At 42.6% G+C, this 252,033-nt stretch overlaps 4 protein-coding genes, 1 non-coding gene and 2 pseudogenes across 6 annotated transcripts; 3 read left to right on the top strand and 4 right to left on the bottom strand.

Moving 5' to 3' along the window:
• Positions 1 to 14,707: 14,707 nt before the first annotated feature.
• LOC100359168 (toll-like receptor 13) lies at positions 14,708 to 39,945 on the bottom strand. Its single transcript, XM_002720225.6, has 2 exons — positions 39,526 to 39,945; positions 14,708 to 19,968 (listed from the first exon to the last, which is right to left on the bottom strand). Exon 2 carries the CDS (start codon positions 19,920 to 19,922, stop codon positions 17,019 to 17,021), a length of 2,904 nt encoding a protein of 967 aa, XP_002720271.4. The 5' UTR covers positions 19,923 to 19,968; positions 39,526 to 39,945; the 3' UTR covers positions 14,708 to 17,018.
• A 17,100-nt stretch (positions 39,946 to 57,045) lies between these two features.
• Positions 57,046 to 176,309, bottom strand: ATP7A (ATPase copper transporting alpha). 2 transcript variants are annotated; one of them, XM_002720131.6, is made up of 23 exons: positions 176,058 to 176,309; positions 121,183 to 121,323; positions 104,265 to 104,751; positions 103,080 to 103,805; positions 96,446 to 96,652; positions 90,352 to 90,515; positions 87,332 to 87,493; positions 85,948 to 86,024; positions 85,527 to 85,752; positions 84,092 to 84,325; positions 81,279 to 81,370; positions 79,858 to 79,985; positions 78,733 to 78,887; positions 78,399 to 78,533; positions 76,207 to 76,401; positions 73,437 to 73,619; positions 71,498 to 71,714; positions 69,622 to 69,768; positions 67,311 to 67,453; positions 65,098 to 65,301; positions 64,114 to 64,231; positions 60,700 to 60,802; positions 57,046 to 60,348 (listed from the first exon to the last, which is right to left on the bottom strand). In XM_002720131.6, the coding sequence occupies exons 2-23, from the start codon at positions 121,300 to 121,302 to the stop codon at positions 60,072 to 60,074; spliced, it is 4,500 nt and encodes a 1,499-aa protein (XP_002720177.3). In that variant the 5' UTR covers positions 121,303 to 121,323; positions 176,058 to 176,309; the 3' UTR covers positions 57,046 to 60,071. The 2 variants fall into 2 exon arrangements, with proteins under 2 accessions (XP_002720177.3, XP_051683318.3); XM_051827358.3 differs by lacking the exon at positions 121,183 to 121,323 and having other exon boundaries at positions 176,058 to 176,271.
• On the top strand, positions 106,303 to 106,408 carry LOC127485071 (small nucleolar RNA U13). The gene has a single exon (XR_007912269.2). It is a non-coding gene; the product is annotated as a small nucleolar RNA U13 (small nucleolar RNA).
• LOC149119672 (cytochrome c oxidase assembly factor 6 homolog pseudogene) lies at positions 151,420 to 151,975 on the top strand (annotated as a pseudogene).
• A 7,987-nt stretch (positions 176,310 to 184,296) lies between the features above and the next one.
• COX7B (cytochrome c oxidase subunit 7B) lies at positions 184,297 to 189,506 on the bottom strand. Its single transcript, XM_002720130.6, has 3 exons — positions 189,380 to 189,506; positions 186,474 to 186,598; positions 184,297 to 184,496 (listed from the first exon to the last, which is right to left on the bottom strand). Exons 1-3 carry the CDS (start codon positions 189,417 to 189,419, stop codon positions 184,419 to 184,421), a joined length of 243 nt encoding a protein of 80 aa, XP_002720176.1. The 5' UTR covers positions 189,420 to 189,506; the 3' UTR covers positions 184,297 to 184,418.
• A 4,507-nt stretch (positions 189,507 to 194,013) lies between these two features.
• Positions 194,014 to 243,315, top strand: MAGT1 (magnesium transporter 1). Its single transcript, XM_008272956.5, has 10 exons — positions 194,014 to 194,140; positions 204,859 to 205,028; positions 211,016 to 211,133; positions 215,901 to 216,041; positions 216,975 to 217,115; positions 217,623 to 217,712; positions 218,318 to 218,381; positions 232,718 to 232,792; positions 236,882 to 236,972; positions 241,319 to 243,315. Exons 1-10 carry the CDS (start codon positions 194,039 to 194,041, stop codon positions 241,332 to 241,334), a joined length of 1,008 nt encoding a protein of 335 aa, XP_008271178.1. The 5' UTR covers positions 194,014 to 194,038; the 3' UTR covers positions 241,335 to 243,315.
• LOC103351927 (cytochrome c oxidase subunit 6A1, mitochondrial pseudogene) lies at positions 219,508 to 220,100 on the bottom strand (annotated as a pseudogene).
• Positions 243,316 to 252,033: the final 8,718 nt, after the last annotated feature.

Raw genomic sequence — 252,033 nt, forward strand, 5'->3', positions numbered from 1 at the left:
AAAAAAAAAAGTGAATCATGAGTACATCTCTATCTTGTTGACACAGTTAACTACAAGTGGTTATAATTTTACATTTTCTTTTCTTTCTTTCTTTTTTTCTTTTTTGACAGGCAGAGTGGACAGTGAGAGAGACAGAGAGAAAGGTCTTCCTTTGCAGTTGGTTCACCCTCCAATGGCCGCCGCGGCCGGCGCACCGCGCTGATCCGAAGGCAGGAGCCAGGTGCTTCTTCTGGTCTCCCATGAGGTGCAGGGCCCAAGCACTTGGGCCATCCTCCACTGCACTCCCTGGCCACAGCAGAGAGCTGGCCTGGAAGAGGGGCAACCGGGACAGAATCCGGCACCCTGACCGGGACTAGAACCCGGTGTGCCGGCGCCGCAAGGTGGAGGATTAGCCCACTGAGCCGCGGCGCCAGCCCATAATTTTACATTTTCAAAAAGGTCATTTTAAAAATATGTCCAGGACAAGGGTTTAGATTAGCAGTTAAGATACTAGTTTGGACACCTGTGGCTATCCAACTGCCTAGCTTCCATACCTGGCTACAACTCTTGAATTCAGCTTCCTGCTAACACAGATCCTGAGAGGCAGCAATAATGGCTCAAGTATTTTGGTTTCTGCCACCCAAGGGGGTGCCCTGGATTGGGTTTCCTGCTCCAGGCAGGCCATTGCAGGGATTTGGGATTTGGGACAGGGGAATCAGCAAATATGATTGTCTCTTGCTTGCCATTGCTCTCTCTCTTTCCCTTTCCCTCTCTTATACTTTTTTAAAGATTTATATTTTATTTATTTGAAAGCAGATTAACAGAGAGATAGGGAGGGGAGAGAGAGAGAGAGAGAGAGAGAGAGAGAGAGAGAGACTCTTCCATCCGCTGGTTCACTCCCCAGATGGCCGCAACAGCCTGAGCTGCACCAATCCGAAGCCCAGAGCCAGGAGCTTCTTCCGGGTCTGCTTCGTGGGTGCAGGGGCCCAAGGACTTGGGCCATCTTCTACTGCTTTCCCAGGCCATAGCAGAGAGCTGGATCAGAAGAGGAGCAGCCGGGACTAGAACCGGCGCCCATATGGGCTGCCGACACTGCAGGTGGCCGCTAAACCCACTACACCACAGTGCCAGCCCCTCTAATACATTTTCAAAGTGCAAATTAAAACTGTGGAGAAACTATTTTTACTTTTCCAATGAACAAGGATTTAAAAATGTGATAATATATTGTATTGGTAGAATGTGAATTGGAGACCCTTTTTGGAGGACAATTTGGTGATATGCATCCATAATTTAAACTCCTAACTGCTTGAAGCAGAGTCACTAAAATTTTATCTTATGTATATACTTTTTCTTCCTATCTACTGTATTTAGAGCGCTTACTGCTATGTTGTTTTTAGTAACAGAAGCTCGAAAACAATGTCCCTTGGTAGAGAAGTGGATACATACATTTTGATACATCCAAGTGATGCAGGAGCCTGAGTCCTGTGTGGAGCCCAAGTACTGTGATCTCAGATGAGTGACCTTCCAGGTTAAACCTGCCCCTGATTTGCACTTGTGAGTAAGATTGAAAGTTATGTAAGATATTAAGGCTTTTGTTATCACCAAACTGTCTTCTTGAAAGGGAAGATTTATCATTAATACCCTCCAAGAGGAATGCAAAAGAATACATTTTATCAAATCCTCACTAATAACAGGAAATTATTCTTTCTCGCCTTTGCCAATCTGTTTAGTCAAAATGGGTATCTCATTATAAGAATTAGCATTGGAGCCGGCACTGTGGCGTAGTGGGTAAAACTGGTTTGAGTCGGCACCAGTTTGAGTCCTGGCTGCTCCACTTCTGATCCAGCTCTCTGCTATGTCCTGGGAAAGCAGTGGAAGATGGCCCAAGTCCTTGGGCCCCTGCACCCACGTGGGAAGCCCAGAGGAAGCTCCTGGGTCCTGGCTTTGGATCAGCCCAGCTCCAGCCCTTGTGACCATTTGGGGAGGGAATCTGGATGGAAGACCTTTCTTTGTCTCTCTGTCTCTCTCTTTCTCTACCTCTGCCTTTCTGTTACTCTGCCTTTCAAATAGAATAAATAAATCTTAAAAAAAAAAACCTACTTATGTATAGCCTGTCTCCAACTTCGAGACAGCAGAGGCATATCCATTGGAAAGTACACTGTGTGTTGGAGGAATGTGAACATCTGATTGTTTCCCTGACAACAGAGGAGTCCAATTAGGTCTTTCTCCCCTCCCCCTCTTCTGTTGTTCAAAGCCCACAGCCTGACCTTTCCCTGCTACACTTTTGCAACATTCCCATTTTCAATCAACGTTTTTTCCCTTAGCATGATGTGTGTGTGTCTTTTTAAGAGGAAGCAGAGACAACCTAATCACTCACGCAGCAGCAGAACCAGGCCCAGTGCTCCTTGTTGAAATGTAAGATTTGCCTTCTGAGACTTCATTGCTGTTTAACAAAGCTTCTGATACTCTATGAATTAGCAGAGGCAGTGCAAGATAGGCCTTCATTCTTTTATGCCTTCTTGTTCAAACAAACGCACTTATTGAGTACAATGTGGAACTGGGGGAGAAAATTAAATCCTGAGCCTGCCTTAAAGGAGCTCACGCGCTGGCGCCGTGGCTCAATAGGCTAATCCTCCACCTTGCGGCGCCGGCACACCGGGTTCTAGTCCCGGTCGGGGTGCCGGATTCTGTCCCGGTTGCCCCTCTTCCAGGCCAGCTCTCTGCTGTGGCCAGGGAGTGCAGTGGAGGATGGCCCAGGTGCTTGGGCCCTGCACCCCATGGGAGACCAGGAAAAGCACCTGGATCCTGGCTCCTGCCATCGGATCAGCGCGGTGCGCCGGCTGCAGCGGCGGCCATTGGAGGGTGATCCAACGGCAAAGGAAGACCTTTCTCTCTGTCTCTCTCTCTCACTGTCCACTCTGCCTGTCAAAAAAAAAAAAAAAAAAAAAAAAAGGAGCTCACGGTCTGGTGACAATTTGGTAGTAGCTCTTCCTCCTCTGACATTTACTAGGACAAACCTAGATTGAGTGATGATTCAAAAGAACCACAGAGATTTCAAAAAGGATTTTCACTTCACGCCTAGACCATGATAGTTTACTGTTGGATCCATTCTACAAATATTTATTGAGTGGGATCATATGCAGTCAACAGGGCAGGGGCAACTACCACCTCCGCTAGTGAGGTTGGTGCAGATTTGTCTGTTTCATTAGCAGGAAGAGGTTGAGAGAATGTCCAGCTGGTTATTTCCTTCATGAAGTAAGAAGTAAGGCAATCTACTAACAATGACAATGAGGGAAATAGCAGGATAAGAGATCTGAGAAGAGCAAAGAGTTTGTGGAGAATCAATTAATGAGTTGATCAAGAAAAGGGGGTAAGATTGATCATCACATAAAGAGCTAATTGAAATTTTCTGGGGGGGCGGCGCCATGGCTCACTTGGTTAATCCTCCGCCTGCGGCGCTGGCATCCCATATGGGCACCAGGTTCTAGTCCCGGTTGCTCCTCTTCCAGTCCAGCTCTCTGCTGTGGCCTGGGAAAGCAGTGGAGGATGGCCCAAGTGCTTGGGCCCCTGCACCTGCGTGGGAGACCGCGAGGAAGCACCTGGCTCCTGGCTTCGGATCGGCGTAGCTCCAGCCATGGAGGCTATTTAGGGGGTGAACCAACGGAAGAAAGACCTTTCTCTCTGCCTCTCTCTCTCTCACTGTCTAGCTCCTATCTGTCAAAAAATAAAAAAAAAAAAAAAAGAAATTGTTGGCCAAGGGTCTATATTGGTGCCAAGGTACCTTGTGGAGAGACTTTGCTGGGATGTAGTCCCTGACCCATTGGCAGGCTACTCAAAAAGGACCAGGTCACTCACTGCATACATAATACATAATATACTGGGGCTCATGGTCTTGCTTTTTACTTTGAGCTTGTGATTCTCTCTCTCTCTCTCTCTCTCTCTCTATATATATATATATATATATATACTGTACAGGAATTTTCAAAAAGTTCATGGAAATGCATATTATGAAAAGCTATTCTTGGATTTCAATTTTTGCACCACAATAAGCTTATCTTTTAATTCTATTTCCCACAATATTTTCAAGTACTGTAATATCTACTCTGATTACAGAAGCAATACTTGCTAATGCAGCAGGTTAATCTATGGAGATGTGCGTTAATACTTTCTGTTTTTCAAGGAGAACTAAACAAAATTGTATGGTGAATTTTTTTTCCTTCTATCTCTTGTGGAAGGACAACAAAGCTTTTGTAGATGAAGGTCTAGGTTCTTTTTCATGTAGAAGTTACCCTTTTTTAAAAAATATTTATTTTATTTTATTCAAAAGGCAGAGTTAGAGAGAGAAAGAGAATCAGAGAGATCTTCCATCTGCTGCTTCACTTCCCAAATGGCTGCAATGGCCAAGGCTGGGCCAAGCTGAAACCAGGAGCCAGGAGCTTCATGTGGGTCTCCCATGTGGGTGAAGGGGTCCAATGACTTGGGCTATCCTCCACTGCCTTCCCAGGCACATTAGCAGGGGGTTGGACTGTAAGCAGAGCAGTCAGGACTCAAACTGGTGCTCCTATATGAAATGCTAGTGTTGCAAGTGGTGGCTGAACCTACTATGGCACAATGCCACCTCTATATTTCTTCTTAAAAACTGGAATTATAGGGGTTAGTGTTGTTGCATAATGAGCTAAGCTGCTACCTGCAACACCGGCATCCCATGTGGATGCTAGTTCGAGTCCTGGCTGCTCTACTTCAATCCCACTCCTCGCTAATGCTCCTGGGAAAGCAGCAAAAGACGGCCCAAGTGTTTTAGCCCCGGCACCCATGTGGGAGACTTGATGAAGCTCCTGGATCCTGGCTTCAGCCTGGCCCAGTCCTGGCCTTTGCAGCTATTTGGGGAGTAAACCAGTAGATGCAAGGTTCTCTTTCTATCTCTCTCTCGCTCTCTCATTCTCTCTCTGTAACTCTGCTTTTCAAATAAAATAAAACTCTTTTAAAAATTAGAATTACTATATATATATATGTAGTTTTTCTACTTGCTTTTTTAAAATAATCATATATTATGGCTATCATTCCATGATATAATTTGTGTTGTTTTCAGTTTTTATGGTGTCACGAAACAGTCTACAATGCACTACCTGGTATATACCACATATCGTTAAATCCATGAAACTATAGATTATAAATTCAACATTATTTTATGGTACTCTTAAGAAAGAAAAAAATGTTGCCAATTAAACTATTGCATGATTATTTCATTTTAAAATTTTTATTTAATTACTTGAAAGGCAGAGAGAGAGAGAATATTCCATCTACTGGTTCACTCCCCAAATGTCATCAACAGCCAGAACTGGGTCAGGCCAAAGCCAAAAGCCTGAAACTCCATCCAGTCTCCCACATGGGTGGCAGGGGCTCAGGTACTTGGGACCCATCATCTGCTGCCTCTCAGAGTCTACATTGGCAGGAAGTTGAATCAGAAGCCAGGTAGCCAGGATTCAAACCAGGCACTCCAACATGGGATGTGGCACTCCCAAGCCACTGTGCCAAACATTTGCCTAGGTAAGCTCCTCTTAGTGATGGTTCTGAATGAACCAGTCACACCAGCTTCTCCTTGCTTTGAATTATTTGGTATTTTTACTTTGTAGGAGAGATATGACAGTTCCTTCTGCCTTGAGTATGCGTAGGTTGCTGAATCAAATGATGGTTCTATTTTGAATTTTTTGAGGAAATTTCATACTGCTTTTCATAATGGCTGTACTAATTAATTTATGTCTTTTATGGTTTCTGCATTTGTCTTATGCTTTCAAAAAAAAAAAAAAAAACTTCCCAGCACCCTGTAGGAAAATATACATATCTAGCTATATTCTCTTCTGGCACTTTTATTTATTTGTTTTGCATTTAAATCTTTAATGCATTTATATAAAGTTATTTCTAAAAATGTGTTGAGGATTTTATAATAGCTTTAATAAGGTGCTTTCCTGTAATTGTTTTATTTAAAAGTCACAGAAACATGGGCAAAACCCAGCAACTATACAGCACAACATTTGCACTGTGATTGAGCTGACAGACATAACCCCATACTTTATTTCAGAACATTAGTACAAGAGCCTCTTTCCACATTGGCTTTTTTTTTTTTTTTTTTGACAGGCAGAGTGATGACAGTGACAGTGAGAGAGAGAGACAGAGAGAAAGGTCTTCCTTTGCTGTTGGTTCACCCTCCAATGGCCGCCGCGGCTGGCGTGCTGCGGCCAGTGCACCGCGCTGATCCGATGGCAGGAGCCAAGTGCTTCTCCTGGTCTCCCATGGGGTGCAGGGCCCAAGCACTTGGGCCATCCTCCACTGCACTCCCTGGCCACAGCAGAGAGCTGGCCTGGAAGAGGGGCAACCGGGGCAGAATCCGGTGCCCTGACCAGGACTAGAACCCGGTGTGCTGGTGCCGCAAGGCGGAGGATTAGCCTATTGAGCTGCGGCGCCGGCCCCACATTGGCCTTTAATGAGAGTTCCACCAGGACTTCAGTTTAAGCACTTTGGATTAAGGGACAAAATGTTACATTAGGAAGTTTCATCTGTCTCAGAACTAAAATCCAGATACTATGAGCTGCAGGATTAGTGGCAGAGCTATCACTATCTCAAGGTCTGCCAAGTCTTAGTTTTCATTTGATATCTTACATGAGAACACTTTTAATGTTATAACTAATCATAAACGTACTTCTCATGAAAGATTTCATCATCTAAATGAACCATAATTCACTCAACATTACTCAGTGCACTTGTTTTCAACAATCTACAGTACCATTTTTCAAAAGAATATCAGGGATTTCTGTGTGTATAAAACTACCTGTGTGGGGCCGGTGCTGTGGCGTAGTGGTTAGAGCTGTCTCACCTGCAGTGCCGGCATCCTATATGGGTGCTGGTTCAAGTCCCAGCTGCTCCACTTCCGATGCAGCTCTCTGCTACGGCCTGGGAAAGCAGTAGAAGATGGCCCAAGTCCTTGGGCCCCTGTGTCTACGTGAGAGACCTGAAAGAAGCTCCTGGCTCCTGGCTTCTGATTGGGCCACCTCCTGCCATTGTGGCCATCAGGGGAGTGAACCAGCAGATGGAAGACCTCCCTCTGCCTCTGCCTCTCTCTGTAACTCTGCCTTTGAAATAAACAAATAAATAAACCTTTTTTAAAAAACTACCTGTGTTTGAATTATTTCCTTAAACCAGAGATTCCTAGAGGTAGAATTTCTGGATACAAGTGTATGATATATGAAGTCATCAAAAAGTTCACGGAAAATGTACATTACATAAATAACTATGTATGGATTTCAAAAAATAAATGTGCTTTTATATTCTATTTTCTAGGGCTGGTGGCACTGTGGTGTAGAGGGTTAATCTTCTGCCTACAACGTTGGATCTCACATGGGCCCCGGTTCAATTAAACTCTAATCCAGTTCCCTGCTAATGGCCTGGGAAAGCAGAAGATGGCACAAGTCCTTTGGCCCCTTTACCCATGTGAGAGACGCAGTTGAAACTCCTGGCTCCTGGCTTTGGCCTATGTCAGCTTTGGCCATGTGGCCATCAGGGGAGTGAACCAGCAGATGGAAGACGTCTCTCTGTCTCTGCCTCCCTCTGTAACTCTGTCTTTGAAATAAATCAAATAAATCTATTTAAAAAAAGAGATTTTTATTTTCCATGAACTTTTTGAAGTTCCCTCATATATACAGAATTGTTCACCAAAAAGACTTCCAGCTTTGTCTCACCAGCAACATTTAACCCCTCCCCTTGTTTCCATAGAGAATTTTGAAGGTAAGGACTACCGGGTGAGTCTTGGCTCAACAGCCCCCTCTGTCATTTCTCTCCTGCCTCTTCCACATGCATTGCTTAGGGTCCTCTGTGCTGCCTCCTGATCACCCAGAGTCCCACTGTGCTGCCCCACCCGGGCAGCCTTCCGTGGAAAAGTAGACCTTTGCCCTCCCTTCTTCCATCCTCACATCCAGACTCAAAATTCACCGTCTTACACCTTGTCCTCTCAGCAGAGTAATCTTATATACAAGGGGTACTTCAATGACTTGCCGGAAAATGAAATTAAAAGATTATTTTGGTGTAAAAAGCTTTGAAATCTATACGCAGTGTATTCATAATACACATTTCCCATGAACTTTATGAAGTGCTCTTGCATTATTTACCAACAATGGATTAAAGGATACCCATGAATAGATGTGTTAGGTGAAAAAGCGCCCCCCACCCCCCACCAAGACATCCACAGCCAATCTGTGAATGTTGCCCTATTTGCAAAGAGGACCCTTGCAGATGTTGCTCAAGGGTTCTGACATGAAGCAAAAACTCCTGGATTTTCTGAGTGGATCCTGAATGTCAAAACAAATGTCCTTATAACACAGAGGCAGAGGAGGATTAGCCACACGAAGAGAAGGCCGTGTGAAGAGAGAGGAAGAGAGACCACAGTGACTCAGCAGCGCTGGCAGACACCGGAAACTGGAAGAGGCAAAACAGGGCTGGTCCTCAGAGCCTTTCCAAGGCAACCCGGCTCTGCCTACACTTTGATTTTGGACCCAAGAACTCTAAGAAAAGAAATGTCTGCTGGTTTAAGCCATCATGTGTCTGGTAGGTGGTACAGCAGCCACAGGAAGCTGATACAATGTATCATCCTGCTCCCTCAATTAACACTGGAGGGCTGCACTTTGGCAGGACAGGACCATAAAGGCAAAGATATTGTGATTCACCAAACAACCACCAGGGGGCGGTGCTGTGCAGATGATCGAAGGAAACGCGTTTCTGCTTCTTGCTGCCCTTGCTTTCATCCTTCCAACCCAGTGAGCTGAATCTTCTTTCTGTCCCCAAGAAGCAGCAGCCTTGAGCCTCGGACATCCTCAGGTAGTCTGGATCATATAAATTAGGTTCGGTACATCAGTGGGCGGTAAACAGGAAATGAAATCCTGTCTTTTAGTAGGAGGGTACTTAAAAATGTGGAAAATTGAAAACATAAGCTTGGTTGCAGAAAATATTTTGGAATCCATGTATAGTTTCATTTATTTATTTGAAAGTCAGAGTTATACAGAAAGAGAAGGAGAGGCAGAGATAGAGAGAGGTCTTCCATCCACTGGTTCACTCCACAATTGGCTGCAACAGCCAGAGCTGCGCCAATCTGAAGCCAGGAGCCAGGAGCTTCCTCCAGGTCTTCCCATGCTGGGAGCAGCTGGGACTCGAACCCATGTCCATATGGGATGCCGGTACTGCAGGTGGCAGCTTTACCCGCTACGCCACAGTGCCACCCCTAGTATTTTTTTTTTTTTTTGTAATACACACTTTCCATGAACTCTTTGAAGACCCCCATGCATTCATGGATTTTTAGAATTTTGAGAACCAAAACTTTTTAAATAATTTTTTTTATTTCAGGATACTTTTATTTTATAAAATCATGTTAAGAGTACATTTACTCACTGGAATTCTGCTTTTTAGAATTAGGAGCTTGGGAACTGGCACTGTGGCTTAGCAGGTATAGCAGCCACTGCATTGCTGGCATCCCATATGGGCGCCAGTTCGAGTCTGAGCTGCTCCTCTTCTGACCCAGCTCTCTGCTATGGCCTGGAAAAGCAGTGGAAGATGGCCCGAGTCCTTGGGCCCCTGCACCTGCGTGGGAGACCCAGAAGAAACTCCTGACTCTTGGCTTCAGATCAGCTCAGCTCTGGCAGTTGTGGCCATCTAGGGAGTGAACCAGCAGATGGAAGACCTCTCTCTCTCTCTCTCTCTCTCTCTCTCTGTCTCTCTGTCTCTCCTTCTCTCTCTGTAACTCTGCTTTTCGAATAAAAAAATAAATCTTAAAAAAAGAATTATGATCTTGGGGCCAGTGTTGTGGCATGGTGGGTAAAGTTGCCACTTGCAAAGCCAACATCCCATATGGGCGTTGGTTCAGGTCCCCGCTGCTGCACTTCTGATCCAGCTCTCTGGTATGGCCTGGGAAAGCAGTGGAGGATGGCCCAAGTCCTTGGACCCTTGCCACCCACATAGGAGACCTGGAAGGAGCTCCTGGCTTTTGGCTTCAGTCTTGCCTACCCTGGCTGTTGCAGCCATTTGGGGAGTGAACCAGTGGACAGAAGACCTCTCTCTGTCTCTGTCTCTCTCTCTGTCTCTGTCTCTCTCTCTCTCTTTCTCTCCCCCCCATAACTTTGTCTTTCAAATAAATAAATAAATCTTTTAAAATGTTTTAATGTACTTATAATGTGAAAATATTAACAATATGTTAAATTTTGCAGTGAAGAACTATAAATCCAAATACAGTTATTACAAATGTGTAATACTAAAAATTGTATAGAAAATTTTGGAGAAGGCACATTCAATGTTAATAATATGTGCATGGTAGAGCTTTGTTTTTTCTTTAATTGTTAATAATTTCTAAACGTTTTTGAATGAAATGTATTACTAAGTTTATAAGACAAAAATTGTGAGGAACTACAAACAGTTCCCATATACCCCACACCCAGATTCCCCTATTCTTTTTTAAGATTTATTTATTTATTTGAAAGGCAAAAGGAGATAGAGAGATATTTTCCATCTACTGGCTCACTCTCCAAATGGCAGGTGCACTAGCAGGGCAGTGGATCAGAGGCGGAGTAGCCAGGAGTCAAAGCAGCACTCTGACACGGGATGCAAGTGTTCCAAGCAGCAGCTTAGCTTGTTGTATCACAATGCCCATCCCAATTTCCCCTATTATTAACATCTTACATTAGGATGATATAGTTGTCACAATCATTGTAATTCCACTTTCCGTGACCATTTTGAAGTCCCCTCCTACTCTTAAAAAGCTTTCAGTAATGGTCAGAGTTGTGACTTTTGGGGAAACGACGCAGGTCTTCCTTTGGGGATGGCCGTAGCAAACAGTGAAGCAGACAACACTTCCAGCTGTCTCTGTGTTTCTACAGCTGCTGCTCTTCAGTAAGCCTGTGCTCAGACACCCAGTGCTCTTCTTCAGCCCTGGGTCCTCCAATCAGGAGGAAGGGGAATTTCTTAGCTAACATCCATAGGCCACGCACACTGCTAAGCCCTTCTTTACATGACTTTATTAAATCCTAAAAACAATCTAGTAGAAGCTATTATAACTATTCTGATTTTACAGAAAGGAAAACTGAGGTTTGAAGAACTTGAGTTACAGGGTTATATAGTTCCTAAATGGTTGGGATAAGCCTCCAACTCTAGTTATCTGGTACCAATTGCCATGTTAATAGTGTAGGGTTACTTGAGTCTGGCCATCTTCATTTTTCTGGTTGACTTAGCATTTATTCTATTACTCATTTGACATTTTAATCACAAATTGCCAGAAATTTTAACCATTTTTTAAAATAATTTATTTACTTGAAAGGCAGAGTTACAGAGAGAGAAGAGATCTTCTATTTGCTGGTCCAGTCCCCAAATGGCTGCAATGGCCAGGGATGGGCCAGACCAAAACCAGGAACCAGGAGCTCCATCTGGGTCTCCCACATGGGTGCAGGGGCCTAAACACTTGGGCCATCCTCCGCTGCTTTCCCAGGTGCATTAGCAGGGAGCGGGATCAGAAGTGGAGCAGCCAGGACTCGAACCAGTACCCATATCACCCATATTGGATGTCAGCATTGCATGCAGCAGCTTAACCCGACTTACCACAATGCTGGCCCCTTTAACCATCTTCTCCTAATTAAATAGGAAACTCCATTAAACCAGGAACCACAAACTTAAACACATCCATAGGCTCCATAAAACCTGGCATTAAGCTTAAAAGTTGCACCTGGGGCCGGCACTGTGGCTTAGCGTGTAAAGCTACTGCCTGCAGTGCTGGCATCCTACATTGGCACTGGGTGGGGTACCAGCTGCTCCACTTCCAGTCCAGCTCTCTGCTATGGCCTGGGAAAGCAGTAGAAGATGGCCCAAGTGCTTGGGCCTCTGCACCTATGTGGGAGACCCGGAAGAAGCTCCTGGGTCCTGGCTTCAGATCAGCCCAGCTCCAGCCATTGCGGCCATTTGGGGAGTGAAACAGCAGATGGATCTCTCTCTCTCTCTCTCTCTCTCTCTGTCTCTCCCTCACTCTCTCTCTGTAACTCTGCCTTTCAAATAAAATGAATAAATCTTTTTAAAAAATTTGCACTTTTTCACTAATTGCTGATTAGTGTTTTGGACCTGGGAGACAGTTCACCCAGTCAGAATCTCTGTTGGTATTACTATAGTCAGTGATTTTCAATTTAGGAAGATTCCCTCGAGGTGTGTTTTGAAAACTACACAATGGTTAGGCCTGGTCTTAGAGCTTCCATAATCCACAATAGCTTTACACCATTTCCTGCTCAGTTTTGAAGCAGGCCCTAGTATTTGTGACTAGGCCCTCACTGATATTAAAGATGCATTGGGCCATCTTGTAACAGGCTCCACTACTGCTAGCAGTAGAGTAACATCAAAGATGATTGTATTAGGTGATATTATTGGGTGAATGTACCCCCTTGACTTAGAGAGAAACCTTCCTAGCAGTATCCAGGTGTGTCTGCTAGCCTGTCTGTATAGTTCCTGAGTTAACTGGGCCTCTACATTAGCCTTACTTTTGCACTGTGTATCTCCATTTTCTTAGGCAGATTCTAGCTCACTCAAGTTGCTTTCTATTTTAAATGAGTACAAACATAGCTTTCAGAGCCCCTATATTTTTATGTTGACAATGGGAATGAACATTTTAGCAATAATAATGAAATCTACTCAATGATGAAGAGCCCTGGTGGAATTCTCTGAATCATTGCAGATTTTAATGCTCAGAAACATATCCTCACTATGTTCTCTGTTATCTCACAACTTATATATATTTTGCACTCGTAATTTACTTGGATTTCTTTGTACCTGTATGTTATTTTTGCATTTTAAATGGTCTTTAGAAAAAAAAAAAAAACAGTGGGGCCAGCACTGTGGTGTAGCAGGTTAAACCACCACCTGTGATACTATCTTCCTATATGGGTGCCTGTTGAGTTCCGAGTGCTGCACTTCTGATCCAGTGCCCTGATAAGGCACCTGGGAAAGCAGCAGAGAATGACTCAAGTCCTTGGGCCCCTGCACCCACGTGGGAGACCCACAAGAAGCTTCTGGCTCCTGGCTTCAGATCAGCCCAGCTCTAGCTGTTGCAGCCATTTGAGGAGTGAAACAGCAGAGTTAATATTTGAAGATAGAACCTTCCCAGAGCTTCCCCCATGTAGTGAATTGCTTGACCCAGCGCTTCACAAACTGTAATGTGCATAGCAATCGCCTGGGGCTCCTGTTAACAGGTGGATTCTGATTCAGTAAGTGTGGGGTGGGCCTGAGATTCTGCATTTCTGACGAGCTTCCAGCTGATGGTGATTCTGCTGGTTTGTGAACCACTCTGTGAGCAGCAAGGGATCATTTTGGCTCTGCCTTTAAACTCAATCACTAACCCTATATTAAGATCAAATGTGGGGCCGGCGCCGTGGCTCACTAGGCTAATCCTCCACCTAGCGGCGCTGGCACACCGGGTTCTAGTCCCGGTCGGGGCGCCGGATTCTGTCCCGGTTGCCCCTCTTCCAGGCCAGTTCTCTGCTGTGGCCAGGGAGTGCAGTGGAGGATGGCCCAAGTGCTTGGGCCCTGCACCCCATGGGAGACCAGGAAAAGCACCTGGCTCCTGCCTTCGGATCAGCGCGGTGCACCGGCCACAGCGCGCCGGCTGCGGCGGCCATTGGAGGGTGAACCAACGGCAAAAGGAAGACCTTTCTCTCTGTCTCTCTCTCTCACTGTCCACTCTGCCTGTCAAAAAAAAAAAAAAAAAAAAAAAAAAGAGCAAATGTGGGACCAGTGCTGTGATATAGCGGGTAAAGCAGTAGCCTTTGAGGCTGGCATCCCATATGGACACTGTTTCGAGTCCCAGCTGCTCTACTTCCAATCCAGCTCCCTGCTAATGCACCTGGGAAAGCAGCAAAAGATGGCCCAAGTCCTTGGGCCCCTGTACCCATGTGGGAGAAGCTCCTGGCTCCTGACTTCAGATTGACTCAGCCCTGACTGTAGCAGTTATTTGAGGAGTGAACCAGTGGATAGAATCTCTTTCTCTCTCTCTTTCAAGTAAATAGATAAATCTTTAATTTAAAAAAGAGCAAATATGTGCTTACAAGGAAATCTACTCTCATGTTTAGTAGGTGGAGACATTCCCTTTCTCAGGAATATAGAACTGGCACTAAAAATCTGATTTGGAAACTTTGGAACTTAAAATTCATACAAGTAAACAATTCATGACAGAGAGGTTTCTCTCTCTTTATGCCAATATTTGTGGGGAAGACAATTTCAGTTCCTTGTTACAATTTAAATTCAATGTATTTCTTTTTGTTAATAAAAGAGACAGCTGTTTTCTCTTTGTATTATTTTATTTTTAAAATTTGACAGGTAGAGTTAGACAGTGTGAGAGAAAGACAAAGAGAAAGGTCTTCCTTCCATTGGCTCACCCCCCAAATGGCCGCCACGGCTGCGCCGATCTGAAGCCAGGAGCCAGGTGCTTCCTCCCAGTCTCCCATGCAGGTGCAGGGACCCAAGCACTTGGGCCATCCTCCACTGCCTTCCTGGGCCACAGCAGAGAGCTGGACTGGAAGAGGAGCAACTGGGACTAGACCCCGGTGCCCATATGGGATGCTGGCGCCGCAGGCAGAAATTTAACCAAGTGAGCCACAGCGCCAGCCTCAACAATTTAAATTCAATGTATTTCTACCTTTGCTGGCAGGAAAAATTCTTTTTCTCATGTGAACTTTTTTCTGTTACAATTTAACATTTTTATTATTTCATATTGGTTGATAGAGAAATTAACTACATAAAATCACTTCCAAACAATTTTAAACATAAATAGAACCCAAGGACTTTGCTAAAAATATGGGGGAGTACTAGTAATTTAATCCATGAAACTCCCAGGTAATGAACATTTATACATATGATGACATAAAGCAAACCCTTGAGGAATGGGTATGCCTTGAAATACAGCCCTGATCCTTTCCAAGACTAAACCAACAAGTGTGACAACATTTATCTAAGATGGTGGCAGTCATTTTTTGTTTAAATTCCAATCATAATTCCAGTTCTTTTCTCAGATGACGTCAGAGGCTAGAATTCATTCAAGGAAATAATTATCCCTTTACTGGATTCATTGATATTTTCTTTGGGAAAATCCTACAGGAAGATCGCCACTGGTTTCCTGCTTGGAGAACTAAATTGTGAGAGGCAAAGCTGCTATTCCTCTGGTTGATAGTCACACATGGGACCAGATTCACCAATGCGTGATCAGTGCCTGCACACAGGGCCCCACCCTCAGCAGAGCCCTGTGCTTGCTTTAATGCCCTGGCATATCTGTCTCAAAATTCTGAGTAATTCCAGAAAAGGCAGCCCTACATATGCATTTTACACTGGGCCTGCAATTGATGTAGCCAGTCCTGAGTACACAAAGGAATACACGTTTCCTAGACCATGTGTAGAAAATTTAGTCTTTGCTCCAGCATGACTGTCTCACCACTCCCAAAACCAAACCAGTTCTAGTAATTACTGCTTCACCTTTCCTGCCAAGAAGGACTAGACACGTACCTACATGAGCTTTCCTGCTAGGCTACAGCCATCACACTTTTCATGGTGTCATACCCCTCACATCACAGGCTGTAGTTTCAAGGAGTCCTAGATTGCCAGTGCTCAGAAGGTTAACCAGTGATCCTGCTCTTTTTTAGGCTAGCCATGTTATATTAGTTATGTTATTCAGGTCTTAGTTTATGTTTTGTTTTCCCTGTTGTGAAAGAATCAGGAAGAATGAGAAGGATATCTTCCCCCATCCAAAGGGAATGTGATCCTATGCCTGCTAAGAATCTCTGCCCGATTCCTTAGCTGATTGAGATCGCGCCAGGTGTGCAGGAAGTGGTGCGTGTGTGTGTGTGTGTGTGTGAGAGAGAGAGAGAGAGAGAGAGAGAGAGAGAGAGAGAGAGAAATGTCTGAAGCAGCTAAAGAGGTGAAGATTACCCAAGACCACAAAAGGAACAGAGATTTGCAGGTCCCTTCGGTGTTGGATACCCAAGACCCACCCTATCCCAAGAAAGTGGCAGCACTTCAGGAAGAAATGACTGTGCCCAATTTTAGCAAAAATCCAGTGCTGAGTGTTTCCCAGAAGCAGCAGTGTCCTCAGCTTGGACAATGGGCATACAAATGCTAATCCATGTAGACCAAAGACTGGAGAAACTGCCCCAACTTTTTTTCTTTATGTAAGAATACTAGAGGCCAGTAGGTAAGAATGAGGAAAGACTAATCTAAAATTTTCCACTAGTATAGGCAAACAGGGCCTCAAAATCAGATTATCATTTAATTTAAACAAAATGAAGTCATCTGCTATTTTTTTTAAGATTAATTTATTTATCTGAAAGAGTTACACAGAGAGAGAAGGAGACACTGAGAGAGAGAAAGAGGGAGAGAGAGAGACAGAGAGACATCTAGTGGTTCACTTTCCAAATGGCTTCAATGGCCAGAGCTGGGCCAATCCGAAGCCAGGGGCCTGGATCCAGGAGTGCTTGGGCCATCTTCCACTGCCTTCCCAGACCATAACAGAAAGCTAGATCAGAAGTGGAACAGCCGGGACTCGAACCGGTGCGCATATGGGATGCCGGCACTGCAGGTTACCCACTACACCACAGTGCCAGTCCCATTACATGTTCTTAGAAGAAATACCATTCAATCTATACCTGCAGGAACTGCTTTGAATTAACTAGCTGAGCAATATTCTCAAGCACATATGAGGGTCCTCCTGGTCCCCAGAATTTCAGGTGACTGGTTGTCCCAAGCCCTCCTCTTAATAAAAATGCATGCCTTCCAGATATCTGATCCCCCAACAGTTGCTGAAGCTTCCTCAGGGAGCCCCCTTCATTCCTTCAGTTGCCTAATGGATATAACCCAAATGGTCCTGGGTTTTGCGATCAGGAGCAATCTACGCCCTTGTACCTGCAGAGCTGGTACCTTTAAGTCACACTCAGCCTCTACAGATCTTGGGCAACATTAAACAGCTGAATCTGAGGTTACAAAGCTCCCAGTCACTCGGCCACAATTAGTCGTGCATTGTCTTGCTCCACAGTTTTGTTGCCCAATGCATTTCTAATGCGAGCCCAGAAGAGGGGCCTTTCATGGACATTGTCTGGCCAAGTGATAAAAGTCTGTCTGTTCACAAGTTTCCGGAGTCGGTGGTAATTGGACAACTTATAGTTGGGGATCTCTTCCAGGAAAATCAAGATAATAACATCTTCATGCTCGTAGAACATCTTGATGCTGGCCAGCTGTACTTCAAGCCGACACCATTCACTGTGCAAGTAGTGGTTACTGACCACACACAAAGTTTTCCGGCTGGTGTTGATGGCATTCTGGATGTTCTCAAAGATGTCCACACCTGGTTCAAAGTCCCGGTGATGGAGACAGAGCTTAAAGGTAGGCTGGCCACCTTCTTCTAGGGCTGGAACAAGCTCTTTGTACACCCACAGCTCATCTGTGGCAGAGAAAGAAACAAAGGCATCATAGATGAACTCCTTCTCTGACCTGTGCCATTTAGCTACGTACCAGGCTCTAAATATGTACAGCCCATACCACAGGGATGAAGTTATCTTGGCACTGAACCACGAGAAGACCATGGTCGTGAGGACCACACTGAAGGAACAGAAGAAGTAGACCTTTCCCAGGTCAAAATTACACAAAGCATCATCAAAATCTATCAACAAACTCTGAGAATCTGGATGCTGACAGGGGTAGCTCCGGAGGTAGGGGATATGGACATGAGCTGTGTTTGTTGACCAGTTCTTGAACCACAGATTGTCACAGTTGCACTGAAGTTTGTTCCCATAGAGATCAAAGTACGTCAAAGACTTCAAATTTTCCAGATGGCTTTGATTAATGATGTTTAACCTATTGAATCTTAAGGAAAAGACCTGAAGGCTTTCTAAGCCAGAGAACATGCCAGGAGTCAGCGATTCTAAGTTGTTGTTTTCAAGGCACAGTATCTTTAATTTCTTGAGTTTTTTGAATATGGAAGTATTTAAATAGAGACTCCTGTCTCCAGCTTTTGTTCCAGAGATATCTAGCCTTGTGAGGTTTATCAGGGGATCAAACTGCAGGTGGTCCAGGAATACCATGGGATTTTTCCCTAGGAGTAGCTCCTGCAAGCCAGCCAGCCCTTGGAAGAAGTTCACTGGAACAACCTGAAGTCCATGTGCTTGTCCTTCCAGGTTGAGTTGTTTCAAAGACTTGAGGTTCATAAATGGAGGAAATGTCAAGTTCCTTGTAGTTTCATATGTGATTTTATTAAAACCGAGATTCAAAACTTCCAGCCTTTCCAGGCCCAAGAAGAGGTCTTTATGAAAACCCGACAACCTGTTGTATGTCAGGTCAAGATTAGAAAGGTAAGCAAGGCCAGAGAACGCTCTTGCCTCTATAGTTTCCAGGCGGTTCTGAGAGAGAATCAGAACTTGGAGCTTCTTCAGGGATTCAAAGGTTTTGTATTTTAGAGTTCGAATATTGTTGCCTCCAAGATCTAGGCTCTCTAAGTTTGGAAGCTGGGTAAAGGAGTGTCTATCAATTGTCACTATCCAACAATAAGCCAAGTTGAGCTCCTTCAATGAATACAGCCCCTTGAAAGTCATATTATTGATTTCTGTGATGGGGTTTCCAGAGAGAAAGAGTGTCTGTAGGCTCTTCAAGGGAGAAAATGCAAAATCTGGAAGCCATTTAAACATGTTATGGCTCAGGTCTAGGGATGTCAAATTCTGGAGGGAACTCCAGGTCATGTTATTGACAAAGGAAAGTTGGCACTTTTTAAGATTCAGCTTTTGGAGGCTGGGCATAGCCACAAACTCATTGGCATCGAGGCGACCCAGATCCCTGCTTTGGCTCAAGTCAAGGGACAAAAGTCTGGTGCAGTTGGCAAGATGCTTGATGCCCTCTGCATCAGTGGAGATTTTCTGAAAAGTCAAAGCCTCTAATAGGGGCAAGTCTCTGAGCAGGCGGCACACTGCATCCAAGTTTAAGTGATCACCTCTGAGCTCCCGGTTGCTGAGGTCCACTTCCCTTAGATTCTGCAGGTGTTCGGGTGGAAGCATTTCCAGCTTCACTATTGTTGCACTTAGATTCAAACTCCTCAACTGGGGCAGAGTTTGCACATACACATGCTGAATGACTTGATGGCTATTCCGGGAGACATCCAGAGTGGTCAGATTCGGCAGGGACAAAGCAGAGAAATTTAACTTCATTAGCTTGTTCCCCTGTAGGCTCAAATGGGTCAAGGAAAGCAATGTCCTGGGGCTTTGATCCAAGGAGATGATACTGTTGATAGTGAGATCAAGATACTTCAGGCATGGAAGATGCTGGACTGCTTCAAGTACATTGGAAAAATTGGTAATCAAGTTTCGAGATAGGCTTAAATGTTTCAATTTGACAAGAGGGACAAAGGCATCGTGGTGAATATGGGAAATTTTATTGTGGTTCAGGAGCAAGGTCTCCAAGTTGGAAAGGCCCTCAAATGAGTTGTTCACACTTTGAATCTTATTTTCTACTAAATTCAAAAGGGTCAAGTTTTGGAGTCCCCAAAAGGCCCTCTCACTAATCTTCCAAATGGAATTCCACTCCAGTCTCAAGTCCACTAGAGCAGACAAATTAGTGAAGCTATGGGGAGGAAGGACCTGAATTTGGTTCTGTGTCAGATTGAGGTGAGTGGTATATCCAGGGATGTCACTAATGGCATCTGTCAAGTTAGTGATCTTCTTCCGAATGCACAACACATGGTGAATGTCTAATGCATACTGTGTGCATTTACTGAACCCGTATGGCTCTGCCAAAGACAGTAGAGAAAGCCCAATTAAAACGGGCCAGAGCTGCTGAGGAGGCAGGGCACTCTCCACGCCCATCGTGTCAGTCCCAGGCCTCAGATTACTGTAAGAAAAAAAATCTCTTTGCATGGGTGAGGCTCATATTTGAAGGAATGGTCTTTCCATCTTAGCTTTGCTGCAAAGAAAAGAGAAAAAATCAGTATAAATTTCTCCCCCCTAGTAAATATTTCTTAGCTGTTTTGATGGAAAAAAAAAAACTTTGTCCCAGAGGCAGGCGTTTGGCACAGGAGGTTAGGAGGCCACTTGGGACACCCAAATCCCATATCAGGGTGCCTGGATACGAGTCCTGGCTCCATTTTTTTTCTTTCTAATATTTAGTTAGTTGGTTATTTGGAAGGCAGAGTGACAGAGAGGGAGGGAGAGAGAGATTGAGAGATATCATCCACCTGTTGGTTCACACCCCAGATGGCCTGAACAGCTGAGTCTGTGTCAGGTCAGACAGGAGCCCAGAACCCCATCCAGGTCTCCTATGTGGGTGGCAGGGCCCAAGTACTGGCTCCACTTCTGATCCAGCTTCCTGCTAATGCACACCCTGGGAAAGCTTCAAGATGATGGGTCAAATGCTTAGGCCCCAACCTCCCATGTGGGAAACCTGGATTGAGTTCCAGACTCCTGATTTCAGCCTGGCTCTGCATATGGGGAGTGAACTGGTAGTGAACTGGTAGATACACAATCCTCTCTCTCCCTCTCTCTCTCTCTCTCCTTTTCAAATAAAAAAATTTTAAAGCTTTATCCTGAAGTTAACATCCAAAATAAATCCATTTCCAAAGCACTCCGTGTATCAGCAAAGACAACTTTTATTTCTCCTACAACCAAAATTATTAACACATGGAAGCTGGAAAGGCAATTGCACACTTGATTTAATAAGATAATTAAGAAGTTCCCCAGATCTCCTCTCACTCCTTATTATATCTCACTTGTTATTGGGGTTGATACCTGAAATTCTGCCACTGGAAACTTGGGGGTCTATGGATCTCAGTGTAGTTAAAAGATAATCATCCAGGCCGGCGCCGCGGCTCACTAGGCTAATCCTCCGCCTAGCGGCGCCAGCACACCAGGTTCTAGTCCCGGTCGGGGCACCGGATTCTGTCCCGGTTGCCCCTCTTCCAGGCCAGCTCTCTGCTGTGGCCAGGGAGTGCAGTGGAGGATGGCCCGGGTGCTTGGGCCCTGCACCCCATGGGAGACCAGGAAAAGCACCTGGCTCCTGGCTCCTGCCATCGGATCAGCGCGGTGCGCCAGCCGCAGCACGCCGGCCGCGGCAGCCATTGGAGGGTGAACCAACGGCAAAAGGAAGACCTTTCTCTCTGTCTCTCTCTCTCACTGTCCACTCTGCCTGTCAAAAAATAAAAATAAAAAAAAATAAAAAAAAAAGATAATCATCCAGGGTGGGCTTTCGGTTTAGCAATTCAGACACCAGTTAAGCTGCCTGTGACCCATATGATAGAAGCTGGGTTCAACCCCCAGCTCTGAATCCTAACTCCAGCTTCCTGCTAATGCATACCTTGTGAGGCAGTGGTGTTGGCTCACATAGTTGGGCCCGTGCACCCATATGGGAGACCGGGAGGAAGCTCCTGTCTCTTGGTTTCAACCTGGCATAGCCCTGGCTGTTGCAGCCATCTGGGGAGTGAAACAGCAGATGGGATTTCTCTCTCTTCTCTCTCTCTGCCTCTCAAGTAAATAAATAAATAAAATTTTGAAAGAGAACTATCCATGGCAGGGGGAAAAAATCCAGCTTCACAGGTCACCTCCATCTTAACATGAATGAATACAGGAACCCTTGATTTAAAGTAATTAATGTCACAACTTGTATTTGCATCTGTCAGGCAGGCAATACACATGTTATCTGCACAGTATATACCATTCATGGCAAGCAGAAAAACGATAACTACAATAAGGTTGGGTCTGTAGGTCACTTTCTGATGTGTGCTGCCCAAGGTTTCTCTAGTCTTGCCTCCCAATTTCAACCTTTCCCACAGTCACTTATGGTGACACAGTGAGAAGAATATCAGCTTGGGCAGATCTAGGCTCCAATCCTTTCACAGATTTATTACCCACCCCCATTTAGACAGAATCTGTTTCCTTATCCATGCAAGGGGACAGTGTTACCTACATCCTCATAATGTGCTGATTCAGCAGGAGAACTTAAAATGCCCAGCTCATGCTGCACATGTCCTGAAGCACAATAAAAGCTTATTCTCTTCTTTGCCCCTCAATTCTAGGCTGACACCACCACACCATCTTTGTGTGGGTCTTCTAGACCTTATCGCAGGAGCACTGGTAGCCACAAAGGAAGGAGAAAAACAATACAGTTGAGGTGGGCTGTTTCTTTCTTTTGTATATATTCCCATAAGCACACAAAGATAAGTGATATATAAATATAAATATTGTATAAATATATATTTATATAAATATAAAATTGCACTGGTTGCAATTTTAGAAATCACAAAAACAAATATCTTTTATAGAAACCATATGGGCACTGGTTCAAGTCCCGGCTGTTCCATTTCTGATCCAGCCCTCTGCTATGGCCTGGGAAAGCAGTGGAAGATGGCCCAAGCCCTTGGGCCCCTGCACCCACATGAGAGACCCGGAGGAAGCTCCTGGCTTCAGATCGGTGCAGCTCCGGCTGTTGTGGCCATCTGGGGAGTGAACCAACAGATGAAGGACCTCTCTCTCTCTCTGCCTCTCTTCTCTCTGTGTAACTCTGCCTTTCAAATAAATAAATAAATCTTAAAAAATTTCAGGATGTATTTCTTATCATAAGGTTTAGTGTACAAGCGTAGCATTTAGTATTTCATTTAATATGAAGGTATTAGAAAAAGTTCATGAAAATGGCTTTAAGGTATAAGTTGATTTTGGTGCAAAAATTTTTTGAACTCTATGCATAGTTTTTTAATAAGACACATTTTTCCATGAACTTTTTGAAGTCTCCTCATCTGGTACTTCTGGGCATTTTAGTTAAAAAATTGGCACCAGGCCTTCAGTTTACAATGTAATCCCTTATTTCCAAAAGCTGGTTTTATAAGAAATTAAGGTTTGGTCTACATCATTTCTTTTTTTTTTTTAAGATTTATTTTATTTATTTGAAAGACAGAGTTACAGAGAGAGGTAGAGACACAGAGAGAGGTCTTCCATCCGCTGGTTCACTCTCCAGATGGCAGCAACGGCTGAAGCTGTGTCAATCTGAAGCCAGGAGCCAGAAGCTTCTTCCGGTCTTCCACGTGGGCCATCTTCCACTGCTTTCCCGGGCTATAGCAGAGAGCTGGATCGGAAGAGGAGCAGCCGAGACTAGAACCGGCGCCCATAAGGGATGCCAGCACTTCAGGCCAGGGCTTTAACCCTCTGAGCTACATTGCCGGCCCCTGTCTACATCATTTCAACCTGCAACAGCTTCCCCCAAATATTATGTACCATGAATGGCCTAAATAGTAGATTATTTACAAGAAAGGGATTTTACATTTTTGTTTTAATTTTTTTCCTACAGGTGCTGCCCACAGATCTAGAAAATTCAAGCAGCACAACGTGACACACAGTACAACAGCCTTGTTCTCACTCTAATCCTCCAATCCTGCTCCCCAGAAGTAACCACTCATCATTTTTTTCTGTATCCATCCATACAGAAAATGTCTAAAATGTCACCAAGGAGAGTATAGGAGCCTACTGGATGCCAATGCTGGCAGAGGGGAGCCCCAGTAGGGGATAGAAAGGTACACAGAGGGGGAAGGTAGGAGACATCAAAGACAAACTTCTCTCACCAAAAAAAGCACATAATTAAATATGTGGATGTTGTCTAGCACAAAGCTGCCACAGAAATTCTAAAGCTGCACTTCCCAAAATACCCAGAACTTGGCCTCTCCCTACACATTTAAGCAGGAAAATTTCTGAGAAGGGGAAAATACTGTCAGCAAATATGTGGGTACTTCAAAAAGTTTGTGGAAAATGAAATTAAAAGATAAGTTTATTTTGATGCAAAAAATATTGTAACCGATGCATATGAGGGCTCATCAAAAAGTGATGGAATGTATATTGTGGAAAGATTATGCATGGATTTCAAAATTTATTTGCACAAAGATAAATTTATTTTTCAATTCCATTTTTCATTAACTTTTTAAAAAAGATTTTTATTGATTTATTTGAGAAGCAGAGTTACAGAGAGGCAGAGGCAGAGAGCAAAAAGTCTTCCATCCACTGGTTCACTCCCGAAATTGCTGCTGCAGCTGGAACTGGGCCAATCTGAGGATAGGAGTCAGGAGCTTCTCCCAGTGTAGGGGCCCAAGCACTTGGGCCATCTTCTAATACTTTCCCAGGCCACAGCAGAGAGCTGGATAGGAAGTGGAACAACCCAGGCCATAGCAGAGAGCTGGATAGGAAGTGGAGCAACTGGGACTCAAACCAGCACCAATATGGGATACTGGTGCTGCAGGAAGATGCTTAACCCACTACACTGCAGTGTCGACCCTGTCCATGAACTTTTTGAAGGACCCTTGTGTGGAATATACAAGCTAATTTATTCAAAGTAAAACACAATTGGGTGTATTCTCCTTTAGCTACCAGATTCCATCCTGATCCTCTTCTGTCTAATATAGACTTCTATTTTAAATTTTTACCTATTTATTTTATTTGTTGGAAAGGCAGAGAGACAAACAGGTAGAGAAAGACCTCCCATCTATTGATATACTCTCTTAATGCCCATAACAGCTGGGGTGAGCTAGGCCAAAACCAGGAGCTGGGAACTAAACCAGGTCTCCTATGTGGCTAGCATTAGTAGGGAGCTAGAATTGAGAACATAGCTGAGACTCAAGCCCATACACTCGCACACAGGATATGGGCATCCCAAGTGGTATCTTTTTTTTTTTTTAAAGATTTATTGATTGATTTATTTGAGAGGCAGAGTTACAGACAGAAAGAGGGAGAGACAGAGAGAAAGGTCTTCCATCTGCTGGTTCACTCCCCAAATGGCCACAACAGTCAGAACTGGATCTATTTGAAGCTAGGAGCTTCTCTGTGTCTCCTCTGTGGGTGCAGGGGCCCAAGCACTTGAGCCATCTTCCACTGCCTTCCAATGCCATAGCAGAGAGCAGAATTAGAAGAGTGGCAGCTGGGACTCAAACTGGTGCCCATATAGGATGCTGGCAGTGCAGGCGGAGGCTTAGCCTACTACACACTGGCCCCCCAAGAGGTATCTTAATTGCTGCACTAAATGCCCACTCCCATTTACACTTGTGAGTCAACATTCCTCTCTGTGTCCTTTGCTGTGCAGTGGCCCACTGACAACAAGCCTTCTCCTTCCTAGTCCTTATCAGAATGCCCCTGCCAAAACTGACTTTCATTACTAAGTGGCGTACCCCACAGAGGAGAGGGAGGAGCTGCATTTCTGTCCTCACAGGAGCCAAGCCAACTGAATGACATTGCTTTGACTTACAAGGCTCCCCATGAAATGCCCACTGTAGAAACTGCCAATCTTGGCAAGGGAGCCATTCAGAGAGCTACTCAACTAAGGCTTTCCAAAGCATGCACTGCTCTACAAGTACTTGCACAGACAGGAACTAGTCCTAAAATTAGTACCAAAACATTAGCTCACCAAACTCCTTGGGATTTCTTTCTCTTAAGCCTTGATACTTCACTTCAGGTTAGGAAATTTTCATTGGTAGACCAAAAACCCACTTCATTTACTTTTTAAATTAAACTTTTTTGAGATAATTATACATTCACTTGCAGTTACAGGAACTAATATAGATGCCTTACACATCTTGCCTGGTTTCCCCCAATGTTAACATCTTGCTAAACAGCGTCATAACCACAGTATTGACCTAGATGTGACCCACCAATCTTGTTTAGGTTTCCCCAGTTTTACTTGTATCGTGTGTGTGTGTGTGTGTGTGTGTGTGTGAATTTTGCTCTATAAAATCTGATTGCACATGCATCAAGGTATATTTGTATATCCACCACCACAGTCAAGATACAGAACAATTATATCACCACAAATAGCCATTAATTTGTTCTCACTTCTATAAATTTCCCATTTCAAGAATATTGGATAAGAGAATGGAATCTCTCCCCCCATCTCTCTCTCTCTCTCTCTCTCTCTCTCTCTCTCTCTCTCCTTCTCCCTGTAATTTTCAAATAAATAAAATAAATCTTTTAAAAAATACAGTGTTGGATAAATGGAATCTGATGCAGCTCCCTGCTAATGAGCCTGGGAAGGCAGCGGAAGATGACTCAACTACTTGGACCCCTGCCAACCATGTGGGAGACCCTGATGGAGTTCCAAGCCCCTGGCTTAGTCCTGGCCCAGCCCTGGCTGTTGCAGATGGAATATCTCTCTCTCTTTCTCTCTGCCTCTCAAATATGTAAATAAAGCTTTAAAAAGAATAACATTTCAGGACATAAAGTGACTTGTCAAAAGAAAAACCATGGTTTAGTGGGCATTTGGCCTGGTGGTTAAGATGCCAAGTGGAGTGCCCACATCCCAAATCAAAGTGCCTGGGTTTGAGTCCCAACTCTTCCCAATTCCAGCTTCCTGCTAATGCAGATCCTGGGAGGCAGCTGATAACGACTCAAGTAGTTGAATCCTTTCACCCGCATAGAAGAATTGGATTGAGTTCCTGGCTCCTGACTTTGGCCTGGCCACGCCTGAGCTACAGCAAGTGTTTTGGGAATAAACCAGAGGACGGGTGATCTCTATCTCTTTGCCTCTCAAATACATATATACATACATCATTTTTGAAATTAAAAATTTTTTTCATGGTCATCTTTCTATTTGATTATTGTTTATAGCCCTTGCCTATATTCCTATAAAATGAGGATCTTTTTACTTGCTGAATTCTTTATGTGGTGGGGCATTAAGCCTTTGACTGTAATGTAATTTAAAAATATGTTCTCTTAAAAATGGAAGAATGAAAGAGAAAGAAAAATAAATTAAAAAATAGAAAAAATATTTTTTAAAGATTTTTATTTATTTATTTGAGAGGTAGAGTTACAGGCAGAGGCAGAGAAAGAGATCCTCCATCCACTGGTTCACTCCCCAGATGGCCACAATGACCGGAACTGGGCTGATCCAAAGCCAGGAGCCAGGAGCTTCTTTCAGATCCCACATGTGGGTGCAGGAGTCCAAGCACTTGGGTCATCTTCAACTGCTACCTCAGACCATAGCAGAGAGCTGGATCAGAAGAGGAGCAGCTGGGACTGCAACCATCATCCATATGAGATGCCAGTGCTGCCGGCAGAGGATTAATCCACAGCACTGGCCCCGAAAAAATATTTTAAAAATAAATAACTATTTTTTTATTTTATTTAAAAGGCAGAGAGACAGAGATTGCATTACCCACCAGCAGGAAGTTCCCTGTGGTCTTGGAGGAAAGCAGAACTGAACTGAGGGCCATGGAGGCAAATGGAAAGTGAGGGGAAGAACGGTTTTGTGCTGCTGAGGGTGGAGGTGGTGGCAGGGACCTCTTGACCGTGCTGAGGGCTAGAACCATGTTTGAATTCCTGGACCATTTCAGGAAAACCCAAGATAGGGGCAGAAAGCTACTGTGCAGATCACTGGGGTCTAGAATTACTTGTGCAACAAGAATTGGTAGCAAGTGGGGTTGAAAGGGATGGGTGGTAGGGTGGATTGCAGAGGGGAGCTGTAAATCACCAAGATCCGGAAGGGCTGACTTTAAGGAACATGCAAGAGGCTGATCCAGAAAACCACAATGTACTTAGGTCCCAATCACTAGGGAGCTTTGAGAGCAGATGGGGCTTTGGACACTCTGGGTCTTTCCCAGTTGACTTTTCAGTTGGGAAGTGAGACGTGGAAAATGGCACTTGGACAGAATATGGTACAGGCTACCACTAACTTTGATTCTGTGGATGAGATTAGAAGACAGTTCGAGGAAGATGAACCCTGAAATTCCACTAAGAAGTACCTAGGCTGATTGCCACCCACGTTTTCCTTTCCTAACAGAGACCAAGATTTTCTTGCTGATCCTAGCCCTAGATATAACCACTGAGCTTCACTGCCAATCTAGCCTTAAAAAGTAATTATAGAGTCTCAGATCTGAAAGGGAACTCCAAAGGTCATCAGGATGTTGAAGAAGGCCCATTCCAAATAAAGGCAGGAAGAGAAAGTCTGCAATATTCTGGGCTATAGAAATGTTTGTAGGGCTGGCATTGTGACATAGCAGGTAAAGCCATGGCCTGCAGTGCTGGCATCCCAGATGTGTACTGGTTCAAATCCCGGCTGCTTCATTTATGATCCAGCTTCCTGCTAATGTTCCTGAGAAAGCAGTGGAGGATGGCCCAAGTGCTTGGGCCCCTGCACCCACATGAAAGACCCAAATAAAGTTCCTGGCTCCTGGCTTCAACCTGGCCCAGCCTGGGCCATTGCAGCCATTTGGGGAGTGAACCAGTGCATGGAAGATATTTCTCTCTCTCTCTCTCTCTCTCTCACTGTCTATCACTGTCTCTCCCTCCATCTCCCTATAACTCTGCCTTTCAAATAAATAAAAGAAAAGAAAAAGAAATGTTTGTGTACTGGTTCCTCCAGGTTCTGATCTTCCAGCCTTTATTCTCTGCAACTTAAAACTATGATGTTTTATTTGACTGTTCTACTACTACACCCCAATAAGCTCATCTTTTAATTACATTTTCCACAGACCTTTTGAAATCTCCTTGATATGAATAAACAAAATGTTATGAGTTGAAGTCTCCAAGCTTAGTTAAACAACATTCAAAGATATTTAAAGGCTTTATACGTATAATTTTGAAAATGTTTACTGCTGGCTATCTTTGAGAAATTATAAAGAACTAAATATTTTAGTTCAGTGGATCAACAATGTTATAAAGTTGCTCAAACAGCTAATACAATATTGGATTAAATTAATGAAATATTTGTCCCCCTGCACTAGAATTGTTCTGTTGACCATATAGCCAGGGCAGCCAGGACTGGGCTAGGCCAAAACCAAGAGCCAGGAGCTTCTTCCAGGTATCCCACGTGGGTGCAGGAGTCCAAACACTTTGTCCATCTTTCTTTTTTTATTATTTATTTATTTATTTGAAAGTCAGAGTTACAGAGAGAGAGGTCCTCCATCCGCTGGTTCACTCCCCAGATGGTTGCAACAGCCAGAACTGTGCCCATCCGAAGCCAGGAGCCAGGAGCTTCTTCCAGGTCTCTCACATGAATGTAGGGGCCCAAGGACTTGGGCCATCTTCCACTGCTTTCCCAGGCTATAGCAGAGAACTGGATCAGAAGAGGAGCAGCCAGGACTTGGAACCGGCACCCATATGGGATGCCGGCACTGCAAGAGGAGGCTTTTACCCACTGAGCCATAGCACTGGCCCCGGGCCATCTTTCACTGCTATTCCAGATGTGTTAGCAGGGTGCTGGATCAGAAGTGGAGCAGCTGGGAGTCAAACTGGCACCCATATGGGATATCGGCACTGGAGGTGGTGGCTTTACCTGCTATGCCACAGCGCTGGCCCCAGGGAGCATATCTTCTTTATCTTTGAATATATGAGGGTGTTTAAAAAAGTTTATGGAATAAAATGGGCTGATGTTGTGTTTACAGTGTGTTAAGTCACCACCTGCGACTCCAGCATCCCATATGGGCACCAGTTCATGTCCCGGCTGCTCCACTTCCAATGGAGCTCCATGCTAATGGCCTGGGAAAAGCAGCAGAAGATGGCTCAAGTACTTGGGCCCAAGTACTTGAAGCTCCTGGTTCCTGGCTTTGGCCGGGCCCAATGTTGGCTGTTGCAGCCATTTGGGGGGGGAGCCAGTAGATGAAAGATCTCTCTCTCTCTCTCTCTCTCTCTCTCTCTTTGTCTCCCCCCTTCTCTCGCTGTAACTCTTTCAACATAAATAAATAAATATTTTTAAAAAGTTTATGGAAAATGGAAATAGAATATAAGTTTATTTGATAAGATGCCAAAAAAAACAACTTGAAATCATGAAAGGATCTTCCAAGAGTTCATGGGAAGTGTGTATTGTGAAAAAACTATGCATACATTTCAATTTTTTTACCCAAATAATCTTATCTTTTAATTCTGTTTTTCCACCAACTCTTTGAAGTACCAGATAGGGTGGTCAGAACATAATACAACCTCAGCAAAAATAATACAAGCTCAGCAAACATGAGCTGAGTTGATTTGCTCTCCAGCACACTTTATGGATAAACTTAACCAGAGATGGGGCCATATAGGAATGATCTGTCTTTGAGCTACCAAGCTGTCAACACTGAGAATCTGCAAACGTGGCATAGAGGATGTAGAGGGGAATTCCTGTGTTGCTGGGAAGGTTGGACTACAAGTTCCTTAATGGCCCTTCCAACTCTGAGTCTATGGCTTTGTTTTTAAATTTTAAATTGGTTTTTTGGGGCCGGCGCTGTGGTGTAGCAGATAAAGCCGCTGCCTACAGTGCCGCCATCCCTTATGGGCACTGGTTCATAGTCCCAGCTGCTCCACTTCTGATCCAGCTCTCTGCTATGGCCTGGGAAAGCAGTAGATGACCCAGGTCCTTGGGCCCCTGCAGCCACGTAGGAGACCTGGAAGAAGCTCCTGGCTCCTGGCTTCTGATCGGCAGACCTCCAGCTGTTTCAGCCAATTGGGAAGTGAACCAGCAGATGGAAGGCCTCTCTTTCTCTCTGCCTCTCCTCTAACTCTGACTTTCAAATTAATAATAAAATAAATCTTTAAAAAATTTGTTTTTGCCACTTCCTTCCTTCCTTCATTTATTTTAAATGGCAGACAGAGATAGGCAGACAGAGAGAGTGAGAGAGAAAGGGAGGGAGGGAGGGAGGGAGGGAGAGGGGGAGGGGGAGGGAGAGAGAGAGACAGAGAGACAGAGAGAGACAGAGAAATGAGAATATCTTTCACCCAGTAGTTCACTTCCTAAAAGCCCCTAACAGCCAGGGCTGGGCCAGGCCAGAGTCAGGAGCACAGATCTCTCGTGTGGGTGGCAGGGCCCCAGGTGTTTGAGCCATTATCTACTGCCTCCCAGGATGCACATTATCAGGAAGCTGGAATCCTGAGCAGAGCCAAGACTTGAACACAGGCTCTCCAACACGAAGCGGCATCTTAACCAATGGGCCAACAAACACCCAGCCCTATGGATTTCGTAGTCTGCTTGTACTCTCAAAAGATGGCACAGTATGGTGGCTGCAAGTATGGAATCTGGATCCAGATTGCCAAGACTGAACTTGTGACCCTGCCGCTTGTTAACTTTATGGCCTGGGACAAATACTTGACCTCTCAGAGCTTCAATGTCTTCATCTGTAAAATCGAGATAATAATTTGTCTTAATGCATTTTGTGTGGGTAATAATAATACCACAGACTGGGTTGATTATAAAGAGGATTATCTGGGCTCACAGTTCTGCTCCTAGGTCAAGGGGCTACATCTGGTGATGGCCTTCTTGCTGGTAAAGTCTTGAATTTTGAAAAGTTTGACCCTAAGGATAGCTCAAAGGAAGGCTGACTTCCAAAGCCCAGTATAAACTGTCCCTGATAATGTGACCCTACACCATGCTTGCTTTTAGGAGGCCTCTCCATGGATTTTTTTTTCCTTTGCCAATCTGAAATGTCAGGATCCTATCTCGGAACCCTTGAATGGTGGAAACATGCAAGCCACTTTCTCATCTGTTGGTCAATGCTGGCGATGCTGCACTAAGGAGGGACTCTCTCAGCTTTTGGACCTAAGGCACACTTGCTGGTTTAGCAGACATTTGCAAAGCCAGTCCCAGCTTCAGTGAGTCATCCGCAGCAAATCATATATTTTCTTTTTTTATAGAAAACTTTTATTTAATAAATATAAATTTCAAAAATACAAATTTTGGATTATAGTGATTTTCCCCCCATAACCACCTTCCCACCTGCAAACCATCCCATCTCCTACTTCCTCTCCCACCCCATCTTCATTAAGATTCATTTTTAATTATTTCCATGCATCTGTAGCCCCATCAGTAATAGCTCCCTTCAGCCTGCCTGCCTAAGGATCAAATGCAGTTATGGAAGTACACAGTCTTGCATTTAATGCTACTGTATTTACCTGTGTTCAACATGCATCAACCCCAAATGCACATGAACATGACCCCATATTTATGCACATTTATTATGATAGGAAACCAAGAGATAAAATGATAGGTTGGCTTAACTGCAAGCAGAAGTTCACATTATTTCACTGATGGTCCAGAATTCAATATTTACATGAATGAAATAATTATTGCCCTGAAAAGCCACTTTTAACATAAGTATTATAAAAAGTTGAAATTCCTGGGGCTGGCGCTGTGGTTTAGTGGGTAAAGCCGCTGCCTGCAGTGCTGGCATCCCATATGGGTGCCAGTTCGATTCCTGGCTGCTCCACTTCCGATCCAGCCCTCTGCTATGGCCTGGAAAAGCAGTAGAAGATGGCCCAAGTCCTTGGGCCCCTGTACCCACATGGAAGACCCGGAAGAAGCTCCTGGCTCCTGGCTTCAAACCAGCACAGCTCTGGCCATTGTGGCCAGTTGGGGAGTGAACCAGCGGATGGAAGACCTCTCTCTCTCTCTCTCTGCCTTTCCTTCTCTCTGTATAACTCTGACTTTCAAATAAATAAATAGATCTTAAAAAAAGAAATTCCTCCCTCCAAAAAAGTGTACCCATGTAATGGAGATGGTTTTGCTGTCATATACACCTTGGCATCATATATGTATATGTATAGAAGTGTATATGGCATCGTATACACCTTGGCAAATGTGAGTAGCCCCCCTCACTGGTCTTTTCCTCATCCTTGCCTGCCTCCTCCACACTTTAGATGATGACAAGCACTCATCCCACTTCTAAAATGGAGAAGTGAAAGCAAAAGTAGTCCCTAGCCCAAGCTCACAGACTGTGTCTAATGGAACCTAGAACAAATAGGAGATGATGAAATAAGAGAAAGAACTAGAGATGACTAGTTGGAAGTACAGAAGGTTCAGGGGTCCCACTGTCCTTCATTCACTGTTTCTGCAGCATCTCTACTTCCAACCTCTTCACAGAGGAGGCCAACTGCTTCTTTCAGATCTTTCAGAGAGGACAGAGAGCAGTTCTAACAGCTAGATCCCAGCATCTCTACCAAGAAGCACAGTTGTCACTCTACCTAGGCCTCAGTTCCATCACAGAGGCAGGCCCTGAGCCAGGAAATGCCATCTGATCCTACAACTCCATCCTGTAACTCTGACAAGGGAATGGAAGGCCCATGACAAAGACAACACACTCCCAAGTAACTTGCCCTTAAGAAGAGAATGAGGCAGGGCCGGCGCTGTGGCGTAGTGGGTAAAGCCGCCACCTGCAGCGCCGCCATCCCATATGGGCACAGGTTAGCATGCCAACTGCTCCACTTATGATCCAGCTCTCTGCTGTGGCCTGGGAAAGCAGTAGAAGATGGCCCAAGTCCTAGGGCACCTGCACCCGTGTGTGGGAGATCTGGAAGAAGCTCCTGGCTCCTGGCTTCGGATCAGCCCAGCTCCAGCCCTTGTGGACATTTGGGGAATGAATCAGTGGATGGAAGACCTCTCTTTGTCTCTCCCTCTGTCTGTATCTCTGGCTCTCAAATAAATCAATAAATCTTTAAGGCGGGGGGTGCTGCGTCATAGCTCACTTGGTTAATCCTCCGCCTGAGGCACCGGCATCCCGTATGGGCACCGGGTTCTAGTCCCGGTTGCTCCTCTTCCAGTCCAGCTCTCTGCTGTGGCCCAGGCAGGCAGTGGAGGATGGTCCAAGTGCTTGGGCCCTGCACCTGCATGGGAGACCAGGAAGAGACACCTGGCTCCTGGCTTCAGATCAGCGTAGCTCTGGCCATAGCAGCCTTTTGGGGGGTGAACCAACGAAAGGAAGACCTTTCTCTTTTTCTCACTGTCTAACTCTATCTGTCAAATAAGAGAGAGAGAGAGAGAGAGAGAGAGAGAGGGAGGGAGGGAGGGAGGGAGGGAGGGAGGGAGGGAGAGAGGGAGGGAGGGAGGGAGGGAGGGAGGCTCTCTCTGCTGCCTGAGCAACAGAATCACCCAGGGATCCTGGGCCCCACCCGCAGAACCTGTTTTAAACAAATGCCCAGGTGCACAGCCAGGATTAAAAGCTAAAGTGCTAACTCAGTAGTCCTCAAACATTAGCATGGGTCAGAATCACCTGGAAAGCTGCTGTAGTTTAGGGAATTTAAGGACCATTCTTACCCTTGACCCCCCTCTCTAGACCAAGTGAATCTAAAGCTCTGGGAGTTCGGCCTGGCAATTCATGGCTTAACAAGCCCCCAAGGTGAACACATTTCATGTATTTCATATACTCAGATTTAGGAGCACACTGATACTTCCCACGCTCTCCTCCCTCCCGCTTGCACTCCCACCCTCCCTCCTCCACCCTTTCTTATTCTTTCTTTTTTATTTTTATTTTATTTATTTTATTTTTTATTTTTTTGACAGGCAGAGTGGACAGTGAGAGAGAGAGAGAGAAAGGTCTTCCTTTTGCCGTTGGTTCACCCTCCAATGGCCGCCGCGGCCGGCGCACTGCGGCCGGCGCACCGCGCTGATCCGATGGCAGGAGCCAGGAGCCAGGTGCTTTTCCTGGTCTCCCATGGGGTGCAGGGCCCAAGCACTTGGGCCATCCTCCACTGCACTCCCGGGCCACAGCAGAGAGCTGGCCTGGAAGAGGAGCAACCAGGACAGAATCCGGCGCCCCGACTGGGACTAGAACCCGGTGTGCTGGCGCCGCTAGGCGGAGGATTAGCCTAGTGAGCTGTGGCGCCGGCCTCTTATTCTTTCTTTAGCCTTGATTTCTAACAACCCCCTGGCCTCCCCCTCATTTGGCCCCTGCACCAAATTACTGCTGAGGAGATCAGAACTAGCCCGGTTACCAAGTCACCCTCTACTCGGCACAACACTACAGAAACAATTAGTGCACAACCCTTCCAAGGTCACCAAGACTAAGCAGAGGAACACACACACACACACACACACACACACACCTGTGGGGAGCAACTGGGAGCAACTCGGACTAGACTAAGTTACTGGAATTAAGACTTATTCTATGCATCTGCTCTCCCACAATATGGCGCTGGGAGAGGAGGAAACAGCTTCTACACAGCTGCCTCCAGTTCAACCAATAAACAGCAGGACCTGCTCCTGATTGGAGGAGAGCAGCATACTCGGCGTGTGGGTAGCAGAGTTGGGATTGGTGGAAGAGGACTATAAAGGAGGAGAGAGACAGCATGCACCAGGAACATCTATCTGAAGGAACACCTGTGCAGCCCCCGAGAGAGCCGACCGGCGGTGTGCCGCTCCCCCACAGAAGTGGGGAAAGTGGCTAGGGGGAACCGCCCTTCCACGGAGGTGGAAGGGACGGTAGCCAACCCGGGAAGAACCAGCAGCAAACCCGGGGAGGGCCGAGCAGACAAAAGAACAACGCAGGGTCCTGTGTCGTTCCTCCACGAAGACGGGGAGCGACAACACCCCTCTAGCCTAAACGGTGACTTGATCAGCCCTCACCCTGACTGTTGATGAGCAGCTTAATATGTTATCCCTCTTAGTATTTTTTTTTGTTCTACTTAATACTTTTGGTTGAATACTGTAATCAATACACAATTCTTAAGTGCTGAAACTTAACTGAAAAGTGTTTGCTGTTAAATATGAGTGGGAATAAGAGAGGGAAGAGATGTGCAATTCGGGACATGCTCAAGCTGACTTATCTCAAACAGTAGAGTTAGAAACATACCAGGGGATTCGAATTCAATCCCATCGAGGTGGCATGAACCAATGCCATCTCACTAGTCCCAGTGATCAATTTCTGTTCACAATTGATCATAATGATAGGACTAAGAACCAAAGGGATCACATAAACAAGACTAGTGTCTGCAAATACTAGCTGATAGAATCAAAAAGGGAGAGAATGATCCAACATGGGAAGTGAGATACACAGCAGACCCATAGAATGGCAAATGTCCTAACAGCACTCTGGCCTCATAATCAGCCCTTAAGGCATGCGGATCCGGCTGAAATGCCCATGAGAGTATTTCAGGCATGGAAAGCCAAGACACTCTGGGGGAAAAAAAACCTAAATGAAAGATCTCCGTGAGTGAGATCCCAGTGGAAAGAATGGGTCATCAAAGAAGGAGGTACCTTTCTCTGAAGGGAGGAGAGAACTTCCACTTTGACCATGGCCTTGTCTAAAAATGATCAGAGTCAGTGAACTCAGGGGGCTTCCATAGCCTTGACAGCTCATGACAAGAGCCTAGGGTGATTACTGATGCCATAAGCAAGAGTGTCAATTTGTTAAGTCAACAACAGGAGTCACTGTGCACTTACTCCTCATGTAGGATCTTTGTCCTTAGTGTGCTGTACATTGTGATTTAATGCTATAACTAGTACTCAAACAGTATTTTTCACTTTATGTTTCTGTGTGGGAGCAAACTGTTGAAATCTTTACTTAATGTATGCTAAACTGATCTTCTGTACATAAAGAGAATCAAAAATGAATCTTGATGTGAATAGAAGGGGTGAGGGAGTGGATAAGGGGAGGGTTGTGGGTTGGAGGGACGTTATGGGGGGGAAGCCATTGTAATACATAAGCTGTACTTTGGAAATTTATATTCATTAAATAAAAGTTTAAAAAAAATATCACCTCTACTTGATAATGTCAATTTTCCTCTCAACCCTGGGACCTCTACAACTCCTGGTCTCTGACAGGCAGGGCTGGCCTAGCAAGGAACAGCAGTCTTTCATCTTGGTGTTTTCTAGGGCCTGCCTAGTACAGATTGCACATGTCCATCACCAGCCAAATCAATCATTTTCTGTTTGGAAATAAGCTGGCCTCTGAGAACAAAAGCCTGATCTTGTCACAATTACAAGGGTCACCATTCCTCAGGACAATGCCTGGGTTTCTTCCCAAGGGCCAATGATTCCAGTGTGGTTACTCACACCCTTCAAAGAACATTCCAGAAAGCAGAAGGGACCACGGGACTGCAGGAAGCTGAAAATGTGGGAGAGGAGACCTAGTGTTTTTAAAAAGCAGAGCTTCCTGACTCATTCTAACCGATGACTCACACTTGTGAGAAGTACAACACTCCTTCAAACACTGCCCACTCCATCTGTGAAAAGGCACTGTGAGAGACTCAGTTGAAACGTTGCTGTAAATTCAAATATAAATCACTATTTAATACTATTCTTAAGGCATGTGTTTGGCACAGTGGTTGACACCTCTTGGGATACCCGCACCCCATATTGGAGCTCCTGGATTCAAGTCCAATTCCAGCTGTCTGCTAATGCATACCCTGGGAGGCAGCAGGTGCTGATGGGTCAAATGCATGCAGATTGAGTTTTGCACTCTTGGCTTTGGCCTGGCCTAGCCCCAGCTGTTGTAGTTAGGGAATGAACCTGGAGATGGAAGATATCTCTGTCTGTCTCTCTTTCTCTCTCTGCCCTTCAAATAAAATAATGACATCATATTTAAAAATGAATACATATTCTAGGATTTCTCTATGGAGTTGAGCAGAGTGAATGTTTCCATTACACCCTTGGAAGGCTCTTGACAATGCTGTTATTTGAACATTGGGGTGGGCATGCAGGAGATGAGAGGGAAAGCCATCCAGAGTCCATGCTCTCATCTACAATGGTCTATGGGCCAGAAAGAATGCCCAGAAAGAATATACCTCAGACTTGCTTAGCACTTTACAACTTAACAGTCTTTCACATGATTCTCCATGATGAAAGGAGGCCCAGGTAGCTTGAGCTAGCATTGAACTAGCAAGTGGTATATGTGACTGAAAGTCAAATCCAGCTCCGGTGACCTCAAATCCTGTGCCACAGCCATTCATCAGAGGCAGTGCAAACAGACCCTGATGCTTGCTCCCTAAAGGCTACTGTAGGGACCCTGGGTAAAGTGGGCCCAGAGTTCTGTCTGGAATTGTACTTTTTCCTTCTAGTTACTTGCTCTTGGTACATCTGAGGTTGGTGAAAAGAACCACTGCAGTGGTCAAAATGAAAATTAACTCTATGGGGGTGGGCATTTGACCAAGCAATTAAGTGCCAGTTAAGATCTCTTGTCCCGGGGCTGTATCGTGGCATACCAGGTTAAGCCGCCACCTGAGACACCCACAACCTATATGGGTACTGGTTCAATTCCTGGATGCTCCACTTCTGATCCAGCTCCCTGTTAATGTACCTGGGAAAGCAGCAGAGGATGGCCCAAGTGCTTGGGACCCTGCAAACCACGTTGGGAGACCCCAGATGAAGCTCTTGGCTTTAGTATGGCCCAAGCCCCAGTTGTTGCAACCATATGTGAACTGAAAGAGGGGATGGAAGATCTCTCTCTTCATAACTCTTTCAAATAAAATAAATACATTTTTTAAAAAGATCCTGGGGTCAGTGCTATGGCATAGTAGGCTAAGCTTCTGCCTGCAGTGCCAACACCCCATATGGGCGCTGGTTCATGTCCGGCTGCTCCTCTTCCCATCCAGCTCTCTGGTATGGCCTGGGAAAGCAGAAGATGGCCCCTGCACCCATGTAGAAGACCCGAAAGAAACTCCTGGCTCTTGGCTTCAGATTGGTGCAGCTCCAGTCCTTGTGGCCATTTGGGGAGTGAACCAGAGGATGGAAGATCTCTCTATCTCCCCCTTTCTGTCTATAAATCTACTTTTCAAATAAACAAATAAAACCTTTTTAAAAAAGATCATTATCCCATGTCATAGTGCCTGGGTTTGATACTTGGCTCCAGCTCCTGACTTCAGTTTCTTTCTGGGAGACAACAGTTATGTCTCAAGTACTTGGGCCCCTACCACCTACAAGAGAGACCTGGCTCCTGGCTTCAGTCTGGCCCAAATCTAGTCATTTTAGGCCTTCAGTGGTGAACCAATAAATGGAAGTCCCCCTCCCCCTTCTCTCTGTCTCTTCCTCTCTCATAAATTAAAAAATAAAAATATCTGCTTGCAAAATGAACATTTAATCTTTCATATGGTACTTAGCTCATTAGAATTAACATGAAAGTATGTTTTTAGGAGTTGGTGTTGTAGCATAATGGGTTAAGCTGCCACCTGCAACAATGGCATCGCATATGGATGCTCCACTTTTGATCCAGCTCCTTGCTAATGCACCTGGGAAGGTAGCAGAAGATGGCCCAAGTGTTTGGGCCATAGCAACCATGTGAGAGACCCAGAGGAATCTCCCGGCTTTGGCCCACCCAGCCCTGGCCACTGCAGCCATTTGAGGAGTGAACCAGAGGATGGAAACTCTCTCTCTCTCTCTCTCTCTCTCTTTCTCTTTTTCTCTCTTTCTCTCACTCTCTCTGCCTCACTGTAACTCTGCCTTTCAAATAAATAAAATAAATTTTAAAGTACATTTTTAAAGCATTGTAATAACTTGCACAGCAGATTCTGACTAGTAGTTACAGCAGCACAATTTATAGGATGTACATGGGAAACCCAAATTCTGAACAGCTGCTGAAGCCATTGAGTATGAATGGAGAGGTATAAGTAGCAGGGAGCAGGGGGGCTTGTGGGTATGAAAATAAATGCTAGTCCACTTCCACAAAATGCCACTGTCCATCTGGAGCGAGTTACTTTGAAGAAGAAATAATTTTCTTGATCCCTCTGTCTCTAGTAATGCTACCTATCTCTTGGTGCTATTCTAGGAAACTCATGTCTTTTCCAGAATTCCTTATACATTGTGGGACTGCTGTCAAGGAAAACAACATACCTTTGAGTAGCTCTTAGTACGTGTTCCTTTCGTTCGTCTTTCTGTAGCCAGATTTTCTTTCAAATAAGGACCTTCTCTAGTGGGAATCTTCCAAACCTCAAGATAATTTCTCAAAGCTCTTACGACATGGGTCCGAAAGCATAAAGCATTTTGTTCCTCTTCAGACTTCGTCTTTTACTGTGTGTGTCAGGGAGATTTTTCAAAAGTGCCCAAAGCCTGCTTGCTGCATTTCTGATGAGCGGATTTCACCTTCTGCCCACCACAACTTCCTCCAGGTTTCGTACTCTTTGAGAGCTCTCGAGCTGCTTAGCTGGTTCAAGCTCTGTGTTCGGAGCAGTTCCACCCGGCATGCCCAGATTGCACGTGTGAAGTGGTGAAGAGAGACCTCTTTCCCCCTTTTTCTTCCTAGAATTAGTGTACTTCCTCTTTGTCAAGGTCTCAGCTGTGGTCAAGCCTTGTGATCAGGCCATCTGACTCTGCTTCCTTCCACTCTGATCCCTTCATTCTACCTCAGACTTGGCTGCCTGTTTGAAGAAATTTCCCATGTTACCTGGCCTTTACTTTGGTGTAGGGTACAGAATTTGTTCTTTCTCTTAGAAGGATGGGCAAGAGAAGCTTGTGAGGAGACTGGATCCTGAAGCTATCACGATATCAACAATTGATTTGAGGTGACTAGCAGAGGCCAGGAAGAAGAAACACCCACAAAAACCCTTTTACAGGGTAGCCCTTAGCGGAACTAAGACACATCTAGCTAGACCGTGGTGCTTTAACCTTTGTACCCTCCGCTCTCCATAGCTCTAAAAGCAACAGGGCCCAAGGTTGCCTCCTGCCAGTGTGTCACACTCCAGAGCTGGGGGAGTGCCTTTTCCTTTGGATAGCACAGGACTCCTCACTTTTAAGCATTGAAACCACAAGGAGAGATGTATCTCTGTAGCAATGCCCTCTCTGGTGGTGGCGGTGGCAGGGAATACTCACCACACTCTCATACTATATATCCTCCCTGGTTTTATAATAACAGTTAAAGGCAAAAATCCTAGTGCATTTATGATGTGCCAGGCACTATACTAAGTGCTGTATATGTATGTATGACAAACCACTCTAAGTAGTGTCCCAATTTTTATTTTTTAACTTCCATTGGTGGACTTGGGCTATTTTATTCCAAATAATGTCACTACTTTTTAAAAAATTGATTATTTATTTTATTTATATCAGAGAGAGAGACTGTAACAGAGAGGCAGACAAAGGTCTTCCATGTGCTAGCTCACTCCCCAAATATCTGCAACAGCCAGGACGGGGCCAGACTAAAGTCACGAGCCAGGAGCTTTATCCTGGTCTCCCACATGGGTGGCAGGGACTGAAGTACTTGAGCCAGCATCTGCTGCTTTTCTGTGGTGTACAGTAGCAAGAAGCTGGATGGGAAGCAGAGCCAGAAGTTGAACCAAGGCATTCCAATATGGGATATGGGGGTCAGAAGCAGCAAATTAACCTCTGCGCCAAATGCCCACCCAACACAATTTTAAATGAGAAAACAGAGGCACAGAATGATGAAATAAGTAGCCCAAGGTCACTCAACCAGCAAAGAGCATGGCTGCCATGGCATAATCTGTTCACCTGGGATCCTTTGGGACCTCTCTTTATCCAGCCTTCTTTCTGCTGGTGGATTGGTAGTGCCTTCTCCTTAGGATCCTGAATCTCTCTTAGGGCACCGCCAGCTCTTCTGAAAATTCTGGATATGCTGTGAGGTTTATGCTTTTTTAAAAATAAACACGAAGTACCAGCGCTGTGGCATAGAGGCCTAAGCCTCCCCCTGCGGTGCTGGCATCCGATGTGGGCGCCAGTTCGTGTTCCAGCTGTTCCTCTTCTGATCCAGCTCCCTGCTACGGCCTAGGAAAGCAGTAGAAGATGGCCCAAGTGCCTTGGCCCCTGCACTTGCGTGGGAGACCTGGAGAAAGCTCCTGGCTCCTGGCTCCTGGCTTCAGATAGGCTCAGCTCTGGCCGTTTCTGCCATTTGAGGAGTATGGAAGACCTCTCTGTTTCTCCCTCTCTCTCTCTGTAACTCTAGTTCTCAAATAAATTAAATATTTTTAAAAAAAATTTTGGGAGCTGGCACTGGAGCTTAGTGAGCTAAGCCTCTGCTTGCAGCGCCAGCATCTTATATGGGCGCCGGTTCAAGTCCTGGCTGCTCCACTTCCTATCCAGCTCTCTGCTATAGCCTGGGAAAGCAGTAGAAGATGGCCCAAGTCCTTAGGCCCCTGCACCCCTGTGGGAGACCCGGAGGAAGCTCCTGGCTCCTGGCTTCGGATCGGCGCAGCTCCGTCCATTGTAGCCATCTGGGGAGTGAACCAGTGGATGGATGACCTCTCTCTCTCTCTCTGCCTTTCCTTCTCTCTCTGTGTAACTCTGACTTTCAAATAAATAAATAAATAAATATTTTAAAAAAAAAAGGAAAGTGTTTTTTAAAAATTGAAAATTTGATGAGCAAAGAGAGCTCCCAGCTGCTGGTTCACTCCCCCAAATGCCTGCAACAGCCAGGGTTGGGACAGTCTGAAGCCGGGAGCCAGGAATTCAATCCAGAACTCCCAAGCAGGTGGCAGGAATTCAACTCCCTGAGCCATCACCAGCTGCTTCCCAGGGTATGTGTTAGTAGGAAACTGGAATGGGAAGCCAAGTAAGGACACAGACCCAGGCATTCTGATACAGGATACTTGGTGCCTTAAGCAGCCATCTTAGCTGATGTACCAAATGCTCCCAACCCTAGCAGATGCTTTTCTTAAATCAGTACACAACTCCTCCGCACCTTTCCAGGGTCAGATATCAGATCAGCCAATTTCTCAGTCTGCACTCCTGGAGAAATACCTGGAGGGAGGAAGGAGAAAGGAAAATGGCTGGGACTGGCACTGTGGCATAGCGGGTAAAGCTGCTGTCTGCAATGCCAGTATTGCATATGGGTGCCAGTTTGAGTCCTGGCTGCTCCACTTCCGATCCAGCTCCCTGCTAATGCACCTGGGAAAGCAGCAGCAGATGGCTCAAGTCCTTGGGCCCCTGCACCCATGTGGCAGACCCAGAAGAAGCTCCTGGCTCCTGGCTCCCAGCTCCCGGCTCCTGGCTCCTGGCTCCAGCCCTGACTGTTGCGGCCATTTGAGAGTAAACCAACAGATGGAAGATCTCTCTCTCTCTCTCTCTCTCTCTCTCTCTCTCTCTCTGTAACTCTTTCAAATAAAATAAATAAATCTTTAAAAAAAGAAAGAAAGAAAATGGCTGATTCCGAATTGATTTGCTTATGATACTGTGTTAATTCCTCCTGTGAATAGGGATGGGTGTGGTGGAGAGCATCTTTTCTGGTTCTCTCCTAAAGGATCCACAGATGCTGAAGATGTCACTGTATGATCTTTCAAGAACAGCATCAAGACCTACCCAGTCTTTTTTTTTTTTTAATTTTTTTTAGTAAAATGAATGGGGAGGGGCGGTGTGGGGAGCAACTGGGACTAGACTGTTACTCGAATTAAGACTTATTCTATTTATCTGCTCTCCCACAATATGGCGCTGGGAGAGGAGGAAACAGCTTCTACACAGCTGCCTCCAGTTCAACCAATAAACAGCAGGACCTGCTCCTGATTGGAGGAGAGCAGCGTACTCGGCGTGTGGGTAGCAGAGTTGGGATTGGTGGAAGAGGACTATAAAGGAGGAGAGAGCCAGCATGCACCAGGAACATCTATCTGAAGGAACACCTGTGCAGCCCCCGAGAGCGCCGACCGGCGGTGTGCCACTCCCCCGCAGAAGTGGGGAAAGTGGCAGGGGGAACCGCCCTTCCACGGAGGTGGAAGGGACGGTAGCCAATCCGGGAAGAACCAGCAGCAAACCCGGGGAGGGCCGAGCAGACAAAAGAACAGCGCAGGGTCCTGTGTCGTTCCTCGGCGAAGAGGGGGAGCGACATAATGGTGCTGTGACTCGGATATGAAGCCTAGGCAGGGTTTAGTGTCGTTCCTCCATGAAGAAGGGGAGCGACATAATGGTGCCGTGACTCGGATAGGAAGCCTAGGCAGGGTTTAGTGTCGTTCCTCCATGAAGAGGGGGAGCGACAGGGCGGCGCTGTGGTGTAGCGGGTAGAGCCGCTGCCTGCAATGCTGGCATCCCATGTGGGTGCCAGTTTGAGTCCTGGCTGTTCCACTTCCAATCCAGCTCTCTGCTATGACCTGGTAAAGCATCAGAGGATGGGCCAACTCCTTGGGCCCCTGCACCCACGTGGTAGACCTGGAAGAAGCTCCTGGCTCCTGGCTTCAGATTGGCGCAGTTCCAGCCGTTGCAGCCAACTGGGGAGTGAACCAGCGGATGGAAGACCTCCCTCTCTCTCTCTCTGCCTCTCCTTCTTTCTCTGTGTAACTCTGACTTTCAAATAAATAAAATAAATCTTTTTTTAAAAAAAAAGCTACTGCAAATTGTTTAACTCTGCTTGACTTGGCAAGCCTGAGATTGTTTGAGGGCCACATGTTAAGGTACACTTAATTTTTTTATTTTTATTTTTTAAAGATTTTTTATTTTTATTTATTTGACAGGAAGAGTTACAGTCAGTGAGAGAGAGACAGAGAGAAAGGTCTTCCTTCCATTGGTTCACCCCCCTAAATGGCCACTACGGCCGGTGCTAGGCCAATCCGAAGCCAGGAGCCAGGTGCTTCCTCATGGTCTCCCATGGGGTGCAGGGCCCAAGCACTTGGGCCATCCTCCACTGCCTTCCCAGGCCACAGCAGAGAGCTGGACTAGAAGAGGGGCAACCAGGACTAGAACCCCGGGGCCCATATGGGATTCCGGCGCCACAGGCGGGGGATTAGCCAAGAGAGCCAGGGCGCAGGCCCTAAGGTACACTTCAAATAAGCCAGATGCAGAAAGGCAAAGACCACATGTTTTATCTCATATGTGGAAGTTAGTATACATATATAGAAAAAAATATGGATTCCATATTATTTGGTATACAGATATTCCCCCCCCTTTTAAGATTTATTTATTTATTTGAAAGGCAGAGTTAGAAAGGGAGAGAGAGTAAGATCTTCCATCTGAAGGTTCATGTCCCAAATGGCTGCAACAGCTGGGGTTGGGCCAGTCTGAAGCCAGGAGCCAGGAGCCAGGAGCTTCTTCTGAGCCTGCCATGTGAATGAAGGGGCCCAAGCACCTGGGCCATCTTCCACTGCTTTCCTAGGCACATTACCAAGGAGCTAGATTGGAAGTGGAACAGCCAGGACTCGAATAGGCATCCATATGGGATGCTGGCATACCCACTACACCACAGCACTAGCCCCATAGATATTTCTATACATAAACTTCATTGAATTATACCCCTTACAGAATGATATACCCTTATTTCATCACTGTATGATCCTTGTCATGAGTCACAGATAATGTAACTATTCCTGATTTCTAAAAAAATATAGTATATATGTGTATATACGTAATACTTACATATGAAGCAAATATGCCAAAATGTTAACAAATGTTAAATCTGTATATGATTGTTGAAATCTTCTTTATACTCTATTATTTGAAACATTTAAAATTAAAAGACCAACCCCCCCCCAAAAAAAAAAAAGAAAAAGATGGACTTTAACAAAAATGAGTGCCAGGCAGCAAGTTAGAGTGCGTGGCAATCACATCACATGATGAACACTTGGGAAAACAGGACATGCTCTGCCAGGGTGAGAGATCTGGGAGGAGGAGTGGAAAATAAAAATCGTTTCATCTTATCTTTGTCAGCTATGACAACCTTTGGATAACAACAGAAACCTCCTCTTCCATTTTCCATGATCTCAACCAAACCACCTAAGCACTTGGCAATCAAATCATATGTTAAGAGCCCAGAAAATTTCATGATTCTGACATTTAGCTAATACACATTTTTCATTATTCTGCCACATCCAGGAATAAGATTAATTATGGGTTCCTCTCCTTGAAAAATTCATCTGCACAGTTGAGTTATTGGTTCCCTGGCTATTTTCTAGAATCATCCACTAACAAGCATATTTCTAGTGTTGTGCAGCACTGCCTAGTTGGTAAGCATGTCTGTCTTACACTGGTCAGAGGAAAGTAAGTTCTTCAGGTCATTCTCAGCTCCTGCAGCATCCAGTTGACAATAACAGTGCAGCATCAAGCAGAAGGCCAAGTAATGTATATAGAGCGGTCTACTAGAAAGTCATTCAGGGGTAAGCATTTGGTCTAGTGGTTAAGGTGCAAGTTAGGGGAGCTGGCGCTGTGGCACAGTAGGTTAATCCTCCGCCTCTGGCGCCGGCATCCCATATGGACACCGGTTCTAGCCCTGGCTGCTCCTCTTCTGATCCAGCTCTCTGCTATGGCCTGGGAAAGCAGTAGAAGATGGCCCAGGTCCTTGGGCCCCTGCACCTGCATTGGAGACTTGGAAGAAGCTCCTGGCTCCTGGCTTCAGATCAGCCCAGCTCCGGTCATCGCGGCCATTTGGGGAGTGAACCAGCGGATGGAAAGCCTTTCTCTCTGCCTCTTCCTCTTACTGTCTGTGACTCTCTCTCCTGAATAAATAAAAATAAACTCTTAAAACAAAATGCTGGTTAGGACACCTGTATTCCATACTGGAGTGCTTGATTTCATGTTCCAGTTCTGCTCCTGATTCCAGCTTCCTGCCAGTACAGACCATAGGAGGCAGTGGTGATGACTCAAGTACTTGGTTCCCTGCCATGCACAGAGTTCCTGGGTCCTAGCCCCTGACTTTAGTAAGCATTTGGGGAGTGAACCAATGGATGGGAGCTTGCATATGTGCGCGCTCTCTCTCTCTCCCTCACTCCCAAATGAATATTTTTAAAAAATCTTTAGAGAGCCATACACTTGGTGCATTTACTATTGTGGAGATAACAGGTATAAGACATAGCTTGAGCCAAGATCCTTCTCTTCTCTTGCCTTTTTTTTAAAGATTTATTTATTTATTTGAAAGTCAGAGTTACACAGAGAGAGTAGAGGCAGAGAGAGAGAGAGAGAGGTCTTTGATCTGCTGGTTCACTGCCCAGTTGGCCGCAACAGTCAGAGCTGTGCTGACCCGTAGCCAGGAGCTTCTTCTGGGTCTCCCACATGGGTGCAGGGGCCCAAGGACTTGGGCCATCTTCTACTGCTTTCCCAGGCCATAGCAGAGAGCTGGATCAGAAGTGGAGCAGCCGGGACTTGAACCAGCGCCCATATGGGATGCCAGCAGTGTAGGCAGCAGCTTTACCCGTTATGCCACAGTGTCAGCCCCACCAATTCGTTTTCTTAGGACTTTGTTCCTAAAAGTTGATTATGTTTAAAATAAAGAGCTACAGGGGTGGGCCCTGTGGCATAGCGAGTAATGCTGCCGCCTGCAGTGCCGGCATCCCATATGGGCGCCAGCTGCTCCACTTCCCATCCAGCTTTCTGCTATGGCCTGGGAAAGCAGTAGAAGATGGCCCAAGTCCTTGGGCCCCTGCACCCACATGGGAGACCCGGAAAGAGGCTCCTGGCTCCTGGCTTTAGATCAGCGCAGCTCCAGCTGTTGAAGCCAAGTGGGGAGTGAACCATCAGAGGGAAGACCTCTCTCTCTCTCTCTGCCTCTCCTTCTCTCTCTGTGTAACTCTGACTTTCAAGTAAAATAAATAAATCTTAAAAAAATAAAGAGCTAGAGCTAACCAAGCTAATGAATTTCCCAGGGTAAAGTAATTTAGGTCAGTTGACTATCTCCAGTTAAAAAAGTAGTTGCTGCTCATTTCCATCTCCCTGTCACTTGGCCATATATTAAAAACCATTTCTGTTTGAGCTTAAGAGAGAAGTGACTACAAATGGCCAATAAGCACATGACAAAATGCTCAGAATTACTAGCCATCAGTGAGATGCAAATAAAAACCACAATAAGGTCAGTTAGAATGGATGTTATCCAAAATCAAAAAATAAAAACAAATGCTGACAAGGTTGTGGAGAAGAAGGTACCCCAATACACTGTTGGTGGGAATGCAAATTGGTACAACCATTATGGAAACAATATGGAGATTCCTTAGAAAGCTAAAAATAGATCTACCATATGACCCATCTATTCCACTACTGGGAATATATCCAAAGAAAATGAAAGCAGCATATGAAAGAGTTACCTGCATTCCCATGTTTATAGCAACTCAACTCACAACAGCTACGATATGGAAATCAACCTAGATGGCCATAAAGAAAATGTGGTGGGGCTGTCACTGTGGCATAGCCGGTAAAGCCACCACCTGCAGTGCCGGCATCCCATATAGCCACCAGTTCGGGTCCCAGCTGCTCCACTTCCTATCCAGCTCTCTGCTATGGCCTGGGAAAGCAGTGGAAGATGGCCCAAGTCCTTGGGTCCCTGCACCCATGTGTGAGACCTGGAAGAAGCTCCTGGCTCCTGGCTTCAGATCGGCGCAGCTCCAGCTGTTGCAGCCAACTGGGGAGTGAACTAGCTGATGGAGGACCTCTCTCTCTCTGCCTCTGCCTCTCTGTAACTCTACCTTTCAAGTAGATCTTTTAAAAAAAGAAATAAAATGTTGTATACATACATAATCGAATTCTACTCACCATAAAAAAATGAAATTCTGTCTTTCACAACAAAATGGACACAGCTTGAGACCATTATGCTTAGTGAAATAAGCCAGTCCCAAACAATAAATGTTTTCTCTGATTTGTGGTAATTAACTCATAGAGTGCAAAAAATGTAATATGTATGGTTGAAATTGACAGTTTGAGATTTGATTATTATTTATAGCCCTTGTCTATACTCCTGAGGAACAGTGGTCTTTCTACTTACTACTTGTTGAATTTGTTATTTAGTGGAGGATTAAGCTTGTGATTCTAAAGTAAATTGAAAGTATGTCATTGCGAAAACGAAAAGAAGAACAAGGAAGGAAGAGGGAGGCTGGGAGGGAGAAAGGGAGGGTAGGGTGAGAAATAGCATTACGTTCTTAAAGCTGTACATATAAAACACATAAATCTGTTCCCCTTATATAAATTATAAAAATTTTTTAAAACAAAAAATTTAGGAATGGATTTAAAACTTTTTTTGCACCAAACTAAACTCATATTTTAGCTCAAACAAAAAATATAAATAAATAATGACATTTGTACTGGCTTTCCCAGAGGAAATGAGTGTATGGATGAGGCTTTATTTATGTCTGTCAAATCTCACCGGCAAAGTGTTTTGTGACTAATCCTAACTTGATCCATATAAGGAAAGAAATTCTGTGAAAGAGTTCCAGTTTACCAAATCTGATGTAGTATCAAGTCATTACTTCATTTATGAACCAAGAAAGCTGGTTTCCTTCAGCTATAAACTGCCAATTATATGGATTATTGTGAGGATAATGAGATGTCAGCATGTTGTAGCATATGAGAAATGAAACCTCAGTCATTTAAATAGAAAATTCTGCATTTTTGAAACACCCAAATTTCTATGTGTAGATGTTTTCCCTGAATTTGAATTCCATATATCCAATTGCCTACTTGACAGGTACTTAAGGTACCTGTCAAAATTATCAAAATTAGTCTAAAACAGACCTTTTTCAACTTTTTCTCTCTTGTGCCTCCCAAACTAGATCATTCCATTTACAGTTGTCTCCATTTTAGTAAGTGGCAGCTCTAGCCTTCTTAATGCTGACACCAAAAATCATAGGGTTGTCCTTGACTCCTCATTTTCTCCCACGCTGCACAATCAACCCATCAGGAACCACTAATGTCCGTTATCTCTGCATTCAAAAGCCACCTCCCCTGCTGCCACCCTATTTTGTCACTGAGCTGCATTATTGCCACTGTCTCCAAATTAAGCGCAGCCAGAGGAAATACAGAACACCAAGTTAAGCTTGTATTTCAGGGCTGCGCTGTAGCGCAGTGGGTTAACGCCCTGGCCTGAAACGCCAGCATCTCATATCGGCACCGGTTCTAGTCCCGGCTGCTCCTCTTCTGATCCAGCTCTCTGCTATGGCCTGGGAGAGCAGTAGAAGATGGCCCAAGTCCTGGGGACCCTGCACCCACGTGGGAGACCCAGAAGAGGCTCCTGGCTTCTGGCTTCGGATCAGCGCAGCTCCGGCCATTGCGGCCAATTGGGGAGTGAACCAGCGGATGGAAGACCTCTCTCTGCCTCTCCTCTCTCTGTGTAACTCTGACTTTATTTTTTTATTTTTTTTATTTTTGACAGGCAGAGTGGACAGTGAGAGAGACAGAGACAGAGAGAAAGGTCTTCCTTTTTGCCGTTGGTTCACCCTCCAATGGCCGCTGCGGCCGGCGTGCTGCAGCCGGCACAGCACGCTGATCCTAAGCCAGGAGCCAGGTTCTTCTCCTAGTCTCCATGCGGGTGCAGGGCCCAAGGACCTGGGCCATCCTCCACTGCACTCCCTGGCCACAGCAGAGAGCTGGCCTGGAAGAGGGGCAACCGGGACAGAATCCAGCGCCCCAACTGGGACTAGCACCCAGTGTGCCGGCACCGCAAGGCAGAGGATTAGCCTAGTGAGCCACGGAGCCGGCCCTCTCTGACTTTCAAATAAAAAAAAAGTTTATATTTCAGATAAACAACAGATAATTTTTTCAGTACATATCTCATGCTTTACCCTCTGCCTATGCTTCTCTTTTCTCACATCTCTCTGTGGCAAGTTCCCTCACTTCCTTCAAGTATTTCCTTAAATGTCAGCTTTTTGGCATGGCTTTCTCTGAACATCTCATTTTAAAAATATAGTACCCCTTCCCCAATATCCCCATCTCCCCTTCTCTGTTCAGCTTTTGTTCCATAGCAATCATTGCCATCTAACATATTATTTTTTATTTTTATTTTTTTAAATATTTATTTATTTGAAAGGCAGAGTTACACACAGAGAGAGAGGCAGAGAGAGCTCTTCCATCTGCTGATTCACGCCCCAATTGGCTTCAACAGCTGGAGCTGCGCCAATTCGAAGCCAGGAGCCAGGAGCCTCTTCCGGGTCTCCCACGTGGGTGCAGGGGCCCAAGGACTTGGGCCATCTTCTACTGCTCTCCCAGACCATAGCAGAGAGCTGGATTGGAAGTGGAGCAGCTGGGACTAGAACCAGCACCCATATGGGATGCCAGCGTCGCAGGCGAAGAATTAACCTACTGTGCCACGGCGCTGGCCCCTAACATTTTCTTAAGATTTATATTATTTATTTGAAAAGCACAGTGGGAGAGAGAGAGACAGAGAGAGAGAGAGAGAATCCATCCTCTATCCACTAGTTCACTCCCCAAATGACTGAAAAAACCAGGGCAGGGATGATCCAAAGCAAGGAGCCAGGAGCTTCTTCTAGGTCTCCCACATGGGTAGCAGAGGCCTGGGCCATCTACTGCTGCTTTCCCAAGAGCATTAACAGGGAGCTGGATGGGAATTGGAGCAGCTAAGACTTGAACTGCATCCATATGGGATGCCAGTGTTGTAGGCACTAGCTTAACCCATTTTTCCACATTGCTGGCCCCATATTTCTTCAAGTTTATCTAGGCATCATGTAACTTTTACCCAGTTTGTGGGAGAAAGAGAAGAACGATGAGTAGCTAGTAGATGTAGGACCTTCACATATTTGTAGGCATTTCCAATTCATCCCCAGAGTGATAATGTGTGAAGGCAGTACTTTTTATATTTCAACACCCATAAAAGGCACCGGGGATTCTGTTAACATGCAGGTTCTGGGTCAGTTGATTTGGGGTGGAGCCTGAGTATTTGCATTTCCCACAAGCTCCCAGGTCATGCTGGTGGCCTGCAGACCACAGTGGGAGTAGGTGAGAAGACATCTGATTCATTTTCAAAGTCGCATGTTTAGCTGTGACTAGACAACTAGCTATCATAGCAGCTTGCAGATGTGTGAAAAGTGACACGTAGCTGGCTAGCATAACACCTGGAAAGTGCATGGCTGTTATTGCAGGATATTAGGCATGGCCAAAACAGCTAAAGCAAATGCAGGGAAGATTGCAACTCCACAGCACTCAGTGAGGGAGGAACTGGGGGAGGGACCTGCATACTAGGGAATAAATTGCTTGATGAAACTGCACCAGCTGTGCCTGCCTCCCTACCAGACACCTAATCTTGCAAGACCGTTACTAGGGTCTCACTTTCACTGCACTTCCCGAGTCCGAGGCCATTCTTTGAGTGGCCAGGTGAGGCTATTTCTCACAGAGTAGCAAGGTGCCAAGGCATTGCTGAGCCTGATCTCAGCCAATAGAACCCAAATGTGATCTGTTGGGAAACAGCGCCAGTGATTCCACTTAATACGGAACAGAGTAATTTGAACAGAGGCAGCTGGCTCATTAGGACTATTTGAAACAAGCCCTTTGCCCAACGCTTATGGTTTTAAAATATAACGATACATTCAGCAGGGCAGGTATTTGGCCAGCATCCCATATATGTGTGCCTGGGTTCAGTTCCTGGCTCCAGCTCCCAATTCCAGCTTCCTGCTAATGTAGGCACTGGTAGGAAGCAGTGATGGCTCAAGTAATTGGACCCCTGCCACCCACACCGGAGACCTGGATTGAGTTCCTGTCTCCTGGTTCTGGCCCAGGCCCAGTCCTAGTTGTTGCTGACAATGGGGAATGATCCAGCAGATAGCAACTCTTTCTTCCTGTATCTGTTTCTCTGCCTCTGAAATAATTTAAAAACATCTGCATTGGTAAAGAATGTACTCAGCTATGCCTCAGTGTAGGAGTGTTATTTCAGCTAAACGGGCACAAACGTGAAGAATAGCAATTATGGAGGAAAAGGGAAGGCTAACAGCACTGAATGTAAGGGCCCAAGGGATATGATGGGTGTAGGGAGCACTTGGGGCAAGCAGGGTGTTATTTTGGCCCTCCTCAAATCATGCCCTATGGGTGCTTCTTTGGGGGGGTTCTTTTTTTAAGATTTATTTAAAGATTTTTTAAAATATTTGTTTATTTGAAAGAGTTATACAGAAAGTGAAGGAGAGGCAGAGAGAGAGAGAGAGAGGTCTTCCATCCACTGGTTCACTCCCCAATTGGCCGCAACGACCAGAGTTGCGCCGATCCGAAGCCAGGAGCTTCTTCCAGGTCTCCTATGCAGATGCAGGGGCCCAAGGACTTGGGCTTCCTTCCACTGCTTTCCCAGGCCATAGCAGAGAGCTGGATCGGAAGTGGAGCAGCCAGGTCTCGAACCGGCACCCATGTGGGATGCCGACACTGCAGGCGGCAGCTTAACGTGCTATGCCACAGCACCGGCCCGCCCCCCCCCGGGGGGGGGGTCTTAAAATCAAAAGAAATAATCTTCCAAATGAGCAACTCACAATTTAGGCAGCTCTAACTTCAGTTAGACCAACAGATGACCTACACACCCAAGTGGCTGTGGCTGGACTGTCTTCCCATCCCCATGCTCAGGCCAAGGAAATAACAGCAACCATTTGCACTGTCCATTTGACGTTTTAGAAATATCACCATTATTGCTAAGTCTCACAATGTTGTAGGCAGGCATCAGGATAAAATTGACCACGCCTTCACCACACCCCTGTGTGACCTCATGCCCCTACTTGACCACACCTGTATGCTCACCTGCCAGCCCTTTATCCCTTTTGCCTCTTTCAACACTGCAGATCCTTGCTGCCCCACTCATTTGGGCGCATGACCTTTGGGCCACCCGCCCCATGCCTTCCGGCCTGCATGCTCCTCCACGTGGCTGGCTCCTGGTACTTGGTATGAATCCAGATTTATCTCTCAGAGCCCTCACTCTCCTAAGCATTTCTCTCATTAAAAAAAAAGATTAAAACTTATCATGCTGCCTCGTTTATTCGTGCCACTATTCAGAATTCTCTGAATTCATGGCAAGAACCACAAGGCTTACTAATATTCCAAATTTATTAATAAGTACCCGGTAACAACAATTCTGCAAAGTGGGTATTGGTATACTCCTTTTGCACTGAAAAAACTAAGTTCAGAAGCCCAGCATTGTGGTGCAGCGTGTTAATTCACCACCTATAATGCCAGCATCCCATATTGGAGCACTGGTTCAGGTTCCCATTGCTCTGCTTCCAATCCAGCTCCCTGCTAATACACCTAGGAAAGCAGCGGAAGATGACCCCAGTGCTTGGGCCCCTGCCACCCATGTGGGAGACCCAGATGAAGTTCTTGGCTCCTGGCTTTGGCCTGGTCCAGCCTCAGTTGGTCGGTTGTGGCAGATCAAAGATCTCTCACTCGTTATTTTTTCTCTTTCTCTCCCTCCCTCCCTCCCTCCCTTTCCCCATCACTCTGCCTTTCAAAACAAATAAATCTTTTGAAGAATAGAAAAACTGAAATTTAGTCATATTAGGTAACTTGCTCATGGTCACTATGGTAGGCAGAATAAGAGCACCCCAAAGATGTTTCTGTCTTAATCTCTAGAATCTGTGAATAGGTTACCTTACATAGCCAAAGGCACTTGGCAGATATAATTGAATTAAGGCTCATGACAAAGGGAAATCTTCCTGGATTATCTGAGTAGACTCAGTGTGATCACACAGGTCATTATAAGAGGGTAGCAGGAGGCTCAGATATAATAGCAGAAAATAGGACAATGAAATAAGATGCGACACAATGAGGGAGCTATGAGTCAAGGAATGCAAGCAGCCTTTATGAGCTAAAAAAGTCAGCACACTATATTCTCCCCAGAGCCTGCAGGAGGAAAACAGCCCTGCCTATACCTGGATTTTATTCCTGAGACCCATTTCAGACTACTGACTGCCAGAACTGTAAGATAACACATTAGTATTGTTTTAATATACCAAGCGTATTGTAACCTGTCACAGCAGCAGTGGGAAACCAACATAGTCATTCACCAAGCTATTAAGAGGTAGAATTGGTACTTTGCAAATAAATCTGGTGGATTCCAAACCAGTGCTTTCTCCATCATTATGGGGACGTGGCAGTTTTAAAGAAACCATGGATGCAAAAGTGGAAGGTAAAAAGCAGCAAAAAACAGTAACAGCTGAGGAGAGCGACCTTGGGGTCTTCTTGCACCAAAATAACCTCTTCCAATGTGGCCTGATTGTTTTTACTTCAATAGTTAGAAAATCATTTAGATTGGGGCTGGCGTTGTGGCATAGCAGGTAAGCTGCTACTTAAAACGCCAGCATCCCATATGGGTGCCATTTCATGTCCTGGCTGCTCCCCTTCTGATCCAGCTCCCTGCTAGTGGCCTGGGAAAACAATGGAAGATGGCCCAGGTGCTTGGGCCCCTGCACCCGCATGGGAGAAGCTCCTGGCTTCAGCCTGGCTCAGCGTGAGCCATTGCAGCCATCTGGGGGAGTGAACCAGCAGATGGAAGATCTATGTGTGTGTGTGTGTCCTTCTCTCTCTGTAACTCTTTCAAAATAAATAAATCTTTAAAAAATGAAAGTCATTTAGACTGAAAAATACTCTTTATTGCAAATACCTCTGGCAAGATCTGAAGTTCACTGGCACTTTAGGATAGATTCAGTTCAGCTCAGTTTTTGTCTTCTACTTGGTGATGAAAACTGTAATGGAGAAATCGGAGGTTTCATTGGGTGAGGTGAAACAAGTGATTTTAAAGTAATGGCAGCACTTCCGTTTATAAATAGGCCTTGGGGGCCAGGTGGGTACCGACGATGATAAGCTTGGGGTCACTTGAGGGCAACAGTACAGTATGCCAAAGATTATTCAGCCTATTGCCAACTTTTCCAGAGATGAGACTGATTATATGGAAGTTTTCAGATTTTTTACATGGCATGGCCCTCTTTACACTAGAAATTTTCACTTATACCTTGTCCTCAAGAGCTTTGCCTTTCAGCTCATTTCCACAAGTGTGAACTCATACTTCTTTTTTAAAAAAAAGATTTGATTTGAGAGGCAGAGTTGGAGAGAGAGAGAGAGAGAGGTCTTTCATCCACAGACTCACTCTGTAAATGGCCAATCTGAAGCCAGGAGCCAGGAGCTTCCTCCGGGTCTCCCACGTGGGTACAGGAGCCCAAGCACTTGGGCCATCTTCCACTGCCTTCCCAGGCCATCAGCAGGGAGCTGTAGAGGAAGTGGAGCAGCCAGGACTCGAACTGGTGCCCATATGGGATGCCGGCACTGCAGGAAGAGGCTTTAAGCCTGAGCCCATACATCTGAAGGTGCAGCTGTTAAGCAAGTGGAGCTGGCTGGTCCGGGCCAAACGTGTGAGGCAACTCTGATTCTCTGTATCTATTTGAATTCCAGGAAGGCCTTTAATGCTTTAACACAGCAAGCTTGTTTTCCAACAGGAAGGTTTTCGAAACCTCACCTGGGAGGTTGCTATCATTGCACATCCTACGCATTCCCTCCCCCAATCCTATTTCATCACCTGAGTAATACCAAGGATTTGGAGGGAAATGCAAGTAAGTTTCAAACCCTCTCCTGAACTCAAAAGTGTTTGGTATGGGAACATATCTTGGGTGGGATCTCCAAATGTACTCTATGGGGCTCACTAAAAGCTTTCTCTGTTGAGCTCACTGGGGATGGGCATACTGTCAAGAATGTATTAGAGGGGCTGGTGCTGTGTTGTAGTGGGTTAAAGCCTTGGCCTGCAGCGCTAGCATTCCATATGGGCACTGGTTCTCTCTTCTTCTGATCCAGCTCCCTGCTAATGTGTCTGGGAAAGCAGTGGAAGATGGCCCGAGTGTTTGGGCCCCTGCACCCGCATGGGAGATCTGGAAGAAGTTCCTGGCTCCTGGCCTGGGATCAGCCCAGCCCTGGCGTTATGGCCATTTGGGAAGTGAACCAGCGGATAGAAGACCCCCCCTCCCAACCCCGTCTCTACCTCTATGGAAGACACCTCCACCCCCCTCTCTTCTTCTGTAACTCTTTCAAATAAATAAATCTCTTTTTTTAACGAATGTATTAGAAGTCACAAAGGAAATGAGGACAGTTACATTCTTTCTTAGTTTCTGATCTTCACTACATGGTATGCCAGGAGGAATAGAGCCCAGAGGAAAACAGATTTGTTACCTCTCACCTTATTCCCTGTGGTGCGGCCTCCAATCCTGCCCTACTGCAGATTAATAGTTGGGAGAAAAAACCCTAGAAACACAGCAAGGGTAGTCTGGAACTGCTGGTAGAAGGGGTTGGATGATTTAACAAAAGAGACATGGACAAAAAACTTTTTTGACAGCACTATAATTATAAAGTTCAAGGCACATCCTTGGCAGAAATATGATCAGTTACATGCTTATGGAAAAACAAACTACTGAAGATCTTGAATACAGTAGATGAATATTGCACAATATCGTCCACTGTTGTTTTGGGTACCAAACAATGTTTAACAATGCTTAGCTAAACATTTCTTTAACTGAAAACATAAGGTTGAGACGCCTGGTTTTGGCTATAAATGGCACTTATTATCAATTATCAGGAAAAAAGGTCTTTTAACTGAAGAGCAAGAATTCAATTAGTGAAGCTTTGTGCTTTCTCTAGTTACTCATACCAGATTGGGGGATTGCAGAAAGCTAGTGTAAAAATAAGTATTAATTTGGCACTAATCTATCTTTTTATATTTGGTAAAATAATACTTTTAATATAGAAAAGTAAGAAAACAAAAAACCAAAATGGAGTGATTACAGCAATGTCTTTATTCTTTTTAAAACTAACCAGTAACCAGATGCCTCACCCAAAGAAAATAACAAAATAGAGTAAAATAAATATCAAGAAAAATCATTTTAAAGCAAGATCCCCAAGTAATGGAAAAAATTCTCTAACACATTTTTGATTTTAAGCTGTGTACAGAAAATATATACACACTAAAATTTTTGGAGACGTCTACAGTGCTATTTTTTTAGCATTTTGGACATATGAATGAAGAGTATTTTAATAAAATTAAAGCACAATATAAAATTATTTGTTCACAAGGCATCAAATTTAACATTCTAAAATGTTGACACTAAACTAGGAAAAATAATATTTCTATTCTTCATAACTGACAACCACACTTCTTTAGACTACAATACTAAACACTTTAGTTGTGTTTTAATATTTAAAATTCAAAAGGCATCTTTGGATATTTACGTTAAAGGTGCCCCACAGTTGAGTCTGAACCAACACTGGACATTAAGGTGTTATCTTCAGACTGGGGGCATGGTTGCTGAATGAACAAAGAGTGATAAAGAGATACAAATAAAGAACTTCAAATATCAAATTTAAACATAAATCTACTTTCTAATATGTGTGTACATATATCTGTATATATGTATGTTTGTGAATAAACATACACACATTGACACACATTAAATTTGTTCTCACTAGTGGTAACTAGTTACTTAAAGCTAGTTACTAAGTGAAAGCTACATTTTTAAGTCTATCTGTAAATCACCTCTCTCTCATGTGAATGCAGCTTCTCTCTGAAGCTAATGGAAGTTCCAGGTTATAAAAAGGACTTGTAGAGAATGCAAAGGTGGCTATAGATATTTAAAGCACAACTCTTTCTAAACAGTATGTTTTCTGTTGTTGTAGTAAGAGCTGAAATTACATCCTTGATTATTCCCAGACCATGAGCTGCCACTTCCACTGTCCTATGACATGTATCTGGTGCCCAGACATGCCTCAATCACACACATAATAATAAAAGTAGTAACTGGCTATGTTCAAGTGCTTTAGAGAGAGAGAGAGAGAGAGAGAATATGAAAGAGGGAAGGGGGAATCTTCTTTTCATAATTTGGCCCTAGAGTAAGAAATATCAACTTTACATTTGTCATATCAGCTGGGCCACCTGAATCAAAATAAGAAACAAATATTAAAACTCAAATTGGAGGCATGGAAGATGACATACGCATTGTTCTACAAAAGAGCTTATGACACCCATCTCACTCATAATTCATTAAAATAGGTTAAAATGGATTAATAGCACCTTCATCAAAAGTTTCAGTTCTCTCTTAAAGATAGCTGAGCTAGAAATTAGATCATTTCCAAATCTGGAAACACAGTATAGAATAATGTAAACGTGTGTGTGTGTGTGTGTGCGCGCGCACGCACGCATAAGGACAAAAGACAAAGGTAGCAGGAGAGGAGGAAACCTATCCCTCACCCCCACCTGATTTTGGACTCTGCTCTATCAAGATGATTTTTTATATTTATCACTGACCTCATGGGAGAAAAGAACTAACATTTATTCAGTATAAATCCTATGTAACGGGCATTGTGCTAGTAGCTTTTACCTAAGACAACAGGAACGAAATGTCTGGAATTTACTTATGAGTTCTCTTCATTCACATATTCTACACATGAAATCCATCTTGCAATTAATAGGGAAACTTAAATAGTCATGCAAGTACCAGCTTTCTGAGCCATGTTTCAGTTCCCAGGCACTCAAGAGGGGGTTTTCTAAAATCATATGGCAATGGGAATAAACCCCTACATTTGCCAACCACACAAATTAGCAAGTGCAAACATCTTAAATTGAAGTAGACATTTGACTAAAAGGGATGATAAGATAGGAAAATTCTAATTTCTGTATCACAATTGACCATATTTTTGGTAAAAGCAGTATTGTGAAATAGCATTATTTTAAAATCGTTTTGAGAGCCTGAGACACTAAAAGATAATTAAAATATATTAAATTTTATATGCCAGCAAAGTGATTGTATTCTATTGAAAAAAGATGGATCTAGTGAATCCAGGTAATTGTGTATGACCCGTATCTGTTAAAGATAATAGTGTTTATCTTTGAAAATCTTTTGAGCGGGAGAGGCTCAAACATTAACTTTCTGGAGTGAGACTCATAGATTACACCAAAAACAACTTACAGATGAACTTAGCTGGAGTGAATTCAAAGCTAGCACAGAGAAGAGATAGATGGAAGACTTTGATGTATTTTTTATAACAATGGGAAGATGGGAGGCAGGGAACCCTATAGACCCTTCAAGGGCTTTTGAACTACAGAATTTTAAAACGCAACAAGATACTGCAAAAGTTGTCAGTTACTTTTATCAATGCAAAGCCACCTAACGTGGCTCACTGGAAAGCAGATAATGAAAGATATATCTTAGAGTATGTCAGAGTATCTAAAAAAACAACTTGGAGGACAAGGACAAGGATACAGGAAAAGCAAGGAGCAAAGACGAAAGCCTGCAATAAATAAGGCACATCTACTTTTAAACAGCTTCAACTGTTACCCTTCTAAAACTAGATGCTTTATACAGTGCTTCGAAAGCCACTACTTCCACATGGGGCAGGGATACGGGCTCAAGAATAGTCTCAAGGTCATGCTCTCAAATCTGCAAAATGTTATTTATCCTCTTCTTGGGCTTGTTTTTTTTTTTTTTTTTTGGTCAAATAAAAAATATCTATCACTTCAGCAGTCTCTACTTGTAGGGCTTGTTGTAAACCCCACTGCTCTTCCTTATCTGTTGCCAGTGAAAACAAAGACTGCTGGAAAATAATGTGAAGTAAAGCTAGGTTCAGAGCTGATGCCCTGGAAAAAGTATTTTTGCCATAAGACAAATGCTACTCAAAAAGAATCAGTAATGTAAGAGCATGAGATCCATAGAAAATCCTTCCAATTATTTCAAGGAGCTAAGGCGGAGTTATGAACACTGCGTCCAAGTAAAGCAAGCGGAAGTAGCGGCACTGTGTGTGGCCTTTTACAGTGTGGTGTCGTCATCCTCCCTGAAGTCTCCCACAAGGAGTGAGTGCTTGTCAGGCTCACTGGTAACAACACTGTTTAAGGAGCGCTTATCAGACAGTAGTGAGTTTATGGAAGCTCTGCTGTAATTAACAATCCGGTCCAGCAAACCCAGTTTAGGAGAATTTCTTGAGGTGTCATCTATTCCGACGTGCACGCTGATCTCTGAAGGACTCTTCTGTCCTATCTGGCTCTGGGCATGCAGCTCATAATTCTCATAGGTTGGTTTCCTGTAACTGGACACATGAAAGGCATACCAAATGTGAACTGGATGCTTGCACGTGCACAAATGGAAGAAGATTTCTCTGGTATGAAATGTGCAAACGTGGACAGTGCCAGGAAATAGCTCGAAATCAATTGTGGGGAATCACATGATTAGAAATCCTACTTCTCAAAGCCAGCCAGCGTCCTCAATTTTACCCCGCTTGGCGCTTGTGCTTGCTATACATAAACTACATGCGGTGACAATCACAAAACTAATCTGTATTAGCAGCTAATAATTTTTATTAAGAATAAAACCTATCAACACTGATTATGGATGATAAAAGGAACACAAAATACCAAGGTGAACACACCATAATACTTACAGTTTAAGGAAGAGAGAAGAAAGTACCACGGAAACAGATGAAGCAGCCATTGCTGCAGACCCCATCCAGGGCTGTAAAACCAAACCAACGGGCATAAAAACTCCTAGGAAACAAGTTTGGATTAGTTAGATAGATAGCACCAAATAGATTACCAATGTTTTTCTAATACAGTCATATACAGTATTTATTTATTTGATATTTCTTCAGAATGGTGAGGATTTATGTTGTCCGTTTTTCACTAACAGAGTGTTGCTGTGAACATTCTTGTGCATGTCTTCCTGTTCCCATGTTTGAGAACTTCTCTGGAATCTATACTAAGGGTGAAAATTCTGGGTCATAACATGGGCAGATCTCTAATACTAGGCAAATACTCATCAGTTGTTCTCCATAGTGAATGTACCAGTTCACAATCCTACCAGCAGTGTATGGGTGTTCATGTTGGGCAAACTCATCTACCCTTCATTATGTTTTTTGATTTTTACAAAAAGACATTTTATTTGAAAGGCAGAGTTGGGGCTGGTGTTGTGGCTTCCACCTGGTGAACCAGCAGATGGAAGATCTCTCTCTCTCTCTCTCCCTCCCTCCCTCCCTCCCTCTTAAAAAATTATTTTTTATTTATTTGAAAGGTGGAATGACAGAGAGAGGGACAGAGAGAAGGAGAGAGATCTTCCATCTGCTGGTTCACTCCACAAGTGGTAGCAATGGCCAGGCCGAAAAGCCGGGAACTCCACCCTTGTCTCCCATGTAGGTGGCAGGGGCCCAAGTACTTGGGCCACCTTCTGCTGCTTTTCCAGGGGCATTAGCATGGACTTGGATCAGAAGTGGAGCAGCCAGGACTTGAACAGGCACTCTGATATGGATGCCAGCATGGCAAGTGGTGGCTGAACCTGCTGTACCACGATGCTGGCCTCTACCCTTGATTTTGACAGACGTGGTTTTCTTAAAGATTTATTTATGGGGCCAGAGCTGTGGCATAGCAGGTTAAGCTGCCACCTGTAGGACCAGCATTCCATATAGGTGCTGGTTAAAGACATGGCTGCTCCACTTCAGATCCAGCTCCCTGTTACTGTGCTTAGGAAAACAGCAGAAGATGGCCCAAGTGCTTGGGCCCCTCCACCCAAATGGGGGGCCAGGAAGAAGCTCCTGGCTCCTGGCTTCAGATTGATGCAGTTCTGGCTGCTGAGGTCATCTGGGGAGTGAACCAGCAGATAGAGGAACTCTCTCTGTCTCTCTGTAACTTTGCCTTTCAAATAAATAAAAGGCAGAGAGAGAGAGGGAGAGGGAGAGGGAAGGGGAGGGGGAGGAGGAGAGGGAGACAGGAAGAGGGAGGGAGAGGGAGAGAAGGGGAGAGAGAGAGAGAGAGAGAGAGAGAGAGAGAGAGAGAGAGAGAGAGAGAAACATGCTTCCATCTACTGGTTTACTCCCCAAATGGCTGCAATGGCTGGAGCTGGCCAAAGCCAGAAGCCTGAACCTCCATGCAGGTCTCCTTCATGGGCAGCAGGGGCTCAAGTACTTGGGCCATCTTCTCATCTTTTGCTGCTTTCTCAAGTACATCAGCAGGAAGCTGGATTGGAAGCAGAGCAGCCAGGACTCAAACTGGCACCCATATGGGATGCTGCCATTGCAGGCTGTGGCTTAACCCACTACACCACAACACTGGCCCCTTGACAGATATTTTAATGTTTGCCCATCTAAGGGAGATGAAATAGATTTATTGCACTTTTAATTTTTATGTGCTTGCCTGAATTTTTCTACTTTTCTATAGCAATCAAATATTACTTGTTTAATTTGTTAAAAATACTTGTTTCATGAATTAGTCTTACTGGAATTAGATTGTTCTTTTACTCTTCATGCTCACAGCATCTGTATAACTTTGCTGATAAACAGTTTTGTAAGTGTTATGTCATTTCACAGCTTTCTCTGGCTCTCAAATCAGGGAGAATAAGAAGAAAGTTATAACTATTTCTCTTTTGTCATTACAAAGTCCTACCAAATCTCTAAATTTAGGAGATTCTCAGAACCCAAATAAACAATTTTAAAGGTACTTTTTCTTGGTTATATTCTTTCATTTAATTGCTCTCTAATATAGCCTCTCAGCATAAAAAAAAAATTTGTTGACTATAATAGAATGTTAAGTGATTGGGCCAGCACTTTGGCGTAGCAGATAAAGCCGCCGCCTGCAGTGCCAGCATCCCATATGGGCACTGGTTCATGTCCCGGCTGCTCCACTTCCAATACAGCTCTCTGCTATGGCCTGGAAAAGCAACAGAAGATGGCCCAAGTCCTTGGGCCCCTGCACCTGTGTGGGAGAATTGGAAGAAACTCCTGGCTCCTGGCTTCAGATTGGTACAGCTCCAGCTATTGCAGCCAACTAGGGACTGAACCAGTGGATAGAAGACCCCCCCTGCCCATCTCTCTCTGTCTCTCCTTCTCTCTCTGTGTAACTCTGACTTTAAAGTAAAATGAATAAATCTTTAACAAAAAATAGAATATTAAGTGAAAAGCAGAAAATTCTCAGTACATGACAATCCCATTTAACAAGACAAAAACTGATGTAGAGTATGAAAGACTGGAAAGAAATAACACTAAATGCCAACAGTGGTTGTATTTGTGTAGTGAGTCCAAAGTTTGTTCTCCTCAGCAAAAAAAAAAAAAAATTAATAAGCAAATCCATACATGAATGCAAGTGTATGGAAAAAGAGATGAAGCAAGGTGACAAAATTGGTGCAGTTACCTGAAGGACATAGGCATTGACTGTATCAGTTGTTTCAATGTTTATGTAGGTTTGACATTTTTCAAAATATAAAGTCAGAGGGAAAAAATAAAAGAAACCTATCAGAATGTTCATAGATTTTTTTGGCTCCAACAAACATTGCTGAAAATCAAAACTACTGGGGCTGGCACTATGGCATAGTGGGTAAAGCCGCCACCTGCAGCGCTGGCATCCCATATGGCCACAGGGTCGGGTCCTGGCTGCTCCACTTCCAATCCAGCTCTCTGCTATGGCCTGGAAAAGCAGTAGAAGATGGCCCAAGTGCTTGGGCCCCTGCATCCACGAGGGAGTCCCGGAGGAAGCTCCTGGCTCCTGGCTTCGGATCGGCACAGCTCCAGCCATTGCGGCCAGTTGGGGAGTGGACCATCAGATCAGATGGAAGACCCCTTTCTCTCTCTCTCTCTCTCTCTCTCTCTCTCTCTCTGCCTCTCCTTCTCTCTCTGTGTAACTCTGACTTTCAAATAAATAAATAAATCTTTCAAAAAAAACAAAGAAAATCAAAACTATTTTAACATTACTTGTCAACATACCAGTGGGCTACATATAAAAACTAAACTCAAAACAAATAGTAAGAAGACTAAACTTCCAAAATGTTGGGTCTCTAAAGACTTCAGTAGATTAAAGTAATACTAGTCACATACCAGCAGCTATGGGAATTCCGACCAGATTATAAATTAGAGCAAAGACAAAATTTATCCGAATCCTCTTGACTGTCTTCCTTGACAAGTCAATGCTCGCCACTACATCCAGAAGATCATTCTGAAAACAGAAATATTTGTGATATTAGTGAGAGACTCTAATTTTTTTTTTTTTTTATTTTTTGACAGGCAGAGTGGACAGTGAGAGAGAAAGACAGAGAGAAAGGTCTTCCTTTGCCGTTGGTTCACCCTCCAATGGCCGCCGCGGCCAGCGCACCATGCTGATCCGATGGTAGGAGCCAGGTACTTATCCTGGTCTCCCATGGGGTGCAGGGCCCAAGTACTTGGGCCATCCTCCACTGCACTCCCTGGCCACAGCAGAGAGCTGGCCTGGAAAAGGGGCAACCGGGACAGAATCCAGCGCCCTGACCGGGACTAGAACCCAGTGTGCCAGCGCCGCAAGGTGGAGGATTAGCCTAATGAGCTGCGGCGCCGGCCAGAGACTCTAATTTAACTAGTAATTTTTGCATTTGATACTGCATATATTAAAGATTATGCGTACCTTGGGGTAATTTGTAAGTTAACTACAAATTTCATATATTGCTAAAACTTTGAGTCAGCCATGGAAGATGATTTTCAGGAATTTTTCTCAAGGTCCTGAAAATACTTTTAGGGTTATATGCTGGTACAGGGATTAAATCTCATTGAAAGAATGTCAACAAATATTTTTTGAAGATTTTATTACAAATACATTCCTAACTCATTCTTCATGCTGGAAGCATATCATTTTTACTTGCTTGGCTAGACTGAGAATGTTAGGAGGCAGTTAGTAAGATTTCCCATACTCTCACCCCAAATTCTCAAAATCTCAATGGCTAGGAGCATGGGAACTAGCCCAGAATCACTGTGCTCCACATACTTTACAACACCATCAGTGACTATGGTGATCCATCTCACACTCCTCAAAGGTCAGACCATAGGACTTACCCTTATCAAAACCACATCAGCTGCTTCAATGGCTACATCTGTACCTGTGCCTATGGCAATTCCAACATTAGCCATGGCCAGAGCCGGGGAGTCATTGATTCCATCTCCTACCATTGCTACCCGTTTCCCCTCCTCCTGAAGTTGCTTCACCTTAGCAACCTTGTGAGAAGGTAGAACTTCAGCAAACACCTTTGTAATGCCAACCTATGTGAAGAAAACAAACTCAACTCATTTCAAGAAATAATGGGTATCTGAAACATAACTAATAGTGGGCCATCATTTTTCACCCACCACATATCTAGATTTTTCCCCAATTTTTAAAGATTTATTGATTTGATTTGAAAGGCTTTGAGAGAGCCAGAGAGAGAGAGAGAGAGAGAGCGAGCCAGAGAGAGAGAGCGAGCTATGGAAAAAGAGAGGGAGAAGGAGAGGGGGAGGGGGAGGGGGAGGGGGAGGAGGAGGGGAGGGGGAAGGAGGAGAGATAGAGAGAGGGAGAGGGAGAGAGAGAGAGAGGGAGAGAGAGAGAATTGATGCCATCTGCTGGTTCACTCCCCAAATGGCCACAATAGCCAAGGCTGGGCCAGGCTGAAGCCAGGAGCCTGTAACTCCATTCAGGACTCCCATGTCAGTAGCAGGAGCCCAAGTACTTGGGCCATCTTCCTCTGCTTTCCCAGGCACATTAGCAAGGAGCCAGATCAGAAGTGGAGCAGCCGGGACTCAAACTGGTGTGCCCATATTGGATGCCAGCAATGCAGGCAGCAGCCCAACCTGCTAGACACAGGCCCCTACATATCTAGATTTTAGAAGACCAACAATATGCAGTGATAATGTAGAAGAGTGAACTCTCTCACACATTGTTGGTAATTGTATAAATTGGTTCTTTTTGGAGGGCATTTGGCAGCCTCTACATGGCACATCATTTGATCAAGAAATTCCACTTCTAGCTATATTTTAAACACATGTTCAAGAATGTTCATTACTGCCCTGTTTGCAACATCATTTTCAAAATCACCTAAATGTCCATCATCAGGGGACTGGTTAAATAAATTATGATACATCCATACAATCAAAGTCCACACATGGGGCCAGCATCTTGGTATGGCAGGTAAAGCCACCACCTGCGATGCCAACATCCCATATGGGTGCCAGTTCATGTCCTAGCTGTTCCACTTCTGATCCAGCTCCCTGCTAAAGGCCATGGAAAAACAGTAGAAGATGGCTCTAGTGCTTGGGCCCCTGCCACCCATGTGGGAAACCCAGATGAAGCTCCTGGCTTCAGCCTAGCGCAGTCTGGCTGTTGCAAACATCTGGAGAATGAACCAACGGATGGAAGATCTCTCTCTCTCTCTCTCTGTTAACTCTTTTAAATAAATAAAATAAATCTTTAAGAAAAAAAGAAGTCCATACAGCAATGTAGAAGGAGTGAAATAACTTTATATGTTCTGACATAGACAAAGATCTGAGGCATACTATTAAGTGAAAAAAAGCAAACTATTGAATAATCTATACAAAATGACCCAACCAATGTTGAAAATACCACAGTGATATATTTGTATATGAACATACACACATATGAAAAAGCAGAGAGGTGAGGACTAGCAAGGGAGCATGGGAAAAGGATGACAAATTTTTTACTTCATAGCCTTCTGTATTATTTTATATGAGAATAAATTAATAAATTAATTGCTTGTGTTATATACTAGAAGAGGAAAGACCTTCCAAAGTAGAAAAGGCTGAAGAACTTTGGAGGCAAGGCAAATGTGGGGGTCAGGAGCAAAACAATGGTTATGTCAAAGTGATACACCAGGAAATACATCAGTAGCATTCATGATGGATGTGAAAAGGATTTGCATGTAGCTATTGTCATATTTCAGGCATGAGATGATGAGAGCCTGGCTTAGGTTGGCAGCACTGGCAAAGAATACGAGCAACATTTCAAAGGAAGCATCAACAGGAAGGGGAATACAATGTCACTCAGGCATCCCACGAGCTAAGCAAATACCTTTTCACTGACTACAGTAATACACAAAGCCCAAAGTCCTTCCAGCATAGGCTGCTGATTCTTCTTCAAGGGACTAGGTAGGGCTACTCAGTGCTAATGAAAATAACAGGCATTGTGAATTTCTTAGCATCTGAAGACAAGAAGTAAAATGTATATGAAGCATCAGAAGATATCACATGTTCCCATCCCAACAGCTCAGTAAACCACTTACCTGAGATGCAATCGATCTGGCTGTTTTACTGTTGTCTCCAGTCATCAGAACTACCTCTAAGCCCATGGATTTCAGAATATGGACAGCCAATTCTGCCTCAGGCTTCACTGTGTCAGCAATGGCTATCAAGCTGCACAGTTCATCTAATATGGAAACAGCAGGAGAGTTTGAAACATAGTGAGAATAATATTTTGATTTAAAATTCCAGAAAGAAACGAATTTCATTATACAAAGTTGTTCTCTGACCCACACAAGCTTTAAACCAAAAAAAAAAAAAAACTTGTGTGATACCTTGGTTTTCTAGATAGTGAAAGATGCTTTTCTTTTCTTTGGACATGTACTTTCCAATAACCTCAAAATGCATTTGCTAATTTAAAGGCAAATCAAACTGAAAATTAAAACACTTCATTTTAAGGTGAAGGGAGGTGAATGAAGACAAAGCTGGCATTTTATACTAGGAGGAAAAAAAAATCACTGTACTTTTGATTCTATTTTAGAAAAACAAAAGTAAAGGGGCTAGCCTTGTGGTGTAGTGGGTAAAGCCACTACCTGCAGTGCCAGCATCCCATATGGGTGCTGGTTAAAGTCTGGCTGCTCCACTTCCGATCCAGCTCTCTGCTATGGCCTGGGAAAGCAGTGGAGGATGGTCCACGTCCTTGGGCTCCTATACCCACATGGGAGACCTGGAAGAAGCTCCTGGCTCCTAGCTTCAAATTAGCCCAGCTCCGGCTGTTGCGGCCATTTGGGGAGTGAACCAGAAGATGGAAGACCTCTCTCTCTCTCTCTTTCTCTCTCTCTCTGCCTCTGCCTCTCTGTAACTCTGCTTTTCAAATAAATAAATAAATAAATCTTTAAAGAAAAACCACAATAACAAAAGTAAAATGGTATTCTCTGTTTCTTCCCTGACCCAAGAAGGCCATGGTAAGATACTGCTATAATATCTTAGAAGGATTATAAATGCTGAGTAATCTCACAACTAGAAATTTACCTTAAGAATTAACAAAAGAAAGCACCTAGTGGCTGGCGCTGTGGTGTAGTAGGCTAAGCCTCCACCTGCAGCACTGGCATCCCATATGGGCACCAGTTCATGTCCTAGCTGCTCCTCTTCCAATCCAGCTCTCTGACTATGGCCTAGGAAAGCAGTGTAAGATGGCCCCAGTGCTTGGGCCCCTGCACCCATGTGGGAGATCCATGGCTCCTGGCTTTGGATTGGACCATCTCCAGCCATTGTGGCCGTTTGGGGAGTGAATCAGGGGATAGAAGACCTTTCTCTGTCTCTCCCTCTGTCTGTGACTCTGCATCTCAAATACATAAATACAATTAGAAAAAAAAAGCACCTAAAACCTCAAAGATATAAGATACTTATTGTCATGTTATTTATAATAGTGAAATATTAGGAATGGCCTAAATTTCTAACAATAGGAATGATTAATTATGTGTATGTTTGATAAATTATGCAGCATTAAAATAAAATTATATGGGGGCCAGCATTGTGGCTTAGTAGGTTAAGCTGCCTCCTGCCTCACTGGCACCCCATATGGGTGCTGTTTAAAGACCTGGCTGCTCCACTTCTGATCCAGCTCCCTGTTAATGTGCTTAGGAAAACAGCAGAAGATGGCTCAAGTGGTTCGGCCTCTGCACCCACATGGGAGACCCAGAAGAAGCTCCTGGCTCCTGGTTCCCAGCTTTGGCCTGGTCCAGACCTGGCTGTTGTGACCATTTGGGGAATGAACCAGGGATGGAAGATCTCTCTCTCACTTTCTCTCTCTTTCAAATAAGTAAAAAATAAATCTTTAAAAATAATACTAAAATAAAATATGGCAACATGAGAAAATATTATCAAATAAAATAAAGCATAAAGTAGTATCTGGATTTTTATTCAACCTTGTTGAGGTAAAATTTATATACAATCAAATGTACCCATTGAAATAGTATATGTATAATTCTATAAATGTATGTTTCAAGAAAATGAGGAATAAACTATATAAAATTAAAATTTATATTGTGTTATGATAATGAGACTAAGAATGTCATTTTTCTTTGTTATTTTCTGGTTACATTATTTTTAGGTTTGAAAAGAATTCTTGATTAGCTTTTATTTGAACATAGGGGAGGGAAGAAAATAATAGAGGCAGGTAAAGGCAAGAAAATTGTCACTTAACCAATAGTAATTGTATGTTGCTAACATTTTCACCTTTCATTCATGCTGGTTTTGAACAACTCCTAGAGTTTAGAAGTCTCTGAAAAATACACATAAAACCATATCTGAGACTATGACACTGAGTCGTAACATACTTAGGGAAAACCTTACCATCAACTGCCACCAATACAGCAGTCCGGCCTTTTCTTTCATGCTCAGTCATGGAAGCATCTACGTCATTACCAATGACAAGGCCATTTCTAATCATCCACTCCCGGTTACCAATGAGGACTTTGTACTGCTGAGAATTAAGAGCATCTGAAAGTAATTTCAGAAATAGCATTTAGTAAGTTCATTTAATATGACAACCCCACAAGGCAAGTTCTTCCTGTCCAATCTTGCACAGTCACTAAATCGTATTTTTGGTAGAACACAGGCTACAACAAATTTTCTAGGAACATTCTCTGCTTTTCCTAGCCTGGGCCTTTGCACTCATTGTTGCCTTCACCTAAAATGTCATTAGCCCTCCTCTCCAAATAGCAACCTTCATCATATTCTTCAAGATGTTGCTTTCCTGGTGAGGTTTTTCCCTTTGACCTGCCATAGCAATTCAATTCAATTAAAAACATCTATTGTGCATCAGGAGCTGAATGAGGAAGACTAAATAATGGGTACCAAAACACAGTCAGACAGTTCTAAGTTCTAGTGTTATATATACAGTGAGGTGACTGTAGTTCACAATAGTGTGTTATATACCGCATAAAAAACTGGAGGAGGAGAGCTGGTAGTCTCCAAACACAAAGGTAAGGCAAGCTAGTTGCCTGGCTTGATCAGTATGCTGTGTATATACTGAAGTATTGTGCTGTCTCCTAGAAACATATACAAGTATTACATGCTAATAAAAATTTAAATAATATTTTAAGAGATATAAAAGGTTTAAAGTAGCTGTAGGGTGAAAGAAATGAAGACTCACAGAAGATCAGCTAAAAGAAGACTTCATCACCCAATGCTCACATTTGGAAAATGTTCTTGAATAACTTGAGTGAAGTGATCAGAAGGCCTATGGTAGGGGCCAGCATTATGGCACAGTAGGTTTAGCCACTGCTTGAGATGCCAGCATCCTATACGGACACTGGTTCATGTCCTGGCTGCTCGACTTCTGATCCAGCTCCCTATCAATGTACTTGGGAAAGCAGTGGAAGATGGCTCAAGTGCCTGAGCTCCTGCCACCTGCGTGGGAGATCTGGATGGAGTTCCTGGCTCCTGGCTTTGGACTGGCCCAGTCCTGGCTGTTGCAGCCATTTGAGGAGTGAACCAGTGAATGGAAGATGTTTCTCTATCTGTCTTACCCCTCTCTCTGTAACTCTGCCTTTTATTTATTTATTTATTTATTTATTTTTCCCAGGCAGCATGGGCGGGGACAGCCCTGGCTGATTCACTGGCAGCGTGCGGATCCTCTCGCCCCACCTCCGCCTCTGCTGCCCTTTGGCCTCCAAACTCTGCCTTTTAAATAAATAAATAAATAAATAAATCTTTTTAAAAAATGTCCCATGACAAAACTGAGAGAATGAAATCATGATGCCAAATTTTGCTTCTTATATGACGGTTCAGGGTTATAAAGCCATTAAATCTTTTTTTTAAATTTTTATTTATTTATTTTGACAGGCAGAGTGGACAGTGAGAGAGAGAGAGACAGAGAGAGAAAGGTCTTCCTTTTGCCGTTGGTTCACCTTCCAATGGCTGCCGCGGCCGGCGCACCACGCTGATCCGAAGGCAAGAGCCAAGTGCTTCTCCTGGTCTCCCATGGGGTGCAGGGCCCAAGCACTTGGGCCATCCTCCACTGCACTCCTGGGCCACAGCAGAGAGCTGGCCTGGAAGAGGGGCAACCGGGACAGAATCCAGTGCCCCGACTGGGACTAGAACCCGGTGTGCCGGCGCCGCAGGCAGAGGATTAGCCTACTGAGCCACGGCGCCGGCCGCAGGGTTATAAAGTTAGACATCTGTTCATAATGCCCCATAATTAATACTATAAAGAAAATTAACTTACTTGAGTTCTGGACCTCAATAATCATGGAAGATGAAGTTGATGACTGTTCATTACTTGCATCAATTTGAACCAGGGATGCATTTTTAATATTATTTTCCTCTATCTTCCAGTTATTCTTACGTAGCAAACCTTCAATATTGGTTACTTTACAGCTAATACCACAGCCTGGCACAACTTGGAAATCTATGCAAGTACCCAAGGTTTCAGTGTCCAGCTCCTAATAGAAAGAAATAGAAGAGTTTTCTCTGCTGTACTGATAATCCAAGGTAATCCATTTGCGAGATGAGAAACATCTCTCCTCATTAATTCTAAATGTTTGGACACATGTTACATGCCTAAATAATTCTAAATGTTTAGAATATAACTGTCAGTCATTGCCTTTGTCAAAGTGGATTTTGATAAGGGGAAGGACATTCACAATTACAGAAGAGTCTCAGAATCATTTATTTCAATTCCACTCTAGAAAACATGGAAGTTTTGTCAATATTCTCTGACCTTTCTAACAGAGAATCAAGTGATGTTTTCAATTCTATAATCAATTCAGATTTTCTTTTCACTACAGGGCAAAGTGTAACAAAAACCAGGGCCTTTCGTTACCAGGGTGCTCTCTAGCCTGATTCTGAGCCCTTAGCAAGCTAAAGAATTCTGAGGACCATCATTGTTTCCTGGCTCTTTGTATCTTCATCCTCTCTGTTGCTTGATTTGGGGGTAAAGAAGCCTGGTCAGTAACAATTAATTGGTAAAAAGGAAAGAAAAATAAAAAAATGGCCACACCAATGGTAGAAACTGCCATATTTTTTAATATAAAACTAAAGTGAGATAATTCATAAAGAACTTGTATAAATCAATGCAAAATGACAACTTATGGAAAAATAGGCAAAGAAAACAAGCAGATTAGAGAAAAATTCAAATAGCCAATAAACATAAAAAAAAGATACTCAGCCTTATTCCTAATTAGGGAAATACAAAGCAAACCACCAAGTAAATGCTTTTTATTTATTAAATTATAAAAATGTTGATGAGAATGTGGGGAAATAGGTACCTATAACTTTTGGTGCAGGTACAAACTAGCACAATCTCTCATATGAGTATTGGTTATATCAACATTTAATTGCATGCATCTTTTGATGTAACAATTGCATAAATAGGCACTTAGAGATAGAGTTGCAAAAGCTGACAAGGATGTTAAGTTACATAGTAAGTGCCAAAAACCCAGACATACAACAGAATACAATGCAGCTATTCAAAAACAATGAGGCAGATCTGTATTTACCTATATGGAAAATTGATTTAATAAAATAAAAATTGACAAGTTACCAAAGTCTGGTCACAGTATGCCTTTTCTGTGTAAAGGTTAATAAATAATCAATACATAAATGTTGGGGCATATAAAAATTATTGAACTGTATACTTTAAAAGGGTTAACTTTATAGTATATAGACTATTACATCAATAAAGCTCTTATTTAAAAACACTGTTAACAGGATAAAAATTATTAAACTCTGGAGAAAAGCATTATGAAAGCAGTAAGGAAATGAGATTTTCATTTCTCATGATGTAATTCTCTGAACTATCTGCATTTTCCTACCATAAATAAATATCACTTCTACTTCAATTTTTTATGTCAACAGTGGTCATCGTGGTAGGATTATAGTTAATTTCTGTTTTCATCTTTATACCATCCGTACGAAGAAACAAAGTCAAACAAGTGTACTTCAAGAAGTTCATGGAAAATGGAATTAAAAGGTAGGCTTATTTTGGTTCTATACACATTTCCCATGAATTTCCAAAGATGCCTTGTATAAGATGAGAAAAAAACAAGTCTCATTAGCCCCATACCAATGCTATATGTAAATCATAGTCAAACAGCAGTCTGAACTTGGTCTGGGTAATTCCTACAGAAAGTGATCAAGCTAATCAACATGGAAAACAAGTGTACCTGCTTGCAGTATTTGGTTATAGCTGCTCCTAGAGGGTGTTCACTGTTACTTTCAGCAGTCCCCACAATGGCCAGAATCTTATTACGGGATATTTTGTTACTTTCCACTAGAACCTTGACTTGATTTACTACTGGGGTTCCATGAGTAATGGTTCCAGTCTTATCAAATACCACTACCTTTACCTGTAAGAAAATTAAAATACAATGCATCTAAATGACTTGATAATCCTTAACATCAACCTTCCAGAAATGAGTAAAAGATTTCATTTGACAGATTACTATTTTGTTTCTTAATAAATTGACCTTTGACTTGATTTGACTTCGTAAACTGCCTTGGGGAGAAGAAAATAAAGGGAAAATAAGAGAAGAACTACTCTTAGTTATTATGCCTTGTTACCACCACCCTCCATGACTGTGAATATACCAGGATGTCAGACAACTAGAGCTAATTGTGCAAGGTTAACTGTCAATAGGTAATTAAGAGAGACCCTAGTGCCTCCAGGTAAAACAGAAAAGTTTCAATACTAACAAAATAAAGATCTTTGGGGAAAATGTGGGCAGTAGGTGATGAATATAAGGGGAAAAGTAAGTAATTTAGTTGAAGTGAGCACAGCTAAGACCTGCTGAGTGGCTTTGGCTTTACTGGTTAAAGCTGACTGAGACAGTTCTGGGAACCAATGTGGAAAAATTCAGTCCAGAGAAGGGAAAAAGAAGAGTCTGGAATTGGAGAACACATCCACTTTACAGTAAACTCAGAAAAAGAATCTTGAAAAATTAATAGCCCGAGGAACCAAGGTGAAAGAGGTATACAAAGCATGATTCTGGACAAGAGAAAAAACTAGACATATATAAAGGACATCATTGAGACAACTGAGCAAACTGGAACAAGGACTACAGATTTGTGAACAGTATCATGTCAATATAAATTTCTTTTTTAAAAAATGATTTATTTATTTTGAAATTCAGAGTTACAGAGTGGGTGAGGTGGGGTGGGGAGAGATCTTCCACCCACTGGTTCATTTCTCAGATGGCTGCAACGGCCAGAACTGCACAAGCGGAAGCCAGGAATCGGGAGCGTCTTTGGGTCTCCCACGTGGGCGGCAGGGGCCAAGGTAGTTGGGCTATTCTCTGCTGCTTTCTCAGGCCATTAGCAGGAAGCTGGATGGGAAGTGAAGCAGTCAGGACTCAAACTGGTGCCCACGTGGGGTGCCGAAGTCCCAGGGAGCAGTTTTACCCACTATGCCACAATACCAGTCTCCAATATCAATTTCATGATTTTGATAACTGTACTGTGCCCACACACAAAAAAATGTCCTTGGGGCTGATGTTATGGTACAATGGGTTAACCTGCAGCTTGCAACACCAGTAAACCATTATCAGAATGCTGGTTTGAGTCCTGGCTGCCCCACTTCCCACCCTGCTTCCTGCTAATGTGCCTGGGAAGGCAGCAGAAAATGGACCAAGTATTTGGGCCCCTGCCACCCATGTGGGAGATGTAGATGGAGTCGCTGGATACTGAGTTCAGCCTGGCTAAACCCTGGTGTTGTGGCATTGGGGACTTAACCTGTATATGGGAATGTGCTCGCTCGCTCACTCTTTTCCTCCCTTTCTTTCCCTTTCTCCCTGTTCCTCTACTTTTCAAATAAATAAATAAATAAATCTTTTTAAAAAGAAAATGACCTTGTTATTGGAAAAAAAGAGTTCTATAGCTGCAGTAAAGGGTATACAGGAGGTCCCTGAACTAGTCTTGCAGCTTTTTTTGAAAATTATATCAAAATAAAAACTTTCTATAAAATTCTATTCACTGGCTAGAAGAGGTTCTAGATTTGTTCTAATATATGGTCTATATTTATTACATATATCTGCATATCATTTATATCCTCATATTACAAACACACTGGTAAGAACATGGCTTTAGTTGAAGTCAATTGAGATTATTATGGTAATCCTAATAGAGATCAGGGAAAGAATTATATTCCTGAGGTCATAGCCACAGCCTGCCAGCTGGTGGCAGCAAACACAAAAAAGCTGCACTGAAGTTGCAGGCGCTAGCTCCAGCTGAAGAGTACAAGTACAGAATCACAAAGATAGGTTAGAAACCTACTAGACTGGCAAATTTTCCTGGGCAAATTCCTATTCTACCTTCCTCCCTAGAATGACTGGTCTAGTGTGAGCTAAGACAGGACACCAAGTTTTCCACAGCAAGGTCCACTCTAACAGAGTAGCTCCGGAGTAGCTTTAGAGATCTTAGATAACTCGGGCCAGTCTTCCTACCTCAACTGCAGGATATTTCTTTTTCTTTTTCTTTTTCTTTTTTGACAGGCAGAGTGGACAGTGAGAGAGAGAGAGACAGAGAGAAAGGTCTTCCTTTGCCGTTGGTTCACCCTCCAATGGCTGCCGCAGCTGGCGCGCTGCGGCCGGCACACCGTGCTGATCCGATGGCAGGAGTCAGGTACTTACCCTGGTCTCCCATGGGGTGCAGGGCCCAAGCACTTGGGCCATCCTCCACTGCACTCCCTGGCCACAGCAGAGAACTGGCCTGGAAGAGGGGCAACCGGGACAGAATCCGGCGCCCTGACCGGGACTAGAACCCGGTGTGCTGGTGCCGCAAGGCGGAGGATTAGCCTAGTGAGCCGTGGCACCAGCCAGGATATTTCCATAAAAGGCTCAGTTTATGGACCAGGTATAAAAAACTTAGAACTCCGTTTCTCAGTAGGGGTGCTTTTGCCAGTGTGAATGGGATAAATCTTATTTCTGGGAGTTGCCTTACCTTATGAGCCATCTCCAGTGGCTCTCCACCTTTGATTAGTATGCCATTTTGAGCACCTACTCCTGTGCCCACCATCACAGCAGTTGGAGTGGCCAGTCCCAGTGAACAAGGACATGCAATACACAGAACTGTGATAGAGGCTTGGAAAGCAAAGCGTATTATCGTTTCTGTTCGGGAGATACTTCTATTGTAGCCCTTTAGAAGAGAGGAACAAATTTTGGTTATTGACTTACAGCTATATAAACAAAGCTGAAACCTATTTAAATTAAACCACAATTTGGGGCAGATGTTGTGGTGCAGGGGATTAAGCCACCACTTGGGATGCCCACATCCCATAGCAGAGTGCTGGCTACTCAGTGGCTTCTGATCCAGCCTCCTGCTAATGCACCTCGGAGGCAGTGGACAATGATACAAGTGCTTGGGTTCTGGCCAACCACATGGACAACTCATGTGGCTCCTGGTTTCAGCCTGGCCCAACCATAGCTGTTGTGTGCATTTGGGGAGTACAATGAGTGGACAGAAGGGATGTCACTGTGCCTTTCAAATAAAAGATATTTTTTAACACATAAAAATAAATAAAATCACAATTTTAGAATTGTATACCTTACCTAGCTACCAACATATAGGTTACTAGTAAGGAAACACTTTTTTGTGAATATAGGAAATTATGACAAAACTGATAAACAAGTGATAGTCCTAAAATAAAGATTTCAGTTTTTATTATTTAAGAGCTAAAAACTCTGAGGGAATATAAGAAACATAAGATTCTACTCTTTTCTTGCCTCATACTGAGTAAGTGATTTTATTAGGGATTTTCAGGAACACTTGCAAACATGGGAGATAATTCTCAATAAATATGATCCTAAGCAAATAGAATCCTGAACCACTGTATACTAAGACCATAAGCCTGCCTTTCATGCAATTAAAAAAAAAATGAAATAAACCATGCAGCATAAAAGGGAGCTTAACCATATTTCAGAAAAAAAATTGGACATAAGAATATGAAACCAGTATATCTGCTAGTTAAGCTCTTAGTCACCTTCAGTGTTTGCTGCAGAGGAAAAATACAACTGGGAATTTTAGAGAAAATCTCCTCAGACCTCCTGAACCCTGACCTCATGAGACAAATTCCAGAAGGCTACACATTCCAAAACACTTTCCAACAATCCTCTTATTCAATGTCTTAACCAATGTAGCTCATTTAAATAAATTTTTATATTATACTAATGACCAGAGCATGGAATAGACATATAGGTTATTTTTTTGTGATTCTGTTCTTTAACTGAGGCAACAAACAGCATGACACTGTGCAGCATGGCATTTTTTAAAACAACAGATACAACAAAGTTAGACTTCTCAGTAGTGATGATTTTATGGTGCTAGGTTCCTCCTGAGTTCTCAAATATTTAAATTAAATGTTTCTCTAAGAGTTATAGATCTATACAGAAACAGTCGGAAGGGACCTTCACAGACATCTAGGCTGATGCTTCCATATCTATCAGACATTTATGTTTTCACCTGGGGTGTCTGCTTTCCCCCACACTAATTCCAATCCCATAACTTGGGTTTTATTATCCTTCTCTTATAGATGAGTAAACTAAGGGTAAAAGAAAGTAGATAACTTAAAGGATATATATTCAATTTGAGGCACAGTCCAGGTCCACTCTATGACACCCTATTTTAGAGACCATCAGAGAACTAGATGAGATAGCACACTAATGGTATCTTAGATTTATAAAGCATTTAATAAATTGCAAGACACTGCTGATATATTATCACATTTAACCTTCACAACAACTGCAAGTTACAGAATGGGCATTATTAAAGCCTCACTTTATGAATAAGGAAACTGAAGTTCAGAGAGCAATTAAGTGGTCTAAGATCACACTAAAGGTGAATGGCAGAGCTGAGATCCCGAGGTGTTCTTCAATACATCGACAGATCTTTGTGACAGCAATATCATGCTAGAGATGAGCCTACTTGTTTTTGAAAATCATAAGTCATAATGAAAAAAATTTCCCCAAAGAAAACTTTTTTTTACTTACAGAAATGCAAATATTATTCTTATCCTCTCCTTATTCTTAGTCCCTTAAAGAAGCTGGTAATTATTAAAGCTATTTCCACTTAATTACATGTGCAAAAGATTCAGAAATCATTTTGTATTTAGTAAAGAGATGTTACAAGTCACTTACAGGAAAGTAGGTTTCCACAATTTCAAAATTCAAAAATCCAATTATAATCCATACCACCAGGGTAGCAATGGAAACAAAAACAATAAAAGGAACAAAGTAGCCACTGAGTTTGTCTGCAAACTGCTGAATAGGAGCCTAGAATTAAAAATAATAATAGTAAGTACATCAAAGTCTCCTTTTCTAACACTGAATAAAGTCTATGTACTGGGTAGCTGGCAAAAACAGAAATATTTTTAATCAACTGTAAGCTAGTGAAACATTTATCAAAGGAATCAAGATTTATACTGAGAAGACTTTAAAAAAATACTTCGTTTCTCCTAGGGAGTTATGTTACCTTTGATGTCTGTGCCTCCTCCACAAGTTTCACAATTTGAGAAAGGGTTGTGTCTGCTCCAACATGGGTTGCCCGGATAAGAAGTGACCCATTCTGATTAATGGAACCAGCAATCACTGTGCTGCCAGGTTTCTTAGCCACAGGCATTGCCTCCCCTGTATGAAGAGTAAAGATTTAGGGGACATGAATGATCACTATTTTGAAACATACCACTATTTGTTAATTGTCAAAAATGTCTAGAAAGCAGGTTTTGACTTCATGAAATAGCATCTGGATGAATGCCCCAGTGAAAGTTGCCCTCCCTTTTCCTTTGTCAGTTCTAGGCCAAACCCATGCACCCACATCTTCAACTGTGAAAAGCCGTATGTTATTAATGTTAACTAAGTTCTTGTCGGCACTTTGGAGCTTTACTCTAGTCCTATATCAGTGGAACTCAACCTGTTCTGCAGGAGCATTTAGAAAAGTGGGAGGGAGTTTATGTTTTTGTTCGACTAGAGGGTGATATGTGGTGCTGCTACTACAATTTAGTGGGCCAGGGTTGGGGACACTAAACTAAGAATTTTCCCATCCAAATTGGCAAAAGTACTCTTATTGAGAAACACAAGAGGCCTAAGTTATTTATACCTGGTCCATAAGCTGAACCTCTTCTGGAATTATCTTGAGGTTGAGGTAGGAAAGGTGTTAACTGGCCTGAGTTATCTAAGATCTCTACAGCTACTCCAGGGCTACTCTCTTAGAGTGGACTCTGATGTGGAAAACCTGGTGTCCTATCCTAGCTCAGACTAGACCAGTCTTTTTAGAGAAGGAAGGTAGAATAAGTATCTGCCCAGAAAAATTTGCCAAAGTGTAGCAGGCTCCACAGGAAAAGGGATACAACTTCTTTTCATTATAGTATTCTAGTAATTAACAATCTTCAGTGAGAAGAGTCTTATAGAGCATAACTAAAATCACAAAGTTAATCTGAGGACTGTTTTCATACAGTCTTGAAAAACAACTCATATTCATATGGATCACAATTTACTTATTCACAGTGTCTACAAAAAGCTCTTCTCTTTTTATGTCTATTTGTCATTAACACTTTAGATTCACTTCACTTTTATGTCATGAGCCTCTGAAAGAACATACCTGTGATGAGGGACTCATCCACCATGGAATGTCCTTCAATAACACGGCCATCCACTGGAAATTTGCCTCCTGGAACTACTTTAATGATGTCTCCACGTTGTACTAGTTCCACGTCCACTTGTTCTTCACTGGATATAAGTCAACATAGAAATCACCATGACAACATGCTTCTCACCCTCACATCTCCATGAATTTTTTTTTGGTGCATGTCAAGTTTATGATAATTACTACCATAGTTACTACTGGTGGAAGCTAAAAGTAACATTTAAGCCAGAAATGACTATATTAGTCTTGCTCATTGCTTGTAAACAGCACAATACCTGGCACACAGTAGGTATTCTAAATATTTGTTGAATGTTAATTGAATAGATAAGTGAAAGCCTTAAAAAATAATGTAATGAGTTTATTTAACTATAATGTATTTATTGTATAAACGTACCTAAACAATTTTGTGAATATAACAATGAGAAATGTAAAAGACTAAAATCTAGTCAAACCTTTAGCTCTAACTTCCCATTTACAAGTAACATAAGACTTATGGAAAAGTTAAATTACACCACAAGGAAGCAAAGAGACAAATTCAGATTGTGGGATATTCTATAGAACAAATGATGGCTGTTCCTTCAGCAAGTCAACTGTATTGTTGCGGGGGAGGAGAATGGGTGAGAGAAGCTGTTCTAGACTAAAAGAAATGCAATGTAATGATGACTAGACCTTTTAAAATTATAATTCAAACAAAGAGACTTAGAATATTTTGGAGACAACAGGAGAAATATGGATGTGGGCTGGGTATTACACGATAAGAAGAAATTATTGAGGTACCACACGTGGTACTATCATTATATAAGAATATGTGCTGGGGCTGGCGCTGTGAGTGTAGAGGGTTAAGCCTCTATCTGCAATGCTGGCATCCCATATGGTTGCCAGTTTGAGTCCTGGCTGCTTCACTTCCAATCCAGCTCCCTGTTAATGGCCTGAGAAAGCAGAGGAGGACGACTCAAGTGCTTGGGCCCCTGCACCCATGTGCGAGACCAAGAAGAAGCTCCTGGCTCCTGGCTTTGGACCAGCCCCAGCCATTACAGCCTGTGGAGGAATGAACCAGAAGATGGAAGACACTGCCTCCCCCACCCCCACCCCCGCTTTCTCTCTGTAACTATAAAAAAAGAGTATGTGCCTTTTTTAGAGACATTATAGGAATATTTAGCAGTAAAACCATAGCTTGGGTTGGCTTTAAAATATTACTGCAATAACAGAAAGAAAGATAAAATGAACAGATAAGTATGGCAAAAGGTGAATAACTGTCAACTCCAGGAGACAGATTATATGGGTATTGATAATCTTTCTTCTACTTCTGTGTACACATGAAATTTTTCATAAAAACTTAAAAAAAAAGAGAAGGGGGAAGGAATGAAGATAAATACCTCAGGAGAATATTATCAGAGCCAAGAGTTACAACAGTCGCCTCTGTAGCCTGTAGTGAAATTAGCTTTGCAAGAGCTTCTGATGTTTTTCCCTGTGAGTGAAAACAAACACATTGACAATGCTAAAAAAGAAAAGGCACAGGCCTTAACTAAAATAAATATATAGTCTTTAACATTTACTCAAAAGACAGTTTTAGGAATAACAATTTGTTCAAATCAGAAAAAAATTCACTTCAAAAAATATATAGTACACAAAATATTAAAAAGTATTAACACGTAACTTATGAAAAAATAATGTAGATTAATAAGAAAAGCATTAAGAACTCAATAGGCATAAAGGACATAGAAAGGTAAATCACTGTTGAGGAAATACAAATACCCAATACATGGAAAAGGGTTTATCTCTACTATTAATGGAAGAAGTGCAAACTGAAGCAACCCTGTAAAACCATTTCATGCCTACTAACCTAGCAAGAATTTGGACAAGATAACCTACTTCACTGACATACCCCTGGCAGGCATGAGCCATACAACAATACATGCCCTTGGATCCAGTAATCAGACCCTTTGCAATTTCTCCTAAGATACTACTTCAGTGGAATTGACTATTAGACACAAATACATTCAATGTAGAGTTATCTAAAATAAAATAAATCAGAAATAATCTGAAAACAAAACAAGAATGGTCTGGTGAATTAGAGCATACTGATTTGATATACTTATTATTCAGAAATATGAAATAATTATCTAGACCATAAAAGTGAGAAAACTTTATAGTGTAAGGGTATACATGTATGTAGAACAGGATTATAAAGTGATTTACACTGGGCCTGAGGCCAGCATTGTGGGACAGTGTGTTGAGCCACGGTCTGCATCACTGTCACCAGCACCCCATATCAGAGCACCAGTTTGAGTCCTGACTGCTCTGCTTCTGATCTAGCTCCTTGCCAAAACATCTGGGAAAGCAGCAGAAGATGGCCCAATTGCTTGGGCCCCTGTACCCACAGGGAAAACCCAGATGCAGTTCCTGGCTCCTGGCTTCTGCCTGGGCCAGCCCTGGCTGTTGCATTTGAGGAGTGAAACAATGGATAGAAGATTCATTCTCTCTCTCTCTCTCTCTCTCTCTCTCTCCCTCTCCCTCTCCCTCTCCCTCTCCCTCTATTATTCTGTCTTTCAAGTAAATAAATAAACCTTTCTCTAAAAAAAGGAAGTGATTGGGGCCAATGCTGTGGCGTAGCAGGTAAAGCCTCCGAGTGCAGTGCCGGCATCTCATATGGATACCAGTTTGAGTCCCGGCTGCTCCTCTTCTGATCCAGCTCTCTGCTATGGCCTGGAAAAGCAGTAGAAGATGGCCCAAGTCCTTGGGCCCCTGCACCCACTTGGAGAACTGGAAGAAGTCCCTGGCTTCAGACTGGCCCAGCTGCTGCCATTGCAGCCATTTGGGGAGTGAACCAGAGGATGGAAAACCTGTCTCTCTCTCTCTCTCTCTCTCTCTCTCTCTCTGCCTCTGACTTTTAAATAAATAAATAAATCTTTTAAAACAGTTTTAAAAGGAAGTGATTTACACTATAGTATGGAACTATGGGTGAAAATTTTCCAACACTACTTAATCTTTTTTTAAAAATATTGTTTATTTATTTGAGGGGCAGTGAGGCATAACAAATCTGCTTTCTGCTGGTTCACTCCCAAATGTCCACAAAAGCCAGGGCTTAAGCCAACAGCTGGGAACTCAATTCATGTCTTCCATGTGAGTGGTAGGGACCCAATTACTTGAGCCATCACTGCTGCCTGCCAGGCTCTGCATTAGCAGGAGCTGAAGTCAGGAGGTGGAGCTGGGCATCAAACCTAGGAACTCGCCGGCACCGCGGCTCACTAGGCTAATCCTCCGCCTAGCGGCGCCGGCACACCGGGTTCTAGTCCCGGTCAGGGCACCGGATTCTGTCCCGGTTGCCCCCCTTCCAGGCCAGCTCTCTGCTGTGGCCAGGGAGTGCAGTGGAGGATGGCCCAAGTGCTAGGGCCCTGCACCCCACGGGAGACCAGGAGAAGCACCTGGCTCCTGCCATCGGATCAGCGCAGTGCGCCGGCCGCAGCGGCCATTGGAGGGTGAACCAACGGCAAAGGAAGACCTTTCTCTCTGTCTCTCTCACTGTCCACTCTGCCTGTCAAAAAAAAAAAAAAAAAAAAAAAACCTAGGAACTCCAATACCAGATGCTGGCATCTTCTTAACCACTAAGCCAAATGCCTGCCCCCTCCATTATTTTAAACCATATGGTCATATGGTTGGGGGGGGGAAGCCACAACAATATAAAAGTTGCACTTTGTAAATTCACATTTATTAAATAAAAATGAATCTTGATGTGAATGGAAGGGGAGAGGGAGTGGGAAAGGGGAGGGTTGTGGGAGGGAGGGACGGTATGGGGGGAAAGCCATTGTAATCCATAAGTCGTACTTTGGAAATTTATATGCATTAAATAAAAGTTAAAAAAAAAATAACTATATAACAAACAAACAAAAAGAAAAAAAGAACTTAAAAAATTAATAATGTAATATAAACAAGTTAATGATAAGTCTCAAATGTCTTTCTTAAAATAACCGTGGTCATACTATACTAGCTGCAGTATTGATTCCATAAATTTTATATATCTTTTAATGGAATATGTAATGTAAAATACTGTCAAAACAAAAATACTTCTTCCAGCAACTTGTTAATTACATTACATAAATCAATGTATATTAGCAATAACTGGTCTAGAAAATATCAGTCATTTTTATCCATTCACAATTTTAATAAATGTCATCCTTTCTTACTTTACCTTTGCTATATGTTCCAGCCATCGGCCTAGTGCAATGAACACAAATAACATAGGAGGTGTGTCAAAGAAAGTAATGGGGTTCACTTTAGCTCTCTCATACATTGCCACCAGAAGAATAACCAAGGAGTAAGAAAATGCAATGGTGGTTGCGAGCACAATCAGTACGTCCATATTTGCTGTCTTATGCTTCAGTGCTTTGTAAGCCTGAATGTAAAAGTACCAGCCTCCAAAAAACTGCAATATAAGAACAATCAATGAGTTTTTAAAATGCTGAAATTCACATACATGCTTCAATAACTTAAAACAAAATATCAATATTTACTTCCTTTGGCTTTTAGCCATTCCATAAGCACTAAGGGGAGATGTTACACTGAAACAAGTTATTTGTATTTTAGCAGATATGTGTCAGAGGGAGGGATTTGCTGTGCCAGCCCTAAGATCCAATGGATATTCCATAATATAGGAAAATCAGATGGTGCAAAAATAAGAACTAGGAAAAGAATGACATTTACTATCAAGATTTTTTTATATCATCCCCTTTCCAAAACTCAACCTAAGTGATAATATCACAAGCTGCTGGCTAGTTTTTGTTGGTAAAAATAACTGGAAAACCTACTTTTCATGCAAGAATAGGGAACCTTTTTTCTGCCAAGGGCCATTTGGGTATTTATAACATCATTAATGGGCCATACAAAATTATCAACTTAAAAATTAGCCTGCTACCCAGTGGGAAACCCAGAAGAAGCTCCTGGTTTTGGACTGGCCTAGCTCCAGCTGTTGCAGCCATTTGGGGAATGAACCAGCAGCTGGAAGGTCTCTTTCTGTCTGTCTGTATGTATGTATGTCTCTCTCTGTAACTCTGTCTTTCAAATAAATAAATATATTTTTTTTAAAAATTAGCCTGCTATAGATTTATGGAGTTTCAAGTGCCATCTGTGGTTGCCTTGGCAGACCAAATGATTTCATGGGCTTTATATGGCTTGCAGGCCAGACGTTTCTCACTCTTGGACTACAGAAAAACATATTAAGATGTTTTTAAGATCACTATTGCCTTTTAAAAAGATTAGATAAAGGAAAAGACATCTGAGATGGAAGTATTCTATTCCACAGCGAAAGATTATCTGAAAATAATGGCTGAACTTAAATGCTAGGGGAAAATTAACAAATATAAAGTTATATATGGTAGCAGTTATAAATACCAAATCCAAAAAATTTGAATTCTCATTGCTTGTTTTGACATTAAACAATATCCTTAGGGTAAAATGGAATCTATCACTTATTTAACCACTCAGTTTCAGATTATTTTTATAAAGCATCCAGCATAAAGCATTTGAACGTCTGGCTAACACCTGTTTTGCAATAGAAAATAACTTTGCCTGTCACATTTTGGCTATTTTTCATTGTTAACAAATATACTTGATAACATTTCACTTGCCTGTACAGGTACACACAATAAAAAGGACAGCAAATTCATAATAGACAATCCTGGCATGATCTGGCGCTCCAAGAACATAGAAGAATGAATGTTGATCATTTCTTCGTTACTTATGTTCTGATGATGGTGCAGAGTTGCAAGGTGGTGGTCCATAATCATCATATATATCATTAGCCCCATTACAGGAATACAGAAAAACAGGCTCACAAGGAAGGACCGTCTCCATCTTTTATATAAGAAAAAAAATAAGAAAAGCATATTAGTGAGTGGTTAAAGATTCTATGTACTATGGAAAAATTCAGGTTGTGACCATTCTACTCAGTATAAGGATGGTGTTGAAAAACTGACATGCTAGGAGGATGTTAAAACTTGTAACGAGGAGTCCAAATATGTTTTTCACTGACATTCCAAAAGTACTCACTGTCTTATTTCTCGTTTATGGTCTAGGTGGCTTGATGACCGATCCTTCTTGACCAAAGAAGCTTCAAAACCTAAGCTCTAAGGAAATTCACGAGAAAAAAATTATTTTACTTAATGTATAAGTATTACATAGAGAAAAATCTAAGCTATGGTACTGCCATTAAGAACAATTCAATTCAATGATGCAATGTAAGTCATCTGGGAAATATAAAAATGAAGACATGCCTCCTGCTCTTGATTATCTTGGTTTCTAATCCTTCATCAAAGAAATTTTTATTTCCTTAATTCTAGTTAATGTCTATTTTACTTTTCTCAAAATAACGATTTTACTCAAGTGCAGTTGTCCTTGGTAGAGGTTCTCATTAATAGGCCAGAAAAGCTAGCACTATACCAAATGTTTACTCATGATCTTGCATACTCAGTCTCTGCTCTTGTTCTATAAGAAAAAAATAAATAAAATTCCTTTTCCCCAATGAAATAAAGTATAAAAAGGAAACTACACCTAAGCAATATTCATCTGAGCATAAAAAGTAACATACACTGTATTTTCAACTGCTAGGGAAAATGCTACCACCTTACATTTGTTTGCAGCATGCAGCACAGTAAAAAGAGCAGGCATGTTCTTTGGCGACAGAGTGATCAGGCTCAAATTCCAGTTACAGCACACACACTAGCTATGTGACTCTGGACACGTAACTTCTCTTAACCTGAGTTTCCTCACCTCCAAAAGGAAGGTGATGACATTGCTGTGAGAAGAGTTGAAGCTGTGGATTCATGCATGACTGCATACCTGTGCATCACAGGTACTCAGTAATGCTAGTTAGTGCTGTTGTTACCTATACTAACAGGATCTGAACTATTAATATGCTTGAGATCATTAGAGTACCAATTTTACAGCACACTAACATTTTTAAAGCCCTTTCAGATGTACTGGCATTTAAAATGTACTGAAAAACACAGGATGAATTTGCCATAAGGAAAAAGGTTTGATCTTTTAAACTTTTTACTTTACTTTTTTTTGTTGTTTCAACCAACAATAAAGCATCTAGCAATGATGCTTCACTTTCTTAGTGATGAACATGAATCTAACTCATAACAAATTTTATTTCCACTTCTAAAACTTGTACTTGATTTGTAGTTCTAACTGTTGTACTTGATTTGTAGTTCTAACTGAAGTCTGCTCCTGATTAACAGTGCAAATGTGCCATTGCCTCAATTTTTCTGACAAAGACCAAGACAAAAATTCAGACTCATTTACATTAAATTTGGAGACAGATCTTACCTAGAGTAATCAAAGGGGTCAGACTTTTTTCACTGTCTCTACCTGATACAAACCAGGATTGCTGGTGGAATAAAATGCAGAAATAGAAAGTCCAGGTACTTACTTCAATTGTATGGATAATATCTCTGGGACCAATAATCTCTGGATCATATTTAATGTGTGCTTTGTTGGTTGCCAGGGCCACAGAGCAGTAGAAGATCCCTCTGTGTTTTGTGAGAGTAGATTCTATTTTATGTACACAGGAGGCACACGTCATTCCTCTCACCTGTTTAAGACAAAGCCTTTGTTATTGAGAAATGCATTTTTTCCTCCATCACATATGAATTACTACTTTCAACCAAAAGTACTATTGTAACGTTGGATTATTTTGCAAGATCATATCCACATGATTAATGTGCTTTTGATATGATCATTAAAATACAATTATTTTATCACATTGGACAAGATTATTCCCAGTTCCAATAGGTTTGATAGAAAAGAATCTCATTAAGAGTCTCCCTTGGGGCCAGTGTTGTGGCACAGCAGGTTAAGCCACTGCCTGGGATGCCAGCATCTCAAGAGAGTACACACTGTAGTCCTGGCTACTCCACATAATTTTGTTATTAAGATTTATTTATTTATTTGAAAAGCAGAGTTACAGAGAGGCAGAGAGAGAGAGAGAGAGAGAGAGAGAGAGAAAGAGAGAGACAGGACTTCCATTCGCTGGTTCACTCCCCAAATGGCCACAATGGTTAGAGCTAGAAGCTTCTTCTAGGTCTCCCACGCTGTTGCAGGGGCCCAAGGACTTGGGCCATCTTCTACTGCTTTCCCAGGCAGGCACACCAGAGAGCCAGATCAGAAGTGGAGCAGCCAGGACTTGAACCGGCGTTCATATGGGATGCAGGCACGGCAGGCGGCAGCTTTACCCCCTATGCCACAGTGGCAGCCCCTGCTCCACTTCTAATCCAACTCCATGTCAATGTGCCTAGAAAAATAGAAGATGGCTGAAGTGCCTGGGCCCCTGGCACCCACATGGGAGACCCAGATGAAGTTCTGGGATCCTGGCTTCAGCCTGGCTCAGCCATGGCCATTGTGGCTATTTGTTGAGTGAACCAAGAAGAGAAGATCCTTCTCTGTCTCTATCTCTCTCTCTCTTTTTCCTTCTCCAACATTGCCTTCCAAAGAAATAAATACATCTTTGAAAAAAAAAAAAAAGAGTAATTGGATTCCTGCCATTCACAGTGGGGAGACCTGGATTGCATTTCCAGCTCTGGCCCACCTCTGGCCTTTTTTTTGACAGGCAGAGTTAGACAGTGTGAGAGAGAGAGAGAGAGAGAGAGAGAGAGAGAGAGAGAGGTCTTCCTTTTGCCATTGGTTTACCCTCCAATGGCTGCCATGGCTGGCACGCTGTGGGCGCACTGTGGCCGCGCTGATCCGAAGGCAGGAGCCAGATGCTTCTCCTGGTCTCCCATGGGGTGCAGGGCCCAAGTACTTGGCCCATCCTCCACTGCACTCCCGGGCCACAGCAGAGAGCTGGCCTGGAAGAGGGGCAACCGGGACAGAATCCGGCGCCCCGACCGGGACTAGAACCCGGTGTGCCGGCGCCGCTAGGTGGAGGATTAGCCTATTGAGCCGCGGCGCCAGACCATTGCCTATTAAAGGACATTTAAGTTGGTTCTAAATTTTTGCTTTTGAAATTATATAATAAATACAACATTTTATATGCTAATATTTCTATAGGAAAGACTCTTAAAAGATTATTTTCTAGGTTGGAGAAAATGACCATTTTAAACAACATGTCTTACACCTGGTTTTATGATTTCATTTGTAAAATTTAAGTCTTGCAGGCCAGTGTTGTGGTGCAGTGGGTTAAGCAACTGCCAGCAGCCCATTTGGGTGCCAGTTTGAGTCCTGGATGCTCCACTTCTGATCCAGCTCCCTGCTAATATGCCTGGGAAAGCAGTGGAAGATGGTCCAAATGCTTGGGCCCCTGCACTCAAATGGGAGACCTGGATGGAGCTCTGGGCTCCTGGCTTCAGCATGGCCCAGCCCTGGCCATTGCAGCAATATAGTGACTGAACCAGCAGATGGAAGACCTCTCTCTCTGCCTCTCCCTTTCTTTCTGCCTCTCCTTCTCTGTGTAACTCTGCATTTCAAATAAATAAACCTTTTAAAAGAAATTTAAGTTCGGGACCGGCACTGTGGTGCAGTGGGTTAACGCCCTGGCCTGAAGCACCGGAATTCCATATGGGCGCAGGTTTGAGACCCGGCTGCTCCACTTCCTGTCCAGCTCACTGCTATGGCCCGGGAAAACAGTGGAAGATGGCCCAAGTCCTTGGGCCCCTGCACCCACGTGGAAGACCGGGAAGAAGCTCCTGGTTCCTGGCTTCGGATTGGCACAGCTCCGGCCATTGCAACCAATTGGGGAGTGAACCATCGGATGCAAGACTCTCTCTCTCTGCCTCTCCTCTCTTTGTGTAACTCTTTCAAATAAATAAATAAATCTTTTAAAAATTAAATTTAAGTTTAAGGCATCTGTAATTTATTCTTTTACATATAACCAGGAATCACTATATTTTAATTTTAATTTATTTTCATTTTATTTGAGAGGCAGAGAGAGAGAGAGACAAAGAAAGATCTTCCATCTGCTTATTTACTCCCTAAAAGCCCACATCAGCCAGGACTGGGCCAGGCTGAAGCCAGGAGCTGGGAACTCAGTCCAGTCTTTCCATGCTGGTGGCAGGAACTCAAATGCTTGAGTCATCATTTGCTGCCTCCCAGAATGTCCTTAGCAGGTTGCTGGATTGCAAGTTGAGAAGCTTGGACTCGAACCAAGCACCCAGATATGGGATGGGGGTATGCGACTTAACTACTGCATCAAACATCTGCCCCCATTCTATATTTTAAAAGTTGATTTTAACTTATTCATTCAAACTTAATTCTTTTTTTTAAAATAGAGATATGACTGTTATCATATTTCATGCTTGAAGGCCACATTAAGTCCTATCTTATCTATTTTCCAATTTCCTTAACTTTCATCATATGTATTATTTCCAAGCCTTCAATTATCTTCAGAATTCTCTTCTGAATCTTCACTGAGTTTTTCCGGGAAATTTTATTAATCACACAAAAATTCTTACTTACAACAAGTTCCAGAACACCATCCCCTTCACTGGCACTTTCTATTACTGTAGCTCCAAAGCCAAGGTCTCGGATGAACTCTGCTATCATTGGAGGTTGTATAACAGTAGGATTATACCTTATTTCTGCCTTGCCAGCCATCAGAGCCACAAGTACAGAATAAATTCCTAGGAATGTGATAAGAAAAACAATACAGATAAAAGTCCTTAAAAGCAGTAATGTTAAAATTACTTTTTAGCATTTTTCATTTAACGATGAAAGGACTAAAGTGAATCTCGAAGAATTTACTTAATTTTTATGTAAGTCTTGAACCCAGATGAAATAAAACCAAAGGTAGCCTTATTTTCTTAAACTTTTTATTATGGAAATTGTCAATTTCCATACCCCATAATAAACCTGATATACCCATAGCCAAGCTTAAACAACTATCATCTAGCCAATACTTGGTTGATTTTATTTCATTTAAATACCTACCTACTTCATTCCCTGCCCTCTACCCAGATTATGTTGAAGAAAATCCAAGACATCACATCATTTCATGGGTAAACCTTTAAATACATATCTCAGGGCCGGCACTGTGGCATAGTGGGTAAAGACACTGCCTGCAGTGCTAGCATCCCATATGGGTGCCAGTTTGAGACCCGGCTGCTCCACTTCCAATCCAGCTCTCTGCTATGGCCTGGGGAAGCAGTAGAAGATGGCCCAAGTCCTTGGGCCCCTGCATCTGCATGGGAGACCCGGAAGAAGCTCCTGGCTCCTGGTTTTGGATCGGTGAAGCTCTGGCCAATACGGCCATCAGGGGAGTGAACCAGTGGATGGAAGACTTCTCTCTCTCTCTCTCTCTCTCTCTCTGCCTCTCCTTCTCTCTCTGTATATAAATAAATCTTTAAAAAATAAAAAATAAAAATAAATATATATCTCTAAAAGAAGACTCTTCAAAATAATTATAAATCATTTTCACACCAAAAATAAAATTCTTTAATACTATCAAATATCCAAGCAATATTTATATTTCTATATTTTTTTCTTATAACTTTATTAAATAGTTATTGTTTGAACTGGGATCCAAATAAGGCCCTAAGAATTACAGTTGGTTGTGGCTGGTATTGTGGTACAGTAGGTTAAGCCACCGCCTGTGATGCTGGCACCCCATATGGGCACAGGTTCATCTCCTGGCTGCTCTGCTCCCAACCCAGCTCCCTACTAATGTGCCTGGGAAAGCAGATGATGGCCCCAAGTGCTTGGGTTGGGCTTGCCTCTGCACTCAGGTAGGAGACCCAGATGGAGTTCCAGGTGCCTGACTTTGGCCTGGCCCAGCCATTATGGCCATTTGGGGAGTAGACCAGCAGATAGAAGATCGATCGATCTCTCTCTCTCTCTCTCTCTCTCTCTAACTTTCCCTAACTCTGAAATATTGTTTTAAAAAAATTACAATTGGTTAAGATTGTATCTTGTAAATATGAAGTATTTTTAGAAACTAGTAAGAGTACTAGAGAAAGGAATTCATGAACATAACTAATATAGGACTATAACAAATGTACCAACATGCACAGTATATAATATTATCAAATAATAATCCATTTCTTAAAATGTTAAGTTTCACTATCTGGCATACATTAATCTAAAATGCTTGTTTTCTACAGTGGATGGTTTGCTTAGCAGCTAATGTCAGTTAAGATGCCTGCATCCCATACCAGAATAACTTCGTTCCATTCCTTGCTCTGGCTCTTTATCTCCGTTTCCTCCTAGTACAGACTCCGGGAGGCAGTAGTGATGGCTCAAGTAATTGGGTTCCTGCCACCCATGTGGGAGACTTGACTGAACTCCCAGCTTTGGCCCTGGTCCAGCCCTTGCTGTTATGGGCTTTGGGGAGTAAAATCAGCAGAAAAGAGTGACGACTCCTCATCCCCTTCTCTCACAAATAAATAAGTTTTAAAAATAAAAATGAAGAATTATTTTTCCTAGAAAAAACTGTTTTTAACAAAACAAAGGAGTCTTGTTTTAATTCGTTTTTAAAAATTTTACTAGAAAGGCAGACAGACACAGTTTCCATCCTCTGGTTCATTCTCCAAATGCTTGCAACAGCTAGCGGGCCAAAGCTGGGAGGCAAGAATTCAATCCAGGCCTCCCATGTGGCTGACAGAGACCCAACTATTTGAGCTATCACCCTGTCTCACAAAGTGCACATTAGTGCAAGCTGGAATCAGGAACAGAACTGGGGCTCGAATCTAGGCACTCTGATATGGGATGAGGGTGACCCAATTGGTATCTTAACCAATGGGCCAAAACCTGCCAAGGAGTTCACCTGGCTGGTGCAATTCTGCTGTTAACAACCGTTCCACTTCTTTAGGCCAGCTATTGTTGTAATTGCCAGGAAGAAAATCAATTTCACATAGCACAATTTGCAGCCCTTTCTAGGAATCTATGACACATGTGGTTATATGACAGGGAATGGAAATAAATAGTCCATAGGGCAGTTCCAGAGTTTGATAAAAAAAAATTGATATTAATGTAATAGCTTTTAATAAGAAAACAAAGTAGCTAATATAATCTAAGAATTTTATATAAAGTGTTTACATTTTAGGCTTCCTGGGTGCCAAATAATTCAGCTGATCAGCTCACGGAAAAGCATCGGTAATAAGGGAAGGTTTTAGAGAAAGTGAGAAAACATCTTTTTTGCGTCAGTTGAATGCATTCTGTAGCTAAGCAGAAATAGAAAAAAACATGATTTTTCAACTTTCAGAAATACAAAAATAATACTTAGGTAAATTATAGATTTTTTAAAAATTCTTTGAACTATAAGTAGAACTGTTTCCATTCATTTTCAGAAACATAACACAAACTTAGGGAAAGACCAGTGCTGTTTTTTAAAAAAATATATGAATGGGGGCCAGCGCCATGACGCAGTAGGTTAATCCTCTGTCTGCGGCATTGTCATCCCATGTGGGCACCGGTTCTAGTCCCGGCTGCCCCTCTTCCAATCCAGCTCTCTGTTATGACCTGGGAAAGCAGCAGAGGATGCCCCAAGTGCTTGGGCCCCTGCACCCGCATGGCAGACTGGGAAGAAGCACCTGGCTCCTGGCTTCAGATCAGCGCAGCTCTGGCTGTTGCGGCCATCTGGGGAGTGAACCCTCTCACTGTTCGTAACTCTACCTCTCAAATAAATAAATAAAATCTTTAAAAAAAAATGTGAATGTAGTGACCCCAGCTAGGCTTAAGGGTATTCCTAATTGGGTTAAGAAGTGGCAAAGGTGATAGTATGGAGTAATTGGAAGAATCAGCTTAATAGATTAAAAAAAAAAAAGATTTGCAATTGGCATAGGTATTACCTGTCTCATGAAAAAGGGTATTTTTGAATTGCCTGAAAAGAGCCAGTTCTCAAATTTTTAAGATCCTTACAAGTTTCCTTTTGTTTAGCAACTTCCCTCCTTTTCTCTTCTAATTAACCAAAAAGTAACATAAATGCTAGCTTTGACTGCATTCCAGTTAGAAATAATTGAGGCTGAAATGAAAGATACAGAAATGACAAAATGTGCAAAAGATAATACTAAACTGAAGATGGCTCTGTATGCCACATATTTTGTTAAAATAATGCTCTGGCCTTAACATAGCAGGATACTGCAAAAATTCTGTGGAAAGTGAAATTAAAAGATGTTTAGAGGACAGCATTGAATCCATTGCTCCCCTTCCGGTTGAGCTCCTTGCGAATGTGCCTGGGAAAGCAGTGCCACCTGCCACCCATGTGGGAGCCCCAGGCTTAAACTTGGCTCAGCCCTGACCATTGCAGCCATTTGGAGAGTGAACCCAGAGTGGAAGATCTCTCTCTCTCTCTCTCTCTCACTCTCCTTTCAAATAAATAAATAAATATTTTTTAAAAAGTTTATCTTGGTGTAAAAAATTTTAAATATACCCACAGATTTTTCATAATATCCAATTTTCATGAACTTTTGTATAAGGTGATACAATTTTTTCATTTTTTTAAATATAGACACCTGAAGAGCAGGGTTCTTTAAAAAAATTACTATCAATTATTTGAAAGGCAGTTACAGAGATGCAGAGGCAGAGAGAGAGAGAGAGAGAGAGAGAGAGAGAGGTCTTTCATCCACGGGTTCACTCCCCAAACAGCTGCAACAACCGGAGCTGGGCCAATCCAAAGCCAGGAGCCAGGAGCTGCTTCTGGGTGCAAGGGCCCAAGGACTTGGGCCATATTCTACTGCTTTCCCAGGCACATTAGCAGGGAGCTGGATCAGAAATGGAGCATCCAAGACTTGAATTGGCACCCATATGGGATGTTGGCATTGCAGACAGCAGCTTTACCCACTATGCCACAGTGCTGGCTCCATAGTGATGCAATTATTATACATATTTTGAGTTATTTACCCAATAGTATAGATAAGCTTACTCTAATCCTTACTTCCTTATTCAGCCTTGTGACTAACAGCATGTATCATTAAAATGCCTAGGGCTAGAGCTAAGTACCAAGCCTATGACTCTGAATTCATTAAACATTATAAAATGTCTGTATGGTTAAAAAAAAAAACTATGCTATCCTGGGAAGTCTGTAAATATGAGTGTAAATTTAGAAGCTAAAATATCAGGGTGTGATGGAAGTTTTTAAAATTGCATTGTAGATTTTATAAACTAAAATCAAAATACATCACAATATTAAGTAACTTCTGGACATTTCTATCACAAGCAAAGATCAGAGTTCAAACTATTAAAAGAGAACAGTATAACTCTAAACAAACTTGGTTTTGCTTTGGTGCTTGGCCAGGGGACAGTAATACTGAAACTCTGTAGGATTCCATTTTCACTTTTAGGCAAAGTTTTTAAAAGTATTTATTTATTTGAGAGGCAGAGAGACAGGAATTAGTTCACTTCCCAAATGCCCACAACAGCAGGGTCAGCTGGGGCAGGGGGTGGGGGTGGGGTTTCCCATTTGAGTGGCAGGAACCCAATTACTTGAGCTACTATTGCTGTTACCCAGGGTCTGCATTAGCAGGAAGCTGGAGTCAGGAGACAGAGCTGGGTAGCAAATCCAGAGACTCTGATACGGAATACTGGTCTTAACAGTGTCTTAACTGCCAGATAAACACCTGCCCTTAAGCATTGTTTTATTTTCATTTTTAATTTATTTTATTTATTTGAAAGGAAGAGTTAGAGAGAGAGAGATCTTCCATTTGCTGGTTCACTCCCCCAAATGGCCACAATAGCCAGGGCTGAGTCAGACTGAAGGCAGGAGCCAAGAGCTTCTTCCGGGTCTCCTACATGGGTGCAGGGGCCCCAAGGACTTGTGCCATCCTCTGCTGCTTTCCTAGGTACATTAGCAGGGAGCTGGATCAGAAGTGGAACAGGCAGGACTCCAACTGATGCCCATAAGGGATGTGCCGGTGTCCCAGATGGTAGCTTTACTCACTATGCCACAATGCCGACCCTGTAAAGCACGGTTTTAATAGAAAACCTATATGCTTCTTAAAATCCACAGCAGTCAAGATCTATAAAGAGTAAGAATTCTGTATTTCCATGTGCTATTTTTCTACGAATTTCATTAACATTAAAATGTGATCATTAGGGACTGGCATTGTGGCATAACAGGTCAAACCACAGCCTGTGATGCCAGCATCCCATATGGGTGCCGGTTTGAGTGCTGGCTGTTTCACTTCCGAACCAGCTCTCTGCTAACCTGCCTGAGAAAGCAGAGGAAGTTAGCCCAGGTGGAAGACCCAAGAACCACGTGGAACACCCAAAAGAAGCTCCTGGCTTTGGCCTGGCCCAGTCCTGGCCATTGTAGCCATATGGGGAGTGAACCGGTGGATGGAAGCTCTCTATTTCACTCTCCCTCTGCCTTTCAAACAAATAAAATAAATCTTTTAAAATCTTTTAAAAATGTGATCATTAAGTAAATGAGATAATAATTTTATCTAAGAGAACGAAAAGTAACAATAATTAGTTGTCAGGGAATCAAGGTTGTTCAACACATCAAGTTTTTAGGAGGTCATGGCAAAAGTCATAAATGTGATTACAAACAAGTAAGAGAACTAAATGGATGGAGTCCCTTAACTAGCCCATAAGATAACAAGCTTTCAAAATGTCTCACCTTCTTCCCGTCTTAAATTCCTTTCAATGTTTGCTACACAGGAAGCACAAGTCATGCCAGTGACCTGTATGTAACACTTAGATGAAGTCTTTGCCTCCTCCTTGTCATGAATTGGTGTCATCATTTTAGGGTAAAATTCATTGGTTGAAGTCAAAAGTGGCATGTCTGATGAGGGCTGAGCTATTACTACCAGTGGTTCATTCATATCTGGTGGAAAGGAAAAAAGATTCTTTTCATTTGTGGCACTGATCATGCTCCAGCTGCATCTCTGTCAACATCAAAATTCACACCTCTAGGTATTTCCAATCTATTCCTTTAAAACCAGCAAGGTCTTATGAGCCTTCAGTAACACAGTATCTTTACACTTTCCGGGTAGTGACTTCCAATTTCAATACTGTTCATTCCAGTTTCCAGGAGAATCTGAACTCACTGAATAAACAAAATTTTGGTTATATAAAGTTCTTCCAGCCATGTGTCCATCCCCCATACCAGGTAGACAGTAGTTTGTTAATGGATAGTTCTTATTTATATAGTGAACATGACAATGTTGATGATTTGCATTCTGGCATTAAATAGTCTCATGATATAATAAGTGGAACAAAATGGAATTAGCAAAAAGAATTGCATGTCATTTAAATTTTTTCAGTGTATGTATATATTGAGAGCATTTGTAAGGAAGCATGGGAGGCTACATAAAAACTATTAACAGTAGCTACTTCTGGGGAGTTGGGGTTAAGGCAGAAGGAGAATGATAGATGACCAAATTTCCTCTATTGAAGCTCCTGTATTGTTTGAATTTTTAATAAAAATACAGAGCATTTTCAATTTTTACAATATCTGGGTGAACAAAAGAAGCAGCAAGTGGAAAGTCAGAAGTAATTTTGGTTTTGTGCAAAGGAGTATTCAGATAATCAGTACATAGAATAGTTATAAAATGGGGAAGCTCCTATTACCCCAGAAGCCACTACAGCATTAACTACCTCCCAAGATGGGAGAAATTACTCCAACAGATTCCGTACACCTGCAAAAGAACCAAAGATTTTCTCCTCTCCTGCAGCAATAAGAAGGAAAAGAGGTGATGTGGAAATTTCCACTAGCCTACCCAACTTGCTCTTTCTCCTCCTTGGACAGAACACCAGTTCAGATCTGTTTGGCTAGCAAACAAAGGGATCCCTACGCAGCGGAGCTGTTTTTCAGGATGCTGCAGAAGAGTACCTTCAGAAGAAACTTTAACAAAAGCCTGTTCATTTCCTTAAATAACAATGATACAGACTTCTCAAATCAATATGCCTCTTAAATGTTAATGCACATACAATCATGGGGTAGCAGGGTGTTATCTTGTTAAAATGCAGATTCTGACTCTGCACATCCAAATTGGAACCTGGGATCCTGCATTTCCACCAAGCTTCCAGAGAATGACCCTACAGCCAGTCTTGGTATTGCAGAGGACAGTCTGACTAGCAAAGGACTAGATCCTCCCAGTTCCTAAGGTAGTTTCTGGTCTTCAGTAAATTACTTTGGAAAGCTATTCATTCAGATTTTAAGTGTATTATTTAGAATGAAGAAATTTACTAAATCGTATCATTGTTATCTTAAAGAACTCAAAAAGGAGTCTCACTTGCCAAAAATAAATAGCTTTGGCTTTGAATAAAACTATAATTTTAATCTAGCCAGAAGCTTTCTTCATTCTCCCATAATTATTACTAAGACTTAATTATTAACCTGGACAATGCAAAAAAACAGCTCATACTGTCAATCACTTTATGTCTTGTTCCAGAGCAATTTAATTGTTTTAAGTACAAGAGGTAACATGAAATACCATCTGCAATTTTCACACTATGGAAGTACAGCATTAAATTAAGTCATCGAATGAGGTAGCTCCTTTTAGCTACTTTAGTATGACCTCTAAATAAAGATCCAATGAAACTGTGACCCATATCCCCATGAGTATAGCAACCAAAACAGCAAAAGCTTCCTTCCATCTTTCACAGAAGAACCAAAGTTATTAAAGGTCATAATGATTTAAACACTTGGCTTCTTCTAATTAGTTTTTCTACAGGCTGTAACTATACTATTTATGCTTAAATTCAAAAGTTGACTTTACTGCACTTAAGGAAACAATTAGAAATGACTGCAAAAATTTCAAGAAAGAACTTCCAATCTGATACTCAAAACTTATAGCTTCAGTGTCTGGTGTAATATAAATACATACATAATCAGAAAATGGTTGAAAAACAATCACAAACATCACATCTACAACTTACTCTCAAATAGTTCTCAAAAATGTCTGTGTGTATATATATAGTATACAAATACGTCTATCAAGAAAAAGAATGATAAAGTGGTAAAACATTAATAATCAGAGAATCTGAATGAAATTTCATAAATAGGATTTCTTTGTACAATTCTTGTCACTTTTCTGTAAGTTTGAAATTAAAGGCTTTGAACAAGAGAAGGGATTTAATGAAGCATTTTGTTTGCTTTAATTGGTTAGTGAAGATCTAACTTCCTATATTACTGTTTCACTCTAAGAAAACGATGATATTTATGGTCATGATAAAAGGAATCTCTCATTTTTCTCCCCATCTTTTTTAACATCTCTGGTCCACCAAAGACTAGTATGACATGAAGGCTAAATGTTGATCCCTGTGTTTGAGAACAGGTCATAGTGGTAGACTGTGAGACCTGGAACAGTATGGACACTGACATTCAGAAAATAACATCTTAAATTCTGATTGATCTCAAACAGAATCACAAAATTCTATCATTTGATATTAACCTTTTGTCCCAATAATATGGATCACTATCACCATAGCTCTATCAATTCTTTTATGGTGACATTAATTGTGCACAAGTTTTTACCTATCCATCATAGCCATTAATATGTTTGTTATGAGCCCTAGCAGATGCAGAACACATAAAAGCCTTCTGATAATTCCTAGGGCCCTTGACAATAGTAGGCTAAGGTAAAACACATTGTTAAAAGTTGCAAACACAATGCATTCATGGTTCTGAGAAACTAGACAGATGGTATATATAGTGCCAGAGACTGCTCAAGTACTCCTTTATTCCATGTACTTAGTCCATCAAAATTTCTCCTATGGCTCAAGTATACCTTTGAAGCCACTTAAAGTAATTGGAAAGTTGCTTTTGCTCTATTTACATTTGTTATATAAAATCCATAAAATTATTTTAAATTATATATTTAGTATTATAATAGTATTATATTAAATCAAACTTCTGAATTTATGTAAACAAAAAATTAATATTTAGAGATATGTTTCATAGAAGTCAATGAATCAAAGTATTTAGACCAGCATTCTCAAATTTTAATATACATATGAAATACCTGAGAGCCTATGAAAATTAAAATGTGGATGTTGATTTAATGGGTCTGAAGTGGACCAAGAGTCTGTATTTCTAAAAAGCTGCCATGTGCTACTGATGCTATTATTCTGTGAACCACCTGAGCACTTTAAATTGCAAAAATATAGCCAAGTAAATAGGAAAAATTGTATATTTGAGTCTAGTTTTAAAGTTTATGAAGCCCTTGGTTACTGTAACAATATCAGATTTGAATATGAAAAATATTTCACTTTCAAACTATATGTGATATAACTTGATTATATTTGCGATCCTATATTTAAGAGGCATAGGAATATTATAATGTAAACTTTTTTAATGATACTGATATAAACTAAACCTACATGGTATCCATTATTGACAACATAATGTAATGTGTGTTACAAAATATTTCAACTAGGAGCCGGCACTGTGGCACAGCAGGTTAAAGCCCTGGCCAGTATAACTTTAATCTGTCATTTGAAAAGTTTCATAAACTCTATGTGGTGAAAAATGAACTACATTTTGCTGAAACTAATTTTAATCACCTGCTACAGTTTCACTGTCAACATTTCCAGTGCAGATTTTTCTTCTGGTTTTGTAACTATTAACTTTTGCTATTGTGGATTTCCTACACTTTGTTCAGACTATGATACTAGAAGCTCTTTCAGTATTCTGTATGAATTTTCCAATAAAGAACATATACATATCCCTTTTCTAGAATACAAGAATCTTGGTCTTTTGAGATTTTCTGTATTGAGAGAATTCAAGATGGTAGTTGTGGGGAGCAACTGAGACTAGACTGTTACTCGAATTAAGACTTATTTTATGCATCTGCTCTCCCACAATATGGCGCTGGGAGAGGAGGAAACAGCTTCTACACAGCTGCCTCCAGTTCAACCAATAAACAGCAGGACCTGCTCCTGATTGGAGGAGAGCAGTGTACTCGGCGTGTGGGTAGCAGAGTTGGGATTGGTGGAAGAGGACTATAAAGGAGGAGAGAGACAACATGCACCAGGAACATCTAAGGGGAACATCTGAGGGAACATCTGAGCAGCCCCCGAGAGAGCCGGCCGGCGGTGTGCCGCTCCCCTGCGGAAGTGGGGAAAGTGGCAGGGGGAACCGCCCTTCCAAGGGGGTGGAAGGATCGGCAGCCAACCCGGGAAGGGCCGAGCAGACAAAAGAACAGCGCAGGGTCCTGTGTCGTTCCTCCGCGAAGAGGGGGAGTGACATAATGGTGCTGTGACTCGGATATGAAGCCTAGGCAGGGTTTAGTGTCGTTCCTCCATGAAGAGGGGGAGCGACAGGTAGTAATGGTGCAGCTACTTTGGAAAACAGCCTGGTAATTCCTCCAAAAATTAAACAGAGTTAGCAATGACGCAACATTTTCATTCCTGGGTAGATACCCAGGAGAAATAAAAAACATATATTCATGCAAAAACTTATACATAAATGTTCATCATACCATTACTCATAATAGTTATAGAATGGGAACAACTCAGGTTTCTATTAAGTGATGAATTAAGAAACAAAATGTGATATATCCAAACAATGGAGTATTATTCAGCAACAAAAAGAATAAAGTTTTGATACACACCACAATATAAATGAATCTTCAGAACATTATACTCAATAAAAGAATACAGAAACAAAAGTACAAATATTACATGATTTTACTTATATGAGGCTCTTAGAATCGTTAGGTTCATAGAGAAAGAAAGTAGAACAATGGTTACTAGAGACTGGAGAAGGAAAAATGGGGAGTGACTGCTAATGGATAGAGTTTCTTTTGGAGGATAATGAAAATGTTCTAAAATTACATAGTGATAATGGCTGCAAAACTCTGTGACTATACTAACAACCACTGCATTGTGTGCTTTTAAAGGGTAAATATTATAGTATGGGAACTACAGGGTTAGTATCCCTTATCTGAAATGCTTGAGGCCAGAAATATTTCATATTTTGCATTTTTTCAAATTTTAGAATATTTACAAATATGTAATGAGATATCCTGGAGATGAGATCAAAGACTAAACAAAATATATTTGTTACTTATACAACTTATACACATGATATGAAGGTAATTTATAAAATATTTTCACCATTCTTCCTATGTTTTAACTGTGACCCATCACATGATATCAGATATAAAATTTTCCTTTGTCAGCACTCAAGAATTTTGGATTTCAAGTTTCTGAATTAGGGATGTTCAATCTGTACATGTCAAATTTAAAAATTGAGAATTCTATCATTTCTACCAGTTGTTATCAATATGAAAATTAAAAATGTTTGATATGTCCGTGAGTCCTCCCCCACAGACATAATAATTTGGGCATGTGTCTAATAAAATATTTGCTCCAGTTTTAGTGAGCCTATAATGGGTATATCTTTATTTGATAACCTTCATCCTAATCAGAATAGCAAAGATTGATGACATTGTCTGGAAATTAGCTCTGTATCTTTTCAATTGCTATTTAAGGCAAGATATTTCACTGGGGAATTTTTCAGCTTAATTCAAGGCCAGGTAAATTGACTCAAAACAATACATATATTTTTGGTTTCAGTTCAAAGATAAGAGCTATCAGGAAATATGAAGACTTTGGGATAGCTCTGGAGTCAGTTAACTTGAATGTCTAAATTCAAAGCTACAGTTAAAATCCTTTATGTATTTCTACTTTTTCATTTCTTCCCCCACTAGATATATAAACACATAAATGAACATATACATATATATGTACATACATATATAAATCCTTGTTGTAAAAACTTTTCACATAGGAAAACACAATAGAGGCAAAAATCATCTTTAATCCTATCACTTAAAGATTCATTGTTAAAATGTTGATTCATGTCCTATCAGGAATCTTATTCACTCATATGCATAAATAATACATACATGTATACGTCCAACTGCATTTGCTGATAAAATTTTTGTCACAGTACATATAAGGTTTTTCAGTTTGGCTATTTTTCCATTTAACAAAATACCTCCTATAATTTTTTGTGCCATTAAGTATCTTTAATACCATCATTTTTCACGGCTCCATAGCATTTCATTACCTGGTTGTACCATGATTTATTAATTGTTTCTAGCTTTTAAACACTATCATTATGCAAACTTCCTAAGGCATCTTTGTATGCATTGCTGACTACCTCCACGGGATTTTTTTTTTTTTGTAAAAAGTAGAACATCAGTGCCTATTAATTATTTCTCATTGATAAAAGCCAAAAGAAACTATAAAATGGAAATTTTAAAAATATGAGAGGAAATCAAAGAAAAAGTGATAATTACCTGACAAGGTAGCATCAAACCCCATGTCTTCTATTGCTTCTCTCAAGGTTTCTGGAGAGGTTAGTAGAGGATCATACTCAATAGTCCCACTGTTATTTGCAAGGGAAACTCGTATGGATTTAACACCTGGCTTTTTTGATATGACACCTTCAATAGATTGCACACAGGAATTACAAGTCATGCCATCAATGTTTATCACGGTTTCCTGAGTCAGAGGTTGGCTAACTACATTCAAAGGAATCTTCTGAAGAGATGAGCTGGAGGGAGAGTTGGGGGAACTCTCAACTTCACTTGCAATACTAACTCTATATTGCCCTGGTGATACAGCTTCTATTGCTTTCCTCAGAGTTTCTGGAGTGACTAAGCTTGCATTGTACTTTACAATGGCAGATCTATTCTCTAAAGAAACTACTATGTTGCTTACGTATTGGAGTGTAGCTAAAGCACTTTCAATATTTGACACACATGATTTACAATGCATGCCATCTATGAGGAAAGTGGTTGTTGAATCACTGGTATGCGACAGAGTCCTTTGCTGTGATCCTTCTGGGGATTTGACTGGTGTGTTCTTCAGACGCTCTACATCAATAGCTCCCAATTTGAGGTACTTAGGCTGTTTTTTGATGAATGCTGGGAAGCCCGCAGCTTCAATCTGTTTTTTTATTTCCTCTGCTGTGATAAGATGAGGTTGATAAACAATAGTAGCTTCTTGGTTGTCCAGGGAGACTATAGTTAATAAGAAGAAATATAATTATTTAATTCAGTTGTTTCCAGGCCACTTCAGAGAACCGCTAAATGAATAACCACAAACAATGAGACTGGAAATAAGTAAACAATATTATTAATGTGCAGCTACATCTCCAAGTTTCTGTATGGTTGTACAAAAATTTTAGAGGTAAGGAATACCCCAGGCGTGCTGTCTTAAGAACCCTGAACTCCATGAATCGCCACCCCAGCTGCCTTTTCTGCTAAGCTTCAGTCTAAGACTCCCATAACCATTAATTTAATAATTAACTTTACTGACATTAGTCCTGGGAAAAAGGCTGTACCTCAAACTTCAATTAAGCAGTAAGCACTGTATTCCCACAGAATGAACACACATGCTTAAGAAGAAAGCAAAAAGTTAAAAGAGCAAAGCAGAAGACTGAGCCTTACAAAACAATCAAATAAAACCAGAAATGTTACCTTTAATTCGTTGAACACCTTGCAGTTTCCCAATTTTTCCTTCAATGGTGCTGGTACACGAATGGCATGTCATCCCCTCCACTTTCATCTTCATCATGACTTCACCTGCTTGAGCCATACTGTGATCTTCACTTCCTGACTTTCTGTCCAGAGCCCCAGTATCTAAACTGAGATCTGGAACCTGTTCTACTATCTGATTGGCATTCACTATAGAAGGGATTATTGTCACTACTGCAGTTCTTTGCTGAGGGGAAATTTTAATGTCTGTCACGCCCTTTGTCTTGAGCAATATGCTCTGGATATGGTCCCACGGTGGAGCCAGGGAAGAAGTAACAGTCAGAAACACAGTATCAGTTGAAACAAGGAGAGGGTTAGGATTATGGAGAATAGCATCAAAGCCCATGTCATTGATAGCTTCCTGTAAAGTCTTTGGAGTTTGTAGTTCAGGGTCATAAATAATAGTTGCATTTTTTTCTTCCAGTGAAACCTTTTGGAAGGAAATTTTAAAAGTCAGTTTAAACTATATGATACAGAACTTTAAAAACCGATCATCACATCACATTCAAGAAGAATGAGAGACCAGTGTTTTAGTAACACCAGCATCCCATATGGGCACCAGTTGGTGTCCCAGCTGCTCCACTTCTGATCCAGTTCCCTGCTATAATGGCCTGGGAAAAGCAGCAGAAGATGGCCCAAGTGCTTGGGCCCCTGCACCCACCTAGGAGACCTGGATAAATCTCCTGGCTCCTGGCTTTGGTCTGGCCCACACTTAGCCATTTACACCATTTTGGGGAGTGAACCAATGGATAGAACATTTGTGTGTGTGTGTGTATGTGTGTGTGTGTCTCCCTCTCTCTGTAACTCTGCCTTTCAAGTAAATAAATAAATCTTTATGTTTTTAAATATGTATTATTTTATTTATTTGAAAGACAGAGTTACAGAGAAAGGTAGAGACCGAGAGAGAGGTCTTCCATCATCTTCACTCTCCCAAATGGCTGCAAAGCGAGGCTTGGCCAGGTTGAAGCCAGGAGCCAGGAGCTTCTTCTGGGTCTCCCATGTGGGTGCAGAGGCCCAAGGATTTGGGCCATCCTCCACTGCTTTCCCAGGAACACTAGCAGCGGGCTGCATGAAATGGAGCAGCCAGGACTCGAACCGGCACCCATATGGGATGCCAGCACTGCAGGCTGGAGTTTTAACCTACTGAGCCACAGTGTCTGATCTCAAAAATCATTAAAAAAAATGAAACAAATAACCTAATGGAGTTTCTCTATCAGTTTTCATCTTTACTATTTACATTGGAAAGAAATATAAAAACAAAAACACTTGTCTATCAACAAGACCAGTGAAGCAGAGTGTGGTGCTGTGGCATAGTGGGTAAAGCTGCCACCTGCAACACTGGCATCCTATATGAGCACCATTTCAAGTTCTGGCTGCTCCACTTCTGATCCAGCTCCCTGACAATGGGCTGGGAAAAGCATCAGGAGATGGCCCAGGTGCTTGAGCCCCTGAAACCACATGGGAGACCCAGATGAAGCCATTGCAACTATCTGGAGAGTGAACCAGCAGACAGAAAATCTCTCTTTTTGTCTCTCCCTTGCTCTCTCTCTATAATTCTGATTTTCAAATAAGTAAATAAATCTTTCAAAAAGAAAAGACAGGCAAAGCTATACGCAGGCCTGTGTGACTGGTACTGATCAGTTATTTGAAACCTGTGTATGGACAAACACACCCTAGAATTTCACAACAGAATACAAACTAGTCTTTCCTACCATCTTCTTGCACAGATTATTCCAACAGTTCATACTCTACCAATTAGAAAGGTTATATACAAAACAGAATCAGCACAGAAATTAAAAGGTTATATGAAGTTTAATCTTTTTAAAAAATTCAATTAAGATAACTCTTGGCAAGAAAAGATATGAACCTACCAGTTACAAGTGAAGGCAGTATCCTTTGGTTTTCATAGCATATATTCTATTTCTTCCTAAGTCACTACAGCATAGGATTAATTTTGTTCAAAATAAGAACAGCTTTGTTGCTCATTCTGTGGTTCATAAGCACAATGATTTGAGGTTTTAACAATATTGTGTAAGATATGCTTCCCTCAAGCAGTATTACCACATCAACACATTACCCCTCCAACATGAAAGGGGTGGGAGTGGGGGAGGAACAACTTTAATGTTTGAACTGATTAGATTACAAAGCAATGACTGTACTCTACACACACACACACACACACACACACACCTTCTAGCTGCTGCTTCACTCTTCAAATGCCCACAACAGTTGGGGTGGGATCAAGCTGAAGCCAGGAGCTTTGAATTCGATCCAATTCTCCCACATTAGTGGCAGGGATCCAACTAGTTGAGCCATCACTTACTACCTCCCAATTCACAGAAAGCTGCAATTGGAAGCAGATCCAAGACTCAGACCCAGGTACTCTGATAAGGAATGCGGGGATTCTAAGCAGTATCTTAACCACCGTACCACCTACGCTAAATGATTGTATTCTTTTTATTTATTTTATTTGAAAGTCAGAGTTACACAGAGAAGGTGGGACAGAAAGAGGTCTTCTATCCACTGGTTCAGTCCCTAATTGGCCAAAACGGCCAGAGCTGCACCGATCCAAAGCCAGGAGCCAGGAGCTTCTTCCGGGTCTCCCACGCAGGTGCAGGAGCCTAAGGGCTTGGGTCATCTTCTCCTGCTTTCCCAGGCCATAGCAAAAAGCTGGATCGGAAGTAGAGTAGCCGGAACTGAAACTGGCGCCCATATGGGGTGCCAGCACTGCAGGCGGTGGCTTTACCCACTATGCCACAGCACCAGCCCTGATTGCATTCTTAAAGCTCAGCTACTGCATATAGGTTTTTTGGGTTTTTGTTGTTGTTGTTGTTGTTTTTTTGACAGGCAGAGTGATGCCAGTGACAGTGAGAGAGACAGGGAGAAATGTCTTCCTTTTTTTTTTTTTTTTTTGCCGTTGGTTCACCCTCCAATGGCCGCTGCGGCCGGCACACCGCGCTGATCCGATGGCAGGAGCCAGGTACTTATCCTGGTCTCCCATGGGGTGCAGGGCCCAAGGACTTGGGCCATCCTCCACTGTACTCCCTGGCCACAGCAGAGAGCTGGCCTGGAAGAGGGGCAACCGGGACAGAATCCAGCGCCCCGACCGGGACTAGAACCTGGTGTGCCGGCGCCGCAAGGCGGAGGATTAGCCTAGTGAGCCGCGGTGCCGGCCCTGCATATAGTTTAACTACTGTCATGACTGTGTCTCTTTGGCTAACGCTTTCTTTTGAAGTTTTATTTATTTATTTGAGAGGTAGAGTTACAGACAGAGGAGAGATAGAAAGGTCTTCTATCCACTGGATCACTCCCCAAAAATGGCCACAATGGCTGGAGCTGGGCCAATCCAAAGCCAGGATCCAGGAGCTTTTTCCGGATCTCCCACATGGGCGCAGGGGCCCAAGCACTTGGGCCATCTTCCACTTTCTTCCCAGTCCATTAGCAGAGAGCTGTATCAGAAGAGGAGCAGCCAAGACACAAACTGGCACCCATATGTGATGCCAGCACCGCAAGCAGAAGCTTAACCTATTATGCAGGGCTCTTGCCCCTTTGGCTAACATCTTAGAAAGAATTATGATGAAGACACAGAGAGAGAAGGAGGAGGGAGAAGAGGAGAAGAGGGAGACAGGGAGGGGAAGGGAGTAGGAAAGAGGAAGGAGGAAGGAGGAAGAAGGAAGGAGGAAGAAGAAAGGAGAAGAATAGGGGCCTGATCTATTCAAGGTTGTTATAAGGGTCATGAGAGTAAATAGGAAGAAAGTTCTTTGTAGCAGCAACAAGTTATATAAAAGTAAATACTGAGAAATGAGTATACATCAGGCACTTATTATGTGTGCCAAGAATTCGGATTCCCAAGAACAAAGTGGATGTGACATCAGGGAGCAATATTAGGAAAGGGAATACAGAAAAGCGATACTCATCCATTCCTGGGAATATGGTTTAGAAAAGGCTTCTTTAGGAGAGAAAATGCCTGACTGTTAAAAAAGACAAACAGGAGGGGCCAGCGATGTGACAGCATCCCATATGGGCACTTCTGATCCAGCTCTCTGCTATGGCCTGGGAAAGCAGTGGAAGATGGCCCAAGTCCTTGGGCCCCTGCACCCACGTGGGAGACCGGGAAGAAGCTCCTGGCTCTTGTTTTTGGATTGGCCCAGCCCTGGCCATTGCAGCTATTTGGGGGGTGAACCAGCAGATGAAAGCTCTCTCTCTCTCTCTGTCTCTGCCCCCACCCCCATAACCCTGCCTTTCAAATAAAATAAATAAACCTTTTTTAATAATACATTGTTTACATGCTTATGGTGTTTGGTATTTCCTGAAATGTCAACCATGACATTCAGGCCCAGTATACTTTTTCTGCATATGCCTTTGGTATAATTTTTATAAATATTCAAAGGCTGTGTCTTCTATTTGCAGGTGATAGGAAAACCAGAACCTTGGACAAACCATCCCTACCCCCGTGGCCTTCATTTTCCTGAGAGATTGGACAAATAATCTGTTTTCTCTCTTTCTTTAAAAGCTAAAGACTGTGTGACTCTCATTTCTTGGCTTGTCATTAGTACTTCTTCATGACTGGGATCAGAACTCTTGTAAAAATCCCAGTGAGCTGCTTTCCCTTTCCACCATATGAGGAGACAGTCAGTTGTCTAATGCAGGATATCAGCCATCACCAGACAGTGAATTTGCTAGCGCCTTAATTTTGGACTTCCCAGCCTGCAGAACTACAAGAAAGAAATTTCTACTATGTGTAAGCCACCAAGTTTATGGTATTTTGTTATTTTAGCCTGAAGAAACTAAGACAAAGGTGATCCAGTTCACTATACAAAAGCTAGGAAACTGAGTAAATTATCCAAGAAGTCCAATGAGAAAATGAAAGAGCTAAGATTCAAACACAAGTTTGTATAACTCCAAAGTTCAGACTCCTTCTACAAATGATTAGGCTAGATGACCTCCAATTTCCTTGAAAAGCTAAAATTCTATGCTTGTTATTTTGAGTGATGTGTGACTTATAAATAAAACCACCTGTAAAACATGAAATACTTGTAGTGTTTCAAATTTTAGTTCTGTTTGGTCCTCAACCCCCAAATGTCACATCTTCTCCCATGTTAGCTTAAATTAAAAATAATTTAGAAAAAAATCCCATTTGTTAAAAGATTTATTTTTATTTATTTGAAAGACAGAGTTACAGAGAGGTACAGACAGAGAGAGGTCTTCCATCCGCTGGTTCATTCCCCAAATTGCCACAATGGCCGGAGCTGAGCTGATCCGAAGTCAGGAGCCAGAAGCTTCTGCCAGTCTCCCATGTTGGTACAGGGGCCCAAGGATTTGGGCCATCTTCTAATGCTTTCCCAGGCCATAGCAAGAGCTGAATTGGAAAAGGGACAGCAGGGATGCCAGCCCTTCAGGCCAAGGCTTTAACCTACTGCGCCCATATGGGATGCCAGGGCTTTAACCTGCTGCGCCACAGTGCCAGCCCAAATAAAGCCTATTTCTTTAAGTTTATATCTGGCATATCTTAAATAAGACATAATTTTGAGCTAATCAGGACATTCTAATATTTCCCTAATTTTTAAAGGAATGTGGGGAAAGTCCTTGGCTTACTGAAATTCCTTTTCATTCCCCAGAAACCAATTTACACATCATCACAATAAATTCAAGTTAGGATGGTACTTAGTCCCTGTGGGAGGTTTAAAGCCCATTTTCTTACATTTTCATGTAACAACTGAACATAAAGGTAATCAGAGGTATTTCGGAACTTCAAAGGATTCTTATTTTACATATGTGGAGACTGAATGAAAAAAAGTGAAGTGATTCATCAATTAGTGTGATTTCTAAAATATTTTATCTATCACCCATAATGTATTTTCGAATCAAAAACTATTCATGATACATAACAGGAGCCCCACTTATAAAACATATCACCTCAATATAAATTCCACTATTCTTTGTTGAAAAACATAATGTAGACTAGCATTCTAATTTTGATGCTTCAATATGTGATAGTGATGGGCATTTGTCTTAGCAGATAGGCCTTCACATGGGACACCTGAATCCTTTTTAACAATAACAGAGTTTAAGTCATAGTTCTGCTCCTGATTCCAGCTTCCTGCTAACGTGAACCCTAGGAAACTGCAGGTGATGGCTAAAATAGTTGTGACCCTACCACTCAAGTGGGAGACTTGACTGACTTCCCAGCTCCCAGATTTGGTGTGGCCCAGCTCCAACTGATGTGAACATTTGGAGAGCCAATCAGTAGGTGGGAAGCTTCACCACACCACCACTCCCATCAATCTCTCTAAATTTTTATCTTAGATTTGGCCTTTCTTTTGTCCTTGGAATAGCATTCAAATGAAATCTAAGCTTCTTTGAATAGTTGATTCTATATCTCCATGGATAGATGATTATTACCCACTAATTCATAATCATCAAAATGTCTATATTACTCTAATATAGCGTTGGTAAGAAAACATCAATTTGAAAAATAAAATGTTCAATGCACTATCATTTGCAATAGCAAGTTAGGAAACTGTGTCATGCATTTTGCCTGGCAGTTAAGATGCTGTTGTCCCATATCTGAGTGCCTGACTTCAATACCTAGGCTCCAGCTCTTGACTCATTTCCCACTAATACAGAACCAGGGAGGCATAGGAGATGACTCAAGTAATTGTTTCTTGCCACTCACATGAGAAATCTAGATTGAATTCTCAGCTCCCCCAGCAGGTAAACTAGCAGATCTGGGAGGTCTATGTCTCTCTCCCCTGCCCCTTTCCCTATCAAATAATTAAATAACTTTTTAAAAGTTAGAAAATAAAAAAAGTCTCTAATAGAAATAAAAAGATTAGATAGACTCTATACACTGACAGGGAACAATACTTGTATCTAAGATATACTTGCTAAGAAAAAAAAAAACACCCTTGGGGCCAGCATTGTGGCATAGTGGGTTAAGTTACTGCTGCCTGCAGGATGCCAGTTCAAATCCTGACTGCTCCACTTCCTATCCAGCTCACTGCTAATGCACCTGAGAAAGCAGTAGAAGATGGCCCAGGTATTTGGACCCCTGGCACCCACCATGTGGGAGACTTGGATGGAGTTTCATGCTCCTGGCTTTGGCCTGGCCCAGCCGTGGCTGTTGTGGCCATTTGGGGAGTGAACCAGTGGATGGAAGATTTTTCTCTCTCTCCCCCTCTCTTTCTATAATCTGCCTTTCAAATAAGTAAATCTTAAAAAAAAAAAGGCAGTATATGTACAGTACAATTCCACTTTCATAAAAAAAAAGGGTTATACACACAAATCAAGTAGATACATATTCATATATACTTACAGTTTCACATTAATAACCTTTCTACAAAGACATATACATAAGAAAGGATTTTCTTTTTTAAAAAAGATGTATTTACTTATTTGAAAAGCAGAGTTACAGAGAGGCAGAGGCAGAGAGCAAGAGAGAGAGAAGTCTTCCATCTGCTGGTTCACTCTCCAAATGGCTGCAACACCCAAAGCTGGGCTGATCCGAAGTCAGGAGCCAGAGCTTCCTCTAGGTCTCCCATGTGGGTAGCAAGGGCCCAAGGACTTTGGCCATCTTCTACTGCTTTCCCAGGCCATAGCAAAGAGTTGGATCAGAAGTAGAGCAGCCAGGACCCAAATCAGCACCCATATGGATGCCGGTATTGAAGGCGGTGGCTTTACCCGCTATGCCACAGCACAGGCCCAGAATACTGATTTTCTTTAGGAGAGGGATTTTAATCTATGCATGTGTTACTTTTGCAATAATAAAAACACTAGTTGGGGCCGGCACTGTGGCAGAGCGGGTTAAGCCTCCACCTGCAGTGCCGGCATCCCATATGGTGCCAGTTCAAGACCCGGCTGCTCCACTTCCGATCCAGTTCTCTGCTATGGCCGGGGAGGGCAGTAGAAGATGGCCAAGTCCTTGGGCTCCTGCACCCATGTGGGAGACCAAGAGGAAGCTTCTGGCTCCTGGCTTCAGACTAGTGCAGCTCCGGCCGTTGTGGCCAGCTGGTGAGTGAACCAGCAGATGAAAGACCTCTCTCTCTCTCTGTGTGCCTCTCCTTCTCTCTCTGTGTAACATTGACTTTCAAATAAATAAATAAATCTTTAAAAAATAAAAATAAAGGCCGGCGCCACAGCTCAATAGGCTAATCCTCCGCCTGCGGCGCCAGCACACCGGGTTCTAGTCCCGGTCGGGGCGCCAGATTCTGTCCCGGTTGCCCCTCTTCCAGGCCAGCTCTCTGCTGTGGCCAGGGAGTGCAGTGGAGGATGGCCCAAGTACTTGGGCCCTGTATCCCATGGGAGACCAGGATATGCACCTGGCTCCTGCCTTCGAATCAGTGTGGTGCGCCAGCCACGGCGGCCATTGGAGGGTGACCCAATGGCAAAGGAAGACCTTTCTCTCTGTTTCTCTCTCTCTCACTGTCCACTCTGCCTGTCAAAATAAATAAATAAATAAATAAATAAATAAATAAAAATAAAAACACTAGTTAACTTGAGGGGAACAAGGAGTGCATTTATTGATCGACTGGAAAAATTTAGTAGTTGTTAGCATTGAGGTGGTCATTTTTTTTAAAGGCTATATTAAGAGAATGGACTGCAGCTCTTATCTGAGTAGAGGAGATAAGCACTCAAAAAGTTAGCATTGTAAATTTCAAGGACAAAGTAATTTTTTAATAAGGCATTAACCTCTGGAGTCATTCAGTACTTATATTTAATTAAATTCGTTTTTACATTTCTACTTTGAAAAGGTCAAATAATCCCAGAGAAAGATCTTCACATTATCTGCTTATTTCATTTTCCCTTTGAACAGACCACTGGGGTGATTTAATTAAACTTCAGGTTAATCCCTTTAAAGTCTACAGTCTTAACACTGGCAAGACAAGCAAGAATATTACAGTCATGTATGGTACAATTTAAGACACATTTCCCAAAACTTATATTTTGGTATTTGTATTTAAATGCTAAACCTGCAGGTTGGGCGCTATGGAGTAGTAGGTGAAGCCTCTGCCTGTGGTTCTGGCAATCCATATGGGTACTAGTTCAAGTCCCAGTTGCTCCCATTCCCATTCAACTCTCTGCTATGGCCTGGGAAAGCTGTAGAAGATGGTCCAAGTGCTTGGGCCCCTGCACCTACATGGGAGACCCAGAAGAAGCTCCTGGCTCCTGACTTCAGGTCGACCCAGCTCCAGCCATTGTGGCCACTTGGGTTGTGAACCAGCAGATGGAAGACTTTTCTCTCTGTCTCTCCCTCTCTTTGTAATTTTACCTCTCAAGTAAATAAATAAAATCTTTTTAAAAAATTCTAAAGCTGCAAAAAGAAAAATATTCTATTTATTCCAAAATTAGAGACTTTTAAACTATTTATTCTCCCTGAATTCTGTTAATGAAAGCTTTAATCTGTTCCCACTGTTGCACTTTTCAATAAAGCACTTAATTTAATATCACAATTATGTTATTTCAGTCTAAACATTCTGACCTAGAGGAATGAGCTCATTGACTTAGATAAAATACTGTTCTAAAATCTGGCTTCTTTATTTTAAAAAATTATTTGAAAGGCAGGATTACAGAGAAAGAGAGGGAGGGAGGGGAGAGATGGAGAGAGAATCTTCCACCCACTGATTCACTCTCCAAATGGCCACATATGCCAGAACTAGGCCAGGTTGAAGCCAGGAGCCTAGAACTTCATCCAAGTCTCAGACATCGGTGGCATGGGCCCAAACACTTGAGCCATCCCTCCACTGCTTTCCCAGGAACATTAGCAGGAAGCTGGATCAGAAGTGGAGCAGCCAGGACCTGAACCAGTGCTCATAGGGGATACCAGCCTCACAGGTGGTGGTTTACCCCACTGAGCCGCAATGCCAGGACCCTTAAATCTGGTTTCTGAATGGACTTAATTATAATCTCAGACATTATGATCCAGAAATCTTAAACCTTAAAACTCCTTGAAAGATGATCAATATTTATGTGTTACTACACTGAGGTACATTCTGACTATAAGTTATATAGGGAGAAGTTCAATTTTCTATATGGTGCCTACAAAGAGGAGAATCTACATTCTGTAGCCTCTGACAATTTGAGACTTCTTTAAGAAAAAGAACAGAAAATGAAAAATAACAAAATTGTGTACAAAAATAAACATTGTAGAGACTGGCATTGTAGCATAGCTGGTTAAGCCACTGTCTGCAACGCTGGCATCCCACAGAGTCCTGGCTGCTCCACTTCTGATCTAGGTCCCTGCTCATATGCCTGGGAAAGCAGCAGAAGATGGCCCAAGTCCTTGGGCCCCTGCACCCACATGGGAGACTCAAAAGAAGGTCTGGGCTCCTGGGTTTGGCCTGACCCAGCCCTAGGTGTTGGGGCCATTTGGGAGGTGAATCAGCAGATGGAAGATTTCTTTCTCTCTCTCTCTCTTTCTGTAACTGTGCCTTTCAAATAAATGAAAATAAATCTTTTTTAAAAAGATAACAAATACCATAAAAATCCTTTACAATCACATTTTAATTAATGTCTAATAATACTTTCCTTTCTTACCTTTTTCGTTGTATTATTTTTTGGTGCTTCCTTTGACAATGGTTTCGCAAAATGATTTTCCTTTTTTTTTAAGATTTTATTTATTTATTTGAGAAGTAGAGTTACAGACAGTGAGAGGGAGAGACAGAGAGAAAGGTCTTTCTTCCGTTGGTTCACTCCCCAAATGGCTGCAATGGCCAGAGCTGCACCGATTGGAAGCCAGGAGCCAAGCGCCTCTTCCTGGTCTCCCATGTGCATGCAGGGGCCCAAGGACTTGGGCCATCCTCCACCGCTTTCCCAGGCCATAGCAGAGAGCTGGATCGGAAGAAGAGCAGCTGGGACATGAACCGGCACCCATATGGGATGCCGGTGCTGCAGGCAGAGGATTAACCTACTGCACCATGGCACCAGCCCCACAAAATTATTTTCTATCAGTGAATAGAATCTAATCAAGATATGTTTGATTAATAACACTTCAAAAACTTTTTCAATATCACAACTGGTCATTGGCACATTTTTCAGAGCTTTTGTCAAATTTTGGGAACCTATCAAGTTTCTTTCATATATGAGATTTCAGATTTCAGGACACTTCAAGCTTACTTGTGCACTGACAAATCTTGACATCGTCTTTTAACTGATAGCACTCATTTATCAGCTTTACACTGGACCCTACACTTACATGTCATAACACCGAGTGGGCACCATGGATAGCAGGGCTATTATTGGAAGCTGTTTTTGTACCAAATCCCGAGCAATTTCACTATACACAGAAGTGACTAAGAACCACACATAATCAAGTAAACTAAACATATCCCCCATTTGATCTCCCTTTCTTTAGATCCTGAAAATGTTCATGGCCACTTCAATACCACACAACACAAGGGGAACTCTCACAGAAGGAGAGTTAAAGTGGAAATGGACAATGGTCTTAAAGGACTGTGGCTGAAATATTTTACTTTTGCACACTGTATGAAAACAGATGACCATGAGAACACATTGATTGCTAAGACGCCTAACAGGGTCTCAGAAGGTGGTCAACTCAAATGAGAGGTTCTGAAACCTAAGCTTCATTAACTTCATATTAAATCTGTCTCTGGGGGCCAGCGCTATGTGTAGCAGGTAAAGCCACCACCTTCAGCACCGGCATCCCATATGGGCGCCGGTTCGAGGCCCAGCTGCTCCACTTCCAATCCAGCTCTCTGCTAAGGCCTGGGAAAGCAGTAGAAGATGGCCCAAGTCCTTGGGCCCCCGCACCCGTGTGGGAGACCTGGAAGAAGCCCTGGCTCTTGGCTTCAGATCAGCATAGATGCAGCCATTGCGGCCAACTGGGGAGTGAACCATCCGATGGAAGACTCTCTCTCTCTCTCTCTCTCTCTCTGCGTAACTCTGACTTTCAAATAAACAAATAAATCTTTTAAAAAATCTGTTTCTGGGCCTAAAATATATAATATTTAGTAAAATATTTTTAAAGGAAGGAAACATGAAGAAAGGTTACTAACAGCCTATACCATAAAGGATTTTGGGTGAAGGAGGAAAAACAGAGCAGGAACAGGTAGAGAAAGCATTTCCTTTTATTTTTTCAATCAAATTATGAACATGCCCTGGGAAGAATAGTATTGAGTATCTGTCATTGGGATTTGTATAAATAACTGATGATAACACAAAGTGCTTTCACATCACATCTCTGCTATTCTTTCTTTAAAATTTAATTAAAAGTCAATTGCATTTGTCTGACCTTAAACAGACCTTATTAAGCAGTAGTGAATTCTGGGAAGATGCAGTGGAAATAGCAGTCTTACATGAGTGTGGTACAAATAGGCTGTTTTAGGAAATATGAATGTACTTGCAAATATCAAAGCAGAATCTAGTCCTATAGTTATACATGGCTATATTGGAAGAAACAAGGATTCACATAAATTAGTTTTCTAGAGAGTTAAGGGTTTTGGAAAATGAATTAATTGTCAGTGTGCACTAAATACCTAAGTCAATCAAAGAAAAATTATATGAACTAGTTTCTAGATAGTTGAAATAGCTTTACTGCAATTAGCACAGACACGACTATATAATTAGTAAGGTTCAGCTCTTAGCAACAGCCCCACCTTGATCAAGTGGAAGAAATTAGCTACACTACAACAGTGCTGAGAACTGTGAAGAGTGACAAGGGAAAGGGTTGGGGGTGTGCAAGAAAAAGGCTTGGAGATGGCAAGTGGTGTGAAGATATACTAGGAAATTCCAATCCACTAGTCAGGGACCTCCACTGTAGCAGAATACAACAAACAGAAATCAAAATCAATGGATGAGAATGTCATGCAAATAAATAGAAGGGATTCTCCTGGAGGGTGAGTATAGAACATACCCTGTACTAATCTCCTCACTGTTGTGCATGTTTAAAATTTTTCATTGAAAGGTACATATTCTGGCCGGCGCCGTGGCTCACTTGGCTAATCCTCCGCCTGTGGCACCGGCATCCTGGGTTCTAGTCCCAGTTGGGGCCCGGGTACTAGTCTCGGTTGCTCCTCTTCCAGTCCAGCTCTCTGCTGTGGCCCGGGAGGGCAGTGGAGGATGGCCCAAGTGCTTGGGCCCCTGCACTCGCATGGGAGACCGGGAGGAAGCATTCGGCTCCTGGCTTCAGATTGGCATGGCACCGGCCGTGGCAGCCATTAGAATGAACCAACGGAAAAAGGAAGACCTTTCTCTCTGTCTCTCTCCCACTGTCTATAACTCTCTCTCTCACTGTCTAACTGTGTCTGGCAAAAAAAAAAAAAGTACATGTTCTTTGACCAAGTGGAGCTTATCTTGGGAATGCATGGTTGGTTCAGCATTTGAAAATCAATGAATGTAATCCATCATATTCACACACTAAGGAAGAAAACTAAATGATCATCTCTAGATGCAGGAAAAATACTCAACAAAATTCAGCATCCATTCCTGACTTTAAAAAGAATCTCTCAGCAAAGTAGGCATAGAAAGGGACTTCCCTAACCTGATAGAAAGCATTTACAATGCTAATGGTAAATGACTGAATGCTTTCTCCCTAACATCAGAAACAAGACAAGGGTGTCCATTCTCTCCAACCCTATTCAAAATTGTAATAGAGGTTCTAGACAGCAATGAAAAGAAATGAAAGACGGCTGGCGCCGTGGCTCAACAGGCTAATCCTCCACCTTGCGGCGCCGGCACACTTCCTGGTCGGGGCACCGGATTCTGTCCCGGTTGCCCCTCTTCCAGGCCAGCTCTCTGCTGTGGAGTGCAATGGAGGATGGCCCAAGTACTTGGGCCCTGCACCCCATGGGAGACCAGGAGAAGCACCTGGCTCCTGCCTTTGGATCAGCGTGGTGCACCGGCCGCAGCGCGCCGGCCGCAGCAGCCATTGGAGGGTGAACCAATGGCAAAGGAAGACCTTTCTCTCTGTCTCTCTCTCTCACTGTCCACTCTGCCTGTCAAAAAAAAAAAAAGAAATGAAAGACATACATACCTGAAAAGAAGAAGTAAAACTGCTTTGATACCCTTATGACATAATTACCTATGTAGAAAATCCCAAGGAGTCTATAGAAAGCCTAATAGACTTAGTAAGACAGTTTAGCAAGGTTGCAGGATACAAAGTCAACATACAAAAATCACTGTATTTCCTTATGCCCATAATGAACAATTGAAATTGAAATGAAATTAAAATCTAAAAAGACCATTTATGAAGACCAAGTGTCTGCTAATTACAATAGATAGAATTAAAAAGGAGAGAATGATCCAACATGGGAAGCAGGCCACACAGCAGACTCATAGAATGACAAACTCCCTAAACAGCACTCTGGCCTCAGAATCAGCCCTTATGGTATCTGGACCTGGCTAAAAAGCCTATGAGAGCATTTAAGGCATGGAAAGCCAAGACACTGTGGCAAAAAACGACCTACATGAAGGATCTCTGTGAGATCCAGTGGAAAGAAGGGGCCATCAAAGAAGGAGGTACCTCTCCTCTGAAGGGAGGACAGAACTTCCACTTTGATTATGGCCTTGTCTAAATAAGGTCAGAGTTTGTGGCAATAAAGAAATAATAAAATGCTTCCATAGAGCAATACAAGTAGTACTTAAGATAATGCCAACTAATAATAGTACTACTGTGTCCACTGAAAGCAATAAGAGCACCATAGCTACTCAACTCTGTTGTGGTAGTAAAAAAAGCTGTCACAATATAATTAATGGGTATGACTGTATTCCAATAAAATTTTACTTACAGATGCAGCAATTTGAATGTCAAATAATTTCATGTGTTCATAAATATTCTTCTTTTAGGGGCTGGCATTGTGATGCAGTGGGTTAAGCCACCACCTACAACACTGGCATCCCACATGGGTGCCTGTTCCACTGCCAATCTAGCTCCCTGCTAATGTGCATGGGAAAGCAACACAAGATGGCCCAAGTGTTTGGGCCACTGCCCTGCTACTACATGGGAGACCTGGATGGAGCTCCAGGCTCCTGGCTTCTTCTGCCTAGCCATTATGGTCATTTGGGGAGTAAACCAGCAAATGAAAGATCAGCCGGCGCCGCGGCTCACTAGGCTAATCCTCCACCTAGCGGCGCCGGCACACCGGGTTCTAGTCCCGGTCGGGGCGCTGGATTCTGTCCCGGTTGCCCCTCTTCCAGGCCAGCTCTCTGCTGTGGCCAGGGAGTGCAGTGGAGGATGGCCCAGGTGCTTGGGCCCTGCACCCCATGGGAGACCAGGAAAAGCACCTGGCTCCTGGCTCCTGCCATCGGATCAGCGCGGTGCGCCGGCCGCAGCGCGCCGGCCGCGGCGGCCATTGGAGGGTGAACCAACGGCAAAGGAAGACCTTTCTCTCTCTCTCTCTCTCTCACTGTCCACTCTGCCTGTCAAAAAAAAAAAGAAAGATCAAACTCTCTCTCTCTCTCCCTCCTTCTCTCTCTCTTTCCCTCTCCCAAATTAATAAACCTTATTATTTTTTAATTATTTATTTTATTTATTTTAAAGACAGAGTTACAGAGAGAGGTAGAGACAGAGAAAGATAGGTCTTCCATCCGCTGGTTCACTCCCCAGATGGCTGCAACAGCCAAAGCTGAGCTGATTCAAAGCCAGGAGCCAGGAGCTTCTTCCGGGTCTCCCACGTGGGTGTAGGGGCCCAAGAACTTGGGCCATCTTCTATTGCTTTCCCAGGCCATAGCAGAGAGCTGGATTGGAAGTGGAGTAGCCCTTATGGGATGCTGGCGCTGCAGGCCAGGGCTTTAACCCACTGCACCACAGCGCCGGCCCTGTAAATTTTTTTAAAAATATTATTCTTTTGTTTTTTTAATCATGTAAAAATGCAAAAACCAATCTTAGCTTAACAGTCATATGAACACAGGTGGGAACCTGAAATTGGCCAGCAGACTATCATTTTCCAATGCCCGCCAACACACACAATGATTCTAGGTTTTTTTTTTTTTTTTTTGAGAGGCAGAGAAATGGACACAGATACACAGACACATAGACACACACACACACACACATACACACACACAGAGCTCCCATCTGCTGGTTCACTCCCCAAATGCCTACAAAAGCCAAGGCTGGCCCAGGCCAAAGCCAGGAGCTAAGAACTCAATCTAGGTCTTCTATGTGGGTGACAGGGACCCAAGTACTTAAACCATTATCTGCTGCCTCTCAGGGTCATATTAGCAAGAAGATGGAATTGAGAACACAGCCAAGACTCAAACTTAGGCACTCCAACATGGGATGCTGGCATCCCAAGCAGCATCTTTACTACTGTTCCAATGCCTGCTCCCACCTGAAGATTCTTATGACAACCACAGGTACCGCATGCAGTCACCAGAAGAATCTTTTATAATGCATCTTCAACCACCGTACACTGAGAATGTTGCTGATGGTCAAGGAATGTTAAATAATAATGTATTCTTCCTTGGGCATATCATACAAGGTATATCAGTAATTTTCTAGATATTTTCACTACAAATTTTTAATTGCAAACATAATCATCACCATGCTATAGAAGCATAAGAAAATCCTCTAACCCATTCTCTGAGAACATGTTTAGTTCAGTATTGAGATTAATAGTGATAAAAAGTACAAACAATCATTTGTATACTTACAAGATATGTCTATAAACATACAACCACAATAATGTCAAGATTCCATGTTCAGATGTTTTTAAATTGAATTTTTTTTTCTTTTTTAAAGAAAAAAAATGACAAAGAAAATGTATTTAGCTTCCAATAGAGGTACCATAATCTTTTTTGCCAAGTGTGTCAGTGTGTTTGCTCCTATCCTGGTGTTAGAAGTAATTTCCTAGCAGAATTTTAGTCAACAACATTTGACTTCATTAATTTCCAAAGGGTAACTCACTTTAATGTGATGTACACCATTCACTTTTTCAATCTGCTGCTCAATGGTCCGAACACAGGAATTGCATGTCATCCCCTCCACAGAGATGGTAATAGAATGCACATTCATGTTTGAATCCATTTTAATTTCTTCTTTACATTCCTGTTAGGAACAATAAACTCATTTAATTCCAGCCATGGAAATCTTTCCTCATTTTTCCTCCACCTCCTCCATAGTCAGCACTCTTTTCTACTTGCTTAGGAAAATTTTTCTTCAACTTTGATTAGGTAAAGGAAAATTGTTTCTATGTCTTTGTTAACTAAAACCAAATTTGCAATACTTGAATAATACGGGGAGCCTTCACAGAGTGAATTTCCAATTACTAAATATTTTCCCATACATAATCTCATTTAATATTGGAAATATGCACAATGAAGAACTAATCAAAAATACCAAAAATCCTTACAGTAACCAGGACAGTTCCACCTAAGCTGCCATGCCTGCCCCTCCCCTCAAATTCACCTCTCTTATGTCCTCTCATACCACTCACCAGCCCCTCTTGTGCGTCATACTGACCTCCCGGCCGTTCTTCATGCCAGGATGACTTCTACCTTACACCCTTTAATGTAGCTAGTTACTTGGTCTGGGACTTTCTGCTTGATGTCTGCTTGGCTACCTTCCTCATCTCCTTCAAGTTTCTGGTCAAATCTAACCTTCTTAATGCAACCTATTTAAAATTGCCACCTACATCCCTTCCATACACATATACTGATTCCCCTTACCTCTGCTTTATTTTTTTTAATAGGACTTAACTACCTTCTAACACACTTCATAATTTGTCTATCACTTAAACTTATCATCAGTCTTCCTGTGGTAGTTTAAAAATGTTTACAGATTATTTGTTATTCTTTCCATCAAGAGGTGGAATTTAACTCCTTTTCCGTGAGTATGGCCTGGACTTAGTGACTTGGTACTAGCAAATAGACCATGCTGGAGGTGACAACATGTGACTTTCAAGACCAAGTCATAAAGGAAATGACGGGGGTGGAGGGTGTCTCATTGCAGGTTCCTCCTTGTCCTCTCTCATGAATCACTCAGTCTGAGAGAAGTGAACCAGCAGATGGAATGTATGAAACTACACAAGCAGCCTTACGGAAAGGTTAATGTGGGGAGGAACTGAGGCCTCCTGTCAACGACTAGCAAAACCCTGATATCGCCCACCGGTATGCAGGTGAGAAAGCCATCAGCGAAACCTGTAGATGACTGTAGCCCCAGCCAACGTACTGAGCACAACTTCATGAGAGACCTTGAGCCAGAACCACCCAGCTAAGCCTCTCCCAATCCCGGACCCACAGAAACTATGAGCTTTAAGTCACTCAAGGTTGGGGTAATTTGTTATAGAGAAATAATTAACTAATGCACTTCCCACTATAATGAAAACCATGAAATCAAGCCTGTTTTTACGCTGATATTAACTTGAGCCACATGAAATCACTATGGTTGCATGTCAAATATAATTGAATATTGGCAATTTCATTTAGATCAGCCTAATATTTTCCCATGGAAACAGTGGTCTCCTAATGAGGGAAACTGAGTGATTAGGATAAAGGTAGAAGAAAGAAGATTCAGTGTATAACCTTTTACACATTTTATTTTAAATGGCATAAAAATGATTAGCTTATTATCTTAATTTTGCTAAGCTCAGAAAAGCCTTTAACAGAAACTGCTGCTGAACCATGCCCTATGCTATTAACAAAGCAAATGATTAATGGACTCTTCCAACTTTTCCAACTTGTTTCTGTGGAGCCTTGAACAATCAGGCCACCCAGTCTATGGAATTCTGTTACAGTAGCTTGAATTAAAATATATAATATGTATATATATATATAAATTGATATATATATAATTGAGATGTAATTCCTATGTTCTTTAAGAGGGAGAATAAAGAAGATAGAGAGGGAGAAGGAGATGGAAAAGAGGGAAAGAAAGACAGACAGAGGTAGAGAGAGACAGAGAGACAGAGCTCTACTGCATTCACTGATTTCACACCCCAAATGTCCTCAAGGGCCAGGACTAGGCCGGGCCAAAGCCAGGAGCTAGGAACTCAATCCAGGTCTCCTACATGAATGGCAAGAACCCAGGTACTTGAGTCATCACCACTGCCTCTGAGAGCCTGCATTAGCAGGAAGCCAGAATCAGAAACCACAGCCAGATATTAAACCCAAGTACTCCAATATGGGATGCAGATGTCATAACCAGCATCTTAATCACTAGTTGCTGTTTCCACATTTTGTTTACTATGAATAATACACTATAAACATTAATGTACAAACTTTTGTGCTTTCATTTCCCTTGGACAATTCATAAGAGTGGACTCTACTAGGTCATATAACTCTATACTGAATTGAGAAACTGCCAAAATGTTTTCCAAAGTAGCTGCACCATTTTACATTCCCCTCAGCGATGTATGAGTCTTCCAATTTCTCCACTTTCTCACCAACACGTGTTGTCATCTGAATTTTTGATTCTAGCCATCCTTGTAGGTATAATGGTATTTCATTGTGGTTTTGATTAATGTTTCCCTGATAACTAATGATGTCAAAAATCTTTTCATGTGCTTCCTGTGTATTTATACATTTTTTAAGAAATGTTTATTCAATTCCTTTACTTACTTTTAGTAGAGTTATTTGAATTTTTGTTGAGTTGTAGGAATTTTTATGTATCCTATATATTAATATCTTATCAGATACATGAGTTTTCAAATATTTTCTCCTATGGGCAGTTGCCTCTCAACTCCTTTGATAGTGTCTTTTGGTGCACAAAAGTTTTCATTCTGATGAAGTACAATTTATCTATTTTTTCTCTTGTTACTTCTATTCACTTTTATATTATAAAAATCTCAGAAAAGCTGAAACAGAAATTCATCCCTAGGCTCATTTCTTTTAGTCTTAAATTCAAAGAATGCTAATGCTGGAAAAATTGTAGTTTATAATGTGTCATGATCTGAAATAGAGTCACAATTCCTAGTCTATTTACAAGAGTACTTCAAAAAATTCATGGAAAATGGGATTAAAATATGAGTTTATTTTGGTGCAATAAATTTTTGGAATTTATGCATAGCTTTTTCATAATATACATTTTCATGAACTTTTTCAAATCATTTCTTTATGATGAGAATACTCTAAATTCTTCTACCTTTTGTGAAATATACAATATATAATCATCTTTGGTCATCATATGATGCAAAAAACAAACTCAGAGCTGGCAGTGCCAGCATCCCATATAGGTACCAGTTGGAGTCCCGGCTGCTCCACTTCTGATTCAGCACCCTACTAATGTGCCTTGGAAAGCAGCGGAGGTTGGCCCAAGTTCTTGGGCCCCTGCACCTACATGGGAGACCCAGAAGAAGCTCCTGGCTTCAGATTAGCTCAGCTCTGGTCATTGCTGCCATTTAGGGAGTGAACCAGTGGACTAAGACCTCTCTCTCTCCCCCTCCCCCCACCCCCACCCCTCTCTCTATACCTTTTTCAAGTAAAGTAAGTCTTTAAAAGGAAAAAAAAAAAAAGAACAAACTCTGTTGACAGGGGACTGATGGTTGGAGTTATACCTCCTGATTATAACATACAGTCTCTTACTACAAGAGAACAAAAGCCCAGATAGGGGAGGAAAGGCAGGTAATAATGAGCAAAGGATGAAGACTGGATGAAAGGAATAGGACAGGTCTCAGTGGAGAGTCTAAGGTAGGGTACTTAAGGTAAACATGAAGGAATTTGGGGGCTGGGAAGAGGATCACTGGGAAGCAGTACAAGAATCTGAAAAGGGAAGCAGAATGTCTAAAACAAATAGATCCTATCACAATTTTGCCTAAGGGCACTGCTGTATCTTAAAAAAGAGGCCCTTCTTCATTCCTCTGTGCCACAGAGCTGCCAGACTCCAGCACTCAGACTTAGTACTCTATCATTCTGATAGCTTAGCTGTCAAATGGGCGTTTAAAGGCTGAAATAGGAACATTACAAAATCGACCAAACTGTCTATGAGAAAACGTCAAGTTCAAACAATAGGATTGAAAACAAACTGGGAATACAAAACAAGCAGCAGATTAAAGTTAGTTCACCTGGTTAGTTAGGAATACAAAAATGAAAGTCATCCCACAGTGTGAGGAGTTGGTTCCAGAGATACCCCACATACACATGCAGACATATACCAAAGATCTGTAGATGCTCAAATCCCTTATATAAAATGGCATAGTGTTTGCATACAACCTATGCACATTCTCCTGTATGCTTCAAATCATCTCTAATTCTAGAAGTATTAGTACTGAAATAACCAATGCAATGTAAATGCCTTGTAAATAGCTGTTATACTGCATTGTTTAAGGAGTAAAGACCGAAAAATGAATCCTGTACATGGCCAGTACAGACACAACTTTCATATGCTTAACAACATTTTCTTTTTCAGATTTATTTATTTTATTAAAGATCACAGTTACACACAGAGAGAGAAGGAGAGGGAGGAGGGAGGGAGAGAGACAGAGTCTTCTATCCACTGGTTCAATCCCCAGATGGCCGCAACGGCCAGAGCTGTGCCAATCCAAAGCCAGAAGCCAGGAGCTTCTTCCAGGTCTCCCACGTGGGTGCAGTGGCCCAAGGCCTTGTGCCATCTTCTCTGCTTTCCCAGGCCATAGCAGAGAGCTGGATCGGAAGTGGAGCAGCCAGGTCTCGAACCGGCCCCATATGGGATGCCGGCACTGAAGCCAGCGGCTTTACCCGCTACGCCACAGCGTCGGCCCCTTAACAACATTTTCAATCCACAGTTGGATGAATCCATGATAGAGAACCCAAGGATACGGAGGGCCAAGTATACAGATTTACTATGGTATGGGCCCAAGATCAGAATGCTGGCTTACTGAGGAACTGAGAGAGACCAATTAAGCAAAGAGGCACTTTAAAGCAAGTGGATAATTCACCTGGGAAGTATATTAATTCACCTGGGAAGTACATACTTGAGAGGTCAGAATGCCTCAGCACAAATAAAACCGACATAAACACAGCCACTTTTCCTACTACAACCTAATTGAAGCATGTGAAATCAACCAGGAATACCTGTACTCCCATATTTCCTTCTGCTTTCAGAATTTACCTGCATTGTTTTTCAAAACTCTACATAAATTGGAGCTGACACAAAACATCAGAGGAATGCCAAGTTACTCACTATTCAATTACATATATAATATTCTTCAGAAAATTGTGAAAATTGAATTAAAATATACAAAATATTTTAAAACTTTGGGTGAAAATTTTTAAATCCATTTATAATTTTTTCATAATATATATTTCCACAAGATTTTTTGAAGATCCCTGTGTCACATATTTTTTTTGACAGGCAGAGTGGACAGTGAGAGAGAGAGACAGAGAGAAAGGTCTTCCTTCTGCCGTTGGTTCACCCTCCAATGGCCGCTGCAGCTGGCGCGCTGCAGCCGGCGCACCGCGCTGATCCGAAGGCAGGAGCCAGGTGCTTCTCCTGGTCTCCCATGGGGTGCAGGGCCCAAGCACTTGGGCCATCCTCCACTGCCTTCCCGGACCACAGCAGAGAGCTGGCCTGGAAGAGGGGCAACTGGGACAGAATCTGGCGCCCCGATCAGGACTAGAACCCGGTGTACCGGGGCCACTAGGTGGAGGATTAGCCTATTGAGCCACGGCGCCGGCCTGTGTCACATTTTTTACTCAAATTATGCAGTTTCTGTTTCTAAACCAGAGGTGATGATCTAGGCATAATATTGTTATTCCTCTTAGAAAATTATATTACCAATGGTGATTACCATCTGTGTTCAGGGAGTGTCTCAAAATACTTTAATAAGTAGAAGCTCATTCCCTCAGTGTTATTGGATGCTCTTGCTCTTAGAGTTGCCATTACTAATAGCTACATGCCAGATTCCTCCCTTTGATACTGTAATTTCTCAGAAGCCTATATTTTTCCCATAGCATATGAAATTGTTTATGTTCTTACTCTAAGTCATTTTGCCAAATACAATGGGAGGTTATGAATGATGCTAATTTTGTACCTATTTTTAGGAAATTTAAAAGATGGACATAACATATATTACAAAATAAATTACAGCTGTGTATATGAAGGCAATTCAAAAAGTTCATGGAAAATTGAATTAAAGGATAAGTTTAGTGGTAGGAGTTTGATGCAGCGTTTAAGATGCCATGTGGGACACCCACATATCACATCAGAGTGCTTGGGTTCAAATCCTGGTTCTATTCCAATTCCATCATCCTGCTTATACACACTCTGGGAGGCAGCAGGTGTTGGCTCAAATATTTGGGTCCCTGCCACCCATGTGGGAGAACCAGATGGAGATCCAGGCTCCAGGCTTCAGCCTGGCCCAGCCCTGGCTGTTCTGGGCATTTGGGGAGTGAACCAGTGGATGGAATAGCTCGCTCTCTCTCGCTCTCTCTCTCTCTAATAAAATGAAAATTTTTAAAATATTTTAAATGTTTCCTTCAGGGTGAAAAATTTTTGAAATCCATACCTCCTCATTTTTAGCTTCTTACAAGAGCTAAACATTAGATGCATAGCTTATGTCACAGGGTTCCCCCTACACTCTGTAGGCCTAAACTATTTCATTGCAATATTTTCAAAGGAAAAAGATTCACCCCAATTTAAGGGAAATAAAGAAGAAAAATACATAGAGAGTGTACAAAAATTAAGAGAAAAGTCACCAAAATAAAAATAATTCAATAAGAGAGATCAATGGTACACTCGAACATTTAAATATCCCAAGTCATTCATTTCTATTATTTCAGGGCTATAAAAACACACTGTCAGGGTGGGCATTTGGTGTGGCAGTTAGTACGCCACTTGGGACACCTGCATCCCATATCAGACTGCCTGGGTTTGAGTCCTGGCTCTGCTTCCAATTCCAGCTTCCTGCTAACCTATACCCGGAGAGGCAGCAGGTAATGAGTTCAAGTAGTTGGTGCCTGCCACGCACGTGGGAGACCCAGAATGAGTCCCCAGCTTCCAGCTTCTGCCTGGTCCAATTCAACTGTTGCAGGCACTGGGGGAGTGAACCAGCGAGTGGGAGATCCCTCTTACTCTGTCCCTACCTCTTTCTCTGTCTCTCTGCTTTTCAAATAGATATGTTTTTAAAAAAAATTTTAGGAGGGGCTGGCACTGTGGCATAGTGGGTGAAGCCACCACCTGCAGTGCTGGCATCCCATATGAGTGCCAGTTCAAGTCCCGGCTGCTCCACTTCCAATCCAGCTCTCTGCTGTGGCCTGGAAAAGCAGTGGAAGATGGCCCAAGTCCTTGGGCCCCTGCACCCACATGGAGGACCTGGAAGAAGCTCCTGGCTCCTAGCTTCGGATCGGCGCAGCTCAGGCCATTGCAGCTATCTAGAGAGTGAACCAGCGGATGGAAGATCTCTCTCTCTCTGCCTCTCCTTCTCTTTCTGTGTAACTCTGATTTCAAATAAGTAATAAAATAAATCTTTAAAAAAATTTAAATAGACCTATTTTCTTAAATAAACTGATGTTTTCTAGTTCTACAAACAACATTGGACTAGCTGCCTTTAGGCTATCTATATAATATTTCCACATCAACTTAATTTTTCCTACCTCTTTCTTTTCACTTAAAATCACTACTACCTTTAAAATAAAAAGGGAAAGAATTAGGTTATGTTATTTTACATAACACATCCCTTTCTTTTGATGTGTAAGCTTTTAAAATGAAAATTAATCATTACTCAGCCTGTTTTCAAAATATGAGTATCTAATTTCTTTCATCAAATAACTGTTATTATATAAATAAGGGACTTAAGATTCAATATGAAACAGCTATAGTAGGCAGGTGCCTGTTTTAAAACACAATCATTCTTTTTGATTATCCCTAAAAGGTCAAAAAAGGACGGAACATTCAGATTAAGAAAACTGCATTTTACTGGCCATTTTTATACTCCTGAGCTAGCCACAGCATCTCTACAAATAAGTTATTCTATAATAACAATACAGACACAGAATCTGATGATTGCTATAGCATTGCATAATTGGCAAAACTTTCATATAAATGAATCTCACAACAATCATCCTATATAAATAGGGTAGTAGCCTGCTTTTAGAATCAAGGAAACTAAAACTCAGATTTAGCCAGGCTCATATATTAATTCAGTCCGGGGCTGAGACCAGCCTCAAAAAGATGAATGTAACAGGACAATGTTTGCAAATGGTATAAAGTAAAACCGACCAAAAATGAGGGTAATGTGGAAAGAAAGCTTGGAAAACACTGACACCTTGTAATGAGCACGGGGGCACTGGTTCCCAGGAATGCGATAAGCATTCCTCAAGTCTCTGCACTTTCCACCGGGGTGGAGCAACTGCTGCCGTGTTAATAATACACTAGAGAGAGAAACCATGCTTTTAGCGTGTGTGTGAAACTTTTCTTGCCTCAGACAAGGCAGCTATCATTCTCTCAGCAAGAAAAGGGGAAGTAGCATTCAGCTATTTGACATTACAAATGACTCAACTGTTTTTCAGCCATATTAATGAATTCAAAATCGTCAGTGGTAAACTAATCTATTTTAGAAGCTAAGAAGGTGCCAGCGCTGTGGCATAGTGAGTGAAGTTGCAGCCTGCAGCACTGGCATACCATATGGGTGCCGGTTTGAGTCCCAGCTGCTCCACTTCTGATCCAGCTCCCTGCTAATGTGCCTGAGAAAGCAGTGGAAGATGGTCCAAGTCCTTGTACCTCTGCACCCACATAAGAGACCCAGAAGAAGCTCCTGTCTCCTGGCTTTGGATTGGCCCAGCTCTGGCTGTTGTGTCCATTTGGGGAGTGAACCAGCAAATGGAAGACTTCTCTCCCTGCCTCTGCCTTTCTGTAACTCTGCCTTTCAAATAAATTCATAAATATTTTAAAAAATGTTAGTTCCAAGACAATATAGTAACTGAGGATACAAAGACATTAAATGCTTATATAAACTAAAAACAACTGTCAATATTTAACCATTTGCAAAAGGTTGAAAAGCCACTTACTTTATATTTGATATAACTGATTAAGAAGTAAATTACAAAAACAACAAAAGTTTGGTGAGGCTGAAAATGACAACTTTATTTGACCAAATATTTCAAGCATGTCATTAAGTTTATAAAAGTCATCACTAAAACATAATGATGCTAATATCCCTATCACACATTAAAATGTCTTTAAAAGATTTAGCTATTAAAAAATCTTGTACTAAGGAAACAATCTGTTTTTTTTTTTTTTAAATGGGCCAAGGACCTGTTACAGCCAGTTCACAAAAAAGATGCAAAGATAATGAATAGGCCGGCACCGTGGCTCACTAGGTTAATCCTCTGCCTGCGGCGCCTGCACCCCGGGTTCTAGTTCCGGTTGGGGTGCCAGATTCTGTCCCGGTTGCTCCTCTTCCAGTCCAGCTCTCTGCTGTGGCCAGGGAGGGCAGTGGAGGATGGCCCAAGAGCTTGGGCCCTGTACCTGCATGGGAGACCAGGAGGAAGCACCTGGCTCCTGGCTTCGGATCGGCGCAGCGCACCGGCCGTAGCAGCCATTAGGGGAGTGAACCAATGGAAGGAAGACCTTTCTCTCTGTCTCTCCCTCTCTCACTGTCTAACTCTGCCAAACAAAAAAACAAGACAAAGATAATGAATAAACTTATGAAAAGATACCCCAGACCATGTGTCATTAGGGAAATGCAAATTAAACAACGACATACCACTACATATCTGCTGGAATGGACAAAATCCAGAGCAATGACAAAATCAAAAGATGCAGACAATAGGCAGAAATATAAATGCATGGTGTTTCTTTTGAAATAATGAAAACATTCTGGAATTAGATAGTGGTGATGTTTGCACAAGTTTGTGAATATACTAAAAATCAATGAATATGAGGCTGGTGTTTGGTATAGCAGTTAAAATGCCACTTGGGATGCCTGCATCACATACTATAGTATCTAGGTTTGAGTTCTTTTTCTTTTTTTAAGATTTATCCATTTTATTTGAAAATCAGAATTACACAGAGAGAGGAGAAGCAGAGAGAGAGAGAGAGAGGTCCTCCATCCGATGGTTCACTCCCCAAGTGGCTGCAATGGCAGGATCTGCACCAATCCAAAGCCAAGAGCCAGAAGCCTCTTCCAGGTCTCCCACGTGGGTGCAGGGGCCCAAGGACTTGGACCATCTTCCACTACATTAAGTAGTTAGCTCCCTGCCACCTATACAGGAAAGCTAGATTGAATTCCCACCTCCCAGGTTAGCCCAACCTGGCTATTGCAGGCATTTGAGGAGTGAACCAGCAGATAAAGGTGTTTTCTCTATCTGTCCATCTCTGTATGTCTCTCTGCCTCTCAAATAAATAAATATTTTTTTAAAAAAAGGAAATAAGCAATAGGACCCAGATCCCCATTCTTAGGGCCAAAGTGTGTGTATTTGGTGGGGCAGGGAGCAGGGAGGGTAACAGATATTCCCTTTCCCTGACCCTTGAAGGTGAGATGCCACTAAGTGATTCCAGACTCAGCTTATCAGATGCTTCTGTCCAGGATTTTGAATCCTGAGGCAGTGACAAAAATACACAGGCACAGATCAGAAGAATGTATGGCACAGGTGGCAGCAGAGTCAAGATGTCAGTAGAGTTATCCAAATGTCCTAACAAAGCCAATGCCTGTGAAGAGGTCCTCACAGACTACTCCTGGGGCATGGACTTGGCCTGTGTTAGCCTCATCAGGTTCCTACTCATTTTCCAAGCCTGGTTGACCATTCTTCCTGTTGATGCTACAAGCAATCTAGTAGCCTACCAATAAATTCCTTTTGTGGTTAAATGAATCAGAACTGCTTTATGCTGTCTGCAAGCAAGAATCCAGCCTAATGTATATTTATAATAAATACCATGTGGTCATCAACAACAGTGAAGTAGATCTCTATTTTCAACAGGAAAAACGTTCAGGACACATTAAGCGGGAAAAGGCAAATTCACTCTGCAAAAGTTATCTTAAACAACTTCCAATGGGTGCACTAATGGTCTCTTTTCTATCACTAAAGCATTCTAGTGGCCACAGAACGTTTATTACTTGTGGCTTATACTCAGAAAGCACTCCTTGTTCCTACTAGAATTGTTGACATACCAAGATGCAGCTGTGTTTGCTCCCAAGCTTTTTATGCCTAATGACTTCTCATAATCATGTGATTTAATTAAATGTTACGTAAACTGATGGGATAATAACACAAAAGACGGCTGCTTTTTCCATGAAAACAAAGGTGAATGCTTTAGAAACATTCAATAAAAGTAAGTAGTAAAGTTACGGTTCAAATAGCTGTACATGAAACAACTTTAAGAGATTGGGATGGGAGTGTAATCCTAAAATTATAAAATAATTCTGGCCTCTTAAGTTCTTTATTCTAATTAAATGAAACCAGAAATTGGAAATCAAGAATGAAGCAATATGGATGTAGTTTATGCAATAAAAAGGCGGGGGACGGTTCTGTGGCATAGTGGGTAAAGCCACACCTGCAGTGCCAGCATCCCATATGGGCACCAGTTCAAGTCCTGGCTGCTCCACTTCTGGTCCAGCTCTCTGCTATGGCCTGGGAAAGCCATAGAAGATGGCCCAAGTCTTTGGGACCCTGCATCTACAATAGCTCCGGATCGGCGCAGCTCTGGCCATTACGGCCAATTGGGGAGTGAACCAGCAGATGGAAGACCTCTCTCTCTCTCTGCCTCTCCTTCTCTCTCTGTGTAACTCTGACTTTCAAATAAATAAATAAATCTTTAAAAAAAAAAAGAATGAATGAACATATATTTTTGGTTTCTAACCAAAAACTAGGACACACATACATAATTTTTATGATTCCATGCTTCAACTAACCAACCACTGGATGGTTAAGAAAACTTCTACCATGCTTCCATTTCCTAGGAGGGAAGACTCTATACCTCAGAACAAAAAGGACAAAAATACTTGAATTCCATTTTGTTCTTTTTCTTATCATTGAATTTCTCCCCCGCATTTGCCCTAAAAAGCCATAAACTGAGGGGCTGTTGTTGCAGCACATTAGGTTAAGCTGCCATCTGCAACACAGGGGTCCCGTATGAGTACTAGTCTGAGCCCTGGGTGCCTTGCCTGTGACTCAGCTCCCTGCTAACGCACGTGGGAAAGCAGCAGCAGATGACCCAAGTGTTTGGGCTCCTGTCACCCATGTGGGAGATCTGGATGGAGCTCCAGGCTCCTGGCTTCGGCCTGGCCCAGCCCTGGCCATTATACTCTTTGGCAAGTAAACCAGCAGATGGAAGATCTCTTTAAAAAAAAAAAAAAAAAAAAAGAAGAAGAAGAAGAATTATTATTTATTTATTTATTTATTTGAAAGGCAGAGTTACAGAGACAGAGGCGAAAAGCGAGAGAGATCTTCCAACTGCTGGTTCACTCCCCAAATGGTTGCAATGGCTGGAGCTGGGCCAATCTGAAGCCAGGAGCCTGGAACTTCTTCCAGGTCTCCCATGTGGGTGCAGGAGCCCAAGGACTTGGGCCATGGGAGATCTCTTTCTCTCTTGCCCTCTTTCTCTGTCACTTTGCCTTTCAAATAAATAAATATTTTTTAAAAAAGAAAAAAGCCATGAACTACAGTCACCTATAATAAACGGATATATTAGACAGTTATTTAAGTTGCCATTCATAATATTCAGTGCAGGGGCCAGCACTGTGGCACAGCAAGTTGAATACTCGGCCTGCAGCGTCAGCATCCCATATGGGTACCGGTTTGAGTCCCGGCTCTTCCACTTCCCATCCAGCTCCCTGCTAATGCACCTGGGAAAGCAGGAGAGGATGGTCCAAGTGTTTGGGCCCCTGCACCCACGTGGGAGACCCAGAAGAAGCTCCTAGCTTCAGATCCGCTGAGCTCAGCTCCAGTTGTTACAGCCATTTGAGGAGTGAACCAGAGAATGGAAGACCTCCCTCTCCCTCTCCCTCCCTCCTCCCACCTCTGCCTCTTTGTAACTCTGTCTTTCAAATAAATAAAATAAATTTAAAAGAAAAGAAAATTCTTACTGGCTCCAAAGGCAGTATTCTTAGATTCTCTGCATTAAACTGCCTCTCTAGGGCAAGAAATGGATTTAAAAAAAAAAAAAAAAAGAATATGCAATGGAAGTCAGAGATGATTTTCTTCACACAGTTTTATATGACATTTCTTCTTTTTCTAAGAATATTCATAAGATATTGCAAAATCACTATTTCCCAAGGAAAGTGGAAACTTTTTCCTTTTAGGTTTTTTTTTTCACCATGGTAAAATACACATAACATAAAATTGACCACTTTAACCATGTTTAAGTGTACAGTTTAGTGGTACTAAGTAAACCCACACTGTTGCTCAGTATCACCATAATCCACTTCCAGAACTTTTTCATCACCTCAAACTGAAACTCTGTACCCATTACACGATAAATCCTTGTTCTGCCTCCCTATAGCACCTAGTAAACACTGTTCTACTTTGTATTTCTATGAATTTGACTCCCATAAGTAGAATCATATAGTATTTGTCCTTTGATGTTTCCTTTTTTTCACTTAGCATAATGTCTTTTGAAAAATTTATTTATTCATTTGAAAGGCAGAGCAATAGAGACAGAGGGGGAGGGAGGGAGGGAGGAAGGGAGAGAGAGAGAGGGAGAGAGGGGGAGAGGGAGAAAGATCTTTCATTTGCTGACTCACTCCCCAAACATCCACAAACACCAGGCCAAAGCCAGGAGCCAAGAATTCCATCTGGGTTTCCCACATGGGTGGCAGGGCACAACTATTTGGGCCATCTTCCATTGCCTTCCCAAGTACATTAGCAGGAAGCTGGATGAACAGTGGAGCAATCAGGACTCAAACTGGCACTCCCGGATGCCTGCGTCCCAAGCAGTGGCTTAACCCACTGCACCATGGCACCAGCCTCATAGCACAATGTCTTGAATGCTCATCCATGTGGTATCATGTAAAAAATTCATTTTAAGGCTGAATAATATTCCACTGTATGAATATGCTATGTTGTGTTTCTCTATTTACATGTTGATCAATGCTTGGGCCTCTTCCACACTTGAGCTACTGTGAATAATGCTGTACTGTCCATGGGTATACAAATATCTGTCCAAGTTTCTGCTTCAAATTATTTTAGATATACACCCAGAAGTGGAATTGCTGCATCATGTGGTAATTCTATACTTAATTGTTTTAAAAATCACCATACTGTTACCCATCATGACTGGACCATTTCAGATTTCACCAGCCATGCACCATTCACAAGCACAACTTGTGCACAACAGTGCTTCAGTTTTTCTACATTCTGGCCAATACTTGATATTTTCTGTTTTCTGGTTTTTTTGTTTTGCTTTGTTTTGTTTAGTTATAGCCATCCTAATGGATGTGAAGAAATAACACACTTCCTTTTTGTATCTCAGAAGTTTCAACAAAGAATTGGAGTGCAAAATATCAGATAAGCCAATACTAAAATATGAAATAAATGGAGAGGCGTCGCTGTGGCATAGCAGGCAAAGCCGCCGCTTGCAGTGCCGGCATCCCATATGGGCACCGGTTCAATTCCCAGATGTTCCACTTCCCATCCAGCTCTCTGTTATGGCCTGGGAAAGCAGTAAAAGCCCTTGGATCCCTGCACCCATGTGGGAGACCCAGAAGAAGCTCCTGGCTCCTGGCTTTGGATCGGCACAGCTCCGGCCACTGCAGCCAATTGGGTAGTGAACCAGCAGATGGAAGACCTCTCTCTCTCTCCTCTCTCTCTGCCTGTCCTCTCTCTGTGTAACTCTGACTTTTAAATAAATAAATAAATAAATCTTAAAAAAAGAAAGAAGTGGAAATATATAGCCATTTATTATCAGTCACTTTCTTGTTTTTTTATTTCATTTGTAATCTTACCTTTTCTCTAAAATTTTCCCTCTATTCTAATTTTCTGGCAAGAACTGGTTATAATATATACTTTAGAGGTGAATTATTATGATCATAAATGGTATTTTGTGAATTATTAGCTTAATAGGTTAGCACAACTTAGAATGAGTTCAAAGGATCAGGATAAGAAGATTTCACAACCGGCCATTAGTTGGTGTTCTTAACTCACTGCATACTTATTTTTATATTAGATTTTAAAAAGAAATGCTTTGAAATTTCCATTACATCAGTTCTTTAGAAACCTAGCACTCAGATTTCAACATATTCCTCTAAACTTTCTCCTAAAATAGTAAAATATACTAAAGGGGTAGATATAATATTGTGCTTCTAGCACTGTAAGTCAGTAGCCAAATAATAATGAAGCAATACTGTACACGATTACTACAACAACATTGACTGGTTAAAATGATGTGGGCAATATTTAGGATATAGGAATATATTATTCCGCCATCCTGAACAACTTGTATGTTTGTTTTAGAAAATATCAGAGGGGCCGGCGCTGTGGTGCAGAGGGTTAACGCCCTGGCCTGAAGCGCCTACATCCCATATGGGCGCCAGTTAGAGATCCAGCTGCTCTACTTCCTGGGAAAACAGTGCAAGATGGCCCAAGTCCTTGGGCCCCTGCGCCCATGTGGGGAGACCCGGAGGAGGCTCCTGGTTCCTGGCTTCAGATCAGTGCAGCTCCAGCCATTGCAGCCAGTTAGGAAGTGAGCCAGCAGATGGAAGACCTCTGCCTCTCCTCTCTCTGTGTAACTCTGACTTTCAAATAAATAAATAAATCTTTTTTTAAAAAAAGAAAATACATTGCTTGGAATGCCTGCATCCTATATAGGATTGCCTGGGTTTAAGTCCTGGTTCTGCTTTTGAGCCTAGCTTCCTGCTATTGAGCACCCTGACAGGCATCAGGTTATGTAGTTCATAATCAGGTTCAAGTAGTTGGTCCCTACCACTCAAGTGGGAGATCCAGATCCAGATCGGCCCAGCCCCTGCTATTGTAGGCATTTGGGGAGTAAACTAACAAATTAGAGATCTTTACCTACTCATCTCTGACTTTCAAATAAATAAGATAATATAACAATTTTTAAAAAACAGTGTGGTGGGTAAAATGTTTCCTTCTTCAGGTATTTTTCAGACTACTAACAAGGTTGACAGTCTCTTCTTTCATTTCTTAAAGACTTAATTTTCTTCTCTTATGAATTGCTTTCTCTGATCATTTAACAATTTTTCTGGTATAGGAAGGGTAGAATTCTAACTGAGAAATGAGCAATTTGAAGGTTCTTGACATATGTCAAATTTCAATAGCTAATATTTGTGCTTTCTTAATAAAGATTCACTCAGCATTTACTGAATTCTAACTTTATACAATATTGAACATGTCATCAAGGGATTTACAAATCAAGTACAGGCTTGATTACCTCAACTAATTTGACAAATACATTATTGAAATGCAAAATCTAATAGAAAAAAAAGTAACACATATAGACACACAGGATAACCTTAAGGGTTGGAACTACCCATCACAGATCTTGAGACAAAAAGACAGTAACTAAAGTCCATTTTACCATGCCTGTAAATTTATTTCAAGTCACACCTTCTGATAGACAGTAAAAAACCTGAAATAAAACTTTATTTGTACTTGCCGGCGCCACAGCTCACTAGGCTAATCCTCCGCCTTGCGGCGCCGGCACACCGGGTTCTAGTCCCGGTCGGGGCGCCAGATTCTGTCCCGGTTGCCCCTCTTCCAGGCCAGCTCTCTGCTGTGGCCAGGGAGTGCAGTGGAGGATGGCCCAAGTGCTTGGGCCCTGCACCCCATGGGAGACCAGGAGAAGCACCTGGCTCCTGCCATCGGATCAGCGCGGTGCACCAGCCGCAGCGCACCAGCCGCGGCGGCCACTGGAGCGTGAACCAATGGCAAAGGAAGACCTTTCTCTCTGTCTCTCTCTCTCACTGTCCACTCTGCCTGTCAAAAAAAAAAACCTTTATTTGTACTTAAAAAAAAAATAATTTGTGGGGCCAGCGCTGTGGTGTAGTGGGTAAAGCCGCCGCCTGCAATGCCACCATCTCATATGGGCACCGGTTCCAGTCCCAGCTGCTGCCCTTCTGATCCAGCTCTCTGCTATGGCCTGGGAAAGCAGTAGAAGATGGCCCAAGTCCTTGGGCCCTTGCACTGGCATGGGAGACATGGAGGAAGCTCCCAGCTCCTCACTTCGGATCAGCGCAGCTGTTATGGCCATTTTGGGAGTGAACCAGAGGATAGAAGATCTCTCTCTCTCTCTGCTTCTCCTTCTCTCTCTGTGTAACTCTGACTTTGAAATAAATAAATAAATCTTTAAAAAAATAACTTGTAACCTTAGAAATAAAGATATATAGAATCTTTTCTTATTTTTAATTTTCATTTTATTTCAAAGACAGAGAGACAGAGAGGGACAGAGGGACAGACAGAGATTTTCTATCTCCCAATTCACTCCCTAAATGTTCACAACGTGTGGGTCTGGAACAGGCCAAAGCCAGGAACTCCATCCAGGTCTCCCACTTGGGTAACAGGGACCCAAGTAGTTGAGCCATCACCTGCTGCCACCCAGGGAATGCATTAGTAGGAAGCTGGAACAGGAGGCAGAGCTGGCATTCTAATATGGGACATGAGCAACCCAAGTAGCATCTTAACTGCTGTGCCAAATGTACACCCCAGGATCTTAATATCTGTCTTAATAAAAAGCAGTAAATCTCTCATTTGAAGGCAATATCATACTTAAACCACTAAATAGAAAAGAATCTGCCAAATTTTTAAAGTTTTTGTTAAAGATAACACATCCCAGTAGCTCACAACTTATTTCAAATTTGATCTACTGAGTTATTTAGCAAATTATATTTCTGCTACTATTTTGCTCTGTAATTTTATGGTGTCATTCAGGTCAATTTAATACATATTTCTACAGCAACTCTGGCCTATAAACATAGAATAAGAGTTGTCATGTCAGACATGACATGCTAGGTAGTAGTGAGCTAAATCAGTTATCTAAAATAAAGGTTAAAGGTGGGAACTGTGATACAGCTGGTTAAGCCACTACTTGGGACACCCACATTGCCATATCTGAGTTTCTGGATTGAATCCTGGTTACTGTACTTCTCCTCCAGTTTCTGGTACTGTGCATCTTAACAGGCAGCAGTGATGTCTCAAGTACTCAGGTCCCTGACACTCATGTGGGTGACCAAGATGAAGTTCCTGGCTCCTGGTTTTGGTCTAGCTTGGACTTGTCTGTTGCTGGCATTTGAAGAATGAACCAGGGGATAGAAGATGGATCTCTTGCTTTCTCAGTCTCTTGCTATCTCCCCACCCCAATCACTCTACCTTTCAAATAAATAAATAGTTCTAAAATAAAATACAGGTTAAGGGGCAAGAATGTGGCCTAGCAATGAAGACACCAACATTTAGGATGCCCAGAACCCACATCAGAAGCTCCAGCTTCCTGATAATGCAAATCTTGGGAGGCAGTGGTGATGAACCAAGTGATTGGGTTCCTGCCACATATGTGGCGAGATTGACTTCCCAGCTCCCACCCTCAGTCACAGCCAGTGGGCCATGGCAGGCAATTAGGGAATGAACCAGTGCAGTCTCTCTCTCTCTTTAAAATAAATAACTAAAAATAAAATTAAAAAAAATTTGCTATTAAAATATAGAAAAATTTATATATTCAAAAATAATCAGTCGATTATCAGCAATGTTATGATTGTCCACATAGCTAAGTCACTCTCACTGGCAGACATAAGCAGTGGCTTGTTTAGCCAGATAAGAGAGCAGCCTAGAAAGAGCCACTTAGCCTATCATCCCAACAGATGCTGAAGTCTACCAGATGGCACTTTTTTATATGCACTCTAGGACTATCAATTCTGACATTATGTTACTTTATTCCAAGCAAATGCAAGAAAAGAGAGACAAATAAGTATACACTTTCTTCTAATATGTACATTTTTCTCTTGCTGAAGGCTTTATAGTATAAGCTGTAATTTATAAGCTTTTTATTTGATGCATAATTTAGTTATTAAATAAAAAGATGTTGAAATAAACTAGTTGAAAATGTAAATTTGCAAAATACTAATTAAATACAAACTAAAACAATGGCATCATGTATTTTGCTTATCATATTGGCAAAAATGTAAACGATTGATGAGTCTAGCTATCAACAGTGCTCAAGGGTATGGAAAAATATTTTATCAAACTGTTAATGAAGTGCCAGTTAGCATGGCCTCTTTTGAAGGGCAATTTTACAATACCATATCACCTAAGACATGTATATTACTTAACCAAACATAAAAGAATCTAACCTGCAATAATACTTGCACAGATGTATAAGGCTAAAGATGTTTTTAATAGAAAACTTTAATTTAATAAATATAAATTTCAAAAGTACAATTTTTGGATTATAGCTGTTCTTCCCCCCATAACAACCCTCCCACCTGCAAACCATTCCATCTTTTACTACCTCTCCCATCCCATTTTTCATTAAGATTCATTTTTAATTATCTTTATATACAGAAGATCAACTCTATACTGAGTAAAGATTAAAGGTTAAAGCATATTTAAAACCTGGGGGAGGGAGGGCTGGCACTGTGGCACAGCAGGTTTAAGTCCCAGCCTACAGTACCAGCATCCCATATGGGCGCCAGTTCGAGTCCTGGCTGCTCCTCTTCCGATACAGTTCTCTGCTATGGCCTGGGAAAGCAGTGGAAGATGGCCCAAGTCCTTGGGCCCCTGCACCCATGGGGAGACCCAGAAGAGGCTCCTGGCTCCTGGCTCCTGGCTCCTGGCTTCAGATCAGTTCAGCTCTAGCCACTGCAGTCATCTGGGCAGTGAACCAGCGGAATGGAAGACCTCTTTCTCTCTGGCTCTACCTCTCTCTGTAACTCGGTCTTTCAAATAAATAAAGATGATAAATCTTAAAAAAAAAAAAAAAAACCCTGGGGACTTTCTAAACGTCTATCAATAGGAAACAGAAAAATAAATTGTGATGTAGTCATACTACAGACTACTACACGGCAGTTAATGACAATGAGCTGGATCTGTATATACTGGCATGGAAGCACATACATGAATGGAAAAAGTACTAAAAGAATACAACCTATGAACAGTGATTACCATTTGAGGGGTGATCCTCTCTTTTTTGATTTTTATATATATATATATATATATATATCTGCATTATGATAGTTTCAATAAAATGAACATGTATTACTTTGCTATTCAGAAAAAAAACTAAGAAAAAGCTGAAATCGGCCATTTTCTTTGCTTGAATTAGGTGTATTTATTTTCTTCCTGAGCTTGAGACATTTGCAGATAGCCCTTTTCAAAACACAAAAGGAAGCATGTCACATGTAGTTCCTCTTTAAAAACAGGACTAAACAAACGTTCAGAGTGACAAAGAAAGAGGAGACTACAGAAAACTAAAGAAACTGAAGAAAAATAAGACAAGGGCTGAGAGAGAATGTACTAGAAAGGGAATTCTGTAGTGCTGAGTACTAAAATAATAAGCAGAATTTGAGTCTTTAATCTTTACAATTTGTAAGATTCTTTAATCTTAAATTTGTCAAATAAAAGAAAAACAGATCTAGTTATCTTCAGTCACAGAAAGAAAATGTAGTTTTCTTCTATCACAGAAGGAGAATTTAAAATAGGTAGCAGCAACAACAGATCTCACTACAACTAGATTTTAAAGCCTAAGAAAATCCATCTGTGATTGGGAAATAATATTCTCAAGGAAAGAGGAACAAACAAGTTCCAAAATGACCAAGAATCTTCGGGATGACAAGGAAAATACAGCACACCCTAATCTGACTTTGGGTGATGGATCTCGGAGAAAGGAATTTGTTAGCATTTCTATACCCAAAATGACTTAAGTATTCTCCAAAACTAATAATGTAGAAGAAAAACTATCAAATTATTACACAGATAAATTGTGTAATAAAACCCTGTGAATGAGCAATTGCAGAGGTTTGTATGTTAAACAAAGATATTGACATTACAAGATAATATGATGGTTTGGGGTTGAAAGAGTATTCATTTTAAACTCAACTAACCAACAATAACAATAAATCAGCTTGGGAAAAATAACTTTAAAAATCATACTGCCTTAAGAACTAAGACATTCCAATCATTTCAAATTGCCTAATAACAGAAAACAGTTTGATTATCTTTCTTACCATTCTTTTTTTCTTTTAAAATCAGTTTTTATCTGTTTCAATGCTGGATACATAAAAGATAGGAATGTGTTTAGTATGGTTCCACAGAGCCCAGGAAATGCTGCCAGTAGATTTTCCTGTTCTTCACCTGACCATTCTTTCTACCCAAAAGGTTGAAAGATGTCTACCCTGTCACATCATTTCCATCCAGGCCTATGGGTTGACATTGTTCCCAGCGAAATTAATTTTGTTAGGCATTTCTTAATTAAAAAGCAAAAAATACAGTCGTTTAATTCTCAAATTTGCATAATCAAATGTCCAATATAACAATATTTTGTATTTAGATTATACAGCACATTGATGTTAGTTCTCATATCTACTCAGAAGAGCTTTTGAGGCAACTGGAAAAAAAAGTGAAACGAATTCATTCCTGAATTTTATTCTAAAGACACAAATGAGGCCAGCACTGCAGCTCACTAGGCTAATCCTCCACCTGTGGCACCGGCACACTGGGTTCTAGTCCTGGTCGGGGCACCGGATTCTGTCCCGGTTGCTTCTCTTCCAGGCCAGCTCTCTGCTGTGGCCAGGGAGTGCAGTGGAGGATGGCCCAAGTCCTTGGGCCCTGCACCCACATGGGAGACCAGAAGAAGCACCTGGCTCCTGGCTCCTGGCTCCTGGCTTCAGATCAGCGCGATGCGCCGGCCACAGCAGCCATTGGGAGGTGAACCAACGGAAAAAGGAAGACCTTTCTCTCTGTCTCTCTCTCTCACTGTCCACTCTGCTTGTCAAAAAAAAAAAAAAGACACAAATGAAAACTTCTTTATTCTCAGTGCATTTTTTTTTTTTGACAGGCAGAGTGGACAGTGAGAGAGAGAGACAGAGAGAAAGGTCTTCCCTTGCCGTTGGTTCACCCTCCAGTGGCCGCCGCGGCCAGCGCACTGTGGCCGGCGCACCGCGCTGATCCGATGGCAGGAGCCAGGTGCTTTTCCTGGTCTCCCATGGGGTGCAGGGCCCAAGTACACGGGCCATTCTCCACTGCACTCCCTGGCCACAGCAGAGAGCCAGCCTGGAAGAGGGGCAACCGGGACAGAATCCGGCGCCCTGACCGGGACTAGAACCCGGTGTACCGGCGCCGCAAGGCAGAGGATTAGCCTAGTGAGCCGCGGCGCCGGCCTGTTAGTGCATTTTCAAGCCTCTATAATACCTATCTACTCTCTTTTTTTTTTTCCTCTTTTTTTCCTCTTTACACTCATGGGATCATACAGCATGTACTATTTTGCACTTTGAACTTTCTTTTAATATGTCTTGTATCATGACATACAGACTTCCACAACAAATAAGAAAAGAAAATAAAACCAAATTACCTCAAAAAAAGTTATATACCTCTACCATTTTACAAAATGGTTGTAGGACTATGATATTCCATTGTTATAGATAAGCTATATTCTGTATTTTATTTCTTTAAATTCTTTTTTGATTAACATTTAGGTTATGTTCGGTTCTGTGCTATCATAAATACTGCTTCAATGAATACCATCACGTATTGTATCTTCATGAGCGTATCTTTTAGATAAAGTTTCTGGAAGTTGAATTGCTAGGTCAAAGAGTATTTACCTACTAAACTTTGATAAACAGCACCAAATTGCCTTGCAGAAGAGTTGTTATCAATTTATATTTCCACTAACAGCATATAAAAGTAGTTACAACTTTTGAAGGCTTTTGGCACATACTGCCAAATTATCCTGCAGACAGATATCATTTCACACTTCCACTAGCAGTAAAGGAGACTGTCTATTTACCCACAGCTCCATCAGGGACAATTAAAATTCTTTCTTAAAACACTGTTATTTCAGAATAATTCTAAATTTACAAAACAAAAATTATGAAGTAGTACAGAGTTCCCACAAACCCCACACCCAGCTTCCCCTATTGTTAACATGTTAGTATGATATGTCATAATCTATAAACCACTCCCAGCATCCCCTATTATTACATCTCATATTAGTATAATATATTTGTCACAATTGAGTCACACCCAGCTTCCTCTATTTTTTTTTTTTTTCATAACTCTCTCTATCCATCCCACCCTTCCCAGCCTCTGGTAATCACTGCTCTGTGTTCAGGTTCAGTTGTCTTTTTTAGCTTCCACATATAAGGAAGAACATGCAGTATTTGCCTTTCTGTGTCTGACTTACTGTACTTAACATCCATCTATTTTGCTGCAAATGAAGGCTTTCATTTTTAGGGCTGAATAGTATTCCATTGTGCTTATTTACATTTTCTTTATCCATTCAAATTCCTTTTAAGAATTGTCATCTATTATGTGAAAAATGATCATCTGAGTCTGGCATTGTGGCCCAGTGGGTTAAGTCGTGGCCCCCAATGGCAGCCTCCCACATCAGAGCACCAGTTTGAGCCCCAGCTGTTCTGCTTCCAATTCAGCTCCCTGTTGGTGTGCCTCGGAAGGCTGTGGATGATGGCCCAAATGCTTGGGCCTCTGTCACCCATGTGGGGGACCCAGATGGACCTCTGGAATTCTGGCTTCAGCCTGGGCCCAGTCCTGGCAGTTGTGGCTATGTGGGGAGTAAACCAGCAGATGGAAGATCTCTGTCTCTCTCTCTCCCTGTTGCTTTGTCACTCTGCATTTCAAATAAATAAATAAATCTTTAGAAAAAGATCTTTTTATTTTCTTCTTAAATAACTTGAGACTTTTGAACTAATTCTGTTTCTTTATTTGTGAATTGCCTGTTTCTTTTTTATTTTATTTTTTTGACAGGTGTCGCTCCCCGTCTTCGTGGAGGAACGACACAGGACCCTGCGCTGTTCTTCTGTCTGCTCGGCCCTCCCCGGGTTTGCTGCTGGTTCTTCCCGGGTTGGCTACCGTCCCTTCCACCTCCGTGGAAGGGCGGTTCCCCCTGGCCACTTTCCCCACTTCCGCGGGGGAGCGGCACACCGCCGGCCGGCTCTCTCGGGGGCTGCACAGGTGTTCCTTCAGATAGATGTTCCCCTTAGATGTTCCTGGTTCATGTTGTCTCTCTCCTCCTTTATAGACCTCTTCCGCCAATCCCAACTCTGCTGCCCACACGCCGAGTACGCTGCTCTCCTCCAATCAGGAGCAAGATCAGCTCCTGCAGCTCAGTCAATCAAATTGGCGAGAGGCAGCTGCGTAGAAGTTGTTACTCCCTTCTCAGCGCCATATTGTGGGAGAGCAGATGCATAGAATAAGTCTTAATTCCAGTAACTTAGTCTAGTCCGAGTTGCTCCCCACAGACAGGCAGAGTGGACAGTGAGAGAGAGAGAGAGAGAGAAAGGTCTTTCTTTTTGCCGTTGGTTCACCCTCCAATGGCCGCCGCAGCTGGTGCGCTGCGGCCGGCGCACCGCGCTGATCCGATGGCAGGAGCCAGGTGCTTCTCCTGGTCTCCCATGGGGTGCAGGGCCCAAGCACTTGGGCCATCCTCCACTGCACTCCCTGGCCACAGCAGAGAGCCAGCCTGGAAGAGGGGCAACCGGGACAGAATCCGGCGCCCCGACCTGGACTAGAACCCAGTGTGCCGGCGCCGCAAGGTGGAGGATTAGCCTAGTGAGCCACGGCGCCGGCCGAATTGCCTGTTTATTTCCATTGTGCATTTTTCTTTTGGGTGTTCACTCTTTGTTATAGGTATGTAATAAACCACTGTTTATTACAGCTGTTATCATTTTCCTGTCATATAGGCTCATATTGAAGTCTTTTTCTTCTTTAATATTTATTTATTTATTTGAGAGACAGATTTACAGTGATATATATATACACACACACAGACAGATACAGAGAGAGATACAGAGACAGAGAGACAGAGAGATATCTTCCATCCATCGGTTTGCTCCCCAGATATCTGCAATGGCCAGGAATGGGCCAGGCTGATGCCAGCAAGCAAGGAGCTTCTTCTAGGTCTCCCACGTTGATAGCAGGGGCCCAGGTACTTGGGGCATCCTCCATTGCTTTTCTCAGGCCATAGCAGGGAGCTGGACTGGAAGTGGAATGTCTGGGACTTGAACCAGCGTCCATACAGGATGCCAGCATTGCAGGCAGCAGCCTTACCGATACGCTATACCACCGAGCCCCTGCAGTCTTTTTTCAATTTGTTTATCTTTAATCTATTTGTGTTTTCTCCCCATGTTCACAAGCTTTTTTCTGTTTTAAAGATTTATTTATTTATTTATTTATTTGAAAGGCAGAGTTACAGAGCCGGCGCCGTGGCTCAATAGGCTAATCCTCCACCTTGTGGCGCCGGCACACCGGGTTCTAGTCCCGGTCGGGGCGCTGGATTCTGTCCCGGTTGCCCCTCTTCCAGGCCAGCTCTCTGCTATGGCCAGGGAGTGCAGTGGAGGATGGCCCAGGTGCTTGGGCCCTGCACCCCATGGGAGACCAGGAAAAGCACCTGGATCCTGGCTCCTGCCATCGGATCAGCGCGGTGCGCCGGCTGCAGCGGCAGCCATTGGAGGGTGAACCAACGGCAAAAGGAAGACCTTTCTCTCTCTGTCTCTCTCTCTCACTGTCTACTCTGCCTGTCAAAAAAAAAAAAAAAAAAAAGAAAGGCAGAGTTACAAAGAGGCAGAGGAGAGAGAAAGGTCTTCATCCGCTGGCTCACTCTCTCGATGGCAGCAACAGCTGGAACAGCGCCGATCTGAAGCCAGGAGCCAGGAGCTTCCTCTGGGTCTCCCATGCAGGTACAGGGACCCAATGACTTGAGCCATCCTCTACTGCCTTGCCAGGCCATAGAAGACAGCTGGATCGGAAGTGGAGCAGCTGGGACCCCAACTGATACCCATATGGGATACCAGCACTGCAGGCAGAGGTTTTACCCACTTCATCACAGCACTGGCCACCACAAGCTTTTACGTATCATGGTTTTTTTTGTTTTTTTTTTTTTTAAGAATTCTTTTTATTTCTTTGAAAGACAAAGTTACAGAGAGAGAGAGAGAGAGAGAGAGAGAGAGAGAGAGAGAGAGACTCTCCATTCCGCTGGTTCACTCCCCAAATGACCTCAACAGCCAGAGCTGAGCTAATCGGAAGCCAAGAGCCAGGAGCTTCTTCCAGGTCTCACACACGGGTGCAGGGGCCCAAAGACTTAGGCCATCTTCTACTGCTTTCCCAGGCCATAGCAGAGAGCTGGATCGGAAGAGGAGCAGCCAGGACTCAAACCGGTGCCCATATGGGATGCCGACACTGCAGGCTGGGGCTTTAACCCACTGTGCCTCAGTGCCGGCCCCTAAGTATCATGTTTTGATATTACACTTAGAAAGGCCTTCCCTAGTCCAAGTATTTGCCTATACTTTCTTCTAGTATCTTTTGTATTTTACATTTAAATCATAACTTATCAAGAATTTATTTTGTTTAAGTATATTTGCATAACATTTTTTTTATTTTTAAAAAACATTTAACTGAGCTGGCGCTATGGCCCAGCAGGTTAAAGCCCCGGCCAGCAGCGCCGGCATCCCATATGTGCGCCAGTTTGAGTCCCAGCTGCTCCACTTCAGACCCAGCTCTCTGCTATGGCCTGGGAAAGCAGTGGAAGATGGCCCAAGTGCTTGGGCCCCTGCACCCGCATGGGAGACTGGGAAGAAGCTCCTGGCTTCTGGCCTCGGATCAGCTCAGTTCTGACAACTGTGGCCATTTGGGGAGTGAACCAATGGATGGAACACCTCTCTTTCTCTCTGGCTCCACCTCTCTCTGTAACTCTTCCAAATAAATAAAATAAATTTGCTCAGTCCTGGCTGTGATGAGCCTTTGGGGGAAAGAACCAGCAATAGAAGATCTATTCTCATTCTCTCTCTCTATGCCCCCACCACCACTCTTCAATAAAATGAAAATAAATACATTTTAAACCCATATAGCCTAAGAGTTAGAGAAGATTCAGCTTGGTTCCCATACATATTCCTCAAACAAATTTAAATTCCACTCTGGCTAACCCAATTTGACAAAAATCCTGGGACATGTCTAGTTCTAGTAAGCTGTTTCACAAAACTCATATGAAATTTCATGTCCATGGAAGACCTCTCTCTGCCTCTCCTTCTCTTTCTGTGTAACTCTGACTTTCAAATAAATAAATCTTTAAAAAAAAAGTTTATTGGGTATAACCAGCAAATTTCAGCTTAGAAGTTTATATTTCACATATGCACGTGTATATACAAGTATATATCCATCCATAAACACAGTTTCCTAATTTGTAACTGAAAAACACATTTCTATGCCTTTCCATATGACATAACAGTTAATGAAGCCCCATCTACTTTAAATGAACTATACTTGATATGCTACCAGCTTGATAATACAGATTTTAGGCAGGTAATTAGTTGCCTTTCTTTGATCCATAGGAGCTGGCCCCCCAGACTAAATATTAACACTGACCACATGTTCACTAACTTGGTGAGAGATGGGAAGAGGTATGTATCTGAGAGAAGGTCAGGGAGGGAATAAACAAAACATCTCAACACCTGGAAAATTCCCTCATACTATCCCTTGATAACCAACACTTACCTAACTTCTTCATATTCCCAAACCCTTACTAACATTGCTTTCTTTTTTTATGTAGTTTAGCTTCTTCAGATTGTCATATAAATGGAAACATTTATGAGGTAGCCTTTTCTTTTAAGATATTTTATTTATTGGGGTTGGCGCTGTGGCATAGTGGGTAATGCCACAGCCTGCAGTGCCAGCATCCCATATGGGCACCAGTTCAAGTCCCAGCTGCTCCACTTCCGATACAGCTCTCTGCTATGGCCTGGGAAAGCAGCAGAAGACAGCTCAAGTCCTTGGGCCCCTTTACCCCAGTGGGAGACCCGGAAGGAAAGACAGAGAGAGAGGTCTTCCATCCGCTGGTTTACTCCCCAGTTGGCAGCAACAGCCAGAGCTGCATCGATGTAAAGCCAGGAGTTTGGAGAAAGGCAAGAACCAAACAGATGTGATCAGGTGACCATGTTTAATCCACATACTATTTTGACAACGCCATTTTTTTTCAAATGCATATATTCATCACTGTACCTAGGTTGGATTACCCAGCTCCTGACTCCAGCTTCCTGCTAATGCAGACCCTGGGAGGCAGAAATGATGGCCAAAGTAATTGGGTTCCTGTCACCCATGTGGAAGACCTGGCTTCAGCTGGTCTAGACCCAGATGGTCAGTTTCTCTCTCCATCCCCTATCATTCCCTCTCTCCATCAAATAATACATAAATTTAAAAAATAGATGGTTCTGGTAGTGCATGGAAATATAGGATGGAAGAGAGGAGAATGAAAGCAATCAAGATTTATTGAGTTCCTACCATATGCCAAACATTTAAAAAACCACTTTAATCCTAATAACCACATGAAACTTCCCTTTTAGAGAAAATGAAATTCAAGTTCACAGAGGAAATAAGAGCTTCATTGCTTATCAAGCCAACAAGCTAATAAGGAATGGTAGAATCTAACTCTGACTCAGACCTCTGACACTCCAAAAGGTATACTTTTTCCTCTACTTTTTATGTTGTCTGGAAAGAACAGTTCAGGCAAAAGATGTGAGCCTGAACTAAAAAAAAAATTTTTTGACAGGCAGAGTTAGACAGAGAGAGAGAGACAGAGAGAAACGCCTTCCTTCCGTTGGTTCACCCCCTAAATGGCCGCTACGGCCGACACGCTGCACCAATCCGAAGCCAGGAGCCAGGCACTTCTTCCTGGTCTCCCATGCCAGTGCAGGGCCCAAGCACTTGGGCCATTCTCCACTGCACTCCCGGGCCACAGCACAGAGCTGGTCTGGAAGAGGAACAACCAGGACAGAATCCGGCGCCCCATCCGGGACTAGAACCCGGGGTGCCGGCGCTGCAGGCAGAGGATTAGCCTAGTGAGCCATGGCACTGGCCTGAACTAAAATATTGGCCAAGAAGTCATTAGAGTTGGAATTAGGAAAGTGGTGGGTTCAAGAGAGTCTTCGAATGTAGGTCAACAGCAGCGTGGCTGTTCTCAAGCATGAATAGAACACTGGCAGGGCAGCTTTGTACAGGTGTATGCAAAGACTAATATTCCTATTCATGGTGCTCAGAGACAAATTCATCCTGAATGTTCACCCTCATTCATCCTGAGAAGAAAAATAAACAGTGGCAGAGGTAGAACATTATTCCAAACTCAAGGACAGGCAGCCATAACAGGTATAACACATGTCAGATCTTTCAATATGTAAGGATTTTAATGAAATTAAATCAGATACTGTATTCTGCTAAGGAAAGCAATAAAGCACTTAAAAAGTACTTAATGGGGGGGGGGGTCAGTGCTGTGGTGTAGTGGGTAAAGCCACCACCCGCAGTGCCGGCATCCCATATGGGCACCAGTTCGAGTCCCGGCATCTCTACTTCCGATCCAGCTCTCTGCTATGGCCTGGGAAAGCAGCAGAAGATGGCCCAAGTCCTTCAGCCCCTGCACCCACATGGGAGACCTGGAGGAAGCTCCTGGCTCCTGGCTTCAGCCCGGTCCAGCTCTGGCCATTGCAGCCATTTGGGGAGTGAACCGGCAAATGGAAGACCTTGCTCTCTCTTTTTCTCTCTGCCTCTGCCTCTCTAACTCTGTCTTTCAAATAAATAAATATCTTTTTAAAAAGTACTTAATGTATTTTAGAAAAATTTTTGTACAAATTCATTAATACCAAAATAGTTTTCAGTTAATGCTCTCTATTGTACTGTTAATGGAAGTATAAACTAAAATAAACCCTTACAGCAAAATCATCTGGCCTGGTCCTGCCAAGGCAACCACAGGTGGGACTCAAAATTCAACAAATCTACAGCAGTCTAATTTTAAGTTGATAATTTTGTACAGCCTGCTAATGATATGAGAAATTTCTAAATGGCCCTACGCACAAAAAAGTTACCCACTCCAGCTTTACAGGGTTTGCAAAAGGTAATTAGGCAATATTTATCAAGAGCTTTAAAATATATATACCCTTCAACCCAGAAATTCCTCCTCTATGAATATATCCAGGCAGTTCGTGAGGTCTATGCTGTTGCTTGAGTCCAAGCCAAGAAGGTGATCCTGAAGTGGCAGGTCTCAGCACCACCCCCTCCTCCACTGATTGTTGGGTTACATGATTCTCTTCACCTATGAGCCCAACTTGGGTGGGCAGAGAGCTTGAGCCCAGTAGGAATGGCAGCCCCATCCATGAAAGCAAGGCAGGCTTGCTGGGGAGCCCAGAATGAGAACTGGAAGTATTCAAACGAGAACACAGAGGATGCTTCTCAATGCAAAAACAAGCTCATATAAATCAAGCTGTAACCAATAGTGAGTAAAACATTTTGATAAAAGAAAAGAGTATGTGGCACAGCAGATTAAGCCTCCACCTGCAGCGCTGGCATCCCTTATGGGCGCTGGTTCTAGTCCCGGCTGCTCCTCTTCCAATTCAGCTCTCTGCTATGTCCTGGGAAAGCAAGTGTTTTGGTCCCTGAGCCAGCACGGGAGACCAGGAAGAAGCACGTGGCTCCTGGCTTTGGATCAACACAGCTCCAGCCGTTGTGGCCATTTGGGGAGTGAACCAATGGAAGGAAGACCTTTCTCTCTGTCTCTTCCTCTCACTGTCTGTAACTCTACCTGTCAAATAAATAAATAAAATCTTTATTTTAAATAAAAAAGAGAGTACTGAAAATTCAGAGAAAATTCTGAAGCAGAACAATTCCAGCCTTCAAAGTCAACAGCAAAAATCTAGGCTGTTTCTGAGCTTTTCAAAAAGATTGAAACTATTCTTTCTGGGGCTGGCGCTGTGTCATCCTATATGGGCGCCCGTTAGAGACCCGGCTGCTCCACTTCTGATCCAGCTCTCTGCAATGGCCTGGGAGAGCAGTAGGAGATGGCCCAAGTTTTTGGGTCCCTGCACCCACGTGGGAGTCTTGGAGGAAGCTCCTGGCTCCTGGCTTCGGATCTGCGCAGCTCTGGCTTTTGTGGATACCTGGGGAGTGAAATATGGCCCAAGTACTTGGGCCTCTACCACCCACATGGGAGACCTGGATGGAGTTCCAGACTCCTGAGTTCAACCTGGACCCCCAGACTCAACCATTGTGGCCATTTGGGGAGTGAACCAGTAGATGAAGATCTCTTTGTCTCTCTCTCCATGCTTGCTCTGTCTCTCCCTCTTTCTCTCTGTAACTCTGCCTTTCAAATAAAATAAATCTTTTAAGAAAAAGAAAATTGGGACCAGTGCTGTGGCATGGCAGGTTAACACCCTGGCCTGAAGCGCTGGCATCCCATATGGGCGCCAATTCTAGTCCCGGCTGCTTCACTTCCACTCAAGCTCTCTGCTGTGGCCTGGGAAAGCAGTGGAAGATGGCCCAAGTGCTTGGGCCACTGCACCCATGTGGGAGACCCAGAAGAAGCTCCAGGCTCCTGGTTTCGGATTGCAGCAGCTCTGGCCATTGCGGCCAATTGGGAAGTGAACCAGCAGATGCAATACATCTCTCTTTCTCTCTCTCTCTCTCTCTCTCTCTCTCTCTCTCTCTGCCTCTCCTCTCTCTGTGTAATTCTGACTTTCAAATAAATAAATAAATCTTAAAAAAAAAAGGAAAATTAAAAAATCTGAATATCGGGCAGCTGATCTTTAGTAACTACTTTATAGTTTCTAAAAGCAGTTATTGTCCAAAGGTGGAAGAACCTAAGTCTTTTCAGACGAGCATGTGAATGAATGGAGGTAAACACAAAATAAAATTAAAAACGATGAGGTTCAGTAATAGTTGGAAAAGCACAGTAATGTAAAGTTTATCATACTATAATGTATGTTATTCTGACTTTAAGGTAACATCAGGGGGCTGGTGTTATGGCACAGTGGGTTAACCCACCATCTGTGATGCTGGCATCCTATGTGAGTGCTGGTTCAAGCCCTGGTTGCTCCACTTCCTATCCAGCTCCCTGTTAAACATAGTCCAAGTACCTGGGCCTCTGCCACCCGTGTGGGAGACCTGGATGGAGTTTTAGGCTCCTGGTTTTGACCTGGCCCAGCCCCAGTCATTGTGGCCATATGAGGAGTGAACCAGTAGATGGAAGATCTCTGTCTCTCCCTCTCTTACTGGAACTCAAATAAAGAAATAAATAAGTTCCTTTTTTTTTTTTCAGGCACCATCACCTGGCATACTTCTGAGTCGATTTCTAAGACATTTTGTTGTACTTACCTTTGTCACATAGATCCATAAAGTCTCTGGTATTAGGGGGTCAGTGTGGGTTTGGAATCCATACCAGTGAAAAAATGGATAAAAGAACTTTAAAAGTACTTAAAGCAGGAGACCACTGTGACCTAATAATATTGAGACAAATGTTGCCATTACTGTTAATATATGGATGATAAATTCTTTCTAAATGTAGGTCATTTGAAGGGGTGGTCTATAGGAAAATGAATTGTCAAAAAGATGTGGTTTGCCATGAAAACAGATCATACCCAAGTGGACCTGCAGAACATTTTCTTGGAGGATCATGGGTCAAATTATTAAATTCCTTATTGGGGCCGGCACAGTAGCGTAGTGTGTAAAGCTGCCGCCTGCAATGACAGCATCCCATATGGGCGCCAGTTTGTATCCCGGCCGCTCCTCTTCCAATCCAGCTCTCTGCTATGGCCTGGGAAAGCAGCAGAAGATGGCCCAAGTCCGTGGGTCCCTGCACCCATGTGGGAGACCCGGAAGAAGCTCCTGGCTGCTGGCTCCTGGCTTCAGATCAGCACAGCTCCAGCCATTATGGCCAATTAGGGAGTGAACCAGTGGATCGAAGACCGACCGACCTCTCTCTCTGCCTCTCTTTCCCTATCTGTATAACTCTTTCAAATAAATAAATTTAAAAAAACATACCTCAGCGCTCTCATGTGCTGAAGAAATCATCTAAGAGGATTGTTTTCACATCAGTTGTCTCATTAAAGGAAGCAGCATTATTCTAGCAGCAACCATTTTTGTTAATGCTTTCTACTCTTAGAGATTTGAGGTCATATGATATACTTCATACTCATACTGATGTGGCTAAAAACTGGTATTGAGTTTATATTATCAGAAGAGAAAATATAATATATTTTATGCATGCCAATAAAAGAATGACCTGTTCTTGTTCTACAGAGAATGGAAATTGGAAATAAACCACCCTTTGTATTCCAACATAGAGTATCAAACATTTTGTAATTTTCATTTAAATTGTTAGTCTGCTTGGAGCTATTAGTTAATCTATCTTCTAATTCACTGCTTAATATAGCACTGAAAAGGGGGCAGGAGCTGTGGCATATCAGGTAAAGCCACCGCCTGCAGCACCAGCATCCCATATAGGCACTGGTTTGAGACCCAGCTGCTCCACTTCCTATTCAACTCCCTGCTAATGCACCTGGGAAAGCAACAGAAGATGGCCCAGGTCCTTGGGCCCCTGCACATACATGGGAAACCAGAAAGCAGCTTCTGGCTCCTGGCTCTGGACTGACCCAGCTCCAGCCAATGCAGCCATTTGGGAAGTGAATCAGCAGATGGAAGATCTCTCTCTGTGGCTCTCCTCCTCTCTCTGCTCTTAAATTAAATCTTTAATATATATGTGTGTGCATGTATGTGTGTGTATGTGTATAGCACTGAATAAATGATGCAAGTAGTCAACGGATGAGTTATTAACTAATAGCTCTGCTAGTATTTGTCTTCAATAAAGTTGCATAAACAACAACAGAAAAAGCCCACATAGCTGAGGAGGCAGGCATTTGGCACAGCAATTAAGATATCATTTAACCATGCAGGGGTTAAGCTGCCACATGGAATGCCCATATCCCACATCTCAGTACCAGTTCGAGTCCTGGCTCCTTGACTTCCTGCTAACCTGTATCCTGGAGGTAGCAGTGATGGCTCAAGTACTTGGGTCCCGGAAGCCCATGTAGGAGACCCAGATTGAACTCCAGGTTCCTAATTTCAGCCTGGTCCACCCCCAGTTGTTGTGGTCACTCGGGGAGGAAACCAGCAGATAAGAGATCTCTTTCTCTCTCTCTTTCTGTCACTCTGCCTTTCAAATAAATAAAATACATCTTTTTTTAAAGAAGTACATAAAATCAAGGAGGGCAGGTATATGGCATAGCAGTTAAGATGTTGCTTGGGATGTCCCCCATCCCATGTGAAGTATCTGGGTCAGAGTCCTGGCTCTGTTTCCAATTCTAGCTTCCTGCTGATGTGTATCTAGGGAGGCAGCAAGTGATGGCTCAAGTACTTCGGTCCCTGGTACCCATGTGGAAGACCCAGATTAAGTTCTGGGCTCCTGGATTTTGCCTACCCCAGCCCTGGCTATGTGGACATTTGGGGAATGAAACAGTTGATGGAAGATCTCTGTGTGTATGTATGTGTATTTCAAATAAAATAAATTTTAAAAATATATAAATTAAGTAGTGATAAATGCCATAAGGAAAAAATAAAACCCAGAAAGGAAAGGTGTTTAAATATTTCCTGGGTTTTGTTTTTACATTGACACTTAACAATGCTCTAATAATTTAAAAGGTTTTTAATTCTGGAAAAAGTATTTCAAGGACACATTTGGAGGATTCATACAACAGACCCCTTTTAAGTTCTCAGAATGACTAAAATATAAAAGGTATACTTCAGTTATTTGGAAAATTCACTTCTATAAAAATTTTACTTTTTAAAAAGATTTATTTATTTTTTTTTTTGAAAGGTAGAGTGACAGGGTGAGAGGGAGAGACAGAGGGAGAAAGTGAGATTCCATCTGCTGGTTGACTTCCCAAATGGCCACAAATAACCAGGGCTGGGCCAGGCAAAAGTCAGGAGCCTAGAATTCCACCCAGCTCTCTCACATGGGAGCATCTTCAGATGCTTCCCCAGGTGCATTAGCAGGGAGCTGGATGGGAAGCAGAGCAGGGGGGACTTGAACAGGCATTCTGATATGGGATGACAGCACTGCAGGCAGTGGTTTAACCTGCTGCACTACAACATCAGCCCCAAAGCACTTCACTTTCTAACGATGTTCAATAAAAGGTACTATAGATTTGTATAAATTAAAAAAAAAAAAACCTCTTTCTCTCTCTCTCTCTGCCTCTGCCTCTCTGTAACTCTGCCTTTCAAATAACTAAAAATCTTTAAAAAAAAAATTCCTGTGAGCCACACTGGAGGCTCAATTTCATGGCATTCCCACAGGCTCACCAAAACTTCTCTACCAAATCCTAAAGAGCTTACTAAATCCTAAAACAGCTGTTCAGCTTCATTCCTCAAACCATGATTTGTCACTTTAGAGACATTTGTTAAGATGACTTTATTAAGGTGGGAAAAAAAGAAGACTTCTTATTTTCTGTAAATGCTCACAGTTAGCTATGCCTTTCCTTAGTTCCCTAGTTTCCTAGGCTAGTCCTAATAAATTGCATCCATAAAATTATGGAGCAGAGTTAGAGGAACAGCTTATGACTCCAGAGGACAAGTGACACTCACAGAGATGAAGTCTAAACCTTGGCTTCATTAGCACTATTTAATCAGCCAAACCAAAAAGTACCCACTAGATTTATACCATAAATTCCATACACACTAGCATTTGACACATGTTGGCAGAAGTTGTGATACTTGGCATATGTGATGTATCCTATTTATCCATCTTGCTGCTCATGCAAAGGTAACTCCTCTAGGCTAAAATACAATCAATCTTGTCAGGATTTTTAAAAACGACTTATTTTCTTTATTTGAAAGACAGCGTTACACTGGTTCACTCCTCAAATGGCCACAATGGCTGCAGCTGGGTCAATCTGAAGCCAGGAGCCAGGAGCTTCTTTTGGGTCTCCCATGTGGGTGCAGGGGCTCAAGGACTTGGGCCATCTTCCACTGCTTTCCCAGGCGCATCAGCAGGGAGCTGGCTCGGAAGTGGAGCAGCGGTCTCAAACCAGCACCCTATGGGATGCCAGCACTGCAGGCCGAGGCTTTAACCTGCTGCACCAGAGCACCAGCCCCATCAGGATTTTTAAAAAGTTAGGATTTGGTAGAAAATTATTCCAAAAGAATATTTTTCATCTCTGGCACCACTACCACAGACATCTTGGCCTAGTCACATAGTTTTTACAGTTGAAATTTTATATGGCATGATTATAAGATAACTTGGCATACTATTTTTAAAACACTTTGATTTTTCATAATGTTCTATTTTTCATATATTTTATCTCTTTATCCCAAAGTCCAAAGAATAATTTTTAGTATTAAGGAAGCAAACATTCCATAAATATATTCCAGATCTATACCTATACCCACATTCAATGTCTTAATTCCTTTAAATGTCCTGTTTTATAGACTTTGGTTAATAAAGGTGAAAATCTGATAACACTTTCTCCCATTCCCACTGTCAGGACAGATAAGGATGAAAAATTATGTACTGGAAATGTGTGGGAGATCAATTTCAAAAAAAAAAATAAATTTTTAAGAAGGTAAACAGCCGGCGCCGCAGCCCAATAGGCTAATCCTCTGCCTAGCGGCACCGACACACCGGGTTCTAGTCCCGGTTGGGGTGCCGGATTCTGTTCCGGTTGCCCCTCTTCCAGGCCAGCTCTCTGCTGTGGCCAGGGAGTGCAGTGGAGGATGGCCCAGGTGCTTGGGTCCTGCACCCGCATGGGAGACCAGGATAAGCACCTGGCTCCTGCCTTCGGATCAGCGCAGCGCGCCGGCCGCAGCGGCCATTGGAGGGTGAACCAACGGCAAAGGAGGACCTTTCTCTCTGTCTCTGTCTCTCTCACTGTCCACTCTGCCTGTAAAAAAGAGAAGAGAAAGAGGAAGAGGAAGAGGAAGAAGAAGAAGAAGAAGAAAAACAATTTAAAACTATCAAAGGCAACTGTTCAACCAGGTAGTTTTTTTTTTTTTAATGATTTATTTTACTTATTTGAAAGTCAAGGTTACAGAGAGAGGTAGAGACAGAGAGAGAGTTTTCCATCTGCTGGTTCACTTCCCAAATGGCCGCAACAGCCAGAGCTGAGCTGCTCTGAAGCCAAGAGCCAGGAGATTCTTCCAGGTCTCCCATGTGGGTGCAGGGGCCCAAGGACTCGGGGCACCCTCCACTGCTTTCCCAGGAGCATTATCAGGAAGCTGGATTGGAAGTGGAGCAACCAAGATTTGAACTGGCACCCATATAGGATGTTGGCACTGCAGGCTGGGGCTTTAACCTACTGCGCCACAGCGCCTGCCCCTGTTTTCTACAGATGAATCAGAATTCAGAGAAGTTTTACATCATTTCAATCCTTTAGAGGTTTCAATCGGCAAATTTCAAGTAATTTGTTATCACAAGCAGAAGCCCCAAATACTGACAGGTATCTCAAATTCACTGAATTGTTGAAAATAAAATAGTAATCATTCAGGGGCAAGCATTTGGCACTGCAGTGGTAATTCTGCTTGGGATGCTCACATCCCATAACAGAACCTGGGTTTGAGTCCAGGCTCTGCTTCTTATTCCAGCTTTCTACGAACACACACCTGGGGAGGCAGCAGATGATGGTCTAAGTCCTTGGGCCCCTGCCACCCACATGGAAGACATGGATGGAGTTCCAGACTCCTAGCTTCAGCTCAGCCCAGCCCTAGCTATTGGAAGCATTTAGATGAAAGATTTTTTTCTCTTTCTCTCATTCTCACACTCTCCCTCTCTCCCTCCCTCCCCTCTAACTTTCATACAAAAAATTAAATTTTTTAAAATTTGTGATAATTCAGATACACATTTATTGAACAGAAATTAAGCAAAAATACCATTGACAACAATGCTTACTGATTTTGAAATTTGAACCCAGAATCCATTCTTCAGTTCCATAGCTCCTCCCCTCCTGTCCCCTCCCCCTCCCCCTCCTCTCCTCTCCTTTCCTTTCCTTTATTTTATTTGAAAGGCAGATATACAGAGAGAGAAGGAGAGAGAGAGAGAGATCTTCTATCAGCTGATTCACTCCCCAAATGGCTGAAATAGCCAGGCATGGCCAGGCCAGAGCCAGGAGCTAAGAGCCAGGAGCCTCTAGCCTCTTCCAGGTCTCCCACACGAGTGCAGGGGCCCAAGCACTTGGGTTACCCTCCATTGTCTTTTCCCAGGCACATTAGCAGGGAGCTGGATCAAAGTGGAGCAGCCAGAACTTGAACCAGTGCCTATTTGGGATGCCAGCACTGCAGACAGAGGCTTAACTTTCCACGCCACAATGCCAGCCCCTCCACAATTTCTTAATTAGAAAGCATTAGACTGGGCTGGCGTTGTGGCATAGCAGGTAAAGCTGCTGCCTGCAGTGCCAGCATCCCATATGGGTGCCAGTTTGAGTCCCAGCTGCTCCACTTCTGATTCAACTCTTTAGGAAAGCAGTAGAAGATGGTCCAAGTGCTTGGACCCCTGCAGCCACCTGGGAGACCCGGAAGAAGCTCCTGGCTCCTGGCTTTGGACTGGCCCAGCTCTGCCCATTGTGACCATTTGGGGAGTGAACCAGTGGACTAAGACCTTGATTGATCAATCAATCAATCAATCTCTCTGCCTCTGCCTTTTGAATAAATAAATAAATAAATCTTCAAAAATAAATAAATAAAAAGAAAGCATAAGACTATAAAAAACAGGCTGAAATCTTTAGAAAGCTGGTTCAGGTAGAGTAAAAAATGTGCTTTACCTAAAAAGAAGCTATTTTCTCCCCATTTTAGACATGCAATGTTCACAGAGTAGAGGTTTTCCTTCAGTTAGTTTGCTTTAAAGGGAATTAAACTTTTTAATTCTGAAAAACCTGTGGGGGGTCAAGCTACAACAAATGCTTAAATTTTGATTTAGTATATTATGTTGGATCTTTCGAATAAAATATTAAAGCACTTCTTTTCCTACTTTTGCTGAAGGCTGTATGCTCGTGTACATGCATGTGCATACACACATTTTCACACACACACACACACACACAAGTAAGACATAGGCTGAACTTATTAACAACTTCTAGCTAAAAACCAATTCCGTCTGGAGCAGACAATTGGTGCAACAGTTAAGATATCACTTGGAACACCTGCATCCCACATTGAAGTGCCTGAGTTTGAGTACCAGCCCTGCTTCTGATTCCAGCTCTCCACTAATGCATACCCTGGGAAGCATAAGGTGATGGCTCAAGTATGTGAGTCCCTGTCACTCAAATGGGAGATCCAGAATGAGTTCCTTCCTGGCTTCCAGCTTTGCCCTGGCCCAGCCCCAGCTGTTGTGGGTGATTTGGGAGTGAACCAGTAGATGAACAGTAGCTTGCTCTCTCTTTCTCGCCCTCTTTCCACCCCATACCACCTTTCAAATGCATGAAATAAATAAAATTTAACATGAATATAGGCGGGGCCAGTGCCGTGGCGCAATGGGTTAAATCCCTGGCCTGAAGCGCCAGTATCCCATATGGCACTGGTTCTAGACCCGGCTGCTCCTCTTCTGATCCAGCTCTCTGCTGCGGCCTGGGAAGGCAGAGGAAGAGGGCCCAAGACCTTGGGCCCCTGTACCCACGTGGGATACTCGGAGGAAGCTCCTGGCTCCTGGCTTCAGATTGGCGCAGCTCCGGTAGTTGCAGCCATCTGGGGAGGTGAGACAGCGGATGGAAGACCTCTCTGTGTGTTTCTACCTCTCCCTGTAACTCTCTTTCAAATAAATAAAAATAAATCTTAAAAAAAAATAAAATGAATGTAGGCTTTGAACAGCAAGAATATTCTGCCTTATTGGTGGGAGTTAAATTCCAAGACTCCTCAACAAATGTCTGAAACTGCAGATAGTACTGAACTCAATATTTACAGTTTTTTCCTATGTATTCGTACACGAATTTAATGCCTTTTCCATCTTAACTAAGCACTAAGCACACATTGTGGCTATAACTTTTGACATCTGCAATGTTACAGGAAAACTATCATGAATTTCATTTTCCTTCTTCACAATTTCACAAATAACATTTTCTTTCCTCATTAAGTTGAAAACTTTCACCTTTTCACTTACAGGAAACACTTCATGGCTTCTCTTTGGCATATATGAATTATATAATAATAATGCGGCACTGGCATCCCATATGGGCGCCGGTTCTAGTCCTGGCATCTCCTCTTCCAATCCAGCTCTCTGTTGTGGCCTGGGAGGGCAGCAGAGGATGGCCCAGGTCTTTGGGCCCCTGCACCCATATGGGAGACCAGAAAGAAGCAGCTGGCTTCTGGCTTCCGATCAGCGAAGCTCCGGCCGTTAAGACCACCTGGGGAGTGAACCAGTGGACAGAAGACCTTTCTCTCTGTCTCTCCCTCTCACTGTCTGTAACTCTATCTCTCAAATAAATAAATAAAAATATTTTAAAAAAATAAGGGTTACTTGAAACAAGCACTATGATACTGCAACAGCTGATCTGATAACTGAGATAGCTGCTAAGAAACTAATGGGATGGTAGCACATACAATGTAGATATGCCGAACAGAGATATAATTTACATCCTGGGTGGGACAGTGAGAGATTTCATCATGCTACTCAGAATGGCATGTGACTTAAAACTCATGAATTATTTCTGGAATTTTCTAATAGTTTCGGACCGCAGTTGACTACAGGTAACTAAAACCAGAGAAAGTAATTTGCTATAAAAGGGAGGGCTACTATGTCTGTGTTCAAAGATGATACTGCCATACTTTGGCTTGACTGAAACAAATCATACGTATCTGGCTAGATAATTTCAAAGCAGTTTCCTCAATACGCATGCACAATGGTGAGTTTGATTGAAATGGCTCGATTAATCTCAAAACCTTCATAACTAATTCCTAAACAGTGAACAGATCCTGGGCAATAGAAAAAGACAAATGGACAACCAAAATGCCAGTTTAATAGAGAGGAAAACTGTGCATGGGAGCAGGAAAGTGGGTTTGCTTAGTCAGAATCAAGGGTGCAGATGGGAACACAACAGGAAAGAAATAATAATGATATATCCTGGGGCCAGTGCTATGGTACAGCGGGTTAACGCCCTGGCCTGAAGCGCCGGCATCCCATATGGGCACTGGTTCGAGACCCAGCTGCTCAACTTCCAATCTAGCTCTCTGCTATGGTCTGGGAAAACAGTAGAAGATGGATGGCCCAAATCCTTGCACCCATGTGGGAGACCCAGAAGAGGCTCCTGGCTCCTGACTTCGGATCAGCGCTGCTCTGGCCATTGCGGCTAACTGGGGAGTGAACCAGCAGATCTTTCCCTCCCTCTCTCTCTCTCTCTCTCTCTGTGTGTGTGTGTGTGTGTGTGTGTGTGTGTGTGTAACTCTGACTTTCAAATAAATAAATAAATCTTTTAAAAAATTATATATCCTTACATTCACACAACACATTTCTGTTTACAAAGGAATCTTTGACAAATCCTTTCATTTCAGAGATATATCCATTAGGTTATTCATTCATTCAACACTGAGCAGACTAATTTTGGCACCAGTCTTGGATTTGAATACAAATTCTGCCATTTACCAGCTGTGTGACCTTCAGCAAACTGAGAGGAGCACAGGAGATAAAGTACTTGTACTTAATTCCATCTCCTATTCATCTTACTAATATCGATAAATCTCGGGTGTCTGTTGGGCTCTGCACTAAGCCCAGCTGGGTACCTAAAGGTGAATGAATACAGCAGAGGCTTCCAGGAGCTCAGGGATACATGGTATACTTATGGCCTAAAGGATGAATGAAGGGAGTTCAGTGAAGACTCTCCAGAAGAAATCCTTTACTTTTGTCCTTTTTTTCTTTAAAAGTAAGGAATAGATGTATGCTCCCTGTCCATTGCCAAGTGATGACCTTCCCTGCCTTGGGACTCTGCCAGCAAGAAGTTCATCACCAGATGCAGCCACTCGACATTGGACCAGAACTGTAAGCCAAAATGGACCTTTATTATTTATAACTTTAAGGGAAAAAATATAAGAAATAAATGTCAACTGGAGAAAAATTAAAAATTTAGATAAGCAAATCTAAAAAGTAAACAAAAAATTGGTCCACAACCAAGAATTAACTAATGCTGCTAACATGTTGAGAGGTGTATGTTTGTGTGTGTGTACGTCTATGTGTATAGACTAGGATGCTACTGTATGTATGTATGTATAGGTATAAGCACACAGAGTTCTAATTAAAAGGATCAACTGTTTTATAACACCCTTTTTCAATGAACACTATATAATGAATAATTTTCTACATTAATAAATAGTATATAACTAGTACATTTAACTAAATGAACCTTCACAACAACCCAATAGGACAGGTACTATTTTTTTTTTTTTTTGACAGGCAGAGTGGACAGTAAGAGAGAGAGACAGAGAGAGAGAAAGGTCTTCCTTTGCCGTTGGATCACCCTCCAATGGCCGCCGCTGCAGCCAGCGCACCGCGCTGATCCAATGGCAGGAGCCAGGATCCAGGTGCTTTTCCTGGTCTCCCATGGGGTGCAGGGCCCAAGCACCTGGGCCATCCTCCACTGCACTCCCTGGCCATAGCAGAGAGGTGGCCTGGAAGAGGGGCAACCGGGACAGAATCCGGCGCCCCAACTAGAACCCGGTGTGCCGGCGCCGCAAGGTGGAGGATTAGCCTATTGAGCCACGGCGCCGGCTCAGGACAGGTACTATTACTATGTTCATCTTAACAGATGATCAACTGGAGACAGAGAGGATAAGGAACTTTCCCAAGATTGCACAACTAGTAAGCGACTGAACTGAAATGTAAACCTAGAAAGCCTAATCCAAAGTCTACTTTTTTTTAACAGGCTTTTAAATACAAACATATATTTTTTTAAATACAAACATATGAAATAATTTAAAGGCTTACTAGAAGTCTGTTACAAGAATATACCATAAAGTAACCAATCGACTACTGCTAGTCAATTGGGTCTTGAAAATTGAGTAGGAATTCTCCAGAAGAATGGAAAAGAATTTATCTGTCAAACGGGATGGCACATTTGAAGGAGTCATGTTTGTGGGGAGCAATCCGGACTAGACTGAGTTACTGGAATTAAGACTTATTCTATGCATCTGCTCTCCCACAATATGGCACTGGGAGAGAAGTAAACAGCTTCCGCACAGCTGCCTCCAGTTCAACTAATAAACTGTAGGACTTGCTCCTGATTGGAGGAGAGCAGCGTACTCGGCGTGTGGGCAGCCGAGTTAGGATTGGCGGAGGAGGACTATAAAGGAGGAGAGAGACGGCATGCACCGGGAACATCTATGGGGAACATCTAAGGGGAACACCTGTGCAGCCCCCGAGAAGAGCCGGCCGGCGGTGTGCCGTTCCCCTGCGGAAGTGGGGAAAGCGGCCAGGGGGAACCGCCCTTCCACGGAGGTGGAGGGGATAGTGGCCAACCCGGGAGGAACCAGCAGCAAACCCGGGGAGGGCCGAGCAGACAGAAAGAACAGCGCAGGGTCCTGTGTCGTTCCTCCACGAAGAGGGGGAGCGACAATGTTGGTATGGCTGAGGGAATGATGAGGAGGTTGGAAAGGTAAGCAAGGTCAGATCATGCAGGATAAATTTGAAAGGGGCAAGACTGCATCCCGAAGATCAGGTAAAATGCTACTGCAGAACAATGGAACATTGTTCAGCCTTAAAAGGGAACAAAATTCCTACACAGACTATGAGACTAAATGAAATAAGCCAGACACAAAAGGAAAAATATTAAAGTTTTATTTATGAGGTATTTATAAAGTAAATTCATAGATATAGAAGATGCAGAAAACATTACCCAATGGGGCTGGTACTGTGGCACAGCAGGTTAACACTCTGGCCTGAAGTACCGGCATCCCATATGGGCGCTGGTTCAAGACCTGGCTGCTCCACTTCCAATCCAGCTCTTTGCTATGGCCTGGGAAAGCAGTAGAAGATGGTCCAAGTCCTTGGGCCCCTGAACCCATGTGAGAGACCCGGAAGAAGCTCCTGGCTCCTGGCTTTGGATCGGCACAGCTCCAGCCATTGCAGCCAATTGGGGAGTGAACCAATGGATGGAAGAACTCTCTCTCTCAGCCTCTCCACTCTCTGTGTAACTCTTTCAAATAAATAAATAAATCTTATTTAAAAAAAAAAAAAGAAGAAGAAAAGGAAAGGTTACCCACCTGCAGTGCCGGCATCCCATATGGGCGCTGGTTCAAGTCCCAGCTGCTCCACTTCTGATCCAGCTCTCTGCTATGGTCTGGGAAAGCAGTAGATGATGGCCCAAGCCCTTGGGCCCCTGCACCCATGTGGGAGACCAGGAAGAAGCTCCTGGCTCCTAGCTTCGGATTGGTGCAACTCTGGCCATTGCAGCCAATTGGGGAGTGAACCAGAGATGGAAGACACCTCTCTCTCTCTCTCTCTCTCTCCCCCCTTCCTTCTCTCTGTGTATAACTCTTTCAAATAAATAAATTAATCTTTTTTTTTTAAAAGTCCCAGTTGCTCCACTTCCAATCCAGCTCCCTGCTAATGTGCCTGGGAGAGCAGCAGAAGATGATCCAAGTCCTTGGGTCCCTGCACCCACTTCTTCCTTAGGAGACCCGGAAAAAGTTCCCAGCTCCTGACTTAGGCCATTGTGGCCATTTGGGGAGGGAACCAAGCAGATGGAAGATCTCTCTTGCTCTCTCTTGCGTGCTCTCTCTCTCTCTCTCTCTCTCCCTGCCTCTGCCTCTCTGTAACTCTGCCTTTCAAATAAATAAATGTCTTTTAAAAAAATAAAATAAAAGGTTACCCATGGGGTCAGGGAAGAGAGAATGAGATGCTATTTTTTACTAGGTACAGAATTTCAGTTTGGGATGATGCAAAAGTTCTAGAAATGGATAGTGGCTATGGTTATACAATATTATGAATGTACTTAGTATCACTGAGTTAAACACTAAATGGCTACAATTTTATATTGTGTATATTTTGCATAATTTTTTAAAGGTTTATTTAATTTGAAAGGCAGAGTTACACAGAGAAGAAGAGAGAAAGAGAGATCTTCCATCTGCTGGTTCATGCCCCAAATGGCCACAACGGCTACAGCTGGGCTGATACAAAGCCAGGAGCTGGGAGCCAGGAGCCAGGAGCTTCCTCCAGGTCCCAGGGCGCAAGTACTTGGGCCATCCTCCACTGCCTTCCCAGGCCATTAGCAGGGAGCTGGATCAGAAGTGGAGCAGCTGTGACTTGAACTGATGCCATATGGGATGCCAACACCGCAGGCGGAGGCTTAATTTACTAAGCTACAGCACTGGCACCACTACAATTTTTTAAACGCCATTTTTCATAATGGAAATGATTAGGGACTGAATAGAGACAGAAAGGAGGGGCAAATCTGAGAAATATTAAGAACTAGATAACAGGCGTGGTGACTGAATACAGACTCAAGGAAAAAATAACTCGGGTTTCTGGGTAGATAGCAGTGGTATTTATAGTTTCCTTATAGATAAGAAAACCAAGGCCCAGAACTATATACAGTTCGTTAGTAGCAGAATTAGAATTCAAATGCCAGAGGCCACTGCTGTGGCATGGCATAGCACCTGCAGTGCCAGCATCCCATATGGGTGCCAGTTCGAGTCCTGGTTACTCCATTTCCAATGCAACTCCCTGCTAATGTGCCTGAGAAAGCAGTAGAAGATGGCCCAAGTCCCTGGGACCCTGCTCCCACGTGAGAGACCTGGAAGAAGCTCCTGGCTCCTGGCTTCGGTTCAGCTCAGCTCCAGCAATTGTGGCCATTTGGGGAGTGAACCAGCAGACTTATCTCTTATCTCTCTCTGCCTCTGCCTCTCTGTAACTCTGCCTTTCAAATAAGTAAATAAATCTTTAAAAAAAAAAAAAAAAAGCTCAAATGCCAGACTCCTGACTCAAATTTGGAATACTTTGCACTACAACACAACATATTCAAAAAGAATATTATCTCCCCTCACTGCAATCTATTGAAAGTCAGCCCTCAACAAAAGAGTTTTTTTTAATTACTTTAAATTTGTATAACACTCTGATTCACAAAATGCTTTAGCATACATTATTTCACTGGATATTCATAGCAACTCACAAGTTAGACAGGACAGGGATTATATTACCTATGAGTACATTTAAATAGGACTTAGAAAATTGATGCAACTCCTTAAAATCCTCAAAGATCTTAATTTTACTGGTTGGATTAAAGGCAAACATTACGATGAGACATGAAGAGATTCAAATGATGATCATGTCACCACTAACATAGCTGTTGTATGTAGTAGGTACTGATAAAAGGAAGAAAGCAACTAGAAATAGAAATGGTTTGCGTAGCTTTCAGGGCTGCCATATTGCATAATTCCATGTCATAATTTTTACAGACTGTGGCTGCTGCCCCCTCAATTTGTGTAACACAATAACCCTGGATGAAATAAAGTAAGGAGTCTCCAACCTGCAGATCAGGATCAACCGGTAGATCTAGCAACCCCACCTCCTGGAGCACCAACTGGTTCCCAATATCTTCTATCTGCTACACTCCCTTTCTCCCACGTATCCCAGGTGGGATCACCAGTGTGAAGGTGAAAACAGCACAACCACAAACATCCCAGAGACTACACTATCGGTATCTGCCCTCATCTAAAGACTCTGAGATTAAAAGAAGTTCCTTTTTACGACAAGATTGGAGATCACACTAACAAAAGATTGAGAGGAAAGAACAGTGGTCTTGTATGATTATATCTACCTGTTAGGAAAATAAAATTATTAAACATGCCAGGATAATACTGTCAACCCTTCTTAAGAGCGTGATTATACTTAAATTAAATCCAAAGGCAACAAGAGAGAAAATACAGGTCATAGCAGGCACCCATTTGGCAATCCACTTGTGCCTTAAGCCAAGTAAAGAGAATACTAACACAAGCTACATAAGCTTCTGACCAAATTGTGTTAAGATGCAGCACAAAACTGAGACATATGCAGTCTAGCCAGATGCTTCAAATACAGAGAATCCACAACAACCACCAGTAGTTCTCAAATGGTTAACTCAAGTAACTGCAATTAAGTTTCTCTTCCTCATATCTGGACAAGGGACACATACCACCACTACAGAAATGCAACTAGAGACCAAGGATAGGCAAATGGACTGTGTTTTGCTTGAAGACATTTCTGATGGCATTCTACCAACCATCACAGAAACAGAATTTATTTCTCTTTCCTCATCTAACTTCCTACTTCTCCTGATCTCACTTTAAGGCTTCCCATTGGCACTTCATGTGCACATTACTTGGCCTGTCTAATGTTACTTGTTGTTCCTAAGGTTACTGACCCCAGCCACTCCATGTAAAAATCATTTTATTGCCTGTAAAGTTGGATCACTGAGAATTTACTACAAAATTTTGCACTTAGGAAACAAGATAGAGATGAGATCAAACGGAAGCAGTATGACTCCAGAGTCCATGCCCCTAGCTCTCTGCAAAACAGTGTCTACAAAGGACTTTACCACAGCCGTAACCCATTCTTCAAAGTGTTCAAAAAATGCTCCACATCTATGACTTTCAGTGTTCCTCCCCAACACAAAATCTCTCTAACAATCAGGCAAGTTCCTTCACTGATGGGCATACAGTACATGCTCTTAACATTTCTCTCTCTGATTTTGTGTAGACTGACCCTCTAACTTAGAATGTTGTCTTGCACATATTTAAATCCCATCATCTCACTAGCCTGTTGTTAACTCCACAAAGCAGGGCTGTACCTGCTGTGTTCACTATCATATCCCCAGTGAACACGGTAACATTCAACAAATTAAGTAAATGAATTGAAGCGCCACATCCCTCATGAGACAACATGTTCAATACTCCTAGCCACTTTCTTTTTGAATTTTTAAATACCCTGAATCAGAGTCTTGTACCTGATGACTCTGTAATTGTTTGGTATTAGACTTCTTTCCCTGGCTAAACAGTAGAGCATATACTTTATACTTCTTTGCACATCTCACAGAGGCAAGGTAAACATTGGATATACAATAGCACACAATAAGAATTTACTAATTGGGGCCAGTGTCGCGGCTCACTAGGCTAATCCTCCGCCTTGCGGCGCCGGCACACCAGGTTCTAGTCCCGGTCGGGGCGCCGGGTTCTGTCCCGGTTGCCCCTCTTCCAGGCCAGCTCTCTGCTGTGGCCAGGGAGTGCAGCGGAGGATGGCCCAAGTGCTTGGGCCCTGCACCCCATGGGAGACCAGGAGAAGCACCTGGCTCCTGCTATTGGATCAGCGCAGTGCGCCGGCCGCAGCGGCCATTGGAGGGTGAACCAACAGCAAAGGAAGACCTTCCTCTCTCTCTGTCTCACTGTCCACTCTGCCTGTCAAAAAAAAAAAAAAAAAGAATTTACTAATTGGAAGGCTGATGTGCTTTATAAAAATTCAATTTACATATAATGCTGTATGGCTGTGGTTAAATAGGTTAGGCATAGCATAAAGCCTTTTCCCTTGCTTACATTTTTTAAGAACTCATGTAGTAGAAGCATGGTTCAGCATTTGGCAATTATGGAAATAACCTGAAAAATCTTAATGACCCAGAGTCTGTGGCTCACTAATTACACAAGCAGATCATTATGAATTTTCTTGGTGGGGAAGTAGAATGAGTACATCATAATAATTTGATTTGCTACCTGTCATAATGAGTTTTGAGAAGCCAGGTTAGCATACTGAAGATATACTACAGGCTACTGGGCCCTCCCAATCTGAGTTTTTTCCATTTTCTATGGTACAATTTACAAATCGAACATTGCTTAAAGGTACTGATTGATTACTATATTCGTCCTGCCATCTACTAAATTTATAGTATAGCAGAACTATAATTTATAATTTTATTATAGAGGTTGCTAAAATTACTGTTATAGTAAATAATATATTAAACTAATAATAGTAACTAAATTTTATTGTATGTTTATTACCTGTCAGGCTCTATTACTAGGGCTTTACATGTATTAACTCATTCACAATCCTGAGGGTAGGTACTGTTATCATTCACATTTTACAAATTTGGAGGAACCGAGGCACAGGTAAGAAATCTGCTCAGGGTCACAGAAGTAGTAAGCGGAGGGACTGGAATTCCAACACACACAATCTGGCACCAGAACACCAACTCTTAAACCTATGTTACTGCCTCTCCAAAAGAAGACAAAATCACTATACAATGGCGAAGTTAAGCCTTGCAGCATCAAGAATAAGATATAATGGTCCAGAAAATGTAACCGGCAATGTTCCAAATTATGCTTGTTTATTTTTTTTTAATTTGACAGGCAGAGTTATACAATGAGAGGAAGAGACAGAGAAAAAGGTCTTCCTTCCGTTGGTTCGCGCCCCCCTCCCCAAATGGCCGCTACGGCCGGTGCGCTGCACCGATGTGAAGCCAGGAGCCAGGAGCCTCCTCCTGGTCTCCCATGCGGGTACAGGGGCCATCCTCCACTGCCCTCCCGGGCCACAGCAGAGAGCTGGACTGGAAGAGGAACAACCAGGATTAGAACCCGGTGCCCATATGGGATGCCGGCGCCGCAGGCAGAGGATTAACCAAGTGAGCCATGGCACCAGCCCCCAATTGTGCTTGTTTATTAACTTTTTAATGTACTTTCTTTTAGACCACTTTAAACTCTATAAACATGTTTTCATGCATATCAAAGTTCAAAAATGTACTTATTATAAAGATGAAAAAACACATGTGGACCATTTCTTTTTTCTTCCTTAGTAGACTGAGAATGCAAATAAAATAAGACTAATTCTATTTTAAACATTAGGTCTTTTAGCACATCTTTAAATAATGTAATTAACTAAAAGTAAATCTATGGGTCTTTACTTTTGAAATTAGCTTAAAAGTACCAAGGAAATTGAGTTATTAATATCATAATTTTTTTAAAGATTTATTTATTGAGTTACAGAGAGAGGGAGAGGCAGACAGAAAGGTCTTCCATCCACGGTTCACTCCCCAGATAGCCACAGCTGGGCCATCCGAAGCCAGGAATTAGGAGTCAGGCGCTTCTTACAGGTCTCCCACACAGCTGCAGGGTCCCAAGCACTTGGGCCATCTTCCACTGCTTTCCCAGGCCATCAACAGGGAGCTGGATCAGAAGTGGAGTAGCTGGGACTGGAACCGGCACCCATATGAGATTCCAGTGCCATAGTTGGAGGCTTAGCCCACTATGCCACAGTGCCGGCCCCTTTTAATTTTTTTTTTTTTACTCATCAAATCAATTTGCTCATTCACACATTCAAAGAAGGCAAATGATTGCTTCTAACTTTACTTAAATGTCTATGTACTTTTAAAAATATAGTTCCTGTGTGGGAGGTAAGACCACAGGTTCTGGAGCCAAGACTGACTGGCTTTAAATTCCAGTTTAGCCACTTGCTAGGCCTGGAAATAAAATTTGGCCCTATGAAAGAATATGTCTACTCTTAGCAAAGTGCAAACAATAGACAAACAACAGATTCTTTTTCACACCAGACAAATGTACAGTTCTTATGTCCTTCACTTATGTACATTAAAAAAAAATTGCCAAAGATTCAAGATCCCATGACTTACCACTTGCCCTAAGGTTAAGAAACAGGAATTTGTGGATTATTTTTGTAATAAACACAGTAGACAAAATCTTACGCAATTCTACCCTGGCACTCAAGAACAAATAATATACTGTACTAAATAAATTATTCTTTTGCCTTCACCACTCAACGAATTTAAGACTTTAAACTCTCTTAAAACTATAAAGGTTCTCATGACCAAAATTAACCCTGCTATCACCTAGCTAACAGATAAACACTTCACTTTAGATGAACAATACTTGGAAGACATATGATACCAATATGAATGCTAATACATAAAAATGCACTTATAATTGCAATCAGAGGGGCTGGCACTGTGGTATAGCAGTGCCAACATCCCATTTGGGTGCCAGTTCGAGTTCCAGCTGCTCCATTTCCCATCCAGCTCTCTGCTGTGGCCTGGGAAAGCAGTAGAAGATGGCCCAAGTCCTTGGGCCCTTGCGCCCACGTGGGAGATCCAGAAGAGGCTCCTGGCTCCTGGCTTCAGAGCGGTGCTGCTCTGGCCATTGCGGCTAACTGGGAAGTGAACCATCGGATGGAAGACCTCTCTCTCTCTCTCTCTCTGCCTCTCCTCTCTCTGTGTAACTCTGACTTTCAAACAAATAAATAAATATTTTTAAGAAATAATTGCAATTAGAAATTAATATCAAGATATTATAGCCATAAGTCTTCTGATCTAAAAAGTAATATTTAGAATTAACCGTGCAATGGGAGAAAGCAGTCAGTGGTCAAAATGAAACTGGCTATATGCAAGTATTATTGTTTTAATAATATAATGCACTTATTAATAATACAATATACTTGATATGTTCATTTGATAAAACCAAATGAACAATAACTAATGTATTGTGAAATACATAACTTGGAATTTATAAGAATTCTTACAGCAAATAATTTTATTATCATCAAAAAAGCTAGACACCTTCTTTTATTCCTGCCACAAGAAAGAAGACTGCACTTGGAACTCTTCAGCAACTAAGCTCTCTATGAGCTTTTGTTAGCTCAAGGATCAACTCTTTAAGTATCCTCATGAGACTAGAGGGCAGTTGCAAATTTATCCTAAATAGTCCTGAGAATTTTCTTCAGAGGGCTCTGCACTTTGGAATTCTTTCCCTCTGGTCTTATGTATCTGTTGACAGTTTCCAGGTCATAACAGAAGCCCTCTTAATGCTTTCCTCTCCTGAATGGCAGGTGGTATTGCTTCAGGTGAACACTCAAGAGAGCAAAAGTCATTTTATTCACAATTCCAAGTATAGCATGCTCTACAAATTCTCAGGAAGGAGTGGAGGAGGGAGCTGATTCAGGTATTTTTCTGTTCCTGATCTGCTTTGCTTGGGACATCAATTGACCTGCAGGGTCAGTAGAAATTACAATGGCACAAGCAAAACACATTACTTTTTTTTTTTTTTTACAAAGAAAATCCACTAAGGAAAATGACCAGGCTAAAGCAAGATACATAAGATGTGAAATAACCCATTAATTTCAAATAATGAATCAAAAACACTCTTGATTATGGGTCTGAAAAAAATTGGACTTCTCCACTGGAGACTTATAGCAAAAAGAGTTAAAACAATAGTTTTAAAATACTTGAGACTGGGCCAGTGCTGTGGCGTAGCAGGTAAAGCTGCCGCCTGCACTGCCAGCATCCCATATGGGCACCAGTTCAAGTCCCGGCGGCTCCACTTCTGATCCAGCTCTCCGATATGGCCTGGGAAAGCAGCAGAAGATGGCCCAATTGCTTGGGCCCCTGCACCTGCGTGGGAGACCTGGCAGAAGCTCCTGGCTTCAGAACAGAGCAGCTCCAGCCATTGCGGCCATCTGAAGAGTGAACCAGGGGCAGAAGACTTCTTTCTCTGCCTCTCTGCCTCTCTCTGTCCCTCTCTTTGCCGCTGGTAAAAGTACACATAACTGGCTCCAAATGGGAGCACTTTAACCTCATTTCCATCAAGGAAGGAAGTAGCTGTGAAAACTGATGTGATCTACTGACTTCTTATACAAATGAGGAAATCACATCAATTTCCTAGCAGCGCTGGGAAGCTAGGAATATATTATGAAACCAGAAACACTATAGTCTTCCACGTTAAGGAAACACACGTTAAGGAAAATTCTAAAGGAATTTTAATACTTCCCCTCCCATACTATCTCATCAGTAAGCAAATTACATCACATTAAAGCAATTTGAAGACAGATTTGGAAGTGAAAAACATGGTTGCTGGGATGGTGGTTCAAATTGAAATATTCTGCCTTTCACCCACCAGGCCTCTACCACCACCCCCATTTTAATTATATCCTAAGGAATATCACTGTTTAAAAATACCAAATAGTCAAACCTGTCCTTTAACAAAGATGAGTAGGGAGAATTTTGAAACAAAACTTCCAAATAGTATGACAGTGTCTTTATCAACTAACAATTCACTTTCCCAACTGACAAATGAAGATTTTTCACTCATTTGGATGCCAAAAATCTTGATTAATACAGTTTGCCAAACACTTTATAATATGTAGGTAAAAGCGGTTATAATAAGGAATTTATGAAAATGAATATATTAACATTAGAACCCTCACAAAGTAAAGGTTGTAGTGTGTTGGTTGGAGTTATTTTTGCTCACATGCTCACTTGCTCTCTCTTGCCTATTTTTTAAACAAATTTTACTGCTTCTGCATGCATTTTTTCAAAGAAAAACAACCTTCTGCATTAGAGACTGGAGATATTAACTTATTCTTAGAAAGGATTAGGTTTACTCTAACCTTCCTGTGAAGTCAGGAATAAAAATCTAAGATTGTGATTAGAAAAGAGTAGATTCTATCAGTTTAAATAGACCAGTAGAGAAAAAAATGTGGAAGAAAAAAGGTTCTTGGAAGTAAACCTGAAAGAACTTCTGGCAGTAGACAATGTTGTTATTCATTCCCAGCAATTTTTAAAATGATTTTAAATTACATTTAAGGTACAACTCTCACTCAGAATTAAAGCATCGCAACTCTTCTTTTAGATTAGACTTTATATTAGAATTAAATGTCATATATTAACATTTTTGTCATTTCCATGTATTTTTATATATACATGCTTTCCTATTAGCTGAAGATAGTTGGATATTTTTATAAATTGACCAGTTTTATATTCTATATATGTTTTTCTTTTTAGCTAGTGGCATCATGGAAGATGTGGTGGTCTTAGAAATAGGGTTATAGAGTTATTGCATGTCCTGCATTTTTCCAGCCCCCCACCAACCCTTTGTTCACATTATTTCTTCTACTTGGACTATATTCTTCCTCCTCCATCCCTGCACAAAAGCTAAACGCTAACAATTTTTGAAGGCCCAGCTCAAAGGCTCCTTCTAGGCATTCTCATAACACTTTCTGTTTCTAATACAAAAATTATTGAGACAAATAATATTTTTGGTGATCATGTACCTATCTTTCCTACTACACTATGAGACCTTCAAATTAAAAAAAAAAGTCTTCGTGTCATGACTATAGGCAGAAGAAAGTTTGAGATATAAAAAATAAAATCGCAGTTGAAAATAACCTTTAAAAAAGATGAGATATCCAACCTAGTTACTCAACTAGTGGGGCTCCTAAAAACCCATTGTCTTCATAGCTGAACTTAACTGACATGACAGCAAACTCCCTTTTGAGATCAGGTACTTTGTCTTGTTCCTTCTGCATCCCATCTCATACCTCAGTATTACTTAATTCAATGTTCTCCACACATTGTTTCAATAGTATTCATACAACTGTAGATGAAGAGGCTATGATTAAAGAAAAGATCAGATCCTGGGAAAATACTGAATGGTGAAATGACAAAAGAAGTGCTGTCAGTGCTGAAGAAAACTACAAAGTCTACAACAAAAAACGTTAAAGGGTGGGACAAGGATGGAGGGTAACTTTACTATAATGAACGAAATGAAGCAGAAACAAGAATCCTCCTTCGGTTTAGCAGATGATCCTAATTTAAGACAGGAAAGCAAATTGCTCTTTTTTTAATTTTTATTTCATCAGTAATGGTGGCTTAATAACCTTAGCTTCCAAAGTATAAGGAGGTGTCTGTCACTAAGCAAAGACTTCAGTTCGTGTGAATTCCAACACGGGGCACAGACCCTCTTGGGACCCTAAATTAGGCGACATAGGCCGTGGATGATTAAGAAACTCTCCTCGGGACGGTAGAAGAAAGTGACAGGGGTCAAGACCGGATCTCCCCTTCTCTATCTCCAGTTCAAGGAGGAAAAACCTAAGTGTGGAAAATACCTGAATTGTTAAGAAGTGAGAGTTTGGCGACTGCCCTAGATTCACAAGACCTTCTCACACTTGCTTGTTCAAACTGACAGCACAGATAGCCCCTCCAGTAGAAGGGGACGACGGGAATCTGATGTAGGACTTACCTGGTTTTTCTGTCCTGTGGTTAAACCTCCGGAGCTACGCAGCCGGTGGCAGTGAGAAATCCACGCACGCACACCCGAGGCTCACACGCTCAGAGAAGTCCCAGTAGCAGCGGCGGCTGTGGCGGTGGCGAAAACTCCTCCCTCTGCTGCTTTCTTTCCACCCCCTGCCGCCGCGGCCAGCCGTTCTTACCCCTCCCTCCCCCGACTATCCCCACTTCCGGGTGATGCCCCGGCCGGAAGCAGGGCCGACTCGGGAAAGAGAGCGACGCGTCACGTGAAAGGGAACACGAAGCCCAGAGTCAAGCTTCTCCCGCCCCCTGCTGCCCCCAAGCCGACACACAGCTTCTGGGCGGGTCTTGCTGCTTTTGGGTGCTGCAGCGTCCCTCCGCGCCCAAAGCCAAAAAAATAAAACAAAACCAAAGAATCCCTACCAAAACAGTGCCTTTGTTATCTGGACTCTCCTAACATCAGGCCAAGGTGGGCTATAGAAGATCCCTCATTGTGCCCAGCGTGAAATTTGCATGTTGTTTGTTAGATTGTGTCAACTTGCTTCTCCAGATGTAAATGCCAGAGCTATGAACTTGTCCTTATCCCCCACAATGAGAAATAACATCGAGGGGGAGAAATGTTTATAAATTCATAATCTTTATCTGTGCTGGGGGACAGGGATGGCACCTCACTACCTTCATATTGCCATTCCAAGCTCTGAGCCACTTCTCCATTTATTCATTCACTTGCCCATCGTTTTAAACACCTAGAAGATTCCCGGGAGGCAAAAAAAAAAAAAAAAAGAATATTTATCAACATGATTTTATACAGAAATCAGATGCAGAAAATGTAACAATACAATGCAACAAATCAATAGTACAGAATGCATTTGAGAAAAGCGTGTTCTTTTTAATCGAGTTTAACATTCTAAAAAGCAGCAAAACTCTAGGATTTTTTTTTTAAAGATTGATTGATTGATTGATTTGGAAGGCAGAGTTACAAAGAGGCATGGAGAGAGTGAGGTCTTCCATGTCTTTCATCCGCTGATTCACTCCCCAAATGGCTGCAACGACCGGAGCTGGGCCAATCCGAAGCCAGGAGCCAGGAGCTTCTCCGAAGGTCTCCCAGGTGGGTGCAGGGGCCCAAGCACTTGGGTAAACTTTGACTGCTTTCCCAGACCATAGCAGAGAGCTAGATCGGAAGTGCAGCAGCCGGGTCTTGAACCGGCGCCCACATGAGATGCCAGCACTGAAGGCAGGGGCAACTTTATTTATTACACCACAGCGCTGGCCCCCTACGATTTTCTTTTAAACTATGAATCTTAACAAAAGGTTAAAATACAGACTCCATTTTATTTATTTCAAAGCTGGATGTGGCCTTTTCATATTTTTTAATGAAATATTAAGATATGAGAAAAACTAATCACAGGACTACTTGTATTTTCAATTGAAATCATTCAAACTCAGTTTCTATAGAAGAGTATCAAGTCTAAAAATGTTGCATAACTCAAAGGAGTAAGCAAAGTATAAATATTAAGTAAACATTGTGAAAGACTAAGAAGTGCCTGGCACACAGTATACTTGTTAGATAATTTCCATCCAAATTACTTGACAGGCAACATTTAAAACTGCCCAGAGGCCGGCACTGTGGCTCACTAGGCTAATCCTCCGCCTGCAGCGCCGGCACACCGGGTTCTAGTCCAGGTTGCTCCTCTTCCAGTCCAGCTCTCTGCTGCGGCCCAGGAAGGCAGTGGAGGATGGCCCAAGTGCTTGGGCCCTACACCTGCATGGAAGACTGTCACTCCCCGTCTTCGTGGAGGAACGACACAGGACCCTGCGCTGTTCTTTTGTCTGCTCGGCCCTCCCCGGGTTTGCTGCTGGTTCTTCCCGGGTTGGCTACCGTCCCTTCCACCTCCGTGGAAGGGCGGTTCCCCCTGCCACTTTCCCCACTTCCGCGGGGGAGCGGCACACCACCGGCCGGCTCTCTCGGGGGCTGCACAGGTGTTCCTTCAGATAGATGTTCCTTGGTGCATGTTGTCTCTCTCCTCCTTTATAGTCCTCTTCCACCAATCCCAACTCTGCTACCCACACGCCGAGTACGCTGCTCTCCTCCAATCAGGAGCAGGTCCTACAGTTTATTGGTTGAACTGGAGGCAGCTGTGTAGAAGCTGTTTCCCTTCTCAGCGCCATATTGTGGGAGAGCAGATGCATAGAATAAGTCTTAATTCCAGTAACTTAGTCTAGTCCGAGTTGCTCCCCACAGAAGACCAGGAGGAAGCACCTGGCTTCTGGCTTCGGATCGGCACAGAGCGCTGGCCATAGCAGCCATTTGGAGAGTGAACCAACGGAAGGAAGACCTTTCTCTCTCTCTCTCTCTCTCACTAACTCTGCTTGTCAAAAAAAAAAAAAAAAAAAAAAAAAAAAAAAAACTGCCCGAAGATCTAAATTAGTATTTCAGAAAGAATCATTCTTTTCCCCCTCTTTACCCATCCATGCAAGATTAACTTCATGACTCCTTAACTTCCCAGACCCTAAGCAATGGTTGTGAATCAATGTGCTCAACCTTCAATATTAAGATACAAATCAGAGATGGTTGTTTTAGCCTAATGGTTAAGACACCAAGCAGACCACATTAGGGAACTTGGGTTCTATTCTTGGTTCTGGCTCCTGACTCCAGCTTCCTGCTAATGTAGACCCTGAGAGGCAGCAATGATGGCTCAAGTGGTTGGGTTCCTGCTACCAACAGGGGAGAGTTGGATTGGGCTTCCAGCTCCTGGCTTCAGCCCCCTCTGCCACTGCAGGCATTTCAGGAGTGAGCCAGCAGATGGGAGTTCTCTGCCTCTTAACTAAGTTTTAAAAAATTTAACATAGAAACTCAGCCCCAAATATAAAACCTCAAAAGTCACATCATATGAAATTAAGATGGTTTTTAAGTGGCTTCAAAATATTAGCAGATTGGTTTATAGTTACAATACTAAGTTTTATTTTCAAGCAAATTCACTAAAGGGCAGAAACCAGAAATACTCATATGCATGAATTTCAAAAAATGCTGTGCCAAAAAAACTTTTAATTCAGTTTTCCATCAACTTTCTGAAATTCTGTCAAATAGCTTTACCAGAAGCAGTATATCAAGCCCACTAGCTCATTTTTATGTAGATAATGTGTATCCGATGAGCTGCACAATCCTCTACTGTTATAGTCACTCAAGCTTTCCCTCACTCTAAAACACCTCATCTCTAAATGCATAAAGTCGGCTGGCGCCGCGGCTCACTAGGCTAATCCTCCGCCTAGCGGCACCGGCACACCGGTTGCCCCCCTTCCAGGCCAGCTCTCTGCTGTGGCCCGGGAGTGCAGTGGAGGATGGCCCAAGTGCTTGGGCCCTGCACCCCATGGGAGACCAGGAGAAGCACCTGGCTCCTGCCTTCGGATCAGCGTGGTGCGCCGGCTGCAGGGTGCCGGCCGCAGCGGCCATTGGAGGGTGAACCAACAGCAAAAGAAGGCCTTTCTCTCTGTCTCTCTCTCACTGTCCACTCTGCCTGTAAAAAAAAAAATACATAATGTCTAGTCCTCCTGATCAATGCACAATCATAGCAACATCTTTTTCATAATTACTATGCACTAAATGAGCTTTCAGAGGGAAATGTCTTCATGATGTAATCAGGTTTTCAAGACGTTAGCAGATACTAACTGGCCCCCAAATGCATACAAGGTGGTGTTACCTCTAATAGTAATGAGGGTGAGAATTCAACACCTATGCCTTTTACAGTACTTAATTCTAATTCTTAATTACAGTACTTAATTCTAGATAATTTATTAAAAGTGCTAAAATAATGCAATAGAATAATATCAAGAATAAAACGTATAACATGCTCCCTGATTTTAAAATACTGCACTGTTGTAGGTGTTGTGACCCAGTGGTCTAATTAATTCTTAGAACACCTACATCCCATATCAGAGTGCCAGTTCAAGTCCTGGCTCTTCTGCTTCTGCCCCCAGCTTTCTGTTAATGTACCTGGGAAGGCAGCAGAGGGTGGCCCAAGTACTTTTGCTCCTGCCACCCATATGGGGGACCACGATGGAGTTCCAGGGTCCTGGCCCAGCCCTGGATTTGTTGGCATCTGGGGAGTGAATCAGCAGATAGAAGGTCTGTTTTTCTGCCTTCCAAATAAATAAATGTATGTATGTATGTATGTATGTATATATATATGTATATATATATATAACATATATTTAAAGCTTTATTTGAAAGGCAGAATTAGAGAGATCTTCCATCTGCTGGTTCATTCCCCAAATGGCCACAATGTCCAGAGCTTGGCCAGCCCGAAGCCAGGGGCCAGGAGCCATTTCTGGATCTCCCACATGGGTGCAGAGGCCCAAAAATCTTGGGCCATCCTTTGCTTTCCCAGGTGCATTAGCAAGGAGCTGGATCAGAACTGGAATGGCTGGGACTCGAATCAGTGCCCACATAGCACACCAGCGTCGCAGGCAGTGGTTTTACCTGCTATGCCACAACACCACCCCCCCAAATATATTTTTAAAATAAAATAAAGGGGCCAGCACTGTGGCATAGTAGGCTAAGCCTCCACCTGAGGCACCGGCATCCCATATGGGAACCAGTTTCTGTCCCAGCTGCTCCACTTCCAATCCAGCACTCTGCTATTGGCCTGGGTAAGCAGTAGAAGATGGCCCAAGTGCTTGGGCCCCTGCACCCACGTGGGAGACCCAGAAGCTCCTGGCTTCAGATCGACCCAGCTCCGGCCATTGCAGCCACTGCGGAAGTGGACCAGCAGATGGGAGACTTTTTTTATCTTCTCCTCTCTTTGTAAATCTACCTCTCAAATAAATAAAATCTTTAAAAAAATACTACACAGTCCCCCAATAAAGGATTGGCAGTGCTTCTTCTAAGTTACTTACCTTAATTCCTCAGGCATACATATATTTAAGATAGGGAGATTTACTTGATGACCTCCCAACTGCAGGCATTAATAAAATTCCCAAAATAATGTGCTATAATTTGTGTAAAAGGATGTAAGTTTCTTGGTTCTAAGAGTACTCAAAAGCTGCAAAAAGGATGTAAGTTTCTTGGTTCTAAAAGTACTCAAAAGCTGCACGATAAGAGTATTGTGATAGCACAAATAGCTAGTGCTTCTTTTTTTTTTTTTTTTTTTATTTGACAGGTAGTTATAGACAGTGAGAGAGAGACAGAGAGAAAGGTCTTCCTTCCGTTGGTTCACTCCCCAAATGGCCACCACAGCCGGCGCTGCACCGATCCGAAACCAGGAACCAGGTGCTTCCTCCTGGTCTCCCATGCGGGTGCAGGGACCCAATAATGATTCATTTCTAACGGTGGTCATGATGGTTTAGAATCACTCATAAGGACAAGATTAATTACAAACTTTCTAGACACTTGTCCAAAGATACTATCACCACCAGGTTTTATCACACAAAGCAACATATACTACAATTCTGCTAGCAAATGGACCCATAAACAGTCTAAAATGTCATATGTATAGCTGACAACTATCCCCTGACAGAAGTGGTACAAATCTCACTAACAATTACAAGCAGTCTTTGGAAATACTCTGTGCTAATCAGTGATAAAAAGTTATATTAAGACTGAGACTTCTTTAAAAACTTATTTATTGTGCTTGTTCATGTCTTAGATTACACGCATTTGAACACCTTAGTCCTTTTATGAAGAACATGCTAAATAAGACTGCCAGGTGCTCATAAAAAAATTTAAAGATTTATTTATTTGAGAGGTAGAGTTACAGACAGTGAGAGGGAGGGACAAAGGTCTTCCATTCTCTGGTTCATTCCCCAGATGGTCGCAACGGCCAGAGCTGTGCCAATCCGAAGCCAGGAGCCAGGAGCTTCTTCCCAGTCTCCCATGTGGGTGCAGGGGCCCAAGCACTTGGGTAAACTTTGACTGCTTTCCCAGGCCATAGCAGAGAGCTATTGGAAGAGGGGCAGCTGGGACTAGAACTGGCATCCATATGGTATGCTGGCGCTGCAGGAAGAGGATTAACCTACTGCACCACAGTGCCAGCCCCTCACAAAAAATTTTTGTCGCCCAAGTCCTTGGACCCTTGCACCCATGTGGGAGACCCAGAGGAAGCTCCTGGCTCCATTTCAGTCACTTGGGGAATGAACCAGCAGATGGAAAATTCTCTCTCTCTACCTCTGTCTTTCTGTAACTCTGCCTAATAAATAAATCTTAAAACAAACAGGGACTGGCACTGTGGCAAAGCAGGTAAAGCCACCGCCTGCAGTGCCAGCATCCCAAATGGGTGCCAGTTCGAGTCCTGGCTGCTCCACTTCTGATCCAGGTCCTTACTTCTTGAGAAAGCAGTAGAAGATGGCCCAAGTCCTTGGGCCCCTGCAGTCGCATGGGAGACCCAGAAGAGGCTCCGGCTGTTGCGGCCAACTGGGGAGTGAACCAGAGGATGGAGGACCTCTCTCTCTGTCTCTCCTTCTCTGTGTAACTCTTTCAAATAAAATAAATGTCTCTAAAAAACTTTTTAGCAAATAGTAGTTCTACTATATAGTTTCTGATCTTACAATCTACTTATTTTGCAATGATGCTCAACTTTCCCTATTCAGATCATGAAACCACTGATCTTGGTGCATTTTATGAGAAACTAGGACATACTGCCATGAGAGCTTATGTACAGTATCTAATAAGCCAAAATACTTGATAAGTATAAATTCTTAGGTACATCAAGTAAATTTGGAGATTTCTAAAAGTGACTTACCTGACAAGTTTTACATAGATTTTAGAAATCTTTAAATTTTGCTAATTTACTTGACTGAAATTCCATTTTCTGCCTACTTTCGGCACTATCAACAACTACAGGAGACTACAGCTTTGAGCCAACTGAAGTATGTGATGTAGATTTTGATTTTTTTTTTCAGCGAACACACATAAAACCCAATGTAGGCCGGTGCCGCGGCTCACTAGGCTAATCCTCCGCCTTGTGGCGCCAGCACACAGGGTTCTAGTCCCAGTTGGGGTGCCGGATTCTGTCCCGGTTGCCCCTCTTCCAGGCCAGCTCTCTGCTGTGGCCAGGGAGTGCAGTGGAGGATGGCCCAAGTGCTTGGGCCCTGCACCCCATGGGAGACCAGGAGGAAGCACCTGGCTCCTGGCTTCGGATCAGCGCGGTGCGCCGGCCACAGTGCACTGGCCGCGGCGGCCATTGGAGGGTGAACCAACGGCAAAGGAAGACCTTTCTCTCTCTCTCTCTCACTGTCCACTCTGTCAAAAAAAAAAAAAAAAAAAAAAAAAAAAAAAAAACAATGTAACATACCAAACAGGATAATCCATAAATCTAAGCATTAAAATTACAGAAAATTGATAGGTCACTGATAGAACATCCTTTTTTTATATGAAATCATAGTGATACTAATATTTTCATGTCCATAAACAAATGGGGATATACTATGACAGACCCTTTAATAACATTATATACACCTCTAATAAATATACTGAAAAATCAAAAGTTCTAATTACGATGAAAATCTGCCAAAGGGAGCTGGTCTTCAGGGAAACTAGGAGTTCATTTTATAGGATGACTCTTTCATTGAATCTGGTGACACTCGAAATCCCCTAGTCAAAAGTGAAAAGGAGGGCCAGAGATGTGCCATAGAGGGTTAAGCTGCTGCCTGCAATGCTGGTATCCCATATGGGCACTGGTCCTGGTTGCTCCACTTCCAATTCAGCTCCCTGCTAGTAGCCTAGGAAAGCAGCAGAGGATGGCCCAAGTGCTTCGGCCCCTGCACCTACATGGGAGACCCAGAGGAAGCTCTGGGTTCTGGTATGGCCTAGCCTCAGCTGTTGCAGCCATTTGGGGAATGTACCAGTGGATGGAGGATCTCTCTCTCTGTAACTCTACCTATCAAATAAATAAATCAATCTTAAAAATTTAAAAAGTGAAAAGGAGTTAATAACACCAATCCTATATATAAACAGAAATGAGGAGGATAGAAACTAGAAAGCATAATCAATCTGGGCCACATTTTTGGCTCAACTATGAGCTGATATAGCTCTATGATCAGTTACTCATTAACTATAATTTCCCCTTACTATAAAGTTACTTAGAGGTGTTAGCCAGATTTTTCTGTCACACTACCTCATAGAGAAGTTATATAGCATTTTTGCCCTTAATATTAACCACAGGTTAAGTACATGAAAAGAGGTCAATCTTGGTTTCATTTATAAAAACAAAACAAAACAAAACAAACAAAACCTAAAATGAATGTTTCAAATGTACTTTATTTCTTCAATAATGCAGTATTTTGACTGGTACAGTGCTTTTACTTGGCATCACTTATGAGTTGGTTTTCAAGCAATTCAGTATTACACCAGCTGGGATGATTACTGATTTCTCCATTCCTTTGGGGTGACTCTGCCAACAGGGGACAGGTTCCATTCTATTCCAATTTGTGTTGCTGTCTGTAAGAATTAAAATGCTGTCAGTTACACATCTTTAAAACATAGTCCATCCTCCCCTAGAAGCACCTTTTTGAAAATGACAAAGATACTCTGCTCTGGTTAAAAATGCACAGAAGCTCACCCACAATACCCTCCAAGTAGGCCTAACTTAAATGCTGTCCTAATCCTCCAGAGCAGAACTGTGTCACTAGAAATTCCCGAGATGAAGAAAATGTTCTAATCTGCCCTGTCCATGATACAGTAGTCACCAGATACACGTGGCTAATGAGCAGTTGAAATGTGGCTAGTATGACCAAGGAAATGAATTTTCAAATTTCATTTAATTCATTTTTATACCTCCTATTTCTATACTACCTCCCTGAAACATTGTATCCCTCAAACAAAATTACCTAATTAACTCCCAAAGATCACTTTGTATTATAACTTCATCATTAAGGAGCATTTTACCTCCAAAAGGTTATCTGATCATGCATTCATTCAATATCAGTTTATCCTTCTAATTAAGTACACATACTTATAATAGTATTATATGATTTCAGAAAGATCAAAACAAAAACGGTCTATGTACATAATGTTTCCTAATTAAGACAAGTAGTAGCATATCTTTTAAAATAAAAAAAATTGGAGCCAGCGCTGTGGCACAGCAGGTTAACATCCTGGCCTGAAGCGCTGGCATCCCATATGGGCGCCAGTTCAAGACCAGACTGCTCCACTTCCAATCCAGCTCTCTGCTATGGCCTGGGAAAGCAGTGGAGGATGGCCCAAGTCCTTGGGCCCCTGCACCCGCATGTGAGACCTGGAAGAAGCTCCTGGCCCCTAGCTTCGGACTGGCACAGATCGGGCTGTTGCGGCCAGTTGGGGAGTGAACCAGTGGATGGAAGATCTCTCTGTCTCTCTTCTCTCTTTGTAACTCTGACTTTCAAGTAAATAAATAAATCTTAAGACAAAAAAAGAAAAAAAAATCAATATTTCTTAAAACTTTAGGACTCCTACTTTTAACAAGTACAGTGACTGGTAGACAGATTGTTAAATGTAAGATGTAAAAGAAAAAAACTTAAAATATGGAAAAGTAAGTTATTTTACATCTCATCTATCAGAAATACTGTGCTCAGTTCTGACTGCAGAATTTTAGAAGAAAAACTAATAATTGCAGTGTCCAGGAGAATGACTCAAGACAGTGAAAATCCTGGAAATCATTCAATAATAAATGACCGGCCGGCGCAGCGGCTCACTAGGCTAATCCTCTGCCTGCGGCGCCAGCACACCGGGTTCTAGTCCCAGTCAGGGCGCCAGATTCTGTCCCAGTTGCTCTTCTTCCAGGCCAGCTCTCTGCTGTGGCCAGGGAGTGCAGTGGAGGATGGCCCAAGTGCTTGGGCCCTGCACCCCATGGGAGACCAGGAGGAAGCACCTGGCTCCTGCCTTCAGATCGTGCGCCGGCCACAGCGCGCTGGCCGCGGCGGCCATTGGAGGGTGAACCAACGGCAAAAAGTAAGACCTTTCTCTCTCTCTCTCTCTCTCTCACTGTCCACTCTGCCTGTCAAAAAATAATAATAATAATAAATGACCACACAACTAAGAATGTTTAATCTGGAATAGATGATTCAGGAGACATGACAGCAATTTTCAAATATCTGATGGCTGTCATATGGAACTGACAGATCACAATTTTTGTGTTGCAGTGGATTAATAGAATATGAAGAGAAGCAGCTTTTAACTTAAGATCCTTTTAATAGCTACACACTACAGAAAAAAGCTTTGTGATCCAGTAAGCAATTCATTATTGGAAATACTAAAAACAGAAGATGGGATGAATGCAGAATGCTGAGGAAGAAATCCCTGCACTGGGTGAGTGATTGGATCGGAAAATCTTTCAAGTCCCTCCTAACTAGAAACATATACCACCATGCTAAAATATTCACATGAACAAAATAAGAACGAAAACATCTAAAATAAAAATTACTAATCAATAGTACTTACATATGTCCATACAGCAATACAGAACGTGGTTCCACCAGCTAATACAATATTACCATATTTGTCATGAAAATCAGGTGTACGTTTCTGGTGGCTCTGCCTTGCCATTGTTTGTTGAATGCTTCGAACTTAAAGGGGGGAGAAAAAAAAGAATACAGAAGTATATCTATCAATTATCAGGAAAAAAAGAACACATGTGATTGACATTGCCAGGAAGACCAAGGAAGTTAACATCACAGTATTATGCAGTTCAGTAAAATGTTAAAACATATTGTAGCTAAAAGAAATGCAACATAGCTTGAAATGCATCAGAAATAAGAAGAGTTGACAGATGGATATATGTATGTGATGAAACAACTATAATAAAATGTTAACAATTGTAGAATCTATGTGGTGTGTATGTAAGGGTTCATCATATGACACTTCCAACTTTTATGTCTGAAAGCTTTCATAATCAAATATTGGGTGGAAAGCAAATATTGGATGATATCGGTAACATTCACTACTAAGTAGTATTTATATTATCTCTGGAACTCGGCTCCTATTCATAATTTGAATCTTTATGACTTAAAATTTGCACTGAAGTTAATTCAATGGTGTTTAACAACTTAACACATAAAAGGTAAACAAAATGGAACTTCAAGTTGAATCTACTTGTGACCTTAAAATTACTAAAACCAAAAAACAAAACTAAACCCTCCAAAAACTAGGGTAATTTTGATTTTTAAAAAGTTACTAATGAACCATGCCAAAAATACATGAACATGTGTAAAACACACACTGTCACCAGGTAACTTTCAATTGGAAGAGGATAATATGCACATACACACAAATCATTATAATACAAAAAAAGGAAAATTAGCTAAGCACTTATGGCAGACAGGTTTTGGTTAAATATGGGAAAAGGGAATCTGAAAAAAAGGCAGATAGAGAACAGCCCAGTGTATTGGAAAACCAATTAGGTTTGGGTGAAGGACAAGGTGTATAATAGGGAATAAAACTAGAAAGGATCATGGAAGGCTACTTTTTGTGGCAGGCAGGGGAAGCTGGCAAAGGGTTGTGAACACAATGGAACATCAAAACTTTGCTTTTTATATTATCCTAGTAGAAGGGGCAAGACAGTTTTCAAACTGCCTCTGGTGGATTTAAGGCCAAAGGTATTAAGCTATCTCCAAGTGTTTTTTTTTTCTTCTTCTTCCTCTCCAATTTTAGTAGCAGGTCCTAATTGTTTTAAAGAGCCTCAAAAAGTACTTACATATGTAATGGAAAGCATGTTAAAGAAACGGTAATATTGTCCATTCACTAGCATTTAAAATAATGGCTTCTATGTGGTGCAATGGGTTATTCCATGATAATTATTTAACCATTGATTATTGGTCCTTCTCCCAGCTGCCTTACAGTCTTTACCTCTCAGCAGCCACACCTGGGATGAGCAAATACAGAACCATTTCACAATATATTCTGCTCCAGAACATTTAACAAATGAGTGTGAATTCCATGGGGAGGGGGGGCTTTCCTAAAGTACAGGAAAGCCTTACTCTACTCAAAGGGCAGAGAAATTAAGATTACCAAACAATTCTTCTGCAACAGCTCGTGACTTCAAGACTCAGATTACCCAAGTGGCTTCCTTTAGACCTCTCCTCTGTGACAAGAAATGGTGTAGCTATCAGACATTGGTAATCTCATGTAACACTCAACAACCCAACCCGGTAGCTATTACTTATCGACCCCTTTCTTTTCAAAGAAGGAAAATGGGGTCCAAAGAAGTCAAATCACTCATTCAAAAGAAAAAGATAAATGTGGTTTTTGCTACTACTGTTCAAGTATTTAACATATAACCTAGTAATATCCCCAACCTCTCTGTGAAGTGAAACCAAAAAGATGATTAAAGAAGCCAAATGGTGATTGGTTAAGGTCACCTTCATTCACATTACTCAAGGTCACCTTCAGTGAAAAACAAGGATGAAAATTAATTTTTCCTTTCAGGCCTAGTATACTCTCAGAACACAATGCTGGCCTCAAAATTTCCCTGTGCCTGCCTAACTTTTAAATAAAAAAAAAATGACCACAATTACTTTCAGGGTGGCTAATATTCAGTCAATAATGCACAAATAATTTCAAAACTGCAGGGCTACCATTTAGGTTGTCTTCCTGCAATGAAAGCAGACGAAACGCTAGAATTACAGTTTCCTACCAGAATTGGAGAGGAGGCTCTTCTTTGTGGAGTCAGGGGTAAATGTGCCCCAAAGCTAAAATTTAGTAATCACGACAGGTATCCACAAGAGTGTTCTTCCCTGAAACCAGAGGCTAGGGGAAAATTAAAAAGCAGAGCTAGGCTATGACTCCGGTATGAGAAAGCTCGGAGCTGAAATACAAAAACTGCATAATAAGAAAAGGACGGCCGGCGCCACGACTCACTAGGCTAATCCTCTGCCTGCGGTGCCAGAACCCCAGGTTCTAGTCCCGGTTAGGGCACCGGATTCTGTCCCGGTTGCCCCTCTTCCAGTCCAGCTCTCTGCTGTGGCCCGGGAGTGCAGTGGAGGATGGCCCAAGTGCTTGGGCCCTGCACCCGCATGGGAGACCAGGAGGAAGCACCTGGCTCCCAGCTTCAGATCGGCGCAACGCTCCAGCCGTAGGGGCCACTTGGCGGGGTGAACCAACGGAAAAAGGAAGACCTTTCTCTCTGTCTCTCTCACTATCCACTCTGCCTGTCAAATAAATAAATAAATAAAAAGAAAAAAAGAAAAAAAAAAAAAGAAAAGGACATCATCCCAACGACATGGAGCGAGGTGGGAGACAGAGCATTTAGAATAAGGCCAGGATGTTGACGAAAGCAAAGGACACAAGAGACCACGAGGACAAATGTACATAAGACAGTTGTAAATGATTTGCTCACAATTTTTGCTCACCTTGGAGACGACTTAGCGCATTTCTGACCACAGGAAACATCGTGAAGCAGAAGATACAACTGCGGCAACAGTAGCTACCGCTTTGCTGCAATTCCACTACAGATACCCTTGCAGAGCCCTGAAGAACAAAATGGCTTTCAGATGAAATCCTTGATGAGATTTGATGAAATCTCGCGAGATCTGTAAAAACCTATAGCAATTGTAATCCTTTTATCCGCGAGGAACTAAGAAGACCTTCTGGGAAATGTAGTTTCAGGGCTTTATAAATGTCGTAACCGTACTTAAAGAATGAAAAACACTTGAAACCGGGTTTAGGGCTTATGGACGACAGCCGAGACACTGATCTTAGGCTGACTCTTCTAAATCAACAGTGTCAAGATTGTGCTAAAGTTCCTGAGGCTTGAGTTTGGTACCTTGCTCCACATTAACTCCGTTTTCTATTCCCCCCAATTTCCTTTTCCCATTTTTTGGTCTCTTAATACCACATGCTAATTGCCTTTGCTATTAATTTTGAAATGACTTTGAATTTAGAGAAAATTTTTAAGAATAGCAAAAAGGATTTGGTTACTATGTATATAAACATGATAAAGCAAATGTTGTGAGCCATTAATTGTACAAACTTGGTGGCAGATGTTCACAGTACAATTATTTCCATTTTGCTATATGTTTGAATAGTTTCATAATAAAGTATGAAGGGGAGCAAAATAATGCTATACCATTACCTAGTTATACTACTTTTTAATATTTGGCTGTGTTCTCTCTTTCTCTGCATATATCTTTGAGTGTTTTTCTGAATCATTTGAGAAAAAAATTGCATACATCATGCACCTTTACCTGTTAATATTTCAGGGTTCATTTCCTAAGAATGACCACAGTATAGCTATCAAATTCATACAACTTAATATTGATACAATACACTTCACATTCCAGTTTCACCTACTGCTACAAGGTCTCTATCCAGAATCCAATCCAAGTCCCAAGTTTCCTTTAAATTGAATAGTACCTTGGCTTTTCTTTGTCTTTCAATGCAGTAATTTTTTTTCATACTACAAGTAAACTTTATTCTCTCAATTTGGCATATGAAGTAAATGAGGTACAGAACCCTTCAGTGATCCAGGTCAAACTCAGATTAACACCAAGAGTGTAAGTAACAGAACTGAAAAACGGACCTTCTGACTTCACATGTCTGTGTTCTGTAATATTTTTGAAGAGTTCATGCCAGTTCTTTTGTTAAAGCTCCTTGAATTTGTCTGTGTTCGACGTTATTATATCCAGTTATTATATCCTCATAATTATACCCCTTCCGGCAGGAGGACCTGATATGTCTTCGTGGGACATTCTAACAGAAGACACATGATCAGAGCTTGTCCCTTTATTGATAATGCCAACTTCAAACATTTTATTGAAGTAGTGTCCTCCAAGCTTCTATACTACATAGTTATTATGTTCCCTTTGTAGTTAAGTAGCTTATGAAGGATACATTGAGACTATGTGAATGTTCTATTCTTCATCAGACATTTACCCACTGAGATTTTGTATCCACTGGGGATTTTTGCCTAAATCAATTATTAGTATGAAATTTATAAAGTAATGATTTTCTAACTTTACAATTCCTTCTGTATTTAACAAGTATTCTGTTAGAATTTTATTTTTCTCCTCTCTGTATTATCAGTATGAATTCATGGTTTTTAATGTGTTATAACCCATTAATATCATAATTGGTTTTAATGATCATTAGTCCTAGATGATTTTGGTAGGATTCCCTTTAAGCTCCTATGTCTTTTTTGATATATCTCCATCATTTTTTAGCATGCCTTTCATTTTCTAACACAAGATTTTCAAGATTCATCTTGTAGTGACCATGCCCCACAATGGAATCAGCCACGTCTCTAAAGAGCATCCACTTAATTTATTGGAGATGGCATTTAGCAACCTAGATCCGGGCACTGGATGTGATCATTGTTATCAGGGTGTCATTGCTTCTATCCTTTTCAGAGACTACAGGTAGGAGTGTGCTATGAATAAAGTTTCTACTAATATCCCCACTTTCTGTCCAACACCCAGAAGTTCTTTACTGAGGCTGGTGTTGTGGCATAGTAGGTTAAGCCTCTGCCTACAGCGCCGGCATCCCATATGGGCTCTGGTTCAAGTCCTGGCGGCTCCTCTTATGATCCAGCTCCCTGTTAATACCCTGGGAAAGCAATGGCAGATGCTCCCAAGTGTTTGGGCCTCTGCACCTGAATGGGAGATCTGGAAGAAGCTCCTGGTTCCTGGCTTCGGATTGGCCCAGTTCTGACTGTTGCAGCCATTTGGGGAGTGAACCAGCAGATGGAAGACCTCTCTCTCACTGCCTCTGCCTCTCTGTAACTCTGCCTCTTCAATAATTAAATAAAATCTTTTTATAAAATGTACTTTCCTTCATTTAATATTCCTATTTACTTTATTCCATATTAAGAATATTGGCTTTCAACATCAATCTTTTTACACATTTATATTACATAAAGTGTATTTTCAGAGTGTCTATACCTATATCACTGTGAGAAAAACACACAAAGCAGAGATTAAGATTTATTTTCAGGAACATAAGTTTGGCCTAGCAGTCAAAATATCCAGATCTCATATCTGAGTATCTGGGATCAGTGTCCTGCTTAACTCCTTTCTCTAGCTTCCCATCAATTCAGGTGGTAGTTCAAGTAGCAGGATCCCTGCTACCAACATGGGAGAGCTGTATTGAGTTCCCGGATCATGGCTTGGGCACTCTGCCCAGTCTTGGGCATTGTGGACATTTGGGGACTGAACCAGGAAATAAGAGTACTCTCTACCTGCCTTTCAAAAAATACATGAATTTGGGGCCAGTGTCATGGCATAGCAGATAAAGCTACTGCCTGCAATGCCCGCATGAGCCCCAGTTCATATCCCAGCTGTTCCACTCTCTATCCAGCTCCCTGCTAATGGCCAGGGAAAAGCAGTGGAAGATTGCCCAATGCTTGGGCCCTGTTACCCACCTGGGAGACCCGGATTAAAGCTCCTGGCTCTTGGCTTCAGTCTAGTCCAACCCGGGCCATTGAGGCCATTTGAGGAGCAAAGCAGCAGATGGAAGACCTCTCCCTCTACCCCCTCCACCGTGACTCTGTTCTCCATCCCTATCAGTTTACCTTTTCCAAAATGTTATGTAATTGGATCAAACAGTCTAGCTGAGTGTACTACTATATTTTGCATTTTTTCTTATTATGAGTATACATAACCACTTTGTGCATTTTTTTCATATCTTAACTTCACATCTTCCCACTTCAGAAGCAGCTCTTTTTCTTTCCATAGTGTCATCCTGGTCTTGCCAACATGATGATTATTCTTTTCCTATGGGTATTTTCTTTCCAGCAGGGCCTAAGAGAATAGTCATATACTCAGTTGTGCACCATCAAAATAAATCCAAATTATGGGTAGACTGATTTTATTTTGCTATTTTTCCTTCTTGGACATATGATTATTTTGTAGTAAAAGCACCACAGTTTTTTTTTAAGATTTATTTATTTATTTATTTGAGAGGCAGAGTTATCGGGATGGGGAGAGGAGGTCTTCCATTCGCTGGTTCACTCCCCAAATGGTCGCAATGGCTGGAGCTCAGCTGATCTGAAGCCAGGAGCCAGGAGCTTCTTCCGAGTCTCCCACATGGGTGCAGGGGCCCAAAGACTTGGGCCATCTTCTACTGCTTTCCCAGGCCAAGCAGAGAGCTGGATTGGAAGTGGAGCAGCCAGGACTCAAACTGGTGCCCATATGGGATGCCGGCACTGCAGACTTTACCTGCTATGCCACAGCATCAGTCCCAAGATCATGCTTCTTTACAACCTTAGTTTTGCACCCCTCCTCAAAATAAAATAATAAGTAGAAGGCATTAGCTGTCTATAACCCTTAATTATGTCCTTGCTGGTACTTTAAGTAGTACATAACAGAGTTTAATTTTTAAAAATTGCCATAAATAATCAAAAAGTTTTGAAAATAAATTTTTGATGTCCTCTTTTTCCAGTGCTCCTAGCCCAACTCCTGGCACACAGACGGCATTCAATAAGCTCTTGTTCCTATATCGTTTTTAAAATCTCCTTTAGTGATATTAAGAATTTTGCTTTCCTACTTTTAGTGATTTTCATTTTGATTTAAAGTCTTTTCATGGGAGGATGAGGGACAAAGATAGCTGCTATCACTCACGTGGCTAGGTCTCATTTTTCTAAATATTATATGAAAGAGGCAGTTCTCAAGGACTTCTAAACGATTGTGAGAGAAAGATTCCGTTTTAGCAACCTCAAGCCATTTTGGACAGAAGAAAAAAAAAGCCGCAACGATTCAGAACTGCGCATGCGTTTTTTGAAGAGCCCAAGACACGACTTCCTTACGAAAATGCAAGGGGCGGCCCATTATCTTCAGCGGTCCAATAAAAAGCCTCCAGATTGTCCTTTTTCGATTGGCTAACCGGGACCAATTAGAAGTGAACTGTGTTTTAGCGGGCGGCTAGCAGTAGCGCGCTGTGACGTAATGTGAGGGGTCGCCAGGCAGGGCTGAGCTGAAGCAATCAGAAAAGGCAAGGGGCCGGTTTGCTGTTCTCACGCCCCACCTTCAGGCCCAGTCAGAGGAAAGTTTTCGCTGGCGAAAGGGAGAGCTACGAACATGGCAGCGCCTCGGTGGTTCTGGTGCGCCTCTGCGACCATGGCGGTGGCGCTGCTGCTCATTTACGAGGTTCCTTTGGCTTCTGCCCAAAGAAAGAAGGAGGTGAGGACGCGGTTTCCAGCAACAGGGGCTTTTCACAATCGCTGGGCTTGAGAGGATCTTTTTGCTCCTTCCCGCTCGCCCTTCCCCGCCAGTTTCTGTCCTTTGGTGGCTTCAGTTCCGCCGTCTGGGGAGTTGTTGGATTCGCGAGAGAAGGAACTGTAACTCCTTGTTTTCTGGGAATACAGTCTGAGAGTGGAGTCGGGGAGCAAGCTGGCTTCTATAGGCCTGTGAATGTACATCTATGAGTTTTGACACTACTGTGAGTTGGGGGCCACATCGAGTGTTGGCAGTGGGAGTTTGCTTTGAGGTCCAAGAGGCAGATTATGAGAAATTCTTTTCTGCTGTCAGCAAATTCAACTATGTATAAGAGCTGCCTATTCTGTAGCGTTTTCTCTTCTGGAGTGTGAGACTTAGACCAGAGTGAAATTATGCCAATTTGATTACATTGTCCAGATAATGATTTCAAAGCAATTTACTAGATCGAAAGCCCTTAAACCATTTTCAATCGTTTAACAAAAATCAAACGTGCTAGGCACTGTTCTAAATTGGGTGATGGACATAAATGAACAAAACTGAGATCCCTCCTTGTGATTTACAGGCTTTGCGGAGTGCAGGAAATAACAATATTCTTTACTCACCACTAAACGATCCAGGCAGAAAATTTTAACACTGTGTTTAACCTTCTAATTTTATGGGTGAAAAAAAAATACAAACCCTCAATTTGCTCACTTAATTACCGGCAGAGAAGGGGTAAAGCGCTAGGTCTGTTAGTCTAATACTATTTCCTGTGCGTTCTGTTTCCTCTAGTACCCGAGATCCATACACGTACCTTTAGAATACTGGTTAAACATTTCAAATGCTTGTCAACTTGAGCTGGATTCAGACAGAAAGTATGTTTCTGAGCGTTTGAACGATTCTTTAAGAAGAAAAAATAAGCAAGCTAAAACAACAGTCAGTATGTTATTAATTAGACTGGCAAAAGGAAAATAAAATATGTAGTTATTAAAAGTATGGTGAATGTATGCAGAACCATACATTGGAACTAGACATTGATGTGCTTTTGGAAGGAGAGTCCTAAACCATTCTTAAGTGGAAAACAAGCTGCAATGCAATATATAATTTTATATCAAGGAATTCTTTTATGTTTAAAAAAACACAAAAATCCCTATAAGTAAGTGTATATGTATGTAATATGTATAAAGAAACCTCTGTTAAGGACATAACAGTCCTTTAACAGTAGCTATTTCTGGGCAGTTGGGATTGTTAATGAGGGGTACATATTCACTTTTTACCTTATATACTGGTATGTCTTAATTTCTAAATTGACCACTTATTTTTTAATAAAAAAAAAGTGAAGGTTTTCTTAAGCTATCATTTCTACCAGTGAAATTCCAGGTTATTTATTTGCTGTCACTGAAATGCAGCCCAAAAGGTCTAACAGGAAATAGATTATTTTTAAAAAGGAACCAGCACTGAATTGTATACTTTAAATGGTTAATATGATGGATTTTATGTTGTGTAAATTTTACCTCCATAATTTTTTTTAAGGAGCCAGACTTTAACTCCCTTTTTTTCATGCCCACTGTTCATTCAGACCCTTATTGCTCTTGCAAATATACTGCAATAATTGCTTAACTGTTGCCCTCAGACCCACCCTTCGTACTGCACCAGAGGTGCTCACATGAAAACCTGAAAATATCTTCAATATATTTTGCAGTGTGTAAAAATGGCCTCTGAAACTCTGTCTCTGATCTGGGCTTCCAGCCTGATCTTCAAGCTTCTTCCTGTACTTGTCAGCCTGAATTGCCTGCCTGCCTTTATCTTTCTGTGCTCCCTTGCAAGTGTCTGCATGTGCGAGATTTCTGCTGGAGTATCTTCTTTCTCTCTTACCCTACCCACTCATTCACCTAGGGATTTCTATTCAAGTCTTAGCTCGAACAGTACCCTCTTTCTTGCCTATACTTTTCATGGTTCCCCAGCTGAATTGAGGTGAATTCAGTCCTGCGTATTGACGTTGTTTATATACCAATATTTCCCATTAAACTATGAGCGTCTTGAATGCAGAAACTTATTGAGTATTTTTCTCTGACACCCATAATGTCTGTCCAAATGTTCTCAATAAACATCAAAGCAATTAATCAACTATTTGCATGTAGAATCAGGAGTCTGTTTTCACAGGTTTCACAACCTGAAATTGAATTTTCTTATCAGTAAACATGAAATAGACTCATAAAGATGTTTTAGTGTTTACCTCTTCCCCTGTAGGTGAGAATGTTTTAGACTGCTTTACAAAAAGATTTCGGTGATACTAGTTTGTTTCAAAACACAGGTGTCCTGTTGTAGAACACTTGGCTTTTGCTGGGATTTTTTGACACTTTTTAAAAACATTATTTTAAAACTTCCAGGTGTATCTACTATAGTAGATTTGACTTCAAAATGTGAGGAAATTCTGATATTAAAATATAAGTATTCTTTTTAACAAACTACGGCCTCTAAATGAATATGGTTACAAATTACTCAAGTCCTTTATTGGTACCTATTGTTAAATAGAATACTACACTACTTATCTCAGTTTTTTACACCTTTAACAATGTATTCATTGGGACATGTTGCTTATTCCCTATTATTTCTCAAATGCATTCTACATGTCAGTGACCATGGTTTACATGTGTTATCAGTAATTCTCACATTAACACTGAAGGATAAGTATTAATCCCCTTTTTTTTATTATTTATTTATTTATTTTTTGACAGGCAGAGTGGACAGTGAGAGAGAGAGACAGAGAGAAAGGTCTTCCTTTGCCGTTGGTTCACCCTCCAATGGCCGCCACGGCCGGTGCGCTGAGGCCGGCGCACTGCGCTGAGGCCGGCGCACTGCGCTGATCCGAAGCCAGGAGCCAGGTGCTTCTCCTAGTCTCCCATGGGGTGCAGGGCCCAAGGACGTGGGCCATCCTCCACTGCACTCCCTGGCCACGGCAGAGAGCTGGCCTGGAAGAGGGGCAACCGGGACAGAATCCGGCTCCACGACCGGGACTAGAACCCGGTGTGCCGGCGCCGCAAGGCGGAGGATTAGCCTAGTGAGCCGCGGCGCCGGCCAGTATTAATCCCTTTTGAAAGATGGGGTGGTTGCGCTGGTGCTGTGGCATAGTGAGTAAAGCCACTGCCTGCAGTGCTGGCATCCCATATGGGTGCCAGTTCTAGTCCCAGCTGCTCCTCTTCCGATCCAGCTCTCTGCTATGGCCTGGGAAAGCAGTAGAAGATGGCCCAAGTGCACCCGTGTGGGAGACCTGGAGGAAGCTCCTGGCTCCTGGCTTCGGATTGGCGCAGCTCTGGCTGTTGCGGCCATCTGGGGAGTGAACCAGCAGATGGAAGACCTTTCTCTCTCTCTGTCTCTCTGTAACTCTGCCTTTCAAATAAATAAATAAATAAATCTTAAAAAAAAAAAAAAAGGGAAAGATGAGGGGGTCCAGCACTGTGCCATAGCGGTGCTGTTTCAGGTCCTGGATGCTCCACTTCAGATCCAGCTCCCTGCTAATGGCCTGGGAAAGCAACAGAGGATGGCCCAAGTGCTTGGGCCCCTACCCCCATGTGGGAGACCTGGAAGAATCTCCTGGCTCCTGGCTTCGGGGATCCGCCCAGCTCCTGCCGTTGGAGCCGTTTAGATGTGAACCAGCAGATGGAAGCCCTCTCTCTCTCTTATCAGTTTAATAACTGTTCCTTTCAAATAAATAAAGCTTTAAAAATAAAAGATGAGGGAACTGACACTAAAGAGGAAAGAAGTTGAGGGCTTGCTCAAAGAAGCAAGCTCTAAGAAGATGAACTGGAATCCTTACTCTGATCTAAGTCCAAAGCCTACAAAGGCTTTCTTTCACAGTGACCGGATTTATTTTTATGGTGCATTACTTTCGCCCTGTGGTGAAAGTGGAGTTAGCTTGCCTTCACATTTCGTGGTGATTTAGGGAGACAGCATGATAAAAAAAATTTTTTTTTTTTGAACAGGTAGAGTGGACAGTGAGAGAGAGAGAGACAGAGAGAAAGGTCTTCCTTTTCCTTTGGTTCACCCTCCAATGGCCGCCGCGGCTGGCGCGCTGCGGCCGGCGCGCTGCGCCCGGCCCACTGAGCTGATCCAAAGGCAGGAGCCAGGTGCTTCTCCTGGTCTCCCATGGGGTGCAGGGCCCAAGCACTTGGGCCATCTTCCACTGCACTCCCTGGCCACAGCAGAGAGCTGGCCTGGAAGAGGGGCAACCGGGACAGAATCCGGTGCCCCGACCGGGACTAGAACCTGGTGTGCCGGCGCCGCAAGGCGGAGGATTAGCCTAGTGAGCCGTGGCGCCGGCCCCAGATGATAAAAATTTAAAAAGAGAGGCCCAGGTTGTGGTACAGTGGTTTAAGCCACCCCTTGGACACCATCATTCCCGATCAGAGTGGAAGTTCAAAGCCTAGTTACTCTTCTTCTGATCCAGCACCCTACTAATATATCTGGGAAGGCAGCAGAAAACAACCTAAGTACGTGGGCCCCTGCCAGCCACATGGGAGACCTGGATGGAGTTCCTGGCTCCTGGCTTTAGCCTTCCTCAGCCCTGGCAGTTCCAGCAATTTTGGGAGTGAACCAGCAGGTAGAAAATCTCTTTCTCTGTCTGTCTCTCCCTCTCAGTCTCTGTCACTCTGTCTTTCAAATAAATAAATAACTTTTTCGTAATTTAAAAGCATGATATTTGAGAAAAGTATTCATATTTGTTGACCTTCTTGGAGTCTATAGTACTAGAAAAATAGTATGAAATATGGGAAAAGGTGCATGTACGGAGCATAGTAAAGCATAATAAAAATGTTACTAATAATGCTAGAATGTTATAGTCTTCTGCTTCTTTGTCTTCTGAAAACTTCTGTAAAAATTTTAAAAAGATTGTGCTTTAACCTAACCCCAGTTATTTTTTAAATTTATTTATTTGAAAGTCACCGTTACACAGAGAGAGAAGGAGAGGCGCAGAGAGAGTCTTCCATCTGCTGGTTCACCCCCCAATTGGCCACAATGGCCGAAGCTGTGCCAATCCAAAGCCAGAAGCCAGGAGCTGCTTCCGGGTCTGCCACATGGGTGCAGGGACCCAAGGACTTGGGCCATCTTCTACTGCTTTCCCAGGCCATAGCAGAGAGCTGGATCAGAAGTGGAGCATTCGGGACTTGAACCAGTGCCCATATGGGATGCCAGCACAGCAGGCCGCAGCTTTACCTGCTATGTCACAATATCGGCCCCCTTTTTTAAGATTTATTTATTTACTTGAAAGGCAGAGTTAGTTACATAAAGGGAGGAAGGTCTTCATCTGCTGGTTCACTTCCCAAATTGTCACAACAGCTGAATTGGAAGTGGAGCAGCCAGGACTTAAAACAGGTGTCCATATGGGATGCCCACGTTGTGCAAAACACCATCCCTCCCCACACTGATAGTTTTCCTCATCAAGGAAATGAAAAATAAATATCTTTTTTCTCATTTTTTGCTATTGTGAACATTAAATGAGATGAACTCAGATTATATAGTATTTAATGTAGTACCTGGCATGTAGAAAATATGATTAGAAAAAAATGAGATCATGTTCCTTTGGATAGTAAAATGTTTTTCAGTTAATTTTTTTTAATTGAAGAATATTCAGAAAATAGAATCACCACCATCTTTTTTTTTAAGATTTTTTTTAATTTTTATTTGAGAGGTAGAGTTACAGAGGGAGAGACAGAGAGAAAAGTCTTCCATCCGTTGGTTCACTCTTCAGATGGCTGCAATGGCCAGAGCTGAGCCAATCTGGAGCCAGGAGCTTCTTCTGGGTCTCCCACATGGATGCAGGGGCCCAAACAGTTGGGCCGTCTCCCACTGCTTTTCCAGGCCATAGCAGAAAGCTGGATTGGTAGTGGAGCAGCCAGGATGCAAACTGGCACCCATATGGGATTCTGGCACCACAGGTGGAAGCTTAGCCCATTATGCCACATCACCAGCCTCTCACTTCCATCTTTTAAGACAGCAAGGATACCAGCGCTGTGGCACAGCAGTTTAAAGCTCCAGCCTGCAGCGCTGGCAACCCATATGGGCGCCAGCTCAAGTCCCAGCTGCTCCACTTCTGATCCAGCTCTCTGCTGTGGCCTGGGAAAGCAGTAGAAGATGGCCCAAGTCCTTGGGCACCTGCACCTGTGTGGAAGGCCCAGAGAAGGCTCCTGGCTCCTGGCTTCGATTCAGTTCAGCTCTGGCCATTGCAGCCATTTGGAGAGTGAACCAGTAAAATGGAGGACTCTCTCTCTCCCTCTCTCTCTCTGCCTCTTTCTGTAACTCTCTTTCTTATTTGAACTCTCTTATTTGTAACTCTTTCTTATTTATTTATTTATAAAATAATTCTTTTTAAAAAAGACAGCAAGGTATCATTGGAAAAACTTCTATATTGTCTGACATTGCTTTGGGAGCTAACACATGACAGTGTTACATGTGCAAAAATTCTTGCCATTCTTTAAAAATTTTATTAAAGGGGACAGGGTTGTGGCACAATGGGTTGAGTGCTGCCTGTGATGCTGGCATCCCATATCAGAGTGCTGTCTCCAGGCTTGGCTACTCCACCTCTGATCCAGCTCCCTGCTAATTCTCCTGGGAGAACAGCAGGCGATGGCTCAAGTGCTTGGGTTCCTGCCACCCATGTAGGGAACTAGGATGGACTTCCAGGCTCCTGGCTTCTGCCTGACCTAGCCCCAGCCGTTGTGGACATTTTGGGAGTGAACCAGCAGATGGAAGAGCTATCTCGTTCTCACTCTCATTCTCTCCCCCTCCCTCTTCCTTTCCTCCTTTCTCTCTCTCTCCCTCCCTCACTCCACCCCTCCCTTCTTTCCCTCTCTATGTAATTCTGCCTTTCAAATAAATAAAATAAATCTTGAAAATAAATAAGTAAGTAAAACAAAAATTTTTATTACAAGGCAAGCATCGGTGCAATAGTTAAGTTGTACATGGAGTGCTTGGTTCAAATCTTAGCTACTCTGCTGTTAATCCAGTTCTCTCCTAATGTACACCTCGGAAGGCAGGAGATGATGACTCAAGTACTTGAGTCCCTGTCACCCATGTGGGAGACCCAGATAGAGTTCTTAGCTCCTGGCTTTTGCCTTGGTCAACTGGACTGTTGCAAGCATTTGGGGAATGAACCAGTGGTTGGAAAATCCCTGTGTGTGTCTCTCTCTCCATGTCTGAAGTAAAATAAATAATCTTTAAAAACAGGTAAAAATCTTATTACAGAGAAATAGGCTCAGTAGCCATAGCAAAAAAATTGAGACACCCCCCCCCCAGTAAAGGAAAAAAGACAGTAACGTATTTCAATGCTATCCAGGAAGTAGGTGAACTGAGAATGGAACAGATGGCATTCAAGAATTCAAAATGCTCTCTTTTCTGCCACTGTCTGTCTCCTTCATTAATTATCTGCCAGTTATATTTCTAGATCTATTCAATCTCACTTATAATTTAAGGATGGAGTTGGGAATGTATTGGCTAACCAGAAATTTTATTTTATTTCACTAACATTTGAAGGCTGATGGATGATTATATAAGCTAAAATGTGAAGAATGTTTATGGAAAAAATCCTGATGGTCTAGAGAACAAAGATACAGTCAAGTAAGTTTTGGAGTAAAAGGAGGAACTTTTTTTTTAAAGATTTATTTATTTATTTGAAAGTCAAAGTTACACAGAGAGTGAGGCAGAGAGAGAGAGAGGTCTTCCATCTGATGGTTCACTCCCCAGATGGCCGCAACAGCTGGAGCTGCGCCAATCTGAAGCCAGGAGCCAGGAGCTTCTTCTGGATCTCCCACATGGGTACAGGGGCCCAAGGGCATGGGCCATCTTCCACTGCTATCCCAGGCCATAGAAGAGAGCTGGATCAGAAGTGGAGCAGCCAGGTCTTGAACCGGCTCCCATATGGGATGCCGGCACTTCAGGCCAGGGTGTTAACCCGCTGTGCCACAGCACCGGCCCCAGGGGGAGCCTTTTAATAGGAATTCAGACTAGTGATGCTTAGCTTCAGTCTGAAATTTAAAAAATAACCGAATGATAGGATCAGATTTAAGCTTTAAATGAGAATTAATGGATTCCTACAATCTTTGAAAACTGGTATTCAGTGACAGTAAAATTATTTGTAGTTGTTCAGGCTTACCCTACTTTGCTAGAGCTAATCAAGATAAATACCATACAAGCAGGTAGTATGAAATTAAATTGCCCCCTTACTTCTCCTTCTTAGTCCTCTTAATCCTTTGTAGTCGAAGATGTTCATAACATTTGATTATTACTGACAGGATTAGAGATATTAATTGACTTCTTGTTAGTGGGGTAATTTTGCAGTCATGCAAATTAAAATGTTTCAAGGGAAGAGGATGACTTTTAGGATCATATTTTGTGAATATTTTTGCTCTTTTTGTTTATTTGTATAGTTAAAAGCAGAGTAATATGCTGGGGACAGCATTGTGGTGAAACAGGTAAAACCAACCACTGCATGCCATCCCATATCAGAGTGCCAGTTAGAGTCTTGGCTGCTGTGCTTCTAATCCAGCTCCCTGCTAATGTACCTGGGAAGGCAGTGGAGATGGCCCAAATGCTTGGGCCCCTGCCACTCATGTGCCCATATGGGAGACTAAGAGTTAATGGGGGAAAAAATTCTTTTTCTATGTAACTGTTTATGCATGTATTCAGTTTCTTCCTTATGTGTTTTTAAAATTTTTTTTTTTATTTGAAAGTGTTACAGAGCGAGGTAGAGACATAGAGAGAGAGATAGAGGTCTTCCATCCACTGGTTCATTCCCCAAGTGGCCACAACGGCCAGATCTGAGCCCATCCGAAGTCAGGAACCAGGAGCTTCTTCTGGGTCTCCCGTGTGTGGGTTCAGGGACCCAAGCACTTGGGCCATCCTCTGCCGCTTTCCCAAGCACATTAGCAGGGAGCTAGATCAGACGTGGAGCAGCTGGGACTTGAACTGGTGCCCATATGGGATGCCATCACTGCAGGCTCGGGCTTTAACCCACTGGGCCACAGTGTGGCCCCCCCCTTACATGTTAATGCATGAAAATCAGTCCATATCCTGTTGGGTTCTATTAAGTAGAAATTCATTACTTTTAGCTAATTCATTACACTTACAAAGGGCCTACTATGCAGTAAAGTATGGTATTTGTTTACTCTCTGGTAGCTAATAGTCTACAGAAAGAATCAGATGTCAAATTGTCTTAGAATGGTATTAATATACAAGTAGTGGGAAATATAATTGACCAAATAGTTCTGAATATGATGAATCACTCCATGATTTCCCAGCACTTAATGGACTTATCTCTGTAAAGAAAAGTAAAATCATAATTAGCATTAATTCTACATTGATGTTCTCTTCTGCACTTCTCTATTATCTTTTCCTATCTTCTTAAAATTTGTGCAAAGACTGAACACTGGGAGTGGAGATGAGAGGAAGGATAAATAAATATGATGACAGAGCCAGTGCTGTGGCTTAGCGGGTATGTTACAGAGTGGAGAAAATATTTCCAAGCCACTTATCTGGTAAAGGATTGATAAGAAACTAAAATATTTTTTTTAAAGATTGATTTATTTTTTTGAAAGTCAGAGTTACACAGAGAGAGCAGAGGCAGAGAGAGAGAGAGAGAGAGAGAGAGAGATCTTCCATCTGCTGGTTCACTCCCCAGATGGCTACAACAGCCGGAGCTGGGACAATCTGAAGCCAAGAGCTAGGAGCTTTTTCCAGGTCTCCCAAGTGGGTGCAGGGGCCCAAGGTCTTGGGCCATCCTCTGATGCTTTCCCAGGCCATAGCAGAGAGCTGTATCGGAAGTGGAGCAGCCGGGACTCGAACCAGTGCCCACTTGGGATTCCAGCACCGCAGGCAAAAGCTTTACCCGCTGTACCACATTATCAGCCCTGATGTGTGGATTCTTTATGCCTCTAATTTATTTATCTATCCCTTTGTCAATACCACACTGCCTAGATTACTAGCTGTATGGGAAACCTTAAAACCAGAGTAATTTCTCCTATTTTACTTTTCATTTTCAAGATTGTTTTCTTTGTAGCAATTTTATGACAAATAAAATTTTATATAAAACTAGCAGCTTGTTTTCATTCAACATTCTTTGACACATGAAAGGTTGTTTTTTTTTTTTTTTAAGACAGGCAGAGTTAGACAGTGAGAGAGAGAGAAAGGTCTTCCTTCTGTTTGTTCGCCCTCCAAGTGGTTGCTACAGCCGGTGCGCTACGCCGATCTGAAGCCAGGAGCCAGGCGCTTTCTCCTGGTCTCCCATGCGGGTGCAGGGCCCAAGCACTTGGGCCATCCTCCACTGCCTTCCCAGGCCACAGCAGAGAGCTGGACTGGAAGAGGAGCAATCGGGACTAGAACCCGGTGCCCCTATGTGATGCTGGCTCCGCAGGCGGAGGATTAACCAAGTGAGCCACGGCGCTGGCCCCACATGAAAGGTTTTAATGATTATATGTTATTTCATTTGCAAGTAAATAATTCACATCAAGTGTACTGTCTGATTAACTCTTATTAAATAATGCACTTTAAGAATAATTATCATCCATCCCAACTACCACTTTTTGTTTTAATTTTCTCACATTTCCTATGTATCTTTGTTGTTACTCTTGGTTTTGAATAAAGATGCTTACTTAAAGGAACTTTAAATGCCAAACTGAGTATATTAACAGCATGCTGACTTTGTCTTTTCTTAGATGGTGTTATCTGAAAAGGTTAGTCAGCTGATGGAATGGACCAATAAAAGACCTGTAATAAGAATGAATGGAGACAAGTTTCGTCGTCTTGTTAAAGCTCCACCAAGAAATTACTCCGTTATTGTCATGTTCACTGCTCTGCAACTTCATAGACAGTGTGTTGTTTGCAAGTATGAACTTTCAATTACATTTTAAAATTAAATAACTGTTTCTCAATCCCAGAAGAACCAAATTAATTCAGTGGGTATATAATTAATGTGTAACTGTATTTGAGGTATCTCTGGTAATAATCCTATTGCTCTTTTATAGTCAGTTCTTGGTTGTCCATGTCAGTGGAGGAAGCATGGATGAAGTATTGTGGTAGCTACCATATGAATAACTTAAGGAGCAAACAATTGAGACGAGCATTGCAGTGCAGCAGGTTAAGCCACCACCTTAGAACACCTACGTCCCATGTCAGACTGCAGATTCAAGTAACACCTCCCCTTCTGTTCCATCTTCCTATTAATGCACCTGTGAGGCAGCAGATGATGGCTCAAGTACTTGGGTTCCTGCCACCCACGTGGGAGACCCAGATGGAATTCCTGGCTCCTAGCTTTGGAGCTTCACAATTTTAAGTGGTCTATCCAAATGAGATGCTTATTGATACAACAGTAGTGGCATCATCAAAATTTGAAATATAAGATGAAAAGAGGAATTTTATTATTTCTAAATTTTCTTCTTAAAATGTTTTATGTATTTGAGAAAAACAGAGGGAAAGAAAGAATACACTCTCATCTACTGGTCTACCCTTCAAATATTGTCAGCAGTCTCTGACTGGGGCCAAAGGTGGGAGCCAGGAACTCTTTTCAGGTCTCTGATTTGGGTGGCAGGAACTCAATTACTTGAGCCATCACTGCTAACTCCCAGCATGTACATTACCAGGAATCTGAAGTCAGGAGCCAGATCCAGGGACTTGAACCCAGGTACTCCAAAAGGGACAAGGGCAGCTTAACCATTAGGCCAAATACCCATCTCCAGCCACCCCCCCCCTTTTAAATAAAATCCATATTGATCTCTCATATGGAATATAAAAAAGCTAAACTCATAGAAGCAGAGTGGAATGGTGATTATGGGAGGTGAGGGAGTGGTATGGAGAAATGGAAGATACTGATCAGATGGTACAGAGTTTCAGTTGCACAAAAGAATAAATTTGTGGCACAGCAGGTTAAGCCACTACTTGTGGTGCTCACATCTCATATTGGAGTATGGATTCAGGTCTCAGCTGTTCTGCTTCCAATACAACTTCCTGCTAATTCATCCTGGGAGGCAGCAGATGATGGCTCAGGTGCCTAGGCCCCTGCCACCCATGTGGTAGACCAAAGTACAGTTCTAGGCTTCTAGCTTTGGCCTGTTACAGCCCTGGCTATTTTGAGCAGTTGGGGAGTAAATCAGCTGGTGAAAAAGTTTCTCTCTCTCTCTCTCTCTCTCTCTCTCTTTCTTGATCTCTCTATCTCTCTCTCTCCCCCTCTCTCCCTTTCTCTCTTCCTCTCTCTCTCCTTCTTTCCCTCTCTCTCTTTCTCCCTCTCTCCCTCTCTCCCTCCCTCCTTTATTCCCTCCCTCCTTTTAGAGCAAATGAAATATAAAAATAAATACACATGGGGCCAGCATTATGGCACAGCAAGTTAAACTGCTGCCTTCAAAACTGACATCTCATATTGGAACACCTGTTCGAGTTTTGGCTGCTCGCTTTCCATCCAGTTAACTGATAATGTGTCTGGGAAAGCTGCAGAAAATGACCCAACTACCCAGCCATTGTGGGTAAGTAAACCAGCAGATGGGAGATCTCTTACTCACTCTCTCTCTGTCACTGTGCCTTTCTTTTTTTAAAAAAAAATGATATTTATTTATTTGAAAGTCACAGTTACACAGAGAAAGAAGAGGCAGAGAGAGAGGTCTTCCATTCACTGGTTCACTCCCCAATTGGCTGCAACGACTGGAGCTGTGCCGATCCGAAGCCAGGAGCCAGGAGCTTCTTCCAGGTCTCCCACTCAGGTGTAAGGGCCCAAAGACTTGGCACATCTTCTGCTGCTTTCCCAGGCCATAGCGGAGGGCTGGATCAGAAGTGGAGCAGCTGGGATTCGAACCAGTGCCCATATGGGATGCTGGCACTGCAAGCGGCAGCTTTACCCACTACACTACAGCGCCGGCCCTTGTGCCTCTCAAATACATAAAATACATCTTTAAATAAATAACCATTTTAGCAAAAATGACAGATATGTTTTAGTGATTTATACAGCATAGTGACAATAGTTAATAATTATGTATTGTGGGGACCGGTACTGTGGCACAGCAGGTTAACACCCTGGCCTGAAGCGCCAGCATCACATATCGGTGCCATTTAGAGACCCAGCTGCTCTACTTCCAATCTAGCTCTCTGCTATGGCCTGGGAAAGCAGTGGAAGATGGCCCAAGTCCTTGGGCCCCTGCACCCACGTGGGAGACCTGGAAGAAGCTCCTGGCTTTGCTTCAGATCGGCCAATTGGGGAGTGAACCATCGGATGGAAGATCTCTCTCTCTCTCTCTACATAAATCTTTCAAATAAATAAATAAATCTTTAAAAAAATTATGTATTGTGTATTTCAAAATTTCTAAAGAAGATTTTTTTAAAAGATTTATTTTTTATTTATTTGAAAGGCAGAATTACAGAGAGAGGAGGAGAGACAGAGTGAGAGAGAGAGAGAAGGTCCATCTGCTGGTTCACTCCCTAAATGACCTTAGTAGCCAAGGCTGGGCCAGGTTAAAGTTAGGAGCCAGGAGTTTCTTCTGGGTCTCCCACTGAGGGTACAGGGGCCCAAGGACTTGTGCCATCTTCCACTGCTTTCCCAGGCACATTAGTAGTATTGGAAATGGAGCAGGAGGGTCTCAAACCAGCACCCATATGGGATTTTAGCATCATAGCTGGAGGCTTAGCATCCTATGCCCCATGCCAGCCCCCTAAAATATTTTTTTAAATATTTAATTATTTATTTGAAAAGCAGAGTTACAGAGAGGCAGAGAGAGAGAGAGAGGTCTTCTGTTCGCAGATTCACTCCCAAGATGGCTGCAATGGCTGGAGCTGTGCTGATCTGAAGCCAGGAGCCAGGAGCTTCTTCCAGGTCTCCCACACAGGTGCAGGGGCCCAAGGACTGGGGCCATCTTCTACTGCTTTCCCAGGCCATATCAAGGAGCTGGATCCAAAGTGGAGCAGCCAGGACTTGAACCGGTGCCAATATGGGATGCCGGCACTGTAGGCAGCGGCTTTACCCACTACATCACAGCACCAGCCGTCCCCGCCCCCCCCCCAAAAAAAAGATTTTTATATGTTTTCACCACACGAAAATAAGTGGGTGAGGTTCTGAATAGATGAATTCATCTGATTCATTCTCCCCAAATGTACTATGCCTATATCAAAAAATCCTATTATATCCCATAAATATAAATTATTTGTCAGTTAAAAATAGTATTTTTGACAATTCAAAAATATATATGGACTCCAAACAGTTCATGGAAATGTATGCTATTAAAAAGCCATGCATAGATTTCAAAAATTTTTGCAACAAAATAAACTCATCTTTTTTCTTTTAAAGATTTATTTTTATTTATTTGAAAGACAAAGTCATGGGGTCAGCACTGTGACATAGTAGGTTAAGCAACTGCCTACAGTGCTGGCATCCCATATGGGCGCTGGTTCAAATCCTAGCTGCTTATCTTCCAATCCAACTCCCTGCTAATGGCCTGAGAAAGCAGTAGAAGATGACTCAAATGCTTGGGCCCCTGCGCCTGTATGGGAGACTCCCTGGCTCCTGGCTTCAGATCTGCCTAGCTCCAACTGTTGCAGCCATGTGGGAAGTAAACCAGCAGATGGAAGACTTCTCTGTCTTTCCCTCTTTCTGTCTGTAACTCTGCCTCTCAAGTAAATAAATAAATCTTAAAAAAAAAAGAAGAAGAAAGACAAAGTCAGAGAGAGGGAGAGACAGAGAGATAGAGAGATCTTCCATCTGCTGGTCGACTACCCAAATGGCCACAATGGCTGGGACTGGGCCAGGATGAAACCAAGAACCCAGAGCTTCTTCCCGGTCTCCCACGTGGGTCCAGGGGCCCAAGGACTTGGGCCATCTTCTCCTTTTTCCCCAGGTGTATTAGCAGGGAGTTGGATTGGAAGTGGAGCAGCCAGGACTTGAACTGGTGCACATATGGGATGCCTGCACTGCAGGCAGTGGCTTAACTTTTTGAAGTACTCTCATATACATTATTTAAGGATGTTTCTCTTTTTTTAAAAGATGTATTTATTTATTTGAAAGTCAGAGTTACACAGAGAGAGGAGAGGCAGAGAGAGAGAGAGAGAGAGGTCTTGCATCCGATGGTTCACTCTCCAATTGGCCGCGACAGCTGGAGCTGTGCCGATCTGAAGCCAGGAGCCTTCTCCGGGTCTCCCACATGGGTGCAGGGGCCCAAGGACTCGGGCCATCTTCTACTGCTATCCCAGGCCACAGCAGAGAGCTGGATTGGAAGTGGAGCAGCCAGGACTAGAACCGGCGCCCATATGGGATGCCAGCGCTTCCAGCCAGGGTGTTAACCCACTGCAACACAGTGCTGGCTCCCAAGTATGTTTCTTTCTTAATTTTTTTGTAGTGATTGTAAACATTGGAAATGAAGACTATCTCACTTAAATTTTTACATAACAGTGACTTATTGATTTCATTTTACTATTTCTGAATGTTCCTAAGAATAAAGATTACTATTTGTTTAAAATTTTTTCAAATTTGAAAGAGAAACAGAGATGTCTCTGTTGCCAGTATTTGGGGTGTGAACCAGTGGATGGAAGTGTGCTCGTTCTTGCTCTCACTCTCTCTTACTCTGTCTTCAAGTAAATAAAAATGAATGAATAAACACACACACAAATCAGGACCTGGTGGTTAGAAAGGATCTGTTCACTGCAGGCTGCTGGGCTCTTTGATCACACGGGGTGGAAGGCTCGTATCTATACAGAAGCAGCTTTAGAAACTAAGTGAGTGGTCACTTCTCTCTTAAGCGCCTTGGGCTCCAACTATAGTTTTTCGGTTATAGATAAAGCTTGTGAAAGCTGGTATGAAGAAAGAAGTGAGTCTCAGGGAGAAGACAGAATCCAGTGAGAATTCTATCTATGCTGACATTGGAAGATTTAAATATTTGCATCTGACTTTTAAATAAGTTTATATGATTTTCATTTTTCTTTTTTCAAATAAAGCCACCCATAATTTCACCACTTTATGACAGCCATAGTAACATTGTGGTATTTGCCCTTTGAGTTTTCTACATTATAAATGGCTGGAAAATTTCATGAAAAACGTAATAGTTGTGGTTAGGATTGGCCTAGGGGCCTGCGTTGTGGCATAGCTGGTGAAAAATGCTGGCGTCATATATGGCACTAGTTTGTGTCCTGGCTGCTCCACTTCTGATCCAGCTCCCTGCCAATGGTCTGGGAAAGCAGCAGAAGATGACCCAGGGGCATGGGCCCATACTACCTACGTGGGAGATGTGGAAGAAGCTCCTGGCTCCTAGCTTCGGCCTAGCCCAGCACTGGACATTGCGGCCATCTGGGGAGTGAACCAGTGGATGGAAGACCTCTCTCTCGCTTGCTCTCTCTCTGTTCTTGGGACCCTGCACACATGTGGGAGACCTGGTTGAAGCTCCTGATTTCAGTCTGGCCCAGCCCCAGCCATCCATTGTAGCCATTTGGGGAGTGAACCAGTAGATTGAAGATCTCTCTCTCTCTCTCTCTCTCTCTCTCTCTCTCTCTCTCTGCCTTTCATATAAATAAAAATAAATCTTTAAGAAAAAAGAAGTTAGGTATAAAAAATTGTAGAGATAATTAGCTGGATGTTTTTCAGTAACCACTAAAAAAGCTTTGCAGTAAAAAACAAGCACAAAGTATGAAAGTAGCTACTAATTTCTGGTGAAAACCCCAACATTTGGGATAAAGATTCTCTTCTGAAACAAAATTTGCCTAACTCTGTCATCACAGCCTAACTTGCTTATCAAGGATTTTTTTTTAATATTTCTCTCATTGGACAAAAAAACCCAGTGGTTTAGTTGTACCTGTAGAGCTTTTAATAATTGTTGTATTTGTTATCTTCATAAATCTGATTACATCCAGACAAGCTGATGAAGAATTCCAGATCCTGGCAAACTCTTGGCGATATTCCAGTGCATTTACCAACAGGATATTTTTTGCCATGGTAGATTTTGATGAAGGTTCTGATGTATTTCAAATGGTAAGATCATTAATTTGTTCTACATTTTAGGAATGGGTAAAATGTGGGAAAGTGGAATACATTTTTTTCAGTGGCCATATGTTAAATAGGAATGTTATTGTATGAGATCTAGAGTAGTTAATGAGCTAGGAGTTAAACTTGCTAACCATACTAGGTAGTAATCAAATGCTAACTTGTTAGAATATGGAAATTGGCTAGTAATTAAGTGACATTTGATTTTTTAATAGGATAAAATACTTAAAACATAAAATTTACCATTTTAACCATTTTTAAAAATCACAGCATGGCCGGCGCCGTGGCTCAATAGGCTAATCCTCCACCTTGCGGCGCCGGCACACCGGGTTCTAGTCCCGGTTGGGGCGCCGGATTCTGTCCCGGTTGCCCCTCTTCCAGGCCACCTCTCTGCTATGGCCAGGGAGTGCAGTGGAGGATGGCCCAGGTGCTTGGGCCCTGCACCCCATGGGAGACCAGGAAAAGCACCTGGCTCCTGGCTCCTGCCATCGGATCAGCACGGTGCGCCGGCTGCAGCGGCGGCCATTGGAGGGTGAACCAACGGCAAAGGAAGACCTTTCTCTCTCTGTCTCTCTCTCTCACTGTCCACTCTGCCTGTCAAAAATAAAAAAAAAATAAAAAAAAAAAGTTTAAAAAAAAAAAATCACAGCATGAATTCTACCATTATGTCACCATTATTTCCTATTGTCTAAATGGTTAATGTGAATATCCTCCTTCATGTTCAAGGTTAAATCCTTCCCATGTGCCCTGGATCCCATATTTACCTGTTTTATAAATCATAACCTCCTATATCTGCATTTTTAGAATTTTTTAAAAAATATTTATTTATGGAGCTGGTGCTATGGCTCACTTGGTTAATCCTCTGCTTGTGGCGCTGGCATCCCATATGGACACCGGGTTCTAGTCCCGGTTGCTCCTCTTCCAGTCCAGCTCTCTGCTGTGGCCCGGAAAGGCAGTGGAGGATGGCCCAGGTGCTTGGGCCCTGTACCGCATGGGAGACCAGGAAGAAGCACCTGGCTCCTGGCTTCAGATCCGCGTAGCTCCGGCCGTAGCGGCCATTTGGGGAGTAAACCAACGGAAGGAAGACCTTTCTCTCTGTCTCTCTGTCTCACTGTCTGTAACTCTACCTGTCAAATAAATTTAAAAAAAAAAAACACTTATTTATTTATTTGAGAGACTGAAAGAGACAGAGCTCCCATCCCACTCTCCACTTGCCCATAATGGCCTGGACTGGATCAAGCTGAAGCGGGGATCTAGGAAATCAATCCAGGTTTCTTATGGGGATGATAGGGACCCAATTACTTGCCATCACATGCTGTTTTCAAGGGTGTACATTACCAGGAAACTGGAATTAGTAGTGGAGCCAAGACTCAAGCCCAGGCACCCCTTTATGGGATGTGGGTATCTCAACCAGTGGTTTAACCATTAGGCCAAGTACCTACCCTTCACACCTGTATTTTTAACTTTAGCCTTTCTGCTAGTTCTTTTCTCATACATATAAACACTCAAAGACAGAGATGCTGTTTTGTTTGTAAGTTTGTCTAATTCCTATATTTGAGCATGTTTTACTCAATAGTAATTGTATAAGACATAGGAGGCAGAGTAGCTGAGACTCAAACTGGCACTCTGCTTCCAATCCAGCTGCCTGCTAACGTGCCTGGGAAAGCAGCAGAACATGGCCCAAGTACTTGGACCCTTGACGCCCACATGGGAGACCCAGATGGAATTCCAGGCTCCTGACTTTATTTAGGAAGTGAACCAGCAGATGGAAGATCTCTTTCTCTGTCTCTCCCTTTGTCACTCTGCCTTTCAAATAAATAAAATAAATCCTTTTTTTTTAAAAGGAAATGTTCATTTAAAAAACACTATATCAGGGGCGAGCATTGTGACATAGCAGGTTAAGCCACTGCTTGCAATGCCAGTATCTCATGCAGGAGTGCCAGTTCAAGTCCCGGCTGCTCTGCTTCCAAGCCAATTTCCTGCTAATGCTCCTGGGAAGGTAGCAGGTGATGGCCCCTGACACCCATGTGGTAGACCTGAATGAAGATCCTGGATCCTAGCTCCTGGTTTCAGCCTGGCCCAGCCGCCCTGGCTGTCATAGCCATTTGGGGAATGAACCAACAGATGGAGGGAGGATCAATCTCTCTCTCTCTCTCTCCTTTTCAAATAATTAATAAATCTTAGTCTTTAAAAAAAGTAAGAGGCAGAGAGACAAATAGTGCTTTCTCTTGGTGGTTCACTCCCCAAATGCCCACAGTGGTCAAGGTGTGCCAGAGCTGGGAACCAGGAACTCAGACCAGGTTTCTCATGTGGGTAGCAGGTAACCAGCTATTTAAGCCATTACCTGTTGCCTTCCAGGGTCTGCATTAGCAGGAAGCTGGAATTCTGAGCCAGAGCAAGGACTTAAACCCAGGCAATTCCAACTGGGATATGAGCATCTGAACTGGCATATTAACCACTAGGCCAGATGTCCATCCCACAAGTATTTTCAATTTATACCTAGAACTGGAATTGCTCAATCATGTAATAATTCTAGTTTTAATTTTTAGAGAAGCCTCCATATTGTTTCCATAGCAGCTGCAACTTTTTTTAAAGATTTATTTTATTTATTTGAAAGAGTTATAGAGAGAGGTAGAGCCAGAGAGAGAGAAACGTCTTCCATTCACTAGTTGACTCCCCAAATGATCACAATGGCCAGAGCTGAGCTGATCCAAAGCCGGGAACCAGGAGCTTCTTCTGGGTCTCCCACGCGGGTGCAGGGGCATAAGGACTTGGGCCATCTTCCACTGCTTTCCCAGGCCATAGCAGAGAGCTGGATTGGAAGTGTAGCAGCTGGGACTCAAACCAGCATCCATATGGGATGCCGGCCTTTGCAGGCTGGGGCTTTAAACCACCGAGCCACAGCACCAGCGCAAAGCTGCAACATTTTACCTTCCCATCAGCAGTGTCCAAGGGCTCCAGTTTCTCCACATCCTTGCCAACAATTGTTTTCGGGTTTGTTTGCTTTAGCTATCCTAATGACTGAGAGGTGGTATCTCACCGTGGTTTTGATTTTCATTTCTGTACTCATCAATGTGGTGGAACAATTTTCAGATGTTTATTGGCTGTACATATACCTTTGGAGATATATCTATACAAGTCCTTTGCCTATTTTTTAAATCAGTTTGGTTTTTGTTTTGAAGTTATAGGAGTTCATTATATATTATGATATTAGTCCCTTATCAGATAAGTGGTTAGCAAATAATAAACATTTGTTTGGGGCCAATGTTGTGGCATAGCAGGTTTAAGCTGCTTCCTTCAGGGCCAGCATCCCATATTGGCACCAGTTCAAGACTTGGCTGCTCCACTTCCAATCCAGCTCCCTGCTAATGTACCTGTGAAACCAGCAGAACATGGCCCAAGTCCTTGGGCCCTTGCCACCTACATGGAGACATGGAAGAAGCTCCTGGCTCCTGGCTTTGGTCTGGTCCAGTCCTGGCCATTGTGGCCATTTGGGTAGTGAACTAGACAATGGAAGATATTCATATTCTCTCTCTCTCTCTCTGTCTCTTACCCTCTCTCACTCTGCTTATCAAAGAAAGAAATATATAGATCTTAATAAGTAAATCTTTAAAGATTTATTTATTTATTTATTTGATAGGGTGATGAGAGAAAAAAGAAACAGAGAGAGATAGTGAGAAACAGAGAATTTCTCCATCCTCTGATTCCGCAAATGCCTACAAGAACTGGAACTGAGCCAGGCTAAAGCCAGGAGCCAACTCTCCCTGGATGATGGCTGGGGCCCAAGTACTTAAGCTATCATCTGCCTCTCAGGCACATGAGTAGGAAGCTGGATTAGAAGCAGAGGTGAGACTCAAACCCAGGCACTCTGATATGGGATATGGGCATCCCCAGCAGCTTAACCTGCTGTGCCACAACATCCACCCCTACAATATATTTTTCAAGAACTGATTGGTTAGGGATCAGTGTCATGATGCAACAGGTTAAGCCATCACCCCCGACACTGGCATCCTGCACGAGCACTAGTTTTAGTCCTGGCTACTCCAGTTCCTATCCAGCTTCCTGAGAACATAGTGAAGATGGCCCAAGTGCTTGAGCCCCTGCCGCCCAAGTGGGAGACCCAGATGGAGCTCCTGGCTCCTGGCTTCAGCTTGGCCCAGCCCTGGCTGTTGCAGACATTTGGGGAATGAACCAGCAGATGGAAGTTCTCTCTTCATGTGTCTATCTGTCTCTCTCCCCCATCTTCAAATAATTAAATGGTAAAGAAATGTGTTGCTCATCAGAAAAAATTTATGAACCTTCTTAGAATGACTTTTTCTGCATATGGCTACAATTTTGTGTTCTTTTTCACTGCAGTTTTATATCATTATTTTATCCTGGTCTGATTTCCTTCAAATTGAGAATGCACTGTATTCAGAGATTGCCACAGCTATGCAAGACAATTTTAGTTCTCATAAATATATTCGTTTCTTTTTTTTTGCATAACCTCTGAACAGATTGAAATATCTACTTCTAGTGGTGTAAAATGTAGGTTTCTTAACTAGGAATCTATATTTGGTAAGTAAAATGTAATAGTTAAGATCAGAGTTAGCCTTGAGTTTGACTCCTGGCTCCACCATTTTCTAAAGAAAATGACTTAACCCACCTAAACCTGGACTTCTTCACCTTTGAAAAATACCTAAATCTCTAGATGTTATTTTCTGTTAAGATTATTTACTTCATATCTTAATATTTTTGTGGGTTGCTTTTATTCAGCTAAACATGAATTCGGCTCCAACTTTCATCAACTTTCCTGCAAAAGGGAAACCCAAACGGGGTGATACATATGAGTTGCAGGTGCGTGGTTTTTCAGCTGAGCAGATTGCCCGGTGGATTGCAGACAGAACTGATGTCAATGTAAGTGTCCCTACTTTGCAGAAGGTCACTTTGCCATTGTCCCTTTTGAATCTTATTGGGAGACCATAATTCTTCTTGTCCTCTTACCACTGAGATGGTAATAGTTTGGTAGTTTCTTATCACTGAGGTGGTGCAGGCTTGTCTTGTGAGACCCACGCACTGTCGGGATGGTAGGGCTGTGGCATTCTTCAACAAGAAGCACCAGAGACAAGTTTCAGTAAACATGTCCGTTTATTAACGATCAAACATAAGCTTTTAAAGGGCAGGCAGAGGGGACATAGCTAATTCAGGGCAACACTAGTTTATAGGATAAAGCCGATATTGGCGCCACTATGCTTCTCCAATCAGCTTGAAGGTCACATAGCCTACATACCCTTCCTGATAGGCCTGGGACACACCCAGGAGCAGTCTGATTGGTAATTACAGGGCTCTTCAACAAAGGGCGGGGTGGGGGTGTGTGTGTGGAGGAAATGTGCCTGGGACTCCTGCCGCCTGCCAGAGGTCAGGTTAACCTCCTGCATGGGCTAGGCAGGCAGCCTCCCAGCCAGGCGCAGGATCACCCCCTTCATAAGCAGCATTTAACAGACTCACCCTGATGAAAGAATTAAATTATAAAACATTCATTTACCTTATTGAATTCAGTGTGGAAATCCCTCTGTCAACCTTCTTAAGATCATGGGCTATCTATTTGCACTTAGCAAATCCTTCTTAATCTAAAAGATGTGTTGTGATTAAACTGGTTATTGTTTACACCTATTCCATCCTATTTTACTATACAATAGAGATCATTTTGGTTGGGATGAAATGAGAAATGTATTGTTTTTCCCTGAAAATAACCACACTAACTTTGATTGCTTTCATTTCAAATTACTTTGATCCAGTTAATTAGTAAAATGTTATATTTAATGCTTTTCTTTCTCTCCTTTCCACTAGATTAGAGTAATTAGACCCCCAAATTATGCTGGTCCCCTTATGTTGGGATTACTTTTGGCTGTTATTGGTGGACTTGTGTATCTTCGAAGAAGCAATATGGAATTTCTCTTTAATAAAACTGGATGGGCTTTTGCAGCTTTGGTGAGTGCATTTTAGAAGAAAAATTATTTTAATAAAATCCTAATGTATTTTTAGATAAGCTTTCATTTATATTAGAAGTAATATTTTCTTTCTTACCCAAGGAAATGATTTTACATGTTTTTATTTTCTGCCTTAAAATCTTTCCTCCATTATTAGGAAGGCCAGAGTTTCAAGGAACTGTTTGTACGTGCTTTCTATTCAGCCTAAATGATAACTGTCATCTCTGTAAAAATCTGTAGTGCTTTTGAAAACATCCTTCTAAAAAGCCTTTTTAGTATTCACTTTTAAAATTTGTGTTGGCTTAATTTTAATTTTAAAAGGTGTTTTCCTTTTGAAGTGCTGTTGAATTGTGATCTTGTGGTGAAACATAGGCCTTAATTAAATCACTTACCTAAATGCAAATTTCATGTGTTATCTGAGAAGATGCACTTCTTCCTGTATCTACTAATCTAATCAATATTGGGCCAGTTGGGCCTTGAGTAATTCATTTTTGTGTTTGTTTTCCAGTGTTTTGTGCTTGCTATGACATCTGGTCAAATGTGGAACCATATAAGAGGACCACCATATGCTCATAAGAATCCTCACACAGGACATGTGGTAAGAGAATTCTGGGATTTCTTTCCATTATATACCAAAGTTAATGATTACTCTGTCAGACCAATGTCAGCGTACAAAGGGATTTGTTTTTTCAATTTTTCTGTTAATAAGCCAAAATCACTAATAAGACTATGCAGTGCTCTTCAAAGTGGGAAGTTCCATTTCCCACTGGTGAGTCCTTTTGACAGTGCTAGCCAAGAATGAGTCAGCCTCACATAAATAGAATAATTGATCAAATACTTTAGCATTTATTGTTTCTAGGCACAATGCTAGGTATTATTAGATACTGTGATGAACATGAAAAGCGTGGTCCCTGTCATTGTGGTCTACATTATCATAACTCATGGTCTTAAATGTGAGTTTTGTCATATATTTTGTTGTTAAAAACATAGTATAATAAAAGACAAATGGAGAATAAATAATACAGAAATAGTTTGTATGTCAATCAAACTTACTTATGAATACCACAGACTCAAAAGTTTGTTGCATGCTTATATATATTATTAATAATTTCATAGGGTGTTAAATAACCCATTTTAGGTTAGGACACCAAAGTTTAACGTGTATTTAAATATCCTGTTTTGTTTCATCTTCTCCCCACCCAGAATTATATCCATGGAAGCAGCCAAGCCCAGTTTGTGGCTGAAACACACATCGTTCTTCTGTTCAGTATCCTTTTTACAATAAGTCTTTGTTACTGCATTTTGTCTCTTTTCCCGGTATAGTACTCTCTACAGCATTTGACTGCAGTTGTTCTCTTAATATAGGTCATCATATTCTTTAGAAATCATATTACTGTGTCATCCATCTTAGCCTAATCAGCCTAAGACCACCAAAGACAAACCTGTAGTTTGATAAAGCCAGGTTTATTGAAGCAAAAATGACTGAACATCAGAGTAAGGATGAGACATGTCACTAAAGAAAAAAATAGAATTGTTAGAGAGCTTGGGAGAAGGGTAGGGCTTAGGTGAAATTTACATGAAACTTTGCTTTGATAGGCTGAAAGCTAAAAGCAAAGCAAGGCTGAGTATAGTGGGATCAACATCAAGTCTGTATTTTGAAGGGGACCTGTAGGAAATGGGGTTCCATGCTGAGTTTACTCCAAGATCTCAGCATAAGAAGATTCAAAGCAGAGACATAGAGATGTATAGGAAAGCAGGATTTATTTAGAAGGATGAAGATAGTATACATTCAGACATGAATGAGGATGACCTCTCTGTGTGAGGAAAGAGTAAGGTCTGCCCACGGCTCAATAGGCTAATCCTCCGCCTGTGGCGCCAGCACTGCGGGTTCTAGTCCCGTCAGAGCGCCAGATTCTGTCCCGGATGCTCCTCTTCCCGTCCAGCTCTCTGCTGTGGCCCAGGAGTGCAGTGGAGGATGGCCCAGGTGCTTGGGCCCTGTACCCGCATGGGAGACCAGGAAGAATAAGGTCTGTGACTGTGCCCAACAAGTTCAGGTCATCCCTTTGTCAGATAGGGGATGATGCCCTAACTGAATATACAAATAAGAGATGGGGGGGGCGGGGCAGGGCTTCATTGTAAGTGGTGACCTCTGAGAAGGTATCATGGCATCTCCACATGGATCTCAGCTTATACATGGTTATTACCATGTTTTATGCATGATGAGGAAGTGAGGCTCAGGTATATCTTGGGGAAGTGGGTGTGTCAAGCCTGCAGCCATATTGGATCAGCCTGGAAGTGAGTGAGTATCTTTATTGTTTTTTAAAGGCAGAACTGTGAAATGTGGTTTTTTTGTTTTAGGTTTAAGTTATTTCTTTAAGCCATCTCCTGCCATAAGCAGAGATGGAGATCAGTATAATGGTCATCATTTGATACAAGTAAAGAAGGTGAGCTTAAGGTCCCATAGACTTTTGTGGTCCGCATGCAAAGTGGTGGTCCCTGGTGCCTGTGAGGGTCCAGGTTCTCGTTATTCATCTTCGTAGCCAGTTGGAAGTGGATTCACATGAGGGTTATGGAACAGAGTATGGTTCCCATCTGCCCAGGGAAAGGGCTTGGACCTGATGCGGAGATGGGGGTAGTTGATGAACTCGGGTGTCTCGTGCTCTTTGTGGTGCAACTTCAGGTAGAAGTTCAGCATGCTCACACCCACGCCGGGGAGCGCGATGAAGTAGGTGAGGGCCTTCCACATGCGAGCTGAGCCCTCCTCTCTGGGGGGCGCTGCTCACATAGGCCGCCCCACTTGGAGGCGGGACCGACCTAGAAGCCGAGAAACCCTGGACCCAGCTGCCGTCGCTGCCATTTTCCTCCTGGACAGCCCCTTAAGTTTTATTTATTTATTTGGTAGGCAGAGTTACAGAGGCAGAAAGAGAGAGAGAGAGAGGTCTTCTATCTGCTGGTTCACTCCCCAAATGGCTGCAATGCCTGGAGCTGGGCCAATCCAAAGCCAGGAGCCAGGCACTTCTTCTATGTCGCCTACACGGGTGCAAGGGCCCAAGGACTTGGGCCATCCTCTACTGCTTTCCCAGTTTATATCAAAGAGCTGGATTGGAGGTGGAGCAGCCAGGACTTGAACTGGCACCCATATTTGATATCAGCACTGCAGGCGGCAGGTTTTGTTTTGTTTTTTTGTTTGTTTGCTTGTTTGTTTTGACAGAGTGGGCAGTGAGAGAGAGAGAGAGACAGAGTTTAGAAAGGTCTTCCTGAGCCGGCGCCGTGGCTCAATAGGCTAATCCTCCACCTTGCGGCGCCGGCACACCGGGTTCTAGTCCCGGTTAGGGTGCCGGATTCTGTCCCGGTTGCCCCTCTTCCAGGCCAGCCCTCTGCTATGGCCAGGGAGTGCAGTGGAGGATGGCCCAGGTGCTTGGGCCCTGCACCCCATGGGAGACCAGGAAAAGCACCTGGCTCCTGGCTCCTGCCATCGGATCAGCGCGGTGCACCGGCTGCAGCGGCGGCCATTGGAGGGTGAACCAACGGCAAAGGAAGACCTTTCTCTCTGTCTCTCTCTCTCACTGTCCACTCTGCCTGTCAAAAAAAAAAAAAAAAAAAAGAAAGAAAGGTCTTCCTTTACCGTTGGTTCATCCTCTAATGGCCGCTGCGGCCAGCGCACCGTGCTGATCCAAAGCCAGGAGCCAAGTGCTTTCTCCTGGTCTCCCATGCGGGTGCAGGGCCCAAGCACTTGGGCCATCCTCCACTGCACTCCCAGGCCACAGCAGAGAGCTGGACAAGAGGGGCAACCGGGACTAGAACCTGGATTAGCCTCTTAAGCCGTGGCGCCGGCCAGGCAGCAGATTTTACCTGCTACGCCACAGTGCCGGCCCTGTGAGTGTGGTTTTAACTGCAGAACTGTGGCAAGGAGACTGCTGGCAGCCTCTCGGCTCCTCTGCTCACATATGAGACCCAGGGTTCTGTTTCCTTGGAAACTACAAAGTTAGGTTAAATGTGGGGTGGATTTTGTCTTCAAAATCTCTTAGTTTGAAGCTCTGTTAGTTTTAAATTGAGGCTACTTAGAAATTATACTTGTAAATTGAGTGACTGAAATCATTCTGTTAGGAGTAAAATGTTTCATTCTTAATGGTATAATTTCAAATAGTTCATGATTTAAGGTAACAGTATTCCTCACTAAGAAAGCAGAGTTACTAAAAAACGGTGGCATTTTGACATTTTTCAGCTATAGTATGTCGTATGTCTAAAGGAGAATTATTTCCTGTGGATTGTGTAGGTGCTTGATAAGTGTGTTGTTCCATTCTCTTCAATTTCAGAAAGATTTTTACTTTCTTGGCCTGAGCTACTTTTTAATTTCTTTTTTTTTTAAAAAAATATTTATTTATTTGAAAGAGTTAGAGAGAAAGAGAGAGAAAGGTCTTCTATCCACTGGTTCACTCCCCGGATGGCATCAACGGCTGGAGCTGGGCCGATCCAAAGTCAGGAGCCAGGAGCTTCTTCCAGGTTTCCCACGCGGGTGCAGGGGCCCAAGGACTTGGGCCATCTTCTGCTGCTTTCCCAAGCCATAGCAGGGAGCTGGATTGGAAGTGGAGCAGCCGGGGCTCAAACCAGCACTCATATGGGATGCTGGACTACAGGCAGTGGCTTTACCTGCTACACCACAGCACCAAACCCTTTTTACTTTCTGACATCTAAAAAATGAATGCTTCTGAAAGCTTCAAGGATAGGTAAGAATGACATTAGATAGATAAGACTCTGATTTTCATAGTACAGGTTGAGCACCTCCAGTCTGAAATAATATTTTGGATTTTTAGATTATAGATACCCCATCTATATTTTTAAAAAACAACTCTAAAATCTGAAGCACTTCTGGTGCCAGGAATTTTGGATTAGGGATATTCAGCTTGAATTGCTGAACAAACTTCATATCATCTAAATATATAAACAGTGATTGTGTGGAATAAATCAACAAGGTGAGCAAATACAGTGGTCCTGAAGTTATGCTTCCCAGTCAAGGTGTTTTGACACTGATATGTTAGAATTGGTTGTAGCCCAGCCTGTTGGAGTGCCTGCCTGGTATTTTGGTGGTAAATTCATTTGCCCTGCTTTTTCATCTCAACAATTAGATGACTTGGAGTTATTCTAATTCAACCCTTATTCTACTGAAAATGAGATGTATTAGGAAAGAATAGGTTAAGAATTTTGAAGATGAGTACAATCAATTTGAGTAATTGCATGGCTTTTGAAATAGAAACTTAAATGGTTTTTTCCTGATTATAGAAGTTGATGAAAGAAAACTTAGAAAAATATAAAAGAAATAAATGTTTAAACTACTGGAAATATTATCTTTAGTAAATATGTATGTCTTTCCCAGGTTTTCTTTAAAAGATTTTATTTGAAAGGCAGAGTGACAGAGAAATTGATCAGTTGATCAATCTTCCATCCACAGGTTCACTCACCAGATAGCTGTAACAGCCCAGCCTGAGCCAGGCGGAAGCCGAGAACCAGAAACTCTATCCAGGTCTCTCACATGGGTGGCAGGGGCCCAAGTACTTGGACCATCACCTGCTGCCTTCCCAGGCACATTACAGAAAGCTGGCTTGGAAACAGAGCAGGCAGTACTCCAACTAGCACTCTGAAATGGAATGCTGGCGTTGTAAATGGTAGCTTAACCTGCTGCACCACAATGCCAGCCCCCATATTATTATGTTGACGGTTAATTTTGAGTGAGATGTTTAAGGAAAACATTCTGACAAAATACTAACCATTTGCTTTTTTTAAAAAAAATTAATTTATTTTTATTTGAAAGAGGTACAGAGAGAGAGGTCTTCCATCCACTGGTTCACTCCACAGATAGCTGGAATGGCCAATGCTGAGCTGATCCAGAGCCAGGAGCGTCTTCCGGGTCTTCCATGTCGCTGCAGGGGCCCAAGCACTTGGACCATCTTTGGACCTTCTTCTACTGCTTTCCCAGGCCATAGCAGAGAGCTGGATCAGAAGTGGGGCAGCTGGGACCTGAACTGGCACCCATATGGGTTGCTGGCGCCTCAGGCAAAGGCTTAGCCCACTGCACTACAGCTCCGGCCCCACCATTTGGTTTTAATTAACAGACACTTGGGGAAATTATTTATTTGAAAGGCAACGTTCCAAAGGGTGGGGAGGTCTTCCATACCCAGTTCACTCCCCAATGGCTGCAGTGGCCTGGAGTTGGGCCATGCCAAAGCCAGGAGCCAGGAGCCTCTTCTGGGTTTCCCACCTGAGAGCAGGGGCCCAAGCATTTGGTCATCCTCTGCTGCATTCCCGGGTATATTATCAGGTAGCTGGATCAGAAGTAGAGCAGACAGGACTCCGATAGGCAGCCATATGGGATGGCTGTGCTGCAGACCCCCAACCCTTACTTTTTTTTTAAGATTTTATTTATTTATTTATTTGAGAAGTAGAGTTACAGTGAGAGGAAGAGACAGAGAGAAGGGTCTTCCGTCAGTTGGTTCACTCTCCAAATGGCCGCAACGGCCGAAGCTGCACTAATCCAAAGCCAGGTGCTTCTTCCCGGTCTCCCACGTGGATGCAGGGACCCAAGGACTTGGGCCATCTTCTACTGCCTTCCCGGCCCACAGCAGAGAGCTGGATTGGAAGAGGAGCAGCCAGGATTAGAACTGGTGCCCATATGGGATGCTGGCGCCACCTACTACACTACGGTGCTGGCCCCTATTTTTTTAATTCCTAAAATTTGAGTAAAAATATTCATTTGGGGCCAGGATTGTGGATCAGTGGGTGAAGCCACTACCTGTGGCAAAAGCATCGCATATCAGACTGCTGCTTCAAGTCCTGGCTGCTCTACTTGCCATCCAGCTAGCTCCCTGTTAATGTGCCTGGTAAAGCAAAGAAGATGGCCTGAATGCTTGTGGCCTTGCCACCCTGGGTGGAGTTCCTGTCTCTTGGCCCGGCCCTGACCACTGCAGCCATTTGGGGAGTGAACCAGTGGATAGATCAACAGATTCTCCCTCCCTTGCTCCTTCCCTGCCCCTCCCCTGCCTCTGCTTCTCTGTAACTCTGCCTTTCAAATAAATAAATACATCTTTTAAGAAAAAGAAACAGTGGGGACCAGCGTTGTGGCACAGCTGGTTAACACCCTGGCCTGAAGCACCAGCATCCCATGTGGGCGCTGTTTTAAGGCCCGGCTGCTCCTCTTCCAATCCAGCTCTCTGCTATGGCCTGGGAAAGCAACAGAAGATGGCCCAAGTCCTTGGGCCCCTGCACCCATGTGGGAGACCCAGAAGAAGCTCTTGGCTCCTGGCTTTGGATTGGCGCTGCTCTGGCCATTGCAGCTATCTGGGGAGTGAACCAGCGGATAGAAGACATCTTTCTCTCTCTACCTCTCTGTGTAACTGTGTCTTTCAAATAAATAAAAAAGAAAAAGAAACAATGTAGCAAATGGTAGTTAAAATTATAAAATATTAGTTAATTGGGAGTTTGTTTTTTAAATCTTTGTCCTAGTTTTTTTTTTTTCCTCTGAGAGGCAGAGAGACAGACAGAAAAAGAGAGAGCTCCCATCTGCTGATTCACTACCCAAATGCCAATAACAACCCAGGGCTGTGCTGGACCAAAGTCAGGAGCCCAGAACTCCATCTGAGTCTCCCATAGGGGTAGCAGAAACCCAGTTACTTGAACCATCACTGCAGCCTCCCAGGGACTGCATTATCAGGAAGCTCTAATTCAGAATGGGCATCTTAATCAATATGTCAAGCACCCACTTCCTGTCTAACAATTTTAAATATTATATAATAAATTTAAGAAATTAGAATTTGCTTACATTTTACTTCTATCCAAAGGTTAAACATTAGCTTAGGGTTTCATATACTTTTGGAAGAGATTGCAAACCTGTTGTAATAAAGAACTTTTATAAGTTTAGTTATTAGGATATAAAATGGGAATTTTTTTTAATAAGATTTATTTATTTCCTTGAGAGGCAGAGTTACAGAGAGAGGGAGAGACAGACAGGTCTTCTGTCCACTGATTCACTCCCCAAAGGGCGCAATGGCCAGACCTGGGTCGATCCAAAGCCAGGAGCCAGGAGATTCTTCCAGGTCTCCCACACGGGTGCAGGGGTCCAAGGACTTGGGCTTACTTCTACTGCTTTCCCAGGCCATAGCCAAGAGCTGGATTGGAAGTGGAACACCTGTGACTCGAACCAACACCCATATGGGATGCTGACACTGCAGGCAGAGGCTTTACCCACTATGCCACAGTGCCGGCCCCAATAGTGTCTTTTTTTTTTTTTTTTTTTTTTGACAGGCAGAGCGGACAGTGAGAGAGAGAGACAGAGAGAAAGGTCTTCCTTTTCCATTGGTTTACCCTCCAATGGCCGCCACGGCTGGTGCACAGTGGCCAGCGCACCGCGCTGATCCGATGGCAGGAGCCAGGTACTTATCCTGGTCTCCCATGGGGTACAGGGCCCAAGCACCTGGGCCATCCTCCACTGCACTCCCTGTCCACAGCAGAGAGCTGGCCTGGAAGAGAGGCAACCGGGACAGAATCCGGCGCCCCAACGGAGACTAGAACCCGGTGTGCTGGCGCCGCAAGGCGGAGGATTAGCCTAGTGAGCCGCTGTGCCGGCCCCCAATAGTGTCTTAAGTGCTGTGTACTAGATATGATGGTAAGAAAATGAATAATTTAGTCAAAGGTAGAGAACATTAGGAAAGGGTTAATACTCCTTAATTTTTTTAGAGATATGATACCCTAAGACTCAAAACCTAGTTTACAGTTTCCATGTTCATAAGAATTAATAGTGGGCCGGCACCGCAGCTCACTAGGCTAATCCTCCGCCTTGCGGCGCCGGCACACCGGGTTCTAGTCCCAGTTGGGGTGCTGGATTCTGTCCCGGTTGCCCCTCTTCCAGGCCAGCTCTCTGCTGTGGCCAGGGAGTGCAGTGGAGGATGGCCCAAGTGCTTGGGCCCTGCACCCCATGGGAGACCAGGAGAAGCACCTGGCTCCTGCCATCGGATCAGTGCGGTGCGCCGGCCGCAGCGCGCCGGCCGTGGCGGCCATTGGAGGGTGAACCAATGGCAAAGGAAGACCTTTCTCACTGTCCACTCTGCCTGTCAAAAAAAAAAAGAAGAGAATTAATAGAATAAGATGACTACTAAATAGTAATCATGATTTTGTGAACTGTCTATGTATTACCCAGCTTAATATTGTACAATTTGCTGCACAGTTAATAAAAGAAACTGTATAACAAGTTTCCTGGTCTACTAAGCAAGTTTTTTTAAAAAAGTTTTATTTATTTATTTGAAAGTCAGATTTACACAGAGAGTGAGGCGCGGGGGTGGGGGTCTTCCATCCGAAGGTTCACTCCCCAACTGGCCACAACGGCCAGAGCTGCACCAATCCGAAGCCACGAGCCAGGAGCTTCTTCTGGGTCTCCCATGTGGGTGCAGGGGCCCAAGGACTTGGGCCATCCTCCATCGTTCTCCCAGGCCATAGCAGAGAGCTGGATCGGAAGTAGAACAGCAGGGTCTTGAACCGGCGCCCATATGGGATACCAGCACTTCAGGCCAGGGTGTTAACCTGCTGCGCCACAGTGCTTGCCCCCATGATCTGCTAAGCAAGTTTTAAAATTACATTTTATACTCTCTTTTTGTAAAGATTTATTTATTTATCTGGAAAGCAGAGATACAAAGAAAAAGAGAGAGAAAGAGAGATGAATCTTCCATCTGCTGGTTCACTCTCCAAATGGCTACAATGGCTGGGCCTGGGGTGAAGCCAGGAGCCAGGAATTTCTGGGTCTCCCACATAGGTTCAGAGGCCCAAGTACTTGGGCTATCTTCCGCTGCATTCCCAGGCACATTAGCAGGGAGCTGGATCATAAGTGGAGCAGCCAAGACTCAAACCGATGCCCATATGGAATGGCAGCACACAGGCAGAGGCTTAACCTTCTATGCCACAGCACCAGCCCCACATTTTATACTCTTTTATTTGAAGTATTGCTTTCATGCAGAGAAGTTTACAAATCATAAGTGTATGGGGCCGGCACTGTGGTGTAGCAGGAAAAGCCGCTGCCTGCAGTGCTGGCATCCCATATGGGCTCCAGTTCGAGTCGTGGATAGTCCACTCCCCATCCGGCTCTCTGCTGTGGCCTGGGAAAGCAGTGGAAGAATGTCCAAGTGCTTGGGCCCCTGCACCCACGTTGGGGACCCAGAAGATGCCCCTGGCTCCTGGTTTCAGATCATTTCAGCTCCAGTCATTGTGGCCATCTCGGGCATGAACCAGCAGATGGGAGACCTCTCTCTCTGCCTTTGCCTCTCTGCAAATCTGCCTTTCAATAAATGAATAAATCTTGGCCGGCGCCATGGCTCACTAGGCTAATCCTCCACCTGTGGCGCCAGCACAGTGGGTTCTAGTCCCGGTCGGGGCGCCGGATTCTGTCCCAGTTGCTCCTCTTCCAGGCCAGCTCTCTGCTGTGGCCGGGGAGTGCAGTGGAGGATGGCCCAAGTGCTTGGGCCCTGCACCCCATGGGAGACCAGGAGAAGCACCTGGCTCCTGGTTTCCGATCAGCGCGGTGCACCGGCCGTAGCGGCCATTGGAGGGTGAACCAAAGGAAAAGGAAGACCTTTCTCTCTCTCTCTCTCTCTCTCTCTCACTGTCCACTCTGCCTGTCAATAAATAAATAAATAAATAAATAATAAATAAATCTTAAAAAAAAGTTAAGTGTACATTTGCTGGATTTTCGTCACATGAACATACCAGTATAACCAACACCCAAATGAGTAAATACAGTTTTTACATGTATTCCAGAGCTGTCCCTGTTCATCAGTCTTCCCACCAAACTACTGTTTTGACTGCTTACACCATGAATAAGTTTTACCTAATTTAAAAAATATTTATTTATTTGAAAGGCAGAGTTGGGGGGAGGGTGGGACGTGTTCCATCTGTTCGTTCACTCACAAAATGGCCACAATGGTCAGGCTGAAGTCAGGAGCCTGAAACTCCATCCTGGTCTTCTCATGGGTTACAGGGCCCAAGCATTTGAGCCATCCTCTGCTGTTTTCCCAGGCTCATTAGCAGGGAGCTAAATTGGAAATAGAGCAGTCAGAACTTGAACCAACAGTCATATGGGATGCTAGTGTTGCAAGCAGCAGCTCAACTTGCTGTACCACAATGCCAGCCCTTATTTTTTTGAACGTTATATAAATGTAATCCTACAATGAATATATTTGGATTTGGAAAGTAAAGTAGCAGTATGGAAAAATTCTACTCATAATTGGCCAGCGCCGCGGCTCACTAGGCTAATCCTCCGCCTAGCGGCGCCAGCACACCGGGTTCTAGTCCCGGTCGGGGCGCCAGATTCTGTCCCGGTTGCCCCTCTTCCAGGCCAGCTCTCTGCTGTGGACAGGGAGTGCAGTGGAGGATGGCCCAGGTGCTTGGGCCCTGCACCCCATGGGAGACCAGGAAAAGCACCTGGCTCCTGGCTCCTGCCATCGGATCAGCGCGGTGCGCCGGCCGCAGCGCGCCGGCCGCGGCGGCCATTGGAGGGTGAACCAACGGCAAAGGAAGACCTTTCTCTCTGTCTGTCTCTCTCACTGTCCACTCTGCCTGTCACAAAAAAAAAAAAAAAATTCTACTCATAATTTAAAATTCCAATATTAATAATTATGTTTAATTTTGTATTTTCTCTTTCATTCTTTATCCATATGTATGTTTTATGTGGGGAAAGGTATTCATTTTTGTACTTATTGATATACTTTGTATGAAGTTTGATATCTCCATATATTATAAGTATTTTCTCTATTTCATATCTTAGACAAATACATGAGAATAACAGAAATACAAAAATATAGATAAGAAAAATCATTATTGTTAATATAACAGCTATATCACAATACGATTATTCTCCTATTGAACATTGCAAAGAATGTTTCCGTGGAGATAAAAACATAATTTGGCTTATCTCCAAATTCCCCGATGATAAAAAAACACAGTGTGCCTTGTTTAAATCTACCTTGAGGGCCGGCGCCGCGGCTCACTAGGCTAATCCTCCGCCTTGCGGTGCCGGCACACCGGGTTCTAGTCCTGGTCGGGGTGCCGGATTCTGTCCCGGTTGCCCCTCTTCCAGGCCAGCTCTCTGCTGTGGCCCGGGAGTGCAGTGGAGGATGGCCCAAGTGCTTGGGCCCTGCACCCCATGGGAGACCAGGAGAAGCACCTGGCTCCTGGCTTCAGATCAGCCCGGTGCGCCGGCCGTAGCGCGCCAGCCGTGGCAGCCATTGGAGGGTGAACCAACGGCAAAAGGAAGACCTTTCTCTCTGTCTCTCTCTCACTATCCACTCTGCCTGTCAAAAAAAAAAAAATCTACCTTGAACATTAATAATAAAAGTAACTTACAAATTTTTTAAGTTTTGTAATTATGCTTCATTTTATGTACATATATTTGCCTTTATATATAATGTACTTTAATTCTTCTAGCTCTTTTTTTAACGATTTATTTATTTATTTAAGAGGTAGAGTTACAGACAGTGAGAGGGAGAGACAGAGAGAAAGGCCTTTCTTCCACTAATGCACTCCCCAAATGGCCACAACAGCCAGCGCTGCGCCGATCCAAAGCCAGGAGCCAGGAGCTTCTTCCGGGTCTCCCATGTGGGCACAGGGTCCCAAGCACCTACACCATCTTCCACTGCCTTCCCAGGCCATAACAAAGAGCTGGATTGGAAGAGGAGCAGCCAGGACTAGAACTGGCACCCACAGGCATAGGATTAACCTGTGACACAGCACCGGCCCCACTAGCTCTTTTAATAGCCTAGTTCTTGTATGTCATGGAATACTGCCGCCTCTAGTTTCTATTCAGTTCTATTGGGGTAACATTTAATTATAATTATTTAATTGTTTATTTTATTGTTTGTATTCCCCACTACAGTGTAAACTTGTCTGTGGAAGGGTCTTTATTCCCTTCTACTTTTTTTTTAAAGGTTTATTCATTTACTTGAAAGTCAGAGTTACACAAAGAGAGGGGGGGGGGGAGGTCTTCCATCAGCTGGTTCACTCCCTAGTTGACCTCAACAGCTGGAGCTGCGCTGATCCAAAGCCAGGAGCCAAGGGGCCGGTGCCGTGGCTCACTTGCTTAATCCTCCACCTGCGGTGCCAGCATCCTGTATGGGCACCAGGTTCTAGTCCTGGTTGCTCCTCTTCCAGTCCGGCTCTTTGCTGTGGCCCGGGAAGGCAGTGGAGGATGGCCCAAGTGCATGGGAGACCAGAAAGAAGCACCTGCCTCCTGGCTTCAGATCGGCATAGCTCCGGCTGTAGCAGCCATTTGCGAGGTGAACCAACGGAAGGAAGACCTTTCTCTCTGTCTCTTTCTCTCACTGTCTAACTCTGTCAAATAAATTTTTAAAAAAAAAGCCAGGAGCTTCTTCTGGTCTCCCACATGGGTGCCGGGGCCCAAGCACTTGGTCCATCTTCCACTGTTTTTCCAGGCCATAGCAGAGAGCTGGATCAGAAGTGGAGCAGCTGGGACTGGGGTGCTGGTATTGCAGGCGGCAGCTTTACCTGGTACACCATAGTGCTGGCACCATATCCCCTTCTACTATATGACTCCAACAACTAATAGTGCTTGCCATAAAGCAGGCCATGTTAGTAAAAATTTAAAATAAGTGAAGTGAAGCAATATATATGTGAATGTGCATCATAGTTCTGACAGCTGAGAACAATGCATACAGACTTTGCATGTGTATAAGAAGATGGACAACTCATTCAAAGTATATAGACCATGATAGTCTCTACCATTAATCTCATTGTAGCCAGTAACCAAATTGTCTATAGATGTTATCAATCTTTGCTCAAGCCTGGATATGAAGAACCTCAGTAAGGTTAAAATGTGTTGAGAGAAGAGACTTGGCTGAGCAACTGAAAACATGAATGGGCATCATCCCTAACAAGAGGCTATGAAGAGAGAATGTGAGATGATCATAAAGGAATGAATAGTGAAATTCAAGATCCAATTATAAATTCAGGCCTCATGGCCATAAGAAGGCCAGCTGAGCGGCCGGTGCTGTGGCGTAGTGGTAAAGCTGCCACCTGCAGTGCTGGCATTCCATATGGACTCTGGTTCGAGTCCCGGCTGCTCCACTTCTGATCCAGCTCTCTGCTATGGCCTGGGAAAGAGTAGAAGATGGCCCAAGTCCTTGGGCCCCTGCACCCACGTGGGAGACCCAGAGGAAGCTCCTGGCTTCAGATCTGCCAGCTTGGGCCCTTGTGGCCATCTGGGGAGTGAACCAGCAGATGGAAGACCTCTCTCTCTCTGCCTCTCCTCTCTCTGCGTAACTCTGACTTTCAAATAAATAAATCTTTAAAAAATAATAAAAATTCTTCATACACTTAAAAATGTATCCTTCATCTATGATATGAATTACAGTTACTTTATTTGCCTTTTAAATTTGTTTATATTTTCTTCCCAAGAAGAAAGTTTTAGGTACTTGAATTTATTAATCTTTTGAGGGTCTTGTACCATATTTTAGAAAGATCTTTCCTACTGTAATATTTTTTAAATGATGGATTAGGTGTTTTTTTTGGGAAAACCATGTGAAGACTACATGAAAATTCTTTGTATTATTTTTGCAACTTCATTCTAAGTCTAAAATTATTTCAATGATGAATTGATGGACTTATGTATTATCAGGCAAATATAGTACAGTATTAATTGTAAACTAGCTAGTGTGTGCAATTCTTCTGACAATTCTATAGGTTGGATAGTTTTATAATAAAATATAAAAAACGCTCCTAATATTTCTTTTAGTTTTTTCATGGTTTCATTATTTATATTTGAATTATTGTTTAAACTTTTTTGGTACAAGGTTAAAATTTTTTAATTTTTAAGCTATATAAAACGTGAATATACTCTAGTTATAAAAATTTAAAACAATATTGAAAAGATGCAGGTTGGCTTTGCTCCTTTTCCCCAATCCCAGTCTCGAATCAGTGTACATATGAGATGCTGGCACCACAGAGTGGCTTTACCCACTACACACAGCGTCGGCCCTGTTACCTTATATTCTTAAGCTGAATGAAAGTGAAGTCATGGCAATGTGGGAATTTACTTTTTTTTGTTAGAATAGGGCAAAACTAGGTAGCCTAGCAGTAATTTGTGCTTTAATGGTTAATTTTTTAAATTTTTGAGAAATTATTTATCAAATAACAGTTTATTCTCCCTAAATGGTACATATTTCAAATGGGCTTTTTTGGAAGGATAGTTTAAATATTCAAATATCTGTTTCATATTTTAATAGCATATGGAGTCAGGAAAATAGCTGAATATCCAGGCAGGTTATTTCATAGTACAATTACAGGAAAACACATATTTGATCTGTAAATTATAGTGAGATGTTTGTTTAAAATATCAGTCTTTGTACAAATAAAGTAATGTTATAACCTTAATTTTTTACTGTATCATCATAACAAATGTCACACTCTATAGTTACAAAACTATTTTAATTGATTTTTATAATTAAAAATTAAATATTTATATATTTATTTGATTTTCTTCATGAGAAATTAGGAATAGTAAAGTTGTATGTCTTTTATATCTATGTGAATTTCTCCTTAAACCGTTTTCCTAAGATGGTGGGGTTACCTTAGGGATGGTGCTTTTATGTGAAGCTGCTACTTCTGACATGGATATTGGAAAGCGAAAGAGTAAGTCATATCATATGTCATAATGTAACAATTCTTCCTTTAAGACAGAAAAGAGAATGATCTCTAAATCACTTTTCCCCTTAGTTAAAGGATAAGAATGTTATTTGCTCCTTTTCTATTATAAAAGTAGTATATTCTCATTAGAGAGAATGGTTAATGAGTACAGAAGTAAGGTTAGGAAAAATAACTTCTGATGTTCTATAACACAGTATGATAATTATGGTTGGCAACATTTGATTATATATTTGAAAACAGCTAGTAGGAGGAATGTTCCCAACACGAAGAAATAATAAATGTTTGAAGTTACAGATATACCAATTATCCTGATCTGATCATTATACATTGTATACATCTACTGAAATCTCACACTATATCCAGTAAATGTGTACAATTATAACGTGTCAGTTAAAAATTTTAAAAATTGACTAAGGAGATTAGATCTATAAGACTTTTTCAAGTCCTAAATTCAGTTGGTTACAAAAGTTGCTGATTTGGGCCGGCGCCGTGGCTCAATAGGCTAATCCTCCGCCTAGCGGCGCCAGCACACCGGGTTCTAGTCCCGGTCAGGGCGCCAGATTCTGTCCCAGTTGCCCCTCTTCCAGGCCAGCTCTCTGCTGTGGCCGGGGAGTGCAGTGGAGGATGGCCCAGGTCCTTGGGCCCTGCATCCCATGGGAGACCAGGAGAAACACCTGGCTCCTGCCTTCGGATCAGCGCAATACGCCGGCCGCAGCATGCCGGCCGCAGCGGCCATTGGAGGGTAAACCAACGGCAAAGGAAGACCTTTCTCTCTGTCTCTCTCTCTCACTGTCCACTCTGCCTGTCAAAAAAAGAAAAAGAAAAAGAAAAAGAAAAAGAAAAAGAAAAAGAAAAAGAAAAAGAAAAGAAAAGGAAACGAAACACCATTAAAAAAAAAACAAACAAACAAAAGTTGCTGATTTAACATGTGCCTCCAAAAATACACACTACACACATTCTCTCTCTCTCTCTCTCTCTATATATATATATATATATGCTAAAAATAAAAAATGTGGAAAAAACAGGAGTGTAAAACATTTGGGAGTGGGGGAGATTTACCCATTATTATATATTTCTTTCTATTTGCAAAAGCATTTTTGAAACTATATAAAATTTTGAACTTCTTAAACTGGAGTTAATAAATACTAGAAATACTAGTATAATTTTCAACTTAATATTCTATACTGTATTTTTTAAAGATTTCTTTTTTATTTATTTGAAAGAGTTAGAGAGGGAGAGAGAAAGATATCTTCTATCTACTGGTTCACTTCCCAAATGGCCATAAGGGCTTGGTGTGCCAGGCTGAAGCCAGGACTCCTGGAATGACATCCAGGTCTCCCATGTGGGTGGCAGGGACCCAAGTACTTGGGCCATCTGCTGCTGCTTTCCCAGGCACATTAATAGGATGCTGGATTGCAAGTGGAGCAGCCCAATCTTGACCTGCACTCATGGGATGCCTGAATTACAGGCTGCAGCTTAACCCACTGCACCACAATGCTGGCCTCAGAACTCTCTACTGTAATTTAATGATTCTGATTTTGTTTGTTAAATATTTGTTTTTTCTAATTTTTATTATAGTAAATACTTCTTAAGTGAATATTATGATACCTTAAGCTTCATCCTCTTTTTTATTATTTCTTTAAGATAGATTCCTAGAAGTAGAATAACTGTTATCCTGTGTTTTTAGTTTTCAATTGATGATGTCAAGTTCTTTCTGTGAAAGTTATAATAATTTATTTCTACTAGTGGTATTTAAGAATGTTTCACTGTAATCTTATCAGCATTAGATAGTTTCATTAAATATACACATACATTTATAAATGAGTTTCAGAATGTTTTACCCCAAAATAAATATATCTTTTAATTCCATTTCCATGAACTTTTTGAAGTACTCTCTTGTGTGTATATATTATAATTGCTAGTTAGAGAATGAGAAAATGTTACTTTGTGTTTCTTTGATTATAATGAGGTTAAATATTTTCTCAAATGTCTATTAGTCCTTTGTGTTTTCTGTGAATTGTCTTTTTTCTTTTATTATTTATCTATTAGAGTCATAGTCCTCTTTCTCTTTGTTTGTATGGACTTTTTATAAGAGCATTCACACATTCTTATATTTTTTTCAGAGAGGTGCTATCAATATAATTTAGTTTTACTTATGTAAAATAAGAATAAGTCACAGTTTTCCATTTATGATTAAAGAGTTAAATGTCATCAAAGTTAATGTGCCTAAATGAAGTCTAATACTTAATTTATCTTCCAGAAAACATGTGATGACACTGGATTTTGAATTCAGGAAATGTTATTTTTCTGAATTAAAATGAATGGTTACATATGAGAAAAAAAGCCCATTGTATCCATTTTTATCCATTCAATATATGTCCTTTCACTGATTGACTTTTTAAAAATTACCTGTTTTTTAAAAATTGTCTATTTCAATGTTCATTGGAAAAAAGCCATCTAAGTGCATTGCTGGCATGAATTTTAATTGTAAAATACTTTAGCAGTATATATTAAAATAGTCACAATTTGATCTACTTCTAAGGTTCTAACCTAATGAAATAATCACAAATAACATTCAACATTTCTTTAGCATGTACTCAGAACCACTGTAAGCACTTTTAAATATGTGAAAACAGATGAATATGAACATATATACAGCGATGCTTTATGTATACATGTATGTGTACATTTTCTTTGGGAAAAATAACTTTTTTTTTTTTTTGACAGGCAGAGTGGATAGTGAGAGAGAGAGACAGAGAGAAAGGTCTTCCTTTTGCCGTTGGTTCACCCTCCAATGGCCGCCATGGCAGGCGTGCTGTGGCTGGCGCACCGCGCTGATCCGAAGCCAGGAGCCAGGTGCTTCTCCTGGTCTCCCATGGAGTGCAGGGCCCGAGCACTTGGGCCATCCTCCACTGCACTCCCGGGCCACAGCAGAGAGCTGGCCTGGAAGAGGGGCAACCGGGACAGAATCCGGCGCCCCGACCGGGACTAGAATCTGGTGTGCCGGCGCCGCTAGGTGGAGGATTAGCCTATTGAGCCGCGGCGCCGGCCAAGGGAAAAATAACTTCTACACTGAGCATGTGTCAATACTCAAAAAGGGCCCTGCACCCCATGGGAGACCAGGATAAGTACCTGGCTCCTGCCATCGGATCAGCGCGGTGCGCCGGTCGCACCGTGCCAGCCGCAGCGGCCATTGGAGGGTGAACCAACGGCAAAGGAAGACCTTTCTCTCTCTCTCTCTCTCTCTCTCTCTCTCTCGCTGTCCACTCTGCCTGTCCAAAATAAATAAATAAATAAATACTCAAAAAGGATATTATTTAATGCATTTAACTCCTATTGTGTAAAAATTAGAAAAATAGATTCTCTAAATATAATAAAACTAAAAATTGTTTTTAGTATTGGTCATAAAGTATATTGCCCTAGAGCTTCCATTACTGTCACATACATGCTTTCCCATATCTCTGTCTCTGTGCTCCTTAGCTAGTCTTAGTCCACGGACCTCTCAAATCATGGGAATCCATCCTTGAGCATTATTGGATTGGTATCTGGAGTTGAGGTTAATACCTACTACGCTAAATCAGAGCCTGTGACATTTGTAGAGAGAGCTATGAATTTAAGAGTAAGAGTTGGGTTTTTTCCTCATTATTCAAATTGGGAATCCTTGTTGAGTGAATTATTCATACAGGGCTGTATAGTGAGCTATGCATACTTTCAAGAAAGTAACGTTATTGCAATGACATTATATGATATCTTTAAGTCAGTATTTATCAATAATGCAATAAGGCCATTTTAAAGGGTTTAATAAATGAGTGGATGATTTTCTTGACAATAGTAAGACTTTACTAACACTAAATTCTTGAGTGTGATATCTTTGGTGGGACTCATTATTTCATACAAATAATTGCACAAGTATGTAAATAGTCGCTATTGCATTGTAATGGAGCATATTAAAGAGAAAGGCAGTATCTCATAACCCTTTTTTTTTCACTCTTTGGAAGTGTAGATTAAGATTTATGTCCAGATAATTGATTATCCTCAGCATACTCATTTATCTCTCCTTTTATTTTTTGTCAGTAATGTGCGTAGCTGGTATTGCATTGGTTGTATTATTCTTCAGTTGGATGCTGTCTATTTTCAGATCTAAATATCATGGGTATCCATACAGGTATGATTCTAATTTTTTATTTACATAGTGGTTACCTACACCTAATAATGATTAGAGTTGATGTTGACCTATAAATTTGCTTTGCTTTGCTTCCAAACTAAAGATAGGATTTAATTTAGATATGTTGCATTTAAAAATAAATTTTAGGAGCCAGTATCATGGCCTAGCTGATAAAACATGCGACTCAGGGGCTGGCACTGTGGCGTAGTGGGATAAGTCTCCACCTATGGCTCCAGTTTCCCATATGGGCATCAATTTGTATCCCTGTTTCTCCTCTTCTTTTTTTTTTTTTATTATTTATTTGAGAGTCAGAGTTACACAGAGAGAGGAGAGGCATAGAGAGAGAGAGAGAGAGGTCTTCCATCCAATGGTTCACTCCCCCGTTGGAACGGAGTTGGAGCAGCTGGGTCTCGAACCGGCGCCCATATGGGATGCTGGCGCTTCAGGCCAGGGCGTTAACCCACTGCGCCACAGTGCTGGCCCCATGCTCCTCTTCTAATCCAGCTTCCTGCTATGACCTGGGAAAGCAATGGAAGATGGCCCAAGTGCTTGGGCTCCTGAACCTGCATGGGAGACCCAGAGGAAACTCCTGGCTCCTTGCTTTGGCTTGCATTGCAGCCATTTGGGAAGTAAACCAGCAGATGGAAGACCTTTCTTTCTGTCTCTCCCTTCCCTATCTGTAACTCTACCTCTCAAATAAATAAATAAATCTAAAAAAAAAAATGTGACGCCAGGGTCCCGTATGCAATATGGGCACTGGTTTAAGTCCTGGCTGCTCCACTTCCAATCCAGCTCTCTGTTAATGCAGCTGGGAAAGCAGTAGAAGATGGCCCAAGTCCTTGGGTCCCTGCACACATATGGGAGACACAGAAGAAGCTCCTGGCTCCTGGCTTCTGCCTGGCCCATCTCTGGCTGTTGCAACCATTTAGAGAGTAAACCAGTGAATGGAATTATCTCTCTCTGTGTCTCCCTCTTTCTCTAACTCTGACTTTCAAATAAATAAATATTTTTAAATTAATTTTGAATTATTATACTGTAATGAACAATATCAGTATATGAGTTTTCAGGGTCATCTTTCAGACTTATTCTTTCTGAAGAAAGATTCATTTATTTATTTAAAAGTCAAAGTGACAGAGGTTGGAGGAGAGAGAAAGAAAAAGAGATGGATTTTCCACTCACTAGTTCACTCCCCAAATGCTGGCAACAGCCAGGGCTAGGCCAAGCTGAAGCCTGGTACTAAAACTCGATCTGGGTGTTACATGTGTGTGGCAGGGATGCAAGTAGTTGAGCCATCACCTACTACTTCCCAGGGTGCATATTATCTGGAAGCTGAAGCAGAGGCAGGACTTGATTTCAGGCACTCCAATATGGCAGGCAGATGTTCCAAGTAGCAGCTTAACCTGCTGTGCTGCAATGACCACTTTTTTTAAAAAAAAAATTTATTTTATTCATTTGAAAGAGTTACAGAGAGAGAGACAGAGAGGAAGTCTTCCATCTGCTGGTTCACTCCCCAATTGGTTGCAATGGCCAGAGCTGAGCTGAGCTGAAGCCAGGAGCCAGGAGCTAGGAGCTTCTTCCAGGTCTACCACATGGGTGCAGGGGTCCAAGGACTTGGGCCATCCTCTACTGCTTTTCCAGACCATTAGCAGGGAACTGGATTGGAAGTGGAGTAGCCAGGACTCGCACTGGTGCCCCTATGGAATGCCAGCACTGCAGGCCCAGGGCTTTAATTCTCTGCACCACAGCACTGGCCCCACAATGACCACTTTTTGGAGTGATCTGACATTATCTAATTTAATTGAGAAATCTATAATAACAAATAGTGGTTACAACATTTTATGTCATATCTATTTTACATACTGTTCTTCCTCTTAAGGAAGAAGTTATTTTTAATGTATCTTGAAATTCCTCACTTGTATTGTTCAGGACTATTTAGATGACATAAGTAAACCATTTGATTAGAATCCAGTAGGAGCTAGTGTTGTGGCTCAGTAGATTAAGCGGCCACCTGAGATGCTGACACCCCATATCAGAGTGCTGGTTGGAGTCTCAGCTGCTCCACATCCAAAGAAGCTCCCTGGTAATGTGCCCAAGGAAGCAGCATATGATGGCCTAAGTGGTTAGACCTCCGCTACCCATGTGGGAGACCCAAATGGCGTTTCAGGCTCCTGGCTTCAGCCTGGCCAATCCCTGAGCATTGCAGTTATTTGGAGAGTGATCCAGTGGATGGAAGATTTTTCCGAGTCTCTCCCTCTCTCGGTCCCTTTGCATTTCAAATAAATATATTTTTTTAAAAAAAGAATACAGTTTATAGAGAGTAGCAGAAAGAGTGTCTAAGACGGTCTAGTCAGGGGCCAACACTGTGTAGGTTAATCCTCTGCCTGTGGTGCCGGCATCCCATATAGGTGCCAGTTGTAGTCCTGGCTGCTCTACTTCTGATCCAGCTCTCTGCTGTGGCCTGGGAAAGCAGTAGAAGATGGTCTAAGTGCTTGGACCCCTACACCCACCTGGGAGACCCAGAAGCAGCTCCTGGATCCTAGCTTGGATTGGCCCAGCTCCAGCTGTTGTGGCCATTTGGGGAGTGAACCAGTGGATGGAAGACCTTTCTCTGTGTGTCTCTCTCTCACTGTCTGTAGCTCTACCTGTCAAATAAATAAATAAAATCTTTAAAAAAAAGTCTAGTCAGCTGGAAATCTTCGGAAATCCCTAAGACTGAGGGAGGAAATTGTCCTTTTGGTTTTACGTTTTTTGCTTTACTCTGTTAATAGCCTACATAATGTGGGAGTCTTTTTTATAATCTGAGTATCAGTATAATTACTGCTTTATAATATGGCATTGCTCTTTGTAAAGGATTATGAACAGTGAAGTCTGTCAACTACTTTTTTTTAATTTTTTTGTTATCTATCTGAGCAGCGGCAGAGAGAGAGAAAAGAGAGAGAAGTAGACAGAGATTTGCTGGTACATTCCCCAACTGCTCAAAACAGCCAGGGCTGAGCCAGACCACTCAATCTGGGTCTCCCATGTGAATAGCAAGTACCTTAGCTACTTCAGCCACCATTCTCTACTTTCCAGAGTGCACATCTGCAGGAAGCAAAAATTAGGAGCAAAGCCAGGGCTCAAATTTGGGCACTCTGATATAGGATACAAGCATCCCAAGTGGTATCTTTTTATAAAAAGATTTATTTATTTATTAATTTATCTGAGAGGCAAAGTTACAGATAGAGACGGAGAGACAGAGAGAGGTCCTGCAAATGACCGCAACGACCGGAGCTGGGCTGATCCAGGAGTCAGGAGCTTCTTCCAAGTCTGCAGGACTTGGGTGCAGGAGTCCAAGCACTTAGGCCATCTTCCACTGGTTTTACAGGCCATTAGCAGGGAGCTGGATCAGAAATGGAGCAGCCACCACTTGAACCCGTGCCCATATGGGATGCTGGCGCCAAATGCGGAGGCTTAACCTACTACACCACAGTGCTGCCCCCACCCAAAGCAGCATCTTAACCACTGTACCAAATTCTTACCCTATCAATACTTTTGAAAAAATTTTATTCTCTGTATTTTTTAAGATTTATTTATTTATTTGAAAGGGAAAGTTAGAGAGGCAGAGGCAGAGAGAGAGAGAGGTCTTCCATCCATTGAATCACTCCCCAGATGGCCGCAATGGCTGGAGCTGCGCTGATCCAAAGCCAGGAGCCAGGAACTTCTTCCGAATCTCCCACACGGGTGCAGGGGCTCAAGGACTCGGGCCATCTTCTACTGTTTTCCCAGGCGATAGCAGAGAGCTAGATGGGAAGTAGAGCAGCTGGGACTTGAAACTGTGCCCATACAGCATGCTGGCACTGCAGGTGGCGGCTTTATCCACTATGCCACAGTGTCAGCAGCCCCCTCTATATTATCTTGATACAAGATTTTAGTAGATAATTTTGAACAACTTTGTAACTGATTAATTATGCTCATTGCAATATTTCAAGACTTTTTGATCAATAAACAACGTAAACTAGTCTTCTTTTACATTTTCCTTTTTCTTTTTTCCTGTAAACTTTTTTGGAATTTTATTCTTCTGTATACTTGTGTGTGTGTGTTATATGTTATAGAATACTTTCTGGGATGCAAATGTATTTTACTAGGATTCCTGTTAATTATCTAATCATGAATTGGGTTAAGTTAGTTAATTAGTTTCTCTGTTTGGAAGCTATTTTAACTTGTAGTATGTTTTTGTTTCTGATCCCCAAAGATTGTTATACATGTACCAAAATATTTTTGATCTGTTAAAATCAAGATACTACATATTTATTAGAAGTCTACTTTTCTTTCAAAAACTAACAGATTGGTATATATTTTTGTTGCAGCTTTCTGATGAGTTAAAAAGGATCCAGAGATATGTAGACACTGGAATAATAGAAACTAAAAACGAGAAATGTGTGTGTTTGAAAAGAAGAATACAACTTGTGCATTTTGTATTACCTCTTTTTTTCAAGTGATTTAAATAGTTAATCATTTAACCAAAGATGTGTAGTGCCTTAACAAGAAATTTCCTGTCAAAATAATGAAGTATTTGGAAATTATTCTCCTTTTAACCTTGTCTTCCTAGTGTACTTTATGGAACATTTAATTTAGTAGAATTAAGTATATCATTAAAAAAGTTTTTTTAAAACTACTACTTTGTTTTAATTAGAGCAAAGCTCAAAATTGCTTTAGCTAGCTTTTTGTCATTTGATTCTATATTGTCTTATCCCAAGGCGGGAAAAGAAAGTCCTGACCAGATGTTCTGGCATATGCCTATTATGGATAACTGCATCATCAGGAATCTGTTCTTAGCTCTTCCATCTTTGCAGGGATGTGTATACTTTATACATCTTTCCTTTGGGGCGGAGAAATCACATATGGTGTGTGATCTTCTGAAAACGAACCACCGTTCTTCAGAGTTTGTATCTAGACTTCAGAAAGACTGTTCAGCCCTCCTCCTGTGTCTTTCCTACTGAAATACAGTTCTATCCATGCTCCTTGATAACTGCAAATGTTACAAAGTATCTCTGAATACAGGATTATGATTTTTGCATGAGTGTGGTGTTAGCTGCCTTGTATTTGGAAAGATTTTTGATTCATTTCATGTTCTTAGTTTTCTTTTATTTAAGATGGTCCACACCTAATAAATACATATATAGCTTAGCATGAAAATCAGTAACTCATAGAATGATCTAAAATGTTCCTGAAAATTAGAGTCTTACTTCTTTGATTTTTACCTAAGAGAAAAATAGATTCGGTTGTGTTTAGGAAAAGGATTCCCTTAGAATGGGAAAAGAAAGAAAATCATGAAATACTGAGTTGTTGTCTGTGTACAAACTGTTTTTTGAAGGTTCTTCTTTTTTTTTTTTTTTTTTTTTTGCTATTATTTTAGCCTTTATTTTCTATCTCCAAGTGGAGAAACAAAGTAAAAATTTGAAGAGGTTTTGTTTTAGTTTTGCCTTTCTGTCCGTGGAAATAACCATATGTGCTAACCAGATTTCTGTGAAGAATGTTTTCATGGTTATTATGACATCTAACTGTAACTTTCCCATAGTTATGAAATGTAACCTAAAATGCCACTATTATGGTTTATGAAAATTGTAATTGTTAAAAAAATGTAAAGACATCCTAGAAGTATTACATTGAAAAGATACTGTGACTGTCTCCTGCTGTTTTCCATCTAATAACCCTCTCATGTGACAGAGAAGCTTTGCAGGAGGAGATGGGTATAATTGTCTCAGAGAAAACATTTTATGTTGGTTTTTGTTTTTCTTTTATGTTAGTAGATTTGGGCGAGGAACACAGTTGACTTTTACTCTTTAATGGAGCCACTTTTTGTTCATTAATCACCTGTATATTGTGTGACTCTGGATTCCGTATCTGCTGTTCTAGTATTTGTCGCAGGCCAAATAAATTTGTGCTGTGATTCTTATGAGATTTGAATGAAGATGCCCTGATTTGTCTAGATGGATCAGGGGAATACTACTGCCATATATTCTCTATAGCTCCAGATAATTTGACAGAAGCATTGAAAGAATAACACTCTTTTGTATTTGTCTTTATGAGCACATTCTGTAAGGAGAAAAGGTAGCATTCTGGCTAAAATCTGTGGAGAACAGATTTATTACACTTAAAATACTGTTACTTTTGTGAAAATTTTGAAATTAGCTTTCATCTGAAGTGCCTTAAGTAGACTCAATTTACTTTTCTAGTAATGGTTTAAATATTATTTGTTATACGTTTTTAAGATGCTATTCAAAATGATACATTGTAGTGGCAAAGATAACCAAATGTCTGCCTGTTTGCTTTTTGACCATACCAATAAACTTTTACAATCTAACTTCTGAGTTTTTTATTTTATTACTGCCTGAATAGGGGTGGATTTAAAATGCTTAAAAGAGAATTGTAGGCCAGCACCGCAGCTCACTTGGCTAATCCTCCGCCTGCGGTGCCTGCACACTGGGTTCTAGTCCCGGTCAGGGCGCCGGATTCTGTCCCGGTTGCCCCTCTTCCAGGCCAGCTCTCTGCTGTGGCCCGGGAAGGCAGTGGAGGATGGCCCAAGTGCTTGGGCCCTGCACCCGCATGGGAGACCAGGAGGAAGCACCTGGCTCCTGGCTTCGGCTCGGCGCAGTGTGCCGGCTGTAGCGGCCATTTGGGGGGTGAACCAACAGAAAAGGAAGACCTTTCTCTCTGTCTCTCTCTCACTGTCTAACTCTGCCTGTCAAAAAAAGAGAGAATTGTAAAATTAGAATAATCCACTTTGAAGATATAATTATTTTATTTTCCTAATTATTATTATGAGTTTGATAGGAAAATGTCCTTAAGTATTTCTAGAATGAGAGGTATGTTATTCCGGGAATCCATAGGTTCTTCGTTATTTTATTTTCATTTATTTGAAAGAGAGACCCAAATGCCCACAACAGCCAAGGCTGAGGTAGACTGAAGCTGAGAGCTGGACACTCAATCTGGATCTCCGATGTGGGTAGCAGGGACTCAACTTCTTAAGCCATCACTATTGCATCCCAGGGTGTATGGTAGCAGGAGGCTAGACTCAAAAGTGGAGCTGAGACTGCAGCCCAGGTACTCTGATATGAGATGCGGGCATCTCAAGAGGTATCAACCACTGTGCCAAATGCCTGCCCCAGGTTGTCCTTCATTAATGATGAATAAGTCAAAACAGCCAAAATGAGTAGATGAATGGCTATTTTCAAAGATTGATCTACCTTTCGTCCTAGTCAGTGAACATGCCTTAACCAGGTTAATTCCCTTTTGGTAACAAAAAAAAAATTGATTTGCAATAGTTACCTTGACAGGTTTTCAAGTTACATGAAACTAAACAAGAGTACATTTGTAAACATGGAACAGAAACCCTGGGCAGGAAGTACAGATCTGGCTTTTAGTCTTTGCTCTGTTTCTATCTGGCTTTGTAACTAGAGGCAAATCACTTGAACTTCTTTAGACCTATTTTTATCTTAAAAAGAATATACTAAACAAAGCCACCTCCATATTTCTTCATGTTCTGAGGTTCCATTATACATAATACTAAAGATACCTTTAAATTTTGAAGGATATCATTTGTGATATCCAAGTTTGATGCTGAATTAAATCCATTGTAATACAGTATGTTTCTGCAGTCAGAAGAAACTGTACTGTAATGCTGATAAAGGCCATTCTAAACGTTTTTAAAGTTTTATTTTATTTGATTGAAAGGCAGAGTTAGAGAGAGGGAGAGATGAGAGATCTTCCATCTGCTGGTTCACTCCCCAAATGGCTGCAGTGGCTGGCACTGGTCCGAAGCCAGGATCGTTGCGCCTAGAACTATATCCAGGTCTCCCATATGGGTGGCAAGGGCTCAAGTACTCAGTCCATCTTCCACTGCCTTCCTAGGTGCATTATCAAGGAGCTAGCTGGGTTGGGTACATTAGTCATAGAATGTTATGAGAACAAAGCCAGACTTGAGGTTCAATATTTGCTTCATTTTTTTTCTTTCCCTGGAAATTTTGTCAGTATGCAGCTGATAGAGTTCTAAGAAATATATCACTAGACATAAAACTTTACTGACTTATTAACACGGTGATGGAAAAAAAGTTTCAGTAGGCTAATCCTCCACCTGCGGTGCCTGCACACCAGGTTCTAGTCCTGGTCGGGGCGCCGGATTCTGTCCTGGTTGCTCCTCTTCCAGTCCAGCTCTCTGCTGTGGCCAGGGAGTGCAGTGGAGGATGGCCCAAGTGCTTGGGCCCTGCACCCGCATGGGAGACCAGGATAAGTACCTGGCTCCTGCCATCGGATCAGCCCGGTGCGCCGGCCACAGCGCGCCGGCCGCAGCGGCCACTGGGAGGTGAACCAACGGCAAAGGAAGACCTTTCTCTCTTTCCACTCTACGTGTCAAAAAAAAAAAAAAAGAAAGAAAGAAAAGTGAAGTTTCAAATAAGAGAGAGATAAAATAAGGTTGAAACATTCAAGATGGAAAGAGGTACATAAAGAGGGGCACTCTTAGAAACAAAACAACATGGTAGGCTTCTTATATTGAGTGCACTTCCAAAATTCATGGAAAATTGGAATTTAATGATAAGTTTATTTTGGTGTGCATTATCTCTGAATTCCATAAATTTTTCATAATATATATTTACTATGAACTTTTTATTTAACAGCTAAGGAGATGGGAACAGAGACAGACAGGGAAAGAGAGCTCCCATTCACTGGCTTACTCGCCAAATGTCCACAAATGCTGGGGCTGGGCCATGTCAGAGCTGGGAGCCACGAACTCAACCCAGACCTCTTATGTGGCAGGTGTGGATACAAACTAACTGTGCCATCACTTGGTACCTCCCTTGGCATGTGTTAGCAGAAAGCTAGAATTGAGAGCATAGCCATGTCCCAAATCCAGGCAAAATGATTTGAGATGCAAGCATCCCAACCAGGTGTCTTATCCTCTAGGCAAATGCCCATTCTTACTTCTAACTTTTTGAAGACTCATTATATATACAATATCAAAAAAGGGGCAGGAGATCTAACTACTTGAGTCATTACTTTTGTCTCAGGATTTGCATTAACAGTAAGCTAGGATCAGTTAGAACTATAACCAAGATCTCTGATAAATGATATGGACTTCCTAACTCGTGTCTTAACTGCTGGCTGTTCCCCCCACACTTGTTTTTTAATCAATAATTTTATAGAGTGTTTCATTATCTAATTCCTCAGATAGGAACTGGATTCCCAGTGATATTAATTGGATGGTTAGTAAGTAGTAGGTGTCAAAGTTAGAACAACTGCCTTGCCTTAAGCCAAAATTACTCATCTCAGACATTTGTACTAAAGACTTGTGGTTCAAAGTTCTCTTAAAATGACAAATTCAGTGCAAAAATATGTCCTATGATTGCTTTGATACAGATGTGTGTGTGTGTGTGTGTGTGTGTGCATGTGTGATGATACCAACATCACAAAGAATTTTAGCAGAAGTGTAAGATGAGTACCAAAGGAAATGCAGTTTAAATCAGGAACAGGATCAAAGATACAAAGGAAAAGGAAAGGTGTTGGAAGGACATTTGAAGAAGTATGTGGAAAATGGAAGTTTTTAAAAAAGATTTGATAGAAACCAGTCAGAATCTGGACTTCATTTTTTTTTATTTTTAAGCTGTTATTCAGTGAGAAAGATTCATAGGAGAGTGAGTGTTTTATCTAAAAAGCTCCCAGGTGGTTCACTCCCTAAATGGCCGCAACAACTGGAGCTGTGCCAATCCAAAGCCAGGAGCCAGGAGTTTACTCTGGGTCTCTTGCATGGGGGCAGGGGCCGAGGGACTAGGATCATCTTACACTGCTTTCCCAGGCACATTAGCAGGGAGCAGCCAGGACTCAAACTGGTGCCCATATGGGATGCTGGCGCTGTAGGCCAAGGTTTTAACCTACTGTGCCACAGCATCGGCCCCAGGAAAATGGAATTTAAGTATAAATTTATTGAAACACAAAAAAAGTTGTGATGACCACATGTGTTTTTTTCACAAAATACCTTTTTCTATAAAGACCCCTTCCAATGAATGGGTTTCAAAATTCCATTTTCCATGAACTTTTGAAAGTACCTTTGTAGAATGATAAGTGTAATGCATAAAACTTAGAAATACCTAGATATTGCCAAGTCTGCAAGGGCAGTTCTTATTACAAAAATAGAAATCATAATATTGTGGGTTGAATATCAAATGTTTATATTTAAAATCTATAAGCATATCCACAATCTCTCTAATGCATTCTGGTAAATGTTTTCTTCTTAAAAAATGTATTTAAGGTAAATTACATGTATTTCATATATACAGATTTAGAAACATGGGGATACTTCCCACCCTACCCTCCTATGACTAATGTGCTGTACAATTCTACAAATCCTGGAATAATGGGAAGTTCAATAGGTGTGAAATCTCCCAACTATTAAAGTGAACAATAGTGAAAGAAGCGGCCGAGAGCTGCCATAAAAATGGCCTTAATAAAATAAAAAAAAAAAAAAAAAAAAAAAAACCAGAAATTAAGACAAGCAATTCCAGAAACAGTCCTGGGAAATGGGGAGTAAACCGGTTCACAGAGAAAGCAGTTAGCTACTAACCAGAGATATGGGCAACAGAACATCCTGCTATGTAGATAAGCCCCCTCCCCTGTGCTTGCTCAAGCTTAACAAAGAAACCGCAAGGCACGTAAGGCACATAGCAACCCGCTTCCCTTCCTCAACGACCCCCTCCCCTGGTGTACCCCTTTGACCTAGTACTTTTCCACTGACATTACCGCTTTCAAACTGCCATATAAGGCCAGTTGCTGAGAATTATCCAATAGACTTACGCCACCCTATAGTATGTTAATTTTGTGGTTTTGCCCTTTAAAAACTGTAAAATGATTGTTCGGGGCTCCTCTCTGACCCCGCTGCTTGCGGCAGCCAGAAAAGGGCCCATTTGCGCAAATGAAATAAAACTGCCTCCTGCCTTTTGCATCGTCTGGTCTGGAGTCTGTGTTTCTGGGGTCGTCACAAAAGGACACCACTTTTGGGGTCCTTCAATAGCAACTGTGGGGCCATTGCTGTGGCATAGCAGGTAAAGCTGCCGCCTGCAGTGCCCCCATCCCATATGCACACCGGTTCAAGACTCCACTTCTCATCCACGTCTCTGTTATGGCTTGGGAAAGCAGTGGGAGATGGCCCAAGTCCTTGGGCCCCTGCACCTAGTGTGGGAGACCTGGAAGAAGCTCCTGGCTCCAGCCATTGTGGCCAATTGGGGAGTGAGCCAGCGGATGGAAGACTTCTCTCTCTCTCTGTGTGTAACTCTGACTTTCAAATAAATAAATAAATAAATAAATAAATCTATCTTTAAAAAATAATAATTGTGGCCAGCGCCGCGGCTCACTAGGCTAATCCTCCGCCTAGCGGCGCCGGCACACCGGGTTCTAGTCCCGGTCGGGGCACCGGATTCTGTCCCGGTTGCCCCTCTTCCAGGCCAGCTCTCTGCTGTGGACAGGGAGTGCAGTGGAGGATGGCCCAGGTGCTTGGGCCCTGGAGCTTGGAGGTTGAACCAACGGCAAAGGAAGACCTTTCTCTCTGTCTCTCTCTCTCACTGTCCACTCTGCCTGTCAAAAAAAAAAAATAAATAATAATAATAATTGTATATGTATATGTAAGATTTCAAATTCCATTGATGAAATACTAATACTTATGATTATTAACAAAGAACATATTTTAAAATATGTAAACTAGTAAATAATAATGATGTGAATGTACATATGGCTACAGAAGGTAATAAATATTTCATTGATTAAAAGTTAATTTGGGGGAATAAACAGCTGTGCCAGGTATCACAAGTTGAGTAGGTAATTTGTAATTAATTATAGTCACGTATGGCCATTGCTAGTCATGCAAAGACCAGTATTTCTTAGGTAATAAAGGAATCATGTTAAATTATCTATAGAAATTAAAGACTATCTTCATTGCCATAAATGAATTAGACTGATGTAATTTACATTTCATATAAGAATCATTTTACAAAGCCCATGTTTTTATTTTTGTAAAACAAAAAGCATATTTTCGTAAAGAAAAATGAATTTGCTTTGATAAACATTTTAACATATGAGGAGCAGTTCTATGATATCAACTTTCCAAATGCCTTTTACTCCTTTTATTAAGATGGAGTTGAGGGGCCAGCGCTGTGGTTAAGCCTCTGCCTGTGGCATCAGTGTACCACATGGGCACTGATTCGAGTGCTCCACATTTTTTTTTAAGATTTTATTTATTTATTTGAGAGGCAGAATTACAGAGAGCAGGAGAGACAGAGAAAGGTCTTTCATCTGCTGGTTCACTCCCCAAATGGCCGCAGTGGCTGGAGCTGGGTTGATCTGAAGCCAAGAACCAGGAGCTTCTTCTGGGTCTCCTATGCGGGTGCAGGGGCCCAAGCACTTGGGCCATCTTCTACTACTTTACCAGGCCATAACAGAGAGCTGGATCAGAAGAGGAGCAGCCGGGACTTGAACTGGTGTCCAGATGGGATGCCGGAGCCACAAGTGGAGACCTAGCCCACCACACTGAAGTAGGCAGGCATACAGGCTAAAATTGATTAGATTTTGTGAAACTGGAAGACCACGCCTTCACCAGGCCCCTGTGTGACTTCACGCCCTACCTGATACCTTGGCCACGCCCCTGTGTGACCTCATCCCCCTACCTGGCCACACCTGGGGGCCAACCAGCCAATCAGATTGATTAACCACTCCCCTAGGACGTGATGTGGCCGGGGGCCTTCTCTTCTTCCCTGGCCTCTTGCCAGGAGGGGGCTTGCTGTAGCCCTGCGCCTCCAGGGCTCATGGCCTTCGGGCCATGTGCTCTAGGCTTCCTGGCCTAGATGCTCATCCATGTGGCTAGTTCCTAGTGCTCAGTATGAACCCAGATTTACCTCTCTCTCTCAATAAAGCTCCCACTCTGCTATGCATCTTTCTCATTAAATAAAAGCTTAAAATGGAAAGCAGCTCAAGGTGCTTGCTGCACATGGCTTTTGGCCTGCTCCCTGCTTGGTATGGACGCTACTCTAGTTTCCAGACTTTCCCCTCTCCCCTACCTGAACTAAACCCTCACTTTCCTAGCTACCTCTCGCACTAAATAAAAGCCTAAAACGTACTATGCTGCCTCGTTTATCTGTGCTGGTATTTAGAATTCTTCTCTAAATATTAGGTAAGAACCCTCTTGGGCTTACTAATATTGGGGATTTATTAGTAAGCATATGGTGAAATCGTATGGCACCCCAAATTCTGGTAGCATACGTGGCACCCCAGGTAGCACTTCTGGGGAACTTTAAATGGCCACCTTTGAGTGTAAAATTTAGGGGGTCATGTCCGATTTCAAATCACAGCACCGGCCCCCTGGTCCACTTCTGATCCAGCTCTCTGCTAATGGCCTGGGAAAGCAGTAGAAGATGGCCCAAGTCCTTGGACCCCTGCACCCTCATGGAAGACCCAGAAGAAGCTCCTGGCTCCTGGCTTCTGATCAGCTTAGCTCCGGCTGTCATGGCCATTTGGGGATTGACCCAGTGGATGGAAGACCTTTCTCTCTGTCTTTCCCTTTCTCTGTAACTCTACCTCTCAAATAAACTTAAAAAATCAAGCAAATTAAAAAGTGTGGAGTTGATCTTGTTGGAGAGAAAGACAAAAATGTCAATGGTTTATTTCCTATTCCTGTGGATAAAGTTACCATAAATGAAAAAAAAAAAGTGCTGGGACTCAAACACTGAAACCTATGCTCCTACAGGATGCCAGCATCACAAGCAGTGACTTAAACTGCTGTGCCAAAACGCTGGCCCTAAAATGTTTTAATATGCATTGAAATATCTTTTAGAAAGAATTCACTTGAGGGGCCAGCACTGTGGCTAAGTGGGGGGTGGGGGAGGGGAGGGGCCAGCGCTGTGGCAGCAGCATCCCATATTGGTACTGTCCCGGCTGCTCCATTTCCAATCCAGCTCTCTGCTATGGCCTGGGAAAGCAGTGGAAGATGCCTCAGGACCCCTGCACCCGCTAGGGAGACTCCTGGCTCCTGGCTTCGGATTGGCTCAGATCAGCTCAAGCTGTTGTGGCCATTTGGGGAATGACCCAGTGAATGGGAGACCTTTCTCTCCGTGTCTCTCCCTCTCTCGGCCTGTAATTCTGCCTCTCAAATAAACAAATGAAAATAGAAAGAGAGAAGTCCTAGAAAGGAAGAAAGATGCTAATATCAAATTGTGATTTAAATGGGTTCTACCAGATTTTGAGCCAGGGTGAGAACAACACTAATATTATGCTGACATTGAAAGTCAAAGCCTAAGAGACTTCAGATAGTATTTAAATCAACCCCTTTATTTTGACTGCTGAAGAAAACCTGCCCTAGAGAAGTGAAGCAATTTACCAAAGGTTATGCTTAAGAAATGCCTACAGGTCTTCCATTTAGTTGCAAATTCCCTATGGATCGCATTTCACTTGTAGATGCAAATTAATCACTGGAGATGGTAGTCAGTCCACCTTGATTGCTTCCTGACATCTAGATTGCTGGGAGAGGCGCCTTAGAGAGAAAGGCATTTCTCTGGAGCGGCTGATGTTTCCCTAAGGTGGGAGGAGTTTTGATTAATTCCCTAATCTGTGAAAGTAAAATTTAAGTGGGAAGACAGATTTTTATGCAAAAGAAGGAAAAACAGCCTAGAGATTACTGTTCAGAACTTTGTGTGTATAATTTCTAAAACTGGGTTGACAATTTTTCTTCCCTATAGTTTAGGAGTAAAAAAATTATACAGATGCCTGTCACTAACCACAAGGGAAATGCAAATCAAAATGACATCAGGAGCCCAAGGACTTGGGCCATCTTCTACTGCTTTCCCAGGCCGTAGCAGGGAGCTGTATCGGAAGAGGAGGAGCTAGGACTAGAACCGGTACCCATACGGAATGCCGGCGCTTCTAGCCAGGGTGTTAACCTGCTGTGCCACAGCGCCGGCCCCAATAAATCATTTTTTAAAAAGAATAAAATTGGAAGACATATAAGTGAGCAGAAAAACAGGGTTTACTGAAAAATAAAGGGTTAGTG

The sequence above is a fragment of the Oryctolagus cuniculus genome, chromosome X (assembly GCF_051225735.1).
Source record: "Oryctolagus cuniculus isolate XC-2025 breed Fujian yellow rabbit chromosome X, ASM5122573v1, whole genome shotgun sequence".
Lineage (NCBI taxonomy): Eukaryota > Metazoa > Chordata > Mammalia > Lagomorpha > Leporidae > Oryctolagus > Oryctolagus cuniculus.

Excerpts from the sequence above, each read along its gene's own strand:
- MAGT1 (XM_008272956.5), top strand. The coding sequence starts at position 194,039 with ATGGCAGCGCCTCGGTGGTTCTGGTGCGCCTCTGCGACCATGGCGGTG. Across the intron at positions 205,029-211,015 it reads AGACAGTGTGTTGTTTGCAA|ACAAGCTGATGAAGAATTCC; the intron begins GTATGAACTTTC and ends GATTACATCCAG. Across the intron at positions 232,793-236,881 it reads GGATATTGGAAAGCGAAAGA|TAATGTGCGTAGCTGGTATT; the intron begins GTAAGTCATATC and ends ATTTTTTGTCAG.
- ATP7A (XM_002720131.6), bottom strand. The coding sequence starts at position 121,302 with ATGGATTCAAACATGAATGTGCATTCTATTACCATCTCTGTGGAGGGG. Across the intron at positions 85,753-85,947 it reads CATAAACGAGAAATAAGACA|ATGGAGACGGTCCTTCCTTG; the intron begins GTGAGTACTTTT and ends CTTATATAAAAG. Across the intron at positions 78,534-78,732 it reads AGGAGGCACAGACATCAAAG|GCTCCTATTCAGCAGTTTGC; the intron begins GTAACATAACTC and ends TTTTAATTCTAG.
- LOC100359168 (XM_002720225.6), bottom strand. The coding sequence starts at position 19,922 with ATGCAAAGAGATTTTTTTTCTTACAGTAATCTGAGGCCTGGGACTGAC.
- COX7B (XM_002720130.6), bottom strand. The coding sequence starts at position 189,419 with ATGTTTCCTGTGGTCAGAAATGCGCTAAGTCGTCTCCAAG. Across the intron at positions 186,599-189,379 it reads TGCGCTAAGTCGTCTCCAAG|TTCGAAGCATTCAACAAACA; the intron begins GTGAGCAAAAAT and ends CCCCCCTTTAAG. Across the intron at positions 184,497-186,473 it reads GTATTGCTGTATGGACATAT|ACAGCAACACAAATTGGAAT; the intron begins GTAAGTACTATT and ends TAATTCTTACAG.